The sequence below is a fragment of the Corythoichthys intestinalis genome, chromosome 11 (genome assembly GCF_030265065.1).
Source record: "Corythoichthys intestinalis isolate RoL2023-P3 chromosome 11, ASM3026506v1, whole genome shotgun sequence".
Taxonomy (NCBI): Eukaryota; Metazoa; Chordata; class Actinopteri; order Syngnathiformes; family Syngnathidae; genus Corythoichthys; species Corythoichthys intestinalis.
The window spans coordinates 54,869,859-55,092,219 of record NC_080405.1 but is presented as its reverse complement, the minus strand read 5'-3'; the positions used below and the strand labels follow the sequence as shown (position 1 = coordinate 55,092,219).

At 40.1% G+C, this 222,361-nt stretch overlaps 3 protein-coding genes across 3 annotated transcripts; 2 read left to right on the top strand and 1 right to left on the bottom strand.

Moving 5' to 3' along the window:
- Window positions 1-40,061: 40,061 nt before the first annotated feature.
- LOC130923706 (complexin-2-like) lies at window positions 40,062-159,618 on the bottom strand. The gene is made up of 4 exons (XM_057849621.1): window positions 159,418-159,618; window positions 149,439-149,539; window positions 48,451-48,626; window positions 40,062-41,784 (listed from the first exon to the last, which is right to left on the bottom strand). The coding sequence occupies exons 2-4, from the start codon at window positions 149,467-149,469 to the stop codon at window positions 41,590-41,592; spliced, it is 402 nt and encodes a 133-aa protein (XP_057705604.1). The 5' UTR covers window positions 149,470-149,539; window positions 159,418-159,618; the 3' UTR covers window positions 40,062-41,589.
- Window positions 159,619-188,806: 29,188 nt separating this feature from the next.
- smu1a (SMU1 DNA replication regulator and spliceosomal factor a) lies at window positions 188,807-200,323 on the top strand. The gene is made up of 12 exons (XM_057850455.1): window positions 188,807-188,933; window positions 189,310-189,520; window positions 191,962-192,114; window positions 192,184-192,294; window positions 194,373-194,501; window positions 194,584-194,703; window positions 195,257-195,373; window positions 195,448-195,575; window positions 197,992-198,118; window positions 198,178-198,345; window positions 198,419-198,571; window positions 199,899-200,323. The coding sequence occupies exons 1-12, from the start codon at window positions 188,908-188,910 to the stop codon at window positions 199,995-199,997; spliced, it is 1,542 nt and encodes a 513-aa protein (XP_057706438.1). The 5' UTR covers window positions 188,807-188,907; the 3' UTR covers window positions 199,998-200,323.
- Window positions 200,324-202,178: 1,855 nt separating this feature from the next.
- LOC130924003 (probable carboxypeptidase X1) lies at window positions 202,179-221,974 on the top strand. Its single transcript, XM_057850278.1, has 15 exons — window positions 202,179-202,494; window positions 207,997-208,134; window positions 208,396-208,505; window positions 208,567-208,706; window positions 208,961-209,045; window positions 209,121-209,280; window positions 209,526-209,611; window positions 211,956-212,079; window positions 212,904-213,100; window positions 216,396-216,575; window positions 216,636-216,833; window positions 216,909-217,005; window positions 217,074-217,213; window positions 219,317-219,419; window positions 221,576-221,974. The coding sequence occupies exons 1-15, from the start codon at window positions 202,254-202,256 to the stop codon at window positions 221,830-221,832; spliced, it is 2,256 nt and encodes a 751-aa protein (XP_057706261.1). The 5' UTR covers window positions 202,179-202,253; the 3' UTR covers window positions 221,833-221,974.
- The last annotated feature ends 387 nt before the right edge of the window (window positions 221,975-222,361 follow it).

Genomic DNA, 222,361 nt, shown 5'->3' with positions numbered 1-222,361 from the left:
TTGTGAACATTATTATTATTTTTTTTTTGGGAGCGATAGGAATATTATTTTTGTTGTGCTTTCACTAAACGATACTTATGTTTGTTGTGAAGGAGTTGCCGAAACTTATGCCAATAAACGGCGCGGTCCAAAGAACGCCTGTGTCCACTCGCCTTTACTGTATAACATATATCTGTACATATCTTACCCAAAATACAACAAGAGACACATAATTGCAACTAAAAGAAAGAAAACTTACCGAAATATGTGTGGAGCACAAATAGCAATTCGCATTGCATTGTGAATACAGCATAAACGTCTCACAACTACTAATTCTCCCACGTTTAGAAGAAATTACATGAGTATGGAACGGCGCTGCCCCCAAGCGGCCGGTGGCATTCTCTTCACTCTTGATGTCCATAAACGGCCTCATTGTAATCTGTTTGCGGCAATATGCGAGCGGGTCATTCAGTGCATGCGTTAATTGCGTCAAATATTTTAACGTGATTAATTAAAAAAATTAATTAACGCCCGTTAACGTGATAATTTTGACAGCCCTAGTCTGAACCATTTGTTTAAAGCATTGTATAAATATATTCGAACTAAGTAATGGTTTGTTTTGAAAGTATTTGCATTTAGTTTTATTGATTTGGGTGGATACACTGCCCTCTAGTGGCAACAGTGAATATGACAGAAATCGTCGACCATGAAATCGAGCTGTTCACTGTTAAGACCAACATAAGCTAAGTTTTTGTTTGAGCTATTTTTTTTTAAATGCATGCATGGGCTGTCAAACGATTTGAAATTTTTAATCGAGTTAATTACAGCTTAAAAATTAATTAATCGTAATTCATCGCAATTCAAACCATCTGTAAAATATGCCATATTTTTCTGTAAATTATTGTTGGAATGGAAAGATAAGACACAAGATGGATATATACATTCAACATACGGTACATAAGGACTATTTGTTTATTATAACAATAAATCAACAAGATGGCATTAACATTTTTAACATTCTGTTAAAGCGATCCATGATGGATAGAAAGACTTGTAGTTCTTAAAAGAAAAATGTTAGTACAAGTTAGAGAAATTTTATATTAAAACCCCTCTTATTGTTTTCGTTTTAATAAAATTTGTAAAATTTTCAATCAAAAAATAAACTAGCAGCCCGCCATTGTTGATGTCAATAATTACACAATTCTCATGGTGCTTAAACCCATAAAATCAGTCGCACCCAAGCGCCAGCAGAGGGTGACAAAACACCAAAAAACACAAGTAACAAGTGGATATGACACTGTGCTTTCATTTAAATCTCTCTGAGCGGGGCATCTGCTTTAATTGCGTCAAGTATTTTAACGTGATTAATTTAAAAAATTAATTAACGCCCGTTAACACGGTAATTTTGACAGCCTTAGTATTTTTAGCTTTTTTTGTTTGAACGATTTGTTTAGAGCATTGTTTAAAAAAAAGTAGCAATTTATAGCATTTAAGCTAGCGGCCTTTTGCGATGCAAGTTAGCCAATTTTTCTGTTGTTGTACTTAAATCCTCATTTATTTATTTTTTAAATACCGTTTGAGGCAAAGATTAAGTATTTTATTTTTTTATTATCTATTTATTTATTTAGTTTTCTTAAAACCTGTCCTGTTCAGCTGTTTGACACGGAGAATGGGAGTCTAAATGTCCGGTTGGTCTGAACAGTTTTAATGTTTCACATTGAGAGTATGACTTACTCCCATTGTGATCATTCAACATATCTCATTTAACTATTAATATGTTGTTGTTATTATCAGCTAGATGTATTTCCGGTTGACACCATGTGGGGGGGCCTGTTGACCAGGGAAAGAGAGGGATGGGGCTGGGGAAGTCTATAAGCTAAGTGATTGGGAGGGGTAGAGTTTACACAAATCAGCTCTGTGATCTAGCACCCAGTAATCGTGTGAATCCCTTTTGAGTGTAAGCCCATTGGCAACCGACCTTATGCCGCCCCACCGCCAGTTCTGTCACCGGGACCCCCCACCCAAGCGCGCCCAATCACATCCAGCCGCACACGAGCCCCACCAAACACGCGACAGCCCCGCAGACGAGCAACGACGAGACACCGCGCAAGCACCAACACAGGGCCACGCCCCCCCCACCCAGCCAGCCCAATTTAGTTATTTCTATTTAAATTTATTTTCAATGAAAGTGCAATCCTGCATTGTTTGAAAAAACTGGAATTTTTTTTTATTGGTATGCCGGCGGATACCCGACAACCCGGCCAAAAGGCCAAACTCTGCTCGTTCACCTTTGTCCTAAAACCTTGTACTGACTCAAGATTCCTTTTGAAAGTGCAATCTCAGCAAGCCTTTATTTTCCATCTTCTAAAATTGATTCTACAACGCATTAAATGTTACTTATCCGATTACTCGATTGTTTGAACTAACTTGTTTATGGATTAATCAACTACTAAAATAATCTATAGCTGCAGCCATGTCCACATGTGAAACTTGTAGGGTTTGGTACTTTTAGCAAGGTTAAGAACCACTGCTCTAGTCTCTGTATACTGTAAATGCATTTGCTCAACCCAAGGACGTAGGTTTGCATCAGGACAGTAGGGACAAAATACTATCAACTTTTTAGGATGCTCAAATTGTCCCCACCAACTTTTAAGCAACCTTATTTACGTTATATAATGACTTCAGTTATATAGTTCATTTAGATTGTCTTGCCAAATGTTTTAATTGTTGTAATTGACCGCACCATTATTAAGTGATTTTTTTTTTTTTGAAATGATGTTCAGACTTACATGTACCTCTTTTCCCTTCTGAATGTGCCAGTCCATTTTTTCCCCTCCTAAACATTTGATTGGCTGATGAATTGACCCAACACACATCAGATGTTAGAGATATGAGGGATATTAGAAGTTTTTTTTCCCAGCCAGCAGCAGCCACTGTAAGAAATGTAAAAAGATATCAATGTTTTGGAAGTGGGGAATACACCACTAATTTTGCTACTGAAAGTCTGACCTGCATCAGAGTTAGCATAACATTAAACTGTGTGAACTTGCTAACGTGCAAAACGTTAGCAAGGTGTCAACGTTTCAAAGACGTTAGTAACGTGGAGTAGGAGGCTGCTTAGAGAGAAGTGTCCTTCTGTATGTTTTCTACTGTTAACGTTAAATTAATTGTGAGAAATATATATTGAAAAAAACGCCACATGGCAAAATCAGTTTTGCCAAATATAAAAAAAATGCCACATAATAAAATCGATTTTGCCACATACCAAAAAAAAAAAAACAAAAAAACCTGCCACATTGAAAAAAACACCATATGCCAAAATCAATTTTGCCACATGCCAAAAAAAATCCACATACCGAATTCCATTTTGCCAAATACCCCCCCCCCCCCCCCCCCAAAAAAAAGCAACGTGGCAGTGGCAAAAAAACGCCACATGGAAATCTATTTAACCCCCCCCAAAAAATGCCAAATGCCAAAATCAATTTTGCTAAATACCCAAAAAATGCCACATACCAAAATCCATTTTGCCACACACCAAAAAATAAACAAAAAAAAAACGCCACATTGAAAAAAACGCCACATGGCAAAATCAGTTTTGCCAAATACCCCAAAAAATGCCACATACTAAAACCCATTTTGCCACATACCAAAAAAAACAAAAACAAAAAAACGCCACATGCCAAAACCTATTTTGCCACATACCAAAAAAAATGCCACATGGCAAAAAAAAAAAAAGTATCACATGTCAAAATCCATCCTCTGTCAAAATTCATTTTGCCACGTGGCAAAATCCATTTCGCCACAAACAAAAAAATGCCACACGCCAAAACTACAGTATAAGTCAATACAGATTTAGTTGAAATTGATCATGAATGTCCCGTCCCCAGCAAAAAGTGTACATGCAGGTTGTGCCATATCGTCCCTACCAATGTTGAGACCAAACCTAAGCCCTTGGCTCAACCTTCATCCCGGTTTATGTTTCAGGGGGCCTCCTTGCTCCTTCTTCAGCAGGAAAGCTGGCGCTTTGCTTGTCCGGAATGCCGAATACTAATTGCCTGCTCTTTAAAGCGCACACAGAAAGAAAAGCCCCGGTGAGCGGGTTGCCCTCCGCGGTGTCTGCCGGTGACTAATTAGCTTCCTCGGTTAACGGGATCAGCAGGTGTCTCGGGAGAGAAAGCCCCACCTGAGGACATCAATCTCGGTCGCTCGGCCTCCCCGTGACCGCCGGCGAGTCTCGCAGCTAATTTGTGGTCAAATTAGAAACGCTCATTACTTCGCCTCACGTTAGAACTCATTAGCTCGCGGGAGGTCGGTTCACCTCTGAGGCGGGAAAACAATGCCACGTTAAAGCCGGGGAAAAAAAATAGCAAATGTTTGTAGACGAGGTGAACTTCTTCCATTGACATTCAATACAGTGAACTACTTATCGATGCATCGTACATTACTACCGTATTGGCCCGAATATAAGACGGTGTTCTTTGCATTGAAATAACACTGAAAAAGAGGGGGTCGTCTTATATTCGCTGTCTAGACATTTTACCCATTCCCGACGCTAGATGGCGCCAGATATCATTGAAGCGATGTTCTGTCATGACCAGGGGTCGCGTTAACCGAATATTTTCCGTCGTTGACCAATTTTTTAAAACGGTGACGGAAAAACTGAAGTCCATCTGTCATTTTGACAGGTTGCAATTCACACCCCAGACCACAGGGTGGCGAGTGGGCATATTAATTAGCTATTGTCTCTCTTGATGCATGACGTCGTTGGCCTTACTCGGAAAAATGTCAAGGCAACTGAGTGTCCGAGGTTTTTTCAAAAAGCCCCAAAACAACGATGGTGTTAATAAAAGAGGTGAAAAAATAGGGACTGCACAAGCAGGCACGCAATGGCGTACCGCACGCAGGCTATTTTTAGACCGTGACGTCGCATCATAAAGCGGAAGTAAAGCCGAAGTGGGACATTATAGACCCGCCCTCGCATAGACCCAACGTAAAAAGTGCTACTTTTCTACGGTAATGAACATGCCGATCACGCATTGCTTTTCTGGAACTTGAAGAAACGACTCTAGACATTACGACACATGAAGGATGTTTTCTTCATACGTTTCCGGAAACCAAAAACTCGAGAGGAAAAAATGTGAAGACCGAATCAACTTGCGCGGACTTTAACACCAGCTCGGCGAATCCATTCACGTTTCATATGCAGTAAAAATTATGTTGGGTTGGCATGGTCTTTCAGAGGACAAAGAGGTAAGCCATTTTTATATTTTTAACATTCTTTTAGCGTAACGTTGTGCTGTACTGCTTCTGTCTGACAATGAATGACCTGAAAAGAATTACAATGGTATCTGACTGCCACTGTTACCGTTTATGTTATATATATATTTTAAAAAAAACAACATTAGTAAGGGGGAAGTGTAGATAAATCATAGGATTAGGATGTGTTATCAATGAAAAAATTAAAAGTGTTCGATGGCTGTCACTGAGTAGCATTTGCGATCGCTACACAAAGCGTACTAAATTGCCCCCAAGAACGGTAAGAGACGTAGGACAACCAGAGGATATATAAGAAAGACAGGGCTGATGGTAAAGGATAGCTTGTTGAAACAGGAGAATGTCATTGTTAGTCGCGTCGATAAAAAAGCTAAAGCTATGCTTAGGTCGGCTCGTCTTTTTCAGCCTTCGACACTAAAGCCATCTCTTTAACTGAATATTTGTATGTTCTTCCACATCTTTGCCAGTGAATTTGGCACCAGGCACATCATTTTCGGAGAGAATTGGTAGGTTTAGCTCTGTAAACATTTCCTTCATACACGATTCCCATTCATTTTCTATTAGGGACAAACGGTGGCTACCTACTGGGGCCACAGTCAGCTGTTTTTGTCACTGCGGAGAAAAAGTTACTTATTCATCTGCTTGATGTGTGATGGCACGGTGTGGATTCTCTGTTAAGCTTGTTTGGACAGAATATTAATTGAAAATGAATGAAAACTAAATACTATTGAATATGTTGAAGCGGTATGCAATGTTAAGAGTCTTGTTAGCTGGAATTACTCTGTCCAGCCGCTGTAGCTCTGCTGCTATCTGTGAACTCTCTATTCAAGCCGGAACGCGCGCGGCTCTTAAAGTGTCTGTCACGTGACTGTGTCGTAGCCGGTAACGCGCTTGGCCAAATGGACACACAAGTACGGAAAGTGAATTATGCTAAACAAAGGGTCACCACAATGTCATTATTATCATTTTTAAAAATTAAGTGACGGGTAAAAATAGATTATGACCGGATTTTTATGACCCTGTCAGTCAAAATGACAGACAACGAAAAAGTCTTGCGCAATCTCTGGTTATGACTAAGCTTGAGAACGATAAACCGATACGACCGGATATCCGGTTTTACAGGTGAGTGATACAGCTGTATCGATTGTAAAGTTACCATTCGACAGTAATTTGCCATTAAATATTCAACGAACCGATAGTAGAGCTATAATTCGGCTATCGCGAGCACAAGAATCGGCTTCTAATGCCTAATTCAATGCATTGCTTAATAGAATGATAATTTAGCTTTTACTTCACTTGCTGCGCTTGTGTCATTCACCACACAGCGCGCTTAGATTGAGACCGCACGCATGCTATAATATGGACAAGCACAACTCACGGTATGGTTGCCTCTACTTCCCATGCATTTCGGCAGAACCGCTACTAGTCGCCGTCATTGCCCGATCGTCACGGGCGTGTCACAACGCGAGAGCTAACAAAACCACTGTAACGCACGCTCCATAGCTTTTTCTTCACAGCCCAAAACGAAAACGAAACCTTTAGTGGCAACGAAGCAACATGCTAAAACAATGGGCAGTTTGCGCACCGACGCCAGCGACGTGCAGCGATTGATTTTCAACGCACCCAGGAAATACAAAAGTCGGACTTTGAAGTGAGGAAGGCAGCCAGATCTGTTCGCATGAGACAGAGCTAGTGTGAAGTGAGGAGCGGTACAGGGATCGTGAGTTTTTAACCCTGGAAAAATAACCCACTACAATGGTGGAAAGGGCAGCACGCTCCTTTGGAGATTTTTTTTTCCCACGAAACGCAGTCTACTTAAACATTAACACGTGGATTAGTTTATCTTCCTCAAGAAAAAAATCTGCCCTTCAAAAAAGATATGGACAGTGATGAGGAATAAAAAAAATGTGGAAGCACAGGCATAAGTGAAAGACTCTGCTGTGTATAAGGTAAAAGTAATGATTATTGACCTGTCTATCTAAAATGCCATGTTTTTATTCCCCCAATTATACCAGTGGTAAAGCATAATTTATTATTTATTTATGATAACATTGTGGGTTTAATTCTTTTTTTTTCTAGAGCTGCTGCATATAATTAATATTTTTTGTTGGTAAGATGTTTACGTTGAAAGTTTGCACTTAAATTGCTTACCTCTTGAGTTCGAAACACTAGGAAATACACTAATTGATTTACTGCACTTTATTGTTGTCTGTCACTGGAGTTTTATTTTATTATAAATCCCATCCAACAAAATGACGGTCATATAGTAAGCCTTATTTTTATTTTTATTTTTTTCATAAAAAAAATAAAACATAACATTGGTATGAAATTTTGTTGTTTAATTTTGCTATTAGAAATGTGGTCTTTTTTATATGTTTAAAATACTGTTCGAACACACACAACAAATGTTTACTATTGTATCGTTTTCACTCTGTATCGAACCGTATCGTTCTTAAACTGTATCGAATCGTATCGAACCGGTCGGCCCTAAAAACGTATCGTTTTTTAATCGAATCGTAACCTGTGTATCTAGATACATATCGAATCGGCTTCATGCCAGAGATTCCCTTCCCTAGTTATGACAGATCTCAGCTACTCTCCCCATTCACGACGCTAGATGGCGCCAGATATCATTGAAGCGATGTTCTGTCATGACAGATCTCGGCTACTCTTTTTAGTTTAACCAGTTTGCATTATTTTATTGCACCGTTTTTCCTTATTCAGATTTGTTTCAAGACTACAGTTACAGTTAGACTTCACTTTGTTGGTTAATGCAGTTATTACAATTTTGTTGTTTTATTTACATTTCAAAAACCAAAAGCCATTCATTTACGAATGTGATTGCACTTTAGTTTACAGATTTAAATGTTCAGATATTGAGATTTGAATGAGGCAAAATAACATGCTTTTTCTCTCAAATATATTGTTATAATCATTTGTTTCAGATGTACTGTAATTATTTTCTGTATAAAAAATTAATTAGGTGTTCAAAAAGTCTTTTTTCAAACTTGAGTTTTGAAAAAGGGGGTCGTCTTATAATCAGGGCCGTCTTATATTCGGGCCAATACGGTATTTCCTGTACAGAAGCGTTCAGATGTCAAGGTACCGCTGTATTCTCTTTCCAAGTACGTTTTAATGAACGTTCCAACCTCCATGAAATTGGGGTTTGTACAACATCTCCAAGCAACCCTAGAAGAGTGAGTGTAAAAAGCCCAGTAAGGGCTTCTAAATATAGGGAATCCTTTCCCTGTCAAATCCAACTCTGTGAAAGCCTGTGGCGCCCATGACCATGAATTGACCACCACCGTAATCCAATCATCCCCTTTACTTTACTTTCATTTTCTCTTAATTGCCACGTCAAGTCCATTTTCAACCTCGGAGGTCACGACCACCACCTCACCTGGCCTTCGCCATCTGCTTTTGCGCATAAAGCAGCATAACAATGCCCGCTTACACTATATTATATGCACTGAGCTCTATTTCAAGGCTCATTTTTCTCGCCTCAGTTTGACAGATGGGGGGGAGAGAGTAGAAAAGCACGAGTGGGTGTACCACCGCACTGCATCGCTTGAGAGATGCTGATGTGTTTGCAGTGAGCAAAATGTTTGTTTTGCGTTGCAGTTCACACTGATAGCAGACATGTACTGGTCGAAAGAAGCCTAAATTTCATCAACTAAACCAATAGAAAAAACCCAATTGGACAGGAACAAGTGTTCCCACGGTTCTCCATGAAAAAGTCATTCGATTACTGATTAATAGTGAAAGTGAGATGAATCCTCATGAGGTTTTGAATATCTTGGTTCGAGAAAGGTTTCATTTCTCGAAGCTTCATGTATGCATGGTAGGGGTTTGACAATATAGTCCCTGACTAGGGTTGTTCCGATCATGTTTTTTTGCTCCCGATCCGATCGTTTTAGTTTGAGTATCTGCCGATCCCGATATTTCCCGATCCGATTGCTTTTTTTTTTTTTTGCTCCCGATTCAATTCCAATCATTCCTGATAATTTTTCCCGATCATATACATTTTGGCAATGCATTAAGAAAAAAATGAATAAAACTCAGACGAATATATACATTCAACATACAGTACGTAAGTACTGTATTTGTTTGTCATTACAATAAATCCTCAAGATGGCATTTACATTATTAACATTCTTTCTGTGAAAGGGATCCACGGATAGAAAGACTTGTAATTCTTAAAGGACAAATGTGACTTTGTATATTGTGACTAAATATTGCCATCTAGTGGATTTTTATGAGCTTTCAGTAAATGATACTGTAGCCATTTAACTTCTGCCCAAGTGCATGATGGGAAGTGCAACCATGACTGTGCGTAATGGTACCAATTGATATATCTTCTCAGCGTTGGCAAATAAAATAGGGTGTTAAGAAAAAGATCAACTTCTACCTTTCTTCCCCACATTGCTTCCCACGATATTTCTGATTGTTGAGAGAGGGATTGTAAGGCTTTGGCCAATTAAAAAAAGGCTTCAAAGGCTGCCAAAATTCTCTCTACTCATTTTACGTTGCCTTTTAGTTCTATGTATACGTAATATGGTGCCATTATAGATAGAACGCGACAATGCGTGAGTGGGTAGTGCAGCGCATGCGTAAATTGCGTTAAGTATTTTAATATTATATTACCGCCGTTGACGTGATAAATTTGACAGCCCCACTTTAAACCAAAACTAAAGACTCTGGATGAGTGTAAGACATTTTGTCTGTAACGTTAAATACAATTAGAAAACGAATTAATTAAAAAATATGTATATATATATTAAAAAAGGCATGTCCGATATTTTTTTGCCGATTCCGAAAATGACATGATCGGACCCGGTGGTTTGGGATACCGATCAATCGGGACATCTCTATCCCTGACAAAAAGTCTTGTCACATATGGACAAATCCCATGGTAAGTCACGATAAGTTTATTTGTAATCGTTTCATTCTTACAATAAAAGGTTAATTTTACTGTCAAGGGCTTTCACATTAATAAATAAATGTATATATTGTTGGAATTTGACCTTTAGCCAGACCATAGGAATCACGCCAGCCGAACCATGCTAGCGCAATTCTAACGACCCAGAGCAGCGGAATTCCAAGGAGCCAGCCAAAAGGCCAAATTCGGCGCCTTCACTTTCAGGCCTCCAAACACAATTTGACAATTTATTCCAAGTCGACAGCAATCAGACAGCAAGGCAAAAACAGCAAACAGACCCAGACAAAGAAGGCTAGATCTAGGGTCAACAATAAACAAGTAAAACGAGATTCCTGAGAAAAATGACAGCAGCTAGCCAAAGAATTCAGCCTTTTGAAAGAGTTTGTGAGGTAGCTGAGGGACGGGAAAAAGGTGTGTTCGGGCTTTGTTTAGGGGAGGGTTCTTAACCTCGGTTCGGTAAGTCTAAGGGGTTCGGCGAAAGTTATGACACACAGAGCCCAATTTCTATACACTTGACCAAAGTGTCATTTTAGTCTAGGTTTTGGACTGCTTTTCCTCCAATATACATGTTTTTTTTTTCATTTTCTTTCAACTGCTAATCCTCTATCTAATGCAGTGCGTCCCAATTATTTTCTGTTACACCCACCCAGGAAAACCCAGGAAAACGTAAATGTTTCGCGCTGCCCCCCAAACTCTCTGCTGCCACTGTAAATAGTATCATATGTCTATAAAATTACTATAAGAACACTTCTGCCTAACATTGTCTTTTCTATTAAAGAAAAAAAGTAACAATAGATCAAATTATAATAACAATGTTAACAAAGTTGTACTTTTTGTTAGTAACAGAAAAGACTTAAAGCGCATCAATCTGCCTGAATTAAAAAAAAAAAAGTCACATCCAAACTGTAAAAATACATAATTTTGACCATTTGATACTGAAAAAGAAAATGTAAATGAAACAGCCCCACAGCATCACTTACCCACCCCCATACTTCACAGTGGGTATGAGGTGCTTTTCAGCATGCGCATCTTTCATGGCACGCCAGACCCACTTAGAGTGTTTGTTGCCACAAAGCTCAATCTTGGTCTCATCTGACCAAAGCACACGGTCCCAGGCTTCAACTGGGACCGTTGTATCTGGTGAAAAGCACCTCATATCCACTGTGAAGTATGGGGGTGGGTCGCTTCCAAAGGCCCTGAGAACCTTGTTAGGGTGCATGGCATCATGAATGCTTTTCAAATCCTATTTACATGATAGGGATTTCTTTGTGTCAATCGGAAACTATCAGTCAGAACGAACCAAATTCACGCGTGGCGTCCCTCAAGGGTCATTTCTTGGACCACTCTTATTTAACATCTATATGCTTCCGTTAGCTCAGATAATGGAACAGTATGACATCTCCTATCACGCCTATGCAGATGACACTTTTCTGTGTCCCCACATGATTATAGTCCCTTAGTCTCCCTGAGTAAATGCATTCATCAAATCAATGAATGGATGTGCCAGAATTTTCTCCAGTTAAATGTGGAGAAGACAGAGGTGATCATTTTCGGGCCAAAAAAAGGAAAGGTCAAAGATAAGCAGGGAACTAAGCACAATGTCACTTACAGCTACAAATCAAGTCAGAAACCTTGGCGTAATTATTGATTCAGACCTAAAATTTGATAGCCATCTAAAGTCCGTCACTAAATCCGCTTATTACCACCTAAAAAATATAACCAGAATTAAGGGGCTTCTGACTCAACAAGACATGGAAAAACTTATGCATGCATTCATTTTCAGCAGATTGGACTATTGCAACGGTATATTTACAGGTCTTGATAAAAAATCAGTCAGGAAGCTGCAGCTAGTACAGAATGCTGCAGCCAGAGTCCTCACAAATACAAGGAAGCTGGACCACATTACACCGGTTTTGAAATCGCTACACTGGCTCCCAGTGAGTCAAAGGATAGACTATAAAATACTACTGCTCATCTACAAAACACTTAATGGCCTTGGACCAAAATACATGCTTGACTTGTTAGATTCCTATGAGACATCTAAACCCCCCCTAAGGTCGTCTGGAACCGGTCTTCTGCATGTTCCCAGAACAAGAGCAAAGCAGGGTGAGGCAGCATTTAGTTATTATGCTACTCACCTCTGGAACAAGTTACCTGAACGTCTGAAGTATGCTCAAACTGTTAGCTCTTTTAAATCAGGGCTAAAAACGCTTTTGTTTAGCACTGCATATCCATAACTGTCTATATATTTCAGTCTGCCTGCTTTCTATTCCTCTTGTGCTTATCTCCATTGCTAATTTCAATTATTATTAGTAGTAGTAGTTTTTGTTTTATTTTTATTTCTGTTTCATTTTTTTGTATTTATTTTGATTCTATTTGTGATTAAATGCGATCTTTTGTCTTGGTTTTTACGTTGTATTGATTTAAATGTGATTTTTATGATCTTCATGTGATGTAAAACGCTTTGAATTGCCTTGTGTTGAATTGTGCTATATAAATAAATTTGCCTTGCCTTTGAAATACCAGGACATTTTAAACCAAAATCTGTTGCCCTCTGCCCGAAAGCTGAAGATGGGTCGTCACTGGGTCTTACAGCAAGACAATGACCCTAAACATATGGCCAAATTTACACAGAAATGGTTCACCAGACACAAAATCAAGCTCTTCCCATGGCCATCTCAGTCCCCAGACCTTGTTTTGTTGGCAAAAGGAGGTTGTACAAAGTATTAACACCAGGGGTGCTAATAATTGTGACACACATTATTTGATGTCAAATATTTTTTTCTTTATGTGGGATTTTTTCCCCACTGAATGAATGCACTTGTATTGAAGGTTGTATTTTTCTCTTTTTTTCCCCATTAAGGTCCCATATTATTTGAATTAAAAAAAAGAATATTAGAAGCTAAAAAACACATCTTTTTCAGGGGTGCCAATAATTATGGAGGGCACTGTATGTCCCTACTGTCCCTATGCAAACCTACGCCCTTGGATTCAAATGCTATTTATATTATACTGGGTGTGTTACAGTAGTTCAACAGCAAATATAGAAAAAGATACTAATTCATTTCATTCTGCACACCTCCGCGAATCATCTTACCTTTCTGTTTGACCCTCCCGTCGTCCAACCACACTTCCTTTACACCAGTACTTCTCAAATAGTGCCCCCCGGGGGGCGCAGAGCGATCCCAGAGGTGGCGCGTGTGACCTTGGGGAACATGCTTTTTTTTATTTTTTGGGGCCGTACTTGAATAAAGTGTACTTGCGTATCCACTCAGTGGGTGGCAGTGGCGCTCTCATTTTCGGATTGCGCGCAGTATTTTTGAAACTAAGCAAGAGCACACACAGAAAAGATATGAAGAGCTGTGCGCTGTTTTCGAAAGCCGTTTTCCGGCCTTTTTTTCGGCACAACACCGGACTCACGCAGCGACCCACTGTCTTCTCCGGTTCTCACGTCCGCCCGAGAAGTGCCATTTTCGGCTTGGGATCGTCACGACGACCGCCCTCACCTATGGTTCTCCCTCGGCCGCCGAGCATGCACTTTTTTCAGGCCGTTTGCCTTTTGGCTTTGACTTTTAATACAGTGGGAGATGACGAAAGACCACTGTTTACTGTGTCTAAAAATGATTATAGCGGACAGCTGGAAGCCAAATCAAATAAGATGCCACTTAAAGACATTAGACCCCAAGCTAATTGATAAGCTGCTTGATTATTTTTCATTGAAAACGTGCCAAATATTGCCAACAATCGTCCCGCTTTGTCAGTGTTATATCAGTAAACCAGTGAGCACTGTTAGCATGCGCAGTGCAAAATAACCCCACACCATTGCAAAGGAGGTGATACTGTGAGCTGTGAAAATAAAAAATTGTTTTCTTTTTTTTCTTCTATTAGTTTTTTTTTTCGGTCAAATTTTTTGGCATATTGTCCTCATGAGTTAATGTTTCTAATCAAATTGATTTTTTACTTATTTACAGATTTTATTACATTTTATTTTTCAGTATCAAATGGTCAAAAATGTACCTTGATTGTATTTTTACAGTTTGGATGTGACTTTCTTTTAAATTCAGGCAAATTGATGCGTGTTAAGTATTTTCTGTTACAAACAAAACAATGTTAAAAGTATACTTTATATAAGTGGATCTGTTACTTTTTTTTCTTGAATAGAAAAAAAGGACACAATGTTAGGCTGAGGCGTACTTATGATTGTAATTTTATAGACAAATGATACTATTGACAGTGGCGGCAGAGAGTTTGGGGGGGGCGCGAAACATTTACGTCTTCCTTGGGGGGGGCGTAACAGAAAATAATTGAGAAGCACTGCTTTACGCCCACAAACCGCGCCCCCTGGAGGCCCAGGCCTGGGTGCCTCCATACCCCGAGCACCTCCCTCAGCGCCACCCCTGAAGTTAGTAGTATAAAATCCTACCCATCACTGGCAGGAATCTACCAGTCTGGCAACACTGAGGCCAACCATGGTCTTTTTCCTTATGTGCAATCTTCCTGTTCCCCTTGGAGACCTCACAGTGGTGTGGACCAATCACGTGGACTCCTGGTTAACCCCCCCAACCCCTCATTTCCTCCACCGCCTCGTCCTTCTAGCTCCATTACACCGCAGACGGACGACTAACGCCAGTGTTGAGAAAATCAATAACGTTCCGACACCTTGTGTGGTAATTTGCACTCAGACAGAGAGGAGTGCAAAGGAGTGGCACGTGGTCCATGAGCTACTCATCCAACACAGACATCAAAGACTTGAGCCCATTTCGTCCTTGTTGCTAACTAGAAACAGCAGGACCTAGCATTAGGTGTGTGTGTTTGTGTTGTACACATTTTTATATTTTATTTCATGCAAAACCGTCTTTTGGCACCCACCATAACAGAAATATGATGTATTTATAGTGTGACAGGATATCGATTCGGTGATCTATGGCGATACTTTGTATCCCAATAGATTGTCGATATGTTCCCGCCAAGAATTAATATATCGTTTTAAAAACGATGTCCCTGTTAAATAACCCATATTTTCCACTAGACTAGAAAATGCTAATTCTGGAGAAATTGCGATGTTAGCTTTGCTGTGATGGTTGCTATATCGGGTCACTTCCTGTTGATTTGGGGACATTTCAGGTTCACTTCCTGGTTATTTGGTGCCATTTCATTTCACTTCTCCAATATGTTGAAACATCCTCGAAAAGTCACTTTCTTTTTCACTGAGCTCCTGTGGGTTCGCCGTGGGAGGCTAATGTGGCGCTAATGTGGTGAGCGATTGTTTTTTTTTTTTTTTTTTTAAAGGTCAGCCGATGAGCGCTCAGCAAAGGATCATATGTCGCCCGCCACCTCCCGTCACAACATCAGCGTGCGGCCTCCCTCATCAGTGCAACACGCTCGTTAGTGCGGGAAAATCCAATCAAACCCTTGCTGTTACTCTAAGGTCAGCACAGTGGCTCAGCCTATCAGCGTTCGTTCATTCAAATGAAACAGAGCGTCAATGCCACCCAAACGTGAGCATTTAAAGTAGGGATCTCCACCGATCTGATCACATGTTATCGGGCCCGATCACAAAATTTTCAGAGGATCAGAATCTTTTAAAAAAGATCGTTTTTTTTTTTTAAATGTCTTTATTTTTGTTTTCAAATTGTAAATTGTGTTTATATATTTATCTATTGTTGGACAAATATGCAGCAGGGCTGAGAACGAAAAGTGGTATTTGCCATGTGGTAAAATGGATTATGCCATGTGGCATATTTTTTTTTTTTTTTGCCATGTGGCATTTTTTTGCCATGTGGCAAAATGATTTTTTTTTTGCCATGTGGAAAAATGGATTTTGTCATGTGGCACTTTTTTGCCATGTGGAAATATGGATTTTGGCTTTTTTTTTTTTTGCCATTTGGCAAAATGTTTTTTTTTTTGCCATGTGGTATTTTTTGCCATTTGGCAAAATGTTTTTTTTGCCATGTGGTATATATTTATTTATTTTTTGGCCATGGGAAAAACTGGATTTTGCCACGTGGCATTTTTTGCCATGTGGAAAAATAGATTTTGCCATGTGATATTTTTTTTGCCATGTGGCAAAATGATTTTTTTTTTTGCCATGTGGAAAAATGGATTTTGTCATGTGGCACTTTTTTGCCATGTGGAAATATGGATTTTGGCATTTTTTTGCCATTTGGCAAAATGTTTTTTTTTGCCATGTGGTATTTTTTTTTTTTTTTTGCAATGTGGCAAAATGTTTTTTTTTTTTTTTGCCATGTGGCATTTTTTTGCCATGTGGAAAAATAGATTTTGCTATGTGGCATTTTTTTGCCATGTGGAGAAATGGATTTTGCCACGTGGCATTATTTTTCCATGTGGCATTTTTTTGTCGAGTGGAAAATGGATTTTGCCATGTGGCATTTTTTTTGCCATGTGGCAAAATGGATTTTGCCATGTGGCATTTTTATTCCATGTGAAAAAATGGATTTTAACATATGGCATTTTTTTCATGTGGAAAAATGGATTTTGCCATATGGCATTTTTTTTTCATGTGGAAAAATGGATTTTGCCATGTGGATTTTTTTTCTCCATGTGGAAAAATGGATTTTGCTATGTGGATTTTTTTCGCCATGTGGAAAAATGGGTTTTGCCATGTTGCGTTTTTTTGCAATGTGGAAAAATGGGTTTTGCCATGTTGCGTTTTTTTTGCAATGTGGAAAAATGGGTTTTGCCATGTGGCGTTTTTTTTGCCATGTGGGAAAATAGGTTTTGCCATGTGGCATTTTTTTTGCCATGTGGAAAAATGGATTTTGCTATGTGGATTTTTTTCGCCATGTGGAAAAATGGGTTTTGCCATGTGGCGTTTTTTTTGCCATGTGGGAAAATAGGTTTTGCCATGTGGCATTTTTTTTGCCATGTGGAAAAATGGATTTTGCTATGTGGATTTTTTTCGCCATGTGGAAAAATGGGTTTTGCCATGTCGCGTTTTTTTTTTTTGCAATTTGGAAAAATGGGTTTTGCCATGTGGCGTTTTTTTTGCCATGTGGGAAAATAGGTTTTGCCATGTGGCATTTTTTTTGCCATGTGGAAAAATGGATTTTGCCATGTGGCATTTTTTTTGCCATGTGGAAAAATGGATTTTGCCATGTAGCATTTTTTTTGCCACATGCGGCAAAATGGATTTTACCATATGGCATTTTTTTGCCACATGGCCCAAAAAATGCCACATGTCAAAATAAATTTTTTTGCCACGTGGCCAAACAACATTAACAACGGTTGCTGGAATGCATGATTGTTCAATGGCTGTGTGTGGCGGAATTTGTGAAAGGTCAATTGGATGTCAGTTGTTGTCAGTGAGAATAAAATGAGATGAACTCATTGGCTGCCATTGAAGGCACTCATATTTACAGCAAGGCTGAGAACAAAAAGTCGTATTTGGTATGTGGCAAAAATGATTTTGCCATGTGCCATTTTTTTTTTTGCCTTGTGGCAAAATTTATTTTGGCATGTGACATTTTTTTTTGCATGTGGCAAAATGGATTTTGGCATGTGGCATATTTTTTTGCCATGTGGCTTTTTTTTTGCTATGTGGCAAAATGGATTTTGGCATATGGCATTTTTGTGCTATGTGGCAAAATGGATTTTGGCATATGGCATTTTTGTGCTATGTGGCAAAATGTATTTTGACATATGGCATTATTTTTTCGTATGTGGCAAACTGGATTTTGGCATGTGGCATTTTTTTTTGCCATGTGGCATTTTTTTTTTTTTTTTTTTTTTTTTTGCAATGCGGTAAAATGGATTTTGGCATGTGTTTTTTTATTTGGTATGTGGCAAAATTGATTTTGGCATGTGGCATTTTTTTTTCTATGTGGCAAAATGGATTTTGGCATGTGGCATTTTTTTGGTATGTGGAAAAACTGATTTTGCGACATGCCAAAAAAATGCCACATGCCAAAATGTGATTTTTTTTTTTTTTAATTCCGTGTGGCATTTTTTTGCCATGTGGCAAAATGTATTTTGGCATATGGCATTTTTTTGGTATGTGGCAAAATTGATTTTGGCATGTGGCATTTTTTTTGTCTGTGGCAAAATTGATTTTGGCATGTGGCATTTTTTTTGTCTGTGGCAAAATCTATTTTGGCATTTGCCATTTTTTTTGCTATGTGGCAAATTTGATTGATTTAGGCATGTGGCATTTTTTTTTTACCCTTTGGCAAAATGTATTTTGGCATGTGGCATTTTTCTGGTATCGGGTAAAATGGATTTTGGTATGTGGCATTTTTTGGTATGAGGAAAAACTGATTTTGCCACATGGCAAAAATATTCCACATGCCAAAATGTGGCTTTTTTTTGGCCTGTGGTATTTATTTTTGCTATGTGGCAAAATGGATTTTGCCATGTGGCATTTTTTGCCATGTGTCAAAATGGGTTTTGCCATGTGGGATTTTGTTTCTGTCTGTGGCAAAATTTATTTTGGCATGTGGCATTTTTTTTGTGCTATGTGGCAAAATGGATTTTGGCTTGTGGCATTTTGTTTTTGTCTGTGGCAAAATGTATTTTTGCATGTGGCATTTTTTTTGCCCTGTGGCACAATTGATTTTGGCATGTGTCATTTTTTTTTGCCATGTGACAAAATGTATTTTGGTATGTGGCATTTTTTTGGGGGGGTATGTGGAAAAATTGATTTTGTCACGTAGCAAAAAAATGCCACATGGCAAAAAAATAAAAGCCACATGCCAAAATCCATTTTGCCACATGGCAAAAACAATGCCACATGGCAAAATCTATTTTGCTACATACCAAATACCACTTTTCCCTGTCTCTCCATATTTATCAGCCTAGTTTAGGATGGTACGTACCAGTTTCCGCACACAATGAGTCTTCCAATGCACTCGCCGGGGGACTGTGTGGGGGCACAAAGTGCTGATACGAGAGCTCGGAACACAGTGAGCTTTTCACTTCTCCAATACACTCGGGCGTGCGGCGCAAACGTAACCATGAGGCGCTTTGAAAAACACCAGCGAGGAGGCTCGTGTGGAGATAAGCACCGAGCATCGCACGCCCACGCACAGAACACACCACCGTGTTTGGAAATAATCCACTAAAAAGAAAAACAGCTCGCCGGGTAACAGACTAATATAATGCGGACATCTCATCAGTTGCTGTGATTTCAATCATTCATTGCCAATTATTTATAACTGCCTGCAATGGAAGGGAAAAGGAAATGTGTTCTTGTCAGTTTCACCTGAGAACATGATATCTAATGGCACATTCTAGTCAATCCAAAGTTGCCGGGTCACTTCCTGTTGATTTGGGGGCATTTCAGGGTCACTTCCTGTTGATATCCGGTCACTTCCTGTCGATTTGTGGGCATTTCGGGGTCACTTTCCATTTATTCCAGGTCCTTTCCTGTCGATTTGTGGGCATTTCGGGGTCACTTCCGGTTGATATCGGTCACTTCCTGTTGATTTTGGGATTTACAAATCACTTCCTTTCGATTATGGGATTTACAGGTGACTTCTTGTTAATTTTGGGTCACTTTCTGCACATTTTTGGGCATTTCGAGGTCACGTTCTGTTGTTAACGGGTCAGTTTCTTTTGATTTGAGGGCATTTCGGGATCACTTCCCTTTTATAATGGGTCACTTCCTGTCGATTTGTGGGCATTTCGGGGGTCACTTCCCGTCGATTTGGCGATTTACAGCTGACCTCCTGTTGATTCTGGGTCATTTTCTGCTCATTTTTGGGCATTGCAGGGTCACTTTCTGTTGATATCGGGCCACTTCCTGTTAATTTAGTCATTTACAGATCACTTCCTGTTGATTTTGGGTCACTTTTTGCACATTTTTGGGCATTTTGGCGTGACCTGCTGTTGATATCAGGTCACTTCGTGTTGATTTGGGGCCATTTCGGGGGTCACTGTCTATTGATATCAGGTCACTTGCTATTGATTTTGGGTCACTTTCTGCACATTTTTGGTCATGGAACGGTCAGTTCATGTTGATATCGGGTCACTTCCTTTTGATTTGGGAGCATTTCGGGGTCACTTTCTGTTCATATCGGACCACTTTCTGTTGATTTGGGGATTTACAGGTCACTTGTTGTTGAGTGTGGGTCACGTTCTGCCTATTTTTGGGCATTGCGGGGTCACTTCCTGTTGATTTTGGGTTTTGCAGGTGACTTCCTGTTGATTTTGGGTCACTTTCTGCTCGTTTTGGGGCATTTCAGGGTCACTTCCGGTTGATATCGGTCACTTCCTGTTGATTTTGGGATTTATAAATCACTTCCTTTCGATTATGGGATTTACAGGTGACTTCTTGTTAATTTTGGGTCACTTTCTGCACATTTTTGGGCATTTCGAGGTCACGTTCTGTTGTTAACGGGTCAGTTTCTTTTGATTTGAGGGCATTTCGGGATCACTTCCCTTTAATAATGGGTCACTTCCCGTCCATTTGGCGATTTACAGCTGACCTCCTGTTGATTCTGGGTCATTTTCTGCTCATTTTTGAGCATTGCAGGGTCATTTTCTGTTGATATCGGGCCACTTCCTGTTAATTTTGTCATTTACAGATCACTTCCTGTTTATTTTGGGTCACTTTTTGCACATTTTTCGGCATTTTGGCGTGACCTGCTGTTGATATCAGGTCACTTCCTATTGATTTTGAGTCACTTTCTGCACATTTTTGGTCATCGAACGGTCAGTTCATGTTGATATCGGGTCACTTCCTTTTGATTTGGGAGCATTTCGGGGTCACTTTCTGTTCATATCGGGCCACCTCCTGTTGATTTGGGGATTTACAGGTCACTTGCTGTTGATTTTGGGTCACTTTCTGCATATTTTTGGGCATTGCGGGGTCACTTCCTGTTGATTTTGGGTTTTGCAGGTGACTTCCTGTTGACTTTGGGTCACTTTCTGCTCGTTTTTGGGCATTTCAGGGTCACTTCCGGTTGATATCGGTCACTTCCTGTTGATTTTGGGATTTACAAATAACTTCCTTTCAATTATGGGATTTACAAGTGACTCACTGTTGATATTGGGTCACTTTCAGCTCATTTTTGGCCATTTCACGGTTACTTTCTGTTGATATCGGGCCACTTCTTGTTGATTTTGGGTCACTTTCTGCACATTTTGGGCATTTCGGGGTCACTTTTTGTTGATACCGAGTCAGTTTCTTTTGATCTGGGGATTTACAGGTCACTTGCTGTTGATAGTGGGTCACTTTCTGCACGTTTTTGGGCTATGCCGGGTCACTTCCTCTGGATTTGGGGGTATTTCAGGGTCACTTTCTGTTGATATCGGGCCACTTCTTGTTAATTTGGGGATTTACAGGTCACTTCCTGTTGATTTTGGGTCACTTTCTGCACATTTCTGGTCATCGCAGGGTCACTTCCTGCAGATTTTAGAGCATTTCTGGATCAGTTCCTGTTCATTGGTCACTTTCTGTTGATAACGGGGCCTTTTGGGGCCCACTTCCTGTGCTGTGTAGCTCACTGAAAAAGTGGCCTGGGGAAAAAACATAACTGTTTTTCTAGGTGCGGAGGTTTGCTTTACAAAAAACATCCCCACGACTATTAAACTCTTGTGGTTTCTATTGGGAATATGGCTACAGTTGTTTTTTCCCACAACATGTGGTAAGCGATGCATTTAAATACAAATGGAAATACCTGCGCTCAAAAGAATATTACAGTACACAAGTGTGTTTTGTGCAGTGATAATTAATAAAAATAGTAAAAACAAAATGTTATTTGGAACTTTGGTGGTAATATCGGGATGAGGTGGGCTTAGAGTACCCAAAGGGGTTGCAGACGCCCTTAGTAGATTCACAAAAATAAAAAGTCTTAAAAAGCGTGACTGGAAAACACATGGTAAGTCGGGCATTGCCACTTGGGTGTCCTTCATCCGTCCAAGTTTTCCTCTATAAGCGCTTTGGGAGCATAGCAACCCGGAGTGAGGCTTTTACATGGAACACAGGAAAAAGAAAAGCATAAAAGCCATTTGCAGCTAATTAACACAGTTTGATTGTCGGCAGGGAAGGTGGAACCTGATACCTTTTCTTTGTTGGCCAAACAATTTTATTCGTGGATCTAATTGACTCTCCAAGCAGGGTTCATTGGCAAGTCGGATAATAAGGAAATCCATCATCTGTTACTAGTTGCCGTGTTAAAATTGGAGGGGTATTTTTTTATTTAATTTTTTTTTTTTTTTACTGCTACAATTTTATCATCTTTTGTTGTTCTGCTTTTGTGTTCTGTGGCACAATTACAATAGGGCATAATCTCTAGGATAGTGCTACCCAAACATTTTATAAGTACTACGTCAACGAATACTTGGCTCTCCGATTACCATCATCAGAGCAAACATTAACACGTTTAAACTGGAGGACTGGCTATGAATGCGTTCAACAATTTTTTGCCCCTCCCAGCCAAAAGAGATGGGAAATATAGTATGGGGGGCCATAATTCAGGATTACTTTATACACCCACACTAGTCAAATGTTCACATGCTTCCCACTCAAAAGTTCTCACACACAAAACCGAAAACATTTTTTGCTCTCACGTACAAGTCAAACGTTGTTACGAATCCTAGTGAAACACTCTCATGAGTCCTAGTCAAACGCTCTCACACATCCAAGTCAAACGCTTTCATGCAGCCTAAATAAACAGTTTTGCACATCCTAGTCAAATGCTCTCACACATCTTAGTTAAAAGCTTTCACGCATCCTAGTCAAACGCTTTCACGCATTCTAGTCAAGCGCTTTCACGCATTCTAGTCAAACGCTGTCACATGTCCTAGTCAAACGCTGTCACACATCCTAGTTAAACACTTTAACGCATCCTAGTCAAACGCTTTCACGCATACTAGTCAAACGCTCCCACGCGTCCTAGTGAAACGCTCTCACACGTCCTCGTTAAACACTTTCACGTATCCTAGTCAAACGCTCCCACGCATCCTAGTCAAATGCTCCAACGCATCCTAGTCAAATGCTCCCACGCGTCCTAGTCTCGCTCACGCTTCCTAGTCAAACGCTCTCAACACATCCTAGTCAAAACACCGTCAAGTGTCCTAGTCAAACGCTCTTACACACATTCCTGTCTCTCACACTTCGTAGTCAAAATGCTCTCACATATCCCAGTCAAATGCGCCCACGTGTCCTAGTCTCTCTCGCATCCTAGTCACACACTCTCACGCATGCTAGTCAGACACTCCCATGCATCGTAGTCCAATACTCTTACGCATCCTGGTCAAACGCTCTCACACATCCTAGTCAAATCACTGTCATGCGTCCTAGTCAAACGCTCTTACACATTCCTGTCTCTCACCCTTCGTAGTCAAAATACTTTCACATATACAAGTTTTCATATCATGATAATTCCATTCTCTCATATTCTATTTTCAATTTCAAAACAAAATCAAAACAGCGAAGTTAGGTGTTTTCCGATTTTTTTAAATTGAAAACAAACAAATCAAATAACAAGTCATCTGTATTCCGATTTCGGATTCTAAAACAGATATGAAATAAATGAAAGTTACACTGATACCACCAGGATAGTGGTTACGCTATCTCATTAGCTGCCATTCACATAGTTGGCACTCAAACTACACAATCCAGTGTGAAAAGGCTCACCCCAAAAAGCTACTAACAGCTTTTATTAGGCGGCCAAAATTTCCATAGATAAAGGATATTAAATCCCGAAGTAGTCAGACATTTTGTTCTTTAATGAGTTCAAAACTGTTTTCAAAACATCCCTTTTTAATACGCTGTTCAAGACATGTAAAGCCCAGTCATCACCAGCAGTTTACGCAAACATTTGCATTTTTTTACATATCAGTACACACTTGCATCATTTATTCATCATGTGTGTAAAAGCACCACAACATAAAAGCGTGGAATTAATGCATACATTTTGAGGTGGTGGGAGACCAACACCATTGAAATAAAAAAAAGCAAATGATGAATGTTGCTCACCACTGGGCTAAGGCAGTGCCAGTGATTAAAACATTATTATTTGGAATGAGTATGTCGTGAAGTCATCATGTTCTCAGTGACAGTGGCATTATTAAATTCTCAATTATTCATAGAAATCATAAAATGATAATGAACAGGGTGGGAAACCGGTGGCGGGAAGATTAATGATAAGTTCCACCTTTAGTTCTGAGAATCAATTTCTTTCCATCCAATGATTCAGTGCATACTTGCAAACAATTTGTAGTTTGTTGACTTCACCTGGAAATACAGTGGTGGCATTGACACATAGGATATCTGATATGCAGATATGATATGTCATTGAGTCACGAATGCCCTGATTTGTGGTGATGCTTGGCAAAGTAAAGCTCCCCACATGTATTTGTATTTTTGTCCCCTGTTGCTTCACAGCCCACACGCTTTAACCGATTTTTTTTTCTAAACCTGTCCTGTTCAGCTGCTTAGACACGGAAAATGGGTATCTGAGTGTCCTTATGGTCTCAACATTAAGGCTTCAACAACTAATCAATTAAATCAAATAATAAATTACCATATTGGCCCGAATATAAGATGGCCCTGATTATAAGACGACCCCCTCTTTTTCAAGACTCAAGTTTGAAAAAAGACTTTTTGAACACTGAATTAATTTTTATACAGAAAATAATTACAGTACATCTGAAACACATGATTATAACAATATATTTGAGAGAAAAAGCATGTTATTTTGCCTCATTCAAATCTTAATATCTGAACATTTAAATATGTAAACTAAAGTGCAATCACATTCGTAAATGAATGGCTTCTGGTTTTATAGTATACCGACGACCCGGCCAAAAGGCCGAACTCCGCGTGTTCACCTTAGCCATTTTGAAAGCTAAAAGAAGGCTTCGTAACACAAACTGACAATTTATTCAGGTCGACATCAATCAAACGGCAAGGCAAAACGGCGACAGGCCCAGGCGAGGTGGTCACCATATCACAAATCAACAAAACTTTCCTGAGAAAAATGACAACCATCAGTTAAATATTGTCTTTTTGAAGGCTTTCGCGGGGCGGGCTGTGGGCAGGAAGAAGGGTGTGTTTGGGCGTCGTCTCGAATTATCTTCTCCTGCAGTTTGGGCTGTTTAGTTCGTGTGTCAGAGTTGCTCAGTTACCATTACTGAGGCAACCAGAGTTGGAGATTTTGTCTGCCTCAGGCTATGTCCACACGTAGCAGGGTTTTTTAAAAACGAGGATTCTGCCCTAATACGTCGGGGAAAAATAATTGCGTCCACACCTGCATGTTTGTGTAGGAAAAAAAAACCTTCCACAGCCAACCGCTTTCGTTCGTTTTTAAGTACATTCAAAACAATAAAATAGTTGTCCAAAATACCCATTATTCAATGAGAAGCACTGCAAGAGTTTGTTAAAAAAAAAAAAAAAAAAAAAAAGAAGCAAAAAAGTGCCTATTTAATATACTCCAAATGTAAAAATTGGTCTCATGTGTGACGTGAGGACAAAATTTGTCGCAGCCAGTGACGTAAATCTTCGGTTATCAGTGTCCACATGATGGAACCACAAACGCAGAATTCGCAAATCTTTACCTTCCCCGTCGTTTTTAAGAACCCCGGTTTAAATCTGCGTGTGCGTGTGGATGTTAGGTAAAACCGTTGAAAAATATCTTCTTTTTGCCAAATATCCTGCTATGTGTGGACATGGCCTCAGTGTCAAAGGGGAGTCTTGGAGTCTTATCAGCCGTGCTATCAGTTGGATATTGGGCCAGTGTTCCTTATAGAACAGGACATCCCGCCATTTATTCTGGACTGTCCTGAAGAACTGTATTTGGTGTTGGAGACTTGGGCTTGTAGATGTCTTGCCTATCACCTGGTTGTCAGTTTCAATCTTGCTCAGTCAGCTGCATGACACAAGCTGCTGTGATCAGAAGGCGTCATGTATCTCTTATGCCCTATGTCAAATATATTCTGCTTGTTTTCCTTAAATTATCATTATAAATGCTATTTATTTTATATTAGGCAGAGTAGTAAAAAACAGTCAAAGAGTAAATAGGAGAAAATATACTATTCAGTTCATTGCAAATCTGGTCCAGATTGGGTAACGTGTGCCATATCCGGGCCATACATTAATGTTGTGTTTACTACTTTGGACCAGTTCTGGCCCAAAACTGTTTGCTGGTCCAGCAAGTGAATCGATACTGAGTTTGGCCCATTGTTCAAAAAGACACTGGGGCGGATCCGTTTAACGAAATTTGTTGGACTTCTAGTCCATGTTCGCTCCAGTTATATTTTGCTATCTGGGCATATTTTAGTCATCTCAAAATATGTTTGTCTTTGTCTCTCCCATGCTGTGGTGCAACCTATACAAGGGTCAACATAAAAGACCTTCTTTTTTAACCACAAACGTGGGATGCGACCCAATTGTCGGATCGGCCTATAAGCGAGTATACAGTTTGAGGACGCTACCTTTGAAATTCCCTGGCCCGTCGCCAATATCGCTGTTTTGTGTTTGCCAGAGCGTTCAGTAAGTGACACAGGGCATGATTTGCCAACTAAGGCTGCATCAACTAATCGATTAAAATCCGTCTCCAACAAATTTGATAATCGATTTTTGCCTGCAGCTGTGAGCAGTCCTGTTTGGGTCCTTGCGTTGCGTAATGTTAGGCTGCGCATGCTAGTAATTAGAGCAAGAGAGAGAGAGAGTTCACTGCTACACTCAGGTTTAATTGCTGAATCAATGTGTATTATACCATAATGAAAAATTTACAACCCTCAAAAAGTTCCTGCCCCCCTCTTTCCACCCCATAAATATTTTTCTAGATCTGCCCCTGAATGGTGCAGACTCAGTCATTAAGACCAAAACGTAATTTTCGAGCCATTGTGCGACATTTATGTCCGCTTGCTACCAAATATGAACTTTGCAAAGCGGACAGATGGCAAACTAAAGAGCGATAGTAAACAACATCCATCAGGACGATGGCTGCGCACCCACTGGTTGAGGCAGGATCACTCTAAAAAAGATTTTCTCATTTAGAGGCGCACACACACATACAAAAATACACACCCTCACACAAACATGCCCTTTCAAGCACTCCAATCCGTAGCTAAATAATTGATGGAGCGCTTTTTCCAGCGGGAGGCAAAGTAGGCCAACATGTCTGCCGGTGCGTTCAAAGACCTCCTCCTATCCGTCTGCCGGCACATTAGAAATGTTGCTCCTTTTCATCAACTTCAGTCTGATAGCGAGAAAACGCTAGCTTTTTAGCAGGAAATATTGGACTGATGTGTTGCTTTTGTTGGTACGGAAATGCACACCTGCCTATTTGAGTGAAACGTACAGTGCCTTGCAAAAGTATTCGGCCCCCTTGAACCTTGCAACCTTTTGCCACATTTCAGGCTTCAACATAAAGATATAAAATTTTAATTTTTTGTCAAGAATCAACAACAAGTGGGACACAATCGTGAAGTGGAACAAAATTTATTGGATAATTTAAACTTTTTTAACAAATAAAAAACTGAAAAGTGGGGCGTGCAATATTATTCGGCCCCCTTGCGTTAATACTTTGTAGCGCCACCTTTTGCTCCAATTACAGCTGCAAGTCGCTTGGGGTATGTTTCTATCAGTTTTGCACATCGAGAGACTGACATTCTTGCCCATTCTTCCTTGCAAAACAGCTCGAGCTCAGTGAGGTTGGATGGAGAGTGTTTGTGAACAGCAGTCTTCAGCTTTTTCCACAGATTCTCGATTGGATTCAGGTCTGGACTTTGACTCGGCCATTCTAACACCTGGATACGTTTATTTTTTAACCATTCCATTGTAGATTTGGCTTTATGTTTTGGATCATTGTCCTGTTGGAAGATAAATCTCCGTCCCAGTCTCAGTTCTTGTGCAGATACCAACAGGTTTTCTTCCAGAATGTTCCTGTATTTGGCTGCATCCATCTTCCCGTCAATTTTAACCATCTTCCTTGTCCCTGCTGAAGAAAAGCAGGCCCAAACCATGATGCTGCCACCACCATGTTTGACAGTGGGGATGGTGTGTTCAGGGTGATGAGCTGTGTTGCTTTTACGCCAAACATATCGTTTTGCATTGTGGCCAAAAAGTTCAATTTTGGTTTCATCTGACCAGAGCACCTTCTTCCATATGTTTGGTGTGTCTCCCAGGTGGCTTGTGGCAAACTTTAAATGAGACTTTTTATGGATATCTTTGAAAAATGGCTTTCTTCTTGCCACTCTTCCATAAAGGCCAGATTTGTGCAGTGTACGACTGATTGTTGTCCTATGGACAGACTCTCCCACCTCAGCCGTAGATCTCTGCAGTTCATCCAGAGTGATCATGGGCCTCTTGGCTGCATCTCTGATCAGTTTTCTCCTTGTTTGAGAAGAAAGTTTGGAAGGACGGCCGGGTCTTGGTAGATTTGCAGTGGTCTGATGCTCCTTCCATTTCAATATGATGGCTTGCACAGTGCTCCTTGAGATGTTTAAAGCTTGGGAAATCTTTTTGTATCCAAATCCGGCTTTAAACTTCTCCACAACAGTATCTCGGACCTGCCTGGTGTGTTCCTTGGTTTTCATAATGCTCTCTGCACTTTAAACAGAACCCTGAGACTATCACAGAGCAGGTGCATTTATACGGAGACTTGATTACACACAGGCGGATTCTATTTATCATCATCGGTCATTTAGGACAACATTGGATCATTCAGAGATCCTCACTGAACTTCTGGAGTGAGTTTGCTGCACTGAAAGTAAAGGGGCCAAATAATATTGCACGCCCCACTTTTCAGTTTTTTATTTGTTAAAAAGTTTAAATTATCCAATAAATGTTGTCCCACTTCACGATTGTGTCCCACTTGTTGTTGATTCTTGACAAAAAAAATTAAATTTCATATCTTTATGTTTGTGGCGAAAGGTTGCAAGATTCAAGGGGGCCGAATACTTTTGCAAGGCACTGTAAGTAAAATAAATGCTAACTGCACGTTTTTTTTTTTTTTTTTTTTTTGTTGCCTTTAACCAACAATGTAGACTGTTTTACCTCCATATCTATAAAGAATTCAGGGATTTAAGCATTTATTCACAAGAATTTTTAACAAAAAAAGCTCTTTGTTTGTGATTCCACTCGGTCAGCTTTGACGGCCTCGCCAACAATGTAGGCCCCCTATTTATCGGCCCCCTGCCCCGTCAATATATTATGAAGTCTATGACAGAGGTTATCGATAACCCACTGGGATACGATGTATTGCAATACATCATCATATCAATTTATTGCCACATCCTAAGCGATTGTCATCTTCATCACAAGTGCACAGACCATCACGCTGCATAATATATTCCTATACATCATTTATGTATATGAAAAGCAGAATGGGGCAGGGGAAGTATGAATTCTTAATGTTCCTGCGTCGGGATCACACACGAGTCAACGGGATGTTTTGCTCGGTTATAAGTACTCAAAGTTTCCTTGGGGAAGGAACCCAGACACACGTTCCTCACACAAGTTAGCAGGTTTTCAAAAGGGTAAAACAACTCATTAAAAGACACCTTTTTGATGCCATTTTCAGTTCCCTGAGAAAGTAAAAAGTGCAAAATGGTGGCTGGACCAACGTATTGGGACACCTGGCTGTTTTTGTTGAACTGTAAATGAATTGAAAAACACTAAAAGTTACATTTTTCCAAAGTGGCTGCATAGAAAATGCTTAATATAAATAATATTCCTGATATCAAAATTAGATTGTTAATGCTAATAATCTTCATGTTTATTTTAACTCTTCATTTTCAAACACATTTTCTACTTTTACCATCTCAATTTGATTATTCTGCTATCACTGGTCTTATTGTAACTCGATGCCATTGACGTCCAAAATTTTTCCCATTCATTTTCAATGGGGAAATTTTTTTTTTCCCCCTAATCAACAGAAAATGAGCAGATATCAATAGGACGTCTCCCCCGAACTTCCCCGCTTCCATTGACGCTTATAGAGGGTGCTGCCATTGACGGACATGGACGTCCAAATTTTCCATTCATTTCCAATGGCATTTCCTCTGATTAATGCCATCGACGGGCATGTTTGTCCATTCTATAGATGCAAGTGTACTTGGATGCCATTGACGGCTATGAACGTCAACATTTTTTCCATTCATTTTCAATGGCAAAAAAAACTGTCCCCAAATCAACAGGAAATAACCAGATATCAATAGGACACGCCCTCAAATGTTCCCAAATGACCTGATATGATCAGGCCACGCCCCCTAAATGTTCCCAAATGACCTGATATGACTAGGCCACGCCCCCAAATGCTCCCAAATGACCTGGTATGAATAGGCCAGGCCTCCCAAATGTTCCCAAATGACCTGATATCATAATCCCAGGCCCAGGAATGTCCCCAAATAGACAGGAAGTAACCTGATATTGTCCCCGAATTGTCCCCAAGCCAACCTAAGCTGGGGCTAAGATCTGTATCTCCACATGGCAAAGACCAGAAGTAATCTCTCCCAAAATTGCAGTGTCTAGTATTCATCAATTGAAATTCTTGAACATATATTATTACTATTTATTACATTATGGGGTTGCCAATTGTGGCATGTTTTCTTACAGCGTTTTACCAAAAAAAGATGCAAGAGACAAGAGGAACCACTCAATGCATAGGCACTTTTTAAGCGAATAGCTCCATCTAGTGTTGAGACTGAGAAGTGCAACAGAGTGTAGGCTGAGCTCAAGCTTCTTGTGCGGGCTATAGTCAAATAAATTTTCATAACTTGCTGCTCGGCCTCAATTAGCCCACAGGCCGTAGTTTGAACATGCCTGAAGATAATATACAGAATCCTCTAAGTAAAATACATTATTCATAGTAAAATGCTATTCATAACATTGTAATGAGGATAATAAGCACACATATGTAATGCAGGTCACATGTTCGCTATGGTCCAATCACCTCGCTGCACATGTAATTGCAATGAATTCTTTTCCAGTCTCTGGGTGAAGACGATAATCCATCATTTCGCTCATTTAATCCCCAACCGACGCTTCTATGTATCTTCCATGATGGAGTCTATTCTTAGGCCACATCAATATTCATTGGCGCCATGATGACAATCAAATTATCACCGCCTTGTCATCAAACACCATCCATATTGATATTAATCCCCACCCGAGTCAAGTTGTGCAAAATGGTGGTTGTCCTGAATGAACACATATCTAGGTGAAAGGCTTGTTTAAAAAATGTCCATAGCTACACTGGAGCAAATAAGTATTTCGTCAGCCACCAATTGTGCAAGTTCTCCTACTTGAAAAGATTAGAGAGGCCTGTAATTGTCAACATGGGTAAACCTCAACCATGACAGACAGAATGTGGGGAAAAAAACAGAAAATCATCACATTGTTTGATTTTAAAGAATTTATTTGCAAATCATGGTGGAAAATAAGTATTTGGTCAATACCAAAAGTTCATCTCAATACTTTGTTATGTACCATTTGTTGGCAATAACGGAGGCCAAACGTTTTCTGTAACTCTTCACATGCTTTTCACACACTGTTGCTGGTATTTTGGCCCATTCCTCCATGCAGATCTCCTCTAGAGCAGTGATGTTTTGGGGCTGTCATTGGACATCACGGACTTTATACTCCCTCCACAGATTTTCTATGGGGTTGAGATCTGGAGACTGGCTAGGCCACTCCAGCACCTTGAAATGCTTCTTACGAAGCCACTCCTTTGTTGCCCTGGCAGTGTGTTTGGGATCATTGTCATGCTGAAAGACCCAGCCACGTCTCATCGTCAATGCCCTTGCTGATGGAAGGAGATTTTCACTCAAAATCTGTCGATACATGGCCCCATTCATTCTTTCCTTTACACAGATCAATCGTCCTGGTCCCTTTGCAGAAAAACAGCCCCAAAGCATGATGTTTCTACCCCCATGCTTCACAGTGGGTATGGTGTTCTTCGGATGCAATTCAGTATTCTTTCTCCTCCAAACACGAGAACCTGTGTTTCTACCAAAAAGTTCTATATTGGTTTCATCTGACCATAACACATTTTCCCAGTCCTCTTCTGGATCATCCAAATGCTCTTTAGCGAACCGCAGACGGGCCTGGACGTGTACTTTCTTCAGCAGGGGGACACGTCTGGCAGTGCAGGATTTGAGTCCCTGGCGGTGCATTGTGTTACTGACAGTAGCCTTTGTTACTGTGGTCCCAGCTCTCTGTAGGTCATTCACTAGGTCCCCCCGTGTGGTTCTGGGATTTTTGCTCATCGTTCTTGTTACCATTTTGACGCCACGGGGTGAGATCTTGCATGGAGCCCCAGATGGAGGGAGATTATCAGTGGTCTTGTATGTCTTCCATTTTCTAATAATTGCTCCCACAGTTGGTTTCTATACACAAAGCGTTTTTCCTATTGCAGATTCAGTCTTCCCAGCCTGGTGCAGGTCTACAATTTTGTCTCTGGTGTCCTTCGACAGCTCTTTGGTCTTGGCCTAAGTGGAGTTTGGAATGGGACTGACTGAAGTTGTGGACAGGTGTCTTTTATAACGGTAATGAGTTAAAACAGGTGCCATTAATACAGGTAATGAGTGGAGCCTCGTTAGATCTTTACCAAATACTTATTTTCCGCTCTAATTTGAGAAAAAAATTCTTTTAAAATCAAACAGTGATTTTCTGTTTTTTTTCCCACATTCTTTCTCTCATGGTTGAGGTTTACCCATGTTGACAATTACAGGCCTCTCTAATCTTTTCAAGTAGGAGAACTTGCACAACTGGTGGTTGACTAAATACTTATTTGCCCCACTGTAAATCAGTCTAGATTCATGGTTATATGCAAAAAACGTGCAGTTAGCATTTTACGTAACTATATCGAAGAAAGATGCTAGTCTCTTAGCTCTTTGTTGTGATAAGGGGGCTACCAAAATGGCTTTTCCATTGGAAAATCTTGTGAATAAATGCTTAAATCCCTGAATTCTTTATAGGTATGGATGTAAAACAGTCTCGGTTCTTGGTTAAAAGCAACAACAAAAAAAAAACGTGCAGGTTGCATTTATTTTGCGTAAGTATGGCAAACTATTAGGCTAGTCTGTAAGGAAATTAGCAGCCACCATATGTAAACAAAGAGCTTTTTCTGTTGAAAATTCTTGTGAATAAATGCTGAAACCCCTGAATTCTTTAGGAGAACCTGTGTTTCTGTGTTTAGGAGAACCTGTGTTTCTACCAAAAGTTCTATTTGGTTTTATCTGACCATAACACATTTTCACAGTCCTCTTCTGGATCATCCAAATGCTCTTTAGCGAACCGCAAACGTGTACTTTCTTCAGCAGGGGGACACGTCTGGCAGTGCAGGATTTGAGCCCCTGGCGGTGCATTGTGTTACTGACAGCAGCCTTTGTTACTGTGGTCCCAGCTCTCTGTAGGTCATTCACTAGGTCCCCCCGTGTGGTTCTGGGATTTTTGCTCACCGTTCTTGTTATCATTTAACGCCTTGGAGTGAGATCTTGCATGGAGCCCCAGATCGAGGGAGATTATCAGTGGTCTTGTACAGTATGTCTTCCATTTTCTAATAATTGCTCCCACAGTTGATTTTTTTACACAAAGTGTTTTACCTATTGCAGATTCAGTCTTCCCAGCCTGGTGCAGGTCTACAATTTTGTCTCTGGTGTCCTTCAACAGCTCTTTGGTCTTGGCCATAGTGGAGTTTGGAGTGTGACTGACTGAAGTTGTGGACAGGTGTCTTTTATATCGATAATGAGTTAAAACAGGTGCCATTAATACAGGTAACGAGTGGAGCCTCGTTAGAAGAAGTTAGACCTCTTTGACAGCCAGAAATCTTGCTTGTTTATATGACCAAATACTTATTTTCCACTCTAATTTGGAAATCTTTAAAAATCAAACAATGTGATTTTCAGTTTTTTTCCCACATTCTGTCTCTCATGGTTGGGATTTACCCATGTTGACAATTACAGGGCTCTCTAATCTTTTCAAGTAGGAGAACTTGAACAATTGGTGGTTGACTAAATACTTATTTGCCCCACTGTAGCTACATTTAAGTATTTTCAGAAAGGCATTTTTTAGTACGTTCCTTTTGTATGCATCTAAACAAAAGGTGAAAACGCACGGTAGTACTTTGGGTGTCAAATTCACTTCATGTTGGCAGAACACCAGTTGTGTGTAAGTTGTGATTGCATATAGAATTTATTAATAATCTATTAACATTAGCTATCGATTATTTTAGTAGTCGAGTAATCGATGAACTAGTCAGTTCGAATAATCGAGTAATCGGATAAGGAACATGAAAAATTAAAATACCTGAGCTCAGCCTCAAACAGTATCAAAAAAATGAAAAAATGTGGATCTATGTACAACAAAAGAACAATTGGCTAACATAGCAAATGTCCGCTAGCTTAAATACTATAACATGTTAAGGTGTTTTTTTGTTGTTGTTTTTTACAATGCTTTTAACAAACTGTTCAGACACATATTCCCACAAAAAACAGCTAAATATACCTAGAAACTAAATTACAAATGCGTTAAAAAACACATTAGCGCAAACAAAAACTTATGTTGGGCTTAACAGGGAGCAGCTGGATTCACCCCATGTGAAATGTATCCACCCAAATCAATAAAACTAATTGCAAACACTTTTAAAATTAACCATTACAATGCCACTTTAATTAAACGAATACTCGAAGCAGCAAAATTTAATTCGAATATTTTTTTCTAATCGATTACTCGAGTTAATCGATTAATCGTTGCAGCACTAATTAACATATTATTTATCATTGATTCTGCATGCTTTGCTCAAGTATTTGTTAGGTTTTGAGTTGGTTACCTCCTAGTGTGTCCCTGTGATTGCCCATTGATTTCACCTGTTTTGCCTGCTCCTAGTGTATCCTCCAACCTGCATCCTCCTGTGCCACCCACCTGTTCCTCGTTGTCTTGTTACTCCTTGTCTGTGTGTGTATGTAAGCTCCCAGTTTCTTATCACTCCTCGTCGCGACATTTTCAATGTGCATGTCCACGTTTTTTCCCAGTTCGTGTTCACAGGAGCCATTAATACAGGTAACGAGCGGAGCCTCGTTAGACTTCGTTAGAAGACGTTAGACCTCTTTGACAGCCAGAAATCTTGCTTGTTTGTAGATGACCAAATACCTATTTTCCACTCTAATTTGGAAATAAATTCTTTAAAAATCAACAATGTGATTTTCTGGGTTTTTTTCCACATTCTGTCTCTCATGGTTGAGGTTTACCCATATTGACAGTTACAGGCCTCTCTAATATTTTCAAGTGGGAGAACACAATTAGTGGCTGACTAAATACTTATTTGCCCCACTGTATTTTTGTGCACTTTTGTCATGTGGGTTACATTTACCTCAAATCAAAATGGCTGACTTCCCCTTCAATTTAGGACTTTTTCGTGGATGTGGACCACGCGTTTCCCAAAAAAGACAAGACACAAAGATTGTATGAAATCACTTTATTCTCAGAGTGTGCGGTGATTCCACATTTTTCTTGTCATTTTAGTTTTTTTTTTTTCCAGACTAAAATACTCGTCTTCCGAAGGGCATGCAAGTGAGGCTAACACGGTGACGCATCGGGGAGAGACACACGACGGGACACGTCGAAAACGCTTTATAGTCGCACCATCGCACACCACGGAGCATGCATACAGGAGGAAGAAGGACGGTGAGAAGATTTTGCTGTAGAAAAAGACTTAAATATGCACTTGGTTGGATATACTGTAATTTTTGGACTATAAGGCGCACCCGACTATAAGCCGCGGCTATCAAATTTGACGAGAAAACAGTACTTATTCATGTATAAGACGCACTGGGATATCCACAGCTAAAGACTACTGTTAATGTGACTATAAGCCGCGGGGTTTCAACTGCCTATAGTCCGACAAATTACGGTATATTGCTAAAAAGAAAATGAAACAATCACCAGCTACCAAGAGGACAGGAACAGGACCAGCTAGAGACAACACAAAAGTATCCACAAGTACAGATGACAGAGGAGTACAAACACCGGACGATTACATTCAAGTCACATCGAAGAATAGTTTCAGTATCAAGTGGCTTTTCTATTATTTGTAAATATCTCATTCACTGCCGTCAATAGCAACCAATGAGTTATTAGGATGGTAAAACAAAAAGGCTTAAGTGGAACGGCCGTGGTCCAATTTGAAGAAACATCAGTACACGAGGAGAGCGCAACAACTTGATAATTAGTACAAATTGGCAGAGGGGGCAGTCGTCGTAGCTAGCTGGAATTCGGGGATGTAAACGGCAGTTGTGCGGGATTTCAAGGCCCTTGGAGATGTTAGCGAGATGAGGCTAGTAGAAGACTAGCGAAGGTACAAGTGATAACACCTGAGATATGCGGGAAAAAAAGGAATGTCATCTACTACTAAGTGTCGTTCTTTGGTTTGAATGGATTACGTTGTTTGTGGATGTGCGCTTAACGTTGCGAATTGGCTGCTAGCGCTCGGATGGGGAGGCTAGAAAGGGCAGTTTTACTAGCATTATGAAATCACAATTTTAACGTGTTAGTGTGTTTTTAGCTGACTGAAACTGGCAGAAATTCAGATGTTCAGTTACTAATGCCTCTGATTTGTCACATACAAGCTGGATTGTAGCCACGATTCAACGCAAAAAAAAAAACAAATTCACAGTCAAATTCATTTGCATTCTTCATGACAAATGGCAGCGTAGCTTTTGGCTAACAACAAGGCCATGTTAGCGGAATGTTGGAAATAGTCGGAATGTTTCGAAAAGACGTTGTGGACTGTCGGGAAAGACGAAATGTGTCGATATCTGACAAGCTAGTTTGGCATTTTTTCTGATTCACATTAATGTTATGTAAACAGTGATTTTAGATATTTTTAGAACAAAAAACTGATTTGCACGAAAGCATATTGCTGCCACCCAAAAAAAAAGTCCAGTATCATATTCCTACATGATAGTGTCCTGTCAAAAGTTGATAACTACAATATAAAAATGTGATACTATCACATAAAAACGTGATATCATGGAAAATTTGATAACTATAATGTAAAAGCATTACTATCATGTTAAAACGCGATGGCATCATGTAAAAACGTGATGTGTTAACATGACAATTATCATGTAAAAACATGAAAAAAATGTAAAAACGTGATCTCATGTAAAAACATGATAACCATCACATAAAAACGGGATCTTTATAATGTAAAAATGTGATACTGTGTAAAAACCTGATAACTATCATGTAAAAGCGTGATAATTATCATGTAAAAACATTATATAATGTAAAAATGTGATAACTACCATGTAAAAACATGATGACTATCATAAAAAAGTGATAATTATCATGTAAAAATGTGATACTATATGTTAATGTGATTATTATCATGTAAAAACATGATATAATGTAAAAACGTGATAACCATGATGTAAAAACATGATAACTATCATGTAAAAACGTGATAACTATCATCTAAAAACGTGATTATTGTCAGTTGAAAACGTGATATTATGTGTTAACGTGATATATATCATGTAAAAACATGATATTATGTAAAAATGTGTTGTCACGTAAAAACGAAATATTATACGTCAATGTGATATTTGTCATGTAAAAACGTGTTATGTCAAAACATAATGTAAAAACATGATAACTATCATGTAAAATGTGATCATCATGTAAAACGTGATCTTTATCACATTAAAACATGATAACATGATAATTATCATGTAAAAACGTGATACTACCGTGGAAAAGCGTGACGATTATCATGTAAAAATGTGTCAACCATCATGTAAAAATGTGATTCTATAATGGAAAAATGTGATTTTTATCATGTAAAGCATGATCATTATCATGTAAAAATGAGACCCTATCATGTAAAAACAAGATACTATCACGTAAAAACGTGATAACTATCTTGTGAAAACGTGATTATTGTCAGTTGAAAACGTGACATTGTGTGTTAACGTGATAATTATCATGTAAAAACATGATATTATGTAAAAATGTGTTAATTGTTACGTAAAAACGAAATATTATACGTCAACGTGATATTTGTCATGTAAAAACGTGTTATTTCAAAACATAATATTAAAACATGATAACTATCATGTAAAATGTGATCATCATGTAAAACGTGATCTTTATCGCATAAAAACATGATAACGTGATAGTTATCATGTAAAAACGGGATACTACTGTGGAAAAGCATGATTATCATGTATCAACGTGATCATTACATTATGTAAAATGTGATCATGTAAATACATGATAACTGCATGAGAAAAAAATGATGATAATCAAGTAAAAATGTGACACTGCACTTTTTTTTTTCAAATGAGTGCAAGCAATACGCTTCCAAAGACTATTTCGGAAATACATAGTAGAATGGACATTCAATGAAACTAACTTTTGGCGTTAGATTTTGATACACTTTTTTTTTGGGACACAGAAACAGACGAACCAGCGTCTCCTAACAAAAGCTAACGTCAAAATTCACAACTATTAATGACTACTAAGCAAAAAAAGATTTTTTGCCATTTTTTTGTTTTTTTCAAATGAACAATAATGTTATTTAATGCAAACTATCAAAACGTCAAAACACATTTGTCAACCTTTATTGCCAATTTTGAGGGCAAGGCAACGACTGCGCGCTATTTTACCATGATTGCGTAACTCATGAATGTTTGACGTTTGCTTTTAAAATGACAACAAATAGAGGGTCCTGCATCTTCTCCCAAACGCTCCATAGTGAAGATTGTCTGTCACTGCCGATTCTGCAGACTTATGACAAGTATCACAGGGTGACCCCCCCCCCCCCCACACACACACACACAAAAAACAGCAACTTTTTAACAATCCAATAAAACCTAGAGTGATGGAAGAAATAACATTTTTTTCTAAATTTATTTCTAGTAATTGAAACTAACTAACTAACTAGCAGCTAACGTATGCTAATGCTACGAATTACTTTGAGTATGTGAAGATGGTAAGCTCTTTATATATATATATATATATATATATATATATATATATACATATATATACACACATATATATATACATATATATTTAAATTGTTTGCGCTCAGCTCAGGCACACACCGGAGACCAGCAGTTTCAGCGTGCTAAAAATGATAATACAAGACTAGCGTTACATAAACAATCGGTTAACGTGCATATTAAAAAGTCCGCTAGCTTAAATGCTATACAATGTTTACCTGATTATTTCTAATGCGCACCAGATAGTTTCTAGTGCCCACCAGATTGTTTCTAGCGCGCAGCAGATTGTTTCTAGAGTGCACCAGACAGTTTTCTCGTGAGCACCAGATTGTTTTTAGTGCGCACCAGATTGTTTCTAGTGCCCACCAGATAGTTTTTTAGTGCGCACTACAGAGTTTCTAGTGTGCACCAGACAGTTTCTAGTGCGCACAGATTGTTTCTGTTGCACACCAGATAGTTACTCGTACCCGCCAGATTGTTTTAGTGCGCACCAGATAGCTTCTAGTGCGCACAAGATAGTTTCTAGTATGCACAAGATTGTTTTGCAGCGCGCACTAGATAGTTTATAGTGCGCAACAGATAGTTTCTAGTGTGCATTACAGAGTTTGTAGTGACAATCAGATTGTTTCTAGTGCGCACCAGATTGTTTCTAGTGCGCACCAGATAGTTTCTAGTGCTCACCAGACTGTTTCAACGACACACCAGATAGTTTCTAGGGTGCACTACAGTGCGCACAAGATAGTTTGTAGTGCGCACCAAATAGTTTCTAGTGCGCATCAGATTGTTTCTAGGGTGCACGACAGTTTGTAGTGCTCACCAGATTGTTTTCTAGTGCGCAGAAGATTGTTTTTGGAGTGCACCAGATAGTTTCTCGTGAGCACCAGATTGTTTCTAGAGCACACCAGATTGTTTCTAGTGGGCACAAGATTTTTTTCTAGTGCGCACAAGATAGTTTCTAGTGCGCACCAGATAGTTTCTAGTGCACATCAGATTGTTTCTAGAGTGCACTACAGTTTCTAGTGCTCACCAGATTGTTTTCTAGTGCGCAGCAGATTGTTTTTGCAGTGCACCAGATAGTTTCTCGTGAGCACCAGATTGTTTTTTAATGCGCACTACAGAGTTTTTAGTGCCCACCAGATAGTTTCTAGCGTGCACCAGACAGTTTCTAGTGCGCAGATTGTTTCTAGTGTGCACCAGATAGTTACTCGTACGCGCCAGATTTTTTTGTGCGCACCAGATAGTTTCTAGTGTGCACAAGATTGTTTCTAGTATGCACCAGATTGTTTCTAGAGCACACCAGAATGTTTCTTGTGCGCACCAGATTTTTTCTAGTGCGCACAAGATAGTTTCTAGTGCGTACCAGATACTTTCTAGTGCACATTAGAGAGTTTGCAGTGACAACCAGATTGTTTCTAGTGCGCACCAGATAGTTTCTAGCGTGCTCCAGACTGTTTCTACTTTGCACCAGACTGTTTCTAGTGTGCACCAGATAGTTTCTAGGGCGCAACAGAGTTTCTCGTGCGCACCAGATTGTTTCTAATGCGCCCCAGATAGTTTCTCGAGTGCACCAGACTGTTTCTACTGCGCACCAGACTGTTTCTAGTGTGCACCAGATAGTTTCTAGGGCGCAACAGAGTTTCTCGTGCGCACCAGATTGTTTCTAAGGTGCACCAGATTGTTTCTAGTGCGCACCAGATAGTTTAAATTAATTTGATTTCTGTCGATGTCCCTTTAGGGGCTTCGCACATTGTTAAAAAGTTCCTGTTTTAAAAAAAAAAAATTGGGGGGAGTCACCCTGTAGATGGCAATTGATCTAATTCGCGGGTAACAACACTTAACTCATTGTTTTTTCGAAGTGGAATATATTTTGCAATTTTCCGTTTTCTTTTAACAATCATAGAACGAAAGCAAAATGTAGCGAAAACTCACGACAATCATTTACTGCTCGGAGAGGATTTTCTTTTAGCCCCACTCACCCTGATGTGGAAGAACATTTGACACAGAGTCAATATACCAGATTATTGGAAAAAAAAAAAATCAGTTATTGCCTCATATTTCGCTTGATGGTGACAAACGACCACGTCACATCACGTCTCACTGCATGCCTTAAAAAAAAAAAAAAATCACAAACCTATCAATTCTGATGATCAGGTCTTTCCGTACATGTATCAAATATTATCAATCATGTAAAAGAACCAAAAATGATTTCCATATTGTCTTCAAAGTTAAAAATATGGCTTGTAATCATCTATCCATCTTGTTATACGTCATATATATATATATTTATATATTATTTGTCAGGTGACGCCAGGCTATTTACAAATCAAAGTGGGCATGACGTAGGGTTATCGGTATGATTATTTCTAACGAATAAGCGGCAGAAAGGACATTAAATTAGCCATTTTGTGACCAACGTAATGTCACATTGCAGCAGTCGAAGAAGAGCAGAGTGTGAAGAGGAGGAGAGGATGGAGGAGTTGTTACTTCTTGTTGAACATATCCATGAGCGGCGCCGGGATGAACTTCATCACCGTGTCCACGATGCTCTCCTCCTCCTCCTCGTCGCCACAGCCGGTGGGCACCGCCTTCTTGGGGCGTGTCAGGCTGCCCTCCGAGGCCTGCTCCATGGCGGCGGCCGCCTCCGCCTCCTTCTCCTCCTTCTTCTTGATGCCGTACTGCGCAGGAACACAAAAAACACAGGAATTGAAAGTAGCCTGGAGCGTAGAACCGGCTTTCTCGAAATCGTTCAACTTTAATGCTTGCATTAGACCAGGGGTGCTCATTGTTTTTTGCTTCAGTATCTACTTTTCAAGGAGACATCCTCCCTCAAAAGTGGGGGCACGGGGGTTAATTATAGTGGTAGGAAGAAGTATCTGAACCTTTTGGAATATCCAACATTTCTGCATAAAATCACCATCAAATGTGATCTCATCTTTGTCAAAACCAAACAGATGAAAAAACAGTGTCTGCTTTAACTAAAACCACCCAAACACATAAGAAGAGTGATTTTTCTCTATATATAAAAATTGTAAAGCAATTAAGCAAACAACAAAAATGAATGAAATGAACAAAAAGATATTTTTATAATGGGTCAAAATTATTTTTCAAACCGACCATGTGACCAGCATCTTAGATGGTTATTTGCTTTGCAAATTATTAAAAAAATAAATAAAAAATAGAGGAGGACAATTTATTATTCAAATGATTTTTTTCTTTGTTTGAGAGTATTTTTTTTTGATTGAAGCAACTTTTTTGGGGATTGAATGATTTAGACACTAATGTCCTACCCATAATATGGCCCAAACACAAAAAGGATTGCTAAAATCAAATAAAACATTTTAAATTAAAAATCAAGTGTTCAAATGCAAATATTTGAGTCTCAAATATTTTTTCATCCTCAAAAACTTTTTTCTATAATTGACATTTTTCTTTTTTTTTTTTTTTTTGATTGAAGCAACTTATTTTTTGGTTGAATAATAAAGACACAATTTGTAATATAAAATATAATATAAAATAAATATAAATACAAATATAATAATAATATATAATAATAATATACAAATATAAAATATTTGGTATATTGCATTTTTTTGGGGTATGTGGCAAAATGGCTTTTGGTATATGGCATTTTTTGGTGTATGTGGCAAAATCGCATTTTTCTGGTACATGGCAAAATGGATTTTAGTATGTGGCAAAATGGCTTTGGGTATAAGGCTTTTATTTTGTATGTGGCTTTTTTGGAATATGGCAAAATGTTTTTTGGTAAATGGCATTTTTTGGGGTATGTGGCAAAATGGCTTTCGGTAAATTGCATTTAATTTTTTGGTACAGTATATGGCAAAATGGAATTTGGGATATTTCACTTTTTGGGGTATATGGCATTTTTTTGTATATGGCAAAATGACATTTTTTGGTTTATGGAAAAATGGATTTTGGTATGTGGGATTTTTTTGGGTATGTGGCAAAATGGCTTTTGGTATATGGCTTTTATTTTGTATGTAGATTTTTTGGTATATGGCAAAATGGTTTTTGGTATATGGCATTTTTGGGGGTATGTGGATATTTATCATGTCAAAACATGATAATTATCATGTAAAGACGTGATAGCATCATGTCTAAACATGATAATGAAAAATGTGATAATTATGAAAAAAAAACTAATAGTATAATAATTAGCATGCAAACACGTGATTATAATGTAAAAATGAGATAATTACTTTGTAATTAAAAAAAAATTTTTTTTTCATTTTTTTACGTGGCAAAATGGCATTTTTCTGGTACATGAAAAAATGGATTTTGGTATGTGGCATTTAAATTGTTTTCATTTTTTTTGTATGTGGCAAAATAGCTTTTGGTATAGGGCTGATGGCTTTTATTTGTATATGGCTTTTTTGGTATACGGAAAAATGGTTTTTGGTATATGGCATTTTTTGGGGTATGTGGCATATTTTGTATATGGCAAAATATCATTTTTTTGGGGAATGGAAAAATTTATTTTGGTATGTGGCATTTTTTTGGTATGTGGCAAAATGGCTTTTGGCATATGGCATTTTTTTGGTATATGCCAAAATGGATTTTGATATATGGCATTTTTTGGTGTGTGGCAAAATGGCTTTTGGTATTTGGCTTTTATTTTGTATGTGGCTTTTTTTGGTATATGGCAAAATGGTTTTTGGTATATGGATTTTTTGGGGGTAAGTGGCAAAATAGCTTTTGATAAAATCAATTTTTTTTTTTTTTTTTTTTTTATATGGCATTTTTGGGGGTATGCGGCATTTTTTGTATATATTAAAATGGAATTATATGGCAAAATGGATTTTAGTATGTTGCATTTTTTTGTATGTGGCAAAATGGTTTTTGGTATATGGCTTTTTTTGGTACAAAGCATTTTTTTTGTATATGGCATTTTTTTGTATGTCATGCACGTCCATGCCATTGACAGCTCTTCACATCCAAATTTTCCATTGCATGGCCTGCAAAAAATGCCATATACCAAAAAATGTTATATACAAAAAAATGCCATATACCAAAAGCCATTTAGCCATACACCCCAAAAAATGCCATATACCAAAATGAATTTTTCCTTATGCAAAAAAAAAATAAAATGCCATATGCCAAAAGCTATTTTACCATGTACCAAATACCACTTTTCTTTCTCGCTGACTCTCAAAAAGTATGTTCCCCAAGTTCACATGGGCCACCTCAGAATCCGAAGTACTGATTTAACCGAATGCTAATTCTATGTCTGGAACAATTCTCCATGTTTTATCAGTGCTTTTCCTCTCAAAACACGACACTATTATTTTAACATGTTTTTTCACCCCACTTTTTGCGCATGAATAATGAATACAGCAGGCCGTTGAAGAGCACGTTGCAGAGGGCCGGCTGGTCAACGGGCGGCACGACAGTTGATCTCGAGGCAGAGATGCGGAAAATGAGATGAACTCCCCCGTGACCTCATTGGCGCTTTTCCGTAATGGGATTCCTGGGCCAGTAAATATCCTGGAGGAAGACCGGCGTTGCGGCGTTCTACAGCGTAGACGAGCGCCGCTGCGTTTTCTATGTGTTTTCACAGACGGGCCGCGGGGTCGTCCGGGGATCGCTTAGACTAAAATCTTCGCCGTTGAAAACAGCTCGTCAGCCTTTCTTGGTTTTCTCGCGATTCATTAGAACCCCTCGAGGCCACCAGGCGCAATCTCACAGCAACACGGTGTAAGGCTTTCTTTCTTTTTTCGAAGGGGTTTGAATTACAGCACTAATAAGCTGTTGGACAAACAACATCCCTAGTCACTGTATTTGTGTTTTATGACATGACCACCCTCCCTGATTATTTTATTTTATGATACGTCAACACCTCCTGGACCTTGTTAGCTTTTTGCAAGTGCTCTTTTATGACAGTATTTATCAACATACAGTATATGAATCGGAGGCGTATTCTTTAAAATTGACTTGAACAAAAATTCATTTACATTTCTCGGTTAAAATGGATTTGACATCTAGCGTCGTAAGTGGCACTCAGTATTTTTCTTTTGTTTGTTGTGTGTGTTGTGTTTCTTTCTTTTAATACCAAGTTACGGCATAGGGAAGGCACTCAAAAGTCCAGTATCACATTTTTACATGATTTCATAATGTAAAGATGCGATGACACTCATGTCAAAAATGTTACAATTATCCTGTTAAAGCGTGATAATAATCATGTAAAAATGTGAAAACTATCATGTCAAAGCATGATATTTATCATGTAAAAAATATGATAACTACCATGTAAATACATGATGATTATGTAAAAATGTGATAATAATCATGTAAGAATGTGATTATATATAAATGTGATTATCATGTAAAAACCAAATTATGTACAAATGTGATATCATGTAAATACGTAACAATTATCATGTCAAAACGTGATCTTTCTCATGTAAAAATTGATGTTTGCATATAGAAATGAGAAAATTATGATGCAAAAATGTGATAATGATCATGTAAAATTGTGATAAATGTAAAAACTAAAATTACTAAAATTACCATGTGAAGACATGATAACATCATGTCAAAACAAGATAATTATCCCAAAAAAAAGTGATAACTACCATGTAAAAAAAGAAAGGTAATTATCATGTAAAAAAGTGATAATTATCATGTAAAAATGTGATAATCATCATGTAAAAATGTGAAAACTGTTCATGTAAAATTGGGGTATTTATCATGTAAAAATGTGATAACTATCATGTAAAAACTTGATAATTGTGTAAAAACATAATACCATGTAAAAACATGATAATTATCATGTAAAATGTAAAGATTATCATGTATTATGTAAAAATGTGATACTCCTCGTGGACAGATGTCATTATGATCATGTAAAAATGTGATAAATATCATGTCAATATGTGATAATTTTAATGTAAAAATGTGATATTTGTCATGTAGAGATGTGAAAACTACCATGAAAGGTGATAATGATCATGTGATAATGATGTCAAAACATGATAATTATCATGTGAAAATGTGATAACGATCATGTGAAAATGTGACAATGCAAAAACGTTATAATTATCATGTAAGATGTAATGATCGTATAAAAACATATCATGTAAAAACGTGATAACATTAATGTAACAACATGATAATTATCGTGTAAAACGAGAAAAGTATGTAAAAATGTTAGAAAATAATAATAAAAATGTGATAATAATATCAAAACGTTATGATTATCATGTTAAAATGTGACTGTAAAAAACGTCAATCATAATCATGTAAAGACGTGATAACATTATGTCTAAACGTGACAATGATCGTGAAAAATGTGATAATCATAAAAAAAAAAAAACGTAATAATTAGCTTGTAAACACATAAAGACTATCATCTAAAAATGTGATAATTATATAAAATGGATCACAATCATGTAAAAATGTGTTCATTTTCATGTAAAGGCATGATAACATCATGTCAAAACAAGATAATTATCATGTAAAAACGTGATAACTATTATATAAAAAAAAATATGTGATCATTATCATGTAGAAATGTGATAATTATCATGGAAAATTGGGATATTTATCAAGTAAAAATGTGATAATGAACATGTAAAAATATGATAATGATCATGTAAACGTGATTTTGTAAAAGTGTGATAATTATGTAAAAAATTAAATTATTATGTAAAAACATACTTAAATATCATGTTGAAATGAGATAATTTTCATTTAAAAATTTGCTACTTGCCATGGAGAAATGTGATAATGATAACTATCATGTCATAACGTGATAATTTTGATTTAAAAATGTGACATTTGGACAATGCAAAAACGTTATACAGTAATTATCATGTAAAGATGTGATAACATCATGTCAAACATGATAAAATGTGATAATGATCATATAAAAACATATGTAAAAACATGATAATTATCATGTAATAACGAGAAAAGTATGTAAAAATGTTAGGAAATAATAAAAAATGCGATAATGTCAAAACGTTATGATTATCATGTAAAAATGTGACTATGGGAAAAAAACGTGTTAATCACAATTATGTAAAGACGTGATGACATCATGTCTAAACGTGATAATGATCATGTCAAAATGTGATAATTACCGTATTTTTCGGACTATAAGTCGCGTTTTTTTTCATATTTTGGCTGGGGGTGCGACTTATACTCAGGAGCGACTTATGTGTGGAATTATTAACACATTATGATATAATTTCAGATGTTATTTTGGTGTTTTGCAGTGACACTGATGGTTTTGTAAAGTTGTTAGCATGTTCTTATGCTATAGTTATCTGAATAACTCTTTATAGCTATGGCCACATTCGCGTTCTGACTTTGGCAGTGTATGTTCAATTGTATTATTGACTTTTTTATCTTGAATTGGATGCATTTAGTTTGTGGCGCTTTCACGCCCACGTGAGGGCGCACTCGCACTTGTTTACGTGGAGAAGAGTGCTCACACGCCAGAAGAAGACGGACAGCTACGTAGCTCTGAGTGAGTGAGTGGGCGAGTTACAGCGAGAGAGAATAGACGGCTGCGAACCTACTTTCATTGTTTATGCTTTTAAATCATCTCTAAAGAGGCAACGCCTGCGTGTATCATCTTTTCTGTTGTTGTTGTGTGTTTTCCACACGCGATCGGACACTTAGAGCCAGTTGTGTGGTTGTTTGAACGATGTGCTAATGATAGCAAAGGCATGCTAACCTGTTACTTATTACTAATAGTACCTAATTATCATTTATTTAAGTTGATGCGAACCTGTTTTCTATCGAGGACCAAATTGATTCAGCAAATTATACGGACGTCCAGCATTGTCTTTTGGGAGTTCGCTGTATAGCCAGGAACGAGCCGTAGCGTAGGAAAGTATATTCACATTTTGTTGTGCATGCACTGTACACTGTATATTTATTTAGCATGTTGTTCTCTATTGTATTTTTATATTAAATTGCATGACATGTCTGTTCTATGTGTTGGATTTTGTCAAGTAAATTTCCCCCCAAAATTCGACTTATACTCCGGTGCGACTTGTATATGTTTTTTTTCTCTTCGTTGGGCATTTTATGGCTGGATCGACTTATACTCAGGAGCGACTTGTAGTCCGAAAAATACGGTATGTCAAAACATGATAATTATCAAGTAACGACGTGATAGCATCATGTCTAAACGTGATAATGATCATGAAAAATGTGATAATTATGAAAAAAAGTGATAATTAGCATGTATAAACGTGATTATAATGTAAAAAGATAATTAGCTTGTAAAAAAAAAATATATATATTTTTTTCATCCATGAAGTCAACAGGTTAGGCGCTAACACTAACAACTGTTTTATCACTGAACTTCATACCTTATCCCGGATGCCCTGTCGGATGTTTTCCCTCTCTGCCTCCATTCTGGCATACTTGGCCTTCCTCTCCTCTTCTTGTTGCCTCAGCGCTTCTTGCCTCTCCTCCTCCTTCTTCTGGGCGTCAGGGTCTTTTTCCTCCTCGCCACCTAGCATCTTGCCCATGTCTTTGGTGGCCCCTGGAGCGTTTGTGAGAGGCAAAGTGTGTTATTATAAATCATCAAGCTGAAGGGTGCAAGCTTCAAATGGGTTGGACAGAACAAATGTCGATTATTATTTAAACACTCATCGAAAAAGTTTCATTGCATTTCCATTCACGCATCTAAAGCAGTTCATTAAAACATCAAGTAAGGTGAACACAAATTGAGTCCAGATGGTAAAGTCACACATAAAAGTCATCACTTGAAACCAAAGCAAAGCGCCCGACATGAGAGGTGAGTGGTTCGGATGAAAGCGGCGGCGCTAAATTATTACTCATTCACTTGATCGTCTTTGTGTCTCCCGGAGGGGATTAGCATGTCCTCATGCAAAGCGCCCACTCAGACCTCAGGTTAGGACCCGAGGACAAAGAGGCTAAAAGCTACTCTGATAATTGGGACCGTGAGACCAACCGTGACTTTATTCTTGGCTCTTTAGGTGAGTGGTTTGACAATAATATTGAACAAAAACGTACAATTACAGTGAAATTGAAAAAAGTCTCCATTTGGGGTCAGTTTTTATGACAAAAAAACATACAGTGGTATGAAAAAGTATCTGAAGCTTTTGGAATTTCTCACATCGCACCCGGGCCCTGTTTACATTTGTTCCGCCACTGATCTTGTCAGCTTGTAGTGTTGCTTCTGGCTATCATTTAACAAACTTCTCATCATTATCAAAGCAACCCGGTCGACTCTGCATGTCTCGAAGTTCATTAATTAGCCGTCACCCCGCATGTACGACGACGGAAGGGCACTTGTCTCGCCCTGTCAACACCGCACCTTCCAAACGGCAGCCGAGAACCTCGGGGTCACTGCCGTCTCATCAATTTTCCTGCTTCAAGTAGATGGCGACATTCAAGTATTTCCTCCATAGGCTTTCCTATTTTACTTTTAGGTGAGGGGGGGGGGGGGGGGGGGTTCTCCTGTGAGATGGCAATGTTCGCTTTTGCTTAAAATCAATTAGTTTCCGGTGCATTGATAGTGAGCAGAATGCAGGTGGAAGGTTGGCGAGTACACTTGCGCAAGCGTTGGACTGGAAAGGAGAGCTGCTGTGACAGCATACACATGCGAGAACACACACACGCTGACCATCTGGATTAGTGTGGGGGAAATACAGTCCGCACGGGAGGGAATTTCGACAACTTTGTTTTCCAGATAATGTTGCTGCTAAGTCTAGAGTTGTACTTTATCCAAGATGCAGAGATGGGTCGTGATGCGTTCCTTTGACGAGAGACAGCAAGAAGCAAAAAGGGTGTTTGCCATGTAGTAAAATTGATTTTGCCATGTGGCAAAATAGATTTTGCCATGCGGCAAAATGGATTTTGGCATGTGGCATTTGTTTTGCCATGTGGCAAAATGGATTTTGCCATGTGGCATTTTTTTTTGCCATGTAGAATTTTTTTTTGGCATGTGGCAAAATTGATTTTGGCATGTGGCATTTTTTTGCCATGTGGCAAAAATGGATTTTGCAATGTGGCATTTGTTTTGCCATGTGGCATTTTTTTTGTCATGTGGCAAAGTTGATTTTGCAATATGGCATTTTTTTTGCCATGTGGCTTTTTTGCCATGTGGCAAAATGGATTTTGTCATGTGGCATTTGTTTTGCCATGTGGCTTTTTTTTTTTTTTTTTTTTGCGATGTAGCATTTTTCTGCCATGTGGCAAAGTGGATTTGTCATGTAGCATTTTTTTTGCCATGTGGCAAAATTGATTTTGCCATGTGGCATTTGTTTCGCCATGTGGCAAAACTGATTTTGCCATGTGGCAAAATGGATTTTGCAATGTGGCATTGTTTTGCCATGTGGCAAAAATGGATTTTGCAATGTGGCATTTTTTTTGCCATGTGGCATTTGTTTTGCCATGTGGCAAAATGTATTATTTTTTTTTTGCAATGTAGCATTTTTTTGCCATGTGGCAAAATGGATTTGTCATGCAGCATTTTTTTTGCCATGTGGCAAAATTGATTTTGCCATGTGGCAAAAATGGATTTTGCCATGTGGCAAAATAGATTGTTCAATGTGGCATTTTTTTGCCATGTGGCAAAAATGGATTTTGCAATGTGGCTTTTTTTTGCCATGTGGCAAAATGGATTTTGGCATGTGTTTTGCCATGTGGTTTTTTTTTTTTTTTTTTTTTTTTTTTTTTTTTGCAATGTAGCATTTTTTTGCCATGTGGCAAAATTGATTTTGCCATGTGGCAAAAATGATTTTGCCATGTGGCATTTTTTTCGCCATGCGGCAAAATTGATTTTGCCATGTGGCATTTATTTTTGCCATGTGGCAAAATGGATTTGTCATGTAGCATTTTTTTGTCATGTGGCAAAATTGATTTTGCCATGTGGCAAAATTGGATTTTGCGATGTGGCAATTTTTTGTCATGTGGCTTTTTATTTTTGCCATTTGGCAAAATTGATTTTACCATGTGTTTTTTTTTTTTTTTTTACATGTGGCAAAATTGATTTTGCCATGTGGTTTTTTTAGACATGTGGCATTTTTTTTGCCATGTGGAAAAATTGATTTTGCCAAGTGGCATTTGTTTTTTTGGTATATGGCATTTTAAGGGGGTATATGCCATTTTTGCAGGCCATTAACGTCCATGCCATTGACGGTTATGCACGTCCAAATTTTCCATTCATTTCAATCACAGCCACACGTTTTTCTCCCATTAAATATGAATGGCCAATTTGGACGTGCTTAGCCGTCAATGGCATGGACGTGCATGGCTAGCAAAAATGCCATATACCCCCCAAAAATTGCCACATGGCAAAAAAAATGCCACATGGCAAAATTAATTTTGCCACATGGCAAAAAAAATGCCACATGGCAAAATCAATTTTGCCACATGACAAAAAAATGCCAAATGGCAAAATCAAAACCCGAGTGAAACATTAATGAGTCTGACACCACTGTCGATATTTCACAAAACGAGCAGCAAAAGCAAAATCAACAGGAAAGACTGACTTATTTTTCCCCTTTCTGTCATTGCTTGCATGCTATCCTCATTAAAACATGAAGACCTATAAAGGTTTGGGTGGTTTTAGTTAAATTAGACAGTTTTTTCATCTGTGTGATTTTGATAAAGATCAGATCACATTTGATGGTGATTTTATGCAGAAATGTGAGCAATTCCAAAGGGTTCAGATACTTTTTCATACCACTGTAGATGATCCATAAGATAAAGGATTTCTTTATTTATGAAGCAGATTCTAAAACATAGACTCAAGAGATGCATAACGTCATTCCAATTCGCTATGTCACTAAGGTCATCAAGCTAATAGCCTATAAATCATACTGTTTATAATGATTTGATGGAGATGAGCCAAAATATGAAGGATTTCCTTTTGCTCATTTGTAAAACCGATTGTAAAACAAAATCAATATCGTGGATTTTAACGAAGGCAATAACCTTTTGGGCTACAAAGTGTCGTGATATATCACCTTTTCGATGTAATGTCACACCCCTAATAAGGACCAATCAATCTGGCATGCTAGGCTAGTGTGGCTTATAAAAAGATACAATGGAAAAACTGTCTTCAACAGACCTATAGTACGCTTATGGCAATTTCCTGACATCCCTCCTCTGCAAAGGTTGTCTCACTCTATGGAAGAGTGGCCCTAACAAGCTGTTTTGCCACAAGGAGAGTGAATTGGTACACGTTTCATTAACCACAACAACAACAACACCCTTCTGACCACCCGCAGGGGACACATTCATTGAGGCGTAAAAAGGGGAGAACTGAAGAAGCCTTTTGACTGGGAGGGTGGCAGTGAACATTTTGTTCATTCGTTGCCAAACCTCCAACTTTAAATGGATTGGGCATCTAGCGCTGTCAATATGTTGAAAAATGTGTAATTTTTATTACAATTTGTATTACTCTGACACACCCAATATAAAATAAATAGCACTTATACCATAGTTTAAGGAAAACAAGCAGAAAATAGGGCATAAGAGATACAAGACGCCTTCTTAACACGGAAGCCCAACGTGTGCGTCATGCAACTGATTGAGCAAGATTGACGCTGACAAGCCCACGTCTGCACCACCAACTCTCGCAATCAGTTCTTCCGGACAGTCCAGAACAAATTGCGGGACCTCCTGTCCCAACAAGGGGAACACTGGAGAACGCCCGATATCAAACTGATTACACGACTGATAAGACTCCAACAGCCCTTTTGACGCTGAGGTGGCAAAATCCACAACCCTCGTTGCCCTGACAACAGTAACTTCCTGTCCAATCCACAAACAGACAATAATCCTAAACAACGCCTAAACACACCATTCTTCCTGCCCACGGCCCGCCCTGCGAGAGCATTTAAAAGACCGAATGTTTAACAAAGCATTGACCTTTTTCTCGGGAACCTTTTGTTGACTTGTGATATGTTGACCTTGGATCATCGCCTGGGTCCTTCTGTGCTGTATGATTGCTGTCGACTCAGGATAAATTGTCAACTTGTGTTTCGAAGCCTTTTTCCAGCCTTCAAAATGGAGTAAGTACAAGGGGTTAAGATTAAGGTGAAAACGCGGAGTTTGGCCTTTTGGCCGGGTTGTTGGATTTTGCCGGTCAGGGTAATTGGAGCTGTGCCAGCGCGTGGTTCGGCTGGCGTGATTCCGGCAATCTGGCTAAAAGATCAGATTCCATCAATTGGGAGGGTGGCATTAACTCTATCGCCCCCTGTATTAGAGGAGGACTAACTCCGACATGAATTATTATTATTATTATTATCTTTATTGATGTAAATACAAATACCGTTACACTCTTACAGTGTATCAATACTTCTGCAATGCAATGTTGTGTTGGTTGTTGGTTTCGGTGCGTTACCTCTATCGCCCCCTAGATTGGAGAGGGACTAACTCCGAGATGGATTTTTTTTTTTTTACTCAAACGTATTCGCCATTTGACTGTGGTACCGAACGGTGATGTAAATACAAACCCGTTACACTCTTACTGAGTATCAATACTTCTGCAATCCAATGTCATGTCGGTTGTTGCTTTAGGGGCATGACATCTATCGCCCCCTGGATTTATGGAGGATAAACTCCGTTATGGATTTTTTTTTTTTTTTTACTCAAATGTATTTGCCGTTTGTGTACACCGAACCGTGATGCAAATACAAATACCGTTACACACTTTCTGAGTATCAGTACTTTTGCAATCTAATGTTGTGTTGGTTGTTGTTTTAGGCGCATTACCTCTCTCGCCCCCTGGATTGGAGGAGGACTAACTCCAAGATGGATTGTTATTATTGTTTTTTACTCAAATGTATTCGGCGTTTTTGTGCACCGAACCGTGATGCAAATACAATTACCGTTACACTCTTATTGAGTATCAATATTTTTGCAATTCAATGTCGTGTCGGTTGTTGATTTAGGCTCATTATCTCTATCGCCCCCTGGATTGGAGGAGGACCAACTCACTTATTGTTATTATTTTTTTACTCAAATGTATTCGCCGTCTGACCGTGTGCACTGAACCGTGATATAAGTACAAACCCGTTACACGCTTACTGAGTATCAATACTTTTGCAATCCAATGTCGTGTTGCTTGTTGGTTTAGGCGCATTACCTATATCGCCCCCTGGATTGGAGGAGGACTAACTCCGACATGGTATTGTTTTTTTACTCAACCGTATTCACTGTCTGACCGTGTGCAACGAACCGTGATGCAAATACAAATACCTTTGCACTCTTACTGAGTATCAATACTTTCATAATCAAATGTCTTGTCATTGGTTGGTTTAGGCGCATTACCTCTATCGCCCCCTGGAAAGGAGGAGGACTAACTCCAACATGGATTATTATTTATTAATTTATTTTGAACTCAAATGTATTCGCCATTTGACTGTGTGCACCGAAGCGTGATGCAAATACAGATACCTTTAAACTCCTAATCGGTATCAATATTTTTGCAATCTAATGTCAAGTCGGTTGTTGGTTTAGGTACATTACCTCGATCGCCCCCTGGAGTCTTGGAGGACTAACTCCAACATGGATTATTATTATTGTTTTTTTACTCAAATGGTATTCGCCGTTTGTGTGCACCGAACCGTGATGCAAATACATATACCGTTACACTCTTAATGAGTATCGATACTTTCACAATCAAATGTCGTGTCATTTGTTGGTTTCGGCGCATTACCTCTATCGCCCCCCCTGGATTGGAGTAGTGTGCACCGTATTGTGATGCAAATACAAATACTGTTACACTTACACTTACTGAGTATCAGTAGTTTTGCAATTAAATGTCGTGTCGGCTGTTAGTTTAGGTGCATTACCTCTATCGCCCCCTGGATTGGAGGAGGACTAACTCCGACATGGATCATTATTATTATTTTACTTTTTTTTTTTTTCTTACTCAAATGTATTCGCCAGTTGACTGTGTGCACCGAACTGTGATGGAAATACCGCTGTTGGTATAGGAGCATTACCTCTATCGCCCCCTGGATTGAAGGAGGACCAACTCACTTATATATTTATTTATTTTTACGCAAACCAGTTACACTCTTACTGAGTTTCAATACTTCTGCAATCCAATGTTGTTTTGGTTGTTGGTTTCGGCGCATCACCTCTATCGCCCCCTGGATTGTTGGAGGACTATCTCTGACATGAATTATTATTATTGGTTTTTACTGAAATGTATTCAACGTTTGTGTGCACCGAACCGTGATGCAAATACAATTCCCGTTACACTCTAACTGAGCATCAATACTTTTGCAATCCAATGTCATGTCGGCTTTTGGTTTAGGAGCATGACCTCTATCGCCCCCTGGATTGGATGAGAACCAACTCACTTCTTATCATTATTTGTATTTGCGGTTTGACTGTGCGCCAAACCGTGATGCGAATACAAATACCGTTACACTCTTACTGAGTATCAGTACTTTTGCAATCCAGTGTCGTGTCGGTTGCTGGTTTAGGCGCATTACATCTAGCACCCCCCTGGATTGGAGGAGGACTAACTGCGACATGGGTTATTATTATTTTCTTACTCAAATGTATTCGCTGTTTGTTTGCACTGAACTGTGATGCAAGTACAAATACTGTTCAACTCCTTCTGAGTATCAATACTTTTGCAATCCAATGTCCTGTCAGGGTACAACATTTCCGTATCAATACTTTAAAAAACCTCACTAAAGACAGACACCTTATCAGAATTTAAAATATACATTGCACCAGACTATAAGCAGCAGAGTTCAAAGCAGAGGAATAATGATACAGGGTGTTCCAAAATGGTTGACCCCATTCTAAATGCCGATATCTCGGGAAATACTTGATGGATCTCAATGAAACTAAATACACTTTATGTTGAAGGTCATAAGTTTTATTGGTTAAATTTACAAAGAAAAGTACAACTATTTGTTGGTTCTATGACAGATTTTCATAAATGTTCAATATGAGTGCCGCCTGCAAAATGCCTTATCAAAATGCCTTTTCTTTTGAAGTGAACGGCATTTAACCTGAAACACAGTTTATGTAGAAACTAGGGCTGTCAAAATTATCGTGTTAGCGGGCGGTAATTAATTTTTTAAATTAATCATGTCAAAATATGATGCAATTAACGCACATGCCCCGCTCAAACAGATTAAAATGACAGCACAGTGCAATGCCAACTTGTTACTTGTGTTTTTTGGAGGTTTGTCGCCCTCTGCTGGCGCTTGGGTGCGACTGATTTTATGGGCTGAGCACCCATGAGCATTGTGTAATTATTGACATCAACAATGGCAGACTACTATTTTTTGATTGAAAATTTTACAAATTTTATTAAAACGAAAACATTAAGTGGGGTTTTAATATAAAATTTCTATAACTTGTACTAACATTTATCTTTTAAGAACTACAAGTTTTTCTAACCATGGATCACTTTAAGAGAATGTTAATAATGTTAATGCCATCTTGTTGATTGTTATAATAAACAAATACAGTACTTATGTACCGTATGTTGAATGTATATATCCGTCTTGCGTCTTATCTTTCCATTCCAACAATAATTTACAGAAAAATATGGCATATTTTATAGATGGTTTGAATTGCGATTAATTACCATTAATTAATTTTTAACCTCGATTAAAAATTTTAATCGTTTGACAGCCCTAATATATACACACAAGTGAAACATTTTGGAAAAACTACCAAACTAAGAGAAGAAAAATACACAAATTAGACCAAACAAAAGATAAATGAAAAAAATAAATATTTTAGCAAAAGGATCAATAGTTAAAAAATATTTAACAAAACAATTCTGAAATAAAAGTGCATTAGCTGCAACTACATTTGTTACATAAGTTTAAAAATACAAATTGATGAAAATTAATCAAATATTATACAGGAAACTGAGTAATTAATTAAGTTGTGTTAGTGCCCCTTTAAGACAATTCCCCATTCATTAATGACATCACTCTTCCGCGACAACATCATGCCAGTGGCGGGAAATTCAACTGTGGTACGCAATTTCATTTATTACCCATTTTCAAAATCAAATATTACAGTTTTATGAATTACATTCAGTGTCTAACATCATAACATCGCTACTCAAGCAAAGAAATTGATTGATTGATATCTTTTCAGGTTAAGAAATGCCATTCACTTCAAAAGAAAAGGCATTTTGATAAGACATTTTGCAGGCTACGCTCATATTGAATATTTATGAAAATCTGTCATAGAACCAACAAATATGTGTACTTTTCTTTGTAAATTTAACCAATAAAACTTATGACCTTCAACATAAAGTGTATTTAGTGTCATTAAGATCCATCAAGTAGTTTCCCAGATATGGGCATTTAGGATGGGGTCAATCATTTTGGAACGCCCTGTACTTATCTCATAATAATTTTGATGGACAAAAAAGCCATTTTATGGGCACCCAGTCCTTGTAACCAACCACCTTTAAAACTACAGCTAAATGGTGGTATACGTTTCGCTTTTTCAGGTTTTGTTGACATTCACAAACTGGCCCTATATGCTGTTCCATTGCGATTTCCAGTAGTTGTCATGGCAACCCACACATCACGTATGCGGGGTCTCAACAACCTTGATCTGTGACTGTTGCCACATGGAGGAAATACATCAAACAATCCTTGGGGAATTTTCCTTAACCCTACTTATCATTCCCTAAGCCCTTCCTGCAGTAGGAGCTTGTCCCTGAAGACCTAAAAGGACCTTGATCAACCTTCAACATGATCCCCTTTCACACAGTGACGCCGTGAAATCGCCTCATCACAGTGTGTCTTTTATACCCCCAACTTTGACATTGAGGCCCGTTTATAGGGCACTCATAAGTTGCCATGACGGTGTGAGATCCCAATTTATTGTGAGATTAAAAAGGTTGGCAGCCAGTCAAAATAGATTGGACAACAATTGTTGTTTTTAAATATACCGTGGTATGAAAAAGTATCTGAAACTTTTGAAATTTCACACATTTCTGCATAAAATCACCATCAAATGTGATCTGATCTTTGTCAAAATCACACAGATGAAAAAACGGTGTGTGCTTTAATCAAAACCACCCAAATATTTATAGGTTTTCATATTTTAATGAGGATAATATGCAAACGATGACAGAAGGGGGAAAATAAGTAAGTGAAGCATCACATTTAATATTATGAGCCCCCCCCTTTGGCAGCAATAACTTCAACCAGATGCTTCCTGTAGCTGCAGATCAGTCTGGCACATCGATCAGGACTAATATTGGCCCATTCTTCTCAACAAAACTGCTGATGTCTGGCATGAATCGCTGTCTTTAAGTCATCCCACAGCATCTCAATGGGGTTCAAATCTGGACTTTGACTTGGCGACTCCAGAACGTGTATTTTGTTCTTCTGAAACCATCCTGAAGTTGATTTACATCTGTGTTTTGGATCATTGCCATGTTGCAGCATCCATCCTTCTTTTTTAGCTTTAACTGTCTGACAGACGGCCTCAGGTTTTCCTGCAAAACATCCTGATAAACTCTTAAATTCATTCTTCCATTAATGATTGCAAGTTGTCCAGGCCCTGTGGCAGCAAAACAACCCCAAATCATGATGCTCCCTCCACCATGCTTCACGGTGGGGATGAGGTGTTGATGTCGATGAGCTGTCCCATTTTTCCTCCACATATGATGTTGTGTCTTACTCCCAAACAATTCAATTTTGGTTTCATCAAACGTCCAAACCAAAGCCAAAACGTCTGTGGAGTGTCCAGGTGTCTTTTTGCAAACATTAGACGAGCAAATAAGTTTTTTTTAGACAGCAGTGGCTTCCTCCGTGGAGTCCTCCCATGAACACTATTCTTGGCCATTCTTGGCTTGGAGATATTGGACTGTGCCAGTGATTTCTGTAAGTCTTTAGCAGACACTCTAGGGTTCTTTTTTACTTCTCTGAGTATTCTGCGCTGAACTATTGGCATCATCTTTGGTGGACGGCCACTGCTTGGGAGAGAAGCAACAGTGCCAAACTCTCTCCGTTTGTAGACAACTTCTCTGACTGTCGATTGATGAACATTCAGACTTTTAGAGATGGTTTTGTAGCCTTTCCCAGCTTTATACAAATTAACAATTCTTGATCGCAGGTTTTCAGACAGCTCTTTTGACCGAGGCATGATGCACATTAGACAATGCTTCTCACCCCGACAATTCTTACCAGGTGTGTGTTTTATAGTGGGCGGGGCAGCTTTAAACCACTCATCAGCAGTGTTGGGCACGTTACTTTAAAAAGTAATTAGTTACATTACTCACTACTTCTTCCAAAAAGTAACTGAGTTAGTAACTGAATTACTCTATAGTAAAAGTAACTAGTTACCAGGGAAAGTAACTATTTCCGTTACTTTAAAAAGAACTTGTTGTATGTCAAAGAATTTGAAATTTTCTGAGCAGTATTCGAGTCAGTGGAATAGAGAAAAACAGACAGGTAGTTAACTTGTTAGGTGCTTCAGCAGATTTGAATTGCTTACCACAGATGTTGACAAAAGCTTTGCCCGGGGACATAAATTACACATTACATGCAGGTTCTTTCCTTTAATTTCGACAAACTTGAAATAGTGTCTATATCTCCACCTCTTAAAGGACAATTTTTCTTCTGAATGCTCTGCCATTCCGACCCTGTGCATCTGTTTTGCGTGTGTGTGTTTGCCGCACGCGCTGTTCCGGTTTGCTTGTGAAATCACCGGCTCTGATTGGCTTACTACGACACATGACTCTAACCCTCAGCCAATCACAATCACTTCCATCGCATTTCTCGAGGGGCTGCATTTAGGTAGGCTCGTTTCCGGACAATTCACGTCACCTTCAAAGCGTCTGCCGTCCTCAAGATGGAAGCAGAATTATTGCTGGCTGACAGTGGGTGATGGGAACGAGGTGAGCATCAGGTGTAGCAAACAGAGAAACGTTACCAAACTTTGAAAAGCATTGTCTAATTGAATGAGCAGGGACAAACAGCTTGGAGTCAGAAGTACATGCGCTATTCTCGAACCTGAACGCACCCCAAATCTTGGATGACAAATCAACAGAGCAGAGAGTCGACTCGACACGGTTGGTAGTTTCTTCAATTTATTCAGAGTAAGTAACGCACCGCTTTTGACCGTCAGTAACGATAACGGCGTTGTAACGGCGGAAAAAGTAATTAGATTACCCCGTTACTGAAAAAATAACGCCGTTACTCCCAACACTGCTCATCAGTAATTAGGCACACGCCTGTCTTAAAATGTTTGGTAAAAATTGGTTTCAATTGCTCTTTAAGTCTCCTCAGGCAGAGGGTTCACTTACTTATTTTCCCCCTTCTGTCATTGTTTGCATGCTATCCTCATTAAAATATGAAAACCTATAAATGTTTGGGTGGTTTTAGTTAAAGCAGACACTGTGTTTTCATCTGTGTGATTTTGACAAAGATCAGATCACATTTGATGGCGATTTTATGCAGAAATGTGAGAAATTCCAAAAGGTTCAGATACTTTTTCATGCCACTGTACATACCATTCTGATATTACTAACTGCCACAAAAACACTCTGAATACCAAAGCATATCTGGGCTGGCAGTAAATGAGTTGAAGTGACCCTGACATGTCTCCAAATCAACAGAAAGTTACATGACATCAACAGGAAGTGACCTCAGGGATTTTACAAGCAAAAATCAAAGTTACCATCACAATTCCTCAAGAAATTTGCATTATTCCGTTCCTAAAACTTTTCATTGGCACATTTTATAAGTCTGACAGAAGAACTTTCCCTTCACATTTCAGCAGGCGACTCCAATCCCGTCGTAGTGACATTTTCTCATCAACTAATTAGCGCCGCCAATCACCATTAAATGTCATTTAATGCCAGTGTGGTCTCGGAAATGTCGTTATTGGAATAGTGAGGAGGCTTTTCTACTCATATGCTAATGACTGGGGAATAAACTTTTCTGTGTTGCAGCCACAATTATTCTCTGTGCGTATCATTTACTCACTTTTTTCAGTCACAGTCCATATGTTTTCATTCATACAAATGTTTAGCCACCTTAAATGCTGTTTCTACCATAAGCGGATTTCTGGTGGCCGAAAAGTGTCATTGCATGAAATTGACTTTCCTATATATGACAGTTGTAAAGCAATAAAACTAGGGCTGTCAAAATTATTGCGTTAACAGGCGGTAATTATTTTTTAAAATTAATCATGTGAAAGTATTTGATGCAATTAAAGCACATGCCTCACTCAAACAGATTAAAATGACAGCACAGTGTGATGTCCACTTGTTACTTATGTTTTTTGGAGGTTTATCGCCCTCTGCTGGCGCTTGGGTGCGACTGATTTTTTGGGTTTCAGCACCATGAGAATTGTGTAATTATTGACATCAACAATGGCGAGCTACTAGTTTATTTTTTGATTGAAAATTTTACCATTTTTATTAAAACGAAAACATTAAGAGAGGTTTTAATGTAAAATTTCTATAACTTGTACTAACATTTATCTTTTAAGAACTACAAGTCTTTCTATCCATGGATCACTTTAACAGAATGGTAATGTTAATGCCATCTTGTTGACTTATTGTTATATTAAACAAATACAGTACTTATGTACAGTATGTTGAATGTATATATTCGTCTTGTGTCTTATCTTTCCATTCCAACAATAATTTACAAAAAAATATGTCATATTTTATAGATGGTTTGAATTGCGATTAATTACAATTAATTAATTTTTAAGCTGTGATTAACTCGATTAAAAATTTTAATCATTTGACAGCCCTAATAAGTTGTAAAGCAATAAAACTGCAACAAAGATTGAATGAAATGAAGAAATATATTTTTTATAATGGGTCAAAATTAATTTTTCGAACAGATCATGTGACTAGCACCGTAGACGGTCATTTGCTTTGCATATAATTTTCAAAAACAACAACAATGATTGTGATTTTTGACAGTGATTTTTTTCTTTGATTGAAAATATTTTTGTGTTCAGATACAAATTTTTCAATCTCAAATATTTTTTTGCATTCAAAAACGTGCTCTATGATCAAAATTCTTTTTTTTGATTGATTTTTCCTTTTGAAAATATGTTTTTTGAAGCAACTTATTTTTTGATTGAATAGAAAAACAAAAATCTCTAAAACCAAAATGTGGCCCAACCACAAATCAACATTACTTCAAAAAAGTTGCTTCCAAAAAAACTTGACTCCAATCAAAAAAACATAATAAATCAAAGAAAAATAGCTTTCACATCCATTTTTTGGTGTTTCAAATTAATTTTTGCATTCAAACATATATATATATATATTTTTTTATTGAAGCGACTTTTTTTGATTGAAAATATATATTTTGATTGAAACAACTTTATTTTTGGATTGAATAATAAAGACACAAATCTATCTCCATATAGCTCCGCCAAGAGGATACAATTTTTGACTGGGGTAACTACATTGGCATGACACCGGCGGGCGTACCATATTCAATGGATGACGATCTTGGCGAAAACTACAGCTGTCCTAAGCAGCCTGATTTAGAATTTCCCTCAAGAATGATGGGAAACAAAAAACGCTCATTGCCAACTTATTATTTTAAATATTCTTGTAAGTAAATTTTATTGCTGCCACTGCGTTTCGGGGTCATCAACATGTTTTGCCCCCCTGCCCAAAAAGTCAAATTCCGCCTATGGATTCTACCCAAAACAGCAGGACCTTGATAAGCCAATGTAAAGTACTGGATCGTAAATATTCGTGGTGCACGCCGTCGCACTGAATTCAAAAGACAAAAGCATTTTAACAGAGGCAGCGCTTTCCTCTTTCATATTTCAAGTGCTGTCGAGTGTCTCTCCCAAAGCTCCGCTCTGCTAATTTTGACGTCTGGGGCTAATCAGCTTGTGCCGGTGGTGACAAAGTTACTGTGCGGCAGCACAGAGAAGCACGTCCTTCGTCAAAGATTCCCGAAGCGGCCGAGGGGCGAATCGGGGAAGCGAAACGGAAGTCGGGAGGTGGTAGAACCCTCACGGTCAGGGGTGGATCTAGAAAAGTATTTATAGGTTGGCGAGATGGGGGCAGGAACTTTCTGAGGGTGGCAAATATTTCTTCATGGAATTCTTAGCTCCTCGGTGGGAAGACCCCGGGGGTGGATGAAATCCGCCCGGAGTTCCTAACCCGTGGGCGTTACTTTGACTTAATTCTTGTGATTTTGTCCAAAGTATGGCTTTTCCTTTGAAGTGTGATAACTAAGTCGTTTATGAATAGTTTTTCACTTTCAACCACTCAAAAATGTTCATTGGCATCAGACCTACCATCACACCAGGTCAATTCCTGTTGGGACATATCGGGAATATGTCCTGGTCACATCAGGTCAATTCCTGTTGATTTGGGAACATATCGGGGACATGTCCCGTTCACATCGGGTCACTTCCTGTTGATTTGGGGACATTTCGGGGACAGGTCCCAGTCATATCAGGTCACTTCTAGTTGATATGGGGACATTTCGGGGACATGTCCTGGTTATATCAGGTCACTTCCTGTTGATTTGGGGACATTTCGGGGACAGGTCCAAGTCATATCAGGTCACTGATTTGGGGACATTTCGGGGACATGTCCTGGTTATATCAGGTCACTTCCTGTTGATTTGGGGACATTTCGAGGACATGTACTTGTCATATCAGGTCACCTACTGTTGATTTGGGGACATATCGGAGACATGTCCCGTTCACATCAGGCCACTTCCTGTTGATTTGGGGACATTTCGGGGACAGGTCCCAGTCATATCAGGTCACTGATTTGGGGACATTTCGGGGACATGTCCTGGTTATATCAGGTCACTTCCTGTTGATTTGGGGACATTTCGAGGACATATTCCTTGTCATATCAGGTCACCTACTGTTGATTTGGGGACATATCGGAGACATGTCCCGGTCATATCAGGTCACTTCCTGTTGATTTGGGGACATTTCGGGGACATGTCCCGGTCATATCAGGTCACTGATTTGGAGACATTTCGGGGACATGTCTTGGTTATATCAGGTCACTTCCTGTTGATTTGGGGACATTGAGGACATTTTCTTTGTCATATCAGGTCACTGTTGATTTGGGGACATATCGGAGACATGTCCCGGTCACATCAGGTCACTTCCTGTTAATTTGGGGACATTTCGGGGACATGTCCAGTCATATCAGGTCACTTCCTGTTGATTTGGGGACATTTTGGGGACATGTCATATCAGGTCACTTCTTGTTGACCTGGGGACACTTCGGGGACATGTCCTAGTCTTATCAGGTCACGTCCTGATGATTTGGGGACATTTCAGGGACAGGTTCCAGCCATATCAGGTCACTGATTTGGGGACATTTCGAGGACATGTCCTTGTCATATCAGGTCACCTACTGTTGATTTGGGGACATATCAGAGACATGTCCCGGTCACATCAGGTCACTTCCTGTTAATTTGGTGACATTTCGGGGACATGTCCCGGTCATATCAGGTCACTGATTTGGGGACATTTCGGGGACATGTCCTGGTTATATCAGGTCACTTCCTGTTGATTTGGAGATATTTCGAGGACATGTCCTTGTCATATCAGGTCACCTACTGTTGATTTGGGGACATTTCGGGGACATGTCCTGGTTATATCAGGTCACTTCCTGTTGATTTGGGGATATTTCGAGGACATGCCCTTGTCATATCAGGTCACCTACTGTTGATTTGGGGACATATCAGAGACATGTCCCGGTCACATCAGGTCACTTCCTGTTAATTTGGTGACATTTCGGGGACATGTCCCAGTCATATCAGGTCACTGATTTGGGGACATTTCGGGGACATGTCCTGGTTATATCAGGTCACTTCCTGTTGATTTGGGGATATTTCGAGGACATGTCCTTGTCATATCAGGTCACCTACTGTTGATTTGGGGATATATCAGAGACATGTCCCGGTCACATCAGGTCACTTCCTGTTAATTTGGGGATATTTCGGGGACATGTTCCAGTCATATCAGGTCACTTCCTGTTGATTTGAGGACATGTCCCGGTCATATCAGGTCACTTCCTGTTGATTTGAGGACATTTTGGGGACATGTCCTTGTCATATCAGGTCACCTCTTGTTGACTTGGGGACACTTCGGGGACATGTCCTAGTCTTATCAGGTCACGTCCTGATGATTTGGGGACATTTCGGGGACTTCCTGGTCATATCAGGTCACTTCTTGTTGATATGGGGACACTTCGGGAACATGTCCTGATCATATCAGGTCATTTAATACCGTTTTCATGTTAAATTTGATAGGTGTAGCTTATATAGTCAGGTTACTGTACTCTATTTCTCCTACTACGGTATTTTGGAGTGTGTCATTTTCTGCTCTAGCTCCTCGCCAAGGTTTTTGAGAAGAGCTGATGAACTTTCCTGAACAGTGTCTCCTAACCTACAAGGTGAAAATAGTCTTGAGAACTCTTTTCATCAGAAGGATAATTAAGTATCCGGGTCCTTGGCTGATGCAGAAATGAGCGTTGGACCCTACAGCTTTGAATGGACTTTTGGCGGTCAACGAGGGACTCATTTCATCTTAAAGCGGGCGATTGCTTCGTCTGCTTAGTGGGAAACACAGCGGGATTGGCGAGCGCCCACAAAGAAGTGTGGATGGTCACGCATGGTCGCCTCGCTCACTGGGATTAGACTTTACATAACAGAAAGACTGTCAGGATTGTATCGAACGTACTCCGATGCGCGTGTGTTCCTAAAGCAGCCAAATAAGAACAAAATGTACAGTACGTGTTTTCATTCCCGGCCGAATTATGGCACGTGTTTGTGGGATGTGTGATGTTGAGAGTGCCGGTTTCCCGGGTGAGCGACCGCATGAGGACGTCTCCCAGGAGGACAGTTTGAAGAAGAAGAGACTTGGATGACAAAGAGGACACCATGAAGGAGGGAAACGACAGGGTGGCTTTGTGTGCTTCAATTAGAACAACAAAAGGGGCAGTAAAAGGAAGATGGTCTACGAGTCAAGTTGCCTACTAGGTACACTTTATATTAGGGATGTCCCGATCAAATATTTGTGCAGTCCGAATCACCTGATTTTGAGAATCTGCCGATACCAAGTCCCAATCCGATTCCGGATTTTTTTTTTTTTACAATACTGTACTTTTTTTCTGTACTTCCTCTTTCGCTTTTTCCAGGAGTGTTGCGGAGTATACATTTAAATTAGGGCTGTCAAACGATTAAAATTTTTAATCGAGTTGATTACAGCTTAAAAATTAATTAATCGTAATTAATCGCAATTCATGCCATCTATAAAATATGCCATATTTTTCTGTAAATTATTGTTGGAATGGAAAGATAAAGACACAAGATGGATATATATATTCAACATACGGTACATAAGTACTGTATTTGTTTATTATAACAATAAATCAACAAGATGGCATTAACATTATTAACATTCTCTTAAAGCGATCCATGGATAGAAAGACTTGTAGTTCTTAAAAGATAAATGTTAGTACAAGTTATAGAAATTTTATATCAAAACCACTCTTAATGTTTTCGTTTTAATAAAATTTGTAAAATTTTCAATCAAATAATAAACTTGTAGCTCGCCATTGTTGATGTCAATAATTACACCATGCTCACTCATGGTACTAACTAGGGTTGTTCCGATCATGTTTTTTTTGCTCCCGATCCGATCCTGATCGTTTTAGTTTGAGTATCTCCCAATATTTCCCGATCCAATTGCTTTTCTTTTGCTCCCGATTCAATTCCAATCATTCCCGATAATTTTTCCCGATTATATACATTTTGGCAATGCATTAAGAAAAAAATGAATAAAACTCGGACGAATATATACATTCAACATACAGTACATAAGTACTGTATTTGTTTATTATGACAATAAATCCTCAAGATGGCATTTACATCATTAACATTCTTTCTGTGAGAGGGATCCATGGATAGAAAGACTTGTGACTTTGTATATTGTGACTAAATATTGCCATCTAGTGTATTTGTTGAGCTTTCAGTAAATGATACTGTTGCCATCCCAAATGCATGATGGGAAGTGGAACCATGACTGTGCGTCGTGCTACCAATTTATATATCTTCTCTGCGTTGGGAAATAACTTAAGGTGTTAAGACAAAAATCAGTTGCCACCTTGCTTCCCCACATTGTTTCCCATGATATTTCTATTCATACGGAGAGGGATTGCAAGGCTTTAGCCAATTAAAAAAAGGCTCCAGAGGCTGCCAAAATTCACTCTACTCATTTTGCGCTGCCTTTTATCTCTCTATATAGGTAAAACGGCGTCATTATAGATTGAGCACGACAATGAGTGAGAGGCATACATTAATTGCATTAAATATTTTAACGTGACACTTTTTTTAATGAAGTATTTGCCGCTGTCATCGGGATATTTTTGATAACAATACCTTAAGCCTAAACGAAAGACTCTGGATGAGTGTAACATATTATGTCTGTAACGTTAAATATAATTAGAAAACGATTTAATTTAAATATATATATATATATATATATATATATATATTAGGGCTGTCAAAATTATCGCGTTAACGGGCGTTAATTAATTTTTTTAATTAATCACGTTAAAATATTTGACGCAATTAACGCACATACCCTGCTCAAAGAGATTAAAATGACAGCACAGTGAAACGTGTACTTGTGTTTTTCGGAGTTTTGGCTCCCTCTGCTGGCGCTTGGGTGCGACTGATTTTATAGGCTTCAGCACCCATGAGCATTGTGTAAGTAATTATTGACATCAACAATGGCGGGCTACTACTTTATTTTTTGATTGAAAATTTCACAAATTTTATTAAAACAAAAACATGAAGAGGGGTTTTAATATAAAATTTCTATAAGTTGTACTAACATTTACCTTTTAAGAACTACAAGTCTTTCTATCCATGGATCGCTTTAACAGAATGTTAATAATGGTAATGCCATCTTGTTGATTTATTGTAATAATAAAGAAATACAGTACTTATGTACCGTATGTTGAATGGATATATCCATCTTGTGTCTTATCTTTCCATTCCAACAATAATTTACAGAAAAATATGGCATATTCTATAGATGGTTTGAATTGCGATTAATTGCGATGAATTACGATTCATTAATATTTCAGCTGTAATTAACTCGATTAAAAATTTTCATCGTTTCACACCCCTAATATATATATTTAAAAAAGGCATGGCCGATATTTTTTTGCCGATTCCGATATTTTGAAAATGACGTGATCGGACCCACATCTCTAGTACTAACTAGGAGTGGGAACCTCCTGGTACCTCACGATACGATACGATTTGCGATACAATGCTCATGATAACGATGATCTCACGATACGGCAATATGACAATTATCGATACATTGGTCAGGAAATCATTGTAGGATATTCTACAAAACAACAAATAAACAGCAAAAAACAAGCTATTTTCATCCTTCTACTGTGAATTGGAATGAATGGCGGTCAATGGCAACCAATGAGTTTAATCTGGGCGCATTTCATGCCATTTGCTGTGGATTTTTAGTCACTTTGGGGCATTTATGGGTCACTTCCGTTTTTTTGAGGGGGGTTACGGAACAGAAAATGACCCAGGAATCTCCCCAAATGAATAAGCAGTGACTCAAACTCAAACAGAAAGTGACATGTAAATGCCCTAAAATGAACAAAAAGTGTATCGATTTTTGGTAGGAGCATATCGATAACCTTTTGGGATACAAAGTATCACGATATATCACCATTTTGATATTTTGTCACACTCCTAGTACTAACCCATAAAATTAGTTGGACCCAAGCGCCAGCAGAGGGCGCCAAACACCAAAAAACAGGTAACAAGCGGACATTACACTGTACTGTCATTCTAATCTGTTTGAGCGGGGCATGTGCGTTAATTGCATCAAATATTTTTACGTGATTAATTAAAAAAATTAATTACCGCCTGTTAACGCGATAATTTTGACAGCCCTAATTTAAATATAATTTTTAAAATATATATAGAATAATATTTATTTCCTGGTGGTTTTAAGTCACATATAAATTTAAAAAAAGGGACCAAAAACATGAAAAGAGCTCATTAGCTTTTTCCTTCTTATTTGAGCTGAAGACTTGTTAGCGGTTAGCTCGCTGTGAGGAAAAGCAAGTTCCAAAAAGGTTCGGCTCAGCATGGAAAAAGCAACTCAGTACTCATTTCACTTAGTTTTTTTCCCCTTCTTCTATCTTTCCAAGGTCTGACATTCACCAAAACCCAGCGTGGGAGTTGCATCACACCCACGCAGCTCTTTGAGCAGCACCAAACAGCCACATGCTATGTGACTTTAAGCCTTTCAAGGACAGTGATGACTACAGTGAACATCTATTTAAAAGTTATGATTAGCTTAACTCGTCTGCAAACTACTGCAAACCCAAGTCACAGAAAATGGATCGTTAGGGATTTAAAGGTGAACACAAATCATGGTTAGGCTTTGCTCCCACTAAGAATTGATATATCGTTTTAAAAAGTTGTCATTGTTTAAAAATAGAATAGCGTCTACGTTAGCTCACTGGCTGCCATTGACAGCAGCTAGCATAAGTTATATCTATCTCAGTCTATTATATTGGATATATAATGGCCAATAGCCAATCTTGAAAAAAGTCTATATATCGGCATGATATATCGGTCGACCTTTGTAAAAAAGATCACCACCTCAATTGTGATCATAACCGTTATAATATCGGCCGATATCGGGCAGTCTTGAACAAAGATATATCAGCCCGATATAGTAGCTAGCCAACATATCGGTTGACATTTATAAGAAAGATTAGCATCCAAGCAGCTTATATAAATTAATCTATATCATCTATTTATTAACTGATGGCCGATCTTGAAAAAAAAGTTCATATATCGGCATAATATTTTGGCAGACCGATATATCTGTCGAGCTTTATTAAAAAAAGATTACCACCCACACAGTGAACATAACAGTTATCATATCAACTGATATTGGGTGATCTTGAACAAAGTCCATATATCAGCCTGATATAGTAGCTAGCCAACTTATCGGTCGACCTTTATGAGAAAGATTATCATCCAAGCAGCTAACCTAAGTTCTTCTATTATATCGACTAAATATTGATGGTTGGCCGATGTCGAAAAAGTCTATATATCGGCCCGATATATCATTCGTTTAATATACGATCGACCTTTTCTAAAAAAGGACCACCACCTAAACAGTAAACATAAGTCATCATATCCAGTGAACTTGAACAAAGTCCATATATCAGCCCCATATATCGGTCTGTCAATATTGCGGTCGAACACTATGAGAAAGATTAGCATCCAAGCAGCTAACCTAAGTTCTTCTATTATATTGACTATATATTGACAGATGGCCGATGTCGAAAAAGTCTATATATCGGCCCGATATATCATTCGTTTAATATACGGTCGACCTTTTATAAAAAAGGACCACCACCTAAACATAAGTGTATCTATTATATCGGCTATATATTTGCTGATTTCCTATCTTGAAAAAGTCCATAAAAGTCAATTTATTGGGCCGATATATCGGTCAGTCAATATGTCTGTCGACCTTTTATAAAAATGATCACCACCTAAACAGTAAACATAACTGTTATCATATTGGGAGAGTTTGAAAAAAGTCCATATATGAGCCCGATATATCGGTCCATCAATATATCGGTCGATCTTTGCGAGAAAGATTAGCCGGATATATCGACCAGCTTTCATCCTTTTTAATAAATTTCTGTGAAAATGGAATAATCCCCTCAGACACAATGTTGGACAACCAATAGAAAAATTCTACAAAATTGCCTCTCTCATATTTGACCTCATTATATTGCCCAATATTGTACGAGTTAAGTGTGACAAGCGCTACCAGTGCTAGAGTGTGCTCTTAACATCCCATGAGTTTTTTTTTTTTTTTTTTGACTCTGCTTATCAGTTGAAGGCATACACGCTACGTGCAGTAGCTGCCAGCTGGAGGATTTTCCACTTCGTCCTTCAGGTTTATTTCAACGAACGGTGGACAAATCTGACTTGTCAAAATAAGAATTTGAACAAGCAAACGGCGAAACGTTCTCCGTTGATCTGATGCCAAACAGCCTGTCATTTTCCCTCACGGCTCAGCGGGCCGGACCGAAAGCGCGCCATGGCGGACAAGCTGGGGAAGACAATTACCTTAAGAAGATGGAGAAGGTGGAACGCCTGAACGAGCACGCTGTTAACACGCCAGCTGCTACCTGATGTTAATGGACTGCTGCGAGTAAGAACCGCTGTGTGCACCACTGCTTTTATTTCCATTTAAAGAGTGGAATGTGACTCAATAGACTCACGCAAAATATGTATTTATGCTGTTTTCACGTGCTTTTGGAAAGAAGATCCTTACCATGTGCTGTTTGGTAATTACGAGTGCGTCCTGTTCATGTGCTTTTGCTTAAAGCCAAGAAATCTTTCACGATTCAAGAAGAACTCTTTATGCCTGCGACTGAGGATATTTGCCATCAAGTTTTAGGAGAGGCCGCTTTTACACAAGGTGTATTTGGCGTATGGTGACTTACATTTTCTCTGCACTTAAAAGGGAAGTTCAGAATTTTTGACATCAGGCTTAATCTTTGAGTTAGCGGGGATTTAATTAGTCGATAGAGTTGATCTCAACACCTCCAGCATTAGACTCACACCACGCCCCGGTGACATGCCCCTCTGTGTAACCACAGCAGATGTGAGGAACACCCTTCAGGGGATCAACCTCCGCAAGGCTGCTGGCCCGGATAACATCCCAGGACGGGTATGAAGGACTGTGGACACTGGGTGTCTGGGGTGATCTTCAACGCCTCCCGGAAACAATCATCTGCCACAATTATCCCCGTCACTTAGAGCTACACAGTGACAAGCCTGAATGACTACCGGCCCATAGCCCTAACTCCGGTAGTCATGAAGTGCTTCGATAGGCTGGTGATGGCCCACATCAAGGACTCCATTGATATCACTGTGGATCTTCACCAATACCAATACAGGAAAAACTGCTCCACAGATCTCCGCCATCTGTGGTCCACAAAGCCCTAACCCATTTGGAAGGCAAGAACTCATACGTCCGCCCTGCTCTTCCTGGACTTTTCCTCAGCCTTCAACACCATCAGGCCACAGACCCAGGTGCAGAAGTTCTCCACACTTGGACTGTGTCCCACTTTGGGGAACTGGTTCCTGGAATTCCTGACCAACAGACCACAGACTGTCAGGATCCACAACACCCAGCACCCTCAGAACTCGCTCACCACAGGGCTGTGTATTGAGCCCCCTCCTGTTCACTCTACTGACGTACAACTGCTCGGCGAGACACCCGAGCTGTGATGTTGTCAAGTTTGCGGACTAGAGATCAGTAGTGGGACGTATCAGTAACAACGATGAGTCCAAATACAGAGAGGAGGTGGAACACCTGTGGAGTGGTGCAGAGCTAACAACCTCTGCATCAACGTGCAAAAAACCAAGGAGATAGTGGTGGACATCAGGAGGGCCAGACGCCCTCCCTCTATCCTGTACATCAGAGGAGCGGCTGTGGAAGTGGTCTCCAGCTACAAATACTTGGTTGTGCACATATTTGGAGACCTCACCTGGAGTACCAACACTGCCCATCTGGTCAGGAAGGCCCACCAGCATCTGTACTTCCTGAGGAACCTACGGGGAGCTGGACTCAGGAGCTCCATCCTAATGAGCTTCTACAAATGTGTGGAGGAGCATGTCCTCTGCACGTATGTGGCACGGTAGCTGTACTGCTGCTGAAAGGAAGGCTTTGAAGAGGGTGGTGAAGGCTGCATAGAGTACTGTCCAAAAGAACCACGGATCTCTACACCTAACGATGTAGAGGCAGAGCCCTCCGCATCATGAAAGACACCACCCATCCCGCTCACAGTCTGTTTCCCCTCAGCACTAATCTTGGCCCATTCTTCTCTACAAAACTGCTGTAGTTCAGTCAGATTCCTGGGATGTCTGGCATGAATCGCTGTCTTTAGGTCATGCCACAGCATCTCAATGGGTTTCAAGTCTGGACTTTGACTTGGCCACTCCAGAACGTGTATTTTGTTCTTCTGAAACCCCTCCCTTCAGGCAGGTGGCTGATGAGTATACAGAGCAAGACTACCAGGCTCAGGAACAGCTTCTTCCCTGAAGCTGTCAGACTGTTGAACTCTTCCCGTGCTCTGTAGACCCCCCTCCCCAATATCACTGGAGTCACTTTACTCACTGAAGTCATGATCATATCTATAGGCTATACCTCACATACATTTTAGCAGCTAACAAGCCCAAGTCAACTGCTAAATTGTTTTAGTAGTTACATATTCTTATACTTCTATTCATCGTTGTTGTTGTCTGTCTTGCTTGTTACAATTCTGCTCGTTTATACTCACTTTGCATTTATATTGGCTTTCGAAACGGGACCTGAGTTCAAATTTCTCACCATTAACATGTAAATGTGAACTGATGAGACAATAAAAATCCTTGAATCCTTGAGTTAGTTGTTAGTTTCAGGGCTCTGGAGTTGCTAAGCTAGCGCGAGTCAATGGTGCTGACTTAGCATGCTAATGAAAAAACTAGGGTTGTTCCGATCATGTTTTTTTGCTCCCGATCCGATCCCGATCGTTTTAGTTTGAGTATCTGCCGATCTCGATATTTCCCGATCCGATTGCTTTTTTTTTTGCTCCCGATTCAATTCCAATCATTCCCGATAATTTTTCCCAATCATATACATTTTGGCAATGCATTAAGAAAAAAAATGAATGAAACTCGGACGAATATATACATTCAACATACAGTACATAAGTACTGTATTTGTTTATTATGACAATAAATCCTCAAGATGGCATTTTCATTATCAACATTCTTTCTGTGAGAGGGATCCACGGATAGAAAGACTTGTAATTCTTAAAGGATAAATGTGACTTTGTAAATTGTGACTAAATATCGCCATCTAGTGTATTTGTTGAGCTTTCAGTAAATGATACTGTAGCCATGCCCAAATGCATGATGGGAAGTGCAACCATGACTGTGCGTAGTGCTACCAATTGATATATCTTCTCTGCGTTGGGAAATAACAGGCTGTTAAGAAAAAGATCAATTTCTACCTTCCTTCACCACATTGCTTCCCATGATGTTTCTAATCGTAGGGAGAGGGGTTGTAAGGCTTTAACCAATTAAAAAAAAGGCTCTTAAGGCTGCCAAAATTCATTCTACTCATTTCACGCTGCCTTTTAGCTCTCTATATAGGTACAACGACGCCATTACAGATTGAACGCGACAATGCGTGAGTGGGTCGTGCAGCGCATGCATTAATTGCGTTAAATACTTTAACGTGATACATTTTTTAAAAAATTAATTACTGCCATTATCGGGATAAATTTGATAACCCTACCTTAAGCCTAAACTAAAAACTCTGGATGAGTGTAACATATTATGTCTGTAACGTTAAATACAATTAGAAAACGATTTAATAAATAAAAAATTTTTTAAAAATTTTAAAAAAGGCATTTCCGATATTTTTTTGCCGATTCCGATACTTTGAAAATGACGTGATCGGACCCGATCGGTCGGCATCCCGATAGATCGGAACAAAAAAAAAAAACGGAACAGATCGATGAACAGATCCAAAATAGTCAAATAAACTGTTTGCATTACCACTGCGCGTCCACTCCGGTGTTAACCCTTTGTGCTGACTCCATTTTGAACGGTTTAATGAAAGCTCACCGGGAAAAAGTTGACGATTTATTCGTCAACGGTGATCAAAAACAAGGCAAAAACAGACGACGGAGAGGCAATGTTGGATCCAAGGTCCGCAAAACAACTGACATATCGGAATGTCCCCGAGAAGCGACCGTTGTTCGCTAAAAAATCAGTCTTTTGAAAGCTGCGGTGGAGTGGGCCGGGCGGAAGGTGTGCCTAGGTGTTGTCTTGGGATCATCAGTCTGTGGCATGTTTGGGCGGTCAAGTTCGTATGTCATCTTTCGTGGCTGGGATGTGGTTGCCACGGCAACTGAGGCATGTCTTGACGTCCAAGGCGCTGCGCTATCAAGTTGTTGTCTTGGTAGGGCGAGGCCGTTCTGACCCACCGAAGAGCCGTTGACGTCCTTTCCTTCGCTTATCAGGCGAGGGCTGATAAGGCGATCCACTTTACTGTGTCAAAGGGCATGGAGTGACGTCCCTCAAACTATGGTTAAATGCTTCACTATAATGAATGTGTTAGACTAATGGAAAGGTAACTATTCCCTTCATTGTACAGGTAGTCCCCTGGTTACGACGTACTCGACTTACGTGACTTTACGACGCCGGAGTCTCGTCCGCCATTTTGTATCGATTCTTTTTTTTTTTTTTTTAAATCGTACACTATTTTACCTCACAGTATCTAATTTTTTACTTTACTTTATTAACATGACTTGTTCTGTCCTCACTAAACGTGAAGTTGTTCAGCTTGACCTACAGCAAAAAAAAAAAGCAATTGTGCTTTTTGAAGCTTTTTACTTTCTTCACTTTTGACAATTTGTAAAGCTGTAACATACATATGTACACTTATGTTCAAAACAACACGCATTATAACAATCAAACACTTGACACAAAACAATTCGTGTTCAAACGTCCATCTAGTCTGATCAATACGTAAATTTAGTAGATTGAATTAGCCTAATTTGCCTAGCAAAAGTCAGCTATCTTAAATGCTATGAACGCTAACGTATTTATAATTCTCATAGAAAATCACTCACACGTAACTCTATAAACTGTAGCTGTAAACTTAATTACAAACGCATACACAAACATATAGTAGCAGAAACAACTTACAGCCTTATGCGGGCCAAACCAAAGCGCAGCTATCCTTTATCCATGTTAGACGTCTGAGTGCTCCTGTACGGAAGCATCATTGAACGACAGTCCAGCCAGACCCAACGCTGCCAGCAGAGGGCAGTGTATCCTCCACCATGAAACAAAATACAATACTTTTGGACTTTCACTAATGAAGGCAATATGAATTTATTTTTTCCGAAGTTAAATAAAGGCTCTGTTCCACAGGTAACGATACTGCGGTATCACGGTAAGATCAACTTTGTGAAAATGAGACTGAAAAGGCAGACACAGATTGATCCCTAATACCCAAATACAAGCACCCAATCTTATCCCCTCGCAGTTATGCCTTTGACTCCAATTTCCTCGGCAGCCTCTCTATGCTAATGCCGGCGGCTCCCGTTCAATCCTTCTCTGGAGAGGCTCGGCCGCCGAATTAGCTCGACGGATGCGTGGCGGGAAGCCACGCATAATCACCAGGGCTTCCTGCCCTCTCTCCCGGGGCGCTCATCCACCACGTGGGATAAATGTGATTTCAAAGATAACCGCGGACGCGTTAATCAAATCAGCGGCTGACGGCGAAATGCGAACCTGTGCCTTCGCGATTACATTTGGAAGATTTCCACCCGGGGACTTTGCATACTTACTGTATTTACTTTAGAGTCATATCGGTAATGATACGGCACTAAAATTATGTCATCTGTATTGGCATATACTGGCGCTCTACCGATATTTTCCGATATTATTTGAAATTACCGTCCGATAATATTGGACAACTCAAATCAGAATAATTGTATTTAGTAAAAACAGTACACAATATCTATCTTATAATACAAGCGTTTGGGAATTAAATATACAGTGGGGTAAATAAGTATTTAGTCAACCACTAATTGTGCAAGTTTTCCAACTTGAAAATATTAGAGAGGCCTGTAATTGTCAACATGGGTAAGCTTCAACCATGAGAGACAGAATGTGGGAAAACCCCCCAGAAAATCACATTGTTTGATTTTTAAAGAATTTATTTGCAAATCATGGTGGAAAATAAGTACCGTATTTTTCGGACTACAAGTCGCTCCTGAGTATAAGTCGATCCAGCCATAAAATGCCCAACGAAGAGAAAAAAAACATATACAAGTTGCACCGGAGTAAAAGTCGAATTTTGGGGGGAAATTTACTTGATAAAATCCAACACATAGAACAGACATGTCATCTTGAAAGGCAATTTAATATAAAAATACAATAGAGAACAACATGCTAAATAAATGAACAGTGTACAGTGCATGAACAACGAAATGTGAATATACTGTCCTACGCTACGGCTCGGTCCTGGCTATACAGCGAACTCCCAAAAGACAATGCTGGCCGTCCGTATAATTTGCTGAATCAATTTGGTCCTCGATAGAAAACAGGTTCGCATCAACGTAAATAAATGATAATTAGGTAATATTAGTAATAAGTAACAGGTTAGCATGCGTTCGCTGTCATTAGCATATCGTTCAAGCAACCACACAACTGGCTCTAAGTGTCCGATCGCGGGTGGAAAACACACAAGTACAACAGAAAAGATGATACACACAGGCGTTGCCTCTGTAGAGATGATTTAAAAGCATAAACAATGAAAGTAGGTTCGCAGCCGTCTATTCTCTGTCGCTAAGTCGCTCACTCACTCACTCAGAGCTACGTAGCTGCCCGTCTTCTTCTGGCGTGTGAGCACTCTTCTTCACGTAAACAAGTGCGAGTGCGCCCTCACGTGGGCGTGAAAGCGCCACAAACTAAATGCATCCATTTCAAGATAAAAAAGTCAATAATACAATCGAACATACACTGCCAAAGGCAGAACGCGAACGTGGCCATAGCTATAAAGAGTTATTCAGATAACTATAGCATAAGAACATGCTAACAACTTTACAAAACCATCAGTGTCACTGCAAAACACCAAAATAACATGTGAAATTATATCATAATGTGTTAATAATTCCACACATAAGTCGCTCCTGAGTATAAGTCGCACCCCCAGCTAAAATATGGGGAAAAAAATGCGACTTATAGTCTGAAAAATACGGTATTTGGTCTATAACAAAAGTTCATCTCACTAGTTTGTTATGTACCCTTTGTTGGCAATAACGGAGGCCAAACGTTTTCTGTAACTCTTCACAAGCTTTTCACTCACTGTTGCTGGTATTTTGGCCCATTCCTCCATGCAGATCTCCTCTAGAGCAGTGATGTTTTGGGGCTGTCGTTGGGCAACACGGACTTTCAACTCCCTCCTCACCCCGCGGCGTCAAAATGATAACAGGAACGGTCAGCAAAAATCCCAGAACCACACGGGGGGACCTAGTGAATGACCTACAGAGAGCTGGGACCACAGTAACAAAGGCTACTATCAGTAACACAATGTGCCACCAGGGACTCAAATCCTGTACTGCCAGACGTGTCCCCCTGCTGAAGAAAGTACACGTCCAGGCCTGTCTGCGGCTCGCTAGAGAGCATTTGGATGATCCGGAAGAGGACTGGGAGAATGTGTTATGGTCAGATGAAACCAAAATAGAACTTTTGGTAGAAACACAGGTTCTTTTCTTTGGAGGAGAAAGAATACTGAATTGCATCCGAAGAACACCATACCCACTGTGAATCATGAGGGTGGAAACATCATGCTTTGGGGTTGTTTTTCTGCAAATGGACCAGGACGACTGATCTGCGTAAAGGAAAGAATGAATGGGGCCATGTATCAGGAGATTTTGAGTGAAAAAGATGAGACGTGGCCGGGTCTTTCAGCATGACAATGATCCCAAACACACAGCCAGGGCAACAAAGGAGTGGCTTCGTAAGAAGCCTGGAGTGGCCTAGCCAGTCTCCAGGTCTCAACCCTATAGAAAATCTGCGGAGGAAGTTGAAAGTCCGTGTTGCCCAACGACAGCCCCAAAACATCACTGCTCTAGAGGAGATCTGCATGGAGGAATGGGCCAAAATACCAGCAACAGTGTGTGAAAAGATTGTGAAGAGTTACAGAAAACGTTTGGCCTCCGTTATTGCCAACAAAGGGTAAATAACAAAGTATTGAGATGAACTTTTGGTATTGACCAAATACTTATTTTCCACCATGATTTGCAAGTAAATTGTTTAAAAATCAAACAATGTGATTTTCCTTTTTTTTTCTCTCCACATTCTGTCTCTCATGGTTGAGGTTTAACCATGTTGACAATTACAGGCCTCTCTAATATTTTCAAGTGGGACAACTTGTTTCTACCAAAAAGTTCTATTTTGGTTTCATCTGACCATAACGCATTCTCCCAGTCCTCTTCGGGATCATCCAAATGCTCTTTAGCAAACCGCAGACGTGTATTTTCTTCAGCAGGGGGACACGTCTGGCAGTGCAGGATTTGAGTCCCTGTTGACGCATTGTGTTAGCCTTTGTTACTGTGGTCCCAGCTCTCTGTAGGTCATTAACTAGGTCCCCCCCGTGTGGTTCTGGGATTTTTGCTCACCGTTGTTATCATTTTTAAGGCCACGGGGTGAGATTATCAGTGGTCTTGTATGTCTTCCATTTTCTAAGAATTGCTCCCACAGTTGATTTCTTTACACCACTTGCAGATTCAGTCTTCCCAGCCTGGTGCAGGTCTACAATTTTGTCTCTGGTGTCCTTCGACAGCTCTTTGGTCTTGGCCATCGTGGAGTTTGGAGTGTGACTGACTGAAGTTGTGGTAGTCAGTCCCCAGACCTCAAAACCATAGAAAATCTGTGGAGGGAGTTGAAAGTCCGACAGCCCCAAAACATCACTGCTATAGAGAAGATCTGCATGGAGGAATGGGCCAAAATACCAGCAACAGTGTGTGAAAAGCTTGTGAAGAGTTACAGAAAACGTTTGGCCTCTGTTATTGCCAACAATGTATTGAGATGAACTTTTGGTATTGACCAAATACTTATTTTCCACTCGAACTTGGAAATAAATTCTTTTAAAATCAAACAATGTGATTTTCTGTTTTTTTTCCCCACATTCTATCTCTCATGGTTGAGGTTTACCCATGTTGACAATTACAGGCCTCTCTAATATTTTCAAGTGGGAAAACTTGCACAATTAGTGGTTGACTAAATACTTATTTGCCCCACTGTATATGCACTTGCCATCAAATCATGAAAATGTTAAAATTATCATCAAATGAGTGATCCGTTGCCTGGGTGACAAACATTTTGAAAAAGCCGGTAACAAATGAGAGAGGTCAAAGTTGACGGCAAGTACCGAGACGGAGGATGCTGATTGAGTTCAGATAATGCGCGCACGTAACGAGAAGAAAACAAAGCCGAGAATCAATAACGACGCGCCGCTGCGTTTTTGATAATGAGAAGGAAAGCGGCCGACGCTCACGGTTTTATTACGTGCCGTTACATCATTAAAACGGAGGCCGCGGATAAGAGTTATTCCTCCTAATAACTGTCACGCCGCTTCCAAGTTGGAATAAATCACAGAAGCGACACGACGACGCTCTAAGGCTTCTTTCATCGCCTGTTTTTATTACAAGGACGCCACCGTGTAAATATTTGTCTCCTTTCTACGACTTCTTTTACACCGCTTTCATAATTCACAACATTAGGTACGCCCACAAACGGGGAGACGTTTGGTGGTTACCGTAGCAACGCCAGAGGGTCAAATGATTAAAAAGCAGCACTGGCTATTGTACACTTCACTTGTACTCTGATGAAAACTACAAAAAAGTAAGCCTTATTCACACAATTCCCTGTCCCTGAAATGTCCCCCAACTTGACAGGATGTGACCTGATATCAGCAGGCCGTGTCCCCAAAATGGATATAAACAGGAAATGTCCCCCAAATGTCCCTAAATTAACAGAAAGTGACCTGATATCAACAGGACGTGTCACCCAAATGGATATCAAGAGGACATGTCACCCAAATGTCCCAAATTAACAGGAAGTGACCTGATATCAAGAGGATGTGTCCCCCGAAAGGACATCAACAGGACATGTCCCTAAATTAACAGGAAAGTGACCTGATATCAACAGGACGTGTCCCCCAAATGGATATCAACAGGACATGTCTCTCAAATGCCCCAAATTAACAGGAAAGTGACCTGATATAAACAGGACATGTCCCCCAAATGTCCCTAAATTAACAGGAAAGTGACCTGATATCAACAGGACGTGTCCCCCAAATGGATATCAACAGGACATGTCTCCCAAATGTCCCAAATTAACAGGAAAGTGACCTGATATCAACAGGACATGTCCCCCAAATGCCCTAAATTAACAGGAAAGTGACCGGATATCAACAGAAAATGTCCCTCAAATGGATATTAACGGGACATGTTCCCCAAATGTCCCTAAACTAACAGGAAGTGACCTGATATCAACAGGACATGTCCCCCAAATGTCCCCAAATCAACAGGAAGTGACATGAGATCAAGAGAATGTGTCCCCGGAATGTCCCCAAATCAACAGGAAGTGACCTGATATCAACATGAAGTTTCCCCCAAATTCACAGGAAGTGACCTGTTATCAACAGGAAGTGTCCCTGAAATGTCCCTAAATTAACAGAAAGTGACCTGATATCAACATGAAGTTTCCCCCAAATTCACAGGAAGTGACCAGTTATCAACAGGAAGTGTCCCTGAAATGTCCCTAAATTAACAAAAAGTGCCCTGATATCAACAGAAAATGTCCCCCAAATGGATATCAACAGGACATGTCCCCCAAATGTCCCTAAATTAACAGTAAGTGACTTGATATCAATAGAAGGTGTCCCCAAAATGTCCCCAAATCAACAGGAAGTGACCTGTTATCAACAGGAAGTGTCCCTGAAATGTCCCTAAATTAACAGAAAGTGACCTGATATCAACAGAAAATGTCCCTCAAATGGATATTAACGGGACATGTTCCCCAAATGTCCCTAAACTAACAGGAAGTGACCTGATATCAACAGGACATGTCCCCCAAATGTCCCCAAATCAACAGGAAGTGACATGAGATCAAGAGAATGTGTCCCCGGAATGTCCCCAAATCAACAGGAAGTGACCTGATATCAACATGAAGTTTCCCTCAAATTCACAGGAAGTGACCTCAAAGCAACAGGGCGTGTCCCCCAAATGGATATCAACAGGACATGTCCCCCAAAAGTCACTAAACTAACAGGAAGTGACCTGACATCAAGAGAATGTGTCCCCGAAATGTCCCCAAATCAACAGAAAGTGACCTGATAGATCTGTACTGTATCTACCACAGCCAAAGCCCCATCGTAATTTCTCCAGAAATTCCTACTATACTTATTATACTTTTCAGGCATTGTTGTGTCATGAGTGATGTATAAACAAGGCTTGTGTGCATAAAAAAATGTTTTTTTCATTTTTGGAAGGCAAATAATCTCATGGGGTTTCACTGAGGTCTGATCACGACTGAGCCCAGGAGAAAAAAATCCCATCACGCCGTTCTCTCAGCATATTCAGCGGCGCGAAAAGGCCGAGTTGTTGGAGGATTTCTACAATTTCTACAAAAGGATTTCTACACTGTGATGTTCACCAGCCAAACAGAAGCCCCCCTGCCGCTGCGCCTACGCAACTTTGAAGTTCTTCTCCGGCAAAAGCATCTTTTGAAAAGAGCGAGGCGCCAAGCGAGAATCCATCGCGATTCTTGTATGAGGCACGAAACGCTCCAATGAGCAAAAAGACGCTTTTCACAGCTAACTTTTGAAGCCGTGTGGAAATTCCTGCTGTCAAGCTCGTTAAAGTTCACAAGTTAAATTTAGTTTCACGTAGATGATGCATTATGGAATGTTTTTGCTGAGGGGATTATTTTCTTTTATAGGGTGTTATTTGGACGTAACGGGACGTTTTTTGGTCAAGTTAGCCCTCAACCTAACTTGGCTAGCATAATAGCTAACATGACTTTGGATACTTTCATCTTTAATTTTACAAATAAACCTTTTGAAATGATTCAATTTCTTTGATAGAGTGGAGATGTTATGATGTTACACACTGAATGTAATTCATAAAACTGTAACATTTGATTTTGAAAATAGGTAATAAATAAAATTGCGTACAACAGTTGAATTTCCCGCCACTGGCATGATGTTGTCGCGGAAGAGTGATGTCATTAATGAATGGGGAATTTTCTTAAAGGGGCACTGACACAACTTAATTAGTCATTCAGTTTCTTGTGTAATATTTTTGTATTTTTCATCAATTTGTATTTTTAAACATATGTAGTTGCAGCTAATGCACTTTTATTTCAGAATTATTTTGTTAAATATTTTCGAACTATTTATCCTTTGGCCAAAATTAAAAAAAAAATTTTCATTTATCTTTTGTTTGGTCTAATTTGTGTATTTTTCGTCTCTTAGTTTGGTAGTTTTTCCAAAATGTTTCACTTGAATCCATTTTGTGTGTATATATTAGGGCTGTCAAACGATTAAATTTTTTAATCGAGTTAATTACAGCTTAAAAATTAATTAATCGTAATTAATTGCAATTCAAACCGTCTATAAAATATGCCATATTTTTCTGTAAATTATTGTTGGAATGGAAAGATAAGACACAAGACGGATATATACATTCAACATACGGTACATAAGTACTGTATTTGTTTATTATAACAATAAATTAACAAGATGGCAATAACATTATTAACATTCTCTTAAAGCATTCCATGGATAGAAAGACTTGTAGTTCTTAAAAGATAAATGTTAGTACAAGTTATAGAAATTTTATATTAAAACCCCTCTTAATATTTTCGTTTTATTAAAATTTGTAAAATTTTCAGTCTAAAAATAAACTAGTAGCTCGCCATTGTTGATGTCAATAATTTCACCATGCTCACTCATGGTACTAACCCATAAAATCAGTTGGACCCAAGCGCCAGCAGAGGGCGCCAAACACCAAAAAACAAGTAACAAGCGGACATTACACTGTTCTGTCATTTCAATCTGTTTGAGCGGGGCATGTGCGTTAATTGCGTCAAATATTTTAACGTGATTCATTTAAAAAATTAATTACCGCCCGTTAATGCGATAATTTTGACAGCCCTAGTATAGTATAGTATAGGATAGGATAGGATAGGATAGGATAGGATAGGATAGGATAGGATAGGATAGGATAGGATAGGATAGATACTGTATATACCAGGGGTGGGCAAACCGGTCCTCGAGGGCCGCAGTGGGTCCTGGTCTTTGTTCCAACTGATTCAGCACAGACAGTTTAACCAACGAGGTTTCAGTGGAAACAAGAAGCACCTGACTGCAATCAACTGATTGCACTTGTAAGAAACCAGATTGGTGAAAGGCTGTCCTCATGATGGGTATGAACAAAAACCCGCACACACTGCGGCCCTTTGTGGAATAGTTTGCCCACCCCTGGTATATACAGTACATATAGAGCTGCAGCCAGATATTCGAATAATCAAATAATTAGATTACAAACATTTAATGAGTTGCAGAATCAATTTTAGGACATGTAAAACAAGTGTTTATGCCTGCAATAACATTTATTTTGGGTTGCTAAGATTATACTTTCAAAAGAGCAATAAATTCCTGAGTGTTTCTTCATGCATAGCAAAAGTCCACTAGCTTAAATGCTATAAAAGGCTAACATTTTTTTTTTTACAAAGCTCTTAACAAATCGTTGAAACACATACTCCCACAAAAATCTGTTGAATATGCTTCTAAAATAAATTATGAATGAATTAAAAAAAAAAAAAAAAAAAAAAAAAAAAAAAAAAAAAACAGCTCAAACAAAAACTAACTTTACGTTGGGCTTGACAGGGAGCAGGTGGATTCAGCCATGTTAAATGAGTTGTCATATTCACTGTTGCCACTAGAGGGCAGTGTATCCACCCAAGTCTATAAAACTAAATGCAACACAATCAAAACAAACTATTCGCTGTAATTAAACAAATCCTCAGAGCAGCAAAATTTGAACAAGATTTTTTTCTCATCGAAATACTCGAGTTAATCACTTAATTGTTGCAGCACTATATACATATATATACTGTATATATATATATATATATATACACGGCACATATTTTTTTTACACCGGTGAGTTCAAATAGATTAGAGTTTTGTGATATTTTGCATTTTCACTGCAAAAAAAAAAAAAAAAAAAATCAGATACATTTGTCTGGTATTTGTGAATATTTAATGTTTTAATTGAAATAATTTGATCATTATTAGTTTTGTTCTTGTTAGACTGCGTAATTGCACCTCATTTTGATTTGTATTTATTCCAAATTTAATACAGATGACTGTGATTCGGCTTAAATTCAAAAGCGTTTCCTTCTTGACTGAGGGCGGCAGGCTCGCAATTTGTCCTGACGCGACCTCGGCCGTGTTATTAGATCGGTGCTCTTCAATCAGGCGAAGTTGGCGAGCGCACACATCCGAGGCGACGCCGGGCGACTATTAAGGAAGGCTGTCAAGGCAAGGTCAGCCAGAATGCCGCCAGGTATTATTAGAACCGCTGCCCATGCTAACCCTTTAATGATGGGAATCCAGGTCCTCTCAGGAGCATTACTAATGGAAATTTACTCACAACATTAGCCTTGATGTACAATCCCATTAAAGAGGGGAATTATCATTTCGAATACTAAGGATTGCTATTAGTAAGGATGATTTGCTAAGAACGGAGAGTAACCATCTCTAGCGACCTCCCGATACGAACATCTCGCAATGTGGCGTTACAATAATTATCGTTCCACAATCAATATACCATACAACTAGTAAAGAGAAAAACAAGCTAATGGAAAAATAAACTATTTTTTTGTTTGTATTGCAACATTTTTAAAGATGAATACAACAACACTATTACAACAAACAAATGAGTCTACAGTGGTATAAAAAAGTATCAACCTTTTGGAATTTCTCACAGTTCTGCACAAAATCACCATCAAATGTGATCTGATCTTTGTCAAAATCACACAGATGAAAAAACAATGTCTGCTTTAACTAAAAACACCCAAACATTTACAGGTTTTTACGGAGCCCCCCGGGTGCCAGGATAGAAAAAAAAAATCATAGCTAATCTGTACCCACAGTTTACTAATCTGTACCCACAGTTTACTAATCTGTGCCCACAGTTTACTAAACTGTGCCCACAGTTTACTAATCTGTACCCACAGATTACTAAACTGTACCCACAGTTTACTAATCTGTGCCCACAGTTTAGCAATGACCCGGAAACAGTAGTCACCAATGTTTGGCGGCGAGTCCAAATGCCGAGGGACCGACCGAGCAAGCATCTGCACCATTTGCCCTCGGCGAACAAAGGGGGTTTTAATAAGCAACTATTGCACGTTTTCTTTGGTAGGCGTCTTTCAGGTGTCATCAATCAATATGGCATGTTGTGTTTGCACATTTTCTGTACTACTGTCGTTTCCGTGCGTGCTTAATTCAAGTAGTGTTCATTTCTACTGTCGTTTCCGTGCGTGCTTAATTCAAGTAGTGTTCATTTGTCAGTGAGCTATTTTTAGTAGCCGCTAATGCGGCTACTAACACACAACATGCCATATTGATTGATGACACCTGAAAATGTAGACGGCTACCAAAGAAAATGTGCAATAGTTACCTTTTAAAACACCTTTGTTCGCCGAGGGCAAAAGGTGCAGGTGCTTGCTCGGTTGGTCCCTTGGCGTTTGGAGTCCCCGCCAAACATTGGTGACTACAGTTTCCGGGTCATTGCTAATCTGTGGGTACAGATTAGTAAACTGTGGGTACAGATTACGAAACTGTACCCACAGATGAGGAAACTGTGGGGACAGATTAGCTATGATTTTTTAATTTTTTCTATCCTGGCACCCGGGGGGCTCCGTAGGTTTTCATATTTTAATGAGGATAGTATGCAAACAATGACAGAAAGGGGGAAAATAAGTAAGAGAACCATCACATTTAATATTTTGTAGCCCCCCCCTTTGTCAGCAATAACTTCAACCAGACGCTTACTGTAGCTGCAGATCAGTCGGGCAGATCGATCAGGACTAATCTTGGCCCATTCCTCTCTACAAAACTGCTGTAGTTCAGTGAGATTCCTGGGATGACTGGCATGACTCGATGTCTTTAGGTCATGCCAAAGCATCTCAATGGGGTTCAAGTCGGGACATTAACTTGGCCACTCCAGAATGTGTATTTTGCTGTTCTGAAACTATTCGGAAGTTGATGTACTTCTGTTTTTTGGATCATTGTCTTGTGGCAGCATCCATTCTCTTTTCAGCTTCAACTGTCTGACAGATGGCCTCAGGTTTTCCTGCAAAACATCCTGATAAACTTTTGAATTCATTCTTCCATTAATGATTGCAAGTTGTCCAGGCCCTGAGGTAGCAAAACAGACCCAAATCATTATGGTCTCTCCACCATGCTTCACGGTAGGGAAGAAGGTGTTGATAATGGTGAGCGGTTCCATTTTTCCTCCAAACAGGACGTTGTGTGTTACTCCCAAACAATTCAACTTTGGTCTAATCAGTCCACAAGTGCCTTTTTGCGAACATTAAACATGCAACAATGTTTTTTTAGACAGCAGTGGCTTCCTCCGTGAAGTCCTCCCATGAACACCATTCTTGGCCAAAGTTTTACATATAGCTGATGTGTGCACAGAGATATTGGACTGTGCCAGTGATTTCTCTAAGTCTTTAGCAGACATTCTAGGGTTCTTTTTTACCCTTTTTCTTACGAAGCCACTCCTTTGTTGCCCTGGGATCATTGTCATGCAGAAAGACCCAGCCACGTCTCATCTTTAATGCCCTTGCTGATGGAAGGAGATTTTCACTCAAAATCTCTCAATACATGGCCCCATTCATTCTTTCCTTTACACAGATCAGTCGTCCTGGTCCCTTTGCAGAATGACAGCCCCAAAACATGATGTTTCCACCCCCATGCTTCACATTGGGTATGGTGTTCTTCGGATGCAATTCAGTATTCTTTCTCCTCTGAAAACGAGAACCTGTGTTTCTACCAAAAAGTTCTATTTTGGTTTCATCTGACCATAACACATTCTCCCAGTCCTCTTCTGGATCATCCAAATGCTCTCTAGCGAACCGCAGACGGACCTGGACGTGTACTGGCTTCAGCAGGGGGACACGTCTGGCAGTGCAGGATTTGAGTCCCTGACGGCGCATTGTGTTACTGATAGCAGCCTTTGTTACTGTGGTCCCAGCTCTCTGTAGGTCATTCACTAGGTCCCCTCGTGCGGTTCTGGGATTTTTGCTCGCTGTTCTTGTTATCATTTCGACGCCCCGGGGTGAGATCTTGCATGGAGCCCCAGATCAAGGGAGATTATCAGTGGTCTTGTATGTCTTACATTTTCTAATAATTGCTCCCACAGTTGATTTCTTTACACCAAGTGTTTTACCTGCAGTGGGGAGAACAAGTATTTGATACACTGCCGATTTTGCTGGTTTTCCCACTTGCAAAGCATGTAGAGGTCTGTAATTTGTATCATAAATTCTATTCATCAGTCAGGGACGGAATCTAATACAAAAAAAACAGAAAATCACGTCGTATGATTTTTAAATAATAAATCTGCATTTAATTGCATGAAATAAGTATTTGATACATCACAAAAATCAAACTTAATATTTTGTACAGAAACCTTTGTTTGCTATTACAGATACCAAACGTTTCCTGTAGTCCTTGACAAGGTTTGCACACACTGCAGCAGGAATTTTGGCCCACTCCTCCATGTAGATCTTCTTCAGAGCCTTCAGGTTTCGGGGCTGCTGCCGGGCAACGCGGACTTTCAGCTCCCCCCATAGATTTTCTATCGGGTTCATATCTGGTGACTGGCTAGGCCACTCCAGGACCTTAAGAATCTTCTTACGGTGCCACTCTTTAGTTGCCTTGGCTGTGTGCTTTGGGTCGTTGTCATGCTGGAAGACCCAGCCACGACCCATCTTCAGGGCTCTCACTGAAGGAAGGAGGTTGTCAGCTAAGATCTGGCGATACATAGCCCCATCCATCCTCCCCTCAATACGGTGCAGTCGTCCTGTACCCTTGACAGAGAAGCAGCCCCCCAAAAATGATGTTTCCTCCTCCATGTTTCACGGTTGGGATGGTGTTCTTGGGGTTGTACTCATCCTTCTTTTTCCTCCAAACACGACGAGCCGAGTTTAGACCAAAAAGTTCAATTTTGGTCTCATCTGACCACATGACCTTCTCCCATTGCTCCTTTGGATCATCCAGATGGTCAGTGGCAAACTTCAGACGTGTCTGGACATGCACTGGCTTCAGCAGCGGGACCTTGCGTGCGCTGTAGGATTTTAATCCATGACGGCGTAATGTGTTTCCGATGGTTTTCTTCGAGACTGTGGTTCCAGCTCTCTGCAGGTCATTGACCAGGTCCTGCCGTGTAGTTCTGGGCTGATCCCTCACCTTCCTCATGATCAGTGATGCCCCACGAGGTGAGATCTTGCACGGAGCCCCAGAACGAGGCAGATTGACCGTCAACTTGAACTTCTTCTATTTTCTAATAATCGCTCCAACAGTTGTTACCTTCTCACCAAGCTGCTTGCTTATTTTCCTGTAGCCCATCCCAGCCTTGTGCAGGTCTATTATTTTATTCCTGATGTCCTTACACAGCTCTTTGGTCTTGGCCATTGTGGAGAGGTTGGAGTTTGTTTGTTTGAGCATGTGAACAGGTGTCTTTTATACAGGTAACAAGTTCAAACAGGTGCAGTTACTTCCGGTGATGAGTGGAGAACAGGAGAGGTTCTTAAAAAAGAACTAAGAGCCGAAATATTTACTAGTTGGTAATGTATCAAATACTTATTTCATGCAGTTGAATACAAATTTATTATTTAAAAATTATACAATGTGATTTTCTGGATTTTTGTATTAGATTCCGTCCCTCACAGTTGAAGAGAACTTATGATACAAATTACAGATCTCTACATGGCTTGCAAGTGGGAAAACCAGCAAAATTGGCAGTGTATCAAATACTTGTTCTCACTGTATTGCAGATTCAGTCTTCCCAGCCTGGTGCAGGTGTACAATTTTGTCTCTGGTGTCCTTCGACTGCTCTTTGGTCTTGGCCATAGTGGAGTTTGGAGTGTGACTGACTGAGGTTGTGGACAGGTGTCTTTTATACCGATAATGCATTAAAACAGGTGCCATTAATACAGGTAACGAGTGGAGCCTCGTTAGACCTCGTTAGAAGAAGTTTGACCTCTTTGACAGCCAGAAATCTTGCTTGTTTGTAGATGACCAAATACTTATTTTCCATTCTAATTTGGAAATAAATTCTTTAAAAATCAAACAATGTGATTTTCTGTTTTTTTTTTCCACATTCTGTCTCTCATGGTGGAGGTTTACCCATGTTGAAAATTTGTGGTTGACTAAATACTTATTCGCCCCACTGTATCACTATATTGATATATTGTCACACCCCTATTAGCACAAATGAAGGCTTTACACAAGTTAGGTTGACTTTAAGTCCCACTTATGCTTTCTAACACTTCATACGTTCACGCCTACAGCTGCCCCCAGCTCATGTTGCTTACGACGATGCGTTCAAGGGCCTACTGTTGCGTTCACACTGACCCGGCTCAGCTCGTGCGCGAGATGCTCTGACGTGAACGCTTGTGACAAGTCGGAAAATGAAGCGTTGTAGCGGGCATAGGCAGGTGACCCCCGAGGAGTGTGAGCGTGCCAGCTTTTTCGCAGGCTAACTCAGACCTGGAAGGTGTCGCTGAAATGATCACTTTGGATCAAGTCCAAACAAACGAAAATGTACAGAAGCTGGCAGTCTTGTTTTTTTGGCACCTCTACTGACTCGTTTGTGAAAATGACTAATCAACACCTCAACAGCAGAACTATTATCATAACATCGTCGCTGAATTTTCAATGAGGTTCGTCACCTTGATTTACACTTTCGATGAAGTGTCAAATCTCTGAGATTTTACTCATTATGGCGAGATAGTTTGGTACCTTTGTCTGATGGATGAATGGTATTTAAGTGTTTTTTTAGGGCGGATTTGCTTTCTTTGACCAAAACCATTTTGGTCCGGACTTTTTTGATGCAACTCGGCTATGCTGTTTGAATGACACCTGCTAATATGATACCAATGCAGCAGAGCGAGCGCTTTACGACAGCTAATGACGGGATTTAAGAGCGCTGTCTTGTGCCTTGACATACATTACAGTCAGCCGTGTTAAACGGCCGCCGCCTCCACAATGCTCGTCCTTTCAGCTCGCACGCCGCTATTGTGTTTCCGTAGATGAGCTCAGATAAGACGCCTCTCCCCGGTTTTGTCTCGTCCGACAAAAAAAATGCCACTGATGTCGGATGTGTGCGGCGGCCGCGATAAGCGAGCGTGTCCGACTCACTCATATTCAGAGGGAAGAATAAGTGCTTCTGTCACTGTTACAGTTAGAATGTGAATATTTCCACTCATAGCTTATCTCTATTGTGTAAGGGGGAGTTACAGTAAATAACTGACAGGAACGGTGATCGTTGTGATGGCACGATATGACAATCGCACGCTATTCGTGATCGGAGTGCGATTATGTGCATCAAGACCGTAGGTCTGCATAGGGACGGTCGGGACGAATCACTACCAACTTTTCAGGATGCTCAAATTGTCCCCACCAACTTTTAAGCAACCTTAGTTGCATTTTATAATGAGTTCAGTTATATAGGTCATTTAGGTCGTCTTCCCGTATGTTGTCTCCCGTCCGCCCTTTTCTTTTCGGGTTGAATGAATTGTAAACACATATAAATACTGTATGTTTCTTTGCAAGAATGAATTGTAAACACATATAAATGCTGTATGTTTGTTTGCAACTGTCATGCCTGAAGGGAAAATAAATAAATAGACAAATAAATAAATAAAATTGCTAATAAAATCTAGACATTTATTCTTGAAGTTTTCAAAATGTTTGCTTTAGTCATTTTTGAAAACAAATGTTTGAATGGAACTGTGTATCAACTGAACCAATATATATGCACTGCAAAAACACACCTCCTTTATTCAGTGTAAATCCACTAGAAATACGTAAAATGATCTGCCAGTACTTCAAGTAAATTTTACTCAGATTTCTAATAAGAAGCTATCTGAAAATAATCTGAACAGATTTATTTTAGGCAAAAAGTTTGTATTTTTAATCTTGTCAGAAATGTTCTTCATTCAATAATACAACTAGCTAACAATAGCACCAACATATACATCGTTAGTGTAGGCGTTCAATGTATTTTTTGTGCTTCTTCTGTCTCTCTCTCCTTCTTCTGTTCCCCCATAACTAGGGTTGTTCCGATCATGTTTTTTTGCTCCCGATCCGATCCCGATCGTTTTAGTTTGAGTATCTGCCGATCCCGATATTTCCCGATCCGATTGCTTTTTTTTTTTTGCTCCCGATTAAATTCCAATCATTCCCAATAATTTTTCCCGATCATATACATTTTGGCAATGCATTAAGAAAAAAATGAATAAAACTCGGACGAATATATACATTCAACATACAGTACGTAAGTACTGTATTTGTTTAATATGACGATAAATCCTCAAGATGGCATTTACATTATTAACATTCTTCCTGTGAGAGGGATCCACGGATAGAAAGACTTGTAATGCTTAAAGGACAAATATGACTTTGTATGTCGTGACTAAATATTGCCATCTATTGTATTTATTGAGCTTTCAGTAAATGATACTGTAGCCATGCCCAAATGCATGATGGGAAGTGGAGCAATGACTGTGCATAGTGCTACCAATTGATATATCTTCTCTGCGTTGGGAAATAACATAGGGTGTTAAGAAAAAGATCAATTACTACCTTACTTCCCCACATTGCTTCCCACGATATTTCTAATCGTAGGGAGAGGGATTGTAAGGCTTTAGCCAATTAAAAAAAGGCTCCAAAGCCTTCCAAAATTCACTCTACTCATTTTACGCTGCCTTTTAGCTCTCTATATAGGTAAAACGGCGCCATTACAGATTGAGCGCGACAATACGTGAGTGGGTCGTGCAGCGCATGCATTAATTGCGTTAAATATTTTAACGTGATACATTTTTTTAAAAATTAATTACCGCCATTATCGGGATAAATTTGATAACCCTACCTTCAGCCAAAACTAAAGACTCTGGATGAGTGTAACATATTATGTCTGTAACGTTAAATACAATTAGAAAACGATTTAATTAAAAAATATATATAATATATATTAAAAAAAGGCATGTCTGATATTTATTTTGCCGATTCTGATACTTTGAAAATGACGTGAGCGGACCCGATCGATCGGGACATCTCTAAAAAAATTAATGCAAAAACTTTCAAAACCATTGCAACACCACTTTAATTAAACAAATACTCGAAGCAGCAAAATGTAATTTGAATCTTTTTTTCTAATCGAATACTCGAGTTCGTAACCAGAGCATTCGCAATCATTCTGTCCGATTTTCAGGGCATTTACAGGTCACTTGCTGTTCATTTACAGGTCATTTCCTGTTGAGTTTGAGTCACTGCCTATTCATTTGGGTGATTCCCAGGTCACTTCCTGTTCTGTAAGTCAAAATAAACAGGAAGTGACCCATAAAATACCCTAAAATCAACAGCAAGTAACTGAAAATCAACAGGCAAATGACGTTAAATGGCCCAAAATTACCTTATTGCCTGGCATTAGCTGCCACTGACGGCTATAGACGTTCAATCCGTTTGAAGTGGGAGGGATGGCAGCGAATGTTCATTCGCTGCCACCCTCCCAGTTCAAATGGATTGGACGTCTACAAGTGATAAACTCATTCCAATTCACACTAGAAGCTTGGTTTTCTGTTAATTAGTTGTTTGTAGAATATCCTAGAATGATTTCCTGATCAATGTATCGATAGTCGTTTTATCGCCATATCGTCAGATCATCGTTATCCTGACCTTTGTATCGCAAATCGTATCGTATCATGAGGTAAAAAGAGGTTCCCACTCCTAATTAGAACACTAAAAAACACTTTCTTCTATTTATTTTGCACATAATAAGAGCTGCTTTTTAATTTTAGTCATTAAAACAAAGTTACATTCAAGTATTATTCATGTGTGGAATTTCTGGACGAATGCTGTTCGCCTTTTGCGCGGTTAATAGCCATTTTTGGCTTCCCATCGTCCCAATTTAACCCCTGCGGGAGGACCCCGTACGCAAAGGTCCGAGGTCAGTAATTGTATGAATCAATCTGTGTAGCGGTCCGATGTTAATGCATCAACAAGGCGTGATTGCGCTTTTCTTCCCGCTTCTAAATCCTCCGTGCGTCCCGCGGCTCGTCATATGTCGAGTGTCCCGAAGACACGATAGCGCGGATTTCCATCCCCGCCGGGCCAAGTCATGCCGAAACCGCCGTTGCGCGCTACAGTTCTGTTGTTTGGAAGGCTGTGCACGGCTGAGCCATGTGGCAGGGGGAGTTGGTCAAAGCGGGGGGTCCAGGGGCCCGCAAGGCTGCCGATATGATGACGACGGTATCAGCTACCATCTGTCTTGTGAAAATGACACCTCTGTGATGCTTTATGAATCTATTTATGTACAGCCCATACATAGATATTTGCGATACTAGTCTTGGAATTGGAGCAACACTTGTTTCATTTGTATTTTTAGAGTAGTTTCAGTAGCTGGCAGCCATCTTGGATAGGGCAACCAGATCTCAAAATTACCTATTGCGCAGCATCGACACCTTATTTCTAAGTACTACTCAATACCCTACCAGTGACGTCATTTTCGTGCCATATCGATACCGATACTAGTATCAGTATCTTTTTTTTTTTTTTTTTAAATAAACCTGTCCTGTTCAGGTGTTTGACACAGTGAACGTAAGTCTAAGTGTCCGGTTGGTCTGAACAATTTTAATGTTTCACGTTGTGATCATTTGACATACCTCGTTTATTAAGACAAATTGGCGAACAGGAAGGGGTTATGGGGGAACAGAAGAAAAGAAACACAAGAAAAGAAACACGAACAACAACAAGAAATACATTAAACGCCTACACTAATTATGAATATGTTGGTGCTATCGTCAGCTAGATGTATTTCCGGTTGACACCATGTGGGGGGCCTGTTGACAATGGAAAGAAGAGGGGGTGGAGAGTCCATAAGATAAGTAATTGGGAGGGGTGGAGTGTACACAAATCAGCTATGTGATCTAGAAACCAGTATTCATGTGAATCCCTTGTGAGTGTAAGCCCGTCGGCAACTGACCCTACGCTGACCCCACGCCAATCCTGCCACCGAGACCCCCACCCGGGCGCGCCGATATTGCGCAGTATCGGCACCAGGGGTAGCGGTAACCGAATATATTCCGTCGTTGACCGGTTTTTTAAAACGGTGACGGAAAAAACTGAAGTCCGTCCGTCATTTTGACGGTTTGCAATTCACACCCCAGACCACAGGGTGCCGAGTGAGCATATTAATTAGCTATTGTCTCTCTTAATGCATGACGTCGTTGGCTATTCTGTCAGAATACTGTAGCGTCACCGGGGTCTGGCGGCGGCACCGTGATTGACACATCAACGCGAGGTTCTTATTGGTGCACCCGGTGTGCCAGCGCGTCATCCAATTGGTGGACTAGATTGCCGCCTGTGTATAGACCCCAATCACATGACGTCACAACTCCTTCCCCCCTGACTGGAGCAGCCATTTGTGTGTCAGCTCGTCGTGTTTACACATTACCGCTACGTACATGCCTCCTATTACGGCGTGTTTTTCTGCTCGTTAACATTAATAATCAAAATGGTGAAGGTGTGTGTGGCGGTTGGTTGCGGTAACAGAGAAGATAGACGGAGAGACTTGAAGTTCTACCGTATTCTGAGAGACCCGAAGAGGAGAGCGAGATGTAATTCGACAAGAAATCTGGGCACCAAACGATCACCACAGACTATGTAGTAGTCATTTTATATCTGGTAAGATGCATTTAATATATATTTAGAAGATTTTGGGCTGACAACCACAATTAAGATCATTGTGTGACGTCGGTGATTGGGGTCTATATAGTTGCCTCCTTTTATTTGGGGGCGGAGTTGTTGTTTTGTTGGTGTTGTTGGCGGTAAGCAGAGTAAAAAGAGGGAGAAAAATACCACAACTTCCGTGTCTAATTTTTTGCCGCCAAGCAAGCGTTACAATATTAATTAAAATTGAATGAAAACTAAATACTATTGAATATGTCATCATTATCATTTTAAAAATTTAAGTGACGGGTAAAAATAGATTATGACCGGATTTTTATGACCCTGTCAGTCAAAATGACAGACAACGAAAATGTTGAGTGCAACCTCTGATCAGCACCTTATTTATAAGTACTACTCAATGCCATTGGTATTATTTTAGTGTCATATCGGTGCCAATGCTAGTATCATTATCGATGCAACGCTGTTTTTTTAAGTAGTTTCGGTAGCTGGCAGCCATCTTGGATAGAGCGACCAGTAGTTGGAAACTAGATACAGAAAACTACATATTGAGCAGCTTTATCACCTGGACAAATGCTGTTCAAATGACTTTATTTTAGTGCCATACTGGTAACGATACTAGTATCGGTATCAATGCAACACTGTTTTATTTATTTCTTTATTTTTCTTAAGTAGTTTCAGTAGCTGGCAGCCATCTTGGATAGGGTGACCAGCAGTTGGAAACTAGATCTCAAAAAGTACATATTACACAGTATATGTACTGCACCTTATTTCTAGTGCCATATCGGAACCGATACTAGTATCGGTATCGGTGCAATACTAGTTTTATTTTTTTTTTAAGTACTTTCAGTATTTCGCTCGCTTCCAAATGAGAGCTAAAGCCTTTTTGTTTATGAAAAGAATTCCATTGACACTCGAGTGCCAGCATTCAAAGCTAAGAGACATATTTTTTGTCGGCACTCTGGCAGGTTTCAACAGATGTTCACTGTGTAGTCTGACACAGTTTGATAGTTTCCATGGCCTAAATCTTGGTTGCCATGGCAGTCACTCCCTTGAAGCTCGCTTGTATCCCGCTTCTGCGACTTATCAAAGGTTCGCTTTACTCTCAGGAGTAACGGCAGGCTTGTTTTACATATTCGTTTTAGCGGTGCATTTTTATTCTGGGCCGGTTTGCCCGTCTGTCTCCCCTCCCGGCAAGCGTCTGAGTTCAGGTGATGGCTCCGGGGAGATGAGTCACTCAATCCTGAGGCCGATTCCAAGCTTTCAAAGGCTTAATGTTCTGTCCGTAGCCAGCTCCAGTCTGGGCATTTTTATGTATGAAAGCACACACACGCTATGGCGGCAATCATCTCGCTCGTGTTGTGCTTTCTAAGAGTTGCATTTGTAAAGTCGGGTGGCCAAACATTAATGGGAAGCCAAATGCGAGAAACAACTGTGATTTGTTTGTTACTCCTTTTCTTTGTAGCTCCTCGAGCTTATTCACTGCATGCACTTTTATGTGCGCATTGTCATCAGGCATAATAGCTTAGCGCTGACAACAAAACAAGACTTATTAAAGGACAAAAAGCTGCTTGGTATGTCCTGAAGAGCAACATTTGTAAACAGCTATGTGTTATCCAACTTAAATGTAGCCATTGTAGCTATAGTATATGCAGTGTTGTTAATCTTACTGAAAAAAAGTAATTAATTATAGTTACAAATTACTTCTCCCAAAAAGTAATTGCGTTAGTAACTCAATTACCTGAATGTAAGAGTAATTAGTTACTTGGCAAAGTAATTGGTGATAATTACTCCCCCTCCCCCCCCTCAATTAAAAAAAAAAAAAAAAAAAACATTGACTACACTATGTGAAGTTTTTTGTGGAGGTTTTTGGTACAATTGGCCCGAGCCCAATTCTTTACCCTAATTTACTCTTTACCCTGAATCAACTGTTAAAAGTTGTTAGAATTGCTCCCATTATTGCATTAGTTCCCTTCTCTCTACTTTCGACATATGAAAGATTTAAAACTGTTTCATCATTTAAAGATAGATTCAAGTCAAGATTTTGCCGATTTAGAAGTAGTTTGTATAAAAAGTTACTTAGGTTCGCTAGGAAGGTTCTCTACAACAGAGCCGTCCTAAAAAGTCTACTGCTTCAAGATGGCGGCTGTCTACTAACGCATTTAGTGCCATGTCAGTCATTTTGCATCTAGTTACATCTATATACAGTACATGAGGCATCTACCATGTCTAACATATCTACCATAACATGCGGGCGTAGTTTGGAGGCTATCGGCTACAACATGTATAATTGGAGCTACCTAGCATCGCGTTTGCTCGGCGTCACAACTTTATTGCCTCCTCATACTCCTCCTCACTCCTGCTCTGCTCTGTCGTCTCGGTGAGTCCGTCTCCCCTCAGACTTTTCGACCAATATAGTAACGCATGCCTTTCCGTCCTCAGTAACGGTAACGGCGTTGCCAAGATGAGAAAAGTAATTAATTAGATTACCCACTACTGAAAAAAATAACGCCGTTAGTAACGCCGTTATTTTGTAACGCCGTTATTAACACCACTGAGTATATGGTATCTGTATAAACTGTATATACTAGCTATAGTTGTTCATCCAATGTGATAAAACTGAGCTACATTGGTTGGGATTTCCTTGACTTTTTTTGTTGTTGCTAGACATTTTCCCTTTGTTTTGTTTTTACCTTACTCAAACGTATTCGCCGTCTGACTGCGTGCACCGAACCGTGACGTCTGTACCATGATGGTCCGGGACGAATACAAATACTATTAAACTCTTAAGCTACCAACCAACCTACCTAACTCCCTACCCACAGACAGTACCTACAGTACGTAACTAAGTACAGTGCCTACCTACCTACATACTTACTCATCTACCTACCCACCTACCTACCTACTTATCTGCCCTACCTGCCTACCTACAGTACCTACCCACCTACAGTACCTACCTACCTACCTACCTACCCTACTCATCTACCTACCTACCCACTCATCTACCTACCCACCTACCTACCTACTTATCTACTCTACCTGCCTACCTACAGTACCTACAGTACCCACCTACCGACCTACCCTACCTACCGACCTACCCGACCTACCTACCTACCTACCAAACTACCTACCCTACTCATCTACCAAACTACCTACCCTACTCATCTACCAAACTACCTACCCTACTCATCTACCTACCCACCCTACTCATCGACCTACTTATCTACCTACCTACTTATCTACCTACCTACCCTGTTCATTTACCTACCTACCTACCTTACTGAACTACCTACCCACACTACTCATCTACCGACCGACCCTACCTACCTACCTACCTACCTACCTACCTACCTACCTACCTACCTACCTACCTACCTACCTACCTACCTACCTACCTACCTACCTACCCTACTCATCTACCAAACCACCGACCCTACTCATCTACCTACCCACCCTACTCATCGACCTACCTACCTACCTACCTACCTACAGTGCCTGTAGGTACCTACCTACAGTGCCTGTAGGTACCTACCTACGTACCTACCTACAGTGCCTGTAGGTACCTACCTACCTACCTACCTACAATACCTTCCACCTGCAGTACCTACCTACCTCCCTCCCTCTTCTATGATGCTTATCCGCAAAACAGATTCCACTATGATGTGTCCATCACTATTGACTTTTCTGGTTATAATACAAAAAAAATACAAAGGATTATAAAACATCCTATCTTGAATGGAGGCTTGTCGTTTGGGCCTGTTTTGATTGAACTGGGAGGTGGAGCGACTCCACATCTCCTTCACGGTTGGCTTCCTAGTCCATATCATATAACCACCTCTTTGTTCTGGTGTGTGCTTACGCCAGCCACGATCAAAACCCAAAGCTCAATTGACCGGCTTAGAGGGCAGAGCACATGGAGTCCTTCGCGAAGTGCCAGGCCGAGCGGCTCGGGCGCCGAAATGTTGCCAACTGACACAATGGAGCTCTAATTATTTTGCAGATGTGAAGCGAATGGCAAACGCCTCCATTTTGCGCGGGGGAGCGGGTGGCACGGCTAAATGTGTCTGTGGCAAATTCGCCACGCACTTGCGAGAGGATTAAAATAAAGCATCCTTCTCACTTGTGCAAACACCTCAACAATGCCGAGAACATCTCATCAGCACATCAGAGGGAATGCGCAATGAGGCCCGAGCGCATTAAAGCAACCGAGAGGAAGGAAGAAAGTTTTGCTTTATAGGTGATGAATCCCAGGCTTCATTTCGCATCCAACATTCCGTTTGATCAACTTCTAATTGCAAATGTGAATTACTAGATTACTGACAACCACCAGGGAACCATCGTGCGTTCTTTCTATCGGGAAGGAAATAAACTTTCAAATTAAAAACATTCAAATTAGTTTCCCAGGCCCAATCATGAAAGAACCTAACGAGTGGTGGGCGGTCAACAGAGGGCACTTAGCTAAATCATATTGAAAAGAAGCCAGTGAGTTTACAAGAAAGTGACCCAAAAATACCCCCAGAACAAACAGGAAGTGATACCAAATCAATAGGAGGCAACCTTGAAATGCCGCAAAATGAACAGGAAGTGACAAATGAACTGATGAACAATCTTATTCTTATAAAAAAAAGTTACCAAGATGGCGAGTGCTACCTGACTTTAATGCTTACGTCAGTCGTTCCCTACAAAAAACGTGTTGTACAGCAATTGATGTCGTTTTGGACAAAAATCATACAGTAAACAATAACCCGAGCCCTTAATTAGCCAGAGTAAAATAATTACAACAGTGTAGTGATTTTAAAGCATGTAGTGATTTTCATGCAAACAGGTCATTGATATAATCAACGATAACATGAGCAAACCATGAGAGAACTCTCAACTGATCAAAGTACACATGTAGGACTTTTAATTCAAATTTTCTAAATATTGGTACAGTAAAAATGCATGTTTTCAAGTTTGTGTGTAGTCAGAGAGGTCCACTATTAAAATTCACCAACCTTGGCTAGAACCTTTTCGGATTTGTGGATTGGCAGTGCCACAAAAATGAGAACTGTAACATGATCAAAGTATACATGTAGGACGGGTAATTCAAATTTTCTAAATACAGGCACATCAAAAATGCATAATTTGAGTATGGGAGTATTCAGAGAGGTCTACGACTAAAATCCACCAACTTGGCCAGAACCTATTCAGATTTGTGGATTTACAGTGCCACGAAAATGAGAACTGTAACGTGATCAAAGTATACATGAAGGACTTTTAATTAGGGCTGTCAAAATTATCGCGTTAACGGCCGGTAATTAATTTTTTAAATTAATCACGTTAAAATATTTGACGCAATTAACGCGCATATGCCCCGCTCAAACAGATTAAAATGACAGCACAGTGAAAGGTGTACTTGTTGTGATTTTCGGAGTTTTGCCGCCCTCTGCTGGCGCTTGGGTGCGACTGACTTTATAGGCTTCAGCACCCATGAGCATTGTGTAAGTAATTATTGACATCAACAATAACGGGCTACTAGTTTGTTTTTTGATTGAAAATTTTACATATTTTATTAAAACGAAAACATGAAGAGGGGTTTTAATATAAAATTTCTATAACTTTTACTAACATTTATCTTTTAAGAACTACAAGTTTTTCTATCCATGGATCGCCTTAACAGAATGTTAATAATGGTAATGCCATCTTGTTGATTTATTGTTATAATAAACAAATACAGTACTTATGTACCGTATGTTGAATGTATATATCCATCTTGTGTCTTATCTTTCCATTCCAACAATAATTTACAGAAAAACATTGGCATATTTTATAGATGGTTTGAATTGCGATTAATTGCGAATAATTACGATTAATTAATTTTTAAGCTGTAATTAACTCGATTAAAAATTTTAATCGTTTGACTTTTAATCAATTTTTCAAAATATTGGTCCAGTAAAAATGCAGTTTTTCTAATGCCTCTTTCAACTTTCTTCTTCACACCGAACATAAAATACACGATAGAACACCCTGTGGCGAAACAATGTAGTACAGTTCCAGTCAGTCATATAATAACACTCAACAGCTGGTTAACAGCAAAAGCACGTCATGTTCGTCATATAATTAATGATTTCTGGAGTTAATCCCACATACTTCGGAATTAATATTATAATATGTTCGGTAAATACTACATAATACATATTCTACACTAAGAATAGCTTTCAAATGACACTCTTCATGACAAATATGATTGGCAATGAAGAATTATCATAATTAGAGATGTCCGATCACGTCATTTTCAAAGTATCGGAATCGGCAAAAAAATATCGGCCATGCCTTTTTTTAATATATATATATATATATATTTTAATTAAATCGTTTTCTAATTGTATTTAACGTTACAGACATAAGATGTTACACTCATCCAGAGTCTTTAGTTTAGGCTTAACGTAGGGTTATCAAATTTATCCCGATAACGGCGGTAATTAATTTTTTATAAAAATGTATCACGTTAAAATATTTAATGCAATTAATGCATGCGCTGCACGACCCACCCACGCATTGTCGCGCTCAATCTGTAATGGTGCCGTCTTACCTATATAGAGAGATAAAAGGCAGCGTAAAATGAGTAGAGTGAATTTTGGTAGCCTTTGGAGCCTTTTTTTATTTGGCTAAAGCCTTACAATCCCTCTCCCTATGAATAGAAATATCATGGGAAGCAATGTGGGGAAGCAAGGTAGCACTTGATCTTTTTCTTAACACCTTATGTTATTTCCCAACGCAGGGATGATATATCAATTGGTAGCACGACGCACAGTCATGGTTCCACTTCCCATCATGCATTTGGGCATGGCTACAGTATCATTTACGGAAAGCTCAACAAATACACTAGATGGCAATATTTAGTCACAATATACAAAGTCACAAGTCTTTCTATCCGTGGATCCCTCTCACAGAAAGAATGTTAATTATGTAAATGCCATCTTGAGGATTTATTGTCATAATAAACAAATACAGTACTTATGTACTGTATGTTAAATGTATATTTTCGTCCGAGTTTTATTCATTTTTTACTTAATGCATTGCCAAAATGTATATGATCGGAAAAAAATTATCGGGAATGACTGGAATTGAATCGGGAGCAAAAAAAAAAGCAATCGGATCGGGAAATATCGGGATCGGCAAATACTCAAACTAAAACGATCGGGATCGGATCGGGAGCAAAAAAACATGACTGGAACAACCCTAATCATAATTATCATACTACTATTATACATAGTAGTATACGATAATAATATTGCTAAAAAAAAAAATAAGAATTGTTGTGAATAATGTTGGAAAGCCAAAGTCAGTGTTCTGAATCTGTTTTACTTTCCATTCTTTTGCACAAGTAAATGCTATCAGCATTTAACCTCATTGTTTATTTGTGATTAATTATTGTTATTTATGTGATTATTTGTACTTTAATAAAGAACTTAAGTGTTCCAAAACAGTTTTGTGAATTAATAAGCGTCAACAAAAATGTCATTGCCAAATTAGTAAAAAAAAAAAAATTATTAGATTAATCGATTAATCGTAAAACTAGTCGACTGACTAATCAGGAGAAAATTTGTCGTTTAGGACAGCCCTAGTGTTGCAGAACATATTTCCTCCACACCCTTCTCACCTTTTTAACCCCTGATCCATGAAGAGGGCCCCTGGATATGTTCGCCTTAGGCCCCAAAATTGCCAAGTCCGCCACTGCCTCTAATACACATGTTTATCATGTCAAGGCAGGTGAAAAAGTCGAAAGTATCTAAGCTGGAAATTGAACAGGAATCCAGCCATTTCTGTGTGAAGAAGCCATTTCCATTTGTTCCAGGGCTTGAATTCCGAATAGGCAATTCCTACAAATGAGCTTCCAACAGAAGAGCAATGTAAACCTTCCAATTTTTATGTTGGATCACCTTAACGCATGGTGTAAGTTTGAAATACTTCATATTTTGAGGAGTGTATCTCTACAAGCGCTCTGAAAATGACGCAGTGCGGTTATACGTCGCTGCAAACGATATACTGCGAGATGGAAAATATGCGATTGATGAATATCTTTGTGGAGGCGCAACGTCACCAGTGCGGTAAATGTTTGCGTTATCAGTCACGGTCCAGAGAGCGGGCCAGAAGGCATCTTTCCGTAAGAGCGGCATTCGCCGGGCCGTGATGAAAAGGAGGATCGCGAGAGCTCAGCTCGAGTGATGACGAAGATGAAAGCGCCAGGGTACCATCATCTCTCTTCAGAGCCACAAACAAGATCCCACGGGCGAGGGAGGGGATAGTTGAGAGACAGCGAGAACCAATAGTGGTATTTGCCATGCGGCAAAAATGTTTTGCCATGTGGCTTTTTTTTTTGCCATGTGGCAAAATGTTTTTGCCATGTGGCGAACATTTTTTGCCATGTGGCAAATATTTTTTGCCATGTGGCATTTTTTTTGCCATGTGGCCAAATGGATTTTGCCATGTGGCTTTTTTATTTTGCCATGTGGCAAAATGTTTTTGTCATGTGGCATTCTTTTTGCCATGTGGTAAAATATTTTTGCCATTTGTCAAAATGTTTTTGCCATGTGGCATTTTTTTTTGCCATGTGGCAAAATGTTTTTGCCATGTGGCAAATATTTTTTGCCATGTGGCATTTTATTTGTCATGTGGCAAAATGTTTTTGCCATGTGGCATTTTTTTTTTGCCATGTGGAAAAATGTTTTTGCCATGTGGCATTTTTTTTTGCTATGTGGCAAAATGGATTTTGCCATGTGGCAAAATGTTTTTGCCTTGTGGCAAATATTTTTTGCCATGTGGCATTTTTTGCCATGTGTCAAATATTTTTTGCCATGTGGTATTTTTTTATTCATGTGGCATTTTTTTGCTATGTGGCAAAATGGATTTTGCCATGTGGCAAAATGTTTTTGCCATGTGGCATTTTATTTGTCATGTGGCAAAATGTTTTTGCCATATGGCATTTTTTTTTGCCATGTGGAAAAATGTTTTTGCCATGTGGCATTTTTTTTGCTACGTGGCAAAATGGATTTTGCCATGTGGCAAAATGTTTTTGCCTTGTGGCAAATATTTTTTGCCATGTTGCATTTTTTGCCATGTGGTATTTTTTTATTCATGTGGCATTTTTTTGCTATGTGGCAAAATGGATTTTGCCATGTGGCAAAATGTTTTTGCCATGTGGCAAAATGTTTTTGCCATGTGGCAAAATGTTTTTGCCATGTGGCTTTTTTTTGCTATGTGGCAAAATGTTTTTGCCATGTGGCAAATATTTTTTGCCATGTGGCATTTTTTTTTTGTCATGTGGCATTTTTTTGCAACGTGGCAAAAAGGATTTTGCCATGTGGTAAAATGTTTTTGCCATGTGGCAAAATGTTTTGGCAATGTGGCATTTTTTTTGCCATGTGGAAAAATGTTTTTGCCATGTGGCAAAATGTTTTCGCCATGTGGCATTTATTTTGCCATGCGGCAAAAAATTTTTGCCATGTGGCAAATATTTTTTGCCATGTGGCAAATATTTTTTGCCATGTGGCAAAATTGATTTTGCCATGTGGCAAAATTGATTTTGCCATGTGGCAAAATGGATTTTGCCATGTGGCCAGGGGCGGACTGGTAATCTGTGGGTTCTGGAGGATCACAGAACGGCCGGTGCCCTGGACGGCCGGCGGCCGCCATTCATTATACATCACTGTTTTTGTCCCCCCTTGCCTCTGATTATCTACAGTTCGCATCCAATCCAACAGGTGGCAGCAATGCACCTGGCTGTTCATCGCCAGTCTGATAGAAGAACGAAAGAAGCACAAAGTTGCCTTCATTGGTTCCTTGTGGAAGCAAAATGGCGACGAGCGTTAATGCACAATATGGATGGTGGTGGCAAAAAAAGAAAAGAGAAGGGTGGCGCGAAGAAGGTTAGGAAGAAAAAAATTAAAGAAACTGGAGAGCGAAGCATCAAAATGTCATAAGTTGACAAATATTTTCGCAAGCAGCAGTCTGGCTGCAACGGCCACGTCGGGTAACAGCAGCCCACTCCCGGCGTGAGAGGGGGAGCGGCAGCCGCTCTGACGCGCAGCCGGTTCGAGAGGCCGGTTCAGGGAGAGAGAAAAAAAGAGGGAGGGGGTAATGATAAGCTGGTGGAAGTTCGAGAGGGAAGTTCCCCAGACAAGCGCAGAGCAAGTAAAAATGGATGAAGAGGGTCACTTGTTCGGTATACTGGCAATTGTTATCCACCAGGTAGGTACATTTTAAATGAAATAAATGACAATTAAAGGGTTAGTGCCAGCTAGTCGATGTACCCGTTGGCAATCGTGTCAAGTTACAATATGCTAGTCCTACTATCACTCTCCTAAGAAAAAATATTTTAGCTGTAAAACAACGTATACACACGCAGCAGCAATATTAATTCAGAAGAAATATAACAAAATATTAATAAAATGAATGGTTTTACTTTACAGTTTAGGTAGTTAAATTGATATATATTTTTAATCATTTATATATCGTTTTGTTTTCTGGTGAATACTTTCCAATGAAGGTTATGTATACAGGATTTGTCTTGAAATGTTTATTGTATTTTCATTGAAATTTATTATTTGTATGGCAAGATTAATTATGGCAGGGGTCTCCAAACCGGTCCTCAAGGGCCACTGTGGGGCCTGGTTTTTCTTTCAACCGATCGAGTACCGACAGTTTAACCAATGAAGTTTCTGCTAAAACAAGCAGCACCTAACTGCAATCAACTGATTACACTTGTAAGACACCAGACTGGTGCATAGGTGTTGTCTTGTTTTGTTGGAATGAAATCCTGTGCCCGCTGCGGCCCTATGTGGAATAGTTTGGAGACCACTGAATTATGGCATAAACAATGAAATTGTTTTATAGACAGAGATATATAGAGATATATTATAATCAATCGGATACATGAATGAATGAATTTATTGTCATTGTCATCATCATCATAATCATTGACAGTTTCAGAATGTGGAATTTGCCCGAATACTTAAAACTTGCTTTGAAAAATACATTCTTTCATTTGTTTATTTAGGTCTATCATAGAGCTAGTACAGAAAATGAACCCAACTCCAGTTCAGCCTTGCAGTACTTTTAGCGCCCCAAGTCAGACAGTGACATTTATTCATTCATTTTCCATGCCGCTTTTCCTCACGAGGGTCACGGAGGTGCTGGAGCCTATCCCAGCCAACTACGGGCAGTAGGCAGGGGACACCCTGAACTGGTTGCCAGCCAATCACAGGGCACAAGGAGACATACAACCATTCACGCACACACTCATACCTACGGACAATTTAGAGTGTTCAATCAGCCTACCATGCATGTTTTTGGGATGTGGGAGGAAACCGGAGTTCCCGGAGGAAACCCACGCAGGCACGGGGAGAACATGCAAACTCCACACAGGAAGGCCGAAGCCCGGGATTGAACCCTTGATCTCAGAACTGTGAGGCAGATGTGCTAACCACTAAGCCACCGTGCCACCCAGACCGTGACAGTCTAAACATATTTTCTTCATTTTCTCTTAAAGTGCAAGAAATTGATGCATTTTACAATCAAATGTAAAAAAAAAAAAAAAAAAAATTCTCCCCGGGGTTGGGGGGTTGGGCGGTATGCCCCCAGACACCCCTAGGGGGTCTGTTTCCCTTCGTAAAGCGATTCTTGTGGGCTGGGCTGAGTCAAAGTCCAGGGCTGCTTTTTAGTCCCAGTCCGCCCCTGCATGTGGCATTTATTTGGGGTATGTGGCAAAATGCATTTTGGTTTGCGGGGGGGTATATGGCTTTTTTGGGGGGTATATGGCTGTTTTGCAGGCCATACAAATCCATGCCATTGACAGCTATGCACGTCCAAATTGTATTTTCATTTTAAATGGCAGAAAAACGTGTGTGGCTGTGTTTTTTGACCATACACTTTACATTAGAGCTTATCAACATTCAACTGGCACCCAAGTAAGGCTCTGCCATTGACGGCTATGCACGTCCAAATCGTATTTTCATTTTAAATGGCAGAAAAGCATGTGTGACTGTGTTTTTTGACCATACACATACACTTTACATTACAGCTTCATTTGGATCAGGATGGTTTGTTTTCTCAGCGAATGCGAGGGAGACATGGAGCGTCGTCGGGAGCACATTTTGGCCGGAGTTCAAGAACACGCGGCCGGGCTCAGCTGCCGGCTTTGAGCCCTCGCCAGGGAAAAGACATCCAGTTCTTGACGTGGTGCCATGTTGAGGGACACTGGCCACGTCACCGCCGGTTATTTTAGGTAACCGTGCTTTCTAAATACCGTATTTTCCGGGCTACGAAACTTTTTCCTGACCTACAAATAATATTTCTATTTAGTTTCCCGCCCGCTTTTTCCGGACCTCACCGTTCAAATTTCCAAAATTCACATGACTAAATCAAGAGGAATTGACTTGGGAATGCCACCAAAATCATGGGAAAGTGACCCGTAAAACGCCTCAAAACTAACACACGACCGGAAATGAACAGAAAGTGATGTGTTACTGCCCCAAAATTTAACGGGAAAAGAATAATGAACAGGAAGTGACCAAGGAATGACCCCTAAATCATGGGGAAGTGAACCAAAAATCAACAGAAATTGTCCTGTAAAGTGTCTCGAAACTAACAGATGACCAGAAATCAACAGGACGTGATGTTTAAGTGCTTCAAAATAAACAGGTAAAGATTAATGAACAGGAAGTGACCTGGAAATACCTTTAAAAAATACAGGAAATAATCCAAAATGTCCATGAATGCCACCAAGATAAATGGAAAATGAACCCAAAATAAACAGAAACTGACCTGTGAATTGTCTCAAAACTAACAGATGACCAGAAATCGACAGGAAGTGATGTGTATGTGACCCGAAATCAATAGGAAAAGACCATTGACCAGGAAGTGACCTGTAAATCCCCTAAAAACAACAGGAAATAATCTAAAATGTACAGAAAGTGACCCGGGTATGACCCAAATTGTACAGGAAGTGACTCGTGCGTACCTCAAAACCAACAGATGACCAGAAATCAACAAGAACTGATCTATGAGTGCCCCAAAATCAACGGAAAAAGAACAATGCCCAGGAAGTGACCAGGAGAGACCCTAAAAAAAAAAACAGAATATAATCTAATTTGTACAGAAAGTGATCCCGAAACGACCCCAAATGTCATAAACTCCCATAAGTGCGTCCAAACCAACAGCTGACCATAAATCAACATGAAGTGATTGTGTAAGTGCCCCAAAATCAACAGGAAAAGAACAATGAACAGGAAGTGACCTGGAAATACCCTAAAAACAGCAGGAAATAATCCAAAATGTACCAAAAGTGACCCAGTATGTCCCAAATTGTAAAGAAAGTGACCCATAAGTGCCTGAAAACAAACAGATGACCAAACAGATTAAATCAAAAGAAAATGATGCACTACTACCCACAAATTAACAGGAATAAATTAATGAATTAGGGCTGCAGCTATCGATTATTTTAGTAGTCGATTAATCAATGAATATTTAGTTCGAATAATCGAGTAATTGGATAAGGAAAATAAAAATTAAAATACCTGAAACAGTATTAAAAATAAATGAGGATCTATGTACAACAAAAAAACAATTGGCTAACTTACATAGTAAAAGTCCGCTAGCTTAAATGCTAACAACAGAAAGCTGCTACAGTGGGGCAAATAAGTATTTAGTCAACCACTAATTGTGCACGTTCTCCCACTTGAAAATATTAGAGGCCTGTTATTGTCAACATGGGTAAAACTCAACCATGAGAGACAGAATGTGGGGGGAAAAAAACAGAAAATCACATTGTTTGATTTTTAAAGAATATATTTGCAAATCATGGTGGAAAATAAGTATTTGCTCTATACCAAAAGTTCATCTCAATACTTTGTTATGTACCCTTTGTTGGCAATAATAGAGGCCAAACGTTTTCTGTAACTCTTCACAAGCTTTTCACACACTGTTGCTGGTATTTTGGCCCATACCTCCATGCAGATCTCCTCTAGAGCAGTGATGTTTTGGGGCTATCATTGGGCAACACGGACTTTCAACTCTCTCCTCACCCCGTGGCGTCAAAATGATAACAAGAATGGGGAGGAAAAAAATCCCAGAACCACACGGGGGGACTTAGTGAATGACCTACAGAGAGCTGGGACCACAGCAACAAAGGCTACTATCAGTAACACAATGCACCGCCACGGACTCAAATCCTGCACTGCCAGACGTGTCCCCCTGCTGAAGAAAGTACACGTCCAGGCCCGTCTGCGGTTCGCTAGAGAGCATTTGGATGATCCAGAAGAGGACTGGGAGAATGTGTTATGGTCAGATGAAACCAAAATAGAACTTTTTGGTAGAAACACAGGTTCTCTTGTTTGGAGGAAAAAGAATACTGAATTGCACCATACCCACTGTGAAGCATGGGGATGAAAACATCATGCTTTGGGGCTGTTTTGCTGTAAAGGGACCAGGACGACTGATCTGTGTAACGAAAAGAATGAATGGGGCCACGTATCGAGAGATTTGGAGTGAAAATCTCCTTCCGTCAGCAAGGGCATTGAAGATGAGAAATGGCTGGATCTTTCAGCATGACAATGATCCCAAACACCCAGCCAGGGCAACAAAGGAGTGGCTTTGTGAGAAGTATTTCAAGGTCCTGGAGTGGCCTAGCCAATCTCCAGGTCTCAACCCCATAGAAAATCTACGGAGGGAGTTGAAAGTCCGTGTTGCCCAACAACAGCCCCAAAACATCACTGCTCTAGAGGAAATCTGCTTGGAGGAATGGGCCAAAATACCAGTAACAATGTGTGAAAAGCTTGTGAAGAGTTACAGAAAACGTTTGGCCTCCGATATTGCCAACAAAGGGTACATAACAAAGTATTGAGATGAACTTTTGGTATTGACCAAATACTTATTTTCCATCATGATTTGCAAATAAAATTATTTAAAAATCAAACAATGTGATTTTCCGGGTTTTTTTCCACATTCTGTCTCTCATGGTTGAGGTTTAACCACGTTGACAATTACAGGCCTCACTAATATTTTCCAGTGGGAGAACTTGCACAATTATTGGTTTACTAAATAATTATTTACCCCACTGTACATCGCTGCCATCTTGCATGCTGCTCTCGCTCTTTGCTGACGTAATTGCTACATGAATTCCGATTTGGGAGACTTGACAGTTCAGACCGCTCCCACATTCTGGAAAAATGTGGCCCCGATCTAATGTATAAAAATTCACCCTGGTATGACTCAAACTGTACAGGAAGTAACCAGTAAGTGCCTCAAAACTAACAGGTGACCAGAAATTAGTGATGCACGATAATACATTTTTCAACCGATACTGATCGTTTCCTCCTCGTTCCAGCCGATAACCGACAATGTCAAGTCGATAATTGCATGCCAGATAGTAAAATTCCCTTTCTTTTTAAAATTTACCAACCATCACCGTTATAATATCAAAATGACCTGAATTTTCCCCCGACGCAGGGCAAAATTTTGAATGAGCCGCCAAAATTCTCCGTACGCCCGTGAACGCGGGTTTTATCATAAATAGATAATAAAGTGTATCTAATTCTACAATTTTTTACCAAATTGCACAATTTACATATAAAAAATTCCAGGTCGGTAAGGGGCATAAAAGTTGTATACAAAATTAGCCCAAAAAATCGCCCAAAACTGTCCCATTCAATGTGAATGGGATGCCATTGACAACCATGTATGTCTAAATTTCCCATTCGTTTTCAATGGCAGGAAAACATAGGTCCTTGTGATTTTTGACCATTTACCATGTCAGTCCATTGACATTAAACTGGCGCCCAAGTAAGTCGATACCATTGACGGCCATGTACGTCCAAATTTCCCATTCATTTTCATAGACTTACTATTACAGCCCATTGACATTCAACTGGCGCCCAAGTAAATTGATGCTATTGACATCCATGCAACAGGACGTGTCCCCGAAATGTCCCCAAATCAACAGGTAGTGATGCGTTAGTGTCCCAAAATCAACAGGAAAAGAACAATGACAGGAAGTCACCTGGAAATGCCATAAAAACAACAGCAAATAATCCAAAATGTACAGAAAGTGATCCCAGAATGCTTACAAAATCATCAGAAAGTGAACCAAAAATTAACTGAAAGTGCCTCAAAACCAACAGATGACCAGAAATGATCAGGAAATTATGCGTGAGTATCAGAAAGTAATCTAATTTGTAACAACCATCACGACAAAGCTACCATCGCAGTTTTCTACTTTTTGAATGTTCTTTTTAGTCTTACCCAAATGAGAACCGAGCAGATTTCAAAGGATATTCATTCCAATCGGTTTATTGAGTTTTCGGCCGCGGGGTCCATTTTTTCCGACGCCAAATCTCTGGATGAGGGCAGATAATGCAGGTGCAAATATTCAGCGCAAACACAATGACTCATCCCCGGCAGAGCCGCCGCAGAGGTGGCGGGGAGCTCCGTCTGTGCTGAGATGAATGAGCGTCTGTCAATCTGTGCAGCCGTCACCACCGATGCGGTTTATTTCTCACTGGTGTGTTTGTCTCTCTGAGGCCTAAACCCAAATACTCGTTTTTGATTGACGTTCAGGTATTGAGCTCAATAATTTAGAAGGAAATGAAACTGCGACCAACGAGAGTCGTTGCATTTATTGTGGAGATGCTTTGCAAAGCTGTCGTTGGATTTCGCCCCTCATGTTTATGGTCGAACCAACGTTCATTCGCCCTCTCACAGTCAGAATGGATTGGATGTCGACATCTAGCACTGTCAATGGCACTGAAAGATGAGTGTTCACAGCCAGTTCTCCCCGTTTGAAAATTTTCATTTCAAATTTAATTTAAAATGGTAAATTTTCCATTAGAGCAGCGTCTATGGTAACCCCTCCTCCTGCAGCTCCAGCAAAGGAGCCACCGCCATCCCCCCAGAAGCAAGGGCGTTCCCCCGGACATTCCGCGCCCCCATTAACTGGCCCTTAGGTAAGGGATGAAGGGACACGCCACCGTCTCCCACACCTGACAGCACCAGCGCCCACCTACCTGGATCCCTAGCCACAGCCGCAACCTCATAAAAGACACAACACCCCACGGGACCCTCTTGGCCCACTAGGCCAGGAGCAGGAAAGGATCCACTCCCAGAGGGGGCGACAAAGGCAGGCAGGTACTGTAGGTAGGTACCTACAGTAGGTAGGTAGGTAGGTAGGTAGGTAGGTTGGTACCTACAGTAGGTAGGTAGGTAGGTAGGTAGGTAGGTTGGTACCTACAGTAGGTAGGTAGGTAGGTAGGTTGGTACCTACAGTAGGTAGGTAGGTAGGTAGGTACCTACAGTAGGTAGGTAGGTAGGTTGGTACCTACAGTAGGTAGGTAGGTAGGTAGGTAGGTAGGTGGGTAATAATGTAGGTATTGATAGGTAATGTAGGTAGGCAGCTAGGTACTGTATGTAGGCAGGTAGATAGGTAAGTAGGTACTTTAGGTAGGTAGGTAGGTAGGTTGGCAGGTACCTACAGTAGGTAGGTTGGCAGGTAGGTAGGTAGGTAGGTAGGTAGGTAGGTAGGTTGGTTGGTACCTACAGTAGGTAGGTAGGTAGGTTGGTTGGTACCTACAGTAGGTAGGTAGGTAGGTTGGTTGGTACCTACAGTAGGTAGGTAGGTAGGTAGGTTGGTACCTACAGTAGGTAGGTAGATACTGTAGTTCAGTCGGTCGGTAGGTAGGCTGGCAGGCAGGCAGGCAGGCACTGTAGGTAGGTAGGTATGTAGGTACTGTAGATAGGTACCGTAGGTAGGCAGGTAGTTAGGTAGGTAGGTACTTTAGGCAGATTGGTATGTGGGTAATAATGTAGGTACTGATAGGTAGGTAGGTAGGTAAATAGGTTGGCAGGTATTGTCGGTAGGTAGGCTGGTACAGTAAGTAGGTAGGTATTGTAAGTAGGTAGGTATTGTAGGTAGATAGGTAGGTACGTATGGTAGGTAGGTACTGTAGGTAAGTAGGTACTGCAGGTACTGTAGATAGGTAGGTACTGTAGGTAGGTACGTATGGTAGGTAGGTACTGTAGGTAAGTAGGTACTGCAGGTACCGTAAATAGGTAGGTACTGTAGGTAGGTATGTAGGTACTTTAGGCAGGTAGGAAGGTCAGTAGGTACTGTAGGTAGGTAGGCAATGTAGGTAAGTGGGTATGTAGGTAATAGGTAGACGGGTACTATCGGTAGGCACTGTAGGTAGGTAGGTACAGTAAGTAGGTAGGTAGGTAGGTAGGTAGGTAGGTAGGTAGGTAGGTAGGTAGGGAGGTAGGTAGGTACAGTAGGTAGGTATGTAGGTACTTTAGGCAGGTAGGAAGGTAGGTAGGTATCATAGGTAGGTAGCTACTCTAGGTAGGTAGGTAAATAGGTAGGTAGCTACTGTTGTTAGTTAGGTACTGTAGTTAGGTAGGAAGGTACTGTAGGTAGGTAGGAAGGTAGGTAGGTGCAGGTAGGAAGGCAGGGACTGTAAGTAGGTAGGTTGAACCCAAACCCCTCTCCATCCCCGCAAAAGACAGCCCAGACGAAGAGGAAGCCCCGCCCCAGAACTCCCACCATATTAAAGAAAAGTGTGGGACCCACCTACCGCCCTATTACTGTGTCTGCCAGGTCCTCGACTGGCAGCCACTACCCAGCACCGAAATGGGATTGTATGGGTAGGGTAGTGCAGTATGTGCATTAAAATAGGGGAGCCCGGCTGAGAGGGCAATGGGACCACCGTGTGGAACTTTTTCCCCGCCGCCCATACCACCACCCCTCGTCGTAGCTACCCAATGGATGAGGTGCGTTAAAAAAGGTGCGGGTATGGCTTTGCCGGCAGCAGGGGGCAACTGTCACTTCACTCCCTCACCCAACCAATCCTAGCCGCCCCACACTCTCGGTGTATGATGCATTAAAATCAAGGAGGAGTTCGCCCGGGGCCCCATTCCGACACCCCCCCATAAACCTGAATGAGTGTGTAGGTGCCCACACTGAAAGATATTTTTTAAAAAGTGTGCAGGGACAAAAAAAAAAGAATATTATATGTGTGGAGCCCCACAATTACGTTGCTGGTAATTTCATGCCGGCGACATATTCTTGAAATGAGCGCAAGGAGGCATAATAAGCTCTTTGAGGCATAATAGAGTTCTTTTGTGAACGCAGTCATAGGAAAGAAAAACAATGTCGCTCACTGATGTGATAAGGTAAGACACTCTTCGTTGGTTGGAAGGAGGCCAGCTGCTGTTGTTGTTGTGCGACAATCTCCTAATCCATCTTGTGCTTGTATAAGTGTACGGGAAAGTCATATTTTTTACTTGGTGAAAAAACAAAAACTCTGACAGAGTGCTTTTACTTAGAGAATGTCAGCATACCAAATGAGATCATGAATCAACAACACCTGAGAGAAAATGTGAATATGTGCACGAAGGACTTTTCCCAACTGTCGATTATTTCCAGTTTCCAACTTCGAAACATGCATTATGTATGTAACGTAAATATGGGGCTGCGAGTCATGTCATCACTCGAAATTAATATCTCGAACCCATTTACCACAAAATGGACCCGAAGGGGTCCCATTTGTTTGTGCTTTGTTTGCGGTAGTTTTTGGGACACCCCTCTGTTATTGAGTGAGTTGGTACACTCCGTCAGCCGTGGGAGTAGCAATCAGAAAAGTAACACTGCAACAGGAAATCGGGTATTTTGGATTAAATGTGAAATTTATATCGATTTCCAGGGGGCATATCCTCCTCAAAATTGGTGAGACTGTTAATGGGCCAAAGACTAAGACAAAAATTACAACGGCTGCCAAAAACAACACTCTTCTAGACTGTTTCACGTTCATATCTACAGAAATTCCACGATTTAAGCATTTATTTGCAAGAATTTTCAACTTAAGCTCTTTGTTTCGTGATGGCCGCCATCTTGGCTTAAACAATACCTTATGTATGTAACGTAAATATGGGGGGCTGCGAGTCATGTCATCACTCGAAATTAATATCTCGAACCCCCCATTTATCACAAAATGGACCCGAAGGGGTGCCATTTGTTTGTGCTACGTTTGCGCTAGTTTTTGGGACACCCCTCTGTTCTTGAGTGAGTTGGTACACTCCGTCAGCCGTGGGAGTAGCATACAGAAAAGTTGCGACCCCTATCCAAAACGCAACAGGAAATCGGGTATTTTGGATTCAATATGAAATTTATATCGATTTCCAGGGGGCATATTTGAGACATTGGTGCCTAGAGAGTTAATTGGATCCTCCTCAAAATTGGTGAGACTGTTAATGAGACAAAGACCATGACGAAAATTAAAAGGGCTGCCAAAATCAGCACTGTTCTAGACTGTTTCACGTTCATATCTACAGAAATTTCACGATTTAAGCATTTATTTGCAAGAATTTTCAACTTAAAAAGCTCTTTGTTTCGCGACGGCCGCCATTTTGGCTTAAACAATACCTTATCTTTGGCTTGACATACTTATGTAAAATGAACAATAGCTGCCCGTTTTTTGCTTTTAACCAACAATCTACACCGTTTTACGTTCATATCTATAGAAATTCCGCGATTTGAGCATTTATTTGCAAGAATTTTCGACTTAAAAAGCTCTTTGTTTTGTGACGGTCGCCATGTTGGATTTTGTATCTCTACACAATAGAGGCATTCAACCTAAATAAGCTGTGATAGTATATAGAAAAATGCAAATTTTGCTTTTGTTGAGTAAATTTAAGATGATTCGGCATGCTATGAAGTTTCTGATGTGAAAATTGAGTGATTTATTACTTGTTGAAAACTAAATTTTAAAAAAGTTGCTATTTTGGACAAAAACTTATATGTTAAATATTGCTATTGATCTTGAAACCATAGGTGATTATTTTTGTGCATCTAGCGTAAAATTTGAGACTTTTATAGCAATTATAAGTTTTGTGATACTTGTATAAAAAAAATATTTGTGATTTTATTTGGGAACGAATTTGAATTTTTTGATGTCGCTGCTCATGGAGACTCATATATGCCTAAGGGAGGTGTCTGTTTTGGTTTTAGGTCACTAGCGGCTTTGGTTGTGAAAATACAGTGGGGCAAATAAGTATTTAGTCAACCACCAATTGTACAAGTTCTCCTACTTGAAAAGATTAGAGAGGCCTGTAATTGTCAACATGGGTAAACCTCAACCATGACAGACAGAATGTGGGAAAAAAACAGAAAATCACATTGTTTTATTTTTAAAGAATTTATTTCCAAATTAGAGTGGATAATAAGTATTTGGTCACCTACAAACAAACAAGATTTCTGGCTGTCAAAGAGGTCTAACTTCTTCTAACGAGGTCTCACGAGGCTCCACTCGTTACCTGTATTAATGGCACCTGTTTTAACTCATATCGGTTTATCCGTTCCACTATGGCAGGGGTCTCCAACCCAGTCCTCAAGGCCCACTGTGGGTCCTGGTTTTTGTTCCAGCCGATCCAGCAGAGACAGTTGAACCAATGAGGCTTCTGCTAAAACAAACCACACCTGACTCCAATCAACTGATTGCACTTGTAAAACACCAGATTGGGGAAAAAGTGTTGTCATCTTGTTTGGTAGGAATGAAATCCTGCACCCACAGTGGGCCTTTGTGGAATAGGTTGGGGACCCCTGCACTATGGCCAAGACCTGTTGAACGACACCAGAGACAAAATTGTAGACCTGCACCAGGCTGGGAAGACAATCTGCAATTTGTAAAATGCTTGGTGTAAAGAAATCAACTGTGGGAGCAATTATTAGAAAATGGAAGACATACAAGACCACTGATAATCTCCCTCGATCTGGGGCTCCGTGCGAGATCTCAACCCGTGGCGTCAAAATGATAAGAACTGTGAGCAAAAATCCCAGAACCACACGGGGGAACCTAGTGAATGACCTACAGAGAGCTGGGACCAAAGTTACATGGGCTACTATCAGTAACACAATGCGCCGCCAGGGACTCAAATCTTGCACTGCCAGATGTGTTCCCCTGCTGAAGAAAGTACACGTCCAAGCCCGTCCAGAAGAGGACTGGGAGAATGTGTTATGGTCAGATAAAACTTTTTGGTATAAACACAGATTCTCGTGTTTGGAGGAGAAAGAATACTGAATTGCATCCGAAGAACACCATACCCTCTGTGAAGCATGGGGGTTGAAACATCATGCTTTGGGGCTCTTTTTCCTCAAAGGGACCAGGACGACTGATCTGTGTAAACGAAAGAATGAGTGGGGCCACGTATCGAGAGATTTTAAGTGAAAATCTCCTTCCGTCAGCAAGGGCATTGAAGATGAGACGTGGCTGGGTCTTTCAGCATGACAATGACTCCAAACACGCAGCCAGGGCAACAAAGGAGTGGCTTCGTAAGAAGCATTTCAAGGTCCTGGAGTGGCCTAGCCAGTCTCCAGATCTCAACCCCATGGAAAATCTGCAGAGGGAGTTGAAAGTCCGTGTTGCCCAACGACAGCTCCAAAACATCACTGCTCTAGAGCAGGGGCCCCAAACCTTTTTTGCACCCCGGACCCGTGTTATTTGCGTCTTTTTTTCACGGACCGGTGTTCTAACAAATTTTGCAACCCATCAAAAATTGCAACGATGCGGTTCTGCGCATGCGCGTAACATTAAACATAGTCGCAAATACAGCGAATCCAAAGTAAACACTACAAACTTTCTTGAAAGAAAGGAATATTAACTTACGTTTGATCATGGAAGGACTTGTGGAAAAGTTCTCCTCAGATACATCCTGCCATGTAAGCTGCACACAACAACTTCACACCGCTCTCACCATTAACGACTTCGCCTTGTCATTACACATTAATTAAGAAGCCCGCTTCACAAAGATACGATGTTGGAAATTGTAGCAAGGTTTTCAATGCTGTTGTAGCGATGTCAGGATATTCCAGAATGACTTTAATCCAGAACCTCGGAAGAGTTGTTGTCTCAAATGTACGTTTAATAAGGTCGGCGTCAGTTGCGATCTCTACAAGTTGATCTTACTGTTGCACAGACATGCTCGAATCACTCGGTTTATTCCCAAACGGGTCACGAATCCACTCCTTCGCAGTTCGTGGGTCTTCCAGGTAGTAGGCTCGTCAGGTGCCCTTTTCGCCGTAAAAATATCTCCAAAGACGTCTGTTTTCCAGTCATCTTCACTCGTGTGGGGGCTAATTATTTCCGGGAACAAATGTGTAGCGCCCGCGGCCTAGCAATACGTTATTATCGAGGAAAAGCACACATAGATATATTATATACACAAACAAGAATTACTGCTAGCAGTCCAATCAATGGATTTACATGACGACATTGTAATCTATCCCGTAGTATTATATCTAGAGAAGACAGGGATATTGGTATGTTAAGCAGGGGCACGTGGTTAATTCTGCCGGAATGCGGTCATTATTAAATGATTATTTCTGTGCGGCCCGGTAGCAGATGCGCCGCAGACCGGTCCGCGGCCTGGCAGATGAGGACCCCTGCTCTAGAGGAGATCTACATGGCGAAATGGGCCAAAATACCAGCAACAGTGTGTGAAAAGCTTGTGAAGAGTTACAGAAAACGTTTGGCCTCCGTTATTGCCAACAAAGGGTACATAACACAGTATTGAGATGAACTTTTGGTATTGACCAAATACTTATTTTCCACCATGATTTGCAAATAAATTCGAACAATGTGATTTTCTGTTTTTTTTCCACATTCTGTCTCTCATGGTTGAGGTTTACCCATGTTGACAATTACAGGCCTCTCTAATATTTTCAAGTGGCAGAACTTGCACAATTAGTGGTTGACTAAATACTTATTTACCCCACTGTATTTGAATTTTAAGCTTTTTGAAAATAGGCCCCCTACGGATCTGCCCCGAACCCCGTGTCCTGTCAACTGATAGTGAAGTCTATGGTGTGTGTCTCAAAACAAGCAATAGGGAGACTCGAGAGGATACTAGACTAGTGATTGATTTGGGAGTGGCACAACCGAGCGAGCTAACTACACATAAAATGTCGCACATTGTGAACATGACACTGTGGCGCATTATCGTCTCGTTCTCGTCTTGTCAGACCAAAACTGGTATTGGTGTCGTTAAGTTTTAGTACACAGTACATGTTTTTAGCTCATTACATCAAGAAAAAAATTGTTCGTCGACGAAATATTTTCATTATAGTCATCGCTGACGAAAACAACACTGCAAGGAAGTGACCCAAAAATATCCTCATCGCCTGCCATTGACAACAATAGACATTCCAATAATTTCAACTGTCAGGACTGGCTGTGAACAGGGCCGGCCGAGGCCATTTGGGAGCCCTAAGCAAAATAATGCAAAGGAGCCCATATTTTTGGCCCACCATTTCGTCGCAGTGTACTGTAATTCAACCCATACGTCCATATTTTATATATTAGTCAGATTTTGTTGCACCGCATACTTCAAACTTTCACCCCAAATGATTGTCAGTACTTAGAGTAGATAGCGCCAAACCTTTTTCAAAAAGAGGAAAGAAAGAAGTTAAGGAAAAACTTTTATATTTTTTAAGCTTATAATCAAGTTTTAAAAATCACAAAAGTCAAATAAAGCAAACTGTAGTAAACAAAATAGAATATAAATTAAACAATTGCCAGATTAGGGGCCCCCTAGTGGCCAGGGGCCCTAAGCAGCTGCATAGTCTCCGTATAGGCTGTGGATACTTATTTTTCGAATAAACGAATGTTCATTGGACTTTTATTGTCAATGGCAGCCGATGAGTTAACATAGACGCTTCTGTAGTGGAAATTTTCATTGGCAAGCTGCGGGTTCCTTAATTAAACACTGACACCTTTTTCAAAAGAAAATTTTGGATGTGTGAGAGGAAGCAAGCAGGAACCGCTCCAAACTGAGTGGCTGATGATGTAACAGTAATTAAATTGCAATTAATATATTGGCAGGCCCGTATTTCCTCCCCCAGGCTTCGTATTTCCGCCTCGCGGCCAAACGCAAAAAGGACGTCGCCTTCTTTTTCGGCGTCAGGTGGCGCGGTGGGCGTCCGATATCATTACCGTGTATCAATTCATCAGGATTAGACGGCCTCCCTTCCTCTGAAGTGGATTAAAATGGGAGCCCCCGTGTTGGCGGCCGCGAATGCGATTCTCGCGAGCCGGCAAAGTGTGAAAAATCTCATTTGAATTTGTCGGCCGGGCCGGGCCGGGCTCAGCCACCCGTGCGCAAACGTCTCTCTCGATGAAAGGCGGCAGAAAGCGTGTGTTATTTAAAGCCCGTGTCGTGTTATCTCAGCTCGGAAGGTATAGGCGCCTTCCCGGGCGCCGCTCGGCTGAGACGGCGGAAAATTGTTTGGGAGCGTGAGAGCACGTGCTACAGGGAATGAATAACATTCGTTCGCCACCCTGCACGCAAATCTCACGTTTGAATGAAACGTCATGAGGAGAAGCTATTGTTGTTGGCTGAGCTGGGATGAATCTATGCTCGAATAAAAGTGCTTTACTGATACTCTTTTTTTGTATCCGAACCTTTTGGTATTTCTCACATTTCTGCCTAAAATCACCATGAAATGTGATCTGATCTTTGGCAAAATTACACAGATGAAAAAACAGTGTCTGCTTCAACTAAAACCACCTAAATATTTATAGGTTTTCATATTCTAATGAGGATAGCATGCAAACAATGACAAAAGGGGGGAAACGCTCTGCCTAAGGAGACTTGAAGAGCATACGACAGGAGAAAAAAAGTCTTAAATAGCATTATTATGTGAATTAGAATTTTGAGATGATTCGACTATATACAACAATTTAACAACACGCAGATGTTGAGAAATTAGTCTTTTAATCTGCCGGTTAGCCACGCCTACCATTATAGGGCTCTAGCATCCCCAACAGGTGGATGACGTCAGGGGGAGACTGGGCTCATCGGTTTTACTATTCAACCCATTGAAGGGGAATTATTCAGAAGGAGGAAAACGCGACGAAGAAAGCCGCAAAATGTCAAGTCTCTCTACTCCAATATTTTTACAGGATATTCTTTTTATCCAAGTATTTTTCCTCAATAGCTAAATAAATGGCTTGAGAAAGACCAGTCAGCCCGTCGAGGGGAACTATTCACAACGAGGAAAACGCGACGAAAAGAGCTGCAAAATGTCATTGTTTCTGTCTCTTTACAGGATATTCTTTTTATCCAAGTATATTCCCCAATTGCTAAATAAATGGCATGTTCATGACAAATAACAGTCTTGTACTAAATGGAATATGAAATCATAAAAATGCACTTATTCAGGACGACATGGCAAAATTACTCCACAATGGTCAAAACTGTCGACTTCACCTTTACTGTCGCACCTCCCGAACGATATTTTATGACACCTAAATCGGACGTATGTCATTTCCCTTCCCCGGCTTCGGAGAATGTAAACAAACCAAGAGGCGTGACAGCTAGCCGACATGCTAACCCGAAACCAAGTGATGTTTCAAAGTCTTCGAAGCGGAAAATCACACATAACTAGCCCGGATTATTTGACATGACGACTGGGTCGTCGATTGTCTTTGCGGATCGGCAAACCGCCCGGCGGAGAGAAATTTACAGCTCGTTCCCTGAAGGAGGGCAGCTGCAGTTGTTGTGCAGCTAACGTGCAGCTAATGTGCATGAGGAGAGCTTTTTACATGCCTATCAATGATCAAACGTAAGTAGTCCTTTATTTAAAGAAAGTTTGTAGTGTTTACTTTGTAATCGCTGTATTCGTATTCGACATAATACAAAACAAGATGTTTACTCCCTCGTAAGTCCAATGGTCCCACAGTAGTAGGGCTGGTTTTGGCTAATATCCATGGTGAATGGGAACCTTTTGAAACTCCAAAAAGGCGCACACGCCTCTCCCTCATACAGCAAGATTTTTCTGCAGCCGATTGGCAGCCGTGATGCGAAAAATAAACTTATTAATCCGCAAAATCAGCTGAATCCTTAGTCCTCATATACAACAGTACTGCTGTATAGTGAAGAAGACTCCTTCTCCCGTACACGTCACAGCGCCCACCTCCTCAATGCAAGACCGAAGCCGGAAGTCACTCATTTTCATGGCGCGGGATTAAAAAAACTAAATAAATATAGAGATCGCTTCCACACACATCCAAGCGGTCCATATAATTCAGGAGCATAAAATACCGCGTGTATTATGAACTAAACATGCTTTTTCGTGTCACATGCACTTTAAAGAGCAATTGAAACCAATTTTTACCAAACATTCTAAGTTAGGTGCGCATCAATCACTGATGAGTGGTTCAAAGCTGCCCTGCCCACTATAAAACACACACCTGAAAAGAAATGAGTCAAAATGTCAAAAGAGCTGTCTGAAGACCTGCGAACAAGGATTGTTGATTTGTATAAAGCTGGGAAAGAATACAAAACCATCTCTAAAAGTCTGGATGTTTATCAATTGACATTCAGAGAAGTTGTCTACAAATGGAGACAGTTCGACACTGTTGCTCGGCCGTCCACCAAAGATGACGCCAAGAGTTCAGCGCAGATTACTCATTGATGTAAAAAAAATAAATAATAATAACTCTAGAGTGTCAGGTAAAGACTTACAGTGGTTTGAAAAAGTATCTGAACCATCCCACATTTCTGCCTAAAATCACCATCAAATGTGATCTGATCTTTGGCAAAATCACACAGATGGAAAAACAGTGTCTGCTTTAACTAAAACCACCTAAATATTTATAGGTTTTCATATTCTAATGAGGATAGCATGCAAACAATGACAGAAGGGGGGGGGGGGGGGGGAACCCTCTGCCTAAGGAGACTTAAAGAGCAATTGAAACCAATTTTTACCAAACATTTTAAGTCAGGTGCGCGCCCAATCACTGATGAGTGGTTCAAAGCTGCTCTGCCCACTATAAAACACACACCTGGTAAGAAATGAGTCAAAATGTCAAAAGAGCTGTCTGAAGACCATCGATCAAGGATTGTTGATTTGTATAAAGCTGGGAAAGTTGCTTCTCTCCCAAGGGGTGGCCGTCCACCAAAGATGACGCCAAGAGTTCAGCGCAGAATACTCATTGAGGTAAAAAAGAACTCTAGAGTGTCTGCTAAAGACTTACTGGTTTGAAAAAGTATCTGAACTTTTTGGAATTTCTCTAATTTCTGCATAAAATCTTCATGAAATGTGGTCTGATCTTTGTCAAAATCACACTGATTTAAAAAAAAGTGTCTGCTTTAATTAAAACCACCCAAACATTTATAGGTTTTCCTATTTTAATGAGGATAGTATGCGAACAATAACAGCAGTTGGGAAATAAGTCAGCGAATCCTCTGCCTAAGGAGACTCACAGAGCAAATGAAACCAATTTTTACCAAACATTTTAAGTCAGGTGTACGCCCAATCACTGATGAGTGGTTTAAAGCTGCCCTGCCCACTATAAAACACACAACTGGATCTAAATGTCTTGATGAGAAGCATTGTCTGATGTGCATCATGGCTCGGTTAAAAGATCTGTCAGAAGACCTGCGATCAAGGATTGTTGATTTGTTGATTTGAAGTTTTGGCAAAATATTTTGTGGACTGACGAAACCAAAGTTGAATGGTTTGGGAGTAACACACAACGTCATGGGTGGAGGAAAAATGGAATATCAACACATCACCCCCACCTCATGAAGCATGGTGGAGGAAGCATTATGATTTGGGGCTGTTTTGCTACCTCAGGGCCTGGACAACTGGCAATCATTAATGGAAGAATGAATTCAAAAGTTTTTCAAGAAAACCCGAGGCCATGACAATGATCCAAAACACAGACGTAAATCAACTTCAGAATGGTTTCAGAAGAACAAAATACACGTTCTGGAGTCCAGACTTGAACCCCATTGAGATGCTGTGGCATGACCTAAAGACAGCGATTCATGCCAGACATCCCAGGAATCTGACTGAACTACAGCAGTTTTGTAGGGAAGAATCGGCCAAGAAAGCTGCCCTGCCCACTATAAAACACACACCTGGTAAGCATTGTCTGATGTGCATCAAGGCTCGGTCAAAAGAGCTGTCTGAAGACCTGCGATCAAGAATGATTGATTTGTATAAAACTGGGAAAGAATACAAAACCATCTCTAAAAGCCTGGATGTTCATCAATCGACAGTCAGAGAAGTTGTCTACAAATGGAGAGAGTTTGGCACTGTTGTTTCTCTCCCAAGGAGTGGCTGTCCACCAAATATGACGCCAAAAATTCAGCGCAGAATAATCAGAGATGTAAAAAAGAACCCTAGATTGTCTGCTAAGACTCACAGAAATCACTGACACAGTCCAATATCTCTGTGCACACATCAACTACATGTAAAACTATGGCAATGAATGGTGTTCGTGGGAGGACTCCACGGAGGAAGCCACTGCTGTCCAAAAAAACATTGTTGCTTGTTAAATGTTTGCAAAAAAAAACACTTGGACACTCCACAGAAGTTTTGGCAAAATATTTTGTGGACTGATGAAACCAAAGTTGAATTGTTCGGGAGTAACATACAACGTCATGTGTGGAGGAAAAATGGAACAGCTCACAAACATCAACACCTCATCCCCACCGTGAAGTATGGTGGAGCGAGCATCATGATTTGGGGCTGTTTTGCTGCCTCAGGACCTGGACAACTTGCAGTTATTAATGGAAGAATGAATTCAAAGGTTTTGCAGGAAAACCTGAGACTGTCTGCCAGACAGTTGGAGCTAAAAAGAGGGTGGATGCTGCAACAAGATAATGATCCAAAAAACAGAAGTAAATCAACTTCAGAATGGTTTCGGAAGAACAAAATACACGTTCTGGAGTCCAGACTTGAACCCCATTGAGATGCTGTGGCGTGACGTAAAGACAGCAATTCATTCCAGGCGTCCCAGGAATCTGACTGAGCTACAGCAGTTTTGTAGAGAAGAATGGGCCAAGATTAGTCCTGATCGATGTGCCAGACTGATCTGCAGCTACGGGAAGCGTCTGGTTGAAGTTATTGCTGCCAAAGCGGGGACCACAAAAAATTAAATGTACTTGTTCACTTACTTATTTTTTCCCCCTTTTGTCATTTTTTGCATACTATCCTCATTAAAATATGAAAACCTACAAATGTTTGGGTGGTTTTAGTTAAAGCAGACGCTGTTTTTTCATCTGTAGGATTTTGACAAAGATCAGATCACATTTGATGGTGATTTTAGGCAGAAATGTGAGACATTCCAAAAGGTTCAGATACTTTTTCATACCACTGTAAGTTAAAAAAAAGTGAGTACTTCATCCACGATTGCTTAAAAGTTTGTTTTTTGACATTAGCGGACCAAATGGCATCCAAAAAAGACAAAAAAAAGCACATGGCAGCTGGCTGCGCAATTTATCTCTATATATAAAACACATTCGGAAACTCAAACAAAAGCCGGCAGTCGATGTTTACTTGTTTGAGCAGGCTGTCGCTGCCGAGGTCCGCATCTCACAGCATGCCACCGCTGTTGATTACCGCGCTGTGTGTAGCCGTACGTGTGTGTGTACGCTTTCCCGGGAGCAGTTTGCCATTGGTCCAAAGTTCTTTGAAACAAAGTTGAAAAATGCGAGGAAATCTCCTGAGAGCTCGAAATTAACAGGAAGTGACCTATAAATGCCCTAAAATAAACATGAAGTGACCTATAAATGCCCCCAAAACTGGGAAGACTGGATGTGAATGCCCTGTTTCAGCGCCATCGACAGCACAAAATATATAGTACAGTGTATCACAAAAGTGAGTACACCCCTCGCATTTCTGCAAGAATTTAAGTATATCTTTTCATGGGACAACACTGACAAAATACACTTTGACACAATAAAAAGTAGTCTGTGTGCAGCTTGTATAATAGAGTTAATTTATTTTCCCCTCAAAATAACTCAAAATATAGCCATTAACATCCAAACCCCTGGCAACAAAAGTGAGTATACCCCTTAGAAACTACGTACATCCCTAAATGTCCAAATTGACTACTGCTTGTCATTTTCCATTCAAAATGTTTTTCCATCTTTTTCGTTTGCAAATGTGATTTTTAGTATTTGAAGTGTCACCTTTTAACTAGGGTTGTTCCGATAATGTTTTTTTGTTCCCGATCCGATCCCGATCGTTTTAGTTTGAGTATCTGCCGATCCCGATATTTCCCGATCCAATTGCTTTTTATTTTGCTCCCGATTTAATTCCAATCATTCCCGATCATTTTTCCCGATCATATACATTTTGGCAATGCATTAAGAAAAAAATGAATACAACTCGGACGAATATATACATTCAACATACAGCACATAAGTACTGTATTTGTTTATTATGACAAGAAATCCTCAAAAGGGCATTTACATTATTAACATTCTTTCTGTGAGAAGGATCCACGGATAGAAAGACTTGTAATTCTTGAAAGGACAAATGTGACATTGTATATTGTGACTAAATATTGCCATCTAGTGTATTTGTTGAGCTTTCAGTAAATGATACTGTAGCCATGCCCAAATGAATGATGGGAAGTGGAACCATGACTGTGTATAGTGCTACCAATTGATATATCTTCTCTGCGTTGGGAAATCACACAGGATGTTAAGAAAAAGATCAATTACTACCTTGCTTCCCCACATTGCTTCCCACGATATTTCTAATCGTAGGGAGAGAGATTGTAAGGCTTTAGCCAATTCAAAAAAGGCTCCTAAGGCTTCCAAAAGTCACTCTACTCATTTTATGCTGCCTTTTAGCTCCCTCTATAGGCAAAACGGCGCCATTACAGATTAAGCGCGTCAATGCGTGAGTGGGTCGTGCAGCGCATGCATTAATTGCGTTAAACATTATAACGTGATACATTTTTTAAAAAATTGATTACCGCCATTATCGGGATAAATTTGATAACCCTACCTTAAGCCAAAACTAAAGACTCTGGATGAGTGTAACATATTATGTTTGTAACGCTAAATACAATTAGAAAACGATTTAATTAAAAAATATATATATATTTAAAAAAGGCATGTGCGATTTTTTTTTGCCGATTCCGATACTTTGAAAATGACGTGATCGGACCCGATCGATCGGGATCTCTACTTCTAACCGCAAGTTTCCGTTTTAGAGAAGACTGCCAATGTTTTACAGCAGGCTAAAGTAGGTTGTTTTTTTTCCCCATTCACCTTTATGTAGCAATGCTAACGTTTACAGTGTTTAATATAGATGTGTTTTCTTATTTTGTATGTCTGAACTTTAATTCTACAGCGGGTTTATGAACAAAAGGAACTGGAGTCTCATATGCCATCAGCACGCGCGCACTCGCGCACATGGCGATAAAACGCAGCCGTGAAATTTACCGCCCTCATTTTTAGTTAACGTTCAATAAATGGACTCATTGCCTATGGCGACAGGCTTAGCAACTTCAAAAAAAGATGTCTTAGTTCGATGGATTTACGATATGCCAGTTTGTAATTGTCTCCTGTCATCTTCCAAAATTACAACTGGGTGACGGCGCTTTAGGTGTTCATTCACGGCCGACATGCAGCCAAGCTTGGCATTGATCATGAACGCTTCGAAATAGCAGGACATTTTAAATCAAAATCTGTTGCCCTCTGCCCGAAAGCTGAAGACGGGTCGTCACTGGGTCTTTCAGCAAGACAATGACCCTAAATATATGGCCAAATCTACACAGAAATGGTTCACCAGACACAAAATCAAGCTCCTCCCATGGCCATCTCAGTCCCCACACCTTGTTTTGTTGGCAAAAGTGGGTTAAAAAATTATTATTCAAATTATTAACACCAGGAGTACTAATAATTGTGACACACATTATTTGATGTCAAATAATTTTTTCCTTATGTGGGATTTTTTCCCCCACTGAATGAATGCACTTGTATTGAAGGTTGGATTTTTCTCTTTTTTACCATTAAGGCCCCATATTATTTGAATTTAAAAAAATATATTAGAAGCTAAAAAACACATCTTTTTCAGGGGTGCCAATAATTATGGAGGGCACTGTAAGTCACTTTTTATCCACAATGCTCCTGAATCGGCATAATCTTGACTAAAATCTATCTTTAAATGATGAAAATGTTTTAAGACTTATACATGTCGAATACACAGAAGGGAACTAATCCAATAACGGGAGCAATTTTAACAACTTTAACAGTTGATTCACAGCATTAAATGAGTTCCACACATAGCAAAGGTTACTATCTAGTTATCGTAATATCCGCAATAGCCCTGTGTCTAGTTAAGTTTAGGGTAAAGAATTGGGCTAGGGCCAATTGTCCCCCCCAAAAACTAGAGATGTTCGATGCCGATCGATCGGGTCCGATAACGTCATTTTCAAAGTATCGGAATCGGCAAAAAAATATCGGACATGCCTTTTTTTAATATATATTTTTTTTAATTAAATCGTTTTCTAATTGTATTTAACGTTACAGACATAATACTCATCCAGAGTCTTTAGTTTAGGCTTAAGGTAGGGCTATCAAATGTATCCCGATAACGGCGGTAATTAATTTTTTAAAAAACTGTATCATGTTAAAATATTTAACGCAATTAATGCATGCGCTGCACGACCCACCCACGCATTGTCGCGCTCAATCTGTAATGGCGCCGTTTTACCTATATAGAGAGCTAAAAGCCTGCGTAAAATGAGTAGAGTGAATTTTGGCAGCCTTTGGAGCATTTTTTTAATTGGTTAAAGCCTTACGATCCCTCTCCCTAGGATTAGAAATATCGTGGGAAGCAATGTGGGGAAGCAAGGTAGAAAATGATCTTTTTCTTAACACCCTAGGTTATTTCCCAACGCAGAGAAGATATATCAATTGGTAGCACTACGCACAGTCATGGTTGAACTTCCCATCATGCATTTGGGCATGGCTACAGTATCATTTACTGAAAGCTCAACAAATACACTAAATGGCAATATTTAGTCACAATATACAAAGTCACAGTTATCCTTTAAGGATTACAAGTCTTTCTATCCATGGATCCCTCTCACAGACAGAATGTTAATAATGTAAATGCCATCTTGAGGATTTATTGTCATAATAAAATCATACAGTACTAATGTACTGTATGTTGAATGTATATATTCGTCCGAGTTTTATTCATTTTTTTCTTAATGCATTGCCAAAATGTATATAATCGGGAAAAATTATCGGGAATGATTGGAATTGAATCGGGAGAGAAAAAAAAGCAATCGGATCGGGAAATATCGGGATCGGCAGATACTCAAACTAAAACCATCAGGATCGGATCGGGAGCAAAAAAAAAACATGATCGGAACAACCTTAAAAAAAAAACTTTAACACTAGAAGTCCCAGAGAATTCTGGTACTCCTACTAGTCCTAAACAATGGCCGATATGGCCTCTCCCCCAGAAAACCCAGAGGTGGCAAAAATGACCTTAGTGCTTTTGAATTGGCAAGTCCTTGTCGTACAGATAACAGCCGTTCATATGGAAATGCAACCACTAGACATACATTGACTTCAGACACAATGACCACAATCCATACTCCATGCCCCTGATTCAGTCCTTCTAAACTATAGACACAATTCCTGCTTTACACTCAAATTGCAGTTCTAAAACACTTTTTTTTCTTCTTCAAAACAATGTACACATTTTGGCCATTCTTTCTAGGCCATTCTTTCTGTCGTTATGTGTGGAGTATAGGACAAGTTACTTAAAAAATAAAACGTTTCAAACTTCATAAATAAATGTAATTAAATAAATGTAGCTTGACTTGAACTGACACAAACTATCACGAGTCACGGAGCAGAAGCCAAATCGGCCATTGCTAGGGAATAATAGGAGTGTTTGTCTTGGGAAAGGCCAAGTCGGCCTCTGCTGGGTTTTCTAGTAGGGATGTCCCGATCCAGGTTTTTGCACTTCTGATCCGATACCGATATTGTTTTGCACTTCCGATCCGATACCGATACTGGCCGATACCGACCTATCTGAGCATGTGTTAAAGTTTAAAGTTATTTAGCCTCCTTACTTAGTTGTCAGACTCATGTTGAAAAAGGTTTTAGTACTCTTGATAACAACTAACCAGCTGAATTAGGTGAGTTTGAATAACACACAACGGTTGCTAACAAGAAACTGACCTGTTTATTCAATGACAAACACAAAACATTATAAATAACAAACAGAAATGGCATAGTCAGTCAGTTAAACGTGCAAATAACATTGTAAACTCTTAAAAAAGCAAAACACACCAACAACCTCAGTGGAAAATCCCATAAATCCCCCAAGCTATTAGATGCTTTTAATGTTTCGTGCATTAGTTACAAAAATTGTATTAAAAAGCCTCTCAGGTTTAAATAAATGACTATTTCAGTATCAAGTTAACATTTTAAAACAGTGAATATAATACTCAAGTCCCCATTCTGTATCAGCAGCTTTAAACTACATTAAATTCATTTCATTTTGCGAATCAACTGTTAAAGTTGTTAAAATTGTTTTAAAACGGTTTTGAAGATAGATTCAAGTCAAGATTTTGCCGATTGATGGAGTATTTTAGATATAAAAAGTTAATTAGGTTCGCTTGGAAGGTTCACAACAGCCTACTAGGGAAGTCTCCTGCTTTAAGATGGCGGCTGTTTACTAACGCATCTGGTTTTCAATACTTCAATGTTGCTAACGCAGTCGAGTCTGTAGTTTTGCATCTAAGTTCTATATACATATGATATCTATTATCTCCGGTAAAACGACGTTGACGTAGTTTGTAGCGGCTGTCAGCAGCAGTCAGGTATTCTTGTGTTTTTTATCCAGCGGCATAAGTTGAGCTAAAGCCGTGAGTTGAGCATTGGCATTACCCGGGTCTATGACAAGCATGATGTTTACTTTCGGGACGCAATGCGGTCAGTTTCTCATTGCGTCCCGAAGACCGCGCTGTGTATTAGTTCCGCTTTACTTGACATATTTCAATAATCAGAATTTGGATGTTTGTGAATCGTTCTCGAATCTTCCACGGCCGAATCGCTCAAGGATGTAATGACGGCTGGGCATGTTGTACCGTGGTTCTAAGTGTTGGATGGCGCGTCTTTACTCATGTGAGATAATGGCTCGTCATCCAGAATGAATTCTTAGGCAATGACTCTTGTTATTCCCTGGGCTTTGGGACTGTCGAGTGCCAGTTTGTCACGTATAGCAAAAGTTTCTGCCAGTGTTAGTTGCGTATGACCTTTCTTTTTGTCTTCGGTTTTCTTAACATACTCCTCATATTGTTTGTGGTGGTATTTCGCTAAATGCTTGATTAGGTTGGTTGTATTTCAGGGCCGGCCCAGGCCATTTGGGTGCCCTAAGCAAAATAATGCATAGGGGCCCATATTTTTGGCCCACCATTTCGTCATCGTGTACTGTGAAACTCATACATGCAATCCAACCCATACTCCCATATTTTGTATATTAATCAGATTTTGTTGCACTGCATACTTCAAACTTCTCACCCCAAATGATTGTCAGTACTTACAGTAGATAGCACCAAACCTTTTTCTAAAAGAGGAAAGAAAGAAGTTAAGGAACTTTTATTTTTTTAAGCCTGTAATCAAGTATCAAAACTCACAAAAGTCAGATAAAGCAAACTGTAGTAAACAAAATAGAATATAAATTAAACAATTGCCAGGTTGGGGGCCCCCTTGTGGTCCGGGGCCCTAAGCAGCTGCATAGTATGCGTATAGGCTGGGCCGGCCCTGTTGTATTTAAACTTCTTACAGCTTTACCACCACGCTTGACTTTATTGTGGCATATGTTGCACTCTGTCTCTTCGTCTTTGTCGTCCTTTAAGGTGAAATGATCCCACACAGCTGACATTTTTACCAATAAAGTCTCTCGGTAAATTGGGAGACGGTAATGTAAATGTAGTGTGTTGAAGGTGTGCCGTAAAATGCGGACCGGATTTTAGGGAAACCGAAGCAAAAACTGGATTATGTAAATCGGTGCGCTGGAAAACCCGGACCGGATTTTTAAAAAAACTGGATCGGAAGTCTGGATCAGAATTTTTCCGTGTTCCGATCCGATATCGATGCGCATTTTTTTGCCCATATCGGCGTCCGATCCGATCCAAATATTGGATCGGGACATCTCTATTTTCTAGTGTTAAACTTCACATTGTGTGACCTGTTTATTTTTGTTTTTGTTTTTTTTGAGGAAAAAAAATGAAAATTATCAACAGTTACTTTGCCAAGTAACTAAATACTCTTACATTCAGGTAACAGTTACTAACGCAATTACTTTTTGGGAGAAGTAATTTGTAACTGTCATTAATTACTTTTTTAAAGTAAGATTGACAACACTGTACATCACCATTTCAATATATTGTCACACCCCTAATGTGTGTGTGGAGTAGAGTGGAGCAACATGGGACTTTTCCCCATGACGTTTGCTAGCGGGTATCATGATAACGAAGATGTTAATGAAGGAAGGACACCGGTAAAGGCCTGTCAGTGTAAACACAATGTCTCCACATGCATAAAACATGAACGTGGATCGGAACCGCGTTGGCGGACCCCCTCATAGACTCGCACTTGTAAGGCCTCGGGCCAAAACTGTAGCTCATTGTGAAAAAAAGTGGACAAATGACAAATTGATTCAATCTGCAAGTCAGGAAGAGTGATGCGCGCATAGTGTGGACTGCTTGTGCTAGTGTCCGTTTGTGCCTGTGAGAGGGTGTTCATGACTCCCGTGCCGGTGAGGATTTATCACCACATCAGAAGTACTCGTAAAAAGCCGACTGCATCTGTAACCTCCGCAACCCCGCCTCCTCCTCTGTCCTCTGGCCCGAAAGGAGATGAAAAGGGGCAAATTGGTCCTTTTATAAGCTGTTAACGCAGGATGTTTTGTCTCTTCTGACTTCCTTTCCATTCCCTTCCACTTCGGCTTTTAAATCATCACACGCTCCATCCATCAATCCATCCCACCGGTGTCGATCCTGCACTTCTCACGGCCTTTCTTCACGCCCAGCAGCCTCCCACGGCCGCCATTACTGTAAATGTGAAGGGCGAGGCGAGGAAACTTCAATCAGGCAGGCACCAGGGAAAATGATGTGTGTGTGCCCGAGCATGTAAGGAAAAGGGAAAAACCATGAAAACGAATGCATGTCACAGTGAAGCTGTTTCACGCCATATTATGTTTGTTTTTTTCAAGCAATTAAACCTAAATATATGGAATTGCTGACAAAGGGAAACATTTTACATGCCCCCCCCAAAAAATGGCCAGTAATTTGGTTGTTTGCAATGCTCATTCACTCCCAGCAGGGTCAGCCCTGAGCATAAGCAAGCAGGGCTGTTGCCTAGGGCGATTTGTGGGGGCACCAAATCACCTTAGGGAAAAATACCCTGAAAAAAAATCCTCACGCCACGCTTCCCAAATGTTTTCTAACAAACATGTCAAGTTCCTATTGAAGGGGAAAGGATATCATCATCGCACACACCATATAATTGTTTGCATTAGTCTAACACATATTTAGTTTAACACATACATATGGTACAGGTTCTCGTAGGCACCGTCTAACTGTTTGAATTACTCTAACACACGTAATATAATTAATCAGGAAATAATATCGTTTTCATATTTACGGTAGGACTACACTACTAATATCGAATAAATAGAACACAATAGTTTAATGAGAAGAAATAGAAGAGATACACAATGCCGTCTTATCACAAGATTGACGCACCAACTCTGGCAATCAGCTCTCCCAGCAAACTCCAAGGACAAAGCGCTTTGTCCTAAAACAAGTACAACCAGCCCGGACAGCAAAGTTGATAGCGGGCGTCCCAATCCGCGCACGAACCTAAGCCGCCCAAAACCGGCCACAGAGGGGATGACCCAAAAGCAACGCCCAGAAACGCCTTCGACAAGGCCCGCCTCAGCAAAGACTTTAAAAAGACTGGACACTGAGATAACACAGATTTTTTCTGCTCGGAAACATGTAGCCTTGTTTTGGATCCAGAATTGTCCCTCCGTCGTCTGTTTTTGCCTTGTTTTTACCATTGTCGACGAATAAATTGTCAACCTGTTTTCGGTGAGTGTTCTTCAAGCTTTTGAAACATGGAGTCAGTACAAAGGGTTAAAATAAGAGGACGCGCGAGATTCGGCCTTCCTGGCGGGCGCACGCGGGGCAGCGTCAGCCGAGCGGCACTTGTTTTGGTTGGTGCTGTCCGCGGGTGCGTCTGGGCCGGGGAGGCGAATTTCAACACTTTAAAAAATATTTGCTGCCTCCAACCTGGATTGTAGTGCTGCAACGATAAATCGATTAACTTGAGTATTCGATTAGAAAAAAAGGATTCGAATTAAATTTTGCTGCTTCGAGTATTCGTTTATTTAAAGTGGCGTTGTAATGGTTTATTTTGAAAGTGTTTGCATTTAGTTTTATTGATTTGGGTGGATACACAGCCCTCTAGTCTGACTCATTTCACATAGCTGAATCCAGCTGCTCCATGTTAAGAACAACATAAGACAAGTTTTTGTTAGAGCTAATGTTTTTTATAGTGTTTTGTATCATTTAAGCTAGCAGACTTTTGCTATGTAAGTTAGCCGATTGTTCTTTTGTTGTACATAGATCCTTATTTATTAGGGCTGTCAAAATTATCGCGTTAACGGGCGGTAATTAATTTTTTTAATTAATCACGTTAAAATATTTGACGCAATTAACACACTCCCCCCGCTCAGACAGATGTAAATGACCGTACAGTGAACTGCTTGTTAATTGTGTTTTATGGGGTTTTGACGCCCTCTGCTGGCGCTTGGGTGCGACTGATTTCATAGGCTTCAGCGCCCATGAGCATTGTGTAAGTAATTATTGACATATATGGCATATTTTATAGATGGTTTGAATTGCGATTAATTGTGATTAATTAATTTTTAAGCTGTAATTAACTCGATTAAAAATTTTAATCGTTTGACAGCCCTATTATTTATATATATTTTTTATACCATTTGAGGCTCAGCTCAGGTATTTTGTTTTTTCATGTTCCTTATCCGATTATTTGATTATTCAAACTAACTAGTTCATCGATTAATCGACTACCAAAATAATCCATAGCTGCAGCCCTACTGGATTGTATTAGCAATCTGCTATTTTGCGGCACATATGAGGCAGTGATACACAGTCCACGCTTACAGTATGTAAGCAGATCCGCTTCATGAAAAAATAATGGCAGGTGATTAAATTAAAGGTCATTGTAAATCACGGTTTCAAAACAAAATTAAAATCATCAAGTAACAACAAACTAAATAGCATAACAAGCAATTAATGAAACAACTGAATAAATAATTAGCACAGAACATGAAGTTTGAATGTTATCTACATCTGTAGTGCTGCAATGCATGCTGGGAGGCATGTTTTTTGGCAGCCCTTTTAATTTTTGTTTTCATCTTAAAATACCCATTAGTTTTAGTCCTATTTTAGTCATTTCAAAATGTGCTAATCTAGTTTTAGTCGATAAAATCTCATACAAATTTCGTCTATTTAGATCATAATTTATTTTATTTTATTTTATTTTATTTTTTTTGAATGGCGTTTCTTCGGCCAAAACAGCCCAAACTCTTTGACCAGTGCGTAATTTGTATATCATAAGGTGCCGGAACACAAAGTACATATGACAGCGCAGGGATGACGGGATGGGCACAGGTCTTGGAACATGCGCAGAAAATGTTGCTGAAAACAACAAGCAAATGCCGACTTGCCAGCTGTGGGACCTACAAGGCTGGATTTCAGATAATATCCACAATATAAATGTTATGACAACAATTTACAATTATTTAGGCTATCCTCTGCACAGCACGGGCAATTGCCCACATAACCGCAGGTGGGACTTACAGTACACAGTCAGCAATTAGTTTCTCTACAGGTCTAACTTGTAAAACCCATTCTTTTGCCCCCCCGTGTTCTCTGGCCCCAAAGTTCCCACCGCCTTACAAATTGTGCGGGCTGTCCTGCACTGAAATTTGTTTGGTTAATAAGACTCCATGTAACAGCGATCCGAGGCGTCCCTGTTTTTATACACTACAGCACCTCCCCGAAGGAAGAACCGGACGAAGGAGCGACAACGAACTAGCCACGGAAATCGCCGGTCCACATATTATTGTTATTGTCCATACACGAGAGGTGCCGGATCTGCCCAAAATAAGTCCGGGAACACAGGGAGGCCAAAATCAAGAGGTGCCGGATCTTGTTCCGGCAGGATCCGGCACAAATCAACCCCTGCGTTTGACCGACCATCACCTTTCATATATCAAATTGACCAGAATTTTAGCCCAACGCAGGAAATTTTTCGGAAAAAAAAAAAAAAAAAAAATATATATATATATATATATATATATATATATATTTTTTTTTTCATTTATTTATTTTTTTTTTTTTTAAATGCATCTCGTCCTGCAATTTTTTACCAAATCGCAAAATTTACACATAAAAATTTTCAGGAAAGTAAAGGGCATAAAAGTTGTATACAGAATTTGCCTAAAAACTACGGTTCCCCCAAAATTTGCCAACAACTTGCCCCTTCATTTCTAATGGGATGCCATTGACACTTATGTACGTCCAAATTTCCCATTCATTTTCATAGCCGGCAAAAATAGGCTCTTGTTATTTTTGACCATTTACCATTGCAGCCAATTGACATTCAACTGGCGCCTAAGTAAGTCGATGCCATTGACAGCCATGCAACAGGAAGTGTTCAATTAATTTCTAATGGGATGCCATTGACAGCCATGTATGTCCAAATTTCCTATTCATTCCAATGGCATTTACATTGCATTGACGCCCATGTACATGGATGCCAATGAGGGCTGTGCGCGTCCATGCCATTGACGACCATGTAAGTCGAATCTATTGTTGCCAATGTACTTGGATTCCATTGACCCATATGTAAGTCAATGCCATTGACGGCTATGTACGTCCAAATTTCCCATTCGTTTTCAATGGCAAAGAAACCTGTGTGCCCAAATCGACAGGGAATGACCTGATATCAACAGAACGTGTCCCCCAAATGTCCCCAAATCAACCTTGGCGGGTCTTCAGTCTGTATCTACCCCCAACATAGCCACGGAGCGACAACATCGGCGTTGGGAAGCGCCAAAGCGTGAGCAAGCTGTGAAGGCGTGGGCACTGGAACGGAAAAGTCAGACTGCGAGGAACCGGGGCGGAAGTGCCGCCATCGTCATCGGGACCCACGGACAGTAGGGCCCTCGTGATGGACACCTCAGGCGTCTTGGAAGTCGCTAATGCGAACAACGGTTCAAAGAGCATGAGAAGGTGCGCCTTGAGCCCCACATACTTCCTCCTTCGGCGCAAAGACAAAAAAACGCAGAACTCTGTCGCCGTCAGGTACCCGAGCGCAGACAGCACGTGGTAGAGGCATATGGTATCAATAAAAATACCTCAGAGGGCTAACTGCCCCTCCATGCACGCTAACCACGAGGCTGCAGAAGGCTCACTGAACATCGCCAGCTCAAGAACGCCAGTGTCCGCCCTTGGAGACTTCGACGAGGCAAATGTCGGGGTCACCACAATAGCGGATGATGTAAGTGAGTCTGTGTCTGGGAGAAACCGCCTGTCAAAGAGTTCCCTTCTGGAACCTAACACCCCCAACATTAGCTCAGTGAGTGAATTATGTAACGAGCTTGTATAGGTCACTACAATAGATCAATTAGCATGTTAGCAAAATTACCACTGCTAATCATAAACATAGGCTACCTGCTTTTCTTGTTTTAGTTAGCACCGAATAAAAACAGGTATCTCTATGATTAATGATTAGCATGTTAGCAAAATTACCATTTCCCTTCAAAACGTTCATTCATTCGTTGCTAACCCTTGAAGGGGAAAGGATATCATCATCGCACACACCAAATAATTGTTTGCATTAGTCTAACATATATATATAGTCTAACACATACATATGGTACAGGTTCTCAAAGGCACCGTCTAACTGTTTGCATTACTCTAACACACGTAATATAATTAATCAGGAAATAGTATCATTTTCATATTTACGGTAGGACTACACTACTAATATAAAATAAATAGAACACCGTAGTTTAATGAGAAGAAATAGAAGAGATACACAATGCCGTCTTATCACAAGATTGACGCACCAACTCTGGCAATCAGCTCTCCCAGCAAACTCCAAGGACAAAGCGCTTTGTCCTAAAACAAGTACAACCAGCCCGGACAGCAAAGTTGATAGCGGGCGTCCCAATCCGCGCACGAACCTAAGCCGCCCAAAACCGGCCATAGAGGAGATGACCCAAAAGCAACGCCCAGAAACGCCTTCGACAAGGCCCGCCTCAGCAAAGACTTTAAAAAGACTGGACACTGAGATAACATAGATTTTTTCTGCTCGGAAACATGTAGCCTTGTTTTGGATCCAGAATTGTCCCTCCGTCGTCTGTTTTTGCCTTATTTTTACCATTGTCGACGAATAAATTGTCAACCTGTTTTCGATGAGTGTTCTTCAAGCTTTTGAAACATGGAGTCAGTACAAAGGGTTAAAATAAGAGGACGCGCGAGCTTCGGCCTTCCCGGCGGGCGCACGCGGAGCAGCGTCAGCCGAGCGGCACTTGTTTTGGCTGGTGCTGTTCCCGTGGGCGTCTGGGCCGGGGGGGCGAATTTCAACACCCTCCAAGTTCAAATGGATTGGACGTCTTGCACTGTCATTGGAAACCAATGAGTTAAGCAGCGTCTGACCAAGGCACGATTGCCATTACATAAATCAAAACCAAAGGCTTCTTACTACAGTAGAATAAAAACGGTTTGACATTTTACTCCAGCGGAGGTTGTCGCACCACTGCAGTCGTCAACAACAACCACCAGCAACCTGCTGTCGCTTTACGTGCACGCTCGGACTCCTGACGCTCTACCCGACGCACCCCCCGCGTCGCACTTTCAGAGACCCTCGCAGCGGAACACGGAACGGAAGCGACCTTGGCCGGAATTGAAGTGTCGGGCCCGGGTGTGAGCAGATGGAGCGTGACCGTGCACTGGTAGCTCACATGAAGATACCGAGATAATTGCCTGCAGCTAATTCGCCGCACGCTACCGTTCCCATACCTCGGCAATTTATTAAGGGGAAAAAAACTCATACTTTATACTAGTGCTGCAACGATTAATCGATTAACTCGAGTATTCGATTAGAAAAAAAAATATTCGAATTAAATTTTGTTGCTTCGAGTATTTGTTTAATTAAAGTGCCATTGTAATGGTTTATTTTGAAAGTGTTTGCATTTCGTTTTCTTCCCCGGCTTTGCGGCTTGGCCTCTCGTTGCTGTTGAATAGGGTTGCGGGTCTTGCCAAATGCGCTACTCCCCTCCAGTGGCCAGTTTTATTGCTTTGAAATGGATTTTCAGCTTTGTGCTATGGAGCTCAATTGAATCAGAACCCAGTGATGTCTTTTTTGGAAAAAAAAAAAAAAAAAAAAACGTAAAAGACGTATAAAGACGTCTTTGGGACAGTGAAACAATTAAAAATAGAATATATTTATACGTTTTTGGGAGCAAATGAGTTAACCAATGGTTCAAACACATATTCCCACAAAAAACGGCTAAATATACCCATAAACTAAATTGTGAATGCATTAAAAAAAATAGCTCAAACAAAAACTTATCTTATGTTGGTCTTAACAGGGAGCATTTGGATTCAGCCATGTGAAATGAGTTATGTCATATTCACTTTTGCCACGAGAGGGCAGTGTGTCCACCCAAATCAATAAAACTAAATGCAAACACTTTCAAAACAAGCCATTACAATGCCACTTTAATTAAACGAATACTCAAAGCAACAAATTTTAATTTGAATGTGTTTTTCTAATCGAATTGCTCTAATTAATCGATCAATCGTTGCAGCTCTATGTTTTAATTTACTAATATTTTGAAAAATTAAAATCCTGTTTAATGGATTTTTTAACCCATATATCTCAAAGTAACAATATATACAAAAATAATAATAATAATGCACAATATATACAGTGTACAGTGCCTTGCAAAAGTATTCGGCCCCCTTGAATCTTGCAACCTTTCGCCACATTTCAGGCTTCAAACATAAAGATATGAAATTTAATTTTTGTGTCAAGAATCAACAACAAGTGGGACACAATCATGAAGTGGAACAACATTTATTGGATAATTTAAACTTTTTTAATAAATAAAAAACTGAAAAGTGGGGCGTGCAATATTATTCGGCCCCTTTACTTTCAGTGCAGCAAACTCACTCCAGAAGTTCAGTGAGGATCTCTGAATGATCCAATGTTGGCCTAAATGACCGATGATGATAAATAGAATCCACCTGTGTGTAATCAAGTCTCCGTATAAATGCACCTGCTCTGTGATGGTCTCAGGGTTCTGTTTAAAGTGCAGAGAGCATTATGAAAACCAAGGAACACACCAGGCAGGTCCGAGACACTGTTGTGGAGAAGTTTAAAGCCAGATTTGGATACAAAAAGATTTCCCAAGCTTTAAACATCTCAAGGAGCACTGTGCAAGCCATCATATTGAAATGGAAGGAGCATCAGACCACTGCAAATCTACCAAGACCCGGCCGTCCTTCCAAACTTTCTTCTCAAACAAGGAGAAATCTGATCAGAGATGCAGCCAAGAGGCCCATGATCGCTCTGGATGAACTGCAGAGATCTACAGCTGAGGTGGGAGAGTCTGTCCGTAGGACAACAATCAGTCGTACACTGCACAAATCTGCCCTTTATGGAAGAGTGGCAAGAAGAAAGCCATTTCTCAATGATATCCATAAAAAGTCTGTTTAAAGTTTGCCACAAGCCACCTGGGAAACACACCAAACATGTGGAAGAAGGTGCTCTGGTCAGATGAAACCAAAATTGAACTTTTTGGCCACAATGCAAAACGATATGTTTGGCGTAAAAGCAACACAGCTCATCACCCTGAACACACCATCCCCACTGTCAAACATGGTGGTGGCAGCATCATGGTTTGGGCCTGCTTTTCTTCAGCAGGGACAGGGAAGATGGTTAAAATTGACGGGAAGATGGATGCAGCCAAATACAGGAACATTCTGGAAGAAAACCTGTTGGTATCTGCACAAGACCTGAGACTGGGACAGAGATTTATCTTCCAACAGGACAATGATCCAAAACATAAAGCCAAATCTACAATGGAATGGTTCAAAAATAAACGTATCCAGGTGTTATAATGGCCAAGTCAAAGTCCAGACCTGAATCCAATCGAGAATCTGTGGAAAGAGCTGAAGACCGCTGTTCACACACACTCTCCATCCAACCTCACTAAACTCGAGCTGTTTTGCAAGGAAGAATGGGCCAGAATGTCAGTCTCTCGATGTGCAAAACTGATAGAAACATACCCCAAGCGACTTGCAGCTGTAACTGGAGCAAAAGGTGGCGCTACAAAGTATTAACGCAAGGGGGCCGAATAATATTGCACGCCCCACTTTTCTGTTTTTTATTTGTTAAAAAAGTTTAAATTATCCAATAAATTTTGTTCCAATTCACGATTGTGTCCCACTTGTTGTTGATTCTTGACAAAAATTTAAAATTTTATATCTTTATGTTTGAAGCCTGAAATGTGGCGAAAGGTTGCAAGGTTCAAGGGGGCCGAATACTTTTGCAAGGCACTGTATATATATATATATATATATATATATATATATATATATATATATATATATATATATACACGTACATATAAGCTGTCCTGACTAGTCGACATAGACGTCATCGATGACGTAAACCTGTCGACGAGCACAACATCCCATCGACGGTTAATGCAGGGTTAAAAAAATATAAGCGTGGAAAGTTCAGAATGTCGGACACTCGGTATGCAAGCGGGGAAAGCGGCACAAAGCCAAAAAAGTGCACCTGAGAGGTCAAAGCATTGACTTATTTCAACGAAACAAAGGAGGGTACACTGTTGTGTCCTGTCTCTTCAATGCCAAGCTTGGCTGCACGTCGGCACTCCATTGGCCAGTTTTATTGCTTTAAAATGGATTTTAAGCTTTGTGCTATGGCGCTCAATTGAATCAGAACCCAGAGATGTCTTTTTTGAAAAAAAAAAACAGAAAAAAAAAAACAGAAAAGACGTATAAATACGTCTTTGGGACACTAAAACAATTAAAAATAGAATGTATTTATACGTTTTTGGGCGCAAATGAGAAACAAAATACAATACTTTTGGGCTTTTTGAATAGTCATTTTGAGGGGTACTTAAAGGGTTAATTCCAACTTACTCGGAAATTCGGTTTACGTTGCCAGCGTAATAACGCAAATCATTCATAACCCAGGGACTACCTGCATCCGCACTCAACACACACTAGCGTACACTCGAACGCTATTGTTAGGCCAGGACTACACAACACTAGCGCAAAAAAAGGAGTTAAATAAATGACGGGTAATATTCATCTTTTCCCCAAAGGCTTACCTTTAATTGTGTCCCATTTCCAGTGAATGGACTGTTAGTCAATCCTAAGAAGGCTCAAACACTCTCCAAGGCACACAAAGCGCTTCACCGTCTTCATATTTAGACGTGGAATTCATACATGATATTTCTACACAATCGTCAGGTTTCCGCCGTATGATAATGCGGCGTCCTGGGAGCGATTGTATCACGTGTTGGAAAATGAGAGGCTGGCTGATTAGGAGACATCTTTATTAGAGCCTTCGTGACATGGCTTTGCTTCCCCCTCGTTATTATTCATAGGACAAATAAATAGCTGTTTTTATGGGCTTTCAATTTGCGAAAGTCAACACGTCTTCCTGATTAATTCCATGCATGTTGAGGTTCAGCCGTGAAGCCTGTTAACATATAGAAACTAGGGCTGTCAAAATGATCGCGTTAACGGGCGGTAATTCATTTTTTAAATTAATCACGTTAAAATATTTGACGCAGTTAACGCACATGCCCCGCTCAAACAGATTAAAATGACAGCACAGTACAATGCCAACTTGTTACTTATGTTTTTTGGCGTTTTGTCGCCCTCTGCTGGCGCTTGGGTGCGACTGATTTTATGGGCTTAAGCACCCATGAGCATTGTGTAATTATTGACATCAACAATGGCGGGCTACTAGTTTATTTTTTGATTGAAAATTTTACAAATTTTATCAAAACGAAAAGATTAAGAGGGGTTTTAATATAACATTTCTATAACTTGTACTAACGTTTATCTTTTAAGAACTACAAGTCTTTCTATCCATGGATCGCTTTAACAGAATGTTAATAATGTTAATGCCATCTTGTTGATTTATTGTTATAATAAACAAATACAGTACTTATGTACCATATGTTGAAAGTATATATCCATCTTGTGTCTTATCTTTACATTCCAACAATAATTTACAGAAAAATATGGCATATTTTATAGATGGTTTGAATTGCGATTAATTACGATTAATTTTTAAGCTGTAATTAACTCGATTAAAAATTGTAATCGTTTGACAGCCCTAATAGAAACGTAAAATTTTGGCATGCACGTCTAATATTTCTAATAAGACCCACAATAAATTCTCACACAGCCTAGCCCAGAGGTCATTTATTTGGTATTATACTGCAGTAGTGCTGCAATGATTAATCGATTAACTCGAGTATTCGATTTGAAAAAAATATTCGAATTAAATTTTATTGCTTCGAGTATTCGTTTAATTAAAGTGGTGTAATGGTTTATTTTGAAAGCTTTTGCATTTAGTTTTGTTGATTGGGGTGGGTACACTGCCCTCTGGTCTGCCTCTTGTCACATGGCTGAATCCAACTGCTCCTTGTTAAGACCAACGTAAGCTAAGTTTTTGTTTGAGCAAATGTTTTTTAATGCATTCAGAATTTAGTTTATAGGTATATTTAGCCGTTTTTTGTGGGAATATGTGTCTGAACCATTTGTTAAGAGCACTGTATAAAGAAAAATTTGCATTTTATAACCTTTAAACTAGCAATTCTATGTTGGTTAACCAATTGTTCTTTTGTATATTTTAAGATGAAAATATATTTATGTATACGTAGAGAGCATTAATGAATAGACTCATATCATCTATAAAAAATGTACTGAAGGCCATCTTTTACAATCTAAATATATTTTTATTAGAAATATTCTCAAAGCAAATACCATAACGAATGACTTAAAATAAATGTTTTGTTTTAACTTAACTATACTACAGTATACATTACAGTACACGGTATACAACTGTTTTAGTATGAAGAGCTTGCTAAGGGTTTGCCTGCTGTGCTGATTAAATGTAAGTGGAGCAAATACTAGCTGGCAAACAATCACAGTTTTTCATTATGAAGTAGGCTTAGTCCCTTCTGGAAGCCCGCGATCTCCACTATAGGCGACAGCTCCGAAGCGAGGTCCCTTGTTAACAAACTAAATTCAATTGATGACAAACTAAATTCAATAAATTCTTGACAAACTGGATTCAAGCCCATTTTAAAAAAGAAAATTCCCACACCAACCTTCAACATCTGTAGGATACCAAAAAAATGCCGTAGTTATTTGGAATTCATATTTTTGAATAGGTGAATGTCGCTCATTGAGGCAGGGAAAATCTCGTATTTCTTACGGAGTGAGCTGGGACCTCGCTTCCGAGCATTGTAATAGACATTGCGAGGTTCCAGATGGGGCTGGAGTGGGCTTAGATAACTGGTTAATTTTCAGTACTACACTGACACAAGACATCAACCTTCCTTTGTCACATCCTGTTAGCCTTTTCTACCCCTCTCCTGTTTTGATTTCTTTTCTTTCCTCTTTTGATAACCCGATTTTGTTTTGAAAACATGACACTCTGTGTCAATAACTGGTGTAAATGTGCACCGCTGCTCCCGGCCCGATCAAAGGAAGGGTGGACCTAGAGGTTGCGCTAGACTTTTTCGTTGTCTGTCATTTTCCAAATCCGGTCATAATCTATTTTTACCCGTCACTTAAATTTTTAAAATAACTATATCTTGATGCAGTCACTATATGTAGATACACAATAATACAATATAATTAGGGCTGTCAAAATTATTGCGTTAACGCGCGGTAATTAATTTTTTAAATTAATCACGTTAAAATATTTGACGCAATTAACGCACATGTCCCGCTCAGACAGTATTCTGCCTTTTGGTAAGTTTTACAGCAAGGCTTTTTGTGCTGTCCAACAGCGAACTCTTGTGGTCGCTTTGCGACATGGTTTATTGTTTTCTTGCCAGTTCAATATGGCTGCACGACGTCTCGGGCTGACGCCTACGTTGTAATGTTGTGCTTAAATGATCCTTGGACAAGATTTGTCCGTAAGTATGGTTGTTGTAAAGAATGTACATTTTATGTCAGTAAGCGAAATGTTAGATTTTTGTATGAGACGCTTTTTGTTTATGTTTAGTGAACCTGTATAGCGTGCTAAGCTAACGTTGTTGCTAATGCAATGCTTTTTTTGTAGTTTTACGACGGTCTAAAGAGGACAATGGTTTGAGGCCATTTTATTAATAAATCAGATGAAAAAGGAAGAAGTTTGATTATTAAGGCGTCGTTCACTAGCTGTCTAGCTTTGGAAAAAGTAGACGCTTCGGAGTGAGGACAGCATAGACAGATTTGTATTACAGTAGAGTGAAATGCCCACTACAGTCTTTATGTACCGTATGTTGAATGTATATATCCATCTTGTGTCTTATCTTTCCATTCCATTTATTTTAAAGAATATATATATAATTTACAGAAAAATATGGCATATTTTATAGATGGTTTGAATTGCGATTAATTGCGATTAATTAATTTTTAAGCTGTAATTAACTCGATTAAAAATTTTAATCGTTTGACAGCCCTAAATATAATATAAAGTAACTAACATTAGTGCAGTCATGGATTACAGTAAGCAAGCTAGTACGGTGTTTCCATGTATATTTTTATTATATTATGTATATACAGGATATATATATATATATATATATTTTTTTTTTTTTTTTTTTTCTCCCCCAAGTGGGACCTTCCATGATCCTAATACATTTAATAAAGATAAAATATTATATAATCCCATAATATATATATTAGGGCAGTCAAACGATTAAAATTTTTAATCGCGTTAATTACAGCTTAAAAATTAATTAATCGTAATTAATCGCAATTAATCGCAATTCAAACCATCTATAAAATATGCCATATTTTTCTGTAAATTATATATATATATTCTGTAAAATAAATTGTTGGAATGGAAAGATAAGACACAAGATGGATACATATATATTAGGGCTGCAGCTATCGAATATCTTAGTAGTCAATTAATCGATGGACTAGTTAGTTTGAATAATCGAGTAATCGGATAAGGAACATGAAAAATTCAAAAACATGAGCTGAGCCTCAAACGGTATCCTTTTTTTAAAATGAGGATCTATGTACAAGAAAAAAACAATTGGCTAACTTACGTAGAAAACGTTCGCTAGCATAAATGCTATAAAATGCAAAAGTTTTTTTTTACAATGCTCTTAAATTTTTTAGACACATATTCCTATAAAAAACGGTTAAATATACCTATAAGCTAAATTATGAGTCCAATAAAAACATTAGCTCAAACAAAAACTTAGCTTACTTTAGTCTTAACAGGGAGCAGTTGACTCATTTGTTCAGCCATGTGAAAAGAGGCAGACCTAATGGCAGTGTATCCACCCTAATCAATAAAACTGAATGCAAACACTTTCAAAATAAACCATTACAACGCCACTTTAATTAAACGAATACTCGAAGCAAAAAAATTTAATTCGAATATTTTTTCTAATCGAATATTCGAGTTAAATCGATTAATCGTTGCAGCACTAATATATATACATACATTCAAAATACGGTACATAAGGACTGTAGTGGGCATTTCACTCTACTGTCATTTAAATCTGTCAATGCTGTCCTCACTCCGAAGCGTCTACTTTTTCCAAAGCTAGACAGCTAGTGAACAACGCCTTAATAATTAGACTTCTTCCTTTTTCATCTGATTTATTAATAAATAGCCTCAAACCATTGTCCTCTTTAGACCGTCGTAAAATTACAAAAAAAAGTACACAAGCATTGCATTAGCAACAACGTTAGCTTAGCACGCTATACAGGTTCACTAAACATAAACAAAAAGCATCTCATACAAAAAATAGAACATTTCGCTTACTAACATAATATGTACATTCTTTACAACAACCATACTTACGGACAAATCTTGTCCAAGGATCATATAAGCACAACATTATCAGCCCGAGACGTCGTGCAGCCATAATGAACTGGTGAGAAAACAATAAACCATGTCGCAAAGCGACCACAAGAGTTCGCTGTTGGACAGCACAAAAAGCCTTGCTGTAAAACTTACCAAAAGGCAGAATACTTTTTGAGCCGGACATGTGCGTTAATTGCGTCAAATATTTTTACGTGATTAATTTAAAAAATTAATTACCGCGCGTTAACGCGATAATTTTGACAGCCCTAATATATATATATATATATACACATATATATATATATATATATATATATATATACATATATATATATATATACACACACATATATATATATATATATATTTTTTTTTTTTTATATTATTATTATTAAATAAAAATGCACGTTGATACGACGCACATAAAGGCAAATTCCAATTTTTTAAAAAAATCGTTAGAAAGTTGTATGGACTTACAATCCGCTAGCCGACGTGCTACCGTGGTATGCGAGCTCAGCTTAGCAAAAAGATTACACACAGTGGTGGCACCCTCCATATTTTCCTATAAATAATTTCAGGCTCTGGCTAGTCTGGTCCGCTTTTTTGGCTTTATGCCGCTTTCACCGTGTTACCAATTCTGCCTTTCTTGGTAATGGGCGGCGTTTTCAACTGCTCGCCGCAGTGAGGAGTAAACCGGCGATTCACTTGATTCGTTGTCATCCTTCACTGCATCAGTCTCTCTTTTTTCACCTCTTTTATCAACACCATCGTCGTTTTGGGGCTTTTTGAAGAAACTTCGGACACTCAGTTGCCTTGACATTTTTCCGAGTAAGGCCAACGACGTCATGCATCAAGAGAGACAATAGCTAATTAATATGCTCACTCGCCACCCTGTGGTCTGGGGTGTTAATTGCAACCTGTCAAAATGACGGATGGACTTCAGTTCTTTCCGTCACCGTTGTAAAAAACCGGTCAACGACGGAAAATATTCGGTTAACGCGACCCCTGGGTGGACCAAACCATTTAATGAAAATACGGGGGTTAGCTGGCTATACATAGGCTCTCTGGGTGTTTACTTTTTGCCAAAAACAAAACAAGAAAAAGAAACCCTTCCTTTATTCCTATTGAAATTATAATGATTAATATTTAAATTTGCAAACGATTACCTACTGTTCTAATTTTCTTTGTAGGCCCCACCAGGTCATCGGTCCTTAGAATCAGTATCACTTTTCACCCCTATACGGCGACCCTGCCTCTGAAAATAACTAAGCGTCAATACTTTTACAATCAAACATCATAATCCGGATACATTTCAGTATCTATACTTCAATTCTTTCGACAACCGTAATATCGACATGCAGCTCATCAGCCTGGGGGAAAAAAAATCCATACACAGCAAGCTGCAGGGTTCAAAACAACAAGGAAACAAATTGGCGCCTCATACTCCGAAAATGACGGTAATTTATTCACCGCCACTTCCGGTATTAGACATCCAAACCATTTGGCGGAATCTTGATGTGATGCCATTGCAAATATATGATAATATATGACTGGCAAAGTCCCGGAAAAACCCCAAAATTGACATTTACAGACTCATGCTGCGTGTCTGCACAAAGGTTCATTATAAAAACAAGCAAAATCATACCTCCCAACGCTTGTTTCATCACGAAATTCATGCTGATGGCTTATTATTCCCCGCCCTGGTGAAACGATGTCACATTCAAAGGTTGCCGACGAGTAGAAATCCTGAAAGAAAAGCAAAAAGATGAACGGATTGCTTTGTGAGGATCACAATAGAGCAACGCAATTGAAGAACACGGAGGTCAGCGGTTCGCACAACGACAACGTACTGCCGCACAATCTGAACACACACACACCGGCACGCAACCTGAGCACAATCTGTATTCAACATGTGCCCATAACCAGAACAAACCAGTACGCTTCCTGACACTTCCTGCATACATCATCGCACAATCTGCCCACAGAGTTCAATACGTGACCTGAATTTTGCATTCTAAACATACCAAAATGCAAATTTAGCACACAAGATGTACACTTTTAACCTTTGGTTACAGTGGGATTTGACACGTCTGGGAAGGGGCAGTGCTTAGGGGGTGCAGCAGCCCCCATGCCTCTTGGGGGCCCGGTTGGCGGGCGTAAAGAGGGTGTGGTTGGGCGAGGGGAGTGTCAAACAAGATGGTTAGCTGAAGAGAGTAACACTTTATTTGACAGTGGATTCAAAAGACTGTCATAAAACTGTCATAATTATGACATGACACTGTCATAAGCATTAATAAATGCTTATGACAGATGTCATTAAAGGGACTTAAAGACTTGTAGGCTCTAAGAAGCCAAAATTGTTCTCTTTCACTAAAATATTTTATTAGAATCACATGTATTATTGCTATGGATTTAAAAATCATGCCATGTTTTATGCGCGTAATGCATGCTGGGGCAAATGACGCGGTTGGTCTGAACTGGGAGGATAGCTGTGCTAGCTAGCAAGCGAAGCTAGTATGACGACTGGGCTGACTTTGTCACATTCTGCTGCTGATCAGATTAGTTTGTTACAAAGCTGTTACAACGTAGTACCTGCATCCAATTCCAGCTAATCAGCAGTGTCTTTAAACCGATCCTCGGCGGCTTGCTGCAGTTTGATATCCCTTCGTTGTTAGGTTTTTTTTAGTATGTCGGGCTTTCACCGCAGTTTTTCCTCGTTTTTTTGGTAACAACGTAGTACCTGCATCCAATTCCAGCTAATCAGCAGTGTCTTTAAACCGATCCTCGGTGGCTTGCTGCAGTTTGATATCCCTTCGTTGTTAGGTTTTGTTTAGTATGTCGGGCTCTCACCGCAGTTTTTCCTCGTTTTTTTGGTAACAACGTAGTACCTGCATCCAATTCCAGCTAATCAGCAGTGTCTTTAAACCGATCCTCGGCGGCTTGCTGCAGTTTGATATCCCTTCGTTGTTAGGTTTTTTTTTTAGTATGTCGGGCTCTCACCGCAGTTTTTCCTCGTTTTTTTGTTTTTGTTGTTTTTTATTGGTGTTAATGGTGTTATACTTATATAGCCCTTTTCCACCTTTCAAGGCACTCAAAGCGCTTTCCACTATCTCGCCATCCACCTACTGGCGCGGCACCAGGAGCAAGGTGGGCTTCAGTGTCTTGCTCAAGGACACTTAGACGAGTTCACCAAGGCGGAGAATTGAACCCACAACTTCTGGGTTGGGGGACAACTACTCTACCACTGAGCCATGCCACCCCACAATTGTTGTTGATCGCGACCTACTGTCACAGACCCGATCGCGTGTTTTTTTTTGTGTGTGTTCAACAAACGCAATCCGCAATCCCTATGTTATTGTTGCCTGCTTGCTGTCTGAAGTGAGCCGCATGTTGTAATTCTATGGTAAAGCCAGCCGCGCTTTCTTTTCAGTTGAGTTTCCCTTTCAGGTGTTACAGCACAGACTCCATTTATGTCCACTCGTCTTTTACATCCATTCAAATGTGAAATCATAACCTAAAAAAACCTGACAAACCTGAACAACCTTCACACGATTAGCATGTTAGCAAAAATACCATCCATTAGCATGTTAGCATTATATTCTGGCTTTTATTCTTTGTGTTACTTCACTACCCAATAAAAGCAGGTACCAAATTGGCCCAAATATAAGACTGTTTTTTTGCATTGGAATAAGACTGAAAAAGTGGGAGTCAAATTATATTCGGGGTCTAGACATCATACCCATTCACGAGGCTAGATGGCGCCAGATATCATTTAAGCGAATGCTGAACTTGATGAGTAATGTTCTGTCATGACAGATCTCAGCTAATCTCAAGTTTAACCAGTTTGCATTTTTTTATTGCAATGTTTTTCCTAATTCAGGCCACGTGAATCGCCGGTTCACTCCTTACTACGGCAGTGCTTCTCAATTATTTTCTGTTACGCCCCCCCAAGGAAGACGTAAATGTTTCGCGCCCCCCCCAAACTCTCTGTCGCCACTGTAAACAGTACTATTATAAGTACGCCTCAGCCTAACATTGTGTCTTTTTTTTCTATTAAAAGAAAAAAGCAACATAGATCAACTTATAATAAAATATAACTTTATTAACATTGTTTTGCTTGTAACAGAAAAGACAACGCGTATCAATTTGCCTGAAGTAAAAAAAAATAAATAAATAAATAAATAAAGTCATATCCAAACTGTAAAAATACACTCAAGGTACATTTTTGACCATTTGATACTGAAAAATAAAATGTAATAAAATCAGTAAATGATAACAAATTCAAATTGATTAGAAACATTTACTCTTCAAGACAACATGCCAAAAAAATTTGACCGAAAAAAACAAAACAATAGAAGGGGGAAAAAAGTGTCTTTGGACAGAAGGAAAGTTTTTATTTTCGCCGATTCACCACAGTGATCACTGGTTTACTGATATAACACTGACAAAGCGGGACGATTGTGACAATTGGGAATATTTGGCACGTTTTCGCTGAAAAACAATCAAGCGGCTTATCAATGAGATTGAGGTCTAATGTCTTTAAGTGGCGTCTTAACTGATTTGGCTTCAGACTCTCCTGTCAGGACTGGACTCGAGGCAGGACTCAAATGCAGAGTTTTCTTGTTTAACAAAAATGTATTTATTTTACAATATGGCACAACAAAAGGTCACTCCACAGTGGGAGGCAAAAATCTCATCATCAACACAAAGTAACAAATTAACTCAGAAAAGCTGACAAAATATTCGCGATCGAAAGGCAGGTTCTTCAACAAAAATTCACTTTACAAGGAAGGCAAAAATACTATCAAACGCAAAGCAGCAAACAAACTCAAAAAGCCTTACTAAATTCTTCAGGACTAGGTTCACGTGGTAGCTTTGGCTGTGGACGATAGCAGGCTGGAATGACACGTCAGCGGACGAAGGCACTCTGGCACAAAACAAAGGGGAGGCTGACTATATATATACACACAGAAGGTAATGGGGAACAGGTGGAACTAATTGGTGATTAGGGAGCACATGAGGAAGGGCAAGTGCTCTGAAACAAGGAGGGGAAGACTTTCAAAATAAAGCAGGAAATAACCATGACACGACAAACCTCACCACGGTGTGACATCTCCGCTATAATCATTTTTAGACTCAGCAAACAGTGGTCTTTCCTCATTTCCCACTATATTAAAAGTCAAAGCCAAAAGACAAACGGCCCGAAAAAAGCGCATTCTCGGCGGCCGAGGGAGAACCGTAGGTGAGGGCGGTGGTCGTGACGATCCCAAGCCGAAAACGGCACTTCTCGGCCGGACACGTGAGAACCGGAGAAGACAGTGGGTCGCAGCGTGAGTCCAGCTCTACATGAGTCTCTTCCGTGTGCTCTTGCTTACCTTCAAAAATACTGCACGCACTTTGAAAATGAGAGCGCCACTGCCACCCACGGAGTGGATGTGCAAGTACACTTTATTCTAGTACGGCCAAAAAAAAAAAAAAAAAAAGCATGTTCCCCGAGGTCACTCGCGCCACCCCTGGCATCGCTCTGCGCCCCCCTGGGGGGGCGCGCCCCACCATTTGAGAAGTACTGTACTACGGTGAGGAGTTGAAAACACCGCCAATTACCAAAAAGGGCTGAATTGATAACACGTGAAAGCGCCATAAAGCCAAAAAAGCAGACCAGAATAGCCAGAGGCTGGAATTATTTCAAGGAAAATATGGAGGGTGCCACTTTGTGTACTCTTTGCTAAGCTGAGCTCGCATACCACGGTAGCACGTCGGCTATGAACGAACACTTGAAGCGCCGTCACCCAAGTGTAATTTTCGAAGACAACAAGAAACAACAAGATAGCGGATTGTAAGTCCATACAACTTTCTAACGATTTTTTTTTTTTTTTATGGAAGTTGCCTTTATGTGCGTCGTATCAATGTGCATTTTTATTTAATACAATAATTAATATATAATAATTATATATATATATATATTTTTTTAATTATTATTAAATAGATTAGGATCATGAAAGCTCCCACTTGGGGAAAATATATACATACAGTGGCTTGCAAAAGTATTCGGCCCCTTGAATCTTGCAACCTTTCGCCACATTTCAGGCTTCAAACATAAAGATATGAAATTTAATTTTTTTGTCAAGAATCAACAACAAGTGGGACACAATCGTGAAGTGGAACAGCATTTATTGAATAATTTAAACTTTTTTAACAGATAAAAAACTGAAAAGTGGGGCGTGCAATATTATTCGGCCCCCTTGCGTTAATACTTTGTAGCGCCACCTTTTGCTCCAGTTACAGCTGCAAGTCGCTTGGGGTATGTTTCTATCAGTTTTGCACATCGAGAGACTGACATTCTTGCCCATTCTTCTTTGCAAAACAGCTCGAGCTCAGTGAGGTTGGATGGAGAGTGTTTGTGAACAGCAGTCTTCAGCTCTTTCCACAGATTCTCCATTGGATTCAGGTCTGGACTTTGACTTGGCCATTCTAACACCTGGATATGTTTATTTTTGAACCATTCCATTGTAGATTTGGCTTTATTGTTTTGGATCATTATCCTGTTGGAAGATAAATCTCCGTCCCAGTCTCAGGTCTTGTGCAGATACCAACAGGTTTTCTTCCAGAATGTTCCTGTATTTGGCTGCATCCATCTTCCCGTCAATTTTAACCATCTTCCCTGTCCCTGCTGAAGAAAAGCAGGCCCAAACCATGATGCTGCCACCACCATGTTTGACAGTGGGGATGGTGTGTTCAGGGTGATGAGCTGTGTTGCTTTTACGCCAAACATATCGTTTTGCATTGTGGCCAAAAAGTTCAATTTTGGTTTCATCTGACCAGAGCACCTTCTTCCACATGTTTAGTGTGTCTCCCAGGTGGCTTGTGGCAAACTTTAAACGAGACTTTTTATGGATATCTTTGAGAAATGGCTTTCTTCTTGCCACTCTTGCATAAAGGCCAGATTTGTGCAGTGTACGACTGATTGTTGTCCTATGGACAGACTCTCCCACCTCAGCTGTAGATCTCTGCAGTTCATCCAGAGTGATCATGGGCCTCTTGGCTGCATCTCTGATCAGTTTTCTCCTTGTTTGAGAAGAAAGTTTGGAAGGACGGCCGGGTCTTGGTAGATTTGCAGTGGTCTGATGCTCCTTCCATTTCAATATGATGGCTTGCACAGTGCTCCTTGAGATGTTTAAAGCTTGGGAAATCTTTTTGTATCCAAATCCGGCTTTAAACTTCTCCACAACAGTATCTCGGACATGCCTGGTGTGTTCCTTGGTTTTCATAATGCTCTCTGCACTTTAAACATAACCCTGAGACTATCACAGAGCAGGTGCATTTATACGGAGACTTGATTACACACAGGTGGATTCTATTTATCATCATCGGTCATTTAGGATTACATTGGATCATTCAGAGATCCTCACTGAACTTCTGGAGTGAGTTTGCTGCACTGAAAGTAAAGGGCCCGAATAATATTGCACGCCCCACTTTTCAGTTTTTTATTTGTTAAAAAAGTTTAAATTACCCAATAAATGTTGTTCCACTTTAGGATTGTGTCCCACTTGTTGTTGATTCTTGACAAAAAAATAAAATTTCATATCTTTATGTTTGAAGCCTGAAATGTGGCGAAAGGTTGCAAGATTCAAGGGGGCCGAATACTTTTGCAAGGCACTGTATATCCTGTATATACAAAATATAATAAAAATATATATGGAAACAGCACTGGCCTGCTTACTGTAATCCATGACTGCACTAATGTTAGTTATTATTATAAAGTATTAATGTGTATATGGCGGAAAACACAGACAAGACTGAAAAAGCCGTTTCTGCTCTTGCACTCCTCTTTAAAAGAAACTGCTGTATTTTAAGCCAAAATAACTGTTGTGTTTGATAGAACAATATGTCTACATGCTTCCATAACAGATTCATGGCACATTAAGCTCCCGAACTATTTTTAATTTGCCCGTTTTACCCTGAAAACCCCCGTTTACAGACGTCGCGCAACTGTTTGTGTCAACCCAGCCATGAAAACAAGTTAAGTAATCAAATTTATTATTCAAAATGTCTGTCATTTTTAGCTTAGAATCATTAATTGATGTCTAATATTTCGTTTAAAAAAAAAAAAAAACGACTTAAAAAAAATGATTCACTCGAATATTTTAAACTTTTACAAAAATTACGTCACAATGAAAAAATTGGTGTCTGTAAAGAAGTCACGGATATCTTCCTCATAACTATCGCTTAATTTTATTTTTATTGTTACTATCGCATTTTCTCCGATATGTTAGATGATAAATAATTGATCCAAACAAAGAAAAATTGAAAAACAACATTTAAAAGGGTAAATTTATGAAAAAGAACATCTCAACTACTCCTTGATGTCTGCGATTTCTGCATCGCGACCCTTGTTATATTACCATGTTTCACACATAAAATCCCCCAAAAATCCAGCTTTGGCCATTCACAGCTGTGTCTTGACACTCAGTGATACATGCTACGTGGAGTTTTCGGATCAAAACAAGATAAGTATGCGATAATATCTCGTTAAAGTCATGGCGTCTGTAATTCTGCTCTCGCGTGTTCTCACCACCAGATAGGGTTTTGCTGTTTAAAAAGTATTATTAAAAAAAAATGCCCTCCTGTTCAAAATGTTTTTTCCCTAAGAAATTTGAGATTTTAAGCTTTCCAATGATGTATCACACGTGCATATCGGACAATTCTGAATTCTGGTCAAATTGGGGGTCTCAGAGCGGAACTTCAAGTCACCTGAGTGTTTTCCGCCATATACATGTAGAGGTAATAGGTATACTACAAAATTAATACTATATTTAATTTTTGTTACTGTGAGTATGTGTGCCTTTCATTCAAAATAATTGTAATATTTCAGTGTCCCCTCTACTTTATCTGTCTTCAGGTTAAAACAAACCAAAGTTGAACAGTTTTTTCCATCCCCCCAAAATGCGGAATGCACACCAGAAAAAGCATCTGAACTCACACAAAGTATTCTGAAAATAGTTGTCCAGGACATTGCAACTGATTTTAACATTCAGAACAATATAGACAATGACATACCACAAAAAGAGTAAGAATTGTTTTGACTCCTGTTAGAAAGGTGAAGTCACAGTGTTTCCGTTTACATTTTTTTTTGCACTAGTTAATGCCAGCAGCATTTGACCTCATTGTTTGTGAATTATTATTGATATTTATGTTATTTAGTTATACGTTAATAAAGAATTTAGGTGTTCCAAAATGTTTTTGTGGATTAATAAGCTTCAACAAAAATTTCATTATTAAAGTAGTAAAAAAAAATAAAAAATTATTAGATTAGTCGACTAATCGTAAAAATAGCCGGCTGACTAATCGGGAGGAAATTAGTCGTTTGTGACAGCTCTACAGCAGAATATATGGCGTAACAGATTCATGACGTCTTCTCATCACGGAAGCCCAACGTGTGCATCATGCAACTGACTGAGAAAGAGTGACGCTGACAAGCCCACGTCTGCACCACCAACTCCCGCAATCAGTTCTCCAGGACAGTCCAGAACAAATGGTGGGACGCCCTGTCCCAACACAAGGAACACCGGAGAACGCCCGATATTCAACTCATAACACGACTGACAAGACTCCAAGAGCCCCTTTGACGCTGAAGTGGCAAAATCCACAACCCTCATTGCCCTGACAACAATAACTCCCAAATCCTCTTGTCCAATCCACAAACAGACGATAATCCGGTCTACGTCGTGCAACTGACTGAGCAAGATTGACGCTGAAAAGTTCACGTCTGCACCACCAACTCTTGCAATCAGTTCTCGCAGACAGTCCAGAACAAATGGCGGGATGCCCTGCCCCAACACAAGGGACACCAGAGAACGCCCCGTATCCAACTGATAACACGACTGACAAGACTCCAACAGCCCCTTTGACGCTGAGGTGACGAAATCCACAACCCTCGTTGCCCTGACAACAGTAACTCCCGAATCCTCCTGTCCAATCCACAAATAGACAATAATCTTAAACTGTCAGGATTGCCGGCAGGCAGATGGTGTGTGGACCCAAATGCAGGGACAGGGAGGCGAGGCAGATGAACAGTGCAAAAATGATTTAATTATAGCCAACAAAAAAACAAACTACAAAACAAAGGCTGTGGTGATCCAAAGAAAACACAGAGGCAAACAAAACTGTCACTAACAAAAGAAATTAAAAAAAAAAAAGCTTACTTGGAACATGAGGGCTTGGATAGTCGAGAATAATGCTGAACAGAACGTGGACATGAACATTGACAATGTCACGACAAAACTCATCAAATAAGGGGAGCTTATATAGACACAGAGACAGGGTAACGAGTCTACGAGGAACAGGTGGGTGACACAGGAGGATGCAGGTTGGAGGATACACTAGGAGCAGGCATAACAGGTGAAATCAATGGGCAATCACAAGGATAAGTCACACTAGGAGAAAACACAAAACCTAACATAAACAACACCCAAACACACAGTTCTTCAAGCCCACGGCCCGCCCAGCGAGAGCCTTCAAAATACAGAATGTTTACCTAAGCGTTGTCATTTTTCTCGGGAACCTTTTGATGACGTATGATAGGGTGACCTTGCCTCCCCGCCTGAGTCTATTTTCTGTTTTCCTTGCTGTTTGATCGCTGTCGACCTCAATAAATTGTCAACTTATGCTTCGAAAACTTTTTCCAGCTTTCTAAATGGAATAAGGTGAACGCACAATGTTTCTGCCATTCTGACGAGGGCATTTATGTAATAAAGTACTTTCTCCCTTGTATAGCTTATATTGTTCTGCACGCCTTTAATGATGTTCTTGTTTGCTAGTCCCAGCTTGCTGTTTTTGTTGTTGTTGGTTATTGTTGGTTTGCCTACATTTGTTCTGTCTGTTCTTGTCTTTTGTATGGTTGCATATGTAGAAAATCAATTTATATATATATTTTTTCATTTTAAAAATGTGAACGTGCGGAGTTTGGCCTTTTGGTCGCGATGTTGGGGTCTCGCCGGCCCGGGTCGTTGGACCTGCGCGGGTCCGGCGGTTCGGCTGGTGTGATTCCGGCAGTCTGGCTAAAAGGTCAGATTCCTTCAAGACCAAGCCATGATAGCATTTACTTTAAAGTCATGTGAGTATTCAGTAATTTATTATTGCAAGAACACTAATAGTACATTTTTCAAAACAATGCGGTATCGGTACACAATATCGACAGGAGGTGTCAGAATCTGTACCGGGAGCCCGAAACAATGATATCAGCGCGACACTCCATCGTAACGAATAACAAAGCACACAACCAGCACACAATATTAGTACACTTCTTCCACTTTGCAGTTTATATATTTCCGACAATTAAAATGAATGTTTTCCTCTTGTTGAAACTGTGTAGCTCTACTTGTGTGCGTGCACAGGTGACCGGACAAGAAAGGGTGCAAGGGTCAAACTTTGCATCCCACCCTGCTTGGGCTTCTTCACCTTTCGTAAAAGGAACGTGCGCGGCGCTCGTGCACGTTTTGCCGACCTCGTGTGCGCGGAAAAACACCGGCGCGAGCGTGCGCTTCCTCGGTCTCGGAGGCGCTTTCAGCACCGCGGCCGGCGGACAGCTCCCCACGCGACATCGGCATCGAACGGCGATTATTTACCTTCGATCCGCACGGGCACGAAAAAGAAGAAGTTGTCCTAGCGGCCGCTCGCTCGCATCGTCTGCAGGAGAAGAAGAAGGGAGAGGAAGAGTAGGAAGATGAGGAGGAGGAGGAACAGCAGGAAGAGGAGGAGGAGGACGTCCTTGCTACTGCCTGCACGAGTGGAGAGCGAGGAAGAGAGGAGGAGGAGGTGGAAGATGAGAATCACGCCGTGACAGGATGGAGAGAGTCAAGCAGAGGAGGGAAAACGTCCCGCTAACGACCCCCCTCCTCCTCCTCTTTTTTTCCACGCCCCCCCATTCCCATCATGGCCGGGCTGGGCTATCAATCACACGTTGAAGGGTTTGATCTCACACATATACGTTTATTTCTTGAATAGGCTTGCAACCAGTGGCGGTCCTAGTCTACATGGTGCCCTGGGGATGTTTGACACCCCCCTTAAAAAATAAATAAATACATAAATAAATAAACATAACACAGTTTGTCAAGGATGTTACGTTTATTAACGCTATCAAACCAGTTGAAAGTGCACAAAAATAAATATGTGCAAGAGAATATTGATTTACAGTGGGGCAAATAAGTATTTAGTCAACCACCTATTGTGCAAGTTCTCCTACTTGAAAAGATTAGAGAGGCCTGTAATTGTCAACATGGGTAAACCTCAACCATGAGAGAAAATGTGGAGGAAAAAAAACAGAAAATCATATTGTTTGATTTTTAGAGAAATTATTTCCAAATTAGAGTGGAAAATAAGTATTTGGTCACCTACAAACAAGCAAGATTTCTGGCTGTCAAAGAGGTCTAACTTCTTCTAACGAGGCTCCACTCGTTACCTGTATTAATGGCACCTGTTTTAACTCATTATCGGTATAAATGACACCTGTCCAAAATCTCAGTCAGTCACACGCCAAACTCCACTATGGCCAAGACCAACGAGCTGTCGAAGGACACCAGAGACAAAATTGTAGACCTGCACCAGGCTGGGAAGACTGAATCTGCAATAGGTAAAACACTTGGTGTAAGGGAATCAACTGTGGGAGCAATTATTAGAAAATGGAAGACATACAAGACCACTGATAATCTCCCTCGTTCTTGGGTTCCATGCAAGATTTCACCCCGTGGCGTCAAAATGATAACAAGAACGGTGAGCAAAAATCCCAGAACCACACGGGGGGACCTAGTGAATGACCTACAGGGAGCTGGGACCACAGTAACAAAGGCTACTATCAGTAACACAATGCACCGCTAGTGACATTAAATGCCTCAAAATGAACTCACAGGTTACTTCCCGATGATTCAGAGTCACTTCCTATTCATTTGGAAACATTCTTAAGTCACTTCCTTTTCAGTAACCCAAAAATCAAGAGAAAATGACCTGAAAATGCCTTGAAATCAACTGGAAATGACCCCTTAAATGACCCAAAATCAACAGGAAATGACGTGAAATGCCCAGGTAACCTAAATTAAACAGAAAGTCTTCCTTTAAGTGCCTCAAAATTGATATGAACTGACCCCCTAATTGCCCCCAAATCAACAGGCACTGACCCGTAAATGCCACAAAATCAACAGAAAGTGACTGTAAATCAACAGGGAATGACATGAAATGCCCCAGTACCCCAAAATCAACAGAAAGTGACCCGTAAATGCCACAAAATCAACAGAAAGCGACCAAAAATCAAGAGGAAAGGATGTGAATTGTTCCAGTAACCCAAAATCAAGAGAAAGTGACCTGTAAATGCCTCAAAATCAACAGAAAGTGACCGAAAATCAACAGCAAATGACAAAAGAAAGTGACACGTAACTGACCAAGGGCGTAGGTTTGGTCTCAACATTGGTAGGGACGTTATAACAGCATAACCTGCATGTACACTTTTTGCTGGGGACGGAACATTAATAAGACCAAACAGATTGGCTACATTTTCTCAAAAATAGCTGGCTCCTACATAAAAATCAAAAAAGTTACAGTAAAATTATTTTCATGGGAGGAAGTCATTTTTTCAAAGTGCTTGCTTCATATAAAGAAAATTTACAGTGGTTGTGGGGGTTTTTTTGGGGCGGGGGGTATAAATATGCATAGGCTGCAAATAAAAAATATTTTTTTAATGATGGAGAAAATACATACATTTTAATTAGGGAATAAATGCACAGTTGAATTAACGCTAACAGTAGAAAAGGTACAGCAAGACACGTCTCTAAGCAGCTTTCTACTTGTGTTTTACAGGTTATCAAGTTCACACAGTTTATTGTAATGCTAACTCTGATGCAAGTCGGACTTTCAGTTGCAAAATTAGTGGTGTGTTCCCCACCTTCACAACATTGACGTCTTTTTACATTACTTACAGTGGCTGCTGCTGCTGGCAGGAAAAAAACTTCTAAAATCACTCCTCTTCAAAGGGGGCAGAGAATATGTCAACATGTATTTTATGTCGGGATTGTGTGAATGTGGGGGTTCTAGTCATCAGCCAATCAAACGTGAGTTTGAAAAAATGGACCAGCACGTTCAGCAAGTGAAAAGGATCAATTCTATCCTTACAACTTATGGGAAGACAATCTAAATTACCTATATAACTGAACCCGTTATATAATACAAATAGGGTTGCTTAAAAGTTGGTGGGGACAATTTCAGCATCCTTAAAAGTTGGTGGTGTTATGTCCCTACCGTCCCAATACAAACCTACGCCCTTGTAACTGACCCAAAATCAACTGTCAATGACCCAAAATCCACTGGGAATGATATGAAAATGTCCCAGTGACCCAAAATACACAGAAAGTGACCTTATAGTGCCCCCAAAATCAACAGGAAGTGACCCGTAAATGCCCCAAAATCAACAGGAAGCGACCACACATCAACAGCAAATGATGTGAATTGTTCCAGTAACCCAAAATCAGGAGAAAGTGACCTGTAAATGCCTCAAAATCAACAGAAAGTGACCGAAAATTGCCAAGAAATGACATTACATGCCTCACAATTAACTCACAGGTTACTTCCTGATGATTCAGAGTCACTTCCTATTCATTTGGAGACATTGTTAAGTCACTTCCTTTTCAGTAACCCAAAAATCAAGAGAAAGTGACCTGAAAATGCCTCAAAATTTCCTGGCCAATGACTGCCATCGATGTCCAATCGGTTTGAAGTGGGACGGGATAGCAGCAAATGAACGAATCCCCTCCCACTTCAACATCTACTTGTGATAAACTCACTGCGGAAGGATGAAGATGAGTTGTTTTGTAGAATATCCCAGAACGATTTCCAAACCCGAGTATCAATCATATCGTGAGATCATCGTTATAGTAAGCCTTGCATCGCAAATCGTATCATATCGTGAGCTACACAGACATTTTCTACCCCCGTTCATCCCAGCATCACATGATTCAGAGCATTTCTTGCGTGCTGTGAGTTCCAGCAGCCACAACACCAGAACGGAGAGCCTTAATAACAGTATGGTTGCTCCAAACAAGAAGCGCTTATTACTTTATTATGTGGCATGCAAGAAAATAAGCATGTGGCTATTGTGTAGGCAAAGGAGCAGTTAGCGCGCTATTGTTCATCAGCAAGAGCAAGTCGCAACGCTCGCGCTATCACGTTTTTCCACAATGTGTTAGTTGGAGCAGCTGCAGCCTTTCTCCTTGTGTCTCAGATGGGTATTGATGAGGGTCACCGGTCAATACTAATTCACATTAATTCATTCTCAGAGGCCTTCTGGGCACACCGGGTGGAGGGCGCCATGTCTGACAATCAATTGCATTGATAAACAGCTCGCCGTGGTGAGGTGGGGGTGGGATAGGGCAAAAGTCAACCTTGGGACTCTTTTGTTTATATCACCAGAAGACGAAAAAAATCTATATGGCGGAAAACACTCATGTGACTTGAAGTTCCGCTCTGAGAACCCCAATTTGGCTAAATTTCCAAATTGTCCTATATGCATGTGTATCTTTGGAAAGGTTAAAATTAGGGCTGTCAAACGATTAAAATTTTTAATCGAGTTAATCACAGCTTAAATGTTAATTAATCGTAATTAATCGCAATTCAAACCATCTATAAAATATGCCATATTTTCCTGTAAATTATTGTTGGAATGGAAAGATAAGACACAAGACGGATATATACGTTCAACATACGGTACATAAGTACTGTATTTGTTTATTATAACAATACATCAACAAAATGGCATTAACATTAACGTTCTGTTAAAGCGATCCATGGATAGAAAGACTTGTAGTTCTTAAAAGATAAATGTTAGTGGAAAAAAACCCTGAAGATCACATTGTTTGATTTTTAAAGAATTTATTTCCAAATTAGAGTGAAAAATAAGTATTTGGTCACCTATAAACATGCAAGATTTCTGGCTGTCAAAGAGATCTAACTTCTTCTAACGAGGTCTAACGAGGCTCCACTCGTTACCTGTATTAATGGCACCTGTTTTAACTCATTATCGGTATAAAAGGCACCTGTCCACAAACTCAGTCAGTCACACTCCAAACTCCACTATGGCCAAGACCAAAGAGCTGTCGAAGGACACCAGAGACAAAATTGTAGACCTGCACCAGGCTGGGAAGACTGAATCTGCAATAGGTAAAACGCTTGGTGTAAAGAAATCAACTGTGGGAGCAATTATTAGAAAATGGAACACATACAAGACCACTGATAATCTCCCTCGGTCTGGGGCTCCAAGCAAGATTTCACCCCGTGGCATCAAAATGATAACAAGAACGATGAGCAAAAATCCCAGAACCACACCGGGGGACCTAGTGAATGACCTACAGAGAGCTGGGACCACAGTAACAAAGGCTACTATCAGTAACACAATGCGCCGCCAGGGACTCAAATCCTGCACTGCCAGACGCATCCCCCTGCTGAAGCCAGTACACGTCCAGGCCAGTCTGCGGTTCGCTAGAAAGCATTTGGATGATCCAGAAGAGGACTGGGAGAATGTGTTATGGTCAGATGAAACCAAAATAGAACTTTTTGGTAGAAACACAGGTTCTCGTGTTTGGAGGAGAAAGAATACTGAATTGCATCCGAAGAACACCATACTCACTGTGAAGCTTTGGGGTGGAAACATCATGCTTTGGAGCTTTTTTTCTGCAAAGGGACCAGGACGACTGATCTGTATAAAGGAAAGAATGAATGGGGCCATGTATCGAGAGATTTTGAGTGAAAATCTCCTTCCATCAGCAAGGGCATTGAATATGAGACGTGGCTGGGTCTTTCAGCATGACGATGATGCCAAACACACAGCCAAGGCAACAAAGGAGTGGCTTCTTAAGAAGCATTTTTGGTCCTGGAGTGGCCTAGCCAGTGTCCAGATCTCAACCCCATAGAATATCTGTGGAGGGAGTTGAAAGTCCGTGTTGCCTAACGACAGCCCCAAAACATCACCGCTCTAGAGGAGATCTGCATGGAGGAATGGGCCATAATACGCGGAACAGTGTGTGAAAAGCTTGTGAAGTGTTACAGAAAACCTTTGTCCTCCGTTATTGCCAACAAAGTATTGAGATGAACCTTTGGGATTGACCAAATACCTATTTTCCACCATGATTTGCAAATAAATTCTTTAAAAATCAAACAATGGGATTTTCTGTTATTTTTTTTTCACATTCTGTCTCTCATGGTTGAGGTTTACCCATGTTGACATGTCTATTATTTTCAAGTGGGAGAACTTTCACAATTATTGGTTGACTAAATACTTATTTGCCCCACTGTATGTACACCAAAAGAACAATTGGCTAAAGTCCGCTAGCTTAAATGCTATAATATGCTAAAGTTTTTTTGTTTTTGTTTTTTTCCAAAACTCGTACCAAAAGGTCCAGACACATATTCCCACAAAAAAAGGGCCAAATATACCAATAAACTAAATTACGAATACATTAAAAAACATAAAACCAACATAAGTTTTTGTTTGCGCTTAACAGTGAGCAGCTGGATTCAGCCACGTAAAATCAAGCAGACTAGAGGGTAGTGTATCCACCCAAATCAATAAAACTAAATGCAAACACTTTCAAAACAAACCATTACAACGCCACTTTAAACAAATACTCAAAGCAGCAAAATTTAATTCGAATCTTTTTTTTCTAATCGAATACTGAAGTTAATTGATTAATCGTTGCAGCACTATATGAATGAATACTGTTTTCTTGTCAAATATTTAGCCAGGTGCGCCTTATAACCCAAAAATTACAAATGAAACCAACACACAGCTTGTTGTCCAGGCTGCAGGTTGAACATTTTCTCCTCAGGGATATTTGAGGGCTGAGCAGACATCAGAGACGCCACAAGGGACCGACGTCACAATAATAGCTTTACTCATACCGAATACACACTACATGCACACCGATTTACAAGCACATTAAGCACACAAAACATATGGATCCAAAGGGAGGAATGACCCGAAGTCAATAATCAAAGTGAAGAAAAAGAAAGCGCGCAGTCCCAAATGATCAATGACATGGTTTTTAATTGACAGTCATCCAGTTGCCAGGTCTCAAAGTGGCGCTTTGGGGCCCCAATGTGGTCACCTAAAGGCCTTGTGCAGACTAGCAGCGCGTGTTAGCTAGCTGGCAGCCCTACTCTAAAACACTCTCTGACATGCTAATGATTTTTTTTAATGCTCAAACAGGTCAAGGACGCTACGGACAAGCAGGCGAGGAACGAGATGACGCAGAACCAAGTGCACAGAAGTAGGGACGCAATCCAGTAAAAAGGCAAAAGCAGCAGTGGCAACTAAACGCTATGGTCAAGATTATTGAGTGGCTAAACCAGTATTGCCTCCAATTAGGGTTGTTCCGATCGCTTTTTCTTTTTGCTCCCGATTCAATTCCAATCATTCCCGATAATTTTTGCCGATCATATACATTTTGGCAATGCATTAAGAAAAAAATTAATAAAACTCGGACGAATATATACATTCAACATACAGTACATAAGTACTGTATTTGTTTATTATGACAAATCCTCAAGATGGCATTTACATTATTAACATTCTTTCTGTGAGAGGGATCCACAGATAGAAAGACTTGTAATTCTTAAAGGATAAATGTGACTTTGTATATTGTGACTAAATATTGCCATCTAGTGTTTTTTTTATGAGCTTTCAGTAAATGATAATTCAGCAACTTCTGCACAAATGCATGATGGGAAGTGCAACCATGACTGTCCGTAGTGGTACCAATTGATATATCTTCTCTGCATTGGGAAATAACATAGGGTGTTAAGAAAAAGCTCAACTACTACCTTACTGTACCCACATTGCTTCCCACGATATTTTTGATCGTTGAGAGAGGGATTGTAAGGCTTTAGCCAAATAAAAAAGGCTTCAAAGGCTGCCAAAATTCCCTCTACTCAATTTACGTTGCCTTTTAGTTCTTTATATACGTAATACTGTGCCATTATAGATTGAACGCGACAATGCGTGAGTGGGTAGTGCAGCGCATGCGTTAATTGCATTAAATATTTTAATGTTATTACCGCCGCAGCTTGGCGGCACGGTGGCTGAGTGGTTAGCACGTCTGCCTCACAGTTCTAAGATCAAGGGTTCAATCCCGGGCTTCGGCCTTCCTGTGTGGAGTTTGCATGTTCTCCCCGTGCCTGCGTGGGTTTCCTCCGGGAACTCCGGTTTCCTCCCACATCCCAAAAACATGCATGGTAGGCTGATTGAACACTCTAAATTGTCCGTAGGTATGAGTGTGTGCGTGAATGGTTGTATGTCTCCTTGTGCCCTGCAATTGGCTGGCAACCAGTTCAGGGTGTCCCCTGCCTACTGCCCCGAGTTAGCTGGGATAGGCTCCCGCACCTCCGCGACCCTCGTGAGGAAAAAGCGGCATGGAAAATGAATGAATGAATGAATGAATAATTACAGCTTAAAAATTAATTAATCGTAATTAATCGCAATTCAAACCATCTATAAAATATGCCATATTTTTCTGTAAATTATTGTTGGAACGGAAAGATAAGACCAAGACGGATATATACATTCAACATACGGTACATAAGTACTGTATTTGTTTATTATAACAATAAATCAACAAGATGGCATTAACATTATTAACATTCTCTTAAAGCGATCCATGGATAGAAAGACTTGCATTTCTTAAAAGATAAATGTTAGTACAAGTTATAGAAATTTTATATTAAAACCCCTCTTAATGTTTTCGTTTTTAAAAAATTTGTAAAATTTTCAATCAAAAAATAAACCAGTAGCCCGCCATTGTTGATGTCAATAATTACACAATGCTTATGGGTGCTTAAACCCATAAAATCAGTCGCACCCAAGCGCCAGCAGAGGGCAGCAAACACCAAAAAACAAGTAACAAGCGGACATTACACTACTGTCATTTTAATATGTTTGAGCGGAGCATGTGCGTTAATTGCGTCAAATTTTTTAACGTGATTAATTTAAAAAATTAACCCCCGTTAACGCGATAATTTTGACAGCCCTAGTTAAAATATTTGACGCAATTTACGCACATTTAATTTAATTTTTAATCTTTTCTTATATGTTTAAAATACTGTACGAACACGCACAACAAATCTTTACTATCGTATCGTTTTCACTCTATATCGAACCGTATCGTTCTTAAACTGTATCGAATCGTATCGAATCGCTCGGCCTTAAGAATGTATCGTTTTTTAATCAGATCGTAACCTGTGTATCTAGATACATATCGAACCGGCTTCGTGCCAGAGATTCCCAACCCCACTTAAAACTTAAGGTGAACGCGCAGAGTTTGGCCTTTTGGCCGGGTTGCCGGAATTCCGCTGGCCCGGGTCATTGGAATTGCTCTCGCGCGGTTCTGGCAATCTGGCTAAAAGGTCAGATTTCTTCAGTATACTCCCAGATTCAAATTATCAAAGCAGTCAAATTTAATTGATCCAGTGTTATGTATATCAGAAGTTGTCCCCTCATCAGACGGTAATTTATATAATCGCTTGTGCTTCGTTTGTACCGGTTTGTGCTTTGTACATTTGTACAAAGGTCATTTCTACAATCTTCCCTGCTTCATTTCTTCATTTGTAAGGCACAGACACAGAAGTCATATAAGTTTTTTTTTTCTTCATATTTTCGTTTGTAAACATGCCCCTCGGTGCTAAATAACAAGTCTGCTCATGAGTGATTCATGTAGCCTGTTTGTCCCGGAGCCAGTTTAATTAAAACGATCAATCTGGAACACAGCGGCCAAGTATTCTACGAGAGGACCCTCATTTCGTATTAATAGAACGCTTGAATTCGGCCTGTGTGGCTTTTTGAAGGGAGATGAATGGGCTGGTAATCAATGGTTTGGTCTCAACATTGGTAGGGATGATATAACAGAATAACCTGCACGCACACTTTTTGCTGGGGACGGGACATTAACAAGACCAAACAGATTGGGTGAACGGGGGTCAGGGCTAGATTTCTCACGAATATGAACCTAAATAACTGATAGGCTAAAGGATCGATGCAAAATAAATCTAAATTGACTTACAGTGGGGCAAATAAGTATTTAGTCAACCACTAATAGTGCAAGTTCTCCCACTTGAACATATTAGAGAGGCCTGTAATTGTCAACATGGGTAAACCTCAACCATGAGAGACAGAATCTGGAAAAAAAAAAAAACTGAAAATCACATTGTTTGATTTTTAAAGAATTTATTTGCAAATCATGGAGGAAAATAAGTATTTGGTCAATACCAAAAGCTCATTTCAATACTTTGTTATGTACCCTTTGTTGGCAATGACGGAGGCCAAACGTTTTCTCGAACTCTTCACAAGCTTTTCACACACTGTTGCTGGTATTTTGGCCCATTCCTCCATGCAGACTCCTCTAGAGCAGTGAGGTCTTGGGGCTGTTGTTGTGCAACACGGACTTTCAACTTTTCTATGGGGTTGAGATCTGGAGGCTGGCTAGGCCACTCATGGACCTTGAAATGCTTCTTATGAAACCACTCCTTTGTTGCCCTGGCTGTGTGTTTGGGATTATTGTCATGCGGAAAGACCCAGCCCCGTCTCATCTTCAATGCCCTTGCTGATGGAAGGAGATTTTCACTCAAAATCTCTCAATACATGGCCCATTCATTCTTTCCTTTACACAGATCAGTCGTCCTGGTCCCTTTGCAGAAAAACAGCCCCAAAGCATGATGTTTCCACCCCCATGCTTCACAGTGGGTATGGTGTTCTTCAGATGCAATTGAATATTCTTTCTCCTCCAAACATGAGAACCTGTGTTTCTACATAAAAGTTCGGTTTTGGTTTCATCTGACCATAACACATTCTCCCAGTCCTCTTCTGGATCATTCAAATGCTCTCTAGCGGAACCGCAGACGAGGATGTGTACTGGCTTCAGCAGGGGGACGAGTCTGGCAGTGCAGGATTTGAGTCCCTGGCATTGTGTTACTGATAGTAGCCTTTGTTACTGTGGTCCCAACTCTCTGTAGGTCATTCACTATGTCCCCCCGTGTGGTTCTGGGATTTTTGCTCACTGTTCTTGTTATCATTTCGATGCCACGGGGTGAGATCTTGCATGGAGCCCCAGATCAAAGGAGATTATCAGTGGTCTTTGTTGAAATTTGCCTCCACAGCCAAGCCGCAGGGAAACAGCGACAGCCAAACAAAGTGCCGCTCTGCCGATGCTGCTTTGCGCGCGCCAACCGGGAAGGCGGAATTTCGCGCGTTCATCTCTGATGTTAACCCTTTGTACTGACTCCATGTTCCAAAAGTTTGAAAAAGACTCGCCGAAAGCAGGTTGACAATTTATTCGTCGACAATGGTCAAAAACAAGGCAAAAACAGACGACGGAGGGACAAATCTGGATCCAAAACAAGGCTACATGTTTCCGAGCAGCAAAATCTGTGTTATCTCAGTGTCCAGTGTTTTTTAAGTCCGTGGTGTAGGAGGTCGGGTCGGAGGTGTGTCCGGGCGTTGCTTTTGGGTCCTCCCCTCTGTGGGCGGTTTTGGGCGGCTTAGGTTCGTGCGCGGATGGGACGTGGTTGACACCACGACCGACGCTGGTCTTGACGTCTCACACGCCTGCTATCAACTTTGCTATCCGGGCTGGCTCTACTTGTCTTAGGACAAAGAGCGCTTTGTCCTTGCAGAACTGATTTGCAAGTTTTGGTGCGTCAATCTTGCTCATGACGCATATGTTGGGCTTCTATGATAAGATGTCGTTGTGTATCTATGCTGCTTTTCATTAAACTATGGTGTGCTATTTATTTTATATTAGATGCAGTCCTACAGTAAATATGAGAAATGATACTATTCCCTGGTTAATTATAATACGTGTGTTCGAGTAATGCGAACAGTTAGACGGTGCCTACGAGAAATGGTACCATTTTTCCTTTTCCCCCTCAGGAGCCCCGATAAGGTGATTCACTTTACTGTGTCAAGGGCACTGAGTGAAGTCTGCCTAAACTATAGTTAGATGAATGTGTTAGACTAATGCGAACAATAATATGGTGTGTGCGAGAACGGTACCTTTTCCCTTCATCTTGTATGTCTTCCATTTTCAAATAATTGCTCCCACAGTTGTTTTCTTTCCACCAAGCGTCTCTGGTGTCCTTCGACAGCTCTTTGGTCTTGGCCATAGTGGAGTTTGGAGTGTGACTGACTGAGCTTGTGGACAGGTGTCATTTATACCAATAATGAGTTAAAACAGGTGCCATTAATACAGGTAACGAGTGGAGCCTCGTTAGACTTCGTTAGACCTCTTTGACAGCCAGAAATCTGCTTGTTTGTAGGTGACCAAATACTTATTTTCCACTCTAATTTGGAAATAAATTCTTTAAAAATCAAACAATGGACTTTGTTTTTTTTCCACATTCTGTCTCTCATGGTTGAGGTTTACCCATGTTGACAATTACAGGCCGCTCTAATCTTTTCAGGTAGGAGAACTTGCACAGTTGATGGTTGACTAAATACTTATTTGCCCCACTGTATGCCAACCTTCATGTGTATTGGTTCAGGTGATACACCGTTCCATTCAAACAGGATATCCGCCAACATGGGGGCCTCTCTGTCAGCTTCATTAGCTGCTGGAAGCGTCTACCTTCTCTTGATTCGCGGCGCGAATACCCACACCTTCTTCTTCTTCTTAACGAGCAACACCTACAGGCCAGTCAGATGTCCCGTGTGCAGCTGACAGCTTCTGTCGGCGCGAGCGGGACTCACACTTGACAGGGAATCTAATGAGGAAGTCAAAGTCACCCTCACCTTGAATTTTTTAATGATATGTTTTTGTAACCCAAGAAAATTTTGCATTTGAACTCGTTGGCTGCCACGGACGTCAAATCCAGTTTAAAAGCGATTTCTGACAACTAGAGTTAAAATACCGTATTGGCCCGAATATAAGACGGTGTTTTTTGCATTGAAATAAGACAAAAAAGTGGGGGTCATCTTACATTCACGGTCTAGACGTTATGCCCATTCACGACGCTAGATGACGCCAGATATCATTGAAGTGATGTTCTGTCATGACAGATCTCAGCTACTCTTAAGTTTAACCAGTTTGCAATATTTTATTGCAATGTCTTTCCTTATTCAGATTTGTTTCAAGACAGTTAGACTTCACTTTGATGGTTAATGCAGTTATTGCAATTTTGTTGTTTTATCACAATAGATTGGTTTATTTTAGGGCTGTCAAAATTATCGCGTCAACGGGCGGTAACTAATTTTTTAAATTAATCACGTTAAAATATTTGACGCAATTAACGCACATGCTCCGCTCAAACAGACTAAAATGACAGTACAGTGTAATAGATAGATAGATACATTTATTAAGAGACTCAAGGGCCAAGCCACAACCACACAATACAAGGGAACGAACCATACAAAACTAAAAACAACATAACAATAAAAATGTAATGTCCGTTTGTTACTTGTTTTTTGGTGTTTGGCTCCCTCTGCTGGCGCTTGGGTCCAACTGATTTTATGGGTTAGTACCATGAGTGAGCATGGTGTAATTATTGACATCAACAATGGCGAGCTACTAGTTTATTTATGATTGAAAATTTTACAAATTATAATAAAATGAAAACATTAAGAGGGGTTTTAATATAAAATTTCTATAACTTGTACTAACATTTATCTTTTAAGAACTAAAAGTCTTTCTATCCATGGATCGCTTTAAGAGAATGTTAATAATGTTAATGCCATCTTGTTGATTTATTGTTATAATAAGTTTTTTTTTTCTTTTTTTTTTTTTTGAGAAAAAAACAAAAAACATGAAAATTATCACGTTACTTTGCTAAGTAACTAATTACTCTTACATTCAGCTGAGTTACTAATGCAATTACTTTTTGGGAGAAGTAATTTGTAACTGTAAATAATTACTTTTTTAAATTAAGATTAACAACACTGACGATGACGAGCTAAAAACGTGTCTTCGGAGATTAAAACATCACGAGATGGACGCAGTTGTCATCTAAGAAGACGAAAATTCGCCAAAGTTTCCGTCATAAGTCAACAATGTGTGATGTTTTTTTATCGTATGTGTAGTTAGCACACATTTTAGCAGTGTTTGGTCGTGTCACTCATGTGACGTCCTGTGCCTTCCCCTCTCGCCCCACACACAGGCTTAAGCATGTGCCCACTGCAGGCTCCTTTTGTGAAACATGTGTTAGGTGCTGCTTGGTAAGTTTTGATTTCTTATCTTGTCTATGCCATGTTGCTTTAGCCTTTAAAGGTCTGTGCTGAGTAATCATCACACACTAAACTAACTTGCAGCATTAGCATAGCATTCGTGTTAGCGTAGTGTTCGCGTTAGCATTAGTATTTGACGCGGTGACTCTTTGAGTGTCTTCTTAAACTCAGCATTACTCTTGCAAATGGATATTAGAAAGTTATTTGCGCTCAGCAAGGATAAATCAGCATGGAGGAATGAGAGAGGTAAGCTAGGTAACCCACCTAGGCAACATAAACCACTTCTAGGTCACAACCTACCAGTTGAGAAACACTGATTAGTTGCATAACAGTTGATAGTGATACATCCCTATTTCTGTCCAGACAAAGTAGAGGAGCGGAGGTGAAGGAGAGATGGAAGTTAATGACCATGAGCAGTGAAGGGAATGGTACCTTTTCTCATATTTACTGTTATATATTACTCTAACACACCCTATATAAAATAAATAGCATTTACATCATAGTTTAAGAAAAACAAGCAGAATACATTTGATTTTATGGACTTGGAATGATTGAAAATTGCAGCGCCAAGACAACGGGCAGATTAGGGCATAAGGGATACGGGATGCCTTCTGACCACGGAAGCCCAACGCGTGCGTCATGCAGCTGATTGAGCAAGATTGACGCAGACAAGCAGGTGATAGGCAAGATATCTACAAGCCCATGTCTGCAACAAATCCCGCAACCAGCTTTTCAGGACAGTCCAGAACAAATGGCGGGACATCCCGTTTTACCACAAGGCACGCCGGATAACGCCCGATATCCAACTGATAACACGAAGATTCCAAGCCACCCTTTAATGCTGAGGCGGGCGAAAACTCCCACTCCGGTTGCCTCAGTAACTGTGACGGACAAACTATACAGCCCAACCTGCAATAGATGATTACCCTAAACAACACCCAAACTCCTTCCAGCCCACAGCCCGCCCCGCGAGAGCCTTCAAAAAGACTGAATGTTTAACAATTTGTTGCCTTTTTTGTTTACTCATTGTTTGTGACCCTAGATCTAGTTTTCCTCCTGGCCTGGGTCTCTTTGCTTTTTTTGCCTTACTGTATGATTGCTGCCGACTTGGAATAAATTGTCAATTTGTGTTAGAGCAGGGCGGTAAACCGAAAATTTACCGTTACCGAAATTCTTCACGTTGACCGACGTAATTTTGACCATGTCCAAAACAAGAAAATATAGTCTTTTTTTCTTTGACTCTGTGTTGTTCGGCTATGCTCATTCCCCTTTAAGAAAGCAGTCGGTGTGCTTACATATAAAGTCACGTGGTTATCAGGAAGCCAAACAAACAGAAGCCCAGTAGGCTAACGCTAGCGGCTAACACTACAACCAAACGTGATGGAGTGTGGCTTAAGGGAGGTTCGCCAAACTTTCACCCGACATTAAGTAGACTCTTGGCGGCATCCAGACGGGCTTTCACCCGCTGTCCTCCTTTGTTCTCATGATTACTTGAGAGGGTGCTTTCAGTGCTCTCTACTGGTAGCCAAGCCACAGGCTAACGCTAGCGGTTAACGCTACAAATGAACATTATTGAACATTGTCGAAACGGCGGGTTCTCTGATAGCTTTTGTGATGGTAAAGCATTCAGCAAAAAGTACAATCCAAAAGTGAAACTTATAATATGACCGTTTAACCCCAGCTATTTTTCTGTATGTGCTTAATTCTGTGTCATTACTGCCATCATAAAATCTTAAATATTTCATTTACAGAAGATCAATATAGCTTTAATGTGTCCGTGCATGTATTAAAAAATGCACTGGGAAAAAAAAACCTGAGACCTTGAAGTAAACACTTGTGCTGAGTAATTATGTCACAGCAGCCATTAATAACTAGTTGTCTTTTTGAAGTGTACTGTTCAAGCTGTAAGTCATTTGTGTTACAATGACATGTTTGCACAGGCAAATAGATTTTGACAATATACATTGTTCAAGCCATACAAGCTGTTATAAATGTTCATACTTAAATTCTTATTGTTTACAATAAATTTTTATTTACCTAATGTTTAGACTGCATGTACTATTGTTAAATATATTATATTGAAAGCTGATAAATAAATCAACGAGAAACGGTTCGTCTGAATTTCATGCATCGATTCAGATTTTCAAATTATATAACAGTCCGCTTGGGCGAATTTATTGTCATTTATCGCTATCGAGGTAAATCTGCTCAATTTACCGTGATATGTTCTTAAGGCCATATCGCCCAGCCCTATTTTGTGTCTCGAAGCCTTTTTCCAGCTTTTAAAATGGAGTCAGTACAAGGGCTTAAAACTAGAATGCAAAGAGTTTGGCCTTTTGGCCGGGTCGTTGGGTTTCTGCCGGCCCGGGTCGTTGGGATTCTGCCGGCCCAGGTCGTTGGAATTGCACTAGTGCGGTTCCAGCGGTTCAGCTGGTGTGATTCCGGCAATCTGGCCGAAAGGTCAGATTCCTTCAGCAGAGGTGAATTGACTATCAACAAGGGATGTGCCAATTTTGATTTTGAATACTGATGCCTGAAAAGAAATATAAACGTCACTTTTATGCAGAAACTTGTATTTTGGTTTGATTTGGTTTAAAGTGCTATTTCTGACTTTTTATGACAGATAAGTGCTAAAAAAAAAAAATACATTTTCTTGCTCGCCAGTGCTCCGCTGTACCCCTGTATTATATTAGATCTAGTGATACCCCTTCCCCCAAGTGGGTTGCTTCTGGTCCACGGGCTGCACATTTTACACCCCTGATTTAGCCCAAACCTGTGTTATGGTGAGTGGATCCAATTCCCAACATTGTTTGAACTCTCATCCAAATATAATGTCAATGTACCAGAACATAAAACAGCTTGCTATGCTTTTAAGCACTACCTTACATTATATTTTCATTGATTTTAAGGTTCAAGGCCAAGCTTAAATTCCCGCAGAAGAGGGTTGTTTTTTTTTTTTTTATCGCAGAGATTTATTGCGGTCGCAGTCGTAATCCTCAGAATGATTTGTTGTCAAGCGACGCGGCCGCTATAGGCAAACAGCGGCGCAATCACACGCTGTCATTTCCCAGCCTGAGCTCTCACCTTTGAAATAGATTTGCCGGTGTTGCCGTGCGGTAATATTTGGACCCATCAGCACTGCAGGAAAACGATACGGATTTTTTTTTTTTTCCCAAGCAACTCTATCCTCTTGTATCTTGCTGTTTTTTCTTTGATGTGTGCGTTTGGACGCAAATATGAGTTGCTAATTGCTACAGCGGTACAAAAAAGTATCTAAACCTTTCGGAATTTCTCACATGCCTGCATAAAATCACCATCAAATGTGATCTGATCTTTGTCAAAATCACACAGATGAAAAAAACTGTGTCTCATTTAACTAAAACCACCCAAATATAGGTTTTCATATTTTAATGAGGATAGTATGAAAACAATGATGGGGGGGGGGGGGGGGAATAAGTAAGTGAACCCTCTGCTTGAGGCAGTACTTTTCAAATAGTGGGGCGCAGAGCATTGACAGGGGTGGCGCATGTGATCTCAGGGAACATGCTGCTTTTTTTTTTTTTTTTTTTTTTTTTTTTTTTTTTTGCCGCACTAGAATAAAGTGTACTTGCACATCCACTCAGTGGGTGGCAGTGGCGCTCTCATTTTCAAAGTGCACGCAGTATTTTTGAAGTAAGCAACAGCACACAGAAGAGAGATATGAAGAGCTGTGCGCCATTTTCGAAAGCCGTTTTCTGGCCGGTGTTGTGCCGAAAAATAGCTGCCCCGCGTAAAGTGTCCCCCCTGACGGAAGCGCCCACACGTCACTCGTACAAACAGCTTTTTCTTACCAATCGATGGACACGGAAACGACTTCCTTTTACCGTGAATATGTATTATTTTACTCTGCTTGAACTAATAAATATTGTATTGTGAATATGTATTATTTTATTCTGCTTGAACTAATGAATCCTGTACTCTGAATATGTAGTATTTTGGTCTGCTTGAACTAATAAATGTCATACCTGTGTGATTGTCATCGGGATATGGTCGTGAAAACCTGTAGACTAATATATTTCTGTTCAAAGATGGTTATGTGGCCCAGTCCAGGATTTGTTACCAAAATACATTACTAGTATTTTGTGTAATTTATTTATTTAAAACTGATTTTACAGTTGTAAATACATTACTGTAATGCGGCCATGAAAACATTTGACGTTTTCACCTCAATAAAGCCTCATAAATAAGCGCTCCCGTCAGGGGGGACATTTTTCGGCACAACACCGGACTCACGCAGCGACCCACTGTCTTCTCCGGTTCTCACGTGTCCGCCTGAGAAGTGCCATTTTCGGCTTGGGATTGTCACGACGACCGCCCTCGCCTACAGTCCTCCCTCGGCCGCCGAGCTTTTTTCAGGCCGTTTGCCTTTTGGCTTTGACATTTATTACAGTGGTAGATGAGGAAAGACCACTGTTTACAGTGTCTAAAAATGATTATAGCGGACAGCCGGAAGCCAAATCAATTAAGACGCCACTTAAAGACATTAGACCCCAATCTCATTGATAAGCCGCTTGGTTGTTTTTCAGCGAAAACGTGCCAAATATTGCCAACAATCGTCCCGCTTTGTCAGTGTTATATCAGTAAACCAGTGAGCACTGTTAGCATGCTCAGTGCAAAATAACCCCATACCATTGTAAACTGGAGGTGATACTGTGAGCAGCGAGCAGCGAAAATAAAAACTGTCCTTCTGTCCAAAGACACTTTTTTTTTTTTTCTTTTTTCTATTCAGTTTTGTTTTTTTCGGTCAAATTTTTTGGCATATTGTCCTCATGAGTTAATGTTTCTAATCAATTTGAATGTTATTATTTACTGATTTTATTTTTCAGTATCAAATGGTCAAAAATGTACCTTGAGTGTATTTTTACAATTTGGATGTGACTTTTTTTTTTTAATTCAGGCAAATTGATGCGCGTTAAGTCTTTTCTGTTACAAACAAAACAATGTTATTAGAGTTATACTTTATAAGTTGATCTTTGTTATTTTCTCTAATAGAAAAAAAGGACACAATGTGAGGCAGAGGTGTACTTATAATCGTAATATTATAGACAAATGATACTATTTACAGTGAAGGCAGAGTTTGGGGGATGCACGAAACATTTACGTCTTCCTTGGGGGGGCGTAACAGAAAATAATTGAGAAGCACTGGCTTAAGGAGACTTAAAGAGCAATTGACACCAATTCTTACCAAACAATACAAGTCAGCTGTGTGCACAATCACTGATTAGTGGCGTAAAACTACCTTGCCCAATATAAAACACACCTGGTAAGAATTGTCTTGATGAGAAGCATTGTCTGATGTGCATCATGGCTCGCTCAAAAGAGCTGTCTGAAGACCTGCGATCGTTGATTTGTAAAAAGCTGGGAAAGGATACAAAGTCAGCTCTAAAAGTCTGGATGTTCATGAATCCACAGTCAGTGAAGTTGTCTCCAAAAGGGGAGAGTTTGGCACTGCTGCTTCTCTCCCAAGGAGTGACCGTCCACCAAAGATGATGCCAGGAGTTCAGTGCAGAATACTCAGAGAGGTAAAAAAAGAACCGTATAGTGTCAGCTAAAGAATCACAGAAATCACCGGCACACTCAAATATCTCAGTGCACACATCAACTATATGTAAAACTATGGCCAATAATGGTGTGCATGGGAGGACTCCACGAAGGAAGCCACTGCGGTCTAAAAAAAAACATTGTTGCTCGTTTAATGCTCGCAAAAAGGCACTTGGACACTCCATAGACGTTTTGGCAAAATATTTTGTGGACTGATGAAACCAAAGTTGAATTGTTTGGGAGTAACACACAATGTAATTTGTGAAAGAAAAATGGAACAGCTAACCACCATCAACACCTCATCCCCACTGTGAAGCATGGTGAAGGGAGCATCTTGATTTGGGGCTGTTTTGCTACCTCAGGACAGGGACAACTTGCAATCGAATGAATTCAAAAGTTTATCAGGATGTTTTGCAGGAAAACTTTAGGCAGTCTGTCAGACAATTAAAGCTGGATGGATGCTGCAGCAAGACAATGGTTCAAAACACAGAAGTAAATCAACTTCTGAATGGTTTCAGTAGAACAAAATGCACCTTCTGGGGTGGCCAAGTCAAAGTCCAGACTTGAACCCTATTGAGATGCTGTGGCATGACCTAAAGACAGCGATTCATGCCAGACATCCCAGGAATCTGACTGAACTACAGCAGTTTTGTTTAGAAGAATGGGCCAACATTAGTCCTGACCGATGTGCCACACTTATCTGCAGCTACAGGAAGTGTCCAGTTGAAATTATTGCTGCCAAAGGCCTCCCACCCCCTGTGAAACAGTAGTTCACTTACTTATTTTTCCACTTCTGTCATTGTTTGCATACTATCCTCATTAAAAATATAAAAACCTATACAATTTTGGGTGGTTTTGGTTAAAGCACTGTTTTTTCATCTGTGTGATTTTGACAAAGATCCGATCACATTTCATGGTGATTTTATGCAGAAATGTGAGAAATTCCAAAAGGTTCAGATACTTTGTCATACCACTTTAAATAATGTTGTATTAGGAAGATACAATTGAAAAAAATACAATTGCCAGTAATTCGTAAGAGGCATATTGCTAGTATTTAATTTAAATTTTCACCCGACCACAGCAGCCGGTGAGTAAACTTATTTGGTCTGGCCACATGTGATATAATTGGCATGAATGTGCCTCTCGGACCAAAATGAGTTTGACATCCCATATGCTAAATCACATATTAAATATGACTGAAGGCGGGTAATAGCTCATCTGGACAGAAGATTTATCCTAACATCAATCTGGTTCCATTTCTCAAACCCCAGAATGGAGTCTATAAATAGCCCCGATATTTATTATTCATAATTGCGAGTGGCCAAGAGCACCCACAGAAACGAGAACGTCGCCTCCGTAACAGGGTTGACCTTTTTAGGGAAGTCGTCAAATTTTGCCGGCGTGAATCTTTTCATTTATCATATCTCTCCGGGCATGAAATGGACTGCTGTGGTTGAGATGACTTCTCGTGCATCATAATCACAATTAGGGGTGGGAAACTCTTTTTTTCCAAAATCTCATTTGAAAGGCGTGGTGACTTATTTTGGTGTGGTGGTGCGCCACGATCTTTTGCTGGTGGGGAAACCCTGTACAATTTTTTTCTTTAAACCCCAAAATTAAGGCTGACCCTACACATGATCGGATGTGATTTAGACATTCCTACTGTGTTTCCACTGTTTTTGTTTCACTCCACGCAGACTAGCAGTCTCCGTATGCGCTGTCGTGTTCTCGTAGCGCCTTAACTTTGACTGTGTTGACATCAAAGAGTGGGCTGGCGAGGTAGCGTGAAGGCTTCGCGCTGTCGCGGTGGCATTTCTCAATGTCGGCGCGCCAAATGTCAGCTTTTTATAACCTTTACACTGTCAGGTGAATCGCATGCTGACAAGTCTATCTCCTCGCAGGGGTCATTTTGACCTTGCCATATACAGTACATAAATACACTAGAAGTAGAGCAGTATGTAAGTTGAATTTTCCGCATGCAGCAGAATGTAGAACGGAGTAGAGTGTTGCTATTTCTGAAATGGCACTTGAATGTTTTGACGCTTGGCTTCATGCTTGATTGAAAACAAAACCGTTAGCGGATTTAGCTCAAGTGGGAATCTTAAATAAGTGCATGTCAGCACGGAGGGCGACCAATCACATCAAGGAAAAGTGGAAGTTGAGACCGTTCTCTTCTTCAACAGCTCTCAGTCTCTGTTTTTATTTTTTATAGCAGTTAGGCTTGAAAAGCTCAGAATTATTAGACTGTAGCGATGTCTTTAACCGCATCATGGCAGAGCATCTCGCTGACAATGGCTTTGCAGGCAGGTAGTATTCATGTCTCTGCCACAGTGTGGGACTTTTTGGAATTAGCAACAAGTTCAACAACAAGCTAACTGGCTTTGAGGGTTTTCTTATATAACTTTGTAGTTTTTATGTTCCTCTGTGTTTTCACAAAGGCGAACAAAATAGTCCTTCGACTTGTTTTGAAGCAACGGGTGGTTCGTTTGGAGATGACGTTTAAGCTTCTTGGCACCATAGCGCTGTTGGAGAGCTGCTCAAGTCGCGTTCAAGAACTGCTGGGATTTCTAACCATCAGCCCCCTTACTCTACTCGACAATTGGAATGAAACACAGGGGGAGGATTGATGGTCGTTGACAAGTCTAATCGAATGATGTACAGTAGACATGCTGGGGTCCACATTGTCACAGACAGCAAGGTGGCTGATGGCTAGAAATCTGAGCAGTTCTTAAACGCGACACGAGCAACACTTCGCTCATCTGCACACGACCAAAACCGAAACCTTCTACCTATTCCTTCCTTCCAAATGCAACTCCGCCTGACGACCATACGCGGAGATCAAAGGGGGGGCCGGGGGGCATAGCCCCCCCCCCGTGGCCGAAAATGCCCTTGTGTGTAAATGACTTTCCTGTATATGAATTTAAAATTAAGACATTGCCGGTAAAATGTTGTCTATGAATGTTGTAAAGCAATAAAACAAACAACAAAAATTAATGAAATGAACACAAAAAAAAAAATTATAATAGATCAAAATTATTTTTTAAACAAATCATGTGACTAGTACCTTATAGATGGCCATGTGCTTTGCTTAGCCAAAACCACCTGAGGATGCGGCGTCTACTTCTCCACTAGGTAAGACAGAAAAAACGCGCACGCTCACACACACCCACACACACCGACACAGCTGGGATGCCAGTATGTACGAGTATGGGCTAAGCTACTATCCGAGCATATATATGGTAAGTTAATTGTATTGCTGACACTGGGTTTCGGGGTCATCAACATGTTTTGCACTCCCGTCACAAAAGTCAAACTCCACCTATTCCGACGACGTAAAAAAAAAAAGAAAAAATGCGATATTGGATAATTTCTCATGACACACCTGACCTTCTTTCACGGTACACTAGTGTGTCACAGCACACCAGTTGAAAAACACTTCGCTAGGGCTACCAAACAAATAAACACAGCACTTCTTTTTATGATCATACACATTCAGCAAGAACAGTACATTATTTTCAAATAATCAAACCCACCAGGACGTCACAACGAGATGTAAACAAGTGAGTGTTAAAGAGGATGCCCGCCATGCTTAGGCTAATGCTGACAGGAATGCTACGCTAATGCTACGAGTTACACTTTGAATGCAAGGATCACTCAGTAAACACCTTATAAGGCTCAACCAACATTGCATATTCTCTCATGCAAGAAAAAAAATCTTACGATATTTACAAAACAAGCAAGCCTGAAACTTCCCGTAGCAGCCTGCCTTCGAGCTGCTGCAGGGTCCTTCCAGGGTCCTACTGTCAGTCAGCGGCAGCCACAGTTGCCCACACAGATGCCTGATCAAAATCATTTTTTAAATCAGCTTTTGTTGTTAATTGAAAAAAAAATCCATGAAACGGCCCGGTATATCGGCCGGCTGATATGTCCAGTGGCGCGGGAAGTGGGGTGCTGCAGCACCCCCTGGTGTTGAGGCAAAAAAAAGTGTTTTGGTGTATTTTGGGGTAAAAATAAATAAATAAAACATTGTAAAGCAATAGCGTATTAACTTTGGGGATTAAATATATACGTTTTTAATCTTTAATAACATGGTCACCACCTGACAACTTGCTTGCTACCAGGTCACTTTGAATAAGGCGCTACTTGTGAAAAAGGGGTGTTAAACCAAGGCTTACTGGACCTTTTAGTATCAAATGTGTTGGTGTGTCATATTTCCAATACAAAAACACACTGTAGGTGAAATAGAACGCCGTCTTTGTAGTAGCTTAGTAACAGGATGCAAACTAGCATTCCAACAGCATTCGTGTGAACTGCCATTGTGCACGTCTTGTATGGAGAAAACGCACGGCACGAGTACGACAAATTTGCCCTGAAACAGCTGTTTTGGGATGGGAAAAACTAAAGAAAAGATTCCTCAGCACACCCTGCTGTGAGTGACTACAAGTGCCCCTGGATAAGTCAGTCAACTTCTAATAGAAATTACTTTTATATTCAAGGGAGTATGCAGTAATTTCGTATTAAAAGGGGAAAATGTGTGTGTGTATACATATATATATATATATATATATATATATATATATATACATAAAGAAATTTAAAACATGGTATCGGTACAATATATATATCACACAGCCAAGTATTGGAATTGGTATTGGTAGGCAAAAATGGTAACAGTGCAACACTAATTTCTACACCTCTAAAGTTTGCCCATCCCTGCAATGAGCCCTTGCCTTTGTTTCTTATTCCTCACATGCGCCACCATCCTTCTCTCTGACAGAATTTTTTGTTCTGCTGGGAGATGGTGAAATCAACCCCGAAGCTATCCCACCCCTTTTCTTTCTCCAAACTAGGAGGTGATGGCTCGATTACCCACCTCCTGCATCAAAACATGTTAACCTTGAAAGACCTTCAGAGACAGAGGGGAAAAGTGTGCGTGCACCGCCACCTGCTGCACGAGAGGAGAAATGATGGCGAGGATGTACCAGTGTCATTAGGATCTTCCTATTGTTTTGTCTTCAAGTCAAGGGGGAAAAAAAGCGAAATTCAGTGGGGAAAAAAGTAAAGTACGATTGTTCTAGACTCGATAGTTAAGAAGGTCAGATAGTTACAACACAGTGAAATTTAAATACTGAAATGTAAATGGGTCGTTTTTTAAAAAGGGTTTGATGTAGTACAGTGGAGACTAACAGGGGACATTTTGTGCTAATGTTAGCCCTCAGCCTAGCTTTGCTCGTATAATAACTAACATGAATTTGGATACGTGATGAGAAATTTATCATTTTACAAATAAATCTTTTGAAATGATTCAGTTCCTTTGATAGAGACGACACGTTATTGTCAACCACATTAAACGTACTTCATAATACTGCAAAATCTGATTTTTAAATTAGGTAAGAAAAGCAAACTTGCTATCCATAGTTAAGTTTCCCGCCACTAGTGTGACGTTAGTGCTGAGGAGTGACGTCATGGATAAATGGGGGCTTTTTTTAAGGGCACACGACAGGCACACACCAGAGTGGACAGTAACACTTTGGACGTACAGAAAACCTACTTTTTTCAATTAAATAATATATTTAAATAAAAATAAAAAACAAATGATTAAAGAGTTTATCCAGAAAATAAAATCATAATTTTTTGTGATTTTTTTCTCTCTCCATATATTAGCCATTTTATTGAATGAAAAACACTAGGAACATAGCAAAATTCCATAACAACCTTCTACCAGAAGCCAATTAAATTAATAAATATGTATAATTTAGGAGCCTGTACCCTTGAATTTATAATAGACAGCAATTGATAATGCGATGGTTTGGTATATTGGGTCACTTCCTTATTTAGAGTTTTTTTTTCTGACTTCCTGTAGATATTGTGTCACTTCCTGTTTATTTTGGTGCATTTCGGATTCACTTCCTTTTCATACTGGGTCACTTCCTGTTGATATGGAGGGTTTTCAGAGTCACTTCCTGTTGATTTGGGAGCATTTCAGGTTCACTTCCTACAAATTGGGTCACTTCCTGTTGTTTTGAGGCTTTTCATGGTCACTTCCTGTGGATTTTGAGGCTTTTCAGGGTCACTTTATGTGGATTTGGAGGCATTCCAGGATCACTTCCTGTAGGTATCGGGTCTCTTCCTGTTGATTTGGGTGAATTTCAGTGTCACTTCCTGTTCATATTAGGTCACTTCCTGTTGATATTACGTCACTTAGGTTGGAAATCAATTGGGTGAATGGAAGTTTTTGTGCCATTGAAATGAATGGCAAATAAGGCCACTGGAAAATAATGGGAAATTTTGTGCATTAGAAATGAATGGGCATGTTTTTGGCAAATTTTAGCCGAACCTTACATTTTTAGCCAAAACTGCATAGACATTTTGTGCCCCTTGGCGTCCTAAATTTTTTGATGTTTCAATAATGTGATTAATAAATTGTAGGACTAGTAGTGTTTTGAAATTTCACTTTTTTCCCCCCAAAAAAACCACACTTTTATGTCAAACGAAAGAAAGCCGTCGTTTTAGTCTTAAGCGAATTTTAAGGAGGGGCCAGGGCCAAGCCCCCTTGGTGGCCGAAAAATGTTATTGCATGTAATTGACTTCCCTTTACAAAAATATAAAAGTGGTGAAGCAATAAAACTGCAACAAAAATTAAATAAACAAAAATTTAAAAAAATTATAATGGGTCAAAAATATTTTTTGAACAGATCATGTGACTAGCAACTTAGACGGTCATTTTCTTTGCATATAATTTTCAACAACAACAACAAAATTAGGTCAGGGAAATTTTATTTTTCAAATGATTTTTTTCTTTGACTGAAAATATATTTTTTTGATTGAAGCAACTTTTTGGGGGGATTAAATGATTTAGACACAAATGTCCTACTCATAATATGGCCCAAACACTAAAAGGATTGCTTCAATCAAAGAAAACTTATTCAATGAAAAACTAAGTGTTCAAATTGTGTTTTTCAATCTCAAATATTTTTTCGCATTCAAAAACTTTCCATGATTGAAATTTTTTATTTTGATTTTTGATTTTTTTTTTTGAAAATATATATTTTTGGAAGCAACTTATTTTTTGATTGAATAATAAAGACAAACAAGTTGCTTCAATCAAAAAAAAAAAAAAAAAAAATCAAAGAAAAATAGCTTTCACATGCATTTTTTTGAGTTTCAAATTTATTTTTGCATTCAAACATTTTTTTTTTTTTTTTTTATTGAAGCAACTTTTTTTGGGTTGAAAATATATATTTTGATTGAAGCAACTTTTTTTGATTGAATAATGAAGACACAAATCTACCCCCATATGGGTCCGCCCTAGCCTGGCTCTGCCAGACTATTCTCCCTGTATTTTTCAAACAGAGAGAAATAGTCTGGGACCCATCCCATTGACGGCCTTTTCGAGCAGATACAAAATCAATCGACAAATCAGATTCGTTTATTTGCGTGACGTGTTCTTCACGAGCAACGTCACTCTTGCGCGTCGAAAGTCGTCCCTTCAGCAACACAGACGGTGAACGGCAGAGCCGAGAATATGTTCCAATCCACGGTAAAATCAGTTTTAAATGACCAAAAACACATCGACACGAGTCACTGACAACAATCTGTCTCGCGCTAGCCATGTCGAATAAACTCCGCTCTCTTCATATGTTTACTTCCGCGCACAAGTCCGTCATCCTGAAGTCGCCATTTTACTAACGTCACGTCTGCCCGTCGCTGATTGGTCCACTCCGCTGTCTGTATGCTGTGGCTTGCTCCGCCCTGGAAATTGTTTCCGTGGGAAGGGTGGCCAGACTCAATAGCTGGAACAGCGTTGAGTCTGGTGTACCAGGCTAGGTCCGCCCATGGGATACAATTTTTGACTGGAGTAACTACATTGGCACGACACCGGCGGGCGTATCATTTTCAATGGATGACGATCTTTTTTTTTTTATTTATTTATTTATTTTTTTTAAACCTGTCCTGTTCAGCTGTTTGACACAGAGAATGGAAGTCTAAGTGCCCAGATTCTGAACAGTTTTAATGTTTCACATTGAGAGTCTGACATACTCCCATTGTGATCATTCAAAATACCTTTTTATTATGACAAAGCAGCGAACAGGAAGGGATTATGGGGGGACAGAAGAAAAGAAATACACGAGAAGAAGGAAAAGAAACACATACACAAACAACAACTAGAAATACATTGAACATCTAAACTAGTTACTAATATGCTGGTGCTATCGTCAGCGAGATGTATTTCCGGTTTACACCATGTGGGGGCCTATTGGCCAGTGAAAGAGGAGAATGGGGGTGGGGGTGTCTATAAGCCTATAAGCTAAGTGATTGAAAGGGGTAGAGTGTACACAAATCAGTTCTGTGATCTAGAACCCAGTAATCGTGTGAATCTCTTATGAGTAAGCCCGTTGGCGACCAACCCTACGCCGCCGCATCGCCAATCCCGGCACCGGGACCCCCGACCCGAGAATGCCCTACCACATCCAGCAGCACGCAGGCCCCACCGGGTGCGCGACAGCCACGCAGACGGGCGGAGAAACCCCAGGGCCACGGCCCCCACCCAGCCAGCCCGGGGAGGGAGGGCGGGCGTGGGGGCGGGGGGCCATGCGCAGCCCATCCCTCCTCCCGCAGCCCAGCAAAGGAGCCATCGTCCCCCCCCCGGGACCCAGGGTGGTCCCCCGGGCCACCCGCGCACCCATCAACCGGCCTTCAGGGATGGCAGGAGGGGACGCATCACCAACCCCACGCCTACACCCACCCCCGCCCGCCCACCCGGGCCACGAGCCACAGCCGCAGCCCCCCAACCGGCACGGCACGCCACGGGACCCCCAGCGGCCCACCAAGCCCCAGGCAAGGCAGGGTCCCCCGCCGGTGCAGGCGACACCCCGCTGATACACCGGCGCCCAGTCAGCGACCCGCGACGGAGCGCAGGGCGGATGCCCAGCCAGAGAAGAGAGGGGAAGGCGGAGGCAGGAGAACGCCCAGGAACTGCCACGGTGCGATGCAAGATGCACCCGACCCCCCAACCTACTCCCGCGGCCGGCAGCCGAGGCAGAGGGGAGGCCACACCCCAGGAGCCACGCCATATAAAAAAGTGTGGGACCCACCTACCACCCTATTACTGTGGCTGCCAGGTTCCCGACTGGCAGCCATCACCCAGCACTGGATGACGATCTTGGCAGAAAGTATTGCCTAAGCAGCCTCCCCTCAAGAATGATTGGAAACAAAAAACGTTCATTGTCAACTTATTATTATAAATATTCTTGTAAGTTAATTTTATTGCTGACACTGCATTTCGGGGTCATCAACATATTGTGCCCCCCCTGCCCAAAAGTCAAACTCTGCCTATGGTTTTAGTGTATGAACGGAGCTGAAGAAACGCCATTGAAAAAAAAGAATATTATTGATTGTAGCTTTAGATCAGACATGTCCAAAGTCCAGCCCGGGGGCCAAATGCGGCCCGTGGTCAAATTTTATCCGGCCCCCAGCCTCTGTCATAAAATCAATAACATCTGGCCCGCACACAGACTTAATAAATTGGTCAGCAGTACTGCTACCAGCATATGAAGTAGCTTAGTTACACAGTAAATGCTGTTCCTCATTTACCCACTAAAAGGAAGCAACACTCTAAGCAACATTACCCCGTGTTACCCTTTACTCACAATTTTCTAAAATGGCAACAATCAACAAAAAAAAGAAAGTTGACTGTGACGGCCGACTCTTCAAGGATAGGTGGAAATTGGACTATTTCTTTCTATTTCTATCTATTTCTTTTCTAGAGTTCAATGTGAGGTGATATTACCAAACAAGACAAGCTGACATGTACGACAAGATTACAGGGAAGATACGTAGCGAGAAATTGAAGCAACTTGAAGCTAGTTTAATTTTACAGCAGCAGTATTTCGCAAGAGCCCGAGAGTCAAAAGAGAACGCCACAAAGGCTGGTTGCGAGATTGTTGAAATTATTAATTAAAAAAAAAATGAACAAAGCAAATGTGACACACAGAATGGCTTGTTAAAATTTGCTTAAACGTAAAGGATGTCAGCCAAGTCGGCTCCCCACAATTTTACCACACCAAATCTGGCCCCCTTTGCAAAAAGTTTGGACACCCCTGCTTTAGATGGTAGCTATTGAATTACATGCAAAGCTACAGTACCGTCAACTCCCAGAAGAAGCCGCCAAAGTCAATTGGCTAACCACTGTTGAACACCAAACGATGAAGAAGTCTTCGTTCTACTTCCGGGTTAAAGTGTATAGTTTCTGCAGTGTCTTTTTTCTCATATTTCAATTTTGCTTCACCAACTAACCATGTCTCTGGAAATTGAATCGGCAGAGTGAGTAAACAAACAAACATTTGGTCTATAAAGTACTAAAAAAAAAAACGAAGTTGTTGCTAGTTTTTACTCGTATGAAGTTAGCGCACTCTTGTTCTACGCTTGCTTTAGCAGTGCTTAGCTAGGCTAAAGCTCAAGTTGCCGTCAACTGAGTTCTTTCCTACGCCTACCCGAAAACTTTAAGACACGGGTGCAAAATTATTATAATTGTAAAACAGACAGTTCTTGCAAATTGTGAAATCACACGTTAGGAGTGGAGAGAAATATGAGTTCGGTACGTACATTGAGTCGAAGCAGAGACGGCGAAATGACTCACTCTGATAGGTGGAAGTAATTTTCCTAATTTAATTTGTCTGTTGTGACTTGTCGCTTCTAGTGTGGTCCGACTCATAATGCAGTACCTGAAGGAGAATAACCTGCACAGGTCGCTGGCGACCCTCCAGGAGGAGACCACCGTGTCCCTGAACACGGTGGACAGCATCGACAGCTTCGTGGCCGACATCAACAGCGGCCACTGGGACACTGTCCTCCAGGCCATTCAGTCCCTCAAGCTGCCTGACAAGACCCTCGTGGACCTTTACGAGCAGGTAAGCGCTAGGGGTGTGACAATAATTGATCTATCGTGATACTATGTATGGTAATGTTTATCAATATCTTCCCACCAAGAATCGAAATATCGTTTTTAAAAATTGTCATTGTTTGATGAAGGAACTAACAGGTTGCTTGCGAAAAATTTTCACTGCAAAATTGTCTCATATTTTAATCATCATGTCAAAGGAAGAAAAATATTTGGAGCATCCTCCATTTAGATACTGAACAGCATTGTTAATAACAGCTTTAGAATATAATGGCGTTACTAACGGCGTTATTTTTTTTTCAGTAGTGAGTAATCGAATTAATTACTTTTCTCATCTTGGCAACGCCGTTACCGTTACTGAGGCGGGAAAGGCGTGCGTTACTATGCGTTACAATGTTGGTTGAGTGACGCGAGAAAAGTCTTGAGAGAGATGGACTCATGGAGACAAGAGAGCAGAGCAGGAGTGGGGAGGAGGCAAGGGAGTTGTGACGCTGTTGCAAACGCGATGCTAGGTGGCTCCAATAATACCTGACTGTAGCCGATAGCCTACAAACTACGCCCACATGATGCTACTGTAGATATCACATATATATAGAACTAGATGCAAATGATAGACACGGCGCTTAGCAACATATATAAAGAACTAGATGCGTTAGTAAACAGCCACCATCTTAAAGCAGTAAACTTCTCTGGAAGGCTCAGTTCTAGAGAACCTTCCTAGTGAATCTAAGTAACTTTTTATCTAAAATGCTCCTAAATTGGCGAAATCTTGACCTAAATCTATCTGTAAATGATGAAACCGTTTTCAAACTTACACGTCGAAAGTAGACATAAAGGAACTAATGCAATAACTGGAGTAATTTTAACAACTTTAACGGTTGATTAACAACATTAAATGACAGCCACACATAGCAAAAGGTTACTATCTAGTCATAGCAATATCCGCAATACCCCTGTGTCTAGTTAAGTTTAGGGTAAAGTATTGGGCTAGGGCCAGTTGTCCCAAAAACCTTTAAACTTCACATTGTGTGAACTGTTTTTTGTTGTTGTTTTTTTTCTGTAAAATAAAAAACATAAATTATCACCAGTTACTATGCCAAGTAACTAATTACTCTTACATTTTTACATTTTAAAACGCAATTACTTTTTGAATTGTCTACTTTCGACATGTGAAAGTTTTAAAACTATTTTAAAGATAGATTCGAGTCAATATTTTACCGATTTAGGAGTATTTTAGATAAAAAGTTAATTAGGTTCGCTTGGAAGGTTCACTACAACAGCCTACAAGGGAAGTCTCCTGCTTTAAGATGGCGGCTGTTTACTAATGCACCTAGTTTTAAATGCATGTGTATGTCGCTAAATGCTTGATTAGGTTGGTTGTATTCAAACTTCTTATCGCTTTACCACCATGCTTGACTTTATTGTGGCATATTTTGCACTCTGCCTCTTCGTCTTTGTCGTCCTTTAAGGTGAAATGATCCCACACAGCTGACATTTTTACAGATAAGTCTCTCGGTAAATTGGGAGACGGTAATGTAGTGTGTTGAAGGTGTGCCTTAAAATGCAGACCGGATTTTAGGGAAACCATAGCAAAAACTGGAATGGATTATGTATATCGGTGCGCTGGAAAACCCGGACCGGATTTTCCAAAAAACTGGATCGGAAGTCTGGATCGGAATTTTTCCGTGTCGGCCGATCCGATACCGATCTGCATTTTTTTGCCCATATCGACGTCCGATCCGATCCAAATATCGGATCGGGACATCTCTAGTTCATATGTTGAAAAAAAGAGCAATAAATTATATTTTTGCACAGTAATATTTTCTTTTGTGTATACTTTAAAATTTTACATAAATCTTTTAATAGAATTATCGGCTTGACATTATCGGTTGGAATGAGGAGGAAATTATCGGTTATCGGTTGAAAAATGTATTATCGTGCATCGCTACTTATTAGGGGTTTGAAAAAATGTTTGATTTGAAGATAGGTTTATGTCCAGCTAGCTTGGCCAAAAATGAACACACGTCGATGTAGCTTTTGTGGATGTTGGTAGCTGCTCCCCCAGTTGCTGTAATGGCAAGCCTCTTTATTCAGGGGAAAAGTGAACAGTTAATCCTGTTACATCGGCTGTATATCCGCCGATGACCGATCTTGTAGAAAAGTACATATATCGGTCGACCTTTAATCATCCAGCACCCGAAGATTACACAGCTCTAGTCATCTCACTTAGTTTCTGCTCTTCAGGAAGTAAAATGACCAAGTGTTAGTGCCATCAACGGCAATAGACGTCTATTTAGACTGGGAGTGCTAGCAACGAATACTCCCACTTCAAATGGATTAGACGTCTATCGCCTTCAGTGGTAGGCAATGATTGGCTGAATGAATTATTTCAAATCTGCCATTTTTTGCTGTTTATTGCATCTGATCACGTCACATTTGTGTGGTGTTCAGGTTGTGCTAGAGCTCATCGAGCTGAGAGAGTTGGGAGCGGCGCGTTCCCTCCTCAGGCAAACCGATCCGATGATCATGTTAAAGCAGACCCAACCGGAGAGGTACATCCATCTGGAAAACCTGCTGGCTCGCTCCTACTTCGATCCACGCGAGGTGAGGAATACTACATTACTGTTGCGGTTGTATTGATTATTATCGTCATTCAAATGAGTGTCTTTGCAGGCGTATCCGGATGGCAGCAGCAAGGAGAAGCGTCGGGCGGCCATAGCTCAGGCTTTAGCGGGGGAGGTCAGCGTGGTGCCACCATCCCGTTTGATGGCTCTGTTGGGCCAGGTAAGTCAGGGCGGATGGTGCTTTTTGTGGCAACATTGCATATTCTCTCTTGCCAAAAGTAGAAAACAAATCTTACCATGTGTTTGAAAACAACCAAGTCTGGAACGGACACTGTTGAGTGTGTGTGTGTTGGGGCGCAGCACGTCACATGAGTGATACAACCAATCACTGCTATGATGCAGGCTAATTACAGTACACATACAATAAGAAACTGTCACACATTGTGAACGTGACAGAAACTACGGTGCATTTTGGTCTCGTTACATTTTAGTCTTTAGAGATTTTTTAGCTTGTTATTGTATCATCATCATGAAAAATCGCATGCAAAAAAAATATGTGATAGGGACATTCCTATGTACAGTGCCTTGCAAAAGTATTTGGCCCCCTTGAACCTTGCAACCTTTCGCCAAATTTCAGGCTCCAAACATAAATATATAAAATTTTAATTTTTTGTCAAGAATCAACAACAAGTGGGACACAATCGTGAAGTGGAACAAAATTTATTGGATAATTTAAACTTTTTGAACAAATAAAACACTGAAAAGTGGGGCGTGCAATATTATTCGGCCCCCTTGCGTTAATACTTTGTAGCGCCACCTTTTGCTCCACTTACAGCTGCAAGTCGCTTGGGGTATTTTTCTATCAGTTTTGCACATCGAGTGACTGACATTCTTGCCCATTCTTCCTTGCAAAACAGCTCGAGCTCAGTGAGGTTGGATGGAGAGAGTTTGTGAACAGCAGTCTTCAGCTCTTTCCACAGATTCTGGATTGGATTCAGGTCTGGACTTTGACTTGGCCATTCTAACACCTGGATACGTTTATTTTTGAACCATTCCATTGTAGATTTGGCTTTATGTTTTGGATCATTGTCCTGTTGGAAGATAAATCTCCGTCCCAGTCAGGTCTTGTGCAGATACCAACAGGTTTTCTTCCAGAATGTTCCTGTATTTGGCTGCATCCATCTTCCCGTCAATTTTAACCATCTTCCCTGTCCCTGCTGAAGTAAAGCAGGCCCAAACCATGATGCTGCCACCACCATGTTTGACAGTGGGGATGGTGTGTTCAAGGTGATGAGCTGTGTTGCTTTTACGCCAAACATATCGTTTTGCATTGTGGCCAAAAAGTTCAATTTTGGTTTCATCTGACCAGAGCACCTTCTTCCACATGTTTGGTGTGTCTCCCAGGTGGCTTGTGGCAAGCTTTAAATGAGCCTTTTTATGGATATCTTTGAGAAATGGCTTTCTTCTTGCCACTCTTCCATAAAGGCCAGATTTGTGCAGTGTACGACTGATTGTTGTCCTATGGACAGACTCTCCACACTCAGCTGTAGATCTCTGCAGTTCATCCAGAGTGATCACGGGCCTCTTGGCTGCATCTCTGATCAGTTTTCTCCTTGTTTGAGAAGAAAGTTTGGAAGGACGGCCGGGTCTTGGTAGATTTGCAGTGGTCTGATGCTCCTTCCATTTCAATATGATGGCTTGCACAGTGCTCCTTGAGATGTTTAAAGCTTGGGAATCTTTTTGTATCCAAATCCGGCTTTAAACTTCTCCACAACAGTATCTCGGACCTGCCTGGTGTGTTCCTTGGTTTTCATAATGCTCTCTGCACTTTAAACAGAACCCTGAGACTATCACAGAGCAGGTGCATTTATACGGAGACTTGATTACACACATTTGGATTCTATTTATCATCATCGGTCATTTAGGACAACCTTGGATCATTCAGAGATCCTCACTGAACTTCTGGATGGAGTTTGCTGCATTGAAAGTAAAGGGGCCGAATAATATTGCACGCCCCTATTTTCAGTTTTTTATTTGTTAAAAAAGTTGAAATTATCCAATAAATGTTGTTCCACTTCACGATTGTGTCCCACTTGTTGTTGATTCTTGACAAAAAAATTAAATTTCATATCTTTATGTTTGAAGCCTGAAATGTGGCGAAAGGTTGCAAGATTCAAGGGGGCCGAATACTTTTGCAAGACACTGTATATTGCGACAGCAGTTTTGCATTTCTGAAATTCTTGAACGTTAGTAACCTAATATATTTCTTAAAACTATTATATCTTCTTTTATGAGCAGTCGCTCAAGTGGCAACAGCATCAGGGTCTTCTTCCGCCTGGAATGACCATCGACTTATTCAGAGGTAAAGCAGCTGTCAAAGATGTGGAAGATGAGCACTTCCCCACGCAGCTCAGCAGACAAATCAAGGTAGGGTTGCACTGGTATTGATCCAAAGTCTACTATTTGCCATCAAAGATCAAATGTTTAATACGTCTGATTTCTTTAACAGTTTGGTCAAAAGTCCCATGTGGAATGTTCCAGATTCTCCCCTGACGGTCAGTACTTGGTGACCGGTTCAGTGGATGGCTTCATTGAGGTGTGGAACTTTACAACGGGCAAAATCAGAAAGGTAAAAGAAAACACCAGTAGAGACAACTCAAGTGACTTTGTAGTAGGGCTGCAACTATCGATTATTTAAGTAAATTAATCTATCGATTAGTTAGTTCGAATAATTAAGTAATCGGATTAGCAACATTTTATTTTATTTTATTTTTTTTCAAACTACACAGAATTTCACTTTAATTTCACAACAGCAATAATTAAAATACCTTCGCTTAGGGTGAATGAAAAAAAAAAAAAAAAGTCTATACTGATATACGTCAAATTTCCAAATATCGGCCCAATGCATCGGCCGGCCGATATATCGGTCTATCTCTATTTATATCCCTTTAAATAAATATGACATTGTCTTCATCTAAATCCTCAAGACATAATCTTTTTCCATCCAATTCCGAGCCTCCAAAAACGAAGTGATCGGTCCAGATTTCCGATCATGTGATCCGATCGGGAACATGCCCACTCCAAATATTCTTACGGAAATCCCAAAAGCATTTGAATTGAAAAAAGATTGTTGATTAAAATACAATTTTGACCTCAAACGTCACGAATACTATGTCTTTAAGGATCTGAAGTACCAAGCTCAGGATAACCTGATGATGATGGACGACGCAGTGTTGTGCATGTGCTTCAGTCGAGACACGGAGATGTTGGCTACCGGCGCCCAAGATGGAAAGATTAAGGTGGCGTTTATTTTTGGAGTGTGTCCAACATGGATAAAAGGCTAATGTCCAGCAAACATCTGGTGTGTGGGCAGGTTTGGAAGATCCAGAGTGGCCAGTGTTTGAGGAGGTTTGAACGCGCACACAGTAAGGGAGTCACCTGCCTTACTTTTTGCAAGGACAGCAGCCAGATTCTCAGTGCCTCCTTTGATCAGACCATCAGGTGAGAAGATGCTACTGCATGGCTATGTTCATTTTTGGACTCTAAGGCAATAAGCCACACCCATCAGATTTGACAAGACAACTGTAGTTTTCCTTATGGGTGTTATTGTCATTAGTTTATCGCGCCGTCAGTGGCAGCCGATGAGTTAAAAAATCTAATTGCCTGAATTTATAGTTACCAAAAATACATTTTAAAAAAGCATGGAGGAATATATGGGTACATAATAATAATAAAGAAATTGTGTGTGTATATATTTGTGAATGTATACATATACAGTGCCCTCCATAATTATTGGCACCCCTAGTTAAGATGTGTTTTTTAGCTTCTAATAATTTTTTGTTGTTCAAATAATATGAGAGCTTAATGGAAAAAACGAGAAAAATCCAACCTTCAATACAAGTCAATTTATTCAGTGGGGAAAAAATCCCACATAAAGAAATTATTTGACATCAAATAATGTGTGTCACAATTATTAGCACCCCTTGTGTTAATACTTTGTACAACCCCCTTTTGCCAACAAAACAAGGTCTGGGGACTGAGATGGCCATGGGAGGAGCTTGATTTTGTGTCTGGTGAACCATTTCTGTGTAGATTTGGCCATATGTTTAGGGTCATTGTCTTGCTGAAAGACCCAGTCACGACCCATCTTCAGCTTTCGGGCAGAGGGCAACAGATTTTGATTTAAAATGTCCTGGTATTTCAAAGCATTCATGATGCCATGCACCCCAACAAGGTTCCCAGGGCGTTTGGAAGCGAAACAGCCCCACAGCATCACTTACCCACCCCCATACTTCACAGTGGTTATAAGGTGCTTTTCAGCATGTCCCAGGCTTCAACTGGGACCGTGTGCTTTGGCCAGATGAGACCAAGATTGAGCTTTTTGGAACCAAACACTCTAAGTGGGTATGGCGTGCCACGAAAGATGCGAATGCTGGAAATCACCTCATACCCACTGTGAAGTATGGGGGTGGGTCAGTGATGCTGTGGGGCTGTTTCGCTTCCAAACGCCCTGGGAACCCTGTCAGTTTGTAACAAAAAAAGTGTGACGGTTGCAGGAGTGCCTGAATGTAAAAATGTATTGTTTTTCCAGAAAGCCACAATCAAATAACCTTTCTGGATTCTTCACGGAACAAAAGTAAATAAAATACAAATAATAATATAATATATAATAATTAGGGCTGTCAAACGATTAACATTTTTAATCGAGTTAATCACAGCTTAAAAATCAATCGTAATTAATCACAATTCAGACATCTATAAAATATGCCATATTTTTCTGTAAATTATTGTTGGAATGGAAAGATAAGACACAAGACGGATATATACATTCAAAATACTGTACATAAGTACTGCATTTGTTTATTATAACAATAAATCAACAAGATGGCATTAACATTATTAACATTCTGTTAAAGCGATCCATGGATAGAAAGACTTGTAGTTCTTAAAAGATAAATGTTAGCACGTTATAGAAATTTTATATTAAAACCCCTCAATGTTTTCGTTTTAATCAAATTTGTAAAATTTTTAAACAAAAAATAAACTAGTAGCTCGCCATTGTTCAGCACCACCAACTCTCATGGTGCTGAAAAGCATAAAATCAGTCGCACCCAAGCGCCAGCAGAGGGCGACAAAGCTCCAAAAACACAAGTAACAAGTGCACATGACACTGTACTGTCATTTTAATCTGTTTGAGTGGGGCATGTGCGTTAATTGCGTCAAATATTTTAACGTTATTAATTTTAAAAAATTAATTACCGCCCGTTAAGGCGATAATTTTGACAGCCCTAATAATAATAAATAACAACACTATTAATTAGATAGATAATAACCAAATAACCCTCTCTGAGTTCTTCACAGAAAAAGGCTAGGAAATAAATAACACTTTTGAGAAAAAAAAAATTCAAAATGCTCTCTGGTATTGTTCAGGGGGCCGGACAAAATGTGGAGGTGGGCCGTAGTTTGGGGACCCCTGTTCTAAACTAATAACGAATGCATAAACAAACATATTAGCTCAAACAAAAACATACCTTATGTTGGTCCTAACAGGGAGCAGATGGATTGAGCCATGTTAGACTAGTTATGGCATATTCACTGTTGCCACTAGAGGGCATTCTATCCACTCAAATCAATAAAACCGAATGCAACACTTTTAAAACAGAACATTGCAACATTACTCTAATTAAACGAATCCTCGAAGCAGCAAAATTTGATTCGCAGCTTTTTTCCAATCGAATTACTCGAGTTAATCGATTAATCGTTGCAGCACTTTTATCCTTTCTTTTCTATTTTTCTTAAATTATCTTATTTTTATGTACTAATGTATTCCTCCTATGGATATTAAATGTAAATTCAGGCATCAAGGTGTAAACGTTACTATGACAAGTTCATTTGACTTTTTTGGGTTTTTATTTAGGATCCATGGACTTAAGTCGGGCAAGTCCCTGAAAGAGTTCCGCGGCCACTCGTCGTTCGTTAACGAAGCCACGTTCACCCCGGACGGCCACCACATTCTCAGCGCTTCCTCCGACGGCACGGTCAAGGTGCGGCCCACGTGTGTGTTATTTCCAAAAGAACATATTAAACTTCTTGCGTACCTCAGGTGTGGAACTTGAAGACAACCGAGTGCAGCAGCACCTTCAAGCCGCTGGGCTCGTCCGCCGGAACAGACATCACCGTCAATAACGTCCTCCTCCTGCCAAAGAACCCGGAACATTTTGTCGTGTGCAACCGTTCCAACACGGTGGTCATCATGAACATGCAAGGACAGGTACACGCTCTGTCTTTGACCATTCAATTACTAAAAGGCATCATTTAAAATCCTTCGACTGAACTACGTCCAGATCGTGAGGAGTTTCAGTTCCGGTAAAAGGGAAGGCGGCGACTTTGTGTGCTGCACGTTGTCGCCGCGTGGCGAGTGGATCTACTGCGTCGGAGAAGACTTTGTGCTCTACTGTTTCAGCACCGTCACTGGCAAGCTGGAGAGAACGCTGACGGTACAGGCTGTCTTGTAGATTTGGGATAAAATATCGTTTGACGGTATTAAAAAAAAAAAAAAAAAAAAAATGGATCGCAATATAATGACTAGTAGATTTGGGCAGTATAATCTACAAATACTTTAGTCAAGTAGCATTACTGACCCAGCAACATTACTACGAGTATCCACCGGCCATTTTCATAGCTGATCATTAAATCAAAGGTAATTCAAAGTCTTATTTGAAAATGAAACTAAAATGATCACAAAACAAACTAAATAGCATATCTAGCCGTTAATAAAACAACTAGAACAGTAACTGAAGAAATAGTTAGCACAGAACATGAAGTTTGAAAGTTAATTTTATCTTCAGTGCTATCTTGCATGCTGGAGGCATGTGTTGCAATTAGGGCTGTCAAAATTATCGCGTTAACGGGCGGTAATTAATTTTTTGAATTAATCACGTTAAAATATTTGACGCAATTAACGCACATGCCCCCCTCAAACAGATTAAAATGACAACACAGTCCAATGCCAACTTGTTACTTGTGTTTTTTGGAGTTGTGCTGCCCTCTGCTGGCGCTTGGGTGCGACTGATTTTATGGGCTTCAGCACCCATGAGCATTGTGTAATTATTAAAGATCGATCGGGTCCAATCACGTCATTTTCAAAGTATCGGAATCGGCAAAAAAATATCGGACATGCCTTTTTTTAATATATATATCTTTTTTAATTAAATCGTTTTGTAATTGTATTTAAAATTACAGACAAAATGTCTTACATTCATCCAGAGTCTTTAGTTTTGGCTTAAAGTAGGGCTATCAAATTTATCGCGTAAACGACGCTAACGTTAAATACAATTGGAAAATATATATATATATATTAAAAAAAGGCATGTCCGATGTTTTTTTTGCTGATTCCGATTCCGATCGATCGGGATATCTTTACTCACAACTCTATGTTGGTCTTAACGGGGAGCAGCTGGATTCAGCCAAGTTAAATGAGTTACGTCAATTTTCACTGTTGTCACTAAAGAGCGGTATATCCACCCAAATCAATAAAACTAAATGCAAACACTTTCAAAACAATCCATTGCAACACCACTCTCAAGGAATAATTGAAGCAGCAAAATTTCATCTGAAGCTTTTTTCTAATCGAATTACTCGAGATAATCGATTAGTTGTTGCAGCACTACTGTAGCCTGTGCTGCATTTGCATGTGCAACTGAAAGTTTAAATTGCATAGTAATGACCCTGGCATATCGACGTGCATCGTATCCTGAGTTTAGGTGTATCAATACATCCTTGAAAAGTGCTCATTCTTGAATTTGCCTCCCTAATGGTCGGCAGGTCCACGAGAAGGACGTAATCGGCATCGCCCACCATCCCCACCAGAACCTCATCGCCACTTACGGCGAGGACGGCCTTCTTAAACTGTGGAAGCCCTGAAAAGATCCCGGATGTGTACTTGAACGTGACAGGACGCGAAGGTGGATTAGAGTTTTGAGGTTTTTGTGGATTCCCCACTCCCCATTTGTTTTTGTTTTCCATATTTGTAAATATTTTTTAGGACTTTTTATTCTTATGTACATTTTTTTTTCACTTGAAGTACCAATGATATACAGTCCAATTGCAACATGCATTTTAAGCAAGTCAACAATGGGATTACGCTCATCTGTGTTAAAAAAGCAACACACCCTTTCCCACTACTGGGTAACGGTGTTCATTCAATGTCTTGTGTTCCTTCTCAAATATGCGATTAAAAATGTTTTACTTGCCTACAATGGTGTTCAATTTTTATAAGGCTTTGCCTGAATCACTTTTCAGAAATGCAAGTACATAATGCAGAGAGTAAGAGAATGATCATAATTTTCGGACTAAAAACGTTTTTTTTTCCTCAATTTTGAACCCCATTCCATTACAATTCATCAGTGGATTTTTACAGGGCGAAAAACTGTATGTCATTAGTAAGGATGTCAAAAGTATCAAGACTGAAATGTAGCTGGATATAGGGCTACACCTATCGATTATTTAGGTAACCGATTAATTTATCAATTCAAATAATCTAGTAATCTGATTACTAACATTTAATGTGTTCCAGAATTTCAGGATATGTAAAACAAGTGTCAATGCATTATTAAATGCGAATACAAAATTCCTTGGCGTTTTTTCAAACTAGGCAGAATTGCACTTTCGCAAGAGCAATAAATGCATTTAAAAATGAAATACCTGCGCTTAGCCTCAAACGCTACAACAACAACAAAAAAGAATAAATGAGGATCCATGTACAACAAAAGAACAATTGGCTAACTTACATAGCAAAAGTCTGCTAGCTTAAATGCTCTTAACAAATCGTTCACACATTCCCAGAAAAAAAAAAACAGCTAAATGTACTTGTAAACCAAATAATGAATGCATAAACAAACATATTAGCTCAAACAAAAACTTACCATATGTTACTGCATATTCACTGTTGCCACTAGAGCCCAGTGTCTCCACCCAAATCAATAAAACTAAATGCAACACTTTCAAAACAAACCATTACAATGTCACTAATTAAACGAATCCTCGGATTCGAAGCTTTTTTTCCCTAATCGAATTACTCAATCGCTTAATCGTTGCAGCACTAGCTGGATACGATACCCCCCCTGTGTTTTTTTAAATTGATTTTCACAGTGATAATTCAAACCAACACCACAAAAAAATTAAGATGGTAGCTTTTCAGTGGTAGGTAAAGACCTAAGACACTTGTAGATTTGGGGGCATTTCAGAGTTACTTCCTGCTGATATCAGGTAAGGCTGCAACTATTATTTTTATAATCGATTTATTGTTTAATTAACCATGGTTTTAATTGGATAAATGTCACTTTTTTTCAATTACCTTCACAATTGAAGTTGTTTTTGGCATGTTGTAAATAACGACAAAATGGATGAAGATTTCCTTCGGAAAAAAAAAAGTATATACATTACAGCTCCTGACTTAATTGTATTCTACAACTGTACTTTTTAATTTTTTTAATAAAGGTTAACTATAAGACATAAAAAATAATTCCCATAGACGTCCAATCAGTTCGAAGTGGAAGGGTTGCCAGTGAATGAACGAATGGATTGGACATCTACTCCAAAAATAAACTCATTTAAAAAGTTTTATTTTTTAATATCCAAATGACATGGGTTATATATGAATAAATACTCTTTTCCTGTCAAATATGGTGGATGCGTCTTATAGTCAGGTGCAGTAGAATATTAAAGATTGATTTCCAGTGAATTGATTAATCGTGAGATTATCGTTATCGCGAGCTTTGTATCGAAAATCGTGTCTGATCCTGAGGCACCCAGAGGCTCCCACCCCTTCTGTCAAACGTGGACGCAGGTAAAAAGCACGGAAGGCTTCATTAAAAAAAATTCAAAATCATTTTAGCTTCCACTAAATTCCTTTCATAACATCACTCTATGCTTGCTTTCTCTTGAAACACTCTTTTCAAAAACGATTATTTTGTAATCATGTATTAATTTTACAACGTTACCACTATTTCAAACACTATTTTTCTACTGATACTAACTGGAATCGCATTTTTATTTGTATGACTGACCGGAAGTACCTTCGCGTTACTGCTACCTTGATAGCAAGTGGACAGCCCGGCGATAACCACCGCCACTTGATGAAAAAATAAATAAATAAATAAAAGAAAACTTTGCATCAGCATGGGAGCTTCAAGTCTGCACTTGACTTTGGTGTTACTATTCTTTCTGGGTATTTCCACCGTGCTCCTTTCCAGTAGGGTGACCGCCGCCGCCGTCCGGGACAACCGCACGACACGGCCCAATGGAGGCTCCACAGAGGCGGGCACTTTTCCAGCAGAGCCCGTCGCCAGCAGCCCGGCTTCGGAGTCCACCGGTGACGAAACTCCGAGTGAGCAGCCAGAAACTAGTCCACTACATTTAGGTAAAGTTGCCATTGTGTCTTTAATTTGTTTACATGTCACTATTTTGTTGGCATCGGAATGGATTTTTCAGTTTTTCATATCGAAATGGATTGATCTCTGGCACGCATGCCTGCTGATCAAGTGTAAAATTTGAAAAAAAACAAAAAAAACCTCACTTTTCTGTCTGTTTCTGAAAATGTATTCAAGTAAACTTGAACACTTTGTATTGTGACAACACAGTGGGATACCTTACATAAAAGCCACCCAGGTGTGTCACCAGTAGGAGTGGGAACCTTATGGGAGGCTCCTGATACAATACCATTTAATACATTGTGATACAAGGCTCTCGATCACGATTATCCCACGATATGGCGGTACAACAATTATAAATAAATACATGGGCCAGGAAATTAATCCGCAATATCTACCATACTACATTTTTACACGATAATTATCACATTTTTACATGATAGTATTGCATATTTACACAATAGTATCATGTTCTTACATGACACTGATCACATTATTACCGTATTTTTCGGACTACAAGTCACTCCTGAGTATAAGTCGATCCAGCCATAAAATGCCCAACGAAGAGAAAAAAAACATACAAGTCGCACCGGAGTATAAGTCGAATTTTGGGGGGAAATTTACTTGATAAAATCCAACACATAGAACAGACATGTCATCTTGAAAGGCAATTTAATATAAAAATACAATAGAGAACAACATGCTAAATAAATGTACAGTGTACAGTGCATGAACAAAGAAATGTGAATATACTGTCCTACGCTACGGCTCGGTCCTGGCTATACAGTGAACTCCCAAAAGACAATGCTGGACGTTCGTATAATTTGCTGAGTCAGTTTGGTCCTCGATAGAAAACAGGTTCGCATCAACGTAAATAAATGATAATTAGGTACTATTAGTAATAAGTAACAGGTTAGCATGCGTTCGCTATCATTAGCACATCGTTCAAACAACCACACAACTGGCTCTAAGTGTCCGACCGCGGGTGGAAAACACACAACAACAACAGAAAAGATGATACACGCAGGCGTTGCCTCTGTAGAGATGATTTAAAAGCATAAACAATGAAAGTAGTTTCGCAGCCGTCTATTCTCTCTCGCTAACTCGCCCACTCACTCACTCAGAGCTACGTAGCTGTCCGTCTTCTTCTGGCGTGTGAGCGCTCTTCTTCACGTAAACAAGTGCGAGTGCGCCCTCACGTGGGCGTGAAAGCGCCACAAACTAAATGCATCCATTGCAAGATAAAAAAGTCGATAATACAATTGAACATACACTGCCAAAGGCAGGACGCGAACGTGGCCATAGCTATAAAGAGTTATTCAGATAACTATAGCATAAAAACATGCTAACAACTTTACAAAACCATCAGTCTCACTGCAAAACACCAAAATAACATGTGAAATTATATCATAATGTGTTAATAAATCCACACATAAGTCGCTCCTGAGTATAAGTCGCACCCCCCAGCCAAAATATGAAAAAAAAACGCGACTTATAGTCCGAAAAATACGGTACTAGCGTTGGGAATCTCTGGCATGAAGCTGATTCGATATGTATCTAGATACACAGGTTACGATTCGATTAAAAAAACAATACATTTTTAAGGCTGAGCGATTCGATGCAGTTTAAGAAAGATACAGTTCGATACAGAGTGAAAACAATACGATAGTAAACATTTGTTGTGTGTGTTCATACAGTATTTTAAACATATAAAAAAGATTAAAGATTAAATTAAACAACAAAATTTCATACCAATGTTATGTTTTTTTTTTTTTTTATGAAAAAAAAATGAAGCTTACTATAGGACTGTCATTTTGTTGAATGGGATTGACAATAAAATATAACGCCAGTGACAGACAACAATAAAGTGCAGTAATTTAATTACTGTATTTCCTGGTGTTTTGAACACAATAGGTAAGTAATTTAAGTGCAAACTTTCAACATAAACATCTTACAAGCAAAAAATATTAATTATATGCAGCAGCTTTAGAAAAAAAAATTAAGCCTGCTAGTGTTATCGTAAATAAAAATAATAAATTATGCTTTACCACTGGTATAACTGGGGGAATAAAAACATGGCATTTTAGACAGACAGGTCTATAATCATTACTTTAACCTTATACACAGCAAAGTCATTCACTTATGACTGTGCTTCCCCATTTTTTTTATTCCTTATCACTGTCTCTATCTTTTTTGAAGGGCAGATTTTTCTTGAGGAAGATCAACTGATCCAAATGTTCATGTTTGAGTAGACTGCGTTTCGTGGAAACAATATGCCGCCCTTTCCACCGTTGTAATTTTTAGGGTTAAAAACTCACGATCTCTGTACCGCTTCACACTAGCTCTGTCCCATGCGAACAGATCTGGCTGCCTTTGTCACTTCGAAGTCCGACTTTTGTTTTCCTGGGTGCGTTGAAAATCAATCGCTGCACGTCACTGGCGTGGTGCGCAAACTGTCCATTGTTTTAGCATGTTGCTTCGTTGCCAATACTAGTTTCGTTTTGGGCTGTGAAGAAAACGCTACGGAGCGTGCGTTACAGTGGTTTTGTTAGCTCCCGCGTTGTTATGACACGCCCGTGACGATCGGGTAATGATGGCGGCTACTAGCGGTTCTGCCAAAATGAATGGGAAGTTGAGGCAACCACGACGGCGGTCACAATCTAAGTGCGCTGGTGGTGAATGACACAAGCGCAGCATGTGAGGTAAAAGCTAAATTATTATCATATTAAGCAATGCATTGAACTAGGCATTAGAAGCCGATTCTTGTGCTCGCGATAGCCGAATTCTATCTCTACTATCGGTTCATTGAATATTTAATGGCTAATTACTGTCGAATGGTAACTTTACTATCGATACAGCTGTATCTCTCACCTGTAAAACCGGATATCCGGTCGTATCGGTTTATCGTTCTCAAGCGTAATTATTACATGATACAATAATATCACGTTATTAGCCGAAAGGTAAAGAAGTTATCACATTTTTACATGATAGTATGTTTTTACATACTATGACGTTTTATATGATAATTATCAAGTTTTTACACTGTGTCACATTTTTACATGATAGTTATCACATCTTACATAATACTATCACATTATTACATAATACAGTAATATCACATTTTTACATGATTTTTATCACATTTTTTACATGATATCACGTTTTTACATGATAGTTATCACATATTAGATGATAACTATCAGGTTTTTAAATGATACAATCAGGGTTTTCATGATAAGTTTCACGTTTTTACATGATACTATCACGTTATTACATGATGCAGTAATATCATGTTTTTATATGATAGCCAAAAGGAAAAGAAGTTATCACATTTTTACACGGTAATATTGTGTAACAAAGTGATGTTTTTACATGATAGTTATCACATTTTTACATGATACTATCACGGATTTCATGGTAATTATCACGTTTTTACACAATAGTCATCACGTTTTTACATGACGGTATTACGTTTTTACATGATACTATGACATTTTACACAATTTTAATCACGTTTTTTGCACATGACAGTATCACATTTTTTCATGATATTTATCACATTTTTACATGATATCACGTTTTTACATGATAGTTATCACATATTAGATGATAACTATCAGGTTTTTAAATGATACAATCAGGGTTTTCATGATAAGTTTCTCGTTTTTACATGATACTATCACGTTATTACATGATGCAGTAATATCATGTTATTATATGATAGCCAAAAGGAAAAGAAGTTATCACATTTTTACACGGTAATATTGTGTAACAAAGTGATTTTTTTACATGATAGTTATCACATTTTTACATGATACTATCACGGATTTCATGGTAATTATCACGTTTTTACACAATAGTCATCATGTTTTTTACATGACGGTATTACGTTTTTACATGATACTATCACATTTTACACAATTTTAATCACGTTTTTTGCACATGACAGTATCACATTTTTTCATGATATTTATCACATTTTTACATGATATCACGTTTTTACATGATAGTTATCACATATTAGATGATAACTATCAGGTTTTTAAATGATACAATCAGGGTTTTCATGATAAGTTTCTCGTTTTTACATGATACTATCACGTTATTACATGATGCAGTAATATCATGTTATTATATGATAGCCAAAAGGAAAAGAAGTTATCACATTTTTACACGGTAATATTGTGTAACAAAGTGAATTTTTTACATGATAGTTATCACATTTTTACATGATACTATCACGGATTTCATGGTAATTATCACGTTTTTACACAATAGTCATCATGTTTTTTACATGACGGTATTACGTTTTTACATGATACTATCACATTTTACACAATTTTAATTTTTTGCACATGACAGTATCACATTTTTGCATGATATTTATCACGTTTTTACATGACACAATCATGTAAAAACGTGATAACTATCATGTAAACATTACGGCAGCTTTGCAGCGTGACTTTACAATGTTCACGCATGCAGGTCATTAATTCATAAACTGTGTAAAGTCACGGTTGCCACTCAAGACTTGAGGTACATCTTCCAAGTGGCAACCATGACTTTACATCAGATATGTCCAAAGTGCGGCCCGGGGGCCAAATGCGGCCCGTGGTCAGATTTCATCCGGCCCCCAGCCTCTGTCATAAGATCAATAATGTCTGGCCCGCACACAGATTTATTAAATTGGTCAGCAGTACTGCTTACACATTAAAGCTTCTCCTCATTTACCCACTAAAAGGCAGCAGCCCTCTAAGCAACATTACCCCGTGTGACCCTTGACTTCCAATTTTCTAAAATGGCAACAATCAACAACAAAAAACAAAGTTGACTGTGACGGCCGACGCTTCAAGGATACGTGGAAATTGGACTATTTCTTCACTAAAATACGCAACGACTGTGTCTGCCGCATTTGCAAAGAGACAGTCGCTGTTTTTAAAGAGTTCAATGTGAGGCGATATTACCAAACAAGACACGCTGACATGTACGACAATATTACAGGGAAGATCCGCAGCGAGAAATTGAAGCAACTTGAAGCTAGTTTAATTTCACAGCAGCAGTATTTCTCAAGATCCCGAGAGTCGAAAGAGAACGCCACAAAGGCTAGTTGAGAGATTGTTGAAATTATTCATTAAAAAAAAAAATAATACAGCAAATGTGACACACAGAATGGCTTGCTAAAATTTGCTTAAATATATTGTTCTACGTAAAGAACGTCAGCCAAGGTCGGCCCCCCATATTTTTACCTCACCAAATCTGGCCCCCTCTGCAAAAAGTTTGGATACCTCTGCTTTACATAGTTGGGGAGTGAATGACTTGCGTGTTCTCTGAAAAATCTTACAAAAACTGAGCACTACTAAAAGATGGCTAAAGTCTTTCGTTAAGTCAAACATGCACCACCATATGCTTCCACTGTTGTCTTTTTTTGCATCCACTGGATGGAAACCAGATGCATGTTCTTCAGATGCATCTTATTTTATGCATCTCCGTAGAGAGGAGACCGATCAGGAACGTGAAGGTGTCAAAGAAAAACGAAGGGGCCCACAAGAAACTACAAATTCCCGCCAAGAGGCCTAAAGTCATTAAGAAGTCCAAGGCGAGTCCGCCGGTCGTCCAGGAAACAGCGACACGTAAGTGTGGTGTAGTGTGTTGCTGATGCTGCGTCGTCATTGAACTCAATAAGACGCTGTTGAGTTTGAGGTGTGGCGAGTGTGCATGTGACGTGTAGTTGTGCTGGACTGTCATGTGAATCACCCCACAAAGAAAGTTAACTAGTTAACACATAGTCACAAATTAATAATTATTTTAACGGCGTCAAAGTATGTCTTGCATCTGAACGTAATTGTGATTTATTCCGTGCCGATGAAAACGCCCTGGACGTACTCCTTCAGAGTGTCCTCCGCTGGGTCTGGAGTCCCTGAAGGTGAAGGACACCCAGCTGAGGGCGTCGTCCTACAAACGACGAGGCTTGGGCCCCCATCGTGGACGACTCAACATCCAGGTGAGCGAGTGCTAACGTGGCCAGATTGATGTGAGGTTTTTATTTTGTTTCCTCATGGCAGTCGGGCATCGAAGACGGCGACATCTACGACGGCGCATGGTGCGCCTACGAGCGCGACACCAAGCAATGGCTGGAGGTGGACGCCCTCAGACTGACGCGCTTCACGGGCGTCATCCTGCAGGGGCGGAGTTCCATCTGGAGGTTGGCAGCTAGCGCTAGAAAATGACGCACTAGTCATTCACTGTTATCAAACAGTACACGCTAGTAACATCATACACTAACAAGTTACAGAACTAAAATACACCCATTCAGAACGAAAACGTACCTATTAATTTCTAATGGCTAAAATTTCCCATTCATTTCCAATGGCCCTATTCACCATTCATTTCAATAGCACAAAAACACAAAAAGTCATTTCAGTAATAGAGTTGGACATGTTCTTGTCTGTGATGCAGTTGGGATGTGGTTTACACGTACAAGGTGCAGTTCAGCAACGATTCACTGCTCTGGAAGCCGTGCATGAACGGAAGTCAAGAAGCCGTAAGCGTCTCCGCTCAACGTCCCTAATGTTGTCTGTTACTCCAGCTTGCGGCTGGCATATTTTTGTGCGCGTAGGTTTTCCAAGGCAACCGCGATGCGGAGACTCCAGTACTGGCCGTTTTTAATAAGTCGGTAGTGGCGCGCTACATCCGCATCAACCCTCAGACGTGGTACCAGAACGGGACGCGAGGAGACATCTGTCTTCGGGCTGAAGTGCTGGGATGCACATTGCCAGGTACTTTTTGAATATTGGTTTTGATAATAATCATAAAAGCAACAAAAATTCTGCCAGTTCATTCCTTCAGCTTTTGTACCGCTGTTCGTCATGAGGCTTGCAGGGGTGCTGGAGCCTAAAAGCTGTCAGTGCTCAGCTTTTAGTGCCGTTGACGGCGTTAGACGTCCAATCCATTTTGACTGGGAGGAGCGAAATGAAATATGAGTATTGATTTCAGTTTGCACTCCAATCCGCTGATGTTCCAGATCCCAACGTGCCATACCCGTGGCAGACGCAAGTCACCAGGGACAAACTGGACTTCAGGCACCACAACTACAAGGAGATGAGAAAGGTAATGCGGGAGGAGGTGGGGTAGGGGAGGGCTGACGGGGTCCCACAACACGCTCCTGTTGCCGTCCCACCGCAAAACAAATATTGGGAGACATTTGACTGCGGCAGCGCCACGAGCGGCGGTCGCAGAGCAAACATTCCCGCTCCGCTGGCCTGCCTCCTCTAATCGTACCCAAGATAAACAAGATGATGATTGGAGCCACAACTTCATGCTCCACTCAAAGTATTTTTTAGTGTCGTATTAGACAACATTAGAAAACAATTTTAGGATAAATTTGAAGTGGATATGAAACGTCTACACACGGTAGGTGGGTAGGTAGGCCAAGTAGGTGGGTAGGTAAGTAGGTACTATAAGTAGGGTAGGTGGGTAGCTAGGGTATATACTGTATGTAGGGATGTATTTAGGTAGGTAAGTAGGTAGGGTAGGTGGGTAGCTAGGGTAGGTAGGTACTGTAGGTAGATAAGTAGGCTAAGTAGGTGGGTAGGTAAGTAGGTACTATAGGTAGGGTAGGTGGGTATCTAGGGTAAGTACTGTAGGTAGGTGAACAGGTACTGTAGGTAAGTAGGGTAGTTAGACTAAGTAGATGAGTGATAAGTAGGTACTATAGGTGGGTAGCTAGGGCATATACTCTTTGTGGGTAGATATTTAGGTAGCTAGGGTGGGTACTGTAAGTAGATAAGTAGGGTAGGTAGCCTAAGTAGGTGGGTAGGTAAGTATTGTAGGTATTATAGGTAGGGTAGGTGGATAGCTAGAGTAGGTAGGTAGGTACTGTAGGTAAGTAGGGTAGGTAAGGTAGGTAGGTGGGTGGGTGGGTAGATTGGGTAGGTACTGTAGGGAGATAAGTAGGGTAGTAGGTGGGTAGTTAAGTAGGAAGGGTAGGTGGGTAGGTAGGTCAGGTAGGTAGATAGGTTGGTAGCGTAAGTAGGTGGTTAACTAAGTAAGGTAGATAGGTAGTTAGGTATGATAAAGAAGTAGGGAGGTTGGAAGATAGGTATGTACCATATGTTAGTTGGATAGGTAGGTGGGTAGGTAAGTAGGTACTATAGGTAAGGTAGGTGGGTAGCTAGGTTAGGTACTGTAGATAGTTGAGCAGGTACTGTAGGTAAGTAGGGTAGGTAGGCTCAGTAGGTGAGTAGGTAAGTAGGTACTATAAGTAGGGTAGGTGGGTAGTTAAGGTATGTACTGTATGGAGGTAGGTATTCAGGTAGGTAGGGTGGGTACTTTAGGTAGATAAGTAGGGCAAGTAACCTAAGTATGTGGGTAGTTTCGTAGGTATTATAGGTAGGGTAGGTGGGTAGCTAAGGTAGGAAGGTAAGTAGGGTAGGTAGGTACTGTAGGTAGGTGGGTAGGTACTGTAGGGAGTTAAGCAGGGTAGGTAGACTAAGAAGGTGAGTAGGTACTATAGGTAGAGTAGATGGGTAGCTAGGGTATGTACTGTATGTTAGTAGGTGTTTAGGTAGGTAGGTAGGGTAAGTAGGTGGTTAGCTAAGTAGGTACTATAGGTAGGGTAGGTAAGTAGGGTAAGTAGGTGGGTAGTTAAGTAGGGTAGGTAGACTAAGTAGGTGAGTAGGTACTATAGGTAGGGTAGATGGGTTGCTAGGGTATGTTCGGTATGTTAGTAGGTAGGTAGGTACTAGGTAGGGTAAGTAGGTGGTTAGGTGAGTAGGTACTTTAGGTAGGGTAGATGGTTAGCTAGGGTACTGGGTAGGTACTGTAGGTAGATAAGTAGGGTAGGTAGGCTAAGTAGGTGGGTAGGTAAGTAGGTATTATAGGTAGAGTAGCTAGAGTATGTACTACAGTAGGTGAACAGGTACTGTAGTAGGATAGGTAGACTAAGTAGGTGGGTGATAAGTAGGTACTATATGTAGGGTAGGTGGGTAGCTAGGGCATGCAGTGTATGTAGGTAGGTAGGGTGGGTACCATAGGTAAATAAGTAGGGTAGGTTGCCTAAGTAAATGGGTAGGTTAGTAGGCACTATAGGCAGGGTAGCTACGGTAGGTATTCTAGGTAAGTAGGGAAGGTAGGTACTTTAGGTAGGTGGGTAGGTTGGATAGGTACTGTAGGGAGATAATTAGGGTAGGTAGATGGGTAGGGTAGGTAAGTCAGGTGGGTAGCTAGGCTAGGTAGGTAGATGGGTTGGTAGGGTAGGTAGGTGGTTAGCTAAGTAGGTACTGTAAATAGGTAGGGTAAATAAGAAGGGAGGTAAGAAGATAGGTACTGTAGATAAGTTGGGTAGGTAGGCAGGTAGGACTGATAGACATGCATCTTCAGCTCTTTCCTCCACATCTTCTGCTTCTGTCCATTTTCGAAAGACAGAAGCATGTGACACTCTTTGTCGTTGCAGTTGATGAAGGCAGTGAACGAGGCGTGTCCAGACATCACTCGCGTGTACAGCATCGGGAAGAGCTACACTGGTCTGCAGCTGCTGGTCATGGAAATCACAGACAACCCGGGAAAACATGAACTTGGTGAGTAACGTGACTACTTTAACGTGACAAACACAAAAATACATCTGGAAATCAAAACATTTGAAAGTGAAATCTGCAAATGCAAGTGTTACACAAACTTGTTTTTAACTTGAGGTTTCGCTCGATGAAGGAAGCTACACCTGAACACACTCACGACGCGAGCCCTGCTGATTGCATGATATGTATGATGAGGGACAGGAGCCACTTTGTGTTGCGGCAACACTCTCCCTCCTAAAGTGCGCCTATGTTCCTTTTGCGCCGCACATCCAAAACGCTCTTCTCTGTGCTAAACGTTCTCCGTCCGGTTTGCTCTCCACTTGTACAAATGTTGTCTTTGGCCCACTCGGCTCCTCCCACATGCCACCCATTTCCCGCCTTAGCGACCGTACGTAAATTAACTCCTTGAGGCCTGAATTTATTGTAAACATGGTTGAACACCACGTGATTGAACGTAAACGATACTGAAAGAGTAAAATATAAACTCAGGCATCATAATATAAATTATCCTTACGTATGTTATAAATTATTTTATAAATAAGCGCATCAAGACAGCCACAGATGGGCCAGCTTGGAAAACTTTTTCTGGAATGCTACTTCTCTGGGAATATTTGACACTTCTGTGTGGAAAAGGCATTCTGTAGTTGGCACACATACGCTCACACGCGTGTTTGTGGAAAGTAGAATGGTTGTGATAGTAAGAGTTTAAATTTGTGTGTGTAACTTTGTGTATGTAACTTTGTGTCTTCCGAAGAACACATTTTGGAGGGGACAAAAAAACTTTTTCCGTAGTATTTAGACGAGAATAAAGCGTGCGTTTTTTGCAGGGGAACCGGAGTTCCGCTACGTTGCCGGGATGCACGGCAACGAGGTGCTGGGCCGCGAGTTGCTTCTCAACCTGATGCAGTTCATGTGTCGCGAGTACAAGCGCGGAAACGAACGCGTGGTTCGCTTGGTTCAAGACACCCGCATCCACCTGCTGCCTTCTATGAACCCCGACGGATACGAAATGGCCTTCAAAAAGGTTCCGTTCTCCTGGAAAGCTTTGATGAGAGTTGTCATATACGGTATATATTTATACCGTTGTAAAAGCTGTATACATAATTTGGAAAAAACTTACGGTTCCCCCCAAATTTGCCAAAAAATGTCCCATTCATTTCTAATGGGATGCCAATGACACCCATATAAATCCAAATTTTCCATTCATTTCCAATGGCATTTACATTGCATTGACACCCACGTACACTGATGCCATTGACGGCCATGTATGTCAATTCCATTGATGCCAATGTACTTGGATTTAATTGATGCATATCTAGGTCGATGCCATTGACGGCCATGTACGTCCAAATTTCCCATTTATTTCCTATGGCATTTAAATTGCATTGACGCCAATGTACAAAGATGCCATTGCGGGCCATGGATGTCAGTTCTATTGATGCCAATGTACTTAGATTCAATTGACACATATGTAAGTCGATGCCATTGACAGCCTTGTACATACAACTTTCCCATTCATTTCCAATGGCATTCACATTACATTGACGCCCATGTACACAGATGCTAATGAGGGCTATGCACGTCCATGCCGTTGACAGCCATGTACGTCATTTCTATTGATGCAAATGCACTTGGATTCCATTGACGCATATGTAATTCGATACTACTGACGCCCATGTACACAGATGCCATTGACGGCCATGTATGTCAATTCTATTGATGCCAATGTACTTGAATTCCATTGATGCAGATGTACGTTGATGCTATTGACGGCTGTGTACGCCCAAATTTCCCATTCATTTCCAATGGCATTAACATTGCATTGACGCCCACGTATACACAGATGCCAATGAGGGCTCTGCACATCCATGCCATTGACTGCGATGTATGTCGATTCTATTGATGCCAATGTACTTGAAGTCCATTGAAGCATATGTAATTTGATACCACTGACGGCCGTATACGTCCAAATTTCCCATTCATTTCCAATGTCATTTACATTGCATGGATGCCCATGTATGTCAATTGTATTGATGCCAATGTACTTGGATTCCATTGACCCTTATGGAAGTCGATCCCATTGACGGCCATGTACGTCCAAATTTCCCATTCATTCCCAATTGCATTTACATTGCATTGACGCTCATGTACACAGATGCCAATGACGGTCATGTATGTCAATTGTATTGATGCCAATGTACTTGGATTCATTTGACACATATGTAAGTAGATGCCATTGACGGCCGTGTACGTCCAAATTTCCCATTCATTTTCAATGGCATTTACATTGTATTGACGCCCGTGTATACACATGCCATTGATGGCCATATACGTCAAAAGTTCCCATTCATTTTCAATGACAAAATATCTTTTGTGCCCAAATCAAAATGACATGTCCCCAAATAAACAGAAAATGACCCCATATCAACAGGACATGTCCCCAAATCAAGAGGAAGTGACCTAATATCAATATTATATGTGCCCAAAATGTCCCCAGAGCAAAGCCCCATAATAATTTCTCCAGAAATTGTAGTTGCAAAAATTCTTCATATTAAGTTGATTAAGCAGGCACAAGAAGTGTCGAAAATTTGCATAAATAAGATTTTTTGTTTTGTTTTACCTATCTTATTCATCTGCTTGGACACGGAGAATAGGAATCTGAGTGTCCTTATGGTCTGAACAGTTTTAATGTATCACATGGGAAATTGATATACTCCTATTACGGTTGTTCATAATGTTTTATTTATTGGAGAAAGCAATGAGCATGGAGGACAGAAAGGAAGTAATAGACAGAAGAGGAGAAGAACAAGCAACAACAAGAAATACATTATTACATGCCTATGCTACCTATGAACATAGTGACTATAGTCATAGAGCTATCGTTAGTAGAGCAGGGAATCTTTGGGCACCTAACGATTCGATTACAATTACGATTCAGAGGCTCCGATTCAATTATAAAACGATTATTGATGCACCCCCCCTCCTTTTTTTTTTTTTTTTTAATGTTTTGTACATTAGTTCCAAAATTGTTCAAAAATACTCTCAAGCTAAACCACACTACTATTTCAGTATCAAGTTAACATATAACAGTAAACAAATATACAAAAATAACAGTAAATAAAAAACTCCATTCCCCATTCTGTATCAGCATCTTTAAACTACATTCAATTAATTTAATGTTGTGAATCAACTGTTACAGTTGTTAAAATTCCTCCCGTTATTCCATAATTTCCCTTCTGTCTACTTTTGTCAAAGTTTTAACTCTATTTCATCATTTAAAGATAGATTCAAGACAAGATTCTGCTGATTTAGGAGTATTTTAGATAAAAAGTTAACTAGGTTCGCTACAACAGAGCCTTCTACAGAGGTCTACTGCTTTAAGATGGCGGCTGTCTACTTACGCCATAAAGTCTGTCATTTAGCATCTCTGTTCAATAATACATGTTGTAACACTGACGTCGTTGTCATTTTGCATCTAGTTCTACATATATATGATGTCTACTGTAGCCGTATGTTTGTAGCAACTAGCAACTGGGCGTTGTTTGTAGCGGCTGTCGGCTGCAGACAGGTATGATTGTTTTTTTTATCTAGCGGCATGAGTTGAACATGATATTTACTCTCGGTCCGTTCCTCATTGCGTCCCAAAGACCGCGCTGATTGTGTTTTACTTCCGCTTTACCTGGTATAATTCAATAATCGGAATTTGGATATTTGTGAATCGTTCTCGAATCTTCCACGGCCGAATCGCAAATAATCTAAGAATCGGAAATTTCGCACGCCTCTAATCGTTAGCTCATTATATTTACCCATGGACACCAGATAACTGAGGAGAAAGATGAGGGAAGGTGAGTCAAAATTCGATCAGGCGGGGTTGAGCATACACAATTCAGCAATGTGAGGTTGGGAACCCAGGATTTTGTAAATCACCTGTAAATGTGGATATGTTGACATCCTATTCTATGTTACTTGATCGCTAATCCTGGCCCCGACAATCTCTCTACCTGAGAGTGTCTAATTGCACCATTCATGCGTGAACCCACTCAGACGTGTGATAGTCCTGCAGAAAAGTGGAAATGCCAGGGCGCAGCACCACCCCAGCCAATCAGGAAGGTAGCGAGCGCGACACACTCCTCCCCCAACAGCTCCGGCAAAGGGGCCACCATCATCCCCTCATGACCCAGGGCAGTCCCCCGGAACATCCGCGCCCCAATTAGCCAGCCCCCAGGGAAGGGACGATGGGTCGCACCTCCCTGAAATCCCCCCATATTACCAGGTAGTGACCCAAGATGCTAGGAAAACACGTTGTTGTTTCCCCGCAGGGCTCGGAGCTCTCCGGTTGGACTTTGGGTCGATACAGCTACGAAGGTATCGACATGAACCACAACTTTGCTGACCTCAACACAGTCATGTGGACCGCCATAGAGCTGGAGAAGGACCGCTCCAAACTCATCAACCACTACTTCCCAATCCCCGAGCAGTACACCTCGGAGGACGCCTTCGTACGTAGTTCTCCCGCGCTCCGTCATCACGCGTTCTGACGCGGTCCGCTCTACCAACAGGTGGCGTCGGAGACCCGCGCCGTCATCAGCTGGATGCGCAAAATCCCCTTTGTGCTCGGCGCCAACCTGCACGGTGGAGAGCTGGTGGTCACGTACCCGTTTGACATGACCCGCGATTGGGCGCCTCGAGAACACACGCCCACCCCGGACGATAGCTTCTTTCGATGGCTGGCCGCCGTCTACGCCAGCACCAACCAGGTGACTCTTTAGACTAAAACAACAGACTTGCCGCGTTTACAAATTTCACGTAAAAGAGCAAAATGACCGTTACAGGTGATGTCCAATCCCGACCGGCGGCCGTGCCACAACAGGGACTTCACCCGCTACAACAACATCATCAACGGGGCTGACTGGCACAACGTTCCTGGAAGTAAGAGCAAAATCTCAATTTTTACCAACATACGCATATCATGCCTGTATTTTTGTGCGCGTGTAAAGGCATGAACGACTTCAGCTACCTGCACACCAACTGCTTCGAGGTGACGGTGGAGTTGTCCTGCGACAAGTTTCCGCATGCCAGCGAGCTTCCCATCGAGTGGGAGAACAACAAAGAGTCTCTGCTGGTCTACATGGAACAGGTGTCACGACTGTGCATGAATTCTAGTGACAACCACCGCCTTGCACAATACAAATCAATAATAACAATCTTAAAATTAGCATGATATAGCATTTAAGCTAAGACGACTTTTGCTTTGCAAATTAGCCAATCTTGTAAACATTAACATTATATAGCATTTAAGGTAGCGGACTTTTGCTATGAAAGTTAGCCAATTCTTATAAACATTAGCATAACATAGCATTTAAGATGGCAATTTTTTTTCTATGAAATTTATGACTTTGCTATGCAAGTAAGCCAATTTTTGCAAATGGCTAACTTGCAGAGCGAAAGTCTGCTAGCTTAAATGCTATATAATGCTAATGTTTACCAGATTGTTTCTAGTGTGCGCCGGAAACTATGTGGTAAACATTAGCATTATATAGACTTTAAGCTAGCGGACTTAAGCTATGCAAGTTAGGCAATTGTTGCATTGTTGCAATTGGCTAACTTGCATAGTTAGCCAATTGTAGCGTTGTCGCAGTTGGCTAACTTGCATAGCAAAAGTCATAAATTTTCTAGCAAAAATTTGCCAGCTTAAATGCTATATAAGTTATTGTTTATAAGATTGGCTACCTTACATAGCAAAAGTCTGCTAGCTTAAATGCTATATCATGTAAATGTTTACAACAATTGGCTAACTTGCATTGCAAAAGTCTGCTAGCTTAAATGCTATGTAACGCTAATGTTTACCAGATAGTTTCTGGTGCCAATTATTATAAACATTAGCATAATAATACATTTAAGATGGCAATTTTTTTTCTATGAAATTTATGACTGCTATTCAAGTTAGCCAATTGTTGCAATTGGCTGACTTGCATAGGGAAAGCATAATATCGCATTTAAGCTATATATAGCATTTAAACTAGCTTAAATGCTATATAATGCTAATGTTTACCAGATTGTTTCTAGTGTGCACCAGAAACTATATGGTAAACATTAGCATTATATAGCATTTATGCTAGCAGACTTTTGCTATGCAATTTAGCCAATTCCAACAATGCAACAATAGGCTAACTTGCATAGCAAAATTCATAAATTATTCATCATCATAGAAAAAAATCTTAAATGCTACATTATGCTAATGTTTATAATAATTGGCTAACCTTCGTAGCAAAGGTTTGCGACATTAAATACTATATAATGTTAATGTTTACAAGATTGTCTAACTTACATAGCAAAATCTGCTAGTTTAAATGCTATACAATGCAAATGTTTACAACAATTGGTTAACTTGCACCAGATTGTTTCTTGTGCGCACCAGAAACTATCTGTTAAACATTAGCATTATATAGCATTTAAGCTAGCGGACTTTTCCGATGCAAGTTAGCCAATTGTTGCATTGTTGCAATTGGCTAACTTGCATAGCAGTCATAAATTTCATGAAAAAAAAGCCATTTTAAATGTATTATTATGCTAATGTTTAGAATAATTGGCACCAGAAACTATCTGGTAAACATTAGCATTACATAGCATTTAAGCTAGCAGACTTTTGCAATGCGAGTTAGCCAATTGTTGTAAACATTTGCATGATATAGCATTTAAGCTAGCAGACTTTTGTTATATAAGGTAGCCAGTTTTATAAACAATAACTTAAATAGCATTTGAGATGGCAAATTTTTGCCAAGAAATTTATGACTTTTGCTATGCAAGTGAGCCAACTGCAATAATGCTACATTGTACAATGCAACAATTGGCTAACTTGCATCGGAAAATTTCGCTAGCTTAAATGCTATATCATGCTAATGTTTAACAGATAGTTTCTGGTGCGCACGAGAAACAATCTGGTGTACACGATAAACTATCTGGTAAACATTAGCATTAGACAGTGTTGGCTTTGGCTCTCGACCTTGTAATGTTTATCAGATCTATTTCTGGTGCGCACCCGAAAGCTCACGAGTGTGCACGAGAAACAGTCTGGTGCGCGTTAGATTGCTTAAATTTATTCTATTTCTGTCGATGTCCCTTCAGGGACTGCGTAGTAATTCACCCAAAAACCAGTAATCCACAACATGCAATAAATCTCTCAAACCTCTGTGTTTTTACTACCACTACATAATAGAAACAAATGGCGAATGTGTTGCAGGTTCACCGGGGTATCAAAGGCGTGGTCCGTGACAAAGACACAGAGGCTGGAATCCCGAACGCTGTTATTCAAGTGGAAGAGATCGACCATCACATCCGATCAGGTTCCGTCAGTCATCTCTGATTCATTCCGTTGTTCACTATTGTGACTTTTTTCAATATCGCCCGATATCGGGCAATACGATAACTTGTTATGTTCACTGTTTAGGTGGTGATATTTTTTATAAAGGTCGACCAATATATCGGGTTGATAAATTGACTTTTTTCAAGATCGGCAAATATTTAGCCGATATAATAGAAGACCTTTTATTATCTTCTTGGGTGCTAATCTTTCTCACAAAGACTGACCGATGTATCGGGCCGATAAATGGACGTTTTTCAAGCTGGGACGGGACACCAGTCAATATGTAGCCGGTGTAATATAAGACCTTATGTTATCTGCTTGGGTGCTAATCTTTCTCATAAAGATTGACCGATATGTTGTCTAGCTACTATATCGGGCCGATATATGGACATTTTTCAAGATCGCCCAATATCGGGCGATATGATAACTGTTATGTTCACTGTTCTGGTGGTGATCTGTCTTATAAAGTTCTGTTAAAGTTATGGACTTTTTACAGGATCGGGCAATATATAGCTAATATGATAGTAGAACTTATGTTAGCTGCTTAGATGCTAATCTTTCTCATAACTGTCGACCGATATGTTGGCTAGCTACTATATTGGGCGGATACATGGACATTTTTCAAGATCGCCCGATATCGGGCGATATGATAACGGTTAAGTTCACTGTTTGAGTGGTGATATTTCTTATAATGGTCGACAGATATATTGGGCCGATATATGGACTGTTTTCAAGATAGGCCAATATATAGTTGATATCATTAAAAAAAAAAAAAAAAAAAAACTTTCTCATAAAGATTGACCGATTTGTTGGCTAGCCAATATATCGGCTCGATATATTAAACATTTTTCAAGATTGCCCGATGTCGGGCGATATGATAACTGTTATGTTCACTGTTTGGGTGGTGATCTTTCTTATAAAGGTCGACCGATATATCGGGCCGATATATGGGCTTTTTTCAAGATAGGCCAATATAGAGCCAATACAATAAAACAACTTTCTCATAAAGATCGACCGATATGTTGTCTAGCTACTATATTGGGCCGATATATAGACATTTCTCAAGATCGCCCAATATCGGGCGATATGATAACAGTTATGTTCACTGTTTGAGTGGTAATATTTCTAATAAAGGTTGACTGATATATCGGGCCGAGATATATGGACTTTTTACAAGATCGGGAAATATATAGCTAATATGATAGTAGAACTTATGTTAGCTGCTTAGATGCCAATCCTTCTCATAACTGTCGACCGATATGTTGGCTAGCTACTATGTTGGGCGGATACATGGACATTTTTCAAGATCGCCCGATATCGAGTGATATGATAATGGTTAAGTTCACTGTTTGAGTGGTGATATTTCTTACAATGGTCGACAGATATATTGGGCCGATATATGGACTTGTTTCAAGATAGGCCAATATATAGCTGATATCATTAAAAAAAAAAAAAAAAACTTTCTCATAAAGATTGACCGATTTGTTGGCTAGCCAATATATTGGCTCGATATATTGAACATTTTTCAAGATTGCCCGATGTCGGGCAATATGATAACTGTTATGTTCACTGTTTGGGTGGTGATCTTTCTTATAAAGGTCGACCGATATATCGGGCCGATATATGGACTTTTTTCCAAGATAGGCCAATATATAGCCAATATAATAAAATAACTTTCTCATAAAGATCGACCGATATGTTGGCTAACCACTATATCGGGCCGATAAAATGGACATTTTTCAAGCTTGCCCGATATCGGGCGATATGATAATTGTTATGTTCACTGTTCTGTGGTGATCTGTCTTATAAAGTTCAACCAATATATCGGTTGGCTGATATATGGATTTTTTTTTTAAGATCAGTCATCAGCCAATAGACCGATTTGTTGGCTAGCTACTATATCGGGGCGAAATATGGGCTTTTTTTTCCAAAATCACCCGATATCAGTTGATAGAATACGATAACTGTTATGTTAACTGTTTGGGTGGTGATCTTTCTTAGAAAAGTAATTGTGACTGCACCACCTAGTGGCCAGTGTTACAAAACGAAGTACCAAAAGATAATTGAGCTTCTTATATAGACATTTAAATAATGAGTATTTCCTTTTATAATCAACCTGCTTTAAAAAAAAAAAAGCATCAGGTGGTGACTTCTGGCGCCTGCTGAACCCTGGCGAGTACCGCGTGACAGCCACCGCCACCGGCTACCTGCCGTCCACGCGCACCTGCCAGGTCATGTACGACTACTTCCCCACCGTGTGCGACTTCCGCCTGACCAAAGAGCCGAGACGAAAGGAGAGCAAGCCGTACAAAGGCGTCCAACTTTCAAGACAGCTGCGGCTGCGCAAGCTACGCAAGCTGCGGCTAGCGGGCAGACGCGCCAAAACCATGTGAAGAAAACCGAACTTTTGTACACACAGGGTGATATCCGGATCAGGAACTGTTGGTGGAAGTACATATTTTTCCATTATAGGTTTGATTGTCTTTACCATAGTTCGTACAGCTATGAAAAACTTGTGGATATTGAAAATGCATTTTCCAGATCATTAAAAAGTTATTAAAATATCCTATTTTCTATAACTAATTGCAAAAGTGGTTTTTGATTGCAGTTGCTTTTGAAAGTCAAACGAGCCGATTTGAAATCGGTGACGCTGTGACCTTATAATGCAAGCAGGGTTGCCAGGTCGGAAAGACAATAGTGATTAAAATCATATATATAATAATAATAATAAAATAATCTAAAAAAATATTTTTTTTAATTGAAAAAAATAAAAAATAATAATTTACAAAAAAATTAAAAAATACAATTATTTAATTAAAATAATAATATAAAATGAAAGGCAATATCCAGCCAAGTCACACAGTAAAATTTACCCATTTTTTAAAAAAAATAGAAATAAATTTTAAAAATCATAAAAATAAA

Coding starts and splice junctions, on each gene's coding strand:
- LOC130924003 (XM_057850278.1), top strand. CDS start 202,254: ATGGGAGCTTCAAGTCTGCACTTGACTTTGGTGTTACTATTCTTTCTG. Junction 208,135..208,395: donor CGTCCAGGAAACAGCGACAC/GTAAGTGTGGTG, acceptor GTACTCCTTCAG/AGTGTCCTCCGCTGGGTCTG. Junction 216,576..216,635: donor ACACCTCGGAGGACGCCTTC/GTACGTAGTTCT, acceptor CTCTACCAACAG/GTGGCGTCGGAGACCCGCGC.
- LOC130923706 (XM_057849621.1), bottom strand. CDS start 149,469: ATGAATTTCGTGATGAAACAAGCGTTGGGAG. Junction 48,627..149,438: donor GATGAAACAAGCGTTGGGAG/GTATGATTTTGC, acceptor CAAACGCTCCAG/GGGCCACCAAAGACATGGGC. Junction 41,785..48,450: donor GACAGGGCATCCGGGATAAG/GTATGAAGTTCA, acceptor GTTCCTGCGCAG/TACGGCATCAAGAAGAAGGA.
- smu1a (XM_057850455.1), top strand. CDS start 188,908: ATGTCTCTGGAAATTGAATCGGCAGA. Junction 194,502..194,583: donor AGCTCAGCAGACAAATCAAG/GTAGGGTTGCAC, acceptor TTTCTTTAACAG/TTTGGTCAAAAGTCCCATGT. Junction 198,572..199,898: donor AGCTGGAGAGAACGCTGACG/GTACAGGCTGTC, acceptor AATGGTCGGCAG/GTCCACGAGAAGGACGTAAT.